Source organism: Sarcophilus harrisii, chromosome 2 (genome assembly GCF_902635505.1).
Source record: "Sarcophilus harrisii chromosome 2, mSarHar1.11, whole genome shotgun sequence".
Taxonomy (NCBI): domain Eukaryota; kingdom Metazoa; phylum Chordata; class Mammalia; order Dasyuromorphia; family Dasyuridae; genus Sarcophilus; species Sarcophilus harrisii.
In genome coordinates, this window is record NC_045427.1 from 637,917,993 (window position 1) to 638,206,350 (window position 288,358).

General features: G+C 33.9%; 1 long non-coding RNA gene across 1 annotated transcript; it reads right to left on the reverse strand.

Moving 5' to 3' along the window:
• Positions 1-39,964: 39,964 nt before the first annotated feature.
• LOC116421987 lies at positions 39,965-206,735 on the reverse strand. Its single transcript, XR_004232592.1, has 3 exons — positions 206,383-206,735; positions 190,130-190,196; positions 39,965-40,072 (listed from the first exon to the last, which is right to left on the reverse strand). It is a non-coding gene; the product is annotated as an uncharacterized LOC116421987 (long non-coding RNA).
• Positions 206,736-288,358: the final 81,623 nt, after the last annotated feature.

Sequence of the window (288,358 nt, forward strand, 5' to 3'; positions counted from 1 at the left end):
TCTTATTACGGTAAAATATAGTAATAAATGTATATAAATGGTAACAGTTTGGGCTCCAGATTTATAATCCAGAAAACATGGTATACTGCAAAAATTGAACAAAAATAATATTATATGCACTAATAATAATATTGTTTTAAGAATAACAGTATATACATTAATTCTATTATAAATATAGAAATTAACTATACAAAACATATGAAGAAAAATGTTATATGCATCCAGAGAAAGAAGTGTAAAGTAAAAGTTTAAATAGAATAATTCTGTCTGTCTGTCTCTGTGTGTTTATGTGTCTTTCTCTGTTTCTATCTGTCTGTTTCTCTGTTACTGTCATCTCCTTTTATTTTACTATGCTAAGGAAATGCTTGCTTTATTCCATAAATTAAAAATAAAATTTACAAACCCTAAAATCAAAACACGTAGGTTCAACTTTGGCTCTGTTGCCTATTTACTACAAATGTTACCTTAGATAAGTCACCTACTTACACCAATCCTTGACTTTTTCAATAGCAAAATGAGGAAACTAGTACAAATGTCATTAGAGGCTTCTTTCAGCTCAAAATCTCCAATTACAAACTATCCTGGGTACCTTCTTTTTCAAGTTAGCTCTAATAGGCTTGACAATAACAACTATAAAGAGTTAGGAATTTGAAGAAGATCTAAATTGGAATTTTGTGCTTTATAACTTACTAACTGCATGGCCTTGAGCATTCTTGTCTCTTAATATCTTCCTCTATAAATTAAAAGAGTAATTGGATAATGGCTAATGTCTCTTCTTTAACTCATATGATTTTGCACACAGTTTCACTTAGGATATTTTTCGGTAAACATACTTCAATACTTCTTCACTACAGTACACACCCACCCATATGTACTCATAGAAATACATAGGGTTGTGTGTGTATATGTGTGTGCATACATGTATGCATGTATCTCTCTCTCTCTCTCTCTCTCTCTCTATATATATATATATATATATATATATATACACACACACACACACACACATATACACCTATGTGTGTATATTTGCATGTTACAAGTATATGCCCATGTACAACTTAATGTCTCAAAAATGGTTTTATCCATTTAAATATTTGTCTAAGTTATTTAGTAGTTAATACAAAATGTTATTTAGTCACTTTTCAGTGACTGATTCTTCATGTCCCCATTTGAAGCTTTTCTATTGTTATGCCATAGGTCCCTTTTATTGTCCTCACTCAATTTCTCTAATTGTCATGCCTCAGTTTCTAATTGTTCTGCCTCAGTTTCCCTAAATTTTCTGCTTCAATTTATTTGCAATCCCCCTTCCAGTTCATTAAGATTGATATTACTCAGGGATACTTACTCTAAAGTTATAAATTGTCAATGTGTAAACTCAAGATAAGGGAGAGTCCAGACTTCCTGCCTCTAACCTGGACACCTCCTTAACTCCCAGTTTGTAAGAATTTATGGTCCTACCCCTGAACCTGTCAGTACCGGATTGATAGTCCCTGCCTGGAGATTCCCACTCAACAGAGTTTGGACTCTACCTACCGCATTTGTATACCTGAGCTTGGAGCTTGTATATATTTCGTTGAGAACTTATATTTGGGGCTGTATGCTTTGGACATCAATCCTGGGGGCATCATGCCCCCAGCACAATCTCTCCCTCACAGAAATACAAATAAAATATTAAAAATTATCTAATCTCTATCTTGTGTCATTTTCTCTGGCATTACACTATCAAAGATACTGGACCACACACACACACACAAAGAAACTTCTCATACAAATAAAATCAGACATAAGCAATTAGCAAAATATCAGTTGCTCATGCGTTGGCTGAGTTAATATAATAAAAATGACAATTTTGTCTAAATGTTTCTAATTTTTCAAAGCCATACCATCAAACTGCCAAAATTTATTTTATAGAACTTGAGGAAGTAATTACAAAATTCACCTGGAAGATAAAAAAGATCAAGAAAATCAATGGAATTAATGGGGAAAAAATACAAATGGTAGTGGCTTAGCAGTACCAGACCTAAAAATATATATTGTAAAACAGAAGTCTTTAAAACCATTTGGTACTAAGAAATAGTATGGTGGGTCAATGCAATAGATAAAATACACCTGACACAATAATCAAGGTCTAGTATTTGAAAAAAATCCAACATCTTAGATAAGAACTCACTATTTGACAAAAAATTTGAGAAACCTGGAAAATAATATGTCAATAACTCAGCATAGACCTACATCTCAAATCCCATATCAAAATATAGTCAAAGTGAGTATATAATTTGGGCATAAAAGGATGATACTGTAAACAAATTAGTTGAGCAAAGGATAATTTACCATTTAGATCTTTGGAGAAGGTATGAATTTGTGAATTTGAACTAGAGAACATTATGAAAGGCAAAATAAACAATTTTGATTACATTACATTAAACGCTAAAAGTTTTGCACAAAGAAAACCAACAGAAACAAGATTAAAAAGGAAGCACAAATCTAGAGAAAATTTTTTACAGCCAGTGCTTCTGATAAAGATATTATTTCTAAAATATATAAAGAGATGTGCTAATTTTTAAAAAATATGTCTTTCCCTGATTGAGAAATGGTCAAAGAATATGAACAGAGTTTTCAGATGATGAGATTAAATTCATTTATAGTCATATGAAAAAATGCTCTAAATCACTTTTGATTAAAAGCAAAGTAAAACAACTCTGAGGTATTATCTCATACCTATCAAATAGGCTAAGATGACAGAAAAATACAATGATAGATGTTGGAGGGGGGGTAGGAAACCTGGGACATTTATGCTTTGTTGGTGGAGCTGTGAAATGATCCAACTATTTTAGAGAGCAATTTGGAACTATGTCCAAAGGGCTAAAGAACTTTGACTTAGCAATGTTATTACTGGGTCTGTATATCAAGGAAATTATATCCAAGGGAAGAGGACCCACATGTGCAAAAATTTTTGTGCCAACTTTTTATGGTGGCAAGATGCCTGTTAATTTGGGAGTGACTGAATACACTGTCATATATGAAAGTAATGAAATGTTGTTTTTCTATAAAAATGAAGCACAAGCTGATTTTATAAAGGCCTGAAAAGATGTACACAAACTGATATTGAGCAAAACAAGCAGAACCAGAGATACGTTGTGTATAATAATGGCAATAAATGCACTATGATCAACTATGAAAGACTTGGTTCTTCTCAGTGATTCAGTGAAACAAAGCAATACCAACAGACTTTAGATAGAAATGCCATCTGCATCAAGAAAAAGAACTAATGAGATTGAATGTAAATCAACTTAGCCTATGTTCACTTCTTTTCTGTTTTTTCCCCTCTCCCATGGATTTTTCCTTTTGTTCTTATTTTTCTCTACCAACATGATTCATAAAACAATGTATATTAAATAAATTAACAAAATAACAGAAAGCTACTCTAGAAACAAAGAAGCTCCAGTCATTAAAAAAGATACTGAAGTATTTTGCTATTTCTTTTTCCATATAATTTCACAAATGAGCAAACTGAAGCAAACAAGCTCAAATGACTTGCCTAGGACCAGAGCTAATAAGTCTCTGAGAGCAGATTTAAAATCACAAATATTATTCTTCTTGACTCGAGACCCAGCACTCTATAACCTACCTTTCTCTATGTTATTGTTGAATATTAAATAAATATTCAACTTTTTCAGCAGAAAAAGAAAATTCACTGATTGTTTTGCACATGAGACTCTTCATCATCATTTCACTGAATTTTCATTGACTGGCTTTCACGCATTGAATGGCCTTATTTGTGATCTTCTCTACCAAAAATCCTTCAAATCTCCACTAAAATTCCACTTTTCTCTATTTTGTTTCTTTTTGGTTTGTTTTTATTTTACTTTTATCACATGGTACCTTTTAATTTTGGAAATATATGCAAAGATAATTTTCACCACTTCCTCTTACAAAGCCTTATGTTCCAAAATTTTCTCCCTCCCTTCTGTCACTCACTCTTTTACACAGCAAGCAATCCAATATATGTTAAACATGTAAAATTCTTCTATATGTATTTCCACATTTATCAAGCTGCACAAAATCAGTTCAAAAATGAGAAAAAAAATTGATACACATTCTGTCCTGACATTTTTCTTTCTGGATATAGATGGCCCTCTCCATCACAAGCCTGAATCACCTCATTGTTGAAGAGTTAAGTCCAACACATTTGACCATCAAATACTCTTGTTGCTCTTGGCTCTACTCACTTCATTTATATTGGTTCATGTAAATTTAGCCAGGCCTTTCTGAAATTATCCTGCTGATTGTTACTCATGGAACAATAATATTCTATAACATTAATATACCATAGCTTATTCATCCTTTCCCAAATGGATGGGCATCCATTCAATTTGCAGTTCTGTGGCTTTACAAAAAGGGCTATTACAACTATTTTTCCATGTTTGGGTCCTTTTCCATTTTTATGATCTCTCTAGAAAACAGGCCCAATAGAGACACTGCTGGATTAAAGCATATGCACAGTTTGATAGTTCTTTGGACACAGTTCCAAATTGTATCAGTTCACAACTCCACCAAAATGTATTAGTGTCCCAGTTTTCCCACATCCCTTCCAATATTTATTACTATCTTTTTCTGTCATCTTAGACAATCTGAAAAGTATGCAGTGGTACCTCAGAATTGTTTTAATTTGTATTTCTTTAATCAATAGTGATTTAGAGAATGTTTTCATATGATTGGAAATGGTTTTTATTAATTCATCTGAAAATTGTTCATGTTTTGACTATTTAACGATCGGACAATAGGTTGTATTCTTAAAAATTGAGCCAAATATCTATATAGTTTAGTAATAAGGCCTTCATTAGAATCCTTGGATGTAAAGATGCCTTTCCACTTTTTGTCTATCTATACTGGTTTTTTTGTACAAAATTAATTTAATATAATTAAAATTATCCATTGTGCATTTCATACTGTACTTCTAGTTCTTCTTTGGCTATAAATTCCTTTCTTTTCCAAAGTTCTGAGAGGTAGACTATCCTCTGTTCTTCTAATTTGCTTATAGTATCACTTTTATTGTCTAAATCATGAACTCATTTTGACCTTATTTTGGTATAAGGTGTGAGGTGTTATTCAATTGATAGTTTCAGTCATCCTATCTTCCAATTTCCCCAGCAATTTTTGTCAAATAATGAGCTCTTATCCCAAAAGCTGGGATCTTTGGGTTTATAGATTACTATTATGCATTAAAAAAATAAATCCTTATTTAATTCCTTCTTTCCTGCATACCTGCCTTTTTTCTTGCCTGACTGCTTTTTTCCTTTTTTTCTTCCCACCTTCTTTCCTTCTCTTTCCTTCTTTCCCTCCCTTCTACTTAACCTCCCTCTCTTCCTCCCTTCTTCCCTTCTTCTTTTCCTTCCTTCCTTCCCTTCCTCCTTTCTTTCCTTCTTTCCTCCTTTCCTTCCTTCCTTCCTTCCTTCCTTCCTTCATTCTTTCCTTCCTTCCTTTTTCCTTTTCCTTCTCCCTCCTTTCCTTTTGCCCCACCTTTCCCTCCAACTCCCTTCTTTGTTAGCATTTGGTGGATGGTTCTACTTCACAACAGAGTTCAAACAGCTCAAGTCTTCTCAAGTAAGTTACTGCTAAAGAAGGGAGGGGGGAAGCGTGGAAGTCTGGTTTCTTACTTCACAAATGCTGTGTAAATCAAAAGAACTTAAACATAAGTGACAGTTCTCACCAAAGGACTAGAAAAAACTTCTAAGGGTCATGCAGTTCATTTGTCAAGAAGAATGACCTTCAGAGAAAAAGAGTAATTTCATTCAGTGACCCATCCCAATATAAAGGAAGTGTCTGAGCAATAATGGAGAGCTCAGATCAGTCCAGGCCTTTGAAATGTCAATTTTTGAAGTATGGCTCTTGAGATGAAGGAATGTACAGCCTTGTATTTTGATCATTACGCTGCTGCCACCTTTTTCTTCACATTTTCATCTAATTTTAGTCTTCTAGTAAAATTATCAAGTATTAATGCCTCCTTCCAATTTAATTTATAGAAAGGAGGACTTATATATGCCTTAAGAAAATGTCCAAATTTAATTTGATGATAATTTATGGAATGTCTAGTCTGGGATAAGCACTGTTTTAGTGATCATGTAAGGAAGGAAGAACAGGTAGGAAATGTTCTGAATCCTTAGGAGTTTAAGGTAAAAGTTACAGAGCCACCAAAGGAAATAAATCATCCATTTGCCAAAATATTAAGAAAATATTGCTATGGACTTCTGGGGGTAGCCAGAGCCAAGATGGCAGAGACAACATTCTTTTTCTCTGACCTTCTCCTACAACCCTCAGGCTAATTAGCAAATCCAGTCTCTGAATTAACTCTGGACAGGCAGAATCCACAAATATTGGGAGTACAACATATTACCAACAAAAGATAATTTAGAAGATCGCCAGAAAAAGGCCTATTTCAATTGGAAATGAGAGGGAGGCAGCCAGCTCAAGCAGCTGAGCAAAATTGCCAATGCAGACAGCACAGAGTCCCAGGGTGGTACAGTCTCCACTTAGGGGTGTGGACTCCATCTGGTGTTGCAGACTCCACATGGCAAAGAATCTACAGGAAGGAAACAGACCAGAAATGGTCCATTTCAATTGGAAATGAGAGGGAGTCAGCAACTGAACACAAATGCCAGCACAGGCAGTGCAGAGTCCTGGGGCAGTGTGGACTCTGCAGGGCAGTGCAGACTCCATGTGGCAGAGAATCTATAGGGAGGAATCTACAGGAGCATTGTTGGCTAATCTGTCCTGGCTGCAAGTCAGTAGATCAGGAGAGAAGTTAGAAAACATCCAACATAAGCACAAAGGTTAATAGTAAATCCCAAAATATCAGAATCTCATGGGACCTGGCCATGCTCACCCAGAATTGTGAGTGAGTCAGCACTGACCCAGATCAGACAGAGCAGGTTAGAGGAAGATTGGAAAATCTCCCCTGCCCTAAAAGCAGATCTTAATATTTTTTTTAAAAATGAGTAAAAAAGGAAAGAGAACTCTGACAATAGATACCTTTTTTAATCCTATAATATGTTGTTTACAAGAAACACATTTAAAGCAAATTGATACATACAGAGTAAAGACAAAAAGCTGGAGCAGAATCTATTATGCTTCAGGTGAAGCAAAAAAAAAAAAAAAAAAAAAAAAAAAGGAGGGGTCCATTTTGATCTCAGATCAAGCAAAAGCAAAAACTGATCTAACTAAAAGAGATAAGGAAGTAAACTATTTCTTGCTAAAGGGTACCATAGATAATGAAGCAATATTAATATTAAACATATATGCATCAAGTGGTGTAGTATCTAAATCCCTAAAGGAGAAGTTAAGAGAGTTACAAGAAGAAATAGATAGCAAAACTATAATAGTGGAAGATCACAAACTTCCTTTCTCAGAACTAGATAAATCAAATCACAAAATTAATAAGAAAGAAGTTAAAGAGGTAATAGAATACTAGAAAAGCTAGATATGATAGACCTTCAGAGAAAATTGAATGGAGACAGAAAGAAGTACACATTCTTCTTAGCAGATCCTGGAACCTAAAGAAAAATTGACCATATATTAGGACATAAAGACCTCAAAATCAAATGCCGAAAGGCAGAAATAGTAAATGCATTTTTTCAGATCACGATGCAATAAAAATTACATTTAATAAAAAGCCAAGGGAAACTAAACCAAAAAGTAATTTGAAACTATATAATCTCATCCTAAAGAATGAGTGGGTGAAACAGCAAATCATAGACACAATCAATAATTTCATCCAAGAGAATGACAATAATGAAGTAATGTACCAAAATTTGTGGGATGCAGCCAACATAGTAATAATGAAAAATTTTACATCTCTAGATGCTTAGTTGCATAAAATAGAGAAAGAGAAGATCAATGATTTGAGCTTGCAACTAAAAAAGCTAGAAAAAGAACAATTGAATACCTCCCAATAGTTGGGAGTATCTCCCAATTGAATATCAAACTTAAAATTCTAAAAACAAAGAGATCAATAAAATTGAAATTAAAAAAAAACTATCAAATTAATAAATAAAACCAAAGTTAGTTTTACGAAAAAAAAACCCAAAATAGATAAACTTTTATTAGATTTAATTAGAAAAAGGAAAGAGGAAAATCAAATTATTAGTCTCAAAAATGAAAAGGAGAACTATCTACCAATGAAGAAGAACTTAGAGCAATTATGAGGAGTTTCTTTTTTTTTTAATAATTTTTTATTGACAGAACCCATGCCTGGGTAATTTTTTACAACATTATCCCTTGCACTCACTTCTGTTCCAAATTTTCCCCTCCCTCTCTTCACCTCCTCCCCATGATGGCAAGCAGTCCTACACATGTTGTTACAGTATATCCTAGATGCAATATATGTGTGTAGAACCATTGGTTTCAGAAGATATAAATAACTCGGGAAGAAAAACAAAAATGCAAGCAGTTTACATTCATCTCCCAGTGTTCTTTCTCTGGGTGTAGCTGCTTCTTTCTATCCTTGATCAGTTGAAACTGAGTTAGATATCTTTGTCAAAGAAATCCACTTCCATCAGAATACATCTTCATACAGTATCGTTGTTGAAGTATATAATGATTATAAGGAGTTTCTTTGCTCAACTTTATGACAACAAATTTGACAACCTAAGTGAAATGACTGAATACCTACAAAAATATAGATTATCCAGATTAACAGAACAGGAAATAAATTACTTAAGTAGTTCCACTTTAGAAAAAGAAATAGAACAAGCTATTAACCAACTGCCTAAGAAAAAATCCCCAGGATCAGATGGATTTACATGTGAATTCTACTAGACATTTAAAGAACAATTAAGTCCAATACTATATAAACTATTTGAATAAATAGGGAATGAAGGACTCCTACCAAATTCTTTTTATTACACAGACATGGTACTGATACATAAACCAGGTAGGAAAAAAAAACAGAGAAAGAAAATTATAAACTAACCTCCCTAATGAGTATTGATGTAAAAATAATAAATAAAATATTAGCAAAGAAATTACAGAAAATTATCCCCAGGATAATACACCATGACCAAGTAGGATTTATACCAGGAATGCAGGGCTGGTTCAATATTACAAAAAGTATTAAGATAATTGACTATATCAATAACAACATGAACAAAACCATATTATTATTTTAATAGATGCAGAATGGATCCAACCGTTCTGGAGAATATTTTGGACCTATGTTTAAAAAGTTATCAAATTGTGCATACCCTTTGATCCAGCATTGTGGGGATTATATTCCAAAGAGATCTTAAAGGAGGGAACGGGACCATATGTGCAAAAGTATTTGTGGTAGCCCTCTTTTTAGTGTCAAGAAATTGGAAACTGAGGGGATGCCCATGAATTGTAGAATGGCTTAATAAATTATGGTATATTAATGCTATGGAATACTATTGTTCTGTAAGAAATGACAAGCAGGATGATTTCATAGAGGCCTAGAGAGGCCTATCTGAACTAATGCTAAGTGAAATGAGCAGAACCAGGAGATCATCATACAAGGCTACAAGAAGATTATACAACGATCAATTCTGATAGACATGGGTCTTTCAGTAATGAGAGGATTCAAACCAGTTTCACTTGTTCAGTGATTAAGAGAGCCATCTATTCCCAGAGGGAACCGTTTTTAGCAGAGTGTATAGCACAACATAGTATTCTCATTCCCTCTGTTGTTATTTGCTTGCATTTTGTTTTCTTTCTCAGTTTTTCTTTTCCTTCCTTCTAGATATGATTTTTCTTGTGCAGCAAGATAACTGTATAAATATGTATACATATATAGGAATTAGCATGTATTTCAACATGTTTAACATGTATTGGACTACATGCCAGCTAGGGGAAGGGATGGGGGGGAAGGAGGGGATAATTTGGAACAAAAGGTTTTGCAAGGGTCAATGTTGGAAAAATTACCCATGGATATGCTCTGCAAACAAATAAACAATCAATCAAACAAACAAACAAATGAATGAATAAATGAACAAGTGAACGAATGAATGAATGAATAAATAAATGAATTAATAAATGAATAAATAAATAAAAGAAAAAAAAGAAAGTATTGCTATAAGCTCTGCCCTGGGCTCCCTTTTCTTATATCCTTATACTTTGTTCTTTGGTGATCTCATCAGCTTCTTTAAACTTAATTATCATCTTTATGCAGACAATTCTCAAATCTATCTTTGGTTTTTAGCTTCTCTTTTGAACTCTAACCTCATATCATCAAATGCCTGCTGGACTTCTTTAAACTAATGTCCCAATGTCATCTCAAATTTAGTCTGTTCAAAATAACTTTATATTTCCCCATGTAACTGTCCTTTTCTGGGTTCTGTCAAGTGCTTAACCATCCTTCCAGTCTCATACATTCTCCATTTCAGATCTGCCCTTGTCTCTTCTCTCTCCTTTACTGTCTCATTCATTCTATGAATTTATCAATTTAATCAATTCCTGGGCCTGTTTGCTCCTATCTATAATGTGACATATGTTTCATCTACTGCCTTCTCTCAATTCACAAATTCCCAGTCTTACTACAAAACCTCACTTCTCATGTGTGTTTATACATAAATATTGCCAAGACCTTCTTAATTGATTCATTGCCTTTTCTCTCTTGCCAATCCATTCTGCACAAGCTACTAAAATGATTTTCCTAAAACATTAGTCTAATAGCATCATGTCATCATTTCAAAGTCTATTATTTTGGACAGACTATGCTCCAAACCTAAAATGTCCCCCTTCCCGAACTCAGCTTCCACCTCTTTGAAACTGTCTTTATGGGAGAATTTATATGGCATCTACCAATTAAGACCTTTTCTTATGTCCCTGATCTTTATCCAATAACCCCTGAAAGAGGAGGCATAGAACATTTCAGGTGAAACAATCAGCATCATCATAAAATAGGAAATTTTGATTATATCAAATTGAAAAGTTTTTGTACAAACAAAACTAATGTAGGCAAGATTAGAAGGGAAGCAATAAACTGGGAAAATATTTTTACAGTCAAAGGCTCTGATAAAGGACTCATTTCCAATAGAGAATTGACTCTATAAGAAATCAAGCCATTCTCCAATTGATAAATGGTCAAAGGATATGAACAGACAATTCTCAGACGAAGAAATTGAAACTATTTATGGCCATATGAAAAGATGCTCCAAGTCATTATTAATCAGAGAAATGCAAATTAAGACAACTCTGAGATACCACTACACACCTGTCAGACTGGCTAGAATGACAGGGAAAGATAATGCAGAATGTTGGAGGGCATGTGGGAAAACAGGGACACTAATACATTGTTGATGGAATTGTGAATACATCCAACCATCCTGGAGAGCAATTTGGAACTATGCTGAAAAAGTTATGAAACTGTGCATATGCTTTGATCCAGCAGTGTTACTACTGAGCTTATATCCCAAAGAGATCTTAAAGAAGGGAAAGGGACCTGTTTGCGCACAAATGTTTGTGGCAGCCCTATTTGTAGTGGCCAGAACCTGGAAACTGAGTAGATGCCCCTCAATTGGAGAATGGCTGAATAAATTGTGGTATATGAATATTATAGAATATTATTGTTCTGTAAGAAATGACTAACAAGATGATTTCAGGAAGGCCTGGAGAGACTTACAAGAACTGATGCTGAGTGAAACGAGCAAGGCCAGGAGATCATTATATACTTCAACAACAATACTATATGATGATCAATTCTGATGGACCTGGCCATCTTCAGCAATAAGATGAACCAAATCAGTTCCAATGGAGCAGTAATGAACTGAACCAGCTACACCCAGCGAAAGAACTCTGGGAGATGACTAAGAACCATTACATTGAATTCCCAATCCCTATATTTTTTTGCCTACCTGCATTTTTTATTTCCTTCACAGGCTAATTGTACAATATTTCAGGGTCCGATTCATTTTGTATAGCAAAATAATGGTTTAGACATGTATGCTTATTTTGTATTTAATTTATACTTAACATATTTAACATATATTGGTCATCCTGCCATCTAGGGGAGGGGGGGGGAAGAAGGGGAAAAATTGGCACAAAAGGTTTGGCAATTATCAATGCTGTAAAATTACCCATGCATATAACTTGTAAATAAAAAGCTACTAAAATTTTTAAAAAAGAAAAAAATCAGCATCAACTTTATAGGAGAGTGGGAATTTAAGTCAGACCAAGAAACCTGGTAGAACTTAGATAGACATAGTAGAAGGAAAATGAGTAAAAAATCTGGAAGTATGAATGACAATGGTAAGGCAATAGGAGAGTCTGCCAGATGTTTGGATCAGTGATAAAGGTCACATTGAGTACTACAGGGAAATATGCTTGGCCAAGAAAGAAAGGAGTTCAAATCTTGGTTCTTGGCCAAAATAATTGTCCTGCTGAGTTACTGCATTGATTGTTGTCATTTTAATGGAGGCATTGCATAACCTGATAAAATGAACAACACTTTTCTTGCTATAATATCCATCTTCAGTATTTTAATCGAGGTAGCAAATAACTACAGAGTTCCAGAAGGAGGCAAATGGCATGTTTTAATTAGTATTATTGTGAAATACATTATTTTACTGTTCTTTTAAAATGACATGAGGAAGTGATTACATCTTTATTCAACTGAGGTGGCTACTGAATTGTAGATCCTGGCTCGAGATTGCTTGGGTATATCCCATCAGGGTCTCAGCACCTCATAATATTTCTTCAAATTACAGCACAAATTAGATAAGTTCCTGTAGGAGGCTCATGATTGCTCGGGAAGTGGAGAGTTGGCATTTATCAAACAACTGGTTCGAAAAATTCTGATAGTTATTGCCCACCCTTCACGCTTATTGGAATGCCTGGAATTTTATCCTGAAGAATTCAAAAAAGGAAATGCTAGTGTTTTTTCAATCTCAGAGGAAAATTAAAGAAATCAAGGAATCCACAAAAATTAACACTTAAAATTTATTAATCTTCTCCATGTTTCAGAGATTCTTTCAGATACAGGTAGAAGAACCTCTAGACAGCACTTAACCTGATCTCCTAATTTTATAGATGAGGAAACCAAGAGAACAAGAATTGAGTAGGCCAAGTTCATGTCAGGAAGTAGGGGAGAGAGCCTAATGGAAAGAACATGTCACCTGGACTCAGAGGACCCTAAATCAAATAATTGTTTTAAAATTTTTTCTCACACACAATCTTTTATCTTCTATTTCCATGTGTCTAACACATTCCCTTTTCACTGACACTTCTTGGAAATCTTGGTTTCATTCTAAATTCATATCATGAACTAATTTCTTTATAAATCTTCTTCCCTCTAATTTTTTCAATTATTTTTGTAAACATGCTACACATTATCATATTTCTCTCAACTTTTTATTCATTTCGTATACATGCTTCATGTTGTTTCTCTCTCATACACACAAAAAGTTTATAAGAAGGTAAGACACTTTAAGGCAGGTATTGTTTTTCTTTTTCTTCATATCCCTAATACTCAGCGCAGTATCAGAAATACTTCATAAATGCCTGATTGCACCTCAATTTCTTCAGCATAAATAATAAAAAGCTTGTGCTGTATGACTTCCATTGTCTACTTTTTGTCCTATCCTGTATATAACTTCCTTCATATAGATTTGGTTGGATGTTTTCTTCCCCATTGAATTCTAAACTTCTTGAAGCCAGTGGGTAGGGTTTTGTTTGTTTGTTTTGCTATTAGCAAAGTATGTGGCACATTTTCAGTATTTAATAAATGTTTATTGAATTGAATTCCAGCTGTAACATACGAATTTTTCAAATAATAATTTCTCTTATAGTGCCAATGATTTAAAAAAATGTCTAGTTAGGCCCAATTTAAAAAAAAAAAAATTTTGTGCAACTATTGCCTTTTTTCATTAAGATTAAGATAAAAAAAATGACTTGGAACAAAGTCTTTCCTGAGGGAAACAAACTGAAAAAGGAAATGTTTAGAAAATTAAAAACACAAGCAAAGGAAGTGTATAAGGAATGTCTCCTGATACTCCAAGATTGGCTTTCTTTTGCATATTTGTTCACTCAATGAAATTACTTTCACCCCTATAAAAAATGAAGCAAGAAATAAAAATGTGTGCCCTCGATCCACACTTGATTTTAATTGCTCAACAGAAAAATGAAGGAAAAAGCTTGTTTCAAAGAATACTGTATATAGTCATTTTTCCCTTTTTGTTCTTGAACCATTTACTAGAAAATAAAGCATTGACTTTTGAATCCCAAATAGCTAGACTCAAATTTTACTCTGAAACTCACCACTGTGTGATCTTGGGCAAATCCCCTAAGATCTCTGATTTCACTATCTCTAATAGCTAAGTTACAGAGCTACTGAGAGGTTTAAATCAGAAAATGTGGAATTTTACAGCATTATATAAATGCCTGTTCATATTATTACTATCTTTTGTCATTAGCATTAGCATCATCACCATCAACAACACCATCACAACCATTATTATTGTCATCGTCGTCGTCGTCATCATCATCATCATCATCATCACCATCACCTAACTGTTTCATCTCAGATGACAGAGGACCAAAAGTTCAGGTGGCCTAACTTTCAACCTCAGCAGAAAGCCTCTTCAAAGAACAATTAGAAGATCTGATTTTCATAGAGTTGATCTTGAAGTAACTTTTGCTGAGTGCTTGAAACATGGTAATAAATATGTTTTAATTCATTCATTAAATATTATCTAGTCCAAATTTCTCTTTTTATTTTTTTAAAGGAAAGTGAATCCTACAAAGAGAAAGTGGCAGGACTTTGAAAATTAATTATTTAGCTACAGAATTATTTTATTAATCTTCTTTGCAAAGAAAGTTAGAAATATAAGGTTGAGGAGCACAGCACTTATCTAGTACAAGACTTCTTAATCTTTTGAGTTTGTGTAAGTGGCTAAGGATCTATCATAGTGGTCTGATGAAATTTTTAAACAATTTTTAAACAATTTTTTAAAAACAATTTTTAAAATGTCCCTTAATTAGATGCAATTTAAAGACCCACTAATCTAGGTCAGCCCCTCACCTGTTTTTTTTTTTTTTGTTTGTTTTTGTTTTTGTTTTTTTTTTTTTTGCTAAGCAATTGAGGTTGTGACTTGCCTAGGGTCACACAGCTATGAAGCATCAAGTGTCTGAAGCCAGATTTGAGCTCAGGTCCTTCTGACTTCAGGACTGATGCTCTATCCATTGAATCATCTAGCTGATCCCCAAATTCCTTTCTTTATATTTGAGGAACTGAGTTCTGAATAGTTCATATGACTTGCTAAGACTATAAAGATTAAAGACTCTTAGCTGTAAAGATGGTTTCTATTGTTGTTATTGGGTTGTGTTGGTTATGTCTGACTCTTTGTGTTCCCACTTAGGGTTTTCTTGGCAAAGCTACCAAGGTTTGTGATTTCCTTGTCTAACTTATTTCACCAATGAATTAACTGATTAGGTCACTTGTCCAGGATCACATAGCTACTAATAAGGCCAGATTTGAACTAAAGAAAATAAATTGTCCAGATCCACCATTCTATGTATTGAACCACCCAGTTGCCCCTAGAAATAGTAAAGAACTTAAAATTCAACAACTCCAACCTTCCTATCTTAGAGGTAATGACATCAAGGCATCAAAAGATTGTGTAAGTCACCTAAGGTTATATACTGATTAAGTACTGGAAATGGGATTTGAAGTCAGGTCTTCCTAACTCCAAATCCAGATTTCTATTCACTCTATCAAAGATATTTTCAATAAACCTATAAATGATAAGCCAGAATTCTAAAATTTTCAAATACAAAAAAAATAATCATATTATCCACCTTTGTAATAGTTTATAAAACATCAAACATAAAAAATGACAGCAAGGCAAAGGAACATTTCTCTTTGAGGTCCATGGATATAAAGATATAAATGAAAACAATAACAGCACTGCCAGAAGTGGAATCAGACTGGAATATGGTCAATGATGGAGAGTTAGAGTGAAGCTCAAGGTTCATTTATTCCAGATCTCTCATTTTATAGATGGAGGAATTGGATCTAGAAAGGTGAAAGAATTTAACCAAAATAAACACATGTGGTTTAAAGCTGGAAAAAATCACATGTTATACAATTCATCTTCTTTATTCCACAGAATAAATTGATGGATTGGGAGGAGAAGCAAATCAGCAAAGTGGATAGGCAGCTGGCCTCAAAGTCAAGAACTTCTGTGTTCAAGGCAACTACGTGATCCTGGACAAAGAGTGCTGGGTCCAGAATCAGGAAGATTAGTTCAAATTCAATTAATTCCTAGTTATGTGACAATGAGTAAGTAAATAAACCATCGACTGCCTCAGTTTCCTCATCTGTAAAGTGAAAATAATAATAGCACTTATCCACATTTGTTAAGTTCAAGCAAAATGACACTTGTAAAGATCCTGGCAAACCTTAAAGCTCCATGTAAATGTCAACTAAACAACAAATGGATAGCTAGGTAAAGAAATAAATGGATTAATAAGCAAATAAGTAGGTAGCAAACAAGTAAGTAAATAAACATAAACAAATAAATGAGTGAACGAATAAATGAATGAATACATAAATTAGAAAGAATGATTCCCATTACTTTCCATGTTTGTTTTACTTTAAACAAAGCAGTTAACCTTTTAGTGCTCAAAGCACTTTTTAAAAATAAGTTATAAAGCAGGAACATATTTCAATTGCAGGGGAAATGTCTTCTCTGGAAATCCTTGACATAAAAGGGACCTGTATGTGCAAGAATGTTTGTGGCAGATCTCTTTGTAGTGGCCAGAAACTGGAAACTGAGTGGATGCCCATCAATTGGAGAATGGCTGAATAAATTGTATATGAATATTATGGAATATTATTGTTCTGTAAGAAATGACCAGCAGGATGATTTCAGAAAGGCCTGGAGAAACTTACATGAACTGATGCTGAGTGAAACGAGCAGGACAGGAGATCATTATATACTTCAACAACAATACTATATGATGATCAATTCTGATGGGTGTGGCCATCTCCAGCAATGAGATGAATCAAATCAGTTCCAATAGAGCAGTAATGAACTGAACCAGCTATACCCAGTGAAAGAACCCTGGGAGATGACTAAGAACCATTACATTGAATTCCCAATCCCTCTATTTTTGTCCGCCTGCATTTTTTTATTTCCTTCACAGTCTAATTGTACAATATTTCAAATTCCAATTCTTTTTGTACAGCAAAATAACTGTTTGGACATGTATGCTTATATTGTATTTAATTTATACTTTAACATATTTAGCATGTATTGATCAACCTGCCATCTGAGGGAAGAGATGGAGGGAAGGAGGGGAAAAATTGGAACAAAAGGTTTGGCAATTGTCAATGCTGTAAAATCACGCATGCATATATATAACTTGTAAATAAAAAGCTATAATAAAAAAAGGAAAAAAAAGAAATCCTTGACATAAATGAAATCTCAGAGCTGCTTTCAAAAAGTTATCCTCATTTTCAAATATGTAGGTGATGATGAATTGTTGTTTCCTAATGGAGTGAGGTGTATAGGGTACTTAGATGACTTTGGCAGAGCTTACAGCAGAACATTTTCTGGGGTGAATCAAATGGAGGCAAACTATAGCCATGGATCCCAGGAATACAATACTTGATAAGAAATAAATAACCTGTTTGAATGCATTTAATGGGTAGCTATAGAATTAGGGCTATAGGAGCCTTCCCTCTTGATTTTCTTTGCCCTTTTCTTTTTTGAATATCTGTAATCTGAAGGGTTCTGAGCAGACTATTAGAGCTTTCCTCAGCCAAAGAATAGACCTAGTAATGGTTTTATGAATACCCTTTTGTTGACAGATGTGGTTAGAAGATTACATTCCATGGAATGGAAAAATAGTTACAAGTTGTGTTTTGAATAATCATCAAAGTACATTGTATGTGGTTGTTTTGAAAAATCTAGGGAGAAAATTTATCCCATTAGTCATCTCAACTAGGGAAAGACAAGAGCAATACAATTGCTAGCCATAATTTTATTTTTCTCTCTAGGATATTCTGATTTCCCAGAATTGATATATCTTTACTCTTAGAAATTTGCATCAATGACCAGGATTAGTGATGAAGAAGAGTAAACAGGGCCAAGTAGAAAAGTGAAATGAGTACTAGGCAAGTGAGAAGGATCCTTCAAAAGCTTTCATATTACTCCTTGAGTGTCAAACATGCAAACACATGACATGATACACACATCTTTGTGAATGTATGTATCTCCTATGTTATATTAGGGGAAACATGACAATATAAATGGATCAGATTGTGGAATCAGGAAAACTGGGCTCCAATGTCAACTTTTGACACATACTAATATGCATGTTTTGATACTTTAACGGTATACAGATGCGTGTAGGTGCTCATTTATGCATGCATGTATGCACCTATAATTTCAAAGTTATAGTTGCAAATGCAACTGCATTGTTTCATGTGACACATATAGGCATGTATGCATGCATGTGCATGCATCAAAAGCAGGTGCAAGTATAAATGTCCTAGTGGATATGCATGCATATGTACACATTATTAATGCAGATATTATCCTATCCAGGAAGGAATTCCTTTTACTAAAGGGATTGACATCTTCCATACAATTTAAAAACTTGAAAATTGATCTGGAGCACTGAAATTTATGAGTTTTTCTTTGTGAAATGCATACATGCATGTATGTGTCACATGAAACAATGCAGTTGTATTTGCATTCACAAGTTATAGGTGCATGTATATGCATGTATAAATGGATACCTACACATATGCATATACACTTAAAGTATCAAAACATACTTATCCTGAATCACAAATGAAACTATCTTTTATTATAAAGTTCATATACACATGCATGCACTCACCTATAAAGCATTTAATGCATGCATGCAGATGCTATGCATAATGTAAAATTTTTTATGCAATGAAAGTACCTTAACATGCATACCATCATCATGTGTGAAATTACCATATATGCATATGTGCATAGGAATGCCCATATGTAAATGACTCAGAGTAATGTAGGGAAAGAGCATGTTTTAATTTTCTGGACAGGAAAATATCTATATTTCATACAATATAATATTTGAATGATTATTTGATGGAGATTGCATTTTTTTTCATGAATGTGTTCATCCATTCACATACTTAGTTAGTGAGGATTAGATCTACATATTAATTTATTGATGTAAGAATTTCCCAGGGAGAAAACTCCCTGACAGTGCACATGGTTAATTTTTTTCCCCAAATGATGAACATTTAGTTCCCTGAAACACTGTCACAATTTATTTTGACCCCAGAAAATCCAGATTGCAAAGTCAGCTTTTTATCCCCTCTGCTAGGCTACTTATTATGCGCACTTTTACAAATACTTTCACATTTAACTATACATTGATTCATACATCTATATGCGTATAGAAACATTTTGTTTGGACATTCCACATATGCATAACGCTTTTAGTTATAAAGCACTTCCCCGGGGGAAAAATCATAAAGGAGAAATATTAGTACCTGGAAGAAGCAGCGTCTAAAAGATTGTGAGTTGTTCAGGTCCAGACAACTAATGGAAAATAGAATTTGGCCACACTCACTTTACATTTAGTGTTTTTACAATATATGGTCTCCTAAGGAGATTTGAGTTAAGAGAGGGGAAAGTAGAAGAATAGACTTTATCAATCTTAAAACAATATTTTCAAGATAAGATGTGACATCAACTTGTTATATAGCTAGATGGGGCAGTAGTTAGATCACCAGGTCAAGTCAGGAAGATCTGAGTTCTTGTCCAGCCTCAGATATTTACTAACCCTGTGAGCCAAAGCATATGTACACATTTAACTTCTTGCTGCCTCAGTCCCTTCATTTGTACAATAGGCATATTCATTACAACGGTGTTGTGGAAATCAAATGAGAAAAGATTTATAACACACTTAAGATAGTACCTGGCATATAATACTATAAAACACTTGTTCTTTTCTGCCTTTCTCTTCTGCCTTTCCCTTCTAGAATGAATTTAGAAAATTATCTTGCCTAAGTCTATCATCTTACACATCAGAATATTGAATCCCAAGATGAAAATGGTCAACATATGGTCAAAGCTAAATATAGTAGATTCAGGATTTATAATTCAGTCAATTTCCTTCAGGGGCTTAAACTCCCTGGCACTTCTTCTTCAAACTTAGTGTGCTTTCCTCTCCCTCACTGCAATCAGGGGAAAAAAAGTCATTAAAGTAACTCAGAGCTCAGCACCCAACACAATCCCCAAATCAACTCAACATTTTCCAACTACACACAATTTTCCTGGGACGTATTTCGAGGTTTATTTTTATAAATGCTCTAAGATGTTTGCAATTTGCATCTATGAATGTAGATTTTCACAAATCAACTTTACAAAGTAGACAAGTTCAATTCTGTCACAAAAAATCATACAGTCAAAGATATGGCACTCATACATCAACCACTGGGACATCCTTCTTAAATATTATCTTACTTGGCCTATACAAAGCTACAAGCTTCACATCCTCTACAATGTTTTACAGTTCCCTTCTATATCCACATGATAAGTTTAGTTAGTGGCTATCATATAAAGCATAATTCTGAAGTATCAGAATGAGAAGAAGGTATTTTGCTTTGTCTCTGCTTTTCTACTTTATAAAAATTGTCTGTTTCTCATCTTCTGGAAATGATGTCTCTTCCTACTTCATCTTGGCTTTATGTTTTTTGTGGAAAGCTGATTCCTGTTCTATTAGTGAAAAAAACTGCAAAAGTAACATTGACTTTTTAAGTTTAATTAAAGAAATGATCTTAGGAAACGAGATGACTATAATCAATGCGGCAGTTCTGCTATTTGGTCACTTGTCGTGGTGTAAAGAGTAATGGATAGATTATGAAGCTGTGAGCCATTGATCTCTCATTTCACCAGTCTGTAACCTTGTGCACAACATTTTTCTCTCAGCATTTAAATTGCTTAATCAATAAAATGGGAGAAGAGCACATCAGAACTTGAAAAAATGCTACATATGAGGTACAAAATGTTAGTGAAAGCAAGGCTCTTTTAGATGTAGATTATGAATGTTTGAGTGCATGTATTTTTTTTTTTCCTTTTCTTCAAAATGGTTTTCCTTAAATGCTCTATGGCCAATAGAAAATGTGCTGTATCTAGATTCAGAGGACCTAGATTCAAATCTTTGGTCTATTATGCTTGCTCTATTTGACTCTGAACAAGTCATATAGCTTATCAAGGTCTCAGTTTTCTCTTCTGAGAATGAGGAGGTTGAGCTTTGGCTTTTTGGTTCTTAATAATCCATGCCACTGAAAGAGACTACACTCAGTTGATAATTTGAATTCCAGAATCCTGAGCTGTGTTAGGGGTAATGCTGATTGGGTATTATTTAAATTGGGAACAAAGATGGTGAGTTTCTGAGACCAGGAGGATATCCACACAGCCAAAGAATGGAACAAAGTAGTCAAAGTTTGATAGTGAACAGGCCAAAGTACCCTGCTGAGCAATCATTGAATAGAGCCATGACTAGACACTGAGCTTCCAGCCCATGTTATATATAGGCAGCTAATATTTAAATTAATAAATGAACATATGATCAAGTAAATGAACATATGATCAAATCAAACATATGATTAAGTTAATAAATGAACATATGATCAAATATTTAAATTAATAAATGAACATATGATCAAATCAAATATAATAAATGAACATATGATCATATTAACAAATGTTTAATTGCAATTAATGGAGAAGTTAACAAATGAACAAGATAAAAATACATTGAAGCAATGTGAAAAACAGACATCCGAAACATATATTATTTGGCAAGGAAAATAACATAATGAAATAGCCTTTTACAAAATTAATACAGAAGTAAAACAAAACAAAACTAAAGCTCCAATTAATTCTCAATTATTCATAGCAGAGAAGTTTAAGAATAGTATAGTGTATGTTCTGTATCTCAATAAATTTCAAAGAAATAAGAAGTTCAGAAGGATCTAAATACAGCTGATGATAAAAATTCTGTTAGATTTGTTCATTTTTAGTTACATTGTCAAAAAAGCATATTCAACAGAAAAATAAAAAACCTTTGTTTAAACAGGATGGGACAATGACAAGGTGGTAACAGAATGAATGCAGACTCGGTCACTTGTTTGACTTATACTTCCTTTACCCATGTGAATGTCACTTATATTGAATTTGACCAAACAAAATGGTTAAGACATAGTTGATAAAAATTAATTGAGAGCATAGTAAGGGCATGTCTACTATTCCTTAATGCATTCAAGTCACCTAATTTAGATGAATTATATTATGGAGTTTATGTGGTGTTCAGTGATGACTAGTACCTCTTCTAAGATCAAGTCATTTTTACCAAACCATTTTTGCCAAAATCTATTCATCCTCTTTTGATGCCCAATTTTGCCTTTGCTCCAAGAAGTTGTAACATATGTACTAGTAACATACCAATAAAATCACTCAGAAAATAGGATAAACCAGACTGAAAATAATCAATAAGTCTCAAACATATTAGTGAGTTAAGGGGATGGCCACCTGAAGAATATGAAGATGTCCCTCCCCAATAGGAAAGATGAAAATAATTTGTTCCAATAGCCACAAAGGCAGTTGAAACAGGTACTTAAAATTTGATAAGATATTGAAGACTCAACTGCCTTTTTGGCCATCTCCTGATTTTTGTCTTGCCACTAGACTTCAGTGACTCTGGAAGAGAAAGTGAGGCTGGTTTCTTTTCTCTGTCTTACTTAAATCCAATTCACAGATAAATTAACACACCCAGCAGTGTCATTAGTCCTCTTTGAAAATGAGGAACAACAACATTATGAGGTGTTGAAAGAACCCTTGAATACTATGGCACAATAATTGAGCAATATTTGAAAAAAAACTAAAAAAATAGGGCAGGAGGAATCACAGAATAGGAAAAGGAAAATTTTTGTACTGATTTTTTTTTAAAAGAATAAAAAAGAATAGGAAAATGTATTGTTCTTGAATAAGCTGAATAAGACTCATCATCATAGGACCACATGTTAGCCTTTGCTTTAATGTTTGGGTAAATTATTTTGAAAAATCATTAAAGTTATTGAGTTATTGTTTTTGTTGTTGCTTATTCTCCCTACTTATAGATAATCGATGATATCACAATGTTGGGTTGTAGGCATAATGTCTTTGACTGTAGCTGATCCATCCATTATAAACTCAGAATGTTCTAACACATGTTTTAGCACAATAATCCATTTGAAGTGAAGATATATCTAGTTTTGTGCATCTCATGTTTCCTTATTATCAGTGAAAGACAAAACAATAAGTAGTGACAAAAATTAGCCCACATAGCTTTATTTTTTTAAATCAGATAATATCAGATTAATCTTATTTCCTTTTTTTGTTTGAAAAATCAGTCAATTAGGAGGAAGCTGTGTATTTACATTAATCATATTTTTGCAAATCATTTGATAATGTATTTTATACTACTTTGTGGGAAAATGGAAATGAAGATTTAAAAAAATAAAATTTGCATGGATTTGAAATTACTTCAATAATTACAAACTAAAAAGAGATGCTAATAGTTCAATCTCAACATGATAGAAGGGTGGTAATGGATTTCCTCCAGGAATTTCTATGTCATCCTGTGCCATTTTCCATGTGTATAAATTACACTGATAAAAGCATTGATGATGTGTTCATCACATTTGCAGATGATATCAAGCTGGGAAGCTAACACACTGTATATCAGAATCAGGATCCAAAAAGATATTTCTAGGTTAAGATGTTAGGCCAAATATTGTAAAATGAATTTTAATAAGGATGAGTATAAAACCTTGCATTTAGATTTAAACAGTGATATTTATAGATAATAAAACCAAAGATTTGAATGAAAAATTTAAATAACTAATTTTAAAGATGAGAAAACTGAAACCCAGAAAACATACCACCTTAACCTGGAGCCACACAGGTAAATTTCTGTGACAGGATTCAAATCTGGATTTTCCTGACTTGAAGTTCAGAATTCTGTCCATATGGCCCCTTTACTAGAGACCAACTGCTATGATGATCATCTAAATTAATCTAGACTTAGCCACTTGACCAATTTTAAATCCATCTTATTGCGTCATTTTCATTCTGTATTTTTTATCTTTTTCATGAAAATAGTATGGAATATTTAATCCAATATTTTAATAAAATTTAGGTAAACCAAATGACAGTGGAGTCATGATTAGATAGCAATTTGTCAAAATAAACTCTCAATGATTAATAAATTAGAAATGCAAAGGAAGGTGGTGTAACAATGATAAATCTTAGTACAAAGTTGACTTCGAGTGAGAAAACTCAAAATAAAGGGGTGGCAGTTATACTATACTCTGATGTATTCAACATATCTTTAAGATACTGTGATTGCTTTAACATGCCATAATTACAAAAAATATATTATAAAAACAGAGAACATCTAGTGGGAGACAACTTTGGTCTATATCATATAAGGGTTCTATACTCACACAAAACTTTATAGAAGGAAGGATGAGCCCATTATTCTTCATTTATAGAATTTAGTCACCAATATCCTCAAAGTCATGTAAATGGGACAACACTACTAGGGAAAATCACATTTAACTTCTCTGATTGGCATACAGGTATTGGTGAGAATTTGTGCTTCTTGTTTGGTTGAATCTTCTCAAAAGTAGAACTTTGTAGATATGATGTTATTGATCATTTTGACAAAATGGTGGATTCTACAAACCCTTTCAGAAAATAATATAGTAAAGTATATATCATTAAACCTATGAAATACCAAAGGAAACCAATTATTTTGAAATGTGTTGTTACTGAATACTTTTTTTAGTTGTGTTCACCTCTTCATGACCCCAGAATTCTCTTGCCAAATAAAGTGGAATGGTTTGGCATTTCTTCCTCCAGTCAATTTTGCAGATGAGTAACTGACACAAATAGAATTAAATATCCTGCAGATGTTCACATAGTTATTAAGTGTCTGAGACTAGATCTTAGCTCATGAAAAGGAGTTTTCTGGATTGTAGGCCTAGCGCTCTTCACTACACTGGATCTATGTACCTCTTGGTCCTAGCTTTCTAGGACTGTTAGTTGCTGAGAAGCTGATCTTTACTAATAATGGGTCCTTACATCAGTGAAATCACAAGATCAGTGTCCTTTTTAATCCTTCAAATTATATTGATGCCTAAAGAGAGAGAAAATGCAGGGTTAAATAGAATCTTCCTCTGGGAAGGAGAAAACCTCTTGCCTAGATGGGTACATCTAGAATTTCAAAGCAAATCCAATGAAAAATTACAAATTCAGCACATTTGGGCAAAAAAACCAAGAAACTGAAAAGTAACTGTTTCAATTCAGTCCAACATGTGGGTGTAATTAACTTTGGTTAAAATAAGAGTTGGAAAAATATAAATTCTCCAAAACTTTGCTTATATAAAGCCACAAAGGAAGACAACCCAGCTAACATAATTATTGCTTCTAGTTTGAGCAACCATTTTCTCAACTAGAGTATAGGAAAATAGAATCAAATTAAAAAACTGATAAAATGAACAGTAAAAAGAAGAATTTTCCCAAATAGGAATTAAATAACAAAATTTACTCAGGGAATCTTACAAATGAACTATTTTAAGAAATGGAATTAAAAGTGTGCCACAGAGCAGGCCTTTTATATATGAACCCACAGAAGAATGTGAAAAGCTTTCTGGAATATATTAAATAATAATCCATATTATTCTCTTGTAAGAAGTTTTTGAAGATCCCATGGTAATACAATATAAAAGACCAGAGAGAGAGAGAGAGAGAGATGACTTTGTGTACACATATATACATTATCTGCTGTACTTCTCCACCTTGAAGCTCTATAGTCATCTGTGGTTCAACACATTTGAAATGAGGAAATAATTTGAAATAATAAAAAGTGAAAATAATTTGAAATAATGAAAAATAATTCCATTTCTCCCTAAACATATTAGATGCTAACTTACCTAATTTTATTAAGAATACTATTGTATTTAAAGTAACAAAAGTAAAAATAAAATTTGTCCTAAGATACATAAGTTATTTAATTTAATCATCATACCTGAAATATCTGAAATAGATGATATTCTTCTTCTTTTTTACAGATTACAAAAATGAGGCTAAGAGAAGTTCAATGAATTGACCTGAATTATATAACTAACACATACCTGTGGCAAAATTAGAACATATCTTTCTGACAAAATTCAACACTATCCATAATGGCACCCTGCTACTGATTACCTCGGCTAAATAATCAAGAATATTTTTCAATGATTCCACAACTCCCAAGCTCATCCTACTTCAATCATATGATCAGTTGTGAAATCTTGTAGATTCTACCATTTGAAAATCTCTTGTGGCTGTTTCTATACTCACAACACAACATTCTAGTCTAAATTCTCATTGATCCATGGAAAATAAGAATGTGAATTCTGTCGTGTGAAAGGTAAGAAAGATTTGGGACGTAGGTTTATATCGACATGTATTCACTTGTGAACACATACATCTTCAGGAGCATATAAGCCCCTTGAGGTCACAAATTACTTGACTTTTTATTTAAAACCCTAGTACCTAGCATACATTCTGGTCTTTAGTGGGTGCTTAATAAATACTTTTTTATTAATTGATAGCCACAATTCACATAATCTGTCAACTTCATTTTTATTGTGATGAACTTGGTATTCTATGTCACTACAAAGGAAATTATCAGTGAGACATGAAATTAAAACTTTTAACACACCATTTTGGATTCTTTTTTTCTCACTAATTCTTAAGTTGCTCACATTGAGCCTTTTGTCCCATTATCCCTGTATTATGTTGTCCCTAAATCTCTAAAATTCATGAAGGAAGACATAAGTATAGAATTATACCAATGTAGCTATAATCCTGTCTCCCAAATCTTTCTCATACCTTCCATACGACTCAATTTACATATTTATTTTCCAGGGATTCTCTTTATGGTTCCATGTCTTTTAATCCCTCTGAGTTTCTTTAGTTTTTCTATATAATATCTGATATTATTTTTTCTTTCATTAGGTTATACATATACATTTTCACACACAAACACACATTAATTTGAAACAGAAAAAAATAGAACAAAAGGGAGAAACCATGAGAAAGAAAAATAATGAAGAAGAAAGAAAAGGTGAAAATATTATGCTTTGATCAGCATTCAAACTCTAGAGTTCTCTGTTGGCATGCAGATAGCATTTTCCATGCAAAGTTTCTTGGAATTGCCTTGGATCATTGAATTGCTGAAAAGAGATAAGGCTTTCTTAGTTGATCATCATAGAATCTTGCTGTTGGTGGGTTCAATGGTTTCCTGGTTCTGCTCACTTCACTCAGCATCTGATTTGAATTGTTAAACAGAATGTTTATCGATGCACAATATGCTTTCAGAAGAAGTGGTTTCAATATTTATTCATCAGGTCCTTACAATTAGATCTGTCATTACAGATCTATAACCTATTCTCAAAATGTAATCCCTTACATCAGTTTATTGATACTTACCTTTCATTCTTCCTTTTTCAACTCTTGACATGTCAATTTCACCTTCTCCTATTGTTCCTCTTTCTGAAAGACTACAGAAAAGTATCTTTTTCTTTGAAGTTCATCTATGGATTTGATTAGGATCAATCACATATCCCACTCTATCCTATATCTCATTTCATCTTCTCATTTTGTAATTCTTTCCCACAAAAATATATTGTTTTACTTCTATGAATTTACTTATTTCATATAGCTTCTTCTATTATTTAAAATTATTTCGTGTTACTTCTATTCATTTAAATTTCATTTTTATGTTTATCTACTTGTGTACCTAAAAATCTTTTTTATGATTTTTCTGTTGTTGTTGAACTTAATGGGTCAGTCTCCTCTAGATTTGCTTTTTTACTTTCCCCCCCAAAATAATCTCTTGATACAGGATGATATATTGCATTTCTTTTTTTAGTAATTGTATTTATTTACCTTCTGGCTGTTTCTATTTCTTTAGAGTATTTTCAAGTAAAATGATATCTTCATATCTCCCTCACTCCAGAAATATTCCAAATGTCTGTCTGTTTTTTATTGTAAAATTAGACTAGTTTTACTTTGGCTTTTAAAGATATATATATCTAAATAAACACATAAATAGATACAGATAAATATATATGTGTGTATATATATCTAAATATACACACATATTATATATATATATATATATTATATACACATATATACATAGAGAGAGAGAGATCCATTCACTTCTAGAATTTCTAATAGAGAAAAGTCTTTTGTGATTTGGTTTTCCTTTTCTTAATGTTTTAAGATAAATTCCTCCTGCTTGCTTACAAAATTTGCTCTTTGTTATTGGAATCATTAAATTTAATCACTATGTGTCTTGGAGGCATGTGGTATAGTTTTGCTTTTGCTTTTGCTTTTTGGTTTACTTACTTTTCTTTTAGGTAGGGATCAATATATTATCCTAGTCAGGTTTTCTTTTCTTTATTCAGAAATTCTGGAGAGTTTCCTTGTTTTATTTTTGGCATTATACTTTTCAGGGTTTTTCCCCCCTTATATTCTTCTGAAGGCTTATGATCCCCAAATTGTTTCTTTAAATTGTCTTCAGATCCTGGTTTTTGCCTGTATCATGTGTTCTTTCAATATCTTTGCCTTTAACTTTCCTTACTCCAAATCTTTCTTGACTTCAGTATATTGGTATTTGGATATGTTGTCTACTCAAAATTATTTGAATATAATCTCTTCATGACTTTCTTTTTCTTTTGTCTATTATGTGTTGTGTGCATGTAAAAGTTTTGGCATTCTTCTAAATTTTTCACATTTTTTTCAAATCTCTTTTGAACAATTCTAGAATACCTTGATATCTTAGGCTTTCATTGAATCACACAGGGTTCTGATTCATCAGATATTAACTTAATTTTCTTTGTTTTGTATTATTTTGAGAAATTTGAATTCTTTTAATATTTATATAATTATATAAATATTAAATAATTGTTTGGGTATTTTAATTTAAATATAATAAATACTTATTACTTCTCAATTTTTTTATCATCTCCCTTTCTTGTTTGGGGTCTTTATTTTTCACTCTATTTTTTCCCTCTTGAAATCATTCATGGTTTCACTTTTTAAAAAAAGTATTTTCCTTCTCTTTCATATTCTGACTTCTTTCATGGCACCTCTGCAAAGCTCCCTTAGTCTCACTTCCCTGATGGAAATTTTACTTTTAATTCCCCTAGTGTTACTGGGATTGATGTCCTGTGTAGGATTCCTAATATTGAGTGAGTACATTAAAGATGAGTATTCTTTAGAGTTGATTATAAAAATGTTACCTGGGGTTACTTGTTTACATGGTTCTTATGGATTTAACTATATTTAATATGCCTTAATTACATGATTTCTCTCTCTTGTTAATGCATATTAGTGAAAATGTCTAGTTCTCTCTCTTGTTCATAAAATCTTGAATTTTTTATATTTAAACAAAGAAATCATACTTCTCTGGGCTACATTTAATATGAAAGAAAATTGGAATGACTTGGTGGGAGACTTTAATGATGAAGAAGCTTCAGCCAAAGTCCAAAGAGGGCATTGCTTTGGGACAATACAAAATATTTATCTCCTTCCCCCTTCTAACCATCATTTTCCATTGACTGAGACATAATAATTCCAAATATAAGCCAACACAGATAAATAAAAAAAATGCAGTCACATGAGGATGGAAGAAATTTCAGAGACTACTTTTAAAGATACCTTAAAGAAAAGGGAATTAATGCTATGAATTTTAGAAAATCTCTAAGCTTCGGATTTTAGAATAGAGCTTCAATTAAGAAGAATTTCATGAAGATTCCTGAAAGGGATTAAAAAAAAAGAAGATTCCTATTGCCAAGATTTGTAAGGTACATGTGGTAGGGTCCCAATATGCTTGATTCACAATATTTATATTTTAAATTTAAGACAAATTTCTCCAAGTATTTTGTGTGTACAGATGAGAGAGTGCACTCTTGGTTTGGAGTAGGTGCTTTGCACCAAATTTTCCTTGTACACTTTCCATAGCTATTGAGTCAGAACAGAAAATTCTTGTGACCAAAGTCCTTGGTACCCTTCATGACTCAGCATCAGAAGTGTATATTGTTTTATTTATGGAAATGCGATTAAAGAAGGAAATATTGGCATCTACTTTATTGCTACATCCTGAGGACCACAAGAGCTTTCCATATGACTCATTGCCAAAATAAACTATCTCTAATCTTTCCCTTTTGCTTTCAATGTGAAATTGGTATTGACGGCCTTACTTTTTTATTTATCTCTGCATAACTTACCACCCTTTTTTTACTCCTAATAAAAATTAAAGGGGCAGCTATATGGTATAGTGGATAGGATGCTAGACCTGGAATCAGGAAGATTCATGTTCCTAAGTTTAAATCTGGCCTTAGACACTTAGTAGCTATATGATCCATCGCATCTTATTTGACTCAGCTGGAGAAGGGAACGTCAAATTACTCCAATGTATTTGTCAAAAAACCCTCAAATTAGCTCACAAAAAATTCGAATATGACTGAAAAATAACTAAACAGAATAAAGGGAAACCCATTCATTAATATTTCCCTTTTGAGTTAATTAAATCTGTCAATGAGACCCTTTGGAAGAAAGCAGCATTTTAGCAGACTAACTTCTCAGAGTACTCTTTAACCCTAATTAAAATAGTAGTAAATATATCCTTTAGGAGGCTGAACTTTTGAGAAAAGGTTAGAAAATTGGCAATAGAATGAGTGCTACCCCTGGAAAGAGGAAGAAGACAAGAGTTCCTAATTATGTTCACTGACATTTCAAAACCATTTGAAACTAACAATAGACATTACTAGAGCAGCTACTGAGCAAGGTGTTTTAGCCTTGGAAATGGACCAAGATCCCAAGGCAATGATATGATATGGTAGAAGACATTACAATAATGACGTTATCCTACCCTACTCATTTCAAATTTTGACTGGCAAAATATTAACTTCATTATAGATGTGATATTTTTCTATTTATAAGTATGGGTACACAATAAGAATAGGGAAGACATAAGAGAGCAGTCACAATCTAGAGTACATTCTCTCCAATGAGACGATATGTACTTATATAGCTCTACAGATAATGCATACAAAATAGGAAAAGATAGAACTAATTCATGGGAAGGAGAAAGAAAATTTACCTATAGAAAGTGGTATTATAGTTAAATCGTGTTGGCAACCATAGATAGTGCAAGACTGAGGGGGGAAAGGAAGTACATAGCATTCATGGTGGGGGCAGGAAGTGGAGGGAGAGGTAAGAATCACTGCACAAGTATGCACATAGATATGGAAGATTAAGGGAACAGTGTGAGACAGTAAAAGGGTTAACTAAACTGGACCAGTAAGAGCAGGAAAGGGAGCAGTGTATAATGATTCTGGGTAAATTGCAGTAAAATTGTGAAGGACTTTAAAAAAAACAAACAGAATTATTTACATTTTATTCTAGAGGCAATAAGAAGCAAGTAGAATTTATTAAGAAAGTTATATGATCAGAGCTACTCTTAAGGATAATGGAGGATATGTTGGAGTGAGGGGATATCTGAAGCAGTTAGACCAATTAGAAGTCTATTGCAGTGATACAAAGGAGAGGTAATAAGAAATTGAATTAGGGTAGTGGCTATAAAGGCAGTAAGGTAGACATAGGTACACAAGATATTAGGATGTAAAAAATGGCAGTGTGTAGTAATAGATTGGCTGTGGGGGACAAAGAGATTTTTAATATAAAGTACTCCAATTCTTAATTTTAGAGACAAGTAAGTCAAGTCAGAAAAATACAGTGGTTAAATAACTTGGCTGTAGTCACACAATGTTAATTAATAAGTGAAGTAGCCATCCTATGGCAAACAGAATTGAAAGAAAGTTTAGTGAGCAAAGGAGCCATTGTTTGTGTGGATTCAGAATCTGAATTTAGATATGGTATGATAAAGCAAAAAATGAAGTTTCTAGTTTTAAGGAAGTATTATGAGCCATAAAAACAGAACCATAACCAAGTCACTTGAAATAGTCAGAGAAGGTCTTTTCAGTTAAACTTATAGGAATTATTACTAACAAAAACATATCTCACATATACACATACAAACATACACATACACTGACCTAAACGATCTAACTACATACCTATCTATCCATCCACCCAACTACCTACTTACCTACATATATACACGTATGTATATATATATATATATATATGTATATATATATATATATATATATACACATATAAAGACACACATATATATATATATATAGATATATAAAACAGAGATAAATAGAGATCTATATATAAACATACATATATATAGTTATGTATTTACATTTGTCTGTCAATATAGACATACATATATATGCTTATATATATTTCATCATGATAGCATTACTTTTTTTTTTTTTTTACAGAAAAGTCCATAGTATTACATTTTTTAAGAGTTGAAAGGAAAATATAAAGGAGAGTTGGATAAATGATCTCTAAATTCCCTACCAGCTTTAAGTAGATGAACTTAGAATCTTGTGACATGAGAAACTCTCATTAGATGTGAGGTTCTTAAAGAAACTATCTTTTGCTTCTTTTTGTATCCCCAGCAGGGAGCATAGTGCCTATAAAATAAAAGCTGCTTAATAAATGTTTATTGATTTATTGAACCCAACTAAATTGACCTATCCCTGAAGAATCCCATATACAAGATACATGACAAGTAATTATCCAATTTTGTTTTATTTTTGAAGACTGCAAGAAGAATGTGTTATGTCCCAGGGCAGTACATTCTGTTTTTGGACTGTGGAATTATCTGCTTCTGGAAATCATGGTTTCCCCATTACTAAATGCCATCAAACAGAAGATGAACAGTTAATAAATATGAAATACAGAATTTTTTTCCCTTTGGATTGGATTAGATGGTTAATGGAATATCTTCCAACCCTGATATTCTTTTATTCTATGATTTAATATAGTTTTGAAAATCAAATAAGATCATTTACTTAAAAGAATATGTAATAATGAACTGTTTGTTTAAATCTTCTTTAATTCATAGAGATATATATCTCTTATAAGAATCTCATAATCTTGGAATGCATTGTCTGACAATAGGAATTATCAAAAATAAGACAATTCATAATCCCATTCTTTGAAATATCACTAATTTTTTAAAATTTGTTTTTAGGAATACGGAATTAAACTATACAATGATGAGCTTGAGAACATTTTAGCTTGTTAAAAATTGCATTGGGGCCAGTTACGTTGTGCAGTGGATAGAATACCAGCTCTGAAGTCAGGAGAATCTGAGTTCAAATTTGATTTCAGACACGTCACATATCCTAGCTGTGTGACCCTGGACAAGTCACATCACCCTAATTGCCTCAGCAAAAAAAAAAATGCATGAAACTATCAGAAAATATAATTCAATTAGATTACTGTTTAGCTAAAATTTCCATAGAACTTTAAGATTTCCTTTTAAACCTATCTAATATTACACAATTTATGTATGTGGAATAATATTGCCTTATATGAGCAGAATATTAGCAGACTATTCACAGAAATGTTGATTAAAGTCAAGCTGTTGCTATAATATTTACTTTGTGGTACTCATCTGAAGTTTAGATTAGGTATTTGAAATCAGTGAAAGAACAATATTAAAAAATCAATTATAAAAAGTTACAGAATTGCTCAAAAATTCTTCAGGATATCGCTCCCAATAAAGAAATAAACAAAAAAAAGATTTTAGTTGAATTTGCAGAAAAGTTGTCACAGGCCCATATACTTTATTTAATACAATGGGAGATTAATATCTTTTTTTTTTTTTTACAGCCAATAACTTTAATTATCCAGTGTTTGACAAACCCAAAGATGCCAGTTTTGGGGATAAGAATGCATTATTTGACAAAAATGGCTGGGAAAATTGGAAATTAGTATGGCAGAAACTAAGCATTGACCCACACTTAACACTGTACACCAAAATAAGGTGAAAATAAGTTCATGACCTAGGCATAAAGAATGAGATTATAATAAATTGGAAGAGCATAGGATAGTTTACCTCTCAGACCTGTGGAAGAGGAAGGAATTTATGACCAAAGAAGAACTAGAAATCACTATTGACTACAAAATAGAAAATGTTTATTATATCAAATTGAAAAGTTTTTGTACAAACAAAACTAATGCAGGCAAGATTAGAAGGGAAACAATAAACTGGGAAAACGTTTTTACAGTCAAAGGTTCTTGATAAAGGCCTCATTTCCAAAATATATAGAGAATTGACTCTAATTTATGAGCAATCAAGCCATTCTCCAATTGATAAATGGTCAAAGGATATGAACAGACAATTCTCAGATGAAGAAATTAAAACTATTTCTAGCCTTATGAAAATATGCTCCAAATCATTATTAATCAGAGAAATGTAAATTAAGACAACTCTGAGATACCACTACACACCTGTCAGATTGGCTAGAATGACAGGGAAAGATAACGCAGAATGTTGGAGGGGATGTGGGAAAACAGGGACACTGATACATTGTTGGTGGAATTGTGAACACATCCAGCCATTCTGGAGAGCAATTTGGAAATATGCTCAAAAAGTTATCAAACTGTACATACCCTTTGATCCAGCAGTGTTTCTACTGGGCTTATACCCCAAAGAGATACTAAAGAAGGGAAAGGGACCATAATGTGCCAAAATGTTTGTGGCAGCCCTGTTTGTAGTGGCTAGAAGCTGGAAAATGAATGGTTGACCATCAATTGGAGAATGGTTGAGTAAATTGTGGAATATGAATGTTATGGAATATTATTGTTCTATAAGAAATGACCAGCAGGATGAATACAGAGAGGATTGGCAAGGCTTACATGAACTGATGCTGAGTGAAATGAGCAGAACCAGGAGATCATTATATACCTCAACAACGATACTGTATGGGGATGTATACTGATGGAAGTGGATTTTTTTGACAAAGAGAAGATCTAACTCAGTTTCAATTGATCAATGATGGACAGAAGCAGCTACACCCAGAGAAAGTACACTAGGAATTGAATGTAAACTGCTTGCATTTTTGTTTTTCCTCCTTAAACAGAAGGTTATTTATACATTCTGAATCCAATTCTCCCTGAGCAACAAGAGAACTGTTCGGTTCTGCACACATATATTGTATCTAAGATAAACTGTAACCTCTTTAACATGTATAAAACTGCTTGCCATCTGGGAGAGGGGGTGGAGGGAGGGAGGTGAAAAATCGGAATAGGAGTGAGTGCAAGGGATAATGTTGCAAAAAAATTACCCTGGCATGGGTTCTGGCAATAAAAAGTTATTAAATTAAAGTTAAGTTAAAAAAGAAAGATATTCTAGGAACTTGATTCAAATACTGTGTTACATCAAAAAAAAGATCTTTCTTTTAGCTTTGATCTGTAGGAGACTAAGTAGCTCGGGAAAGAGGTGTTCTAGGGTCATATCTATGAATTTAACTGTACTCTGTTACAGTTTTGCAATAATGGCATCAGTCATTTTCCATATCAGCAAACAGCTGTTTCTTTTAATCTCCTGCTTCAACTCTGTAGCAAAGTGGACAGTTTTATGAACAAAAAATAGATTTTGCCTAAAAAAAGCTAAATAAGCCCTGAAGTGCCATCCTGTCACATGAACCATATGATTTTTGTGACAATTTTTTTCCTGAAATTCTAACAAAAAACCCTTCCTGTCCTCTTTTTTGGTTTACTTTCTACTGTGTATATATGTTCTGGACAACTGAAGTTGAAAGGAGTTTTATTTATAGATAAAAAAATTTTGTATATCTGTTTATCTATTTTGGGTATAGCTTCTGCAAATATTACATCTTCTTAGACCTCCAGGCGAGAACTGGGTGAAAGGTAGATGAGAAAAGCAGATGAGCAGGCATAAAAAGGAAGAAAGTCTCAGTAAATGGACTAAACCAAGTTGAATAATCAACAGGCTTTAAACATGAAGATGAGTGAGGTGGATGCCTACCCCAAACATGTGAAGATCTCTTCTAGTGAAATGAGTCAATAACAGCAACTTGTTTCAATAGCCATGAAGGCAGCTGAAAGCAAGCATTGTGTAGCACTGAGAATTTGGCAAGATATTGATGCATGGTTATCCATTGCTTCTTATTCTATCACTAGTCAAAACGGCCTTTTGTCTTGCTGTTGGACTTCAATGACTTTAAGATGATTTGTGATATCATTGATCTTCTTTGAAAACAAAGGACAAACACCACCTCTATCTACTTTGCTCAACATATCAATCTGTGTCTCTATATCTATGAGTATCTGTATTTATAGTTACCAATTATCTCTACACTTTAGAGAAACTGCCAGAAAGACAGACATAGATAGGGAAATAATAGATGGAGAGAAAGAATGAGAGGGAGAGAAGGAGAGGGAGAGAAGGAAAGGGAGAAGGAGAAGGAGAGGGAAAAGGAGAGAGAAGAGAGAGAGAGAGAGAGAGAGAGAGAGAGAGAGAGAGAGAGAGATCTGTAAGTAGATAGATCACAAAGTTGTATTTTTAAAACATTGAGTTAGATTTACTATCAAGCTTTTTTTAAACTGATGCTATCTTGTCTCCTATGTGTAAACAATACATATTTTAAAGTTTGAAATAATCACTAATAGATGCTATAGTTTTTAACATGATATGTCAAGAAATTTAACTACTAGACATCCATCTCACCTTAATGACAGGATCAGTAATGCATTTAACAGTTAATGAACTGGAAGTGCTATAGCATTTGAGGAATTATTGTACAGTACAGAACTATATAGCTAATCATGTTGAAACTATATTTCCCAACACTTGAATAAGCCCTAGAGATTAGTTTTGGATTATGATCTATGTCTTTCTCCTTTTTTAAAAAAAGTGACTCATGACAGATACCCTTTTTGATTTGTATGGCCATTTTCATGCCATGTTGTACAATTCAATACTTTATTCTTATAGTTCATTAATTTAAGACAATGGCCTACTTTTCATCCATTTCAGATATAGTTAATGAAATCCATAGTTTTAACATATGTGACATAAAAGGATAATAAATGGTTGAGAAGTTTTCATTTTACTTCTAATAGGATATTGTATTTGTTCCTAGAAACAGGGAACTGACTGCAATTAATAGCCAAAATTAAGAAGTCCTGTTGTGCACAATTCTCAGCTCTGAATGCAGAGATGCTTTAATATAATATTCCCCATTGATTATCACAGGTGAAATTTTGAGAAAGTAGTTTAATGAGTCAAATATTTGAAAATATGAGACCTTGGTGATCATCTAGGATCATGGAATCAAAGATTTGAAGCCAAAAAAATTATAGACAGTATGATCTTGTTCTCTCCTTTTAGGGATCCAAGGATTATCGATTTAGAACTGCATTTGTAGTCAGCTATTATGAAACTTTTCTTTTACACCAGCGTAAACTGAGATCCAGAGAATTTCAAGAATGCATTGTGTCACATAGTAAATATAAAAATTGATGTTGGAATCCTTGTCATGTGATCACTTGCCTAGTGTCTTTTCTATTACCTTATGCCTCTTCCATCTGGAGAGCTTAATATTTATGAGTTTATTTATTGTCAATATTCCCCAAATAACTATTTTGGGTCATATTTTTATAATTATAGCAAATATTTTTGGACCAGATTAGAAGTTCCATTTTTCTCCCTGACTTTTAAATTCTGATTGCTTTACATTCATTCCTTCTAGAAATAAGAATGTGGTATCTTCCAGATATAACACAAGCGTCGTACTGTCACAACTGATAATAGGGATTAATAATAAAATTAAGAAAATATTTTTGTTCGTCTGTGTGTATGAAGTTACAGTACCAAATTATTATGGATAATAACTAAGAAGAGCCACCATTAAATATTTGTCAGGCTCCTAAGTAACCAATGGGGTCCTTATTAAAAAATGCTTTTATCACATAGTAGCAGATATAGGGTGAGGGTGACCTGGATTTAAATAATGTTTTAATATCTTAACTTCCTAGTAGACTCTAAGTTCCAAAATGACAGACAGCTTCTAAAATTCTCATCTTTATTAGTAATTATGATGAGGTTCTCTGCAAATGGCTGCAATGAACACAGATAGACTCAAAGAAGGTTAAATATATGAACAATGCTATTTCTTTGTCAGGCTATGTATTTCATTGGGAAAACAATTACAGCTCTATACAGATAGACATTAAACCATATGTGAAATGTATTTCCGTAAAATTCTCTTCCTTTTTGGGAAATAAGTTAGTAAAATGAGAACATTTAGAAAAGGGTTTTGTGGCCTATTGATTTCTTGCAACACCCACTCAGGGGTGGTTTTTAACCCAGAAAAGCTCCCATTGTGTATCAGTTGTCAGAAGTAGTGCTGGAATGACCTCCTCATAGAAGCACTATGGGAAAAAAGATTTGGTGATAGGTACCAGGGTTGGGGTAACACGGGTACAGAAGTGGAAATGTGGGGCAGAAATAGGAACTATCACCATGCAATTACGAACCCTCAATTAAGAACCATGACATCAGGGAAATGATGTCATGATATGCAAATGAATTGGATTTAAGGTAGGGAGGATTATGCAGTCATTAGCTTCTCTCTGAGGCATGTGGGAGGAGTGGCAAGATGTGGATCAGGATGAAAGGCAAGGACCATTGAAATGGGAAATTCTGAACTTTTTAATCTAAGACCTTTAACAGATTTCTGTTTGAGGCAATATCCATCTAGTGATTAAGACAATATAAAATATCAGGCAGAAGATGGCCTCTATTCCAATCAAAAAGAAAGAAATATATAAGTCGAGGAGGGAAAGATCAAGTTTTCTGCACAAAACAGAAATTGGTGTTATTTACATTCTCTCTGACCCATTCAGGATCCAAACAGTGATAAAGCTATTGTTGATCAAACGTTGAAAGTTAGAATAATTTTTGATTCAAGCAATGGTTGTAGTCAATAAACTCCAAAACATCTTAGAAGTATTCAGTGATCAAAATTATATTCATTTGGGAGGAACACTTTCAAGTGATTGATAGTCTATGTTGACAGAGGAAAGAGAAGGGATAGAAGAAGGAAAAGAAAAGCTTTTTTTTTCTTTATTATTGAATAAAATATACTAACTTTGTAGAAACATAAGGCCAATTTGCTCATACAAAAAAATTTTGTGAAAGCACTATAGATTCTTTGAAGATGCATACCAAAGAATACCTCTATGCTACCTTTGAAAAGTTTAAAGAAAATCAGAAGGAATTTGAATGTGTAAGAATGATCTGCAAATATGCTCTGTATAGGATTTTGAAGCACCAAGCCTGAGGACTCCTTAAAAATTAAATAAGTGTTGAAAAAAATCTGGAGATAGGTAAGGTATTAAAGACATCATAGTGAACAAATGGAAATCCCAGTCCAAAGAGAAAGTGAAGACTAATCCACAAATTATGATGTCTAGTTTGATTGTATGCAATTGATGAAAAGTAACAGAAACCAAACACTGTGCTAGAAGTATATAAAATAATCATTGCCAGCATCCCATAAGTCTAAGAAGTACTTTTTCTGGATCACCTATGAACCTTATTAAGAGTTAGAAGCAAAGGATCCAGAGAAGACCAAACATATATCAAATTGTTTGGAATTAATTCAGAAAAATATATTTGCCAAAATATGGCTACTGTGTATCCAGTTTGTTATAAGACAAAAATTTAACATTTTCCGGAAGAGCTTTGGGAATTTATATCAGCAAATGTTCCAAAAATAAAAGATTTAAAATCTATATTGAACTGTAGCTGTAACTAAAAGAATTTAACCACAACCAGAAAAGTTTTGAAAGGTTCCTAAAATTTCCACCAAAAATTGAAATTTTATGGATAAATTCACCATGTTATAGAGAATTCTAGGAGATATTGAGAGTACCTGAGCAACATATGAATTGGTAGCTGGCCACAATAAGATATCCCAGAGGTGCTTTGGATGAAGGGGTCATGTCAAATTTCTTCTTTGATGTAAATATGGCACTGTTACCTAAACCTGGAAAAGGCAAAAGAAAAAGAAATCCCTAATTAACATTGAGGCAAAATATTTGTATAAAATATTATCAAAGAGATTACAACTATTTATCAGGAGGATAATACATTATGAAAAAATAGGATTTGTACCAGGAATGCAGAACTTGTTCAATATAAGGAAAACTATTGGTGTAGTTGGCCACATCATTGATAAAACTAACAGAAATCATAGGATGACCTCAACTGATGCAAAAAAAGCTTTTGATAAAATACAACACTCATTCCATTTAAAAATTATAGAACACAAGAATAAACGACATTTTCCTTAAACTAATAAGCAACATCTATGTAAAACTATCAGCAAACATGATTTGTAATACTTGCTAAATGCATTTCCAATAAGAAACACAATTATAGAACACTTTTTATACAAAGAAAATTAGATCTAAACAATTGGGGAAATTGGACATGATAGGCCAAGAAAATATAATAACAATAGCATTTTTTTCCTGTCATACAAAACAAATTGCCCCCCAAAAAATTTATAGAGTTAGAAAAAAACAATACAATTCATCTGGAAAAAAGTCAAGGAAATTAAGAGAAGAAAAGAAAAAAATGCAAAGGATAGTGACCTCCCTGTATAAGACCTAAAACTCTATTATAAAGCAAAAGTCATCAGAACTATTTCAAGTACTGATTATGAAATACTATGAGAGATCAGTGGGATACATTAGATACACAGGACACACTAATCAATGACTATAGTAATCTATTGTTTGATAAACCAAAAGACTCCAGCTTTCATGATAAGAACTTATTTTTCATAAAAATTTCTAAGAATATTGGAAAATAACATGTGAAAAACTCAGCAGGGATTTATATATCACTCCATACAAAATTAAGATCAAAATGGCTACATGATTTAGGTGTAAAGGATGATACTACAGTTATAAAACTGTGTGTATACCCTTTGATCCAGCAGTCTTACTACTGGGCTTATATTCCCAAGAGATCTTAAAGAATGGAAAGGGTCCCACATGTGCAAAAATATTTGTGGCAGTCCTTTTCATAGTGATAAGAAAGTGGAAACTGAGTGGATGTCCATCAATTGAAGAATGGCTGAATAAATTGTGGTATATGAATGTTATGGAATATTATTTTTCTGTAAGAAATGAACAGCAGGATGAGTTCAGGAAGGCCTGGAGAGACTTACATAAATTGATGCTTAGTGAAATAAGCAGAACCAGGAAATCATTATATACTTCAACAATAATACTATATGATGATCAATTTTGATGTATGTGGCTCTCTTCAACAATCAGATGATTCAAACCAGTTTCAGTTTTTCATCAAAGAAGAGAATCAGCTACACCCAGTGAGAGAACTGTGGGAAATGAGTGTGGACCACCACATAGCATTTCCACTCTTTCTGTTATTGTTTGCTTGCATTTCAGTTTTCCTTCTCAGGTTTTTTCTTTCTTTCTAGATCTGATTTTCCTTTATGCAGCAAGATAATGGTATAAATATAATTGTATAAATATGTATACATATGTTGGATTTAACATATCCTTTAACATATTTAACATATACAGTTAACATAAATATTTAACATATTTAACATATACTGCACTACCTGCCATCTAGGAGAGGGGGTGGTAGAAAGAAGGGGAAAAGTTGGAACAGTAAGTTATGCAAGGGTCAATGTTGAAAAATTACCCATGCATATGTTTTGTAAATAAAAAGGTAATATAGTTTAAAAAAAAAGAAAAAAAATAATGAACAAGCTGACTCTAGAATGGCATGGAAAGATTTACATGAACAGATGCTGAGGGAAACAAGTAAAACCAAGAAAATATTGTACATATCAACAGCAAGATCATGCAATAATCAATTATCATAATATTGTTAACTCTAAGCAGGTCAGTGATCCAAAGCAATTGCAATAACCTTTGGTTGGAAAACATCATTTACATTTAGAGAGAGAATTGTGGAGACTGAATGCATACCAACATCTGTTTTGTTTGCTTTTTCCTTTTTTCCATTTTTTCATGTAGTTTTCCCCTTTTATCTGATTTTTCTCTCCCTACATGAATAATATGAAAATATGTAAAAAATGAATGCATATGTGTAACCAAAAAAACATTGTTTTGAATGTAACTGAGGAAAATAAAAATACAAAAGAGAAAAAAAGAACAATGTCCACAATGTAAAATGTTGTATTGTAAGTTGATTTAATAATGATCTGAGGTCATAGTTTTACTTCCAAATATTTTAGCCACTTCTTTGCTTTTTAAAAAGAAATGTTTTGTGTTCTTTTTTTTTTTGAAAATTTAACCTTTTTGTTTTCAAAACCCACACAGTGATACTTTTTAAACATTAACCTTTGCAAACCTTTGTATTCCAATTTTCCCTTACCTTTTCTCACCTCCTACCCTAGATGGCAAGTAATCCAATATATGTTAAATATGGTAGAACTATATGTTAAATGCAATATATACATACATATTTATACAATTATCTTGCATGCAAGAAAAATGAAATAAAACAAAAAAATGAGAAAGAAAATAAAATGCAAGCAAACAACAATAAAAAGTGAAAATACTATGTTGTGAACCACACTCAGTTCCCACAGTCTTCGCTCTGTGTGAAGATGACTCTCTTGTTGAAGAGACCCACCTCCGTAAGAACTGATCACTGTATAATCTTGTTCTTGCTGTTTACAGTGATCTCCTGGTGCTACTCATTTCACTTAACATTAGTTCATGTATGTGTCTCTAGACCTCTCTGAAATCATCTTGTTGATTGTTTCTTATAGTACAATAATATTCTATAACATTTATATGCCATAACTTATTTATCCAGTCTCCAACTGATGGGCATCCACTCAGTTTCCAGTTTTTTGCTGCTACAAAAAGGGATACCACAAATATTTTTGCACATGTGGGTCTCTTTCCCTACTTTAAGATCTCTTTGGGATATAAACCAGTAGAAACACTGCTGGATCAAAGGGTTTGCACAGTTTATTAACTCTTTGGGCAATGTTCTGAATGGTTGATCTGTTCACAATTCGACCAACAATGTATTAATGTCCAATTTTTTCCACACCCCCTCCAACATTTGTAATTATCTATTCCTGTGATCTCAGCCAATTTCACATGTATCTCATAACTGTCTTATTTTTCATTGCTCTGATAAATGGTGATTTAAAGAAATTTTTCAAATGACTAGAAATGGTTTCAATTTTTTCACCTGGAAATCATCTGTTCATATCCTTTGACCATTTATCAGTTGGAAAATGGCTTGAATTCTTATAAATTTGAGTTAATTCTTTATATATTTTAAAAATGAAGGCTTTATCAGAAAACTTGAATGTAAAAATGTTTTCACAGTTTATTGTTTTTGTTTGTACAAAAAGTTTCTAACTTAATATATTTAAAATTATTTGTTTTGTCATCAACAATGATATCTATTTCTTGGGTCACAAATTCCTTCCTTATCCACAGATCTGAGAGGTAAACTATCCTATGTTCCTCTAAATTGCTTATAATATCTAGATCTTTATGTCTAGATCATGAACCATTTCCACCATATCTTGGTATACAGTGTCAGGTGTTGGTCAAGTTAATTTCTTCCATACTAGTTTCCAATTTTCCAAGCAGTTTTTGTCAAATAGTGCATTCTTATCACAATAGCTGTGGTCTTTGGGTTTGTCAAACACTACATTACTATAGTTATTGAGTATTTTGTCTTGTGAATCTACTCTATTCCACTGATCAACTGTTACTCTAATTGTTAGCAGTACCAATTGGTTTTGATGACCACTGCTTTATTATATAGTTTTATATCTGCCATAGCTAGGCCACTTTCATTTTCATTTTTCCATTAATTACCTTGAAATTCCTGACCTTTTACTCTTTCAGATGAAATTTATTATTTTTCTAGATCTGCAAAATTGTATCTTGGGTGTTTGATTGCTATGGCACTAAATATATAGATGAACTTAGGTAGTATTGTCATTTTTATTTTATTTGCTCAGCCCACCAAAGAGCACTTGATATTTTTCTAGTTATTTAGATCTGACTTTATTTGTGTGGAAACTGTTATGTAGTTGCATTTATATAGTTCCTGACTTTACCTTGGCAGCTAGACTCTCAAACATTTTATATTATCAGCAGCTATTTTAAATGGAATTTCTTTTTGAATCTCTTCATGCTGGACTTTTGTAATATAAAAATACTGATGATTTCTGTGGCTTTATTTTGTATATTGCAATGTTGCTAAAGTTGTGGATTGCTTCTAGTACCTTTTTTAGTTGATTCTCTAGGGTTCTTTAAGTATACCATTATATCATCTTCAAAGAATGATAATGTGGTTTCCTCATTACCTACTCTAATTTCTTTAATCTTTTTTTCTTCTCTTATTGCAAAAGCAAACATTTCCAATACAATATTGAATAGTAATGGTCACAGTGTTTTGTTTTACCCCTTGTTTTACCCCTGATTTTACTGAGAATGGTTCTAGTTTGTCTAATCTGTATTGTAAGTAATTATATGCTTTTTCCATTTCACTAAATCTATTTTGCAAGGAGTTTTCTTCAGATAATTTCTGTGTTTCTTTTTCCAAACACTCTTACAAAACTCTCATTTCCTTTCCCCATTTTTATTTTAGCTCTCTTTTAAGATCATTTTTTTGAATTCTTACAAGAGAGCCTTGTGCAATAGGGAACAATTTATGTCATCATTTGGGGCTTCATATGGAGATGATCTGCTTTTAGTGTCATCAGGGTTTGAAGCCTGTTCTTATCTTTCTCCATAAAAAGTATTTATGGTCAGTGTCATTTTTTTTTTTTTGTCTTTTTGTTCATTTTTTAAAGGTTGAGGTCTGTTTTAGGGCAAAGGGGAAATTTATGCAAATTTCCTCTACGTGCCACAGTGGCTGCACTGAGGCAGTGCTAACTAAATTCCAGTCCTGGATTTTTGTGGCCAGGTCCCCTGAACTTCCGGTGTTTGGGGGGTCACTATTTTTTTTTCTTTTATATTAATGATGGATGTCTTATTACTAGATTAATGATCTACTGGCTTGCAACCAGATCAGAGTAGCTAACACTGCTGGAGATTATTCCTGGTAGGTTCTCCAGCCCACAGAGCCCACACCAACCTGTTTGCTGTTTGTTGTATTGCATTTGGATCTCATAATAAGATGGTATGTTAATGTTACATGTGTTTATTCTATGTACGAGAAAACTGAGCACAATGCAGGGTTTAATGACTTCCCCACAGATGATGAGTAGCAGATAAAGGATTGAAATACAAGGCTTTCTTGTTACAGGGCAGCATTTTCTTCAGTAAACCACACTATTTCCACAACCACTAATGGCTGAATTAGATGCTACAATAATCATGAAAATATCAACAGTACCCAAAGAAAAATGAATGAGAAAACATTTGGCAAATTTAAATTATTGCTACAATAGAAACCATCCATCATGCTCAACTACTTCCTCTACAATTTTTAGAGGATAATTCTTACTATTTGTATAAATGATCATTTTTTTTTTACTTCCCACTTGGTCAAAGACAAATGGTGTTTTTCCCTTAGGGGAAGGTACAGTAAACTAATTTTAAAAAAATCAAAGAATCACACTTAAATATTGGTTTTATGTATTTGTATGTTTTTATTATTTCATTAAAACAATTCAGAACATTTTTCAGTATATACAGAGCACAAAACATTACACAAATCTTTAAGGAATTAATAGAGTTAAAGTGAAACATGTTTCCACTCTAGACAGCAGGGATATTTTCTTTCTTATAAGCTTTTTTTGCATTTAAAAATTAGGATAGAAAAGTGCAAAAGAATTATCTGAAAAACATTGTATGTAAATTGACTATCACCAGACCCAAAGATTTCTGAAACAAGTAGGTATATTTATGATCATTTTTCAACTTGGCAACTCATGATATAGATAACTCTTCACCCCCCAAGGAAAGCCTATAACCAAACATTAAAATTTAATATAAAATATGCTTTAAATAAATCAAAAACTGAAATCTGGAATGATTCTCTGATATTATCTAGTCTGATCTACTTATTCTACAAATAAGGAAACTGAGACCTGGAGAATTTAAGTGATTTGCTCAATCAATCATCTTGAAAAGGACAAGATAGACTTTGAATGCATTTTATTATCATAGGTTTCCTACAGACTTTTGAAGTCATCTAGTCCAATATTTTTATTTATTTTTTTGGAGCACTTATGACATTCTTTTCTTTTTTTTTATTGTAGCTTTTTATTTACACATATATGCATGTCATTTTTCATCATTGACAGTTGCAAATCCTTTTGTTCCAACTTTTTCCCTCCTTCCCTCACCCCTTCCCCCAGATGGCAGGTTAACCAATACATGCTAAATATGTTAAAGTATAAGTTAAACACAATATATGTATGCATGTCCAAACAATTATTTTGCAGTATAAAAAGAGTCGTAGTCCAATATTTTTAATTTATAGCTGTAAAACTGAGTCACAGAAGTTAAATAATTAATCACCCAGGTGTCAACAGGCAGGATATATCTGAACCCACATTTTCTGGTTTCAAATCCTTTACAATGCCAACCACTGTCTCCTGATCTTAACTTCAGACTCAATGGCCTTTCCCCGCTATCAGTGCCTCAACTGAGACTTTTGCTCTCTATTTCCATTTCAAGTTGATATTATTAACAGATAGATGTATATTCAGATTTCATTTTGTCTTTTCAAAGAGATGGTGAAGAATTATGGTCAAATATAAACATGTGAAATAGAAATATTTGTAGAAAAATATATTTCTTTGGAAATACATAGTCATAGACTTAGAGATGGATTAGAAATTGGTGCCTTCTGTATGTGCAAGAATGTTTGTGGCAGCCCTCTTTGTAGTGGCCAGAAACTGGAAACTGAGTGGATGCCCATCAATTGGAGAATGGCTGAATAAATTGTGGTATATGAATATTATGGAATATTATTTTTCTGTAAGAAATGACCAGCAGGATGATTTTAGAAAGGCCTAGAGAGACTTACATGAACTGATGCTGAATGAAATGAGCAGGACCAGGAGATCATTGTATACTTCAACAACAATACTATATGATGATCAATTCTGATGGACATGGCCCTTTTCAACAATGAGATGAACCAAATCAGTTCCAGTAGAGCAGTAATGAACTGAACCAGCTACACCCAGGGAAAGAACTCTGGGAGATGATATGAACCACTATGCTATAGAATTCCCAATCCCTCTATTTTTGTCCACCTGTATTTTTGATTTCCTTCACAGGCTAATTGTACACTATTTCAAAGTCCTACTCTTTTTAAACAGCAAAATAACTGTTTGGACATGTATACATATAATGTATTTAACTTACACTTTAGCATATTATTATGCATTGGTCAAGCTGTCATCTGGGAGAAGGTGTAGGGAGAAGGAGGGAAAAAGTTGGAACAAAAGGATTTGCAACTGTCAATGATGAAAAATTACCTATGAATATATCTTATAAATAAAAAGTTATAATAATAAAAAATAAAATAAAATAAAATAAATTGGTGCCTTCAACTGATGCTTTCAAGTCCAATTCTTTTGAAATAAGATTCATTTTAACTTATTCTGAATACCATTAGAACTAAAACTAGGGGACAGAAATCGGGATTACTATGTCTGGTATCTCAATATGTAGAATATGCAGTCAATATTTTTTCATCAAATAAAAGTCAAAATTTTTATATTTCAACAAATTGTTCTAAAAAGTCATGCAAACTTATACTTTTATGCCACTGTATTTTATCATAATTCTATTACTTATTTCCTACACTATAATAAAATTGAATTTAATATGATAACTGAAGGAGTAAGTAGAATCTTAATGTGGATTATGTGCATTATTTATAAGGCAGGTCCAGAGATTCATGGAAAATGTATTTCTAATAACATATATGTCATAATTGTTTAAACTCACCTCAGTGACCATTTGGACACATTACAAATGGAAATATAAAAAGAAAGTGGTAAGATATTTAATATATTATTGTATTTTGCTGATGTATTAATGCTATATAATACATTTTTCATAGATTGATGTAACTAATATATTATAATTTTATGTTGATAAGTTCTCTTATTCTGAATATGTTAATCATTTGGAATATTTTCATGAGTGATTTTTCCCTTTCATAAAAGAAACATAAGGACTTTAATTTGGGACTTAGGATACCTTGACATGAACCCTAAATGTGTGATTTTTAAGACTACTGTGCATCCTTAAGTAAATTAATTATTCTTGTCTATGCCTTGTTCTGATTTATTTTTCATAATATATTTAGAATGGAAATTAGGTATACATGTATAACCTATATCAGATTACTTGCTGTCTCGTAAAGGAGGGAGGGAAAGGAGTGAGGAAAAGAATTTGGAACTCAAAATCTTACAAAAATTAATGCTAAAGACTATCTTTACATGTAATTTAAAAATAAAATACTATTATATGAAAAACAATTAAAGGGTAACAGAAAGGAGATGAAAGCCTAAAATAAGGAACATGAAGGAATTGTTTTGTATTACAAAATTTTTTATGGTGAAACCAGCAGATAGATTATACATTTCAAACCATTAACATCAATAAACTCAAAATATTTAACATATACTATGGTCATTAAATGACAGTCTAAACACTCATAGATTCATATTTCTCCTTTGAAAGAGTGCTAGATTGTCCTTATTTTTATTCATTCATTGTTTCCTCTAATATCTTTCATTCCTTCATGTTCCTTATTTTAGGCTTTCATCTCCTTTCTGTTACCCTTTAATTGTTTTTCATCTAATAGTATTTTATTTTTAAATTACATGTAAAGATAGTCTTTAGCATTAATTTTTGTAAGATTTTGAGTTCCAAATTCTTTTCCTCACTCCTTTCCCTCCCTCCTTTACGAGACAGCAAGTAATCTGATATAGGTTATACATGTATACCTAATTTCCATTCTAAATATATTATGAAAAAAAAATCAGAACAAAAGTGAAAACCATGAGACAGAATTTTATTTTAAAATGGTAAATTACTTAATAGGTAATGAAGAAATAATGGACCAGATTGTCCAGATTTAGGATGAACATTTATAATTCTCATATACTTATTTAATGAAATAAATTCAGCAATAAAAAGTTTACCTGTAGTTATTGAACGACTTATTTTTGATACTATAAGAATCCCTCACAATTCTTCTTTTTGGCAGTCTGATTACTATAACATTAATGCAGCTCACAAATGCATAGAAACTCAGAAGTCATCATTATAATGCATATTTGTTCAATCTCTATGATAAGTGGTCATCTATAATTTTACTGAGGACCTTGGAATTAGGGTAAATCCATTTCATGTCTAACCAAATTATTCATGTCCCAAGAGCTCTAATTATTAGACAGGATTGTTTGTATTTTGTTAGTCCCTTATTTTAAGACTAAGTCTAACACTCTGGACCATTTATCTGAGAGATCCATATTTGGGGACCAGATTTAGCAAATATAATCTCATCTATGGGGCAATCTTTCAAAACCAGAAGACACCAAATATTAGCCCACTCCATTGTCTCCTCTCTAGCATAGATATCCCCACTTGCCTGTTCTGTTCATCCTGACCTCAACAATCCTCTTCCTAAAATCTGACATAAAATTCCTGGTGAGATTTGACCATGACTGAATATACTATGACTTTTTTTTCTCCTTCCCTCTACTTCCACACAGAGAGACAGAAGCATTCTTGCTAAATCTCACACAAAATAGTCTACTTCCTGCCATTCAGCCTTTGGAAAAGCTGTTCCCCTTGCCTGAAACACTCTCTGATTTCTGTTTTGTAACTTTTCTGATTTCCTTCAAGATCCATACATTCTTTCAACTGAAATTTCAATTGTGTAAGAAGACTTTCTCAGACCTTAATCTTAATGCCTTCACCAGTTTGCCAATAGATATTTGAAAATGTTTCTGCCCCATAAGAATGTGAAATTTTAAGAGCAGGGACTGTTTTATTTTTCTTCCTTCCTTTATAACCCCAAGGATTTAGCACAGTGCCTGAACATAGTAGGCACTTAATAAATGTTAGTTGACTGATTAAATGATAACTAGCATCAGAGATGACATTGGGAATCTATATCTTCCTGGCTTTAATTTCATAACTCTATAATACATAAACATTTATGGATCCTTTGGCCAATCATTATAAGACATGTTCTCAATTGCCCTCCTTATAAGTGCTAAAACATTTTAATTAAACATTTTTAGTCCTTTTTTTCTTCAAGACTATTTTTATAAGATGGTGGGGATATTTTCCAAGCAATTCTGAAATATAAATACATGACTTAAGAACTGAGCAAAAGAATAGTGATCAAAGTAGTGTAATGACAAGGTAAGGGACTTCTGGTTTGTGCTATTCCAGAATCTATTAAAAGAACTAAAGATCTTTCACTTGAAAAAAAAGTGAAAACAGGGAGACATTAAAGCTGTCTTCATGTCTCTCAGATATGCAATAAAAGGATTGAGCTTTATTCTTTTTGGCCCCAGGAGACAGTACTAAGATTATTGGGTAGGAGTTCTTGAGATAGACAGATTTTTGCTTGAGGTAAGAAGAAAGTCCCTTACACTTGGAATTGTCTGAAAGTGGAATGGCCTTGGGATGTTCTGGCTTTCTTTCTTATTGGCTGCATGGCTACTAATCACATGGGCTATATAAAGGATTCTTAGATAAGACGGTCTCAGTTTCTCATAAATTCATAAATTCTCTGAGCACACAAATGAAGGGACTCGCCAAAAAACAAAATTCCCTAAACTAAGTGAATGTGATTCTTTCAATATTTTTCACAGTAATACTTCAAGCTATATATTTTTAGTCCCCAAAAGTTCTTGAAGTACAAATTTATATATTGTTGGAATCTTTACAAAGTGTTAAGCCATTAGAGTTGATTTGATCTTAGAAAGTACTTTGTTTCAAGTTCTGGCCCAAAATATCTCTAAGTGGAACTGATTGACCAATGCTTGTGTTCATACCTTTAGAGCCTCATAAGTATCTAAGTACTCAATGGAGTTCACACCTTTGGGAGAATTCAGGGATGGCTTAGTCTGAATTCACACCTCCCTTGAAGTTCTTAGCACCAGAGAGCACTCTGGGAGATAACCCAGAATCCCTCTCCCTCCAGAAGGTGGAGTTAACCTTTGGGAGATCACATAAATAGAGGGAGCTCTTGGAGCTTGGAAACTGACTGGAGGTACTTACTTGAGATACTTACTTGAGTTAGTTACTTGAGGAGTTACTAGAAACTTTGGGAGCTCGAGAGAGTTTTACTTGGAGTCGGAGAGAGCTCTTTGAACCCACAAGCCCTATCTTCGAGGCAAGAGAGATCCATTGCATCTTCTACCTTGGTGCTGGCTGGAGGCTGAAGAAAGCAGAGGCAAAAGCCAAGGACAAAGCTGCAAGAGCTCAAGCAGAGAGATAGGTCTCTGGGCTAACCGGGCTAGAAATAAACATTTCATTTTTACCAGCTGGCTGTGATTTTGGAGTAATTATTTATTTCAACTGAGACTAAGGCTGCCTCCAGGAAAACCACCACAATATACAAATAGCTTGTTATCCAAAAACTCCCAATGAATAGAATAGGAATGAAATAACTCCTTAAGGATTTAGGTTATTACAATTATTTGAATGATATAATTTTTATTACATCAAAACTCTTAATTTAAAATTACTTTGTCTATTTGATACAAAATTAAACCCCAATCCTGGACAGAGTACAACATTTTACAAAGACATGGCTAGTGCCTAAAGAGCAGATTTAAGGGACAGAACAAGGCCAAAACCAAATCTGTATATATAAGCTGGTTCCTATTTATTTTTTTTAATTTAGGTTAAACATATGCAATTCTTCTAAACATACATTTATCATGCTATACAAGAAAAATCAGATCACAAGGAAGAAAATGAGAAAAAAACAAACAAGCAAACACAATAACAAAAAAGATGAAAATATTATGTTGTTATTCACATTCAACCTCTATAGACCTCTCTCTGCATGCAGATGGCTCTCTCCATTACAAGTCTATGGAAATTGCCTTGAATTATTTTATTGTCCATCACAATTGATCATCACATAATCTTGTTGCTGTGTACAATGTTCTCTTGGTTCTACTTAGTATCTTCTTCTTAGCATTCTTCACTTAGCATCAATTCATGTAAGTCTCTTCAGGCCTTTTTGAAATCAGCATGCCCATTATTTCTTATAAAACAGTATTCCATTACATTCATATATCATCTTATTCAGCTGTTCTACAACTGATGGGCATCCACACAGTTCCCAGTGTCTTGCCACTAAAAAGTGCTGCTACAAACATTTTTGCACATATGGGTTCCTTTCCATTTTTATGATCTCTTTGGGATACAGACTCAGTAGAGACACTGCTGGATCAAAGAGTATATACAGTTTGCTAATTCCTATTTAAATTACGATGGGAGCAGCTGTCTATTGGCTACATACTCCAAAAGAACTCAAGTTATAATTGTAAATGAATCGTCCTAGATATAAGATTTGGATAAGTGAACACTATATATTTTCTTTGGGGGTGATAAGATAGGTGTGAATGCATCAGGAGGTTTGAAGTGTGAAATTTAACACATCAGTTGGAATAAAAACTTTGCAAAAGTTTCTCTAGAATTTGAAGGTTTCATTTGAAATACTTATAGTGATTAAAAACTTGGGTGACTGGAAAGAGAATAAAAACAAAACAAATAGGAGGCAGAAAGTTCTGTTTAAGTCATGAAGGGAACAGAGAGAGAGAGAGAGAGAAAGACAGAGACAGAGAGACAGAGAAAGAGACAGATAGAAACAGACAGACAGAGGAGATGTAACTGTAACCATTATGATTTCAGGATGGAATCGTTTCTGTGATTTATATTATTAGAGAAGGCTAGAGGACTGAGAAGTTGTGACGTTCCCAGGATGCCATGATCAATATGTTCAAGATGATATAGTCAACCTTATTTATATTAAAGACATTATATTTTAACATTATTTTTATTGCACCTCACACTCTATTCTTTCCCCAGACCTCCATCTCTTTACTTCCTGATATCTTTCATGCTTAAAAAGGCCTGAGAGATTTAGAAGACTATATTCATTGTGTAATAATACAATTGATAGTCATTGATTAATTAATGCATTAACTGATAATTAAAGAGACGTATCGTCTACAAAATTTCCCATAAGGTTTGAATTGTTCAGAAATGGTGGTGTTCATAGCTAGGATGTCCAATTGTGTTACATCAGCAGAACACTAGCAGAGGTATCTTAAGGCTTTTTTATTTTTCAAAACATATGCATAAATAACTCTGCAACATTATCCCTTGCAAAACCTTGTATTTCAGTTTCCCCCCTTCTTCTCCTGCTTCCTTCCCTAAATGGCAAGTAGTCTAATATATATGAAACATGGTAAAATCTATATTAAATGCAATATACGCATCCATATTTATATAAATATCTTGCTGTACCAAAAAATCAAATTAAATCAGAAAAAAATGAAGAAAATAAAATTCAAGGAAACAACAATAAAAAGAATAAGAATGCTACGTTGTGAAGCACTCCCTGTTCCCATAGTCCTCTCTTTGGGTATAGATAGCTCTTTTCATTACAAGACCATTGGAAGTGGTCTGAATAATCTCGTTGGTAAAGAGAGCCATCTACATCAGAATTGATCGTTGTATAATATTGCTATTGCCATGTACATTGATCCCCTGGTTCTGCTTATTTCACTTAGCATCAGTTCATGCAAGTATCTACAGGTCTTTCTGAATTCATCCTGTTTATTGATTATAGAGCAATAATATTACATAGCAATCATAAACAATAAAATATTCAGTCATTCTTTAATTGATGAGTGTCCACTTAGTTTCCAGTTCCTTGCCACTACAAAAAGGGCTGTCAGAAATAGTTTTGCACTTTTAGGTTCCTTTCCCTCCTTTAAGATCTCTTTGGGATATAATCCCAGTAGAAGTACTGCTGGGTCAAAGGGTATGCGCAGTTTGATAACTCTTTGGGCATAGTTCTAAATTACACTCCAAAATAGTTGGATCCATTCACAATTCCACCAACAATGTATTAGTGCCCGTTCCCGTTTTCTCACATCCCCTTCAACATTCAGTATTATTTTTTCCTATCATCTTAGCCAGTCTGATAAGTGTGTGGTGTTATCTCAAAGTTGTCTTAATTTGCATTTCTCTGATCAATTTGATTTGATTTGCACCTTTTCATATGAACAGAAAGTGTTTCAATTTCTTCATCTGAAAATTGTCTATTCATACCATTGGACCATTTAGCAATTGGAGAATGGCTTGAGTTCTTATAAATTTGGGTGAGTTCTATATATATTTTAGAAATGAGGCCCTTCAGACCTCTTTATAGTGTCCAGAAACAGGAAACTGAATGGTTGTCCATCAATTGGAGAATGGCTGAATAAGTTGTGGTTTATGAATATTATGGAATATTATTGTTCTGTAAGAAATGACCAGCAGGATGGATACAGAGAGGCCTGGAGGGACTTACATGAACTGATGCTAAGTGAAATGAGCAGGACTAGGAGATCATTATATACTTCAACAATAATACTATATAATGATCAATTCTGATGGACATGGCCCTCTTCAACAATGAGATGAACCAAATTGGTTCCAATAGAGCATGAACCAGTTACAGCCAACAAAAGAACTCTGGAACATAACTATGAACCACACTACATAGAATTCCTAATACCTCTATTTTTGTCCGCCTGCATTTTTGATTTCCTTCACAGGCTAATTGTACATTATTTCAGAGTCTAATTCTTTTTGTACAGCAAAATAAATACAATATATGTATATATGTCCAAACAGTTAACTTATGCTTCAGCATATTTAACATGTATTGGTCAACCTGCCATCTGGGGGGGAAGGGGTAAGGGGAAGAAAGGGAAAAGTTGGAATAAAAGTTTTTGTAATTGTCAATGCTGAAAAAATACAATAATGGGATGAAGTAGTATTTTAACTTTTCTGTGAAATCTGAATATTTGTATCTGAATATTTGCATGTATTGTATATATGCTTTATATACCTATATTTTATGCATACATATATGTCAAGGCATACATCTTTAATAATAAACACATATTAGGTAACTACTACATAATAGGTATTGTGCTAAACATTGGGCATATAAATCTGAAAAGATGAAGTTCCTACCCTCAAGGACCTTACAAACTAATAATAAAAAACAATTCACAAAAGAAAGCAGAAAAAGTAAGTCAGCAGGTCTCTGTTTACCTTGATATAATCCTTAATTTAATATAATTCAATGCTTTTTCAAAAATGTAATTTGTAGTTATTTCCAAAGAAATTAATGATCAAATATAGAGTAAGGTAGTTTTCAAAAGAAAAATGTGCAATGCATTAATGAGCACATGGAAAAATACTTGCTAAAAGAAACTCAAACTAAAGCCACTCTGAAGGGTCAAGTCAAATCTTCAAATTTACAAAGATAAGAAAAATGGTGTAGGTATTGGAGGAACAATGGGAAGATAAGTACACAAAACATTATTGGTAAGGTTATCAATTGGACTACTGATTTTATACAGCAATGTGAAAATATGCAATAAAGGACCTCAAACTGTTAAAAGCCTTTAAGCAAAAAGCTCATAGTGGAGCACATAATTCATGGAGATCAAAAACAAAATTCCAATGTATTCCAAAATATTCAAATTAATACTTTTTATAGAAGTGAAGAACTAGAAATAAAGTGTATCCTTCTATTATAAAATGACTAAACAAACTATTGTATATTAACTGTATTAATATAATCAAATATTTTGTTTTGTAAGGAATTAGCAAAAGATATTCAAATAATCATGTATTTGTATTAGTTGTATTAGTTGATACAGAGGGAAATAAACAGAAACAATAACAATTTGCACCATACATACATTAGACCACCAGAAGCATCTGAATTCTGAGTTTATGTTTCACAACTTGTTTTGGGGGTTCATATATTTATCAGCCTTTGGGATGAAAGGTAAGAAATCACTAGGGCAGTGTTGTGCACATCTCAATAGTATAATTTATATATGATATGATTTAATTTTTGCACATTATTTGTTAGTATAGTTGCTGATGCATTGCAATTTTCAGGTGATAGCAAGTGAGTGGAGAGAGGGATGATAAAAACCCATAGGTGACAATCATGTATAAAAGTGAAAGCATCAATAACATTTTAAATGGAATTTGTGCTGTGGAAAATTATTCTCTAGGAGTATCTTTTATGTTTTAAAACAATAAAGCAATATTTTCTCATGCTTTCACCAGAAAGTATTTAATGTTTCCCTTTTAGGGCTATGAGTGTTAAATGTATCATTTCTTAATTGAACCAGGTCATTATTTCTCAAACACCCATGGAAAATGTGCATTGACTTTAATTTCCATCTATTGATTTTACATCAGGATCCTACTAAATGATGTCTTAATTTTTTGGTGGTAACTAATAAGAACAAAAAATGCTAAACAAGGATAATTATTTACTTGTAATTCCAGACTTGAGAAGTTACAGGGTATGAACAAAGAAAATGATGGAAATTGTTGATACAATTTGCCTAGGGAATATTTGTGTCCAAACTCTGGCAGAGCATTCCAAATTCATAAGTGGTCTGATTAACCAACTCTAACACAGTGGTGTCATTTCAGTTTCCTTTGAGAACAAAGAACAACAAACAAACAAGAATGGATAATGTGGGGTGGAGCCAAGATGGTGGAGAGCAGACGAGACTTCCTGTAAATTTCCCTGACCTTCTTCTCAAACCAACAGCAGATTAAGCTCCTAAATTGGCTTTGGAGTGAAATAACCCATAAATATTTGTAGTACAACACATTTCCAAAAGAAGATACGTTGGAAGAACTTCAGAACAGATCTGTTTCAAATAGGCGGGAGTTTTCTTCAGATAATTTCTCTGTTTCCTTTTCTAAACCCTTTTACAAAGTTCTCATTTCCTGTTTACATTTTTCTTCTAACTCACTTTTAATATCCTTTTTGAATTCTTCCAAGGGGACCTTATGAGATGGAGATCAATTTATATCACCCTTTGTGGCTTTATCTGGAGATGAACTGCTTTCAGTGTCCTCAGGATTTAAAAATCTATTCTCTTTCTCCATAAAAATTATCTATGCTCAGAATTCTTTTTGCTTTGTTGCTCATTTTTTAAAAAAGGTTGAGGTTTGCTTTTAGAGCAACCAGGAGATTGTTGTACAAGCTTACTCTACAAGTGAAACTGTTCATGCTGAGTAGGTGCTAACTTCTGATTCTGGGTTGGAGTGGCCAGTTCCCATGATATTCTGGATTTAGGGGTTCACTATTTGTCTTTTGTATTTGTGTTGGATATCTTAGTTAACCTGCTGTTCTACTGGCTTGCAACCAGGATGAAGTAGCCAACACTGCTATACACTCCCAGTACATCCCTGGTGTGTAAAGTCCACTCCACACTGGGTCTGATTGAAACAGACTTTTTCTGAAGCTATTCCAAATTATCTTCTGCTGGAAATTTGATATTCCTAATATTTGTGGGTTCTATCACTCCAAAATCAGTTCAGAGTCTTGATTTGATGTTAATTTGAGGGATATCTGGGAGAGCTTAGATAAATTTGTGTCTCCTCTCCACTATCTTGGCTCTTCCCCATTCCATTCCCTCAATATGTTTTTGACCTTGATTTCATGGGACAAGAGACAACATCAACTATAGTAATAATAATAAATCTGGAAGTCTCTGCCACAGATTGGAAGATTCCAGATACCATCAGGGAGAAGGTGGGAGGGAAAAATGTATTGCCCAAAAAACAACAGAATGGAAGTGGGAGGGTATATTAATCCAGAAGACAATTTTGGCTAGGGCCTGGATAAAATAATAGTTTTTGTTTTTTTCCACTATCTTACATATTCCCCAATCTCAAGAAGTCTTCAGGTGATCCCTTATTGTGCATGTGGTATAAATATGAATATCTTGTAATATAAAATAAAAAAATTCTCAGTCTGGCATTTAAATCCCTCTACTCCGGTTTCTTTCTAATTTTCCAGCCTTGTATCATGTATTCCTATCGAATTAAATTGACTTTTGAACTATTCCTCATAAACAACTTTCTATATCCCACCACCATGCTTTTCCATAAACTATGTCCCCTATATGGAATGAACTCCTACATCACCTCTGTCTCTTAGATTTTTCATGTCCTTCAAAGCCTCTCTCATCTGTCACCTCTAATTGGAGGCCTTCCTAGATACTCTCATCATTTCCCTTTGATGCTATTGCTCTTTGGAAATTACATTATATCGATTTGGTTTACTGGGAGAATTAAATTAAATAAGTTCAAAATATTTGTATATTTTTAATTTCCATTGTTATCACCATCATTATAATTACTTTATGTCTTTTTAATCTGTCTATGGTCCATACCACTGTCTCCAGATAATTGTTAAATGGCTTTAGGTCACAGGATGTTTTCTTTTTCTACTACCAAGAACTGTGCCTTGTATATCAGAGCTGTTTATCATCTGTATATTGAATTGAATTAGACTGCATTGAAATAAAATAAATTGAAGTCAAATGAACAGAACCAAGCAGAGCTTTCCTTATAGATGCCATAGAAAGAAGAGACTAAAAAATTAAACTTATAGAAAAATGTAATGGAATCTCCATGTCTCTTCCCTTTTGCCAAACTATTATGACTTTCTCTTTCCCCACTTATTCAACCCTTTAGTTTAAAGCCATTACCTTTAAGAAGAGCTCTAACTGAGGAGAATCATTATTAAGTATAATGAATCATTTGGGGAATATCCTTGCTAAGGAATTTGAACACACCATGCTCCTGTAGTCTAGCTAAGAAATTACTATAAAAAGTACAGACCAGAGACCTCAATTGATTACAATAAGCTGTGGTGGACTGTGAGGACAGGGCCTATCTCACTAGGACAAATTTCACAGCTCAGATCAAGGCCTCACAGCTAAACTACCTCTCTGAGCTTCCTTTGAACTCAAATGCAAAATGGGAAATAGAAGAAAAACCCAACCATAGTCTGTTTAATTTACTGATGAGAATGTTCAATACTTTAAATTGACCAATTAAAAGATCATTTAAAAATTATCTCCACATGAAGGCTTAAAATCTTTCATATTTCACAAAATAGCCTTTTCACATTTTAAAATTGATCAGTTTTCCTTTACGATTTAAAAAGTAGCTTTGGAATATTTTGCTCCTATTTTCCCATTCAGACTGTGGTTAAAACCTTTGATAGCACTTTTGATAGTAGAATTACCACAACTTAAGCAAAGGGATAATCTTCAGGGTACTTCAAAATATGTAAATGGAATGGTTATAATAAACAATATTAACCCACAAAAAAGGATTGGTTTAAGAAATCTTTCATTATTTTGCCAGAAGAGAAGACACTGGGAGAAATGACAATTATTCAGACATTTATAACATTGTCTTGTAGAAAATATATTTTTCTTAGACTGAAAGGACAGAATTAGAAATGATAGAAATAAAACTAGCAAAAATTGCAAATTGGATGATTTAGTTCTTATTAAACATAAAACCATATTAACAATAAATAAAAGTGGAATAAACTTTCCTACTATCCTCTCCATTCTCTTTGGGGAAGATTTCAAAGCAGCTACTGGACAACCATCTAGTGAAGATGATGTTAAAAGCAGTATTGCATACAACTTGAAATAAATGGGCTTTCCAGTCTCTTCAAACTTGAACTTTTTTGTGATTCTAAGATAAAATCTATGTTACAATCTTCGAATCTAGGAAGACCTTTGAATAAAGTTGAAAAATCAAATATGGCGCTTTGTAAAAGATTAATCTGGTCAATTTATTCCAATATTACATGAACTTTAAAGCATTAAAGAACTCTAAAAGTTATCCAGTCAAGTCTATTCCATCCCTCATTCCTCAGATGAAGATTCGTGGCCTAGAGATGAAATAACACTTCATTGACTCCAAGAATTTTAAGATACAAAATTGAGAGTTAAAGAAACCTTAGAATTATTCAAGCCTAACACCTTCATTTTACAACTAAAATAGTCAGTTACAATGAAGTTAATTGACTTGTTCAGGGTCACACAGAAACTATTTGAGGTTACCATTTGAGTCCATGTCTTCCAAAATTAACTAAAAGGAGGTATAAATTGATAGATGAGCTGGAATTTAAATTGCTATACTCTGGAGCTGACTCCATTTAAGTTTCTGCTATACCTCACTGCCCCTTTTAAAAATACTGATCTAATCATCTTATCCTGTGGAAGATTTTGTTTGTTCCACTGAAATGTAAGAAATGATTTTTTAAAAAAGGAAGCAAATAACAAACTTCAATCCAGAGATAGAAATGCAGTTATAATCTACTAACTATGCCTTTAGAAAAGCTATGTGAGTGTGGGCAACATGGACATCTACATAGGATTTCCATTCCCTAGACAGACAAGTCATAGCCAATAGAGGGTAAAACCATTTTACTTCATTTTACTTTTTTGAAATTGCATAAAATCATCTTTGCATTTTTATTTTCATTGAATGTTGAAAGTTCTTCTTTCCTGGCTTTTTTCCCCTGAGTAAGTTATTAGCTCAAATACTAGAGGAAAAATACATACAAGGAGGTGAGTCATGAGTTATGTAGCTCTGATGAGATAGAATGGTTCATCTCCCCTGCTAGCAAAAAATCAATGGACTTGGAACATATTTCTATGTACTGTTATTGGTATATATATTATCAAAATTAGGGCGCTGTGTATTGTGCTTCACTGGAATTTACTACTTGAGAAGATTAAATATTTAGATTCTTGCAAATTCAGCAAAACTCCCATCAAGGCATGGGGGTGGGTGTTAAAGGCAGGAAGTGAAACCAACAAAAACAGACTTTCTAAGCAATTGAAAATCCTGTTTACTTATTTGACTCATAAAATAAGCAGTAAATGTGTGTTTAAAAGATTAATAGGGTACATTCAACTGTGGGAAAAAACTAATTATTCCATTCTGATCCTCTCTCTTCTCCATATCCCCATGGGATTTCCTTTTTAGAAACAAGATATGGACAATTTGGTTGCATGTTTTGGTTCACCATCAGAAGAGGGTTTGTTCATACTTAAGCAAATCTTTTATTATGAAGAAGGCATTTGTATTGATAAAGAATTGCTCTTTTTTGAAATTGCTTCCATTGTCAATGCTGTAAATTTACCCATACATATAGCCTGTAAATAAAAGGCTATTAAAATAAAAATATGAAAAAGAAAAAAAAGAAACTGCTTCCATTGCATTAACTAGATCAAAAATATCACTTGATTAGTCTAATTTATAGGGAAATGTCTTTTCCTGGAGTCTCATAATAGAGTTGCAGAAAGTTAAATCCCACCTTAAGTTCTCACAGAAGCAGTGCTACATGATAAAATAATCATAACTTTCAAAATATTTCGGTGGGGCCTTGTTAAATTCATTTTGCAAATGTTTAATAAGTACATGAATGATCAGTTTTGGGAATCAGGGCAAAGCCTAGGCCTAGACTATAGAGCTGGAAAATAGCTCTATTTTTATCCCCTTTATACTATAATATTCCAATTCAGTTGACCCAACAAATTCTTAGATCATTTAAAATGAAGGAACCTTTGGTTTTCCTACCACTTTTGGTGAGAGTAGCCTGAGTAGGCTGTGGACAATTGCTCTCTTTCCTTCCTGTTCTGTCCTGCTATGCCAAGAGGATAATGATCACCCTGTGTAGGCCCGATGTACCAAACCTGAAGGAGGGATATACCATTCCCTTCTACTTTTAGATCTTGTGACTATGGCATATGTCTTCTCAGTATCACATGCTAGTTGGTGACTGTCTTGGACTCAGAGTTTGAAGTATGGTACTCTTAGAACCAAGATTTCAAAGAAAAAAATTTTAAAAAAGACAAGATATCTGGGATTCAAACGAGGGAATTTTGGATTTGGAATTTGAGTCTTCTGTATAAGAAGTGAACTAAGTTTTGAATTTAACCCTGTTAAACACCACACCAACTCTATTTTTCTTCTTTCTTGATACAAAAAGTAGTATGAGAAGTCTTACATTAACCTGTGGTTCATTATCATTAACTATAGCTGTTGCATTGGATAAAGTCCCTTAATCTCCCTGCACCTCCATTTCTTCATGTCTTGCATTGTAACTCTAGTACTAAGTATTCTTCCTAGCACATATTAAGTGCTTGATAAATGCTTGCTGACTTGTCTTATAGGTTTGGCCCTGAAGTCTCTTCCAGAAAGATCTATGATGCTTTAATCTTGTGTTTCATTGTAAGCATGATGAGCTTGATTAATGATTTGAGAAAGTCAGAGAGAAGAGAAACATATGGAATTGGAGAGCTGGTGGCACAAGACTGGGAGATAAAGACTAGTCTTATCTGTTTAGAATAATGAACATTCCATAGTAAAAGAGGAAGCTAGAAAAGAATAAGCTCATAGTATTTAAAGGTGAAAATTATCATAGAGACCTCATTGTCCAAATTTTTGTCTTAGAGATGAGGAAAACGAGATCCTTAGAGTGACTTGAATGTGGTCATACAAAATCATAACCTAAACTTATTATGCCTTATATAAAGAAAACAATTGAAATCGGGAAGGAAGATAGTTTAAGATTTTGAACTAGGTAACAACTAATAAAACATTTATTAATGGTTAAAAAATAGAAAATTTAATCAGTGAAACATATTAGGTACACAAGACCCAGAAGCAACCAAATTTAATAGTATTGGAAAAAAATAACCTGCTGAGAAAACTGTAAAATAATCTGGGAAAAAATAGGTTTAGTTCAATATATTATAGACCATGATAAATTATAAATCTACATATGACCTGGATATAAAGGTCCATGTCATAATGAAATTAGAAGAGAGGAGAAAGGGATATATTCATCACTATTTTTGATTAAATTTTGATTAAATATGGTATATAGATGTTTATAGAAATTAAAAATTCTATGAAAACAAAAGTACCTATTTATGTCCAAAAAATAATCAAAACACTTAGCATTTCTTTTAGTTCTAAAAGAGATAGAGTTGAGGAAACTTCGCAGAAAATTTATCCGAATAATGTTAAATGTCCTAGGCATACAGGAACGGATATAAAGTAATAAGAAAAAGAGTCATATCTTCAATAGAGAAATTTCCAGAATATATGAATTGGCCACATTTTAAAAGTAAGAAATGTACTATAAATTATGACACATGAAGTGTTTCACAACACTAATAAATAATAAATGTGAATAAAAATCCTAGATTACACATGACACCAATCTGATTGGTAAAAGGTTGCAACATGAAATAGCTATTATTGGACAAGTTCAGCAAGAAAAGACACACTAATCCACTGTTACTGGAGTTCTGACTTTGTTCAATGATTTTTGGGGGAGAAATTGAAATTTTGCCCTGATAGTCACTAACCCGTTCATACCCTTTGATCGAGGAAAGATACAACCAGGTTTATAGTATAAAAAGGACAAATAGAGAAGGAGAGAAATGCATGGGTCCAATATTATTTAAAGCAGTATTGTGACAGCAGCAAAGAACTGGAAAAAATGATGACCATTACTTGGGGAAAGGCTGAACAAATGCTGATATACACATGATTAAATATCATTATATCATAAGCAATGAAAAAAGTGTTGATTTTTAAGAAACCAGGAAAAAAAATCTATGAACTGATGCAAAGTAGAGAACACTTTCATTATTCCAATTTGGAAGAGAACATAAGTAGGACAATACTAAAGATATCATTTTAAGTTTAATATAAGCATTCAACAAAATAAACTGTATAAAATAGATCTACAATTCCATACATTGTCATTTCTTTACCTTATGGATGGTGATATCTGTACATGGTGAGGTTTTTCAAGATCATAATAAAGAAAAAATTAAAAGAAAAAGTAGAAAATGAAGGCAAACCAGGGTTGATGCTCAAGTCTTATGACACTGAAACAAATGATGTTTCCTTTCCACCACCAGCAGCAACCATGAAAGAATAGTTTTAGTCACATTTGTACTACCACAGATCTATGAATATTTATCATTATGCCACTTTTCAAACTGTGTATTTATTTTATTGAAACTTTCCTTTTGCAAAACATTCTTGGCAGCTGCTAAATGTCAGTAGATTTCAAATAGATTTTAACTTATCTTATACTCAAGGCATGAATTTTTACTGAGAAAAATATGAACTCATCAAATACTGGTGACAGTTCACATGTTGAGACACAAATTAACAATTGTGCTTCCCTATAGACCTCAAGCACATTTATTTAATCCAACATCTGAAAAATTATATCTCATCCAACATATTCAGCACATGGCCATTCAGCCTTTGCCTAAAGACCTCCAGTGAGAACAAAACTCCTACCTCCTTAGTCAAACTACTCCATTTTTTGTAAAGCTCTAATTGCAAGAAGTTTGTTATATTTCCCCCCTGGCATCAAGCTGAAATTGGCCACTTTTCATCTACCATCTCTTGCTTCTGTTTCTGCCCTCTGGGGCCAAGCAGAACAAGCCAATCTCTCTTTCACATGACAGTCCATCAAATACTTGAAGACAGCTATCAAGTTGACCTTATTGCTCATATGACCTCCTTCCACATCATACAGCTACACTTACTGCTAGAGCCTTGCTATCACTGAAAATGCACTTTTCCCCATAGTCCTAAGGGAAAATGCAGTGAAACCTGGATATATAATTTTCCAAAGAATGGTAAACAAAAATATAATAAAACACTGGGTGAACCTTAAGAGAGCAGATGAGGGAAGGGCTCACACATTTATCCATCTGTGTATTTAGAAGCAGTATTTGGAAGAAAACAACATAAACATGTTTGACCTAACTGGAAATTATACACTCTCCCTAAATACCAGACCTTGAAAGAAAGCACAATCACCAACATCACTGTAAATGGAAGGGAGGAAATTATCCAACATGAATTGTTAATGCATTGGCCTATGACTAATGTTTTATTTATGCAGGCTATATTTTTCTCCTGTATTCTTCAGTACACCTCTCCACCATCCTTAGTACATGCCAATAAGTATATTTTAAGCATTTAGTATATGCCAGAAACTGTGTTAAGCACAGGGGATACGAATGTAAATGAAGTCAATGCCATCTTAAAACATACATACATACAAAGAAAGGGAAACAACCCAACCAAATAAATTCTCTTTGACATCTCAATAGATGATTTTCCAAGGAGCTTTTAAAAATTATAATCTGTATACATGTCATATACAAAGAAGAATATTTTGCACCCATTCACAGACATATAAGTCTCCTTGTTACAAATGTACCAATGTATATAACTAACTGTATTGTTTATTTACTTACTTGTTTGTTTATTTTGCTTAGGCACTTGGGGTTAAGTGACTTGCCCAGGGTCACAAAGCTAGAAAGTGTTAAGTGTTTGAGACCAGATTTAAACTGAGGTCCTCCTGACTTCAGGGCTGGTGCTCTATCCACTGTGCCACCTAGCTGCCCCCATAACTAATTACATAAGAGGTATTATAAAGGTGGACCTGGTGGAAGCAAAGAGGAAATCCTTAAAAAGGTACTAGATATAGATTCAGTTTAGGCGAGAATTTCAGTCTGATTCAGAATCAGTGCTAGACCAGCATCCATTTGGTAGAAAAATTTATTGGCTTAAGGCTAAATAAGTACTTTTGCATTCATATATTAACTTCATTCATTTATTCGTCCATTCATTCAGTTATACCTTGTTTTTTCCTTTGTTACTGCTAATAGAACCTTCAGAAGTCACAAGATCATATACATATCAAAATATTTCTGTACCCATTATTAAATGTAAAGGACCCCTTGTTACAAAGAACTTAAGCATGAAAAATCCATTCCCTTACCCAAGCCTCCTTTATCAGCAGAGTTTCTATTGTGATTATTTTTGAAGGAGTTGTTAAGAAATAGAATTTCAAAGCTTTTGGAAAATTGATTTATTCAGAATGAAGGAGAAAAATATAAAGCACTAACACGAAGGAAGGGCTTAGAGGGACTGATCTTGGAGTATAGTCTCTCTTGTCAGGTAAGCCTGTTTATGGAATATGGTAGTATCTCTTTCCCAAAACATTGTCCTATATTGCATTTATCCTTCCCCAATAGAATACAATGTCTTAGATTAAAAAAAATATTATTTCTATTAAAACTCATTTAAAGTACCTCATGTAACATTGCACATAGTTGGTAGTCAATAGATTTCTATTGCATCAAATTGAAATAAAAATTCACATGTGGGTATTCCAGCAAAATTAGTGAGTGGTCATGTTTAAGAAATAGACCAAGGAAAAAGTAAAATGTATTCATCTTAACACTCTATATTGACTCATTGCCAGCACTTTAAGAATGTTGCACAGACCATTATGAGAAATTTTATAATAATATTCAGAATAGGACACTATATTTCTATGATTGATTATGTAATTGTTTTATATAACTTTTGCCAATAAGAATATTTTTAAAATATTCAAGGGCAATGGCTTTGCTCAACTCAAAATCAATTAATAACTTTTTTGTCCTGTTTTATTTCCTCAAGATGTTCAACATTGTTTTGAACTTTCACAATTGGATCTATTGTGGGATTTCTGTGAACCAAACTAACTCCATGTTGGAAAATTGACTCCATTTTGAGGGATAAGTTTTGCCCCCAAATGTGGCAAATACTTTACATATTGTTTCACATCTGAGAAAATACTAAAACTATCCATTTCCTTTACAACTCATAAATTTTTAAATCTTTCCTCCAATAAGAAATCAAATTACCTGCTATTACTTTCTGATTTATATATTGTTTATTATTTTTATATAGTATATAAAAATCTGTGCAAAATCTTTATTCAGGATCGGGTGTCTCAGAGGAGACCTGCTCCTGATTTATTATACAATTGTGTGCTTTTTAATTGATATGCTTAGAAGCTCAAAACTGCTTTCTAATATGTAACATATTTCATTTCATCACACTTTTTTGGAAAAACCAGTTAGGCTGAGAAGAGACACCAGGGGCCAGCATGTCCTCTTAGAAGCAGTTTTTAAAGTAGCTTCCATTTTTCACCAAGGGACTTTGAAAAAGACTCTCTGGCAATTCTGATTCTGTTTCCTCTGGCCCCCCATTCTCTAATCCCAGTTTTTTTTTTTTGAACAAAACTAAATTCTTCACACTACTATGGGATATAATTGGGGTCAGCCTGTCACACAGCTTGGATGTAGCTGAGATGTGGCTACCTAGTTAGGGTAGGGATTGCCATAAGCCCTTCATATTATTGAGGCAGATATTTCCCATTTCCCATATTCCAGGGGGATAATAAGACCCCATTTGTTGAATTGTGTAAAAAACCTAGTCTAAAACTATAAGAAACACAGCTAATAATTTGTTTTGGCCTCATATTGGCACTTTTAATTATGGCAATTTTTTTTAAAAGTTGAGGATAGTCCTTGGAAAACTTCCTTCAAATCAGATGTTTTGTCTAACAGACTGTACTCAATACTGCATTAGGGTTTTTCTTTTCTAGGCCCTGTGCTATTGGTTTACCTTAAGCCTTTTCCATCTAGCATCACCATCATGCTGCTAGGCAAGCTTATGGAACCCTAAAGTTTCAGTTGACCACACCAGGCTGCAGCAGAATAGTGAGGTTTTTGATAATGGTTATAGAAGGTTGTGCTGTCCACTCTGAGAATTAAATTAAGGTCCCGAAACTGTCCAGGGCAGAAATGGAATTACTAGTTTAAAATGTTATATGTGTTTTGATTGAAATGTCTTTTCCTGAGATCATGGGAAACTACTTATTCAGAATTGATGACTAAGAAAATGATTTTTCAAATTATGTAAAGATTTATCTAAAATACATAAAAATCCAAATGGGCCCTAGATTTGACTTGAAGAAAGGACTTTCACTTACTTCAAATTAAAGGCTTAGAAATGACTTTAGAAAATTGTGTGGGGAAAAAATAGGACAAAAATGCTGGGAAAACTGGAGAATAATTTGACAGAACGTTACTATAGATCTATAGATCAACATCTCATACTATGTGCAAAGATAAAATTAAAATTAAATATATAGAATGTTAACATAAAAAAACAGGTAATCATGGGATAATTTATCTGTCAGATCTATGGAGAAAGGTAACAGTATCAAACAAGAAATAAAGAGCATTATGGTCTATAAAGTAGTAATTTTGATTATTCTAATTTAATAAGTTCCTGCACAAAATCAAATCAAGCAAAGAAAAGTAGAAAACAGGGGAAGATTAAAGCAAGATTCTCTGAGAAAAGCCAATTTCTCAAATATATAGAGAATTGAGTTAAATTAATAGAAATTCAAATAGAATTCAAATTCAATTAATAATTAGTCAAAGGATTTGTACAAGCAGTTTTCAGAAGAAAACTGCTTTATCTATAGGCATATGAAAAATGTTCTATATCCATATCTATTAGACAAATAAAAATAAAAAAAAAACATGAGATATCATATCACAAATATCAAATTGGGTAATGTGACAGGAAAAAAATATGGGGTAGATATGGGAAAACTGGAGCATTGATGCACTTTTGGTGGACTTGTGAAGTAATTCAACCATTCTGGAGAGCAATTTGAAACTATAACTAAAGGGTTATAGAATCATGCATACTTTTTAGTCCAGCAATAGAACCACTAAATCTATATTACAAAGAAATTTTTTAAGATCAAATTTTCTGTTCAGCTCTCTTTTCATCAGAAATGTTTGTCCATCTTTTTCCCTGAAAGATAATGTTTAATTTTACTGGATGTTGATTCTTGTCTGTAATCCAAATTCCTTTGCCCTTTGAAAGGGCATTTTCCAGAGATCTTTTAAAGTGGGAGCTGCTAGGTCTGGGTGATTCTGACAGTGCCTTCTCAATATATAAGTTGTTTCTTTTAAGCTGCTTGCAGTATTTTCTCCTTTATTTGATAATTCTGAAATTTAGCTATGATATTTCTTGGAGTGTTCATTTGGGGGTCTCTTTCAGGAGATTATCAGTGAATTCTTTTGATGGCCATTTTACACTTTCATTCTAGGACATGAGGGCAGTTTTCCTAGATGATTTCCTGAAAGATGTTGTCTAGGCTCTTTTTTTAATCATTGTCTTCAGGTAATATTATTATTATTATTATTATTAGATTGTTTCTCCTGAATTTATTTTCCAGTTCAGTTATTTTTTCCAATGATGTATTTTACATTTTCTTCTATTTTTTCCATTCCTGGTTTTGTTTGGACAGTTCTTGATGTCTCATTGAGTCATTCACTTCCATTTGTTCAATTTTAAAATTTTAGTGAATGATTTACTTCTAGTACCTTTTATTAAGCTCTTTTTGCATTTGGCCAATTGAACTTTCAAATGAGTTCTTTTGTTCAATGGATTTTTTTTTCCTTTTCTTAAATTTTGCATTTCAAAGAGTTGGTTTCTTTTTCCATTTATTCAAATTTATTTTGTGAGGAGTTACATTCTTTTTCCACTTTTCTAAATCTATCTTTAAGGTGTTCTCTTAAAATAATATGTTTCCTTTTCCAAATTCTCCTGCAATGTTCTCATTTCCTTTCCCCATTTTTCTTCTACCTCTTAAGATCCTTTTTGAATTCTACCAAGAGAGCTTTGTGAAATGGGAACCAACTTATATCACACTTTGGGCTTCATCTGAAGCCTTTAATGTCCTCAGGGTTTGAAGTCTATTCTTCTCTGAATCATAAAAGTTATCTCTATCTGAGATCTTTTCGCTTTTTTACTCATGTTTAAAGGTTTAAGTCTGCTCTTACAGGTAACAATGACTTCACTCCTTCCTGGGTCAAGAAATGTGACTTCTCTCTCATGCTGAGTGGGCAGGGCCATGTCACATGTTATTCTGGGGCTCCAGGGTTCATTATTTGCTTTTTGAAGTTGCATTAGATGTCTCACTACTAATCTGGGGAGCCACTTGCTTCTGGACCAGTTCAAAGCAGCCAAAACCGCTGTATTTTGGCTAAGAGCCTCCAGGTAGATTCCCTCAATGTGCAAATGCCACATGCTCCGGGGTCCCTGTGCTGTACCTGCACTTGGCCACATACCCCACTTCCTTTCTCCTTTCACCCACCCTCACCAGATTGAAACATCTTTTATGAAGTTCTTCAAAAACATTCTGCTAAATTTTTTTTTTATACTTCTAATATTTGTGTGTTTTGTCACTACAAACTCCGTTCAGAAGCTTGACTTGGTGTTGATTTGATGGAAGCCAGGAAGAGCTCAGACAAAAACCTGTCTACTCTCTACCCTGAGATTTTTTTAAAAAAGAAAAATTGGTTATAAAATAATATTTATAGCTCTTTTGTGATGAGAATGAATCAGAAATTAAGGGGATGTTAATCAGTTGAGAAATGACTGAACAAAATGTAGCATATGATGATGAAATACTATTGTGCTATGAGAAATAATGATTAGGATTATTTCAGAAAAGCCTGGAAAGATTTAAATGAACTGAATTGAACAGAACCTGGAAAACATTATACACATTAAGAGGAATGTTGTATAAAGATAAAATATGAATGAATTAGCTATTCTCAACAGTATAATGAGTCAAGACAGTTCTAAAGGACTTATGGTGAAAAATGCTATTCATTCCTAATGAAACTACTAAGGGAGTTTGAATGCAGATCATAGCATTTTTTTGCTCTCTTTTTATTTTGGTCTTTGTTATCTTTCTAAACATGATTAGAATGAAAATGTGTTTTACATTTTTGTACATGTTAAACCTATATAAAAATGCTGCTTTTCTCAATGAGGGGGAAAAGGAGAGAGTAAGAAAATTTTACTATAAATTTTCAAAATTCATTTTTTAAATTTTTGCCTGTAATTAAAAAAATAAAGTTTTTAAAAATAAAAAATAACATTTTGCACATTAACTTTTTGATTAAAGATTCAATAGTATATAAAATTAGCAATCACATGTATTACTTATCATACTGTCTGTTTTTGTGTCTTTGTAAGACTGACCTTTGATTAATGAGGCAAAACCCCTCATGTCTTAATCTCAGGAAAATCTTTATTTTGTGTTCTGTTGAATACTGGCTTTATATTTTGCTACCTTGGAATATTTCTAAGGGGAAAAGTCAGGTAGCCATAGATTCCTGTGAAAAGCTGCAGTCAAACAGTTTAGAATTCTGGGAAATATTAATTAAATTTCATATTTAAAACAGTTCTCTCAGTTTTCTATAATCTGATGCTAAATTTTTCATCCAAGTAAGCAGGGATTGACTCCTCCCACATCAGACTTTCAGTGGTAGATAAGACTACTATAGTAAAATGAGAACAAAAAGAAGCTATAAAACACATTCTCTACTTCATTTCCATGCTGGTCAGATTGGAGTGAAGAGAAATAAAATCAGATCACAAAATAAAAGAAACCAATTTCCTTTTTATGTAAATTAACAGTATTATAAGTTTATTTAGGGGTTAAATGTATAGCTGGCTTGTAATTACTATAAAGTTTCAAATTATGATAATTATGAAGTCATTTTAGTAGATTTTGGAGATTTACAGATTAAGGTTAAGCTTCTCTCTTTTCTGGAAACAAAAGGATTTAGAGTCGTGAAATAGACTGGATAAGGGTTTATTTTATTGGGGTAAGCAGATCTGAGGCAAGTTCCTCATCTTCTTCTCTTTGCTGAAATAACTCATTAAGTTTTGAAGTACTACTCTGCAGAATTTCTTTAATGATATATAAGAATATGACTGTGGAAGTTACTGAGAAAATAGCATTTAGATCTTATCCCTCTTTTCCTGGAAACATATAGGTATATTGTTCTTGTGTAAAGGAAGGCAATTTCATCAATCAGAGAAAGGGATCTCAAGTTAGATCGATAGTTCCAAAATAAATTTGATAAAAGAAAACTTGTTTAAATCAAAGAGTAACATAAAAATTATAAAAAATAAAATTTAAACTGGGAAAAGAGAATAAAGCCAACACACACACACACACATATATATATATATATATATATATATATATATATATATATGGAAAAAAAGGAAAGGTCCCTGAGAAAGGACTGCCTACCTCAACCCTACTATTTACTGAGCCCAGAAAATGGAAATAAATATTCATATTAACAAAGAAAGGACTAAACTGGGTGATGTGGGAGACATAACCAGGAGCTATTGGGAAAGCTAAAATAGAAATTTCAAAGTCTAGTATAACAAAATTATTTGCTTAGGTGAATTAGAAACAAGGTTACCTAAGGAAGTTGGAAAAGATTATACATTTGCAAGTTCTTAAGATTCAAAAACATTACTGTTTTGAAACCGCAAAAGGGAACTTCAATGGAATAAAGATTAGTTCATTAGATAGTGTGGAATGTGGTTGAGAAATACAGTAATCTAAACCTGAAAGGCTATTCTAAAGGTACATTCCAGTTTTTTTTTCCCTCCCAAACCCCGGATCTCCAAAGCAGGAGGACAAAAATTCAAGGTTGTCACCTAGAGCATCTCCCCATGTTTTACCTGGGAATAAAACTGAAAAGCCTCTAAGAAAGGTGGGAGGGTAGAACTAGGCCATAAAACCAAAATAATCCAATTTGGATTTTTGGTTCCTTTAAAAGGAAATAAAGTTATAAAGGACTGAGGATGCCATCAAAAATCTTTGAAAATGAGAAGAAATTATGTTCTAAAATAAAGTAGAAAAATTGTGGTAAATCAGAATCTAATACAAACTACGTTTTCTGTTTCGCATTAGGAAATATATTATCAGTATGACCTTAATCATCTTAGATCATCTCTGCTTACCTCAGTTTACTTGTCAGTAAAGAACATAAAAATAACACTGATCCTCTTAGGGATATTAGAAGGACTAAAATGTTATAATTGTGACCTGCTTAACAGTGCCTGGCATATGATAACCAGTATATAAAAGTTTATCATTGTTATAATTACTATTAATATTATTTCTCTCATTAAATATATTTACTCCATACTGGATAAATTCTGTTTTTTCCCCCTGAAGCAATTGGGGTTAAGTGACTTGCGCAGGGCCATACAGCTAAGAAGTGTTAAGTGTCCAGAAGAGATTTGAATTCAGGGCCTCCAAACTTCAGGGCTGGTGCTCTACCCATTGTGCCACCTCGCTTCCCCTGGATAAATTCTTTATTGGATTTTAAATGTGACTAGTATAAAATGATAAAGTTAATAAAATGAATTATTTTCCATGTGAAATAATTTAGAAATATGTTTATCTGAATTAGTTGTCATTCAGCTGGTGTTTTATTATTGTGTTTCTAAAGCTTGGTAAACTATTATATTTAATAAGGGCCAGATAAATACAAAAACCACTTTTCTGTATCAAAAATGTTGGTAAAGAAGTAATTTCTTTTTGATCTGGGATCTATTGGGTTGTGAATAATGCTGCTAAAAAATAGGGATAAATAAGCATTTGAAAATTATTCACTATTTAATGGGGTGTGCTTTATTTTAAAACAGAAAGAGAAGGAAGAGAATAGGGCTGAAAAGGAGAAGCTGGGGAGGAAATAAAGAGGAGTAGGAAGATGAGGAAGATAATGACAATGAGGATAATTTGCTGTTTGAGGGGGAAAGTTGCATAGAATCTATAAAATATTTTATCTGTGAAGTCCCGTGAGATTTTTTTTTTCTTTAGGTAGGATCATAAGATCTTACCACCCCCAGTGTCTGCATGTTGTATGATTCTAAAGTACTGAATTTTGAGAAAGTAGAAATAAGAAAATAGGACTTTTTTCCCTCTTATGCAAATTAAAAATATTACATTGACCCTTTAAGACATCATCATCATCATCATCATCATCATTACATTTTAAATAACTATCTTCTATTAAGTTCCCTTTCTTTCAATTAAAAACACAAAGAGGCATGGTTTGAGAGTTTAACAATTAAATTTAATCCCCACAATGGCTATGTTGTGTGTGTGTGTGTGTGTGTGTTGTGTTGTGTGTTCCCCATTCCAACTGCTGTTCATCCTGTCTGAATAAAGAGTCACATACTGAGAGTATTTTCATGTCTTCTGGAGATTTGGTTACTTTATTGCATTTGTTACTTAAAAAGTTGGTTCTCTATATGATTTTTTTATTGTATTGCTTAAATTTCTTCTGGTTCTATTTGTTTCACTTTGCATCAGTTCATAGCCCATAGAATTCTACAAAATAAGTTTTCATCATTTCCATTCTAGATTTCTCTGAACATCTGTATTTATATTCCAAAATTCTTACCCAGCTTTAGACTTTCCATCAAAAATTCTTCAAAATCTTCTATTGTGTTAACCTGGCCATTTTCCCATAGACATAAACATCAAGTTCTCTAGGGCAGTTTATTCTTAGTTTTAAGTGCATCTCTTGATTTTCTAAATATTATTTTCCAAGATTTCCTCTTATTTATGGTTGAAGCAGCCAAATCCTCTATGATTCTGACTATAACATCTTAGTACTTGAATTGCTTCATTCTACATACTTTTTAACATTTTCTCTTTAATATCTGATAGATGTTGGAAGTGAAACTTGACACCAATACAAGGTAGGTGGAGTTGTAAACTACTCCAGCCATCCTGAAGAGCAACTTGGAACTATTCTCCAAAGACTATCAAACTGTGCATGTCCTTTGTAATACAGGCTCAGTAGAGACACTGCTGGATCAAAGATATCATTAAAAAGGGAAAAGTATCTATGTGTGCAAAAATGTGTGTAGCAATCCTTTTTTGTAGTGGCAAGAAACTAGAAACTGAATGGATGCACATCAGTTGTAGAATGGCTTCTGGATGGATTGACTAATCAGGCAGGATCTTGTCCTTGATTCATTTGATTCTTCCACATTCTGAGATTAAGCCTCTTTGATCTTTGAAGTTTAGACCTGAATCCTCAGCCTTCTTTCTGGTGTCAAGATCATTGTCAGGAATTTCAAAGACCCTTGGCCTGGGCAATCCTGGTAAGATGGCTATGGATGCCAATTACCTTACTGCTCTTACCACATTCAAGCTCTTCACTCTAGAATTTTTGTAATGGAAAATATGATTTTACTTCTGCATTTTACAGTCTATGTGAACATTTTGGTGGGACTGAGAGATGTAGGTTTTAATTTTGTTTCCAGATACATTTTTTTTTCGGTTCTAAGGTGGAAGAAGTAACTGAGTTATGGTTTCCCACTATATTTCAGTGCAGAAAGCATTGTAGAGATTATTGCAGTAAATGTGGAGGAGATAAAGGGTCTGCATTGAGTCCAGAGAGATGATACTAGAAGCTAACTTCTTGAAAATGTAGGAGAAGGAATTCATGTCCAGAAATGATCCGACTTAGAAGACATGTTCAAGCAATAAGATTCTTTAGCTACTCAAAAGTCCTTCATAAAAGTTCCTCTTCTCTCATGTTGTCACATGAATTTCTATGTCAATTTCAGAGTCTTTTAGGTCTTCAACAACCAATAGGAAGTCTTTAAAATACAGAGCCAAAGGTCTTTTCCTCAAGTATTTTTTCAAGTATAGCTTTACCGGAAGTTTTAAAAAAATAAAGGTCAGAAGCCCTCAATTTTTATGTGAAAGCCTTATGGATTTTATTTTTCTAATCTTCCAGTAGCCTATTGATAGCACGGTCTATATCAGCTATATGGTTTAAATCAAGATACCCAAAAAGTGATATAACAACTGAAATTCTCTAAAATTTCAGATGAATTGTGTTTCAAATGTGATGTTTTCTTCTATATCTGTGGTTAATAGGATTAGCATCATAAGATGTGAACTAGTTTTCATCACTGGTAATTTAATAAAATTTTCTAAATGAAGAATGGATTTGGAAATTCCAAATGAATTGGAACCAGAAACACATATTCCTCTTCAGAATGTCCTGAGAATGAGGACTATTACAGAATGTCCAAAAGAAGATATTTCCATAAACCAAATGATTATGTAAGACAACTAGTAATTAAAATGAAATACAAGAAAATGAGTATTAGAGGTGTGTTGCTAGGATGCAAGGAGGCAGTATTTTATTATTATTATTATTATTATTGTTAGAGTCTGTATTAACTTTTGTGCTAAAGTAAGAGAAAGGGTGATTCCCAATAGTCTTTTCATAATTAAAATGAAATACAAGAAAATGAGTATTAGAGGTGTGTTGCTAGGATGCAAGGAGGCAGTATTTTATTATTATTATTATTATTATTATTATTATTATTATTGTTAGAGTCTGTATTAACTTTTGTGCTAAAGTAAGAGAAAGGGTGATTCCCAATAGTCTTTTTATTTTTGGTATGTAATTCTGATAATGAGCATATCAAAATATTATAAATCTGTCCTTTAAATAAATCATCCATGAGGGATTGGACGTGCTTCTCCCAAAAATCAAGAAGAGAATTTGTGTAAACAAACAGACTCTGTTTTATAAAATTGATTATTTTGACACTTAAGTTTCATTTTCTACTTTTCCCCTCCCAATTGTAAACTTAAATGACACCTTGTATCATATCTGGAAAGTCCTGAAACTCCCTTCCCCGCCTCCAACTCAGAAAATCACTGATCTTTTCTCCAATAAGAAATTGTATTAACTAATCTTACATTTTGGTTTATGTCCTATTTATTATTTTCACTTGACATATAACAATCTATGCAAAATCTTTATATAGGCTCCAGGGCCTTTGTAAGATGGCTCCAGTCCCAATTTGTTGGGCAAATTCATTCCTTAAATCAAGCAATGTGGTTAGAAGTTTGAATCTGTGTTTCCTGAGGTATTGAAGATTTTGCTCACTACACCATTGACATGATTATTAGTGTTCTTTGTTTTGTACCCCATGAAATTCATCCCCAGTGGCTATTTTTCTTTAATCTGCATATCACCAATAATGGAATCCAAGAAAACACATGTCAACCTTAGAAGTAAACTGCCCCTGAGAAAATCAGACTGGAAAAATGGAATAATCACACATGTCCCTTTAGTTCCTTGGTATAAGAAATAATTGTAATTGATGTTAGTATTCAGGATGGTTACTGATATTACCAGTAATTCAGGAGAAAAAGCATAAAGCATGCCAATAAAGATGTATGTCTGCGAGAAAAAAGTCAGTCTTTTTTGCAGTGATAAAAATAGACACAGTCTATATAATCCATTGATATATATTCAATGTTAAGTGATTTACAGTACAGTCAACAGCAATCAGAGGAACAATAGTGAAAGCCTTGCCAAATAAATGGGAAATGGTCATATAAGCTAAGGAGGGATGAATCAATTACAACATGAAGTTCTGTACCTACATTAGTTAAAACAAAGACACATACAATCATAGATTCAAAGCTGCAAGTGACTTCAAAGATTTATCTAGTCCAAATCCATTACTTTACAGATGAGGAAACTAAGGCATCGAAACATGAGGAGACATGTCCAATGTAACAGTTAACTAAGAGAGTCCAGATTTGAACTTCAACATTAATCATTTGATTCCCATTATGGTGTTTATTCAAATTTGCCACACAGATTATATCAAAATAAATACATTTCAGCCAAAAACACAATCCTCCTAAAAGTGTAGTGGCCTTAAGCTTCTTCAGGAATTTCTTTTCTACCTGCTACATAGAAGAAAAATGTTATCAAACTTTGTGGTGAGGAAAGAATCCATACCCTCTCTGTGTGATATTTTATAATGACTTCATTGCAGGAGAAAGGGAAACTATAATGCAGATATTTTGTGACAAAATAGACACTCAAAAGTTGGATACAAAGTGTAAAGAAGTGTTGCTGCATCATGGAGTGCCTTGTCTGGGCTATTACAAAACTTGGATATTTTGTCCTGCTTATGGCATTCAACTTGCTACATGACTGTGGACAGACCATTGAAGGTAAAGATACTTTACACTAAGGCCATAAACTACAGAGATTGCTGTTTTGTTGTCATAAAAAGTTTTTGATACCAAGAGTTCTCCACTTTGATAATGATGAATTCCAGAACTTTTAAGAGACCGACTTATAGTCAGGCAGAGAAACAGAAACACAAAGAGAAAAGAGGATAAAAGAAATATATAGATAAGAGAAAACAGACAGATATAGACAGATAGGAGAGAGAGAAACAGGCTGACAGAGCCAGAGCATATAATACTCATGGAAACTACAGGGTTTGTTTTCAAGACATTAATTTACTTAAAATTGCATTCCTTCAGAGCTTTACTAGCACTATATTTGAAGTATCATTTATAAAAGCATCATCTTAAATATTGGTAAGTCATAGTGGGGAAAGAAAGCATGTCCTACCTAAGGAAGTACTCTAAAGTGATATAAATACATATCAAAGCAAAACCTAACAAAAAAGCTCTAAATTTAACACAATTAAAAATATGCTCATATAGAAAAAGCTTTTAAAAAGTCCTCCTTTGGTGACTCATCATGTCATAGAAGTGACCATAAATTCTCAGGGATTATACTAAAAAATCACAAACTCTGGCTTATTCTCCTCTGCTGGAAATGCTTTTAGTTGAGTTTTAGATACAAATGCTTTTTGCGGTTCAGCCTCAAAAATTAAAGTTTCTATCTCAGTAGGCTTATGAATACTTTGGTAATGACATCCTGTGAAAGTAAAAAAAAAAATACAAAATCTCCATTGTTTCTATCCCTTCTCTCTGTGGTGATAGTGACATATTGGAAAAGAAGGTTAAAGTCACTAACAATCACAGTTTATGGAAATCATTCACTTTGACTTAGCTTATGATATTCTAAATGTGAGTATCTTGCTCAATGATCAAAAAGTGAATATACCGCTAGAGGAAATGAACCATATATATATCTTGACATTTTCAGTGTGAAAAAAAACAAGTAGAATAATGTAACAAAATGAAAGAAGAGATCATGAGTTCTTCTTTGAGAGGCAAATAAAGGATTTGGTTGATTCAATTTTATAGTCTACCCAAAGGTCAACACACAAAAATATTCATGGGACATTAGGTGATCTTGTATTTCCATAATCATAATAACTATTTGCAAAAACTACTATGAAAAACCTTCATATCTTGAACTAACAATTGTTACAGAAGATGACAATGTAGAAGAATTAAATAGAAAACATGTCAAGACCTCCCAGATTAAGTGAGCATATATTCACATATTCAGAGGCTTCAGTGTTAATGTGAACATCATAGGGTTATAAGAAAACATAGACATTTTGAATCAAGAATAATAAAGGAGAAAATATGAGGAACTATAGACTACATAGAAGTCATGCACAATTCCATCATGAATAATTTTTGTAGGAAAAAAAGTCAGTAGATATTCAACATAGTAAAAAACAGATAGTGGAGGAATTCTGGATAAGGTATAAGACCCTTCAGCCCAGAGGGATCCTGCTGACAATGTCTGGTTTGGCTCTCCACCTCCCTTTGGTGCTCTTGCCCTTCCTGAGAAGTCAATAAGGGTTTGACCCACCTGTGTTCTACTAGAAATAAGTGATACTTAAAGTAAAGAGAGGTATTTACATATCAATGGCAGGTGCTCATAGTTAGCACTTGCAGTGTGCTGTAGTGATGTGATGCTACCATAGTTAGCACTTGCTCAGTGTTATGTGATGATATAATGTTCTCTAGTTGGCATATACTTAGTGTGCTGTAATGATGTAATCGTTCCAAGGTATTTAAGGACTGAGAGGACTTGAAATAAGGATACATAATCTTTAACTATCCTCATGAGTCTCCTATCTCCTTGACTCCGTCACTAAGACCAAGGTTGGTCCCATGATCCTCCAGAGAGGGAGCCTGAATAGTATATTTTGGCAGCCCAATTTGGGGGCTCTAGAAAGAACACTACAAAAATTACAAAATTAAAAATACATACTGGTGAGTATTTTCCCTCCAAAATGTAACTTATTCATATATGAAATTAAATATAAAAATATGTGTATTTATATCACATATACATGTAGAATTATTTGTTCAATACACAGGACATGGTGGAGAGCAAGTAAGTTCAGAGTCAAGAAGATATAAATTCAAAGTATATTTACTCATAATGGCTATGTTACTATGAATGAGTATATAACATTAAAATGCTATTGGTGAGTTTCATTAATCTATATATTGAGAAGTCAATGCCTGTTGATCAGCATGATTGGATAAACTTTCTTTTTGATGTTGCTATACAAAAGAAATCATAGATGTGGTACAAATATTTTTATATATGTAAGTATGTATTTAAGTATATTTAATTGTCCAATACAGTGAGTATGTCAGCCATATATAACTATGGCCTCTCAGGAATTACCAAAAAAATAGATGGTTCATGGGGCATTGTAATTTACAGAATTTGTCATATGATTAGTCGGTAGTTAATTACAAATAAGTAATTATGACAAAATTTGATTAGAAGAAAACGTGAGCTGGTCATGTGGCCAAAGCAGAAGACAGTTGTTAAAAGATAGTGAAGAAGCCCCCCAATGCCACATGAAATTCCTCTGGTAAAATCATGGTAAGACAGGGACAAAGTTACATAGGATGGGCAGCCAATAACAGATTATGACTTGCATGATAAAGGGACTATTTATATAATTCAGATTATAGATCATTTGAATACTCATAATGCCATTTTAAATGATAAAGATACAAGGGCCAAAATACAAGCATATGTAAGACTTAATAATGTCTGATCTCAAGGGCATAACATTCTACTGAAGAATACAATATGCATACAGTTGAAAAAATATACACACATACTGAAAAAGACATAATTAGAGACAGAAATACAGAAAAATAGAAACACAGTGGGGGAGCATGGAAGAAAAGAGGAAGTGAAGTAGAGGACCAGAGACAGAGAAAAAAAAAAAAGAAAGAAAGATTCAATGCAACACTTGGGCAACATTTAGAGCACCTTTAGAATATGGCCAAACTAGTCTGTGACTAAGACAAAATTATATAAACTACAACAATGATAAGAATTAATAACAATAATTATAAGGACAACAAGTAGTGATGATAATAGACTATTACTACTAGTAGTATTATTATTATTACTACTACTATGCATGTTTAGATTTCACAAAAACCCCTTTAAATTACTCATAAAATATTGTTGAACGAAATAGTCAGCATAATAACAAAATAAATCAAGACTTCTGCTTCTCCTTCAGAAATTATGTATTAAAATCATGTTTATCAGTTGCCACTATCTACCTCTAAATTATTTTTTTTCCTAGTCAGGCTACTTTAGGCATGGGGCCATTTATTTTTATAAATGGAGGGCAGAAAATATCGATTCATTAAAATTCCAAGTAATTCATCAAATGAAGATATTTTTCCCAAAATTCAGAAGCTGAACTTCATAAAATCAGTTGGCTCCTGGCCACTTCACATTAGACCAATATCCTAGTGTCTGTGTTCTAGGAAGGAAAAGACCATATTTTAAATTGAAAATCTCCCAGAAATTCACCTTGCACACAGTAGAAAATAAATGTTTTGGATGAATGTATAAATGAATGATGAGAGTATCAGATAAAGTATCATCTGTAGATAGAAAAATGCCATATAAATATATAACCATGTATGAAATACATTCTGTGGAAAAATCAAAAATCAATGCACATTACAATCAAGACAGTATAATGCAATATACTGAATCAAGTATTGTATTTAGAGTCAGAAAAACTTGGATTTATGCCTATCTCAGATACATTTCAAATTTGTTACTTTAGGCAATTTTTTTTAAACTCTCTGACATTCAGTGGGACTACCTATAGAATGGGGACATTCACTGTTGTTTTGTGCAGTCATTGCAATTGTTTCTGACCCTTTATGACCTCCTTCGGGGCACAGGATTTCTTGGCAAAATTACTAGCATGGGTTGCCATTTCCATCTCATTTTATAGACAAGAAGACTGAGTCATAGTTAAGTGACTTGTCCAGAGTCCCAGAACTAGTAAATGTCTGAAGCCATTTTTGAATTCAAGTCTTCCTAACTCCAGTCCCAATACTATATCCATTGTTCAATATATTATTAATACCAAAAGAGAAGATAATTTTTTAAGGGATATTTAGTGCTATATAAGCACTATAAGTCAATTACTATTATCTCTAGAACTATATTTCTCCAAGGTTTGAATTCCAGAAGATTAATTGGAAATTTGGAATCTAAGAAAGCATTCCAAACCCTAAATTCTCTTGAGGATGCTGGGATTTACCAAGTTGGAAAAATGTGGTTTTGTTAGTTTGATTTTAAGTTTTCCCTGGACAATATTCTAGTATTATCCTCTTGCTTGATTCTTTTTCACACCGGCTTCTCCAACTTTGGAGGGCTAAAAATGAAGCAAGAAAAGGAAGCATGGGTTTACAAAGATATATTATCATCAAATTTATTTATTCTTTTCAATAGTATTTACTTTATCTGCCTTTCAATCATTATAAGACATTTCTATTTTCATACACATTTTTCCAATACTTCATACATTCCAATACTTCAGTGCAGACCTGTGACTGCATTGAGATAACAAAGTTCCTGGCAAGTAACCCCACCTCTATCAATCTTTTTTCTAACTCATGGTCTTGGAGAATTTTTCTATCAATACATATATATATATATATATATGAAAAATATTGATAAGCACTTGAAAAATTATATATATATATATATATATATATAAAACACTTATACTGTCTTATTCAAATGCAAAAGATTATCACTTTGTGAAAGGATCCATTTACCTTAAAATAACTTGTTTTTTTTTTTATTCAGAAGATTTTTGTTCTAATCTGCTACTTCATTCCCCTTTCATTCTAAATGAATAATTATTTGTAGATCTGTAATTTTCAAATTATTTTCTGTGATAATATTATAATAATACTACTCATCTAAGAAGGTTGATGTGATCAAAATGACTTTTAAAAGGCAAGATTACAAAAAATCTGAACTATTATTTTTGGGATCATATGATTATTGCTCTGAGTCTACTACAAAATTTTTAGAAGACAATAAAATCCCCCCCCTCAAAAAATTTCTCCCTTGAAATTTAATCCACTGGATCTTCAATTTTTAATCTCATTTTTTGGCCAATGGACCATATGGTAGTTTTTTGGCCATTGCAGTCCCTGCACCAACTAGAACAACACTCAGTAGCTTAGCTCTCCAAATGTAATATGTCTTGTTTTCTAATTTGCTCTTGGCCATCTCTCTCTCTCTGAGATCACCATTTAGAAAGTCCATAATCTAAAGGAAGAGGGCAGACTCCATTACAATGTCCATTTCTATGCTATCAGGGGAAAGTGGTGAAAAAAGTAGACATCCTTTAAAAAGAACTTCTTTTAGTTTTTTGAAGAGTCAAATATAACAACTTCAGTCCAAACTCTCTATTAAAAAATGCCAACAAAGAACAAAGATAAACCTTCTTTTATGCAGTTCTATTCTCCCTTCATTTTCTTATTTCTGTCTATTTTGACTTCTGTTTTTCATTCTGTCTTTTAACTCCTTAGTGGGGCCAGAAATTCTATCTTCCAACCTCTTTTTGATTTTTCATATATTATGTATATCTGTCAAAATTCCCAGATATAAAACAAGTACACTTTTTGACTCAGAAAACTAAGACCATTCCTGCCCCAGGGGAGCTCACATTCTGGTTAAAAAGATGTCATCTATGGAAGACTTTAACTTCAAGTTAGGTCAAAAGCTTCAGTGGTCCTTAGATAATAGTAGTGAAATAAATAATGAAGTTTATAATCAGACAAAGTATCTGATAACTAAAAATCATATCAGTTTCTGCTGTTGAACCATTTGACAATACCAAAAATTTTGGTAGTGGCAGAAACTCTCTATTATAGATTTTCAAACATGAAACTGTAGCATCTGTAGGAACAGATTTACTGTTTATTGGGCTGCTTTGTCAGGGAGGGATACTTCCCAAAATGATGATTGCAAACATTGGGCATTCGTATTTATGTAAATACACATATATATCTGTACAAAAACACACACACATACATGCAGAATTACATGCATTTGTATATGTGTGCATGAATGTGTATATACATGATATATGTAATATTTCATAATTGCAATATATATGCATGTAATATGTAATTTATATGTTTTATATATATTAATATTCCTCTTTTGCCAATTTCACATCTCTTTTCCAATGTCTTCTTCCTTATTCCTCTCCGTATTCTCCTTTTCCCCCCCCACTTCTCTCTTCTTCTCCGTTTCCCCACTCTCTTCTCCTTCCCCTTTTCCTATCTTTATCTCCCTGTTTATTTAGAAAAAAAAACTGGATGAATGATTAAATACACAAAATAACTAATTAATAGAACAACTATAAACTTCGAGCATTTCAAAGCTATGTCCTTCACCTCCATTCAACATTTTGATCAGCGACTTGGAGAAAAGCATAGATTGTAAACTTATAGTATTTGTGGATGGCACAGAACAAGGAGGAATGGTTATCTCAGCAAATAACAGATTAATGAGCTCAAAACTTCATAACTAGTTAGAATATACTGAATCCAATAAAATGAAAGTTTTCAATAGTATTTACTTTATCCATCTTACAATCATAAGATGAACATTATAAGATAAACTAAAATAACTTTAAAGGCTAATAGACAAGGTAAAGCAAATTTAAATGTAAGGAAATACAAAATGGGGAAAGCATGTCTAGACATAAGTTCACATGGGGGAAAAAAGGAGTTAATGGAAAGTTTCATGTATCTATCTTATGATTTGGCAACTAGAAGGCGAATGATTTTTTAAGATGCTATAAATAGGAGCAAAGATAATGAATGGGATAGCCCTACTTTATTATATCATCATAGACCTGTATTGAAACAGGACTGAAGAAATCAGCTAATTTAACACTCCTAATTTTTTTTTTTAAAGCTCAAACCCAGGGACAAAAAAAAGAGAATTATGTTTAATGTTACATTAAAAGCACAGTCACAATTCAAACCCAGGTCTTTTGGCTCTCCATCCACATAAGACTATGATATATTTTATATTGACAGCAAAATTTAGAATTATTTTTCAAAAACCTGAAGTGAGCTCAGAAGATGATGACCAAAATACATGCCCTATGAGTTCAGAAGAAGAAATTAATGTTTAGCTTGGCAAAGAGAATAAAGATTTAGTTGGAAAAGGGAGTGGAGAATTTAGAAATAATAAGTGTTTTAAATATTATCGAATGAACTGTCTAGAACTAGAAGCAAGGTATAAAAGCCAGATTTTCCATTTAATATAGGGGGAAAGACTTCTTAACCACAAGAGCTAACCCAAAATACAATGGAACACCTTATCAGAGAGTGAATTTTCTATCACTGGAGATTGTCTATCCCCCAAAACTGACTAAGTACCTGGCAAGGATGCTAAAAAAAAAATAGATTGCTGATCAATGCTAGAGGAAACTCAAATGATTTCTGAGAATCTATACAATATCTTAATATCTTGTATTTGAACTAAAAATTTTGTCTTCTACCTCAATATTGACAAAATCAAATAAAAATGGGGTTCACTAAAGAACAGAAAAAGACCATATCAACTGAAAGAACCACATATTAACATCCTTTATGTTTTGTTTTTATTAATTGTGTGAGTACATTTATCAGTTGTATTTTAATCTGTTTTTGACTGCACTCTGAAGTGTTCACAATGAAGTTCTCTTGGTTTTTGTCATTTCCATTCTCCTCCATTTAACAAATAGCCACATACTATGTATTGCAATTAGATGTACAATTGGTTTATTTAATCAATTAATGCATTATCACTCATTAAGGACCTTTAATATTATATGTCAGATATAGTTCTGGGTATTGATGACACAAAGTAAAAAATGAAACAATCTATGCCCAAAGAGCTAATGTTCTTTATGGAGAGGAAAATTATAAGTATATAAGAATATGCTTACATATATACATATGCACATATATGTATATTTATGTATACACATGTGTCGACTCATACATATACATTAGGTGATATGTTCATTGAAATGTGCTATAAACATATGTAAACACAAGTGTGTGTGTGTATATATTATACACACATATATATTTACATATGAATAAGCAATATGCTGATTAAATTAATTTAGTGATCTTAAAAATTGGGGAAAGCTCAAAACTTTTGGAAAGTTGTTGTGTAACCAGTAAAACCTTTTAAAGAAGTCTCAGCTTTTTCCATATTCCTTTGTCAAATCCTCATCTGTCTAATGTCCCCAAAATCTAAATGTTTCTCGGAGATCAATCTTGATTCTTTTCAGTCTACAATTTTTTTTTACTTCATTAACTTCCATATGTTTAATTATAATTTAGTGTAGATTACCCTCAAAGCACTATATCCAAACAATTTTTATAATCTCTCCTGAGTTTCAGAGTTAACTCACCAACTAGTTCTTACTTTATTTCCCTAGATATAGCAAACAAATGTCCAAAAGAGAGGTCATTATCAAACCACTAAAGTCACTTAACTTCCAATTTTTGCTATTATCAAGAATATTCTCATTCTTTTAATTATCTGGGTATAAACTTTGGTGACATCTAAGATTATTCACTCTCAATAATTTCACATATAGGACCAGTGACCAAGTCATATGCTTTCTATCATCAAAGCATCTTTCACTTATGCCCCCTTCTCTGATCTCATGCAATCTACACTGTTATTCAAGATCTAATGCCTTCTTGACTTAGCTATTGGAATAGATTCTATATTTGGTCTCTACCTTAAATAATTCCACTGACTCCGATTGTTCCATAGAGTCACAATATCCTTAAAGTACAATTTATACCATATTCCTTCACTGGGCTTACTTAATAAAATGATCATGCATTCCTATGACTATCAACTAAATGTTTTTGTTGCCATCATTGAAGCTGTTCATTTAAAACTATTAATAACTTGATCCAAAACAGACCTTCAAAATTCATGGAGAGTCTTCTTCACACTCTACACTCCAATCAGTCTGGCTTCCTTAATGCTACTAAGGAAAGGCTGAAAGGAGACACACTGGGAGTCTTTCTATCTGTGCCCAAAGTCTACCACTATCTGTTGATGCCTCATAGCCAGAATCTTTACTTGAAAGACTTTAGACTGCACTTGAACTTTGTGCCTTCCTTCTCTTTCTGGGGGCAGCAAGTTTCATGAGCAAAGACTGCAAGAAACTAGCCCAGACATCTTCCATCTGCCCTACAGCAACCATTTTCATCTGTGCCAGGACAAGGCACCTACCAGCTCCTGCTGTTAGCCCAATCTCCCAACTATAATGTGGAAAATTTCTTGTGCAAAGAAAAGTAACCATCTGCCTCTTTGACTTCAGACCTTCCATCTCCTGAAGTACCTGTCCTGTGGTGATAGAAACAAAATTCCTTTCATTTAAAATATTTCCTCTCCTACACATTCCATTTATAATCTGTTCCTGAAACCTATATTTCTACTAATAATGCAATCTCTGGGACTATCCTTTCTAATATTCTCAGTACCTTCACTTATTCTTCTTGATTCATTGATCAAGGCAGGCAAATAAAAAATATTCCTTTATTCTCCTTGCCAATTATAGACCCTATCGTGAACTAATTCATCTGAAAATGCCCCACTCTCTTGAATCTCTGGGCTTCTTATATCATCAATTATAGCCATCTTAGCCTCAGTCTGAGATCATTCCCACTCTTCATCACTTTTGTTTGTGTGTGTGTATATATATATATATATATATATATATATATATATATGACAGAGCTAAGATGGCAGAGAAAAGTCAGAAAGTTATCTGAGCTTTTCCCAGTTTCCCAAAGGAAAAAAAAATTAAATCAAGCCTCTAAACAGAATCTGGACAGACAGAATAAAAAAAGAAATATGGAGCTAAACAATTTTCCAACTAAAGATAACTTAGAAGGATTTCATGCAAGATCTGTCTCAATCTGATAAAGGGGGAGCATACCCCAGCACTGACAATATGCAAGCAAGCCAATTCTTAGCTCTTAGCTAAATTTATCAGGGTCCTTAGCTACAGCACAGATCAACAACAAATCCCCCCTTTGTCCTTTTTCTCAGACCAGTGTTACAGAAGGCTAGTTGTGGAACTTTCAGCCCCAATGCAGAAGGGGAATTCCCAGTTTCTAAAAACCAGACAACAAACAGGTATGCTTAATCATACTACTCCAGCATAGTGAGCAAGCTATCAAAAACCCAAGGCCCAAAAACTCAAATCCAATTGCAATGCCCATGGCCAACAGCTTAAGAAGTTTAGTCTAGTATCCTCTTTATCTCAGGAGAAGAACTCAACTTTAAAACAGATGATAACCTTGACCATAGAATTATTATAGTGACAGAGAAGATCAAGAAATGAATTCATTAGAGGACAAAATACCCACATGTGAAACATCATAGAGGGATATATGAAATTGGTTGTGAGCTCAAAAAACTTTTCTGGAAGAGCTCAAAAAGAATGCTAAAAGTAAAATAAGAGACAGAATAAAACTGGAAAAAGAAATGAATTATGTAAGGGAGAAAGCTTTGAACAGGGCAGACAAAAATTTCCTGAAAAAAATTCTTTGAAAATACAATTGGCCAGAGGCAGAGCGAAGATGGTGAAACAAAGGTAAGAATTTATTCAACCACTCTTCCAAACTGCTACACATTCCTTAAGGTCATTATTCCTTAAGGTCATTAGAGAAGGTCTGTGAAACCAGGGTGGAAGCCCAGAACAGACTCCCAGAACAGCCTTGGCCCCAGCATTAACCCTGTCCATGATCCCAGCACCAGGGAGCCAAGACCTCTGAATCAGCACCAGTTCTGAAGGCTTCTGGACTCCTCAGCCCAGGGAGAACAGGGAGGACTAGAAAAGTAAGCAGAAAATGTCTGTAGCAACTAGATGGGAGTCTGGTGTACAGTCCCAATGCAGCCCCAATCAGTAGAGCCCAACCAGCACACTAGATCTTACAAGTACAGTGGAGTAGGGACACACCTAACATCTCCAGAACAGAAAAGAATGCTTATGGTTAGGTTCCTAGAAGGATATCTGAAACAGCTGCACAAAACACCTGAAGCTTAGAACAATGCACCCTTCCACCTTGGAAACAAAGCCCTACTTTAGCAAACAGTTAAAAACTGAATAATAGGAAGGAAAATCAGCAGAAAAAGAAAAAAAAAAGTTTCTGATCAAAGCGATTATGCTTACAAAGATCAAAATACATATTCAGATGATTAAAATAGTGAAAGTTCCTACATCCAAACCCTCCGAGAAAAATATGAATTGGCTTCAGGCCATGGAAGAGCTCAAAATGAACTTTGAAAATCAGATAAGAGATAGGGGGAATTATGGAGAAAGATGCAAAAGCAAATGAAGACAAGAATTCCTTAAAAAGCAAAGTAGGTCAATTGGGAAAGGAAGTACAAAATCTCACTGAGGGAAATAATTCCTTTTAAAAAATTGGGCAAATTGAAGCTAATGACTTTATGAGAAATCAATACATAATAAAGTAAAACCAAAAAATGAAAAAAATAGAAGAAATGTGAAGTATCTCAATGGAAAAATAATGGACCTGGAAAACAGATACATAAGAGATAATTTTAAAATTACAAGTCTGTCTGAAAGTAATGATCAAAAAAAAATAAAAACTTGTATATCAGCTTAAATGGAAATAATCCACCTATCATCTCCTGAAAGAGATCCCAAATTAAAAATTCCCAGGAATATTATAGCCAAATACTGGAACTTGCAGGTCAAGGAGAAAATATTGCAAGCATCAGAAAAAACAAATCAAACATAGTGGAGCACAGTCAGGATAACACAAGATATAGTAACTTCTACAGTAAAGGACTGGAGGGCTTGAGAAAGAATTTTCTGGAAAGTAATTAAGCTAGGATTGCAATCAGGAATCATCTACCCATAAAAACTGAGTATAATGCTGTTGTGATAAGGGAGACATCTACCAGTAGCTGCTGAAGGTCTAACTAAGACCTGTAAAATGAATTTGTTCATGTGAGAGGATGATGCTTTCTGAGAGGCAGTTGCTGTTCTCTGACATCTTTCCTCTTCTCTCTGCCTCTAATTTATTTCATTCCCAATCCACAAGGAACACCTGTGTCAGCAAAGACTGCTTTGCAACTTCTTCAAGTTTTTGATTCATATCTGTGGTGGCTCTCAGAGAATTGACCTGCTACTTCACTTAGGCATGGTCCTTAACATAATGCTTCAGAGGGAAAGGTGGTTATTCAGTGAAACAGAATTTTCAAGCATTTATGATGAAAAGACAGGAACTGAATGGGAAACTAGATTTTCAAATACAGGATTCTGGAGAGGTATACAAAAGTAATTATGTGATAACATAAGGGACTTAATGAGGTTTAACTGTTTACATTGCTACATGGGAGAATGAATTAGGTGATATCATAAGGGACTTAAGGTTTATCTGTTTGCATTCTTACAAAGAAAGATGATACTTATAACTCATTAGAATGTTCTCATTATTATGGCCATTAGAAGGAGTATATATAGACAGAGGCAGAAGTATGAGTTGAATATGAAGGGGTAATTTTTTTAAATAATTAAATTATGGAGTGAGAGAGCAATGTATTAAAAGAAAGCGAAAGGTAGAAGTGCAATGATGCAAGTTATCTTCCATAAGAAAAAGGCAAGGATAAACTTTTACATTGGAGGGAAAGAAGGGGAAAAGAGGAAGTAAATGAGCCTTACTCTCATCAGAATTAGTTCAAATAGAAAATAACATACATACTCAATAAGATTATAGAAATCTAAAATACACTGCAGGAAAATAAAAGGGAAATGGGATATGGAAAAGGGGATAGGAGGATAAATGAGGAGACATATTGGGAAAGGGAGTAATTAATAGCAAAACACTTTTGATGAGGGATACAGTGAAAGAAGAGAGAATAAATGGGGGGGGGGAAATATAATTAGCAGTAGTAATTGTAAAAAAAAAAAAAAACCTACAAGTTTCCCTGTTAAGGCCTCATTTCTCAAACATAAAGAGAACTGAGTCAAATTCATAAAAATGAAAAGCTATGTCCCAATTGATGAATAAGACAAAGATATGATCTATGTTCAAAGGGTTGTAAATTCATGTATATCCTTTGACCTAACAACACCACTACTAGGCAAAAATACCAAAACAGATATGGGGAAAAAAGGGAAAATGACTTATATGTAAAAATATTCATAGCTGCTCTCTTCTCAAGGCAAAAAAAATTGGAAAGTGAAGGGATGCCCATCAATTGGGGAATGCCTCAATAAATTGTGATATGTGTTTGTGTGGGTATGTTATCATTGTCTGGAAAATAATGAGCATGATGCTCTCAGGAAATTTAAAAAACCTGGAAAGTCCTCCTTGTAAAAAGTGAAATATGCTATATACAAATTAATAGCAATGTTCTGGGATAACCAGTATAAATGGTTTTACTATTCCCAGTAGTGAATGATCCAAGACTACTCTGAAGGACTTATGAAAAATTCCACCTGTATCCAGAGAAGGAACTTATTGTGTCTGAATGCGGATTGAAGCATTCTCCTCCTCTCCCTCTCCCTCACTTCCTCCCTCTTCTCTCTCCCCTCTTTCCCTCTCTCTCCCCCTCTATCCCCCTCCCTTATTCTCCTTCAACTTAATTTTTCATGAAGGTTTTTATTTTCATTAGGGAAGGAGATCTATAACTTGACTTTTATGGTAATTTTTGCCTAACTTCACAGGTGGCTTCCTAATTATAGGTGGGGATAAGGGAGAGAATCTAGAACTCAAAATTCTTAAAAACAAATTTTAAAAAATATGTTAATTTGAACTAATAAACAAAACTAAGAGTTGGTTTTATGGAAAAATCAACAAAATTGATAAAACTTTAGTTAGTTTGATTTAAAAAAGAAAGAAGAAAATAATATTGTTGGAATCAAAAATGAAAAAGATAAACTTTCTATACTATGAATGCAGGGTGGTTCAATATTAGGAAAACTATCAGTATAATTGGCCATATTAATAACCAAAGTAACAAAAACCATATGATCATCTCAATAGATGCAGAAAAAGCATTTGATAAAATCTAACATCCATTCCTATTAAAAAAAAAAAAAACACTTGAGAATATAGGAATAAATGGGCTTTTCCTTAAAATAGTCAGTGGCATCTATTTAAAACCATCACTAAGCATCATATGTAATGGGGATAAATGGGAACCATTTCCAATAAGATCTGGAATGAAACAAGGTTGCCCACTATCACCATAACTATTCAATATTGTATTAGAAATGCTAGCTTTGGCAATAAGAGTTGAGAAAGAGATTAAAAGAATTAGAGTGGCTAATGAGGAAACCAAATTATTACTCTCTGCAAATGATATGATGGTATACTTTGAGAATCCCAGAGATTCTACTAAAAAGCTATTAGAAATAATTCACAACTTTAGCAAAGTTTCAGGATACAAAATAAATCCATATAACTCATTAGCATTCTTATATATCTCTAACAAAATCCAACAGTTAGACAAATTCCATTTAAAGTAACTGCCAATAGTATAAAATATTTGGGAATCTATCTGCCAAGGGAAGGTCAGAACTATATGAGCAAAACTACAAAACACTTTGCATACAAATAAAATCAGATCTAACCAATTGGAAAAATATTAAATGCTCTTGGATAGATCGAGTGAATATAATGAAGATGACAATACTACCTAAATTAATCTATTTATTTAGTGCTATACCAATTAGACTCCCCAAAATTATTTTAATGATCTAGAAAAAAATAACAAAATTCAGCTGGAATAACAAAAGGTCAAGACTTTCAAGGGAATGAATGAAAACAAATGAAATGAAGGAGGTCTACCTGTACCAGATCTAAAATTATATTGAAAAGCAACAGTCACCAAAACCATTTGGTATTGGCTAAGAAGTAGACTAGCTGATCAGTGGGATAGGTTAAGTTCACAGGACAAAATAGTCAATAACTTTAATAATCTAGTGTTTGACAAACCCAAAGACCCCAGCTTTGGGAATAATAATTCACTATTTGACAAAAAACTGTTGGGAAAATTGAAAATTAGTATGGCAGAAACTATGAATTGACCCACACTTAACATTGTACACCAAGATAAGGTCAAAATAGGTTCATAATCTAGGCATAAAGAATGAGATTATAAATAAATTAGAAGAACATAGGATAATTTACCTCTGAGCCCTGTAGAGGAGGAAGGAATTTGTGATCAAAGAAGAACTAGAGATCATTATTGATCACAAAATAGACAATTTTGATGATACCAAATTAAAAAGCTTTTATACAAACAAAACGAATGTAGACAGGATTAGAAGGGAAGCAATAAACTGGGAAAACATTTTTACAGTCAAAGGTTCTGATAAAGGCTTAATTTCCAAAATATATAGAGAATTGACTCTAATATATAAGAAATCAAGCCATTCTCCAATTGATAAATGGTCAAAGGATATGAACAGACAATACTCAGATGAAGAAATTGAAACTATTTCTAGTCATATGAAAAGATGCTCCAAGTCATTATTAATCAGAGAAATGCAAATTAAGACAACTCTGAGGTACCACTACATACCTCTCATTGGCTAGGATGACGGAAAAGATAATGTTGAATGTTGAAGGGGATGTAGGAAAACTGGGACACTGATTCATCGTTGGTGGAATTGTGAATGCATCCAGCATTCTGGAGAGCAATTTGGAACTATGCTCAAAAAGTTGTCAAACTGCATAGCCTTTGATGCAGCAGTGTTACTACTGGGCTTATATCACAAGAGATCTCAAAGAAGGGAAAGACATGTGCATGTTCAACAATGTTTGTGGCAGCCCTTTTTGTAGTGGCTAGAAATTGGAAATTGAATGGATGTCCATCAATTAGAGAATGGCTCAATAAATTGTGATATATGAATGTTATGAAATATTATTGTTCTCTAAGAAATGACTAGCAGTGTGATTTCAGAAAGGCCTGGAGAGACTTACATGGACTGATGCTGAATGAAATGAGCAAGAACAGGAGATCATTATATACTTCAACAGCAATGCTATATGATGATAAATTCTAATAGACGTGGCTCTCTTCAACAATGAGCTGAACCAAATAAATTCCATTTGTTCAATAATGAAGAGAACTAGCTACACCCAGTGAAAGAACTCTGGGAAAGGAGTGAAAACCACAACATAGCATTTCCACTCCCTCTGTTTTTGTCTGCTTGCATTTTTTATTTCCTTCTCAGGTTATTTTTACTTTATTTCTAAGTACAATTTTTCTTATGCAGCAAAATAACTTTGGATATGTATATATATATATATATATATTGTATTTAACATATACTTTAACATATTTAACATGTATTGGTCTCCCTGCCATCTGTGGGTGGGGATGGGGTCAAGGAAGAAAAAAGTTGGAACAGAAGGTTTTGCAAAGGTCAATGCTAAAAAATTGCCTATGTGTATATTTTGTAAATAAAAATCTATAATAAAAAGAAGAAAAAAGATGAACTTACCACCAATGAAGAGGAAATTAAAGCAATAATTAGCTGGAATTTTCCCCAGTTGTATGCCAATAAAACTGATAATCTAAGTGAAATAGATAAATACTTACAAAAATACATATTTTTCAGGTTATTATAAGAGGAAATAAATTAAATATTCCTATTTTAAAAAATAAAACAAGCTATTAATCAACTCCCTAAGAAAACAACATCAAAGGTAGATGGATTTACAAACTATTACCAAACATTTAAATAGCTATTAATTCTAAAATTATGAAAATTGTTTGGAAAAATAGGGAAAGAATGAGACCTGCCAAGTTCCTACTATAACGCAAATTTGGTACTTATACCTAAACCAAGAAGAGCCAAAACAGAGAAGGAAAATTATAGACAAATCCCCCTGATGAATATTGATACAAACTTTTAAATAAAACATTAGGAAAGAGATTACAGCAATTTATAAGCAGTATAATACACTGCGATAGATTGGGGTTTATACCAGGAATGCAGAGCTGGTTCAATAATAGGAAAACTATTACCGTAATTGAATGTATCAATAATAATAACAGAAATCTTGTGATAATCTCAATAGATGCAGAAAAAGTATTTGAAAAAATACAGCACCCATTTCTATTAAACACACTAGAGAACATAGGAATAAAGGGAGCTTTCCTTAAAATTATAATCAGTATTTTTCTAGTACCAACAGTAAGCATTATTTATCAGACAGAAGCTAGAAACCTTCCCAATAAAATGAGATATGAAAAACTGATGACCATTTTCACCACTATTATTGAAGATTGTATTAGAAATGTTTGCTTTAGCAATAAGAGAAGAAAAAGAAATAAAAAAAATTAGAATATGCAATGAGGAAATAAAAAATTATGGCTCTTTACAGAAGATATAATGGCATATTTAGAGAATCCTAGAAAAATCATCCACAAATCTACTTGAACCAATTAACAGCGTTAGTAAAGCTTCAGGATATAAAATACATTCATACAAATTATCAAAATTTCTATTTATTACTTAAAAGCCCAGCAGCAAGATATAGAAAGAGAAATGCCATTTAAAATATATCTAGACAAAATAAAATATTTAGATGTCTATTTTCCAAGACAAACCCAGGAACTACATGAATACAATTACAAAACACTTCTCACACAAATAAAAATCAGACATAAACAACTGGAAAAATATCAATTGCTCATGGGTAGACTGAGCTAATATAATAAAAATGAAAATTCTGCCTAAATGAGTGTACTTATTCAGTGCTATACTAATCAAACTCCCAAAATATTATTTTGTAGAACTAGAAACATAACAAAATTCATGTGACAAAACAAAAAAGTTAAGAATATCAAGGGAATTGATGAGAAAAGAAATAGGTTAGGGTTAGCAGTACCAGACGTAAAACCATAGTTTTACATAGTTATGAAGTGGCAGTAATCAAAAACTACTTGGCATTGGACAGGAAAGAGTGGTGGAACAAAGAATATACACAACACAACACAACAATCATGGTCTATACTGATCTAGTATTTGATAAACCCCCAAACTTGCTTCTGAAATAAAACTATTTGAAAAAACTTATTTGGAAAACTGGAAAATATATGTCAGAATCTCAGCATAGATACCAAAATTAGGTCAAAATCGGTACATGATTTGGGTACAAAGATTAATACCATAAGCACATTTGGAGAGGAAGGCATAATTTAACTATTAGATCTTTGGAGAAGAGAGGAATTTATTACCAAAAGAAAACAAAAAAATAGAAAATATTTTGAAAGCAAAATAAACAACTTTGATTAAATTAAAGTAAAAAGTGTTTGAACAAAAAAACAAGATTAAAAGCAAAAAACAAAGCTAGGAAAAAATTTACAACCAGTGTTTCTGATAAAGGTTTCATTTCTAAAATGTATAGGGAATTGATTCGAATTTATAAGAATACAATTCATTCCCCAATTGATGAATAGTCACAGGATATGAACAGATAATTTTCAGATGATAAAATTAAAGCCATTTATGATCAAATGAAATAAATGCTTTAAATCACTATTGATTAAAGACATGCAAATTAATATAACTGTGAGGTAAAACTTTTCACTTCTCAGATTATCTAAGATGGCAGAAAAAAATCATGATAGATTTGGAAGGGATATGGGAAAAATGGGACACTAATGCATTCTTGGTGAAATTGGGAAATGATCCAACTATTCTGGAAAGGAATTGGGAAATATTCTCAAATTGCTATAAAACTGAGCATACCCTTTCACTCAGCAGTGTCACTAATGGGTATCCCAAAGGAGTCATAAAAAAGGGAAAGGGACCTGCATGTGAACAAATGTTTGTAGCAGCTCTTTTTGTGGTAGTAAAGAATTAGAAAATGAGTTGATTTCTGTCAATTGGGGAATGGCTGAACAAGTTGTGGTATTTGAAGGTAATGGAATATTAATGTTCTATACAAAATGATGAACAAGCATATTTTAGCAAGGCCTGGAAATATTTACAGGAACTGATGCTGAACAAAATAAGCAGATCCAATAATATATTATATTCAATAATAGCAAGAATGTGCAGTGATCAACTGTGAAAAACTTGGCTCATCTAAATTGTTTAGTGATTCAAGGTAATCCCAAAAGACTTTGGATAGAAAATGTCATCTGCAATCAGCAAAAGAACTATGGACATTAACTGAAAATCATTACACAAAAAAGAAAGACCGTTGCAAAAGTCCAAGAAAATATATTAAATTCCTGAACTAGGAAATTGACAATATGAGTAAAGATAAGGGGGTAGGTACATTGATGGAGGAAAGAGCAAGCATTTATTAAGTGCCTCCTGTGACCAAACATTGTACAAAGTGCTTTATAAATATTGTCATTTGTTCCACACAACAATCCTGTGAACTAACTGATCTTTTTCTTTGTTGAGGAAAAAGAAGAAAAAGCTCAAATGACTTGATGTGCCTCATCTAATTAATAAAGACAAATTTAAACTTAGTATTACTGATTCAAGCCCTAATACTCTATCCATATTGCTTTCTAAAATCTTGAGAGGTGATTCAGATGTAAAATTGGTATGGAAATGAACTATAGCTTTTCTGTAGCTAAAATATAATAAAGTCATTATGAAGATTTATTAAACACCCCTCATCACTATTACTGTCGCTTTAGGAGTATGCAATATAAGTGATTACTAATCCCAATAATGACACAATATCATGCTTTGTGGAGCTAGATTTCCATATGGACTTGGTTTATTCACTAGAGATCAGTCATTTGACTTTGCAGTGAAAATCAAATTTCAGAGTTATTTAGATCAATGAAAGCTTGTGGAGTGTAAACCCCAACTCCAGTTGGACCCTAGGGATTGAATTTCTCCCTCATTTGAACCAAATCAAAATATGTTCTGCATGGACGTATGAAAATAAATCTTGATTCTTCATCTCTTTAACTCTAGTATGTTTCACTGAGGAAAGTTTGAATGAGACAAAAAGACCAAGAAGAACTTGAGATAGCAAAGGAGGAGATGGGTAAAAAGAAAAAGTAATTGTGAAATACTGGAGGAGATCTGGAGCATTTAGTTATTATTTTTAATGGCTAAAGTTGGGTAGAAAAATGAAGAGAATTGAAGAAGTCAACAAAAAACAGAATAAATTATTACATGCAAATATTTTGCTGAGCACTTTGATCAATAAAGTAGGTTAAAGAAGAAGAAAGAATCAAGCTGAAAGAGACAGATGTATTTAAGGAGGACAAGGATCTGAAGAAAAAGAATGAGGGAGAGAAGAAATTAATATTAGATATTTATAACATTAATGTTTGAAAAGTTCTTAACATAAATGAACTTTTTGATTTTTATAATAACTCTGTGATAGTTATTATTTTACACTGTACCAAATTTGCAAATATTTAATAAAATTGAATAGGCATTTATTATGTGCTAAGAATTATGTTAAATGCTGAGGATACATATAAGAAAAAAAAGAAGATTGCTTTTGCCTTCAAAGAACTTATAATATAATGGGAGAAGGCAATGACAAAAGAAAGTTGAAAAAGTAGAATACCATAGAAGTAACCAGAATTGGGTCATGAAGAAAGAACAGAAATATTAGATAAAAAATTCCTACCTAAGTATAGCAATTAATCTCTGAAAAACTTGTGCATTTCAGAGGACTAAAATTTTATCATATGTTAATGTAAACTGATTAAAAATCAAAATGAAACAAAAAATTGCAATCTTCTCCTGTAAGATTAAAAGAGACATGGTGCCAAAAGCTAAAAGTTACATCCTTGCTATCCTCTGCCATGATAAGATTACATTTAGAAATTTTATATTAGTCCTGCATTAGATAATTTGAGGACAACTGATAAGTTGAAGCATATCTGGAGAAGGACAGGATAGATTAAGAAGGGCACTGACCTCCTCACAAAAAAAGACTTATTGTGAGATTGGAAAGTATGTGAGCTGTCTTCAAGTATTTTCAGGTCCCTGTACATAATAAGCACTTTTTTCTTTTATTAAATTGTTATAGACATCTTTGTTTACCTACATTTCCTAATGTATCCATTCCCTGCCCTTCACATAGCACAATCCCTCATAACACTTAAAAAAATACCATAGTAAAATTAATCAACATATCAAAAAAGTTTGTCCTAAGTGTGACATACAATATTCTACTTCTGCAGTCTCACACCTCTATGTAAAGGGCTGAAACTGAATAGGTGCACTGGAATCAGACAACCTAGCTCTTAAGATTAATTACCTATTGGACAATACTCTATAGCATATCCTTGGAAAAATGGCCCTTCTCACTATTCTGTGCTGGCTCAATCTTTTGGTGTATACAGATAATAGTAAGAGGGATTAGGGAGAGGAGTAAAACAAGCCAGAGTCACTTTGGAGAAGAACAAGGATAAGGGAAGTCAGTAGGTGGAGAGCGTGTGGCAGTTTTGTTGATCCCCTTCACTTCTCTCTCTAAAGACAAAGGTCTTTTGCTTATCCTGACTCCAGTTGATTCTGAGACTTCCAGGGAGCTACCCCAAAATTTACACCTCTAGAAACGGGAAGAGATCTCTTCTCATATATATTCTTTGGAGTTAAACTTGAACATTATATATATATATATATATATATATATATATATATATAATCCACTTGAACTAAACATGGTATTTCATGAGGTCTGAGCAGAACAAAATATAGTGAATTGTTTTGTCCCTCTTCTAGGAACTATGTATGACTTTATGTAGCCCATTTTGCATTAGCTTTTTTGACTACTGTGTCATATTGCTTGACAAATGCTAAATACACTATCTGCTATTGAGGATTTACAACTTGCTATGAATTTAGAGGGCAGCTAGATGGCATAGTGAATGGAGCACCAGGCTTAAGAGTAAGGAAGACCTGATTTCAAATTCAACTTCAGATATTTAATAGGTATGTGACCCTGGGGAAGCCTCTTAACCCTGTTTGTCTCAGTTTCCTCAATTATGACATGAGGAGAAAAAGAAAGTGGTAGACCATTCTAGATTCTTTACCAAGAAAATCCCATAAGGGGTCAATAAAAAATTGAACACACCTGGAATGCCTCAAAAATAACAATAAAGTGAATTTGGAAGGATCACAAGATAGAATGAACAGAGATGTCATGGAGTTTAATCCCTAAAAAGCATGAATGCCCTCTACAGTCTCCCTGGCAAACAGTTATTCTATTAGCCAAGTAGAACAAGTGTAACTATCTATTATCCTCTGTCCCCATTTAGTTGATCACCAAGTTTAGGTAATTATTTTTTCTTTTTCTCCTGATATTTCTTGCATTTGTCTCTTCTTTTCTAGCTCTATCATTACTACTTGAACCCAGTATATGTCCCTTCCTACCAGAGCTAGTATAGTACCCTCATTTCCCAGTTTATTTGTCTTCCCTTTCCAAAATATACAGCATGCCTCTTATTACTATGTGTGAGGCTGAGGTAAAGTCATCTATTTCCTCATTTAGAAAAGGAAACAGGTGACTAGATAGTTCTTGCTCTGAGTACCATTTGGCTTTCGATCTAGGATCCACCATAAGGTTGTTTTTTGTTTTTTTGTTTTTTTGTTTTTTAATTACGAAGTATTTTCATCTCTTCCTTTTAATTCTCCTTCCCATTGAAAGCAAAAATAAAAAAAAAAGAATGGGGAAAAAAATTAAAGCTCATTGCGATAAATAGGAATACTTCAACAAAACAAATTCCCATATTGACACTGTCTAAAGAATTTATACATTTTGCAGGGCATATTTAGTAGTCTCACTTGCAAGTTCTATCTACTCCTATATTCATGTTAGTTCCCTCCATAGGAGGAGCTGCGTAAGCAAAACTTAGTAACTTCTTTCTTCCTCTTCTAGTTCCACATTAATACTCAGAACTTTCCACCTTATCCCTAAATAGGCACAAATCTATCCCTTTCCTTCCAGCTTTTCAGCTCCCTCTAATTTGTTCTTTTCTCTTATCAGAATGCAAACTCTTTGAAGTCAGGGACTTTTTGCATAGATTTATATTCCAAATATTTAGCCCAATGTCTGGTACATAACAAGAATATAAATTATTCTTTCCTGCTTTTTCCCCTTTCTTCTTCTCTTCTTGCCAACCTTTCTTTTTCTCCTTTCTTCCTTCTTTTCCTTTCTTTTTTCTTCTGCATCTGACTTTTTTCATAATTTCTAATGAATAAGTTTTCTCATCTGCATTTAATCTATCTACAAGTTACCAATGATATCCTACTATGTAAATAAAGAAAATTATATTCCTTGTCTTGAGATCCAACTCCATTCATCATCAGTACTAGCTCTGCCCATATTTTTGCATCTTAAGGCTTATTTCCTCTTGTGACTTGAACTGCTTTATCAATATTATGAAATACATAGCAGGACAATCCAAGTTTCTTTGAAATCAGACACAGGATAAACCCTCTGAGATCTATGTGATGCAACCAAGTTACAGGTTATGATATATGTGACATACATAGTATGTCATACATGTTACATATAATAAGTTCTTATTTTATGTGAACACATATGCATATGTGTAAAACACTCCTATATGTGTTTCATTAGGAAGTTGAGTTTTTAAAAATAATCTGATGGGCTTGAAATCTGAAGCCACAGGTAATATCTCAATGATTCCTCTTTCCCTGTGATAGTGGATAAACTGATTAATGTCTTTGATCTTTAGCTTCTTTATCAGCAAAGTGAGATGTTTAGAATAGATTTTCTTCCAGACTACTTCCAATTGGGAGGCAATGAGTTTATTTAAAATACTAAGTAATAGATCTAATCACTAGACTGACTATTTAGATTATGTCTTAGGTAGTTTTATACTTGCCCTGGTGGTTATAACTGCTAAGTAAGAACCTATTTAGTCAATCAGTGCCAACCTTTGTATTCCTTTCTTTTCAACTTGGGACGTGGTACCAAAGAAAATTTGAAAAAAAATTACAATATGTTCTCTGTATTATGTACTCTACTAAATATGTGTCCAATATCTGAATATCTATATTTTAATATTAATAAATTAATATTTAATATTAGTTTTCTTTATGAGTTTGTTGGGAAAATATTATTATTTAAAGAATAAAGCACTAAACAAATGTATTGTCATCATCATTAATTATTATTTTGTGTATCTTCTTTACTCATGAATCAAATCATAGGAAAATTTTCTAAATGGTGACAGAAGGAAGTAGGTGAGAATGTATTGATTAATGGCCATTTAAATTAGATTTTTTTTAGTAGAACTGCTTACAGATTCAAGATTCTGATTCACTCCCTAGATAATTAAAAAAATAACAAAGCAAATAAGGGACAAAAGAAAGAATCTTCACATCATTGCATGGAAATATAAAGCTCTCTGGGCATTTGGCAAATCATTACCATGCATTGTAGCTTTTGAACATTTCAGTTTACACACATATAAATACTCTGAAAGCAAGATGTCCATTTAGAAAGCTTATAAAAAAGCTGAAAGATAGTTAATGCATAGAGATAAAGTGACTGCTTGAGCGAATTCCTCACCCTTTGGTAAGATTCAATACACTAGTTAATAGGGAACTGATTTTTTGGTCAGAAAGACCTGAATTCAACTTTTTCCAGTCACTTAACACTAACTGGGTAATCTGGGACTATTTATATATATATATTTTTTTTAATTTTTAAAGTTTTTTTTAAATTTTCAAAACATATGCATGGATAATTTGACAACATTGACTCCTAGCATAGCCTTGTATTTTAGATTTTTCCCTCTTTCCCTCCACTGGGGGGGTGGCTTTCTAGATGGCAAGCAATCTGATATATGTTATACATGTTAAAATATACAAAATAAAATAAACATGTTAAAATAAATAAAATATGTGTAAACATATTTATACAATTCTCTTACTGAACAAGAAAAGTCGGATCAAAAAGGAAAGGAAATTAGTAAGAAAACAAAATGCAAGTGAACAACAACAAAAAATAGTGAGAATATTATGTTGTGATAGACATTCAGTTCCCACAGTGCTTTCTCTAGGTGTTTTGTCTAGGTGCTTTCTCTAGGCTCTCTTCATCACAAGATCATTGGAAATGGCATCAGTCATTTCATTGTTGGAAAGAGTCATGTTCATCAGAATTGATCATCATATAATATTAATGTTGCTGTGTACAGTGATCTCCTGGTTCTGCTCATTTCCTTTCACATCAGTTCATGTAAATCTCTCCAGGTGTCTCTAAAACCATCCTCCTGATCATGTGTTATAGAACAATAATATTCCATAGAATTCATATACCATAACTTATTCAGCCTTCTCCAACCGATGGGTATCCATTTTCTTTCCAAAGGGCTGCCACAAACATTTTTGCACATGTGGGATTTGACCAGTTACTTTACTTTATCTATCCCTAAGTTCTTCTCCAATAAAATGATGATAATAGTGGTACTAACTTCCCAGAATTGTTGTGGGAGAAAAATGAGTGATTACATGTAAAGAACTTTGAAACACTTATAATTCCTATATACTTACTGGGTCCAAGAGGAATCATGGTATAATGGATGGAAGATCAGTCTTAGCAGCCATAAGATATAAATTCAAGTCTTGTCTAATTTTAACTGTGTGGTGGGTTCCTTGTATTTTGCCAAACCACAGTTATGTAGATAAATATGTAATGTAAGAGGTTATAAAAACAAAACATCAGCCAGGAAATAGGACTTAAGAAAATCCTCTCATAAAAGACTGATTTGTAAACAAACAACCAATTCATTAACTTATGAGAGTGAGTCTCAATCAGAGCAGAAATATCTGGAACATCTTCATGGTGAGGTGTTCAGGTACCCAGAAAGTTGAATTCTATCAATAGCTCACATTTCTAGACCTAGGATAACTTTCTTGAAAACATGTCTAAGAGACAAGAAGTATAAGAAAGCTCTGTTATCTTCATTTCATAAACAACCCAACTCTCAAAGAAGAATCCTATCTTTCCCAAAATGTCGCAATAAGTAAGCACCAGAGATAGCACTTCAGCACTTGTTATCTGGCACCAAGAGGTAATTCAGACATTATTTTATGAATACAAAATATGAATATGAATACAAAGCAACTATCGAGGTTAGAAGAATAACTTAACTAACACCATGCATATGTGGAACCACTGGTTATAGCAAATGGAGAAGCATTGAATGCTGTGGATAAGTTCACTTACCTTGGCAGTATACTTTCCAGAGATGTGCACATCAATAGTAAGATTGACACATGCACAGCTAGATCTAACTCAAGTGTTTGTGAGGCTCCAAAGAAAAGTGTGGGAGAGGTACTAAACTGCCTACTAAACTGAAGGTCTACAGAGCCATTGTGCTGACCTCATTGTTATATGCCTGTTAAACCCTGGACAGCATACCAGCGTCATGTCAGGAAATCAAATCGCTTCTATTTGGATTGTCTCAGGAAGATCCTGAAGATCAGCTGGCAAGATAAGCTACCAGACACTGAAGCCCTTTTTGAAGCCCTAAACTGTCAAATATGCAAACTCTGCTTCAGAGTTTTATTAATTATGGAGTATGATGAACTATTTTTATGGAGAACTCACATAGGGTGATCAGAAAAAAACAATACAAGCACACTCTCAAGGTCTCTCTTATGAATTTACAATGATTGGCTGACATGGGAGCTCTAGCAAAGGACTGTCCAGCATGGTGTGCTTTCTTCAGAAAATGTGCTTTGCTGTATGAGAAAAGCAAAAATGAATTAACTCAGAAGAAAAGGTGTACACAATTAGAAAATTCACCTCCAACATTCTATTTGTGTCTGACTTGTGACAGAGCAATCCAATCTCACATTACTCTGATCCATCACAGGCAGATACACTAAATCAGACACACGATTACTCTGACAAGTCATTTTGGACCTCTTCGAGAATAAAGGACACCAACCACAACCAGGCTAGAGATGATCTCTATTTCTTTCTAGAATAAGTCTTCTTAATGCCTCGATAAGACAGCTAGATGGCACAATGGATAGACTGTTGAAGTGTCACTATCCTGAGTTCAGATATGGCCTCATATACTTACTAGATATTTGACCCAAAAGTTATTTTAATTTGCCTCAGTTTCCTCAGTTATATGAGCTGGGAAAGGAAATGGAAAACTACTTCTTTGCCAAGAAAACTCCAAATGGCATCATGAACTGGTTAATTACTGAAACTAACAATTGCAGTTTTGTATATTTATACAAAATATTGTATTTTTCTCCCATGGGTGATGCTAAGAAAACACTGGTAAGTTCTTATTTTTTGTCCTTTTTCTAGATAGCCCGCTCAACATTGTCCTTCTATAATGATCATATTATTTTGGAAATGCTGCAATAAAATTGAAAAGATCACAATTTATTTTCCTTTATTTCACTTTAAGATTGACATCACTCAAAGGGAAACAACTACATCTTAACAGCAATCAATATGCCATCTCTTAGGAAATAAAAGCTGTATCAGGAAAATCTTATCCATGTTATAATGATTTTGTTGTCACACGCTCTTACATAGATACTCCCCATTGGGAAATTGTCTCTAATGATGAGGGATAGGAATCAGTCATAAAGGGTTGGGAATGTGACTGGAGGATGAATCAGCTAAGCATGTCATAGTCACTCAGATTTTCTGTTGGATATATTCTGTGTCCTAGCTTCTAAATAGTATAAGATTTGACAGGGAACCAACGAGATCTCCAATGAAAAATGATATGCCACATGAACTTCAGACTGACATGTCCTCATTAGATATGTAAGGAGTCAAGATCACAAAGAACTATAAAGGGCTGAATCTCTGAGCAGATTCACTTGGATAACCGAGCACTTAAGACTTATTACCAATTGGACAATACTCTATTAGCATTTGCTTGGAAAATGGCCTGCCCCACCATTTTGTGCTGGCTTGATCAGTTGGTGTATAGGGAGACTGAGAGGAGGAAAAATGGGTGGAGTAAGAAAGCCAGAGTGACTCCTGGCAGGATTTGTGTTGCCATTCCATTCACTTCCACAAAGAATAAAGATCAAGGATTTTTGCTGATCCTCACTCTGGCAGATTTTAAAGTATTCAGGGTGCTAACACAGTCATCACAAAGAACATTAATAGAAAACTCAATAGTTTAAAACCTTGCATTGCCATAACTAAGCCATTATAAAAGGTAGATAGGCGAAAGAGTGGATAGAGTGTAACACCTTGAGTCAGGAAGTCCTACAATCAAATCCCTACTCATTCAGTAACTGTGTGACCATAAGGAAGTCTCAACCTGTTTGCCTCAGTTTACTTATCTGTAAAATGAATTGGAGAAGAAAACTGCAGACTATGCCAGTATCTCTGCCAGGAAAAATCCAAAGAGGGTTACTAAGAGTCAGGCATGATTGGAATCACTGAACAACAACAAATTATGTTGTAAACAACTTAGAGATTTGTCTGTTGTTTGTTTAAACTTGCATTTGTTCTGCACTGTAACTTGGGGGGCAGAGCCAAGATGGTGGAGATCATATACAATTTTGTGTGACCTCCTCTGACTTTTCTCTCAAACCAACAGCAGATGGGTCTCTAAACTGGTTTTGAAATAATGGGACCCATAGGTATTTGGAGTATAATACATTTCTATAAAAAGATACCTTGGAAGAGCTTTAGTACAAGTCTGTTTCTTTTTTTTTTTTTTTTTTTTTTTTAATTTAATAGCCTTTTATTTACAGGATATATACATGGGTAACTTTACAGCATTAACAATTGCCAAACCTCTTGTTCCAATTTTTCACCTCTTACCCCCCACTCCCTCCTAGATGGCGGATGACCAGTAGATGTTAAATATATTAAAATATAAATTAGATACACAATAAGTATACCTGACCAAAACGTTATTTTGCTGTAGAAAAAGAATCAGACTCTGAAATATTGTACAATTAGCTTGTGAAGGAAATCAAAAATGCAGGTGTGCATAAATACAGGGATTGGGAATTCAATGTAATGGTTTTTAGTCATCTCCCAGAGTTCTTTTCTGGACATAGCTAGTTCAGTTCATTACTGCTCCATTAGAAATGATTTGGTTGATCTCGTTGATGAGGATGGCCTGATCCATCAGAACTGGTCATCAAAGTATTGTTGTTGAAGTATATAATGATCTCCTGGTCCTGCTCATTTCACTCAGCATCAGTTCATGTAAGTCTCTCAGGCCTTTCTGAAATCATCCTGTTGGTCATTTCTTACAGAACAGTAATATTCCATAATTTTCATATACCACAATTTATTCAACCATTCTCCAACTGATGGACATCCATTCAGTTTCCAGTTTTTAGCCACTACAAAAGGGCTGCCACAAACATTCGTGCACATACAGGTCCCTTTCCCTTCTTTATAATCTCTTTGGGATATAATCCCAGTAGTAACACTGTTGGATCAAAGGGTATGCACAGTTTGATAACTTTTGAGCATAGTTCCAAACTACTCTCCAAAATGGTTGGATTCGTTCACAACCCACCAACAATGCATCAATGTCCCAGTTTTCCCGCATCCCTCCAACAATCATCATTATTTTTCCTGTCATCTTAGCCAATCTGACAGGTGTGTAGTGGTATCTTAGAGTTGTCTTAATTTGCATTTCTCTGATTAATAATGACTTGGAGCATCTTTCATATGACTAGAAATAGTTTCAATTTCTTCATCTGAGAATTGGCTGTTCATTCCTTGACCATTTTTCAATTGGAGAATGGCTTGATTTTTTATAAATTAGAGTTAATTCCTTATATTTTTGGAAATGAGGCCTTTATCAGAACCTTTGACTTAAAAAATATTTTCCCAGTTTATCCTTCCCTTCTAATCTTGTCTGCATTAGTTTTGTTTGTACAAAACTTTTCAGTTTGGTATAATTGAAATTTTCTATTTTGTGATCAGTAATGATCTCTAGTTCTTCTTGGTCATAAAGACCTTCCCCTTCCACAGGTCTGAGAGGTAAACTATCCTATGTTCCTCTAATTTATTAATACCTCATTCTTTATGCCTAGGTCATGAACCCATTTTGACCTTATCTTGGTTATGGCGTTAAGTATGGATCAAGCCTAGTTTCTGCCATATTAGTTTCCAATTTTCCCAGCAATTTTATCAAACAGTAAGTTCTTATCCCAAAAGCTGGGATCTTTGGGTTTGTCAAAGACCAGGTTGCTATATTTGTTGACTGTTTTATCCCTTGAACCTAATCATTCCACTGATCAACTAATCTATTCCTTAGCCAATACCAAATGTTTTGGAACTGCTGCTCTATAATATAATTTTTGATCTGATACAGCCAAGCCACCATCATTTGATTTTTTTTCATTAATTCCCTTGGAAATTCTTGACTTTTGTTTTCCATATGAACTTTGTTGTTATTTTTTTCTAGGTCATTAAAATAGTTTTTGGGAATCTGATTGGTATAGTGCTAAATAAATAGATTAGTTTAGGTAATATTGTCATCTTTATTATATTTGCTTCCCCTATCCAAGAGCATTTAATATTTTTCCAATTGTTAGATCAGACTTAATTTGGTAAAAGGGTCTGTAATTTTGCTCATAAAGTTTCTGAATTTCCCTTGGCAGATAGATTCCAAATATTTTATATTATCAGTAGTTACTTTAAATGGAATTTCTCTTGTAACTCTGATGTTGGATTTTGTTAGGATATATAAGAATGCTATGACTTATGGGTTTATTTTATAACCAGCAACTTGCTAAAGTTGTGGATTATTTCAAAACTTTTTAGCAGAATCTCTGGGGTTCTCTAATATACCATCATGTCATTGGCAAAGGTGATAATTTGGCTTCCTCATTGCCTATTCTTTCCCTTTAATCTCTTTCTCAGCTCTTATTGCTATAGCTAGCGTTTCTAATAAAATATTAAATAGTAACGGTGATAGTGGGCAACCTTGTTTCACCAGATCTTATTGGGAATGGTTGCAGGTTTGTCTCCATTACATATGATGCTTACTGTTGGTTTTAAATAGATGCTGCTGATTATTTTAAAGAAATGTCCATTTATTCCTATACTCTCAAGTGTTTTTAATAGGAATGGATGTTGGATTTTATCAAATGCTTTTTCTGCATCTATTGAGATGATCATATGGTTTTTGTTAATTTGGTTATTAACATGACCAATTATATTGATAGTTTTCCTAATATTGAACCAGCTCTGCATTCCTGGTATAAATCCTACTTGATCATAGTGTATTATCTTGGAGATGATTTTCTGTAGTCTTTTTGCTAATATCTTATTTAAGATTTTAGCATCAATATTCATTTGGGAGATTGGTCTATAATTTTCTTTCTCTGTTTTCAGCCTACCTGGTTTAGGTATCAGTACCATGTCTGTGTCATAGAAGGAATTTGGTAGGACTCCTTCATTCCCTATTTTATCAAATAATTTATATAGCATTGGGGCCAATTGTTCTTTAAATGTTTGGTAAAATTCACATGTAAATCCATCTGGTCCTGGGGATTTTTTCTTAGGGAGTTGTTTAATTGCCTGTTTTATTTTTTTCTGAAATGGGACTATTCAAGCAATTTATTTCCTCCTCTGTTAGTCTGGGAAGTCTATATTTTTGGAGGTAGTCATCCATTTCACTTAGGTTATCAAATTTATTGGCATAAAGTTGAGCAAAATAACTCCTTATTATTTCTAATTTCCTCTTCTTATGAAAGTTCTCCTTTTCATTTTTAAGACTACTATTTCATTTTCTCCTCCTTTTTCTAATCAGATTTACCAAAGGCTTATCTATTTTATTGGCTTTTTCATAGAACCAACTCTTAGTTTTATTAATTAGTTCAATAGTTTTTACTTTCAATATTTTTAATTTCTCCTTTTAATTTTAGAATTTCCAATTTAGTATTTGATTGGGGGGTGTTTAAGGTCTTTTTTTTAGTTTTTTAATTGCAAGCCCAATTCATTAATCTTTTTCTTTCTTGTTTTATTCAAGTAAGCCTCTAAGGATATAAAATTCCCTTATTACTGCTTTGGCTGCATCCCACAAATTTTTGTATGTCTCATCATTGTCATTATCTTGGAGTAAATTATTAATTGTATCTATAATTTGCTGCTTCACCCAATCATTCTTTTAGATGAGATTGTTTAGTTTCCAATTACGTTTTGGTCTATTTCCCTAATTTTTGTTGAATGTAGTTTTTATTGCATCATGATTCGAAAAGAAAGCATTTACTATTTCTGCTTTCTTGCATTTAATTTTGAGGTCGTTATGTCCTAATATATGGTCAATTTTGAATAGGTTCCATGAACGTTGAAAAGAAAGTATATTCCTTTCATCTCCATTCAATTTTCTCCAAAGATCCAAATACCTAATTTTTCTAAATTCTATTTACTTTTTAATTTCTTTCTTATTTGTTTTGTGGTTTGATTTGTCTAATTCTGAGAGTGCAAGGTTGAGATCTCCTACTATTATAGTTTTGTTGTCTATTTCTTCTTGCAACTCTCTTAACTTCTCCTTTAGGAAGTTGAGTGCCATACCACTTGGTGCATATATGTTTAACATTGATATTGCTTCGTTGTTTATGCTACCCTTTAGCAGGATGTAGTTTCCTTCCTTATTCTCTTTAATTAGATCAATTTTACTTTTGCTTGATCTTGAGATAAGGATGCTACCCTGCTTTTTTGATTACCTGAAACAATAGATTTGCTCCAGCCTTTTACCTTTACTCTATATGTATCCCCGTTTAAATGTGTTTCTTGTAAACAACATAATTGTGGGTTCTGACCTTTGATCCAGCTTCTGCTCTCTTATGGGATCATCCCATTCACATTTACGGTTAGAATTCTAAATCTGTATTTCCTGCCATCCATTAACCCCAGATTGGCTTTTACTATCTTGCCTCCCCCAACCCTCTTTTCCCTTTTAAACTTATGTACCCCTCTTGTATCATGATACTTATCCTCTTTATAATCCCTCCTCCCCCTTTGAGTCTTTCCCCTTCCTTTTATTACTTTTTTTTTTCCCTTTTCCTCTCCCGGTTTTAATGAGGCAGAATTTTCTAAAACAAATGTCAATTATTTTTCTTTGAGCCAACTCTATGAGAGTAAGATTCACACAATGTTCCTCCCCCTCTCTAAATTCCCTCAGATATGATAAGTTTCCTTAGCCTCTTTGTGGGAATGTGGTTCCTCTTTATCCCTCCTTCCACCTTATTCTGCCATCATCCTTTTCCATATCTACTTCCTTTATGTTATGTCATAATAATTCAAATTATAAATGTATTCTTTTTGTATATCCAAACAGAAATACAATTTCAAGAGTTTTTTACCTTTTCTGCATCTCTTGAGTTCTTCTTGGAGATCAATTTTGTTTAGTTCTGGTTTTTCTTCAGAAACAAATGGAATTCATTTGTTTCATTAAATGTCCATCTTCTTCCCTGGAAGAAAATGCTCAGCTTAGTGGTGTTTATTCTTGGCTGCATCCCAAGTTCTTGTGCCTTTTGAATATCATATTCAGGCCCTTTCTTTCCTTTAATGTAGAGGCAGCCAGATCTTGGGTGATCCTTATTGTGGCAACTCGGATTTAAAATGTTTTTTTGGTGCTTGTAAATTTTTTCCCTTAATCTAAGTTCTGTTTGGACAATATTCCTTGGGGTTTTTATTTTAGGGTTTCTTTCAGAAGGTGTTCTATGAATTCGTTCAATGCCTATTTTACCTTCTGATTCTATTACATCTGGGCAGTTCTCTTTGATGATTTCTTGTAAAATAGTATCTAGGCTCTTTTTTTCATCATAGTTTTCAGAAAGTCCAATAATCCTCAGATTATCTCTCCTAGATCTATTTTCCAAGTCTATCATTTTTGCTAGTAGATAATTCATGGTTTTTTCCAGTTTGTCATTTTTTTTTGTTTTTGCTTGACTGATTCTTGCTGTCTCAATGAATCATTAGTTTCTATCTAATTTTTAAAGAATTATTTTCTCATTAGCTTTTTACTTCTTTCTTTTGTATATGTCCAATTGAGTTTTGAAGTATTGTTTTTGGCCGAGAATTTTTTTTCCATTTCCACTAATTTTCTTTTAGTGAATTATTTTCTTCTTCCAACACAGATCCTATTTTCCGTGTTCTTTGTCTTTTCACTTCACGGATCCTGCTTTCTTGGAGTTCTGCTTCCAACCACAAATCCTACTTTTATGAATTCTTTTTTTTTCCAATTCACAATTCTTACTTTCCTGAGTTTTTTAACTTTTTCCAATTCGTATTTCAGGAAGTTGTTGCTCTCTTGTAAGGCTTCTCTTTCCTTTCCCCATTTATCTTCTAACTCTCTTTTGAGACTTTTAATGGTCTCTTCTATGAGAGCATCATGTAAAGGAGGACAGTCTGATGCATTTTTGCTGTTTGAGGTCTCTTCAGGTTTGCTGACCTGCTATTTTTCTGCATCGAAGCTGTCTATCGTTCTTTTCATCTTTTTATTCATGTTTTAAAACCTTTAGGGTAGGTCTCCTAGGCAAGGGGGTTACCAGCTTCCTCTGCAGGCAGGGAGACTGACTACTGAGTCCAAACTATAGCACAGGGAGCTTGAGATAGAGCTAGGGCAGGGAGCCAGAACATTGCTGTGTTTGCAGACCAGAGAACCTTCTGTGAGTCTCTTAGGCTACTCTGCCCTAGCTGCAAGTAGGTAGTTCATTAGATTTGCTGCAAGACACCCAAAAACCAATACAAAAGGCAAATTGAAAGCTATTGGGTCCTGGAAGAATTTGGCACCTGGCCTGCCATTATCCAACACTACAAGTCAGTCAAAAACATCAAACCCAGGGCAAAATAAAGAAGCTGCCATTCCTTTGCCTTAAGAGCAGATCTCTACCTTTAAAAATGAGCAAAAAAAAATAAAAAGAACTTTGAGCTTAAACAACTTTTATGCATAGAAAGAAAAGATCTCAAAATCCTAAAGTTCCCAAAGGCAAATCAACTCTAGATGAAGCCCCGATGGGAGATAGAGCTGATCCCCATTTCATAAGGCCTTCTTGGAAGATCACAAAAAGGATCTTAAAAGACAGAAGAAAATGGGGAAAGGAAATAAGATCTTTGCAAGAGGATATGGAAAAAAAAACACAGAAATTATTTGAAGGAAAATTCTTAAAAATAGATTTCATGAAATGGAAAAAATATATAACTCCTTAAAAATAGATACAAAAAATACAGTAATTCACTGAAAAACAAAATTTGTGAAATGGAAAAAAAATGAAATGAGCAGAACAATTCAGTTGGCCAAATGAGAAAAAAAATTTAAAAAAGAAAATAATATACTAAAAATTGGAATTGAACAAGTAGAAGTGAATGACTCAATAAGACTTCAAGAATCAGTCAAACAGAACCAAAAAAATATGATAAAATATGAAATACCTCCTAGGGAAAAAAAACTTACCTGGAAAATAGCTCTAGGAAAGACAATTGAAAGATTATTGAGATTATTGGACTTCCTGAAAGCCATGATGGAAAAAAAAAGAGTTTAGACATTTTCTTCAGGAAATCATAAAAGAAAACTGCCCTGATATCCTAGAATCAGAAGGCAAAATAACCACTGAAAGATTTCATCGATCATCTCCTGAAAGAGACCCCAAAATAAAAAACTCTAAGAAATATCATGGCTAAATTTCAGAACTACTGGGCCAAGGATACAATATTGCAAGAATCTGAAAGAAACAATTGAAATACTGAGGGACTACAATTAGGAGTACCCAGGACCTTACAGCTTCCACCTAAAAAGATTGAAGGGCCTAGAAGCTAACATTCCAAAAGGCAAAGGAACTATGATTACAGCTAAAAATAAGCTATCCTGCTAAAATGAGCATTATCTTTCAGAGAAGATAAACATTCAATGATACAGGTAAATTCCATCTGTTTCTGATGAAAAGACCTGAGCTGAACAAAAAAAAAAAAAAATGATCTCCAAATACAGAACTCGAGAAGCATAAAAAGGTACAAAAGAAAGAACTCTTGAGAACTATATTTCTGATATGAGTATACATAGAAAGTGTGGGTATAATTTGATTATATTATGATAATATGAAAATGTAACCAGAGGTAGAAAGGAGATTATACTGGAAAAAGAGGGAAATGGAGGTAAAATGAGGGAACTTAGATCTCATGATGGGGCAAAGAAGATCTATTATAAATGAGGGAAGAAGGGAGAGGGATCAACATAATGTGAATTTTACTCTCATCAGATTTGGCTCAAAGAGAGAATATCAGACTTATTTTGTTTCACAGAGAAACTTGTATCACTGTTTAGGGAAGTGGGAGAGAACAGGGAAAAAGAAAGGGGAGGCTTAGATGTAAAAACAGAAGTAACTGGGGAAGAGGGTAAGAAAGGAATAGGGAATGTAAAAGAGGAGGGCTGTGTGAGGGGTTGTGTGGTCAGAAGCAAAATACTGAGGAGGAGAAGGGAGAAAGGAAAGAGAAAAGCTTAACTTCGGATAAATAAGATGGCAAAAAGTACAGAATTATTCATTTTAACTGTGAATGTGTATTTGATGAAATCTTGCATAAAATGGAAGCAGATAGAAGATTGGGTTAAAAGTCAGAATCCCACAATATGTTGTTTACAAGAAACACATTTAAAGCAGAGTGATACATACTCTGTAAAGGTAAAAGTAAAGGTAAAGGCTGGAGCAGAATTTATTATGCTTCAGGTGAAGTTAAAAACAAAAACAAAAACAACAAAGCATGGGTAGCAATCCTGATCTCAGATCAAGCAAGAGAAAACAATTAGATCTAATTAAAAGTTATAAGAAAGGAAACTATATCTTGTTAAAGGATACCATAGATAATGAAGCAATATCAATATTAAACATATATGCACCAAGTGGTATAACATGGAAATTCCTAGAGGAGAAGTTAAGAGAGATGCAAGAAGAAATAGCAAAACCATATTAGTGGGGTATTTCAACCTTGCTCTCAGAGCTAGATAAATTGAACCACAAAATAAATAAAAAAGAAGTTAAGGAGGTAAATAGAATTTTAGAAAAGTTAGGTATAATAGATCTTTGGAGAAAATTGAATGGAGACAGAAAGGAATATACTTTTTTCTCAGCAGTTCATGGAACTTATACAAAAATTGACCATGTATTAAGACACGAAAACCTCAAAAAGTCCTGTATTGTACCTCACACTAGGGTTCTGTCTACACTGACCAGTATACACAAATATCATGCTGAATTAAATATTTACTTGTAATATTGTATATATGAGCAGGACTCTTAAACTTGCTACCTTTCCAATTAAAATGTAAGGTCCTTGAAAGATGAAGTTATTCCATTACTTGCATCCTAAATTCCCATTGCCTGACAATAACAGACTGTAACGCATAGTTGTTGACTAATTGATTTGGATTCCATTCCTTGTATACTTTTTTCTACATTTATTGATCATATTTTTTTAATAGAACAGAAAAGCTAATGTTAACTGGGTAACAATATCACCAAATTATATTGATCAATAGTTTTCTTAAAGACAAATCTTACTAATGAATGTTGTAAAAAAAGAAGACAGAAATAGATGACACCCTCTCAAAGTCTTTCTATCATTGAAATATCATCCTGATACCCAAAATAGGAGAAAAAGAAAAGAAGAAAAAAAGTACAATGGAAAAATCTTGCTAAGGAATGTTAATTGTCTTTAAAATTTTTTTTTTAAATAATAGCTTCTTATTTTCAAAGTACATGCAAAGATAATTGTCAACATGAATAAAACCTTTTGTTCCAAACTTTTCTCCCTCCATCCCACTCCCTCCCCTGACAGCAAGTAATGCAATATATGCTAAACATATGCAATTCTTCTATACATATTTCTACATTTATAATTATGCATAAGAAAAATCTGACCAAAAAGGGGAAAATGAGAAGGGAAAAAAAAGCAGCAAACAACATGGTTCTCTCCATCACAATTTTATGGAATATGCATGAATCACCTCATTGCTGAAAAGAGCCACATCCATCAGAATTATCATTGCACAATCTAGTTGTTGCTGTATACACTGTTCTGTTGGTTCTACTCACTTCAATTAGCATCATTTCATGGAAGTCTCTCCAGCTTTCTGAAATCATGCTGCTGATTTGTTTCTCATAGAACAACAATATTCCATAACATACATATACCATATCTTATTCAGCCATTCCCTAACTGATGGGCATCCACTCAGATACCAGTTCCTTGCTACTGCAGAAAAGGCTGCTACAAACTTTTTTGCACATATGTTTATTTGGGATACAAACTCAGTAGAGGCACTTCTGGATTAAAGGGTATCCTTTGGGCATAGTTCCAAACCACTTCCTGTAATTGGTTGTTCAGTACACAGCTCCATCAACAATGTGCTACTGTCTGAGTTTTCCTTCTAACACTTATCATTATCTTTTCTTATCTTAGCCAATCTAAAAGGTATCTAGTCCTGTCTGAGTGTTAGAATCCTTACAAAGTATTAACTCATTAGAGTTGATGGAAACAATGCTTATGTAATTGGTTTAGACTTTAGAGGTCACACCTTTAAGAGAGTTTACACATTAGATCACACTTTAGAGTTCACACTTTAGAGAGTTTATATAAGCTAGAAGCCTCCAGGAAGAGGATGAGAAGAGGATGAGGAAATTCACAAGTGAGAAGTCAGTTAGAGATATTGAGAGCCAAAATTCAGTCAGGAGATTCAGAGCCAGGATTCAGAGAGAGCTGGAGGCTGAAGCTTGCAGAGGACGAGCAACACAAGCTCTTGCAACCAAGGAAAGGTAAATGGGCTATTTTGGAAAAGAACAATAAAGGACTGGATTTTAACTCCTGGCTGCATTTGAGGTGATTATTACTCAGAATTGAAACTAAGGCTGCCTCTAGAAACCTCCCCAAGAAACCTGCTCCCACAGAAAACGATCATATTATACAAAAGAAGAGAGCTCCACATCTGAGAATCATCTTAATTCACATTCCTCTAATCTATAGTTATTTAGAACATTTTTTCATATGACTATAAATAGATTTTTCTTCACCTGAAAATTGTCTGTTCATATCATTTCACCATTTATCAACTGGAGAATGGTTTATATAGGAATATTTCAAAGGAAGTAATTAAAATTTTTCAGAACTTGAAATTTTCTTTTTTTTTCAGACTTGAAATTTTGAAAGCTTTGAAGGAAATCAAAAAATGGGTGGGATAAATATAGGGATTGGGAATTCTTAATGGTTTTATCATCTCCCGAGTTCTTTTTGATAGGCATTATTACCCCATTAGAAAATTTGGTTATTTTAAGATGGCCTGATCCATCAGAACTGATCATCTAGTATTGTTGGAAGTAATAAATCTCCTGGTCCCTGCTCATTTCACTCAGCATAAAGTGTGTAAGTCTCTCCAGGCCTTTCTGAAATCATCTTGGGCTTTTTAAGAACGTAATATTCCATAATTTTCTATACCAAATTTATTCAAATTTTCCAACTGATGGACATCCATTCGTTTCCGTTTTACCCCCAAAACGGCGCCCCATTCGTCACATACAGGTCCTCCCTACCCAAATTTTTGGGATAATCAGTAAAAACCTGCTGGACGGGTGACAGTTTGATAACTTTTTGAGCATAGTTCCAAACTACTCTCCAAAATGGTTGGAGACAACTCCACCCAATGCATCAATGTCCCAGTTTTCCCATCCCCTCCAACAACATCATTATTTTTTCCCGTCATCTTAGCCAATCTGACAGGTGTTAGTGGTATCTTAGAGTTGTCTAATTTGACGATTAATAATGACTTGGAGCATCTTTTCATAGCTGAAATGTTTTTTTCATCGAGTTGGCGTTCATATCCTTTGGGCCTTTTTCAATTGGAGAATGGCTTGATTTTTTATAAATTAAAGGATTCTTAAATTTTTTGAAATGAGGCCTTTATCAGAACCTTGACTGTAAAAATATTTTTGTTTATGCTTCCCCTTCTAATCTTGTCTGCATTGTTTTTTTGGCAAAAACTTTTCAGTTTGGTTTAAATCAAATTTTCATTTTGGATCAGTAATATTCTGTTCTCTTTTGGTCATAAAGACCTTCCCCTTCCACAGGTCTGAGAGGTAAACTATCCATGTTCCTCTAATTTTTAATAATTTCATTCTTTTCCTAGGTCTGAAACCATTTTACCTTATCTTGGTCACGGCGTTAATGGATCAACCTAGTTTCGCAATGTTTCCAATTTCCCAGCAATTTTTATCCGTAAGTTCTTATCCCAAAAGTGGGATCTTTTGTTTGTCAAAAGACAGGTTTAATTTTTTGACTGTTTTATCCTTTTGAACCCCAATTATTCCACTGATCAACTAATTATTCCTTAGCCAATACCCAAATAGTTTTGAACTGCTGCCTAATAAATTTTAAATCTGGAAGCTAAGCCACCATCATTTATTTTTTTCATTAATTCCCTTGAAATTTTGACCTTTTGTTTTTCCATATGAACTTTGTTATTTTTCTAGGTATTAAAATAGTTTTTTGGGAATCTGATTGGTATAGCGCTAAAAAATAGATTAGTTTAGGTAATAGTACTTTATTATATTTGTCGCCCCATCCAAGAGCATTTAATATTTTTTTGGTTAGACAGACTTAATTTGTGTGAAAAGTGGTTGTAATTTTGCTCATAAAAGTTTCGATTTTCCCTGGGATAGATTTAAATATTTTTATATTATCAGTAGTTACTTTAAATGGAATTTCTTTTGTAACTTGACTGTTTGGATTTTTGTTATGATATATAAGAAGTTATGCGTGGTTTTATTTTAAACCGCAACTTTGCAAAGTTTGTATTATTTTTAACTTTTAGCAGAACTCTGGGTTCTTAAGTATAAATCATGTCATCGGCAAAGAGGTTTTGGCTTCCCATTGCCTATTTCTTATTCCCTTTAATCTCTTTCTGCCTTATTGCTATATGACTAATACAATATTAAATGAAAGGGATAGGGGCAACCTTGCACCCCAGATCTTATTGGGAATGGTTGCGTTTTTCCATAATATGATGTTACTGATTTTTAAATAGATGCTGGATTATTTTAAGGAAAGTCCATTTATTCCTATACTTCCAGTGTTTTTAATAGAATGGATGTTCGATTTTTATCAAATGCTTTTCTGCATCTTTTGGAGATCATATGGTTTTTGTTAATTTTTTAAATCCAATTATATTGATAGTTTTCCTAATAGAACCAGCCCGCATTCCTGGTAAAACCTTACTTGATATAGTGTATTATCTTGGAGATGATTTTCGGTCTTTTGCAATATCTTTTTAAGATTTTGGCATCAATATTCATTAGGGAGATTGGTTATAATTTTTTCTTTCTATTTTCAGCCTACCTGGTTTGGTATCAGTACCATGTCTGGTTTAGAAGAATAGGAACCTTCATTCCCTATTTTATCAAAAATTTATAGCATTGGGGCCAATTGTTCTTTAAAGTTTGGTAAAATTACATGTAACCATCTGGTCCGGGATTTTTTCGGAGTTGTTTAATTGCCTTCCTTTTCTTTTTCTGAAATGGGACATTCAACAATTTACTTCCTCCTCTGTTAATCTGGGAATTGTATTTTTGGAGGTAACCATTTCACTTGGGTTATCAAATTTTTGGCATAAAGTTGAGCAAAAAACCTAATTTAATTTCCTTTTCATTGGTAAATTTTTTTCATTTTAAGACTACTTTTCATTTTCCCCCCTTTTTCTAATCAGATTTACCAAAGGCTTATCTTTTTAGTGGCTTTTTCATAGAACCAACCTTAGTTTTATTAATTGTTCAATGTTTTTTAATTTCAATATTTTAATTTCTCCTTTTAATTTTTAGAATTTCCAATTTAATTTGATTGGGGGTTTTAAATTTTGGTTTTTTAGTTTTTTAGTTTGCCCAATTCATTATCTTTTTCTTTTCTGTTTTATTCGAAGCCTTTAAGGATATAAATTCCCTCTTATTACCTTTGGCTGATCCCACAAATTTTTGTATGATGTTATATTTCTTATCTTAGTGAAATTATTAATTGTATCTATAATTTTGCTTCACCCAATCATTCTTTAAGATGGATTGTTTGTTTCCAATATTTTTTGGTCTTTTCCTCCTAACTTTTTGTTGAATGTAGTTTTTATTGCATCTGATCTGAAAAGAAAGATTTACTATTTCTGCTTTCTTGCATTTAATTTTGAGGTCATGTCCCAATATGGTCAATTTTTGAATGGGTTCCATGAACTGGAGAAAAAAGTATATTCCCTTTCTTCCCTCCAATTTTCTCCAAAGATCCAATATACCTTTTTTTTAATATTCTTTTACTTTTTAATTTTTTTTTATTTTTTTGGTGGTTTGATTTGTTCAAAAGAGTAAGGTTGAGATCTCCTACTATTACAGTTTTGTTTCATTTCTTCTGGCCCTCTTCTCCTTTGGAGTTGGTGCCAACCACTTGGTGCATATAGTTTAATATTGATATTGTTCGTTGTTTAGCTTGGGTGAGTTTCCCTTTTCTTTTAATTAATCAATTTTTCCCTGATCTGGATAAGGATGGCTACCCCCTGTTTTTGATTCCCACCCTGAAGTTGGGATTTTGTCCACCTTTACCTTTATTTATGATCCCCCTGTTTAAATTGGTTTTGAACAAATATTGGGGTTCTGACTTTATCCAGCTGCATCTGCCTCCCATGGGGGAGTTTTCCCATTCCATTTACGGTTAAATTACTAAATCTGATTTCCGCCATCCTGATAACCCCAGATTGTGCTTTTACTTTTCGCCCCCCCAACCCTCTTTCCCCCCAAACTTATGACCTCTTGTATCACGGTTTTATCCTCTTTATAATCCCTCCCCCCCCGGTCTTTCCCCTTCCTTCCCTTATTACTCTTTTTTTCCTTTCCCTCTCCCCGGTTTTAATGGGGAAAGAGAATTTTCTAAACAAATGTCAATTATTTTTTTTAATCCCGGGATGATTCACACAATGTTCCCCCCTTAAATTCCCTGATATGATAAGTTTCCTTTATCTTTGGGATTGGGTTTCTTTTTCCCTCCTTCCCCCTTATTCTGCCATCATCCCTTTTCCATATCCCCTTTTTATGTTATATCATTTCATACATTTTTTTTTAATCCCAAAACAGAAATACACCTCAAGATTTTACCTTTTTCTGCATCTCTTTGGTTCATTCTTGAGATCAAAATTTTTTTTTAGTTCGGTTTTTCTTCAGAAACAAATGGAATTCATTTATTTCATTAAATGTCCATCTTCTTCCCTGAAGAAAAGCTCCTTTTGGGGAGTTTATTCTTGGCTGCATCCGGTTTGGCCTTTTGGAAATCTATTCCAGGCCCTTTTCCTTTAATGTAGAGGCGAATCTTGGGTGATCCTTATTGTGGCACCTCGGTATTTAAATGGTTTTTTGGCTGCTTTGAAATTTTTTCCCCTTTTGTGGTTTAAAGCCCAAATACCCCGGGTTTTTATTTTAGGGTTTCTTTCAGAAGGTGTTCGTGAATTCTTTCAATGCCTATTTTACCTTTGATTCTTTACATCGGGCAGTTTCTTTGATGATTTCTTGTAAAAATAGATCTAGGCTCTTTTTTTCATCTAGTTTTTGAAAGTCCAATAACCTCAGATTATCCCTCCCGATCTATTTTCCAAGTTCATTTTAGAAGTAGATAATTCATGGTTTTTTAGTTTGTCTTTTTTTGGTTTTGCTTATGGATTCTTCGTCTCAATGCATCATTAGTTTCAATTTTGTTCGGTTCTAATTTTTAAAGTATTATTTTCTTCATTAGCTTTTTTTCTTTCTGTATATTCCAATTGAGTTTTTGAATGTATTGTTTTGGTTTTGGGAATTTTTTTCCATTTCACTAATTTTTAGTGAATTATTTTTTTTTCCAATTCACAGATCCTACTTTCTTTGGTGAATTCTTTTTTTTTCCCACAATTTTTTTTCCTGTATTTCTTTTTTTTTCCAATTACCAATTTTACTCCTGGGAATTTTTTAACTTTTCCAATTGATTTCAGGAAGTTGTTGTCTCTGTAAGGCTTCTCTTTCCTTTCCCCATTTATCTTCTAACTCTCTTTTGAGACTTTTTAATTCCTTCATGGAGCATTTGAAAAGGACGTCTGATATTTTGTGTTTGATCCTTTCGGTTTGTGACCTGCTCTTTTTCTGAAAGTGTTGATCGTTCTTTTTCACTTTTTCATGTTTTAAAGCCTTTTGGGGGGTCTCCAGGGCGGGGGAATTTTCCCAAACAAAAGATTTAAAGAGGCTGGGAGGGGTCTCTGGGAGTTTCCTTCCCCAACAGGAAGGATTCAGACTGGCCGAGCTTTAAACCTTTAGAGGGCAGGGATTATCGTTGCCCCAGGCTTGAGACGGGGGGAAACTGCCCCGGCCTGGCCCCGTGGGACTTGGATTAGCAGCGAGCGCAGACCCCGGAACTCTGCCCCAGTGTTCTGCCCAATGAAATTGGCCCTGAAAAAGCTCTATGGCCCCGCCAAGCTCCCCACTGTGCAGATTGGCTAACCGGCTGTGTCCTCCTGCTGTGCAGGATCCAACTGCCCCGGAAAGCCCCCCCGGGTTGGGGCCCGCCTTGTGCTGAATCGTTCACCCTCGGTTTTGAGACCTCCTCGAACCCCACCTCTCCCTTGCCCGCTGATCTCCCTGGCCCCGGAACCAACCTTTTGGCAGAGAGGATTTTCTTCAGCCGGTGAGTTGTTCTCTTCTTATTTTGAATTTGCAGCCAAGACTATTTTGAGGCTCGATATAATATTGATAAAGAGGGAAGAGAAGAGCTTAGAAAGGGTGTGTCTTCTCCGCCATCGGTCCCCCCATCCCTCTACTTTAAATTTGTTTTTGTAAACCATAAATAGGGGTTCCCACCTTTTCCACTCCCAACCCCCTCAAACCCATTCACTTCTTAAATTCTTCTGTATTTCCTTCCCAAAAATTTGCTTTTTTTTTTTCCCCAATCTCCCCCTTTTAAAATTTCTTTGATAGAAATTTCCTTTTAACCCCTCCCCTTTTGAGGCCCTTTCCCCTTCCTTCCCCCTTTATTATTTTTCTTTTCCCTTTCCCTTCCCCCTTTTTAATTAGGGAAATTTCAAAAAATGTTAATTTTTTTTTTACCAACCAGAAAATTCACCCAATTTTCCCCCTCAAATTCCCGATTTGTTTCTTGTTTTGGGTGTGGTTTCCCCTTTTACCCTCCTTCCCCCATTTTATCCCTTTTTAACTCTTCCCTTTTTTGAGTTCTTTAATGTTTTCTTTTTGAAATATAAAGAACAATTAATTTTTTTCCCTTGATTCCAGTTTTAACTTTTTTCGATTTAGGAAGTTGTTGTTTTTTAGGCTTTCTCTTTTTTTTTTTTTAACCCTTTTAGTTTAAGGTCCAGGTTTAGGGGGATCAGCTTTTTTTCTGGAGGGCCCGGGTTTACCCCTTTTTTCGCTAAAGGCAAGGAAGTTCTTTTCTTTTTAAGGGTTTTCCTTTTTCCCCCAGGGGGGGTTCCAGCCTTGCGAGCGGGGAAAATTAAACCCTTTGCTGGGTAGGCCTGGGGATTTTAAAATGGATTGCCTGGCCGAGCTACAAAGAGGGGTGGGGTTTAATTGCCCCAGGCTGGGGGAGCCCCCTGGAACTTGTGGGTAAAGGGCAGCGATCGCAGACCACAGCCCGGGACCCAGACCGCAGCAAACTCTGCCCAGGTCCTGCCGTGCAAATGGCCCCTGAAAGTTTTGGCCCCAAGCCGAGCTCCCACTGCCGGGTTGGAGGCAACCCGGGCGGTCCTCCTGCTGTGCAGGTCCCTCCCCAAGGAAAGCCCCTGCTGCGGGTTGGGGCTGCAAGCTTGTTCTGAGATCTGGCCTTCACCCTCGGTTTGAGACCTCCCTCGGAACAATTTCTCCCAGTCTGCGTGATCTCCCCTGGCCCCGGAAAACCTTTTTGCCGAACTGGATTTTCTTCAGCCGGTGAGTTGTTCACTTTTTTTTACAATTGTAGCAGTCAAGAATATTTTTGAGGCTCGATATAATATTGATAAAGAGGGTAAGAGAAGAGCTTAGAAAGTCGAGTGTGTCTTCTCCGCCATCTTGGCTCCGCCCTTTCAGAAATATTTTCAAAAAATAGTTCATTCTGATTGATTGTGATCCATGCCAGAAATGAAGGATAGTTCAAAATTAATATCCCTCCAAAAAAGTCATAGTTAATTATATAAATGCAAGGGTGGGGCTAATTAACTCAATCAATAAATTAACCCACTATTGTTCTGAAGTAACTAACAAGATGGACTCCCTGGTATATCTATCATATGAAAACACATCTCATGAACAATTCAATAAAGCAAAAGAAATTGTAGTGAGTTCAAGGTATCTCAGTCATATTGGGAAGGAGTAGAATACTTCTAACCCTCAGATTAAATTAAATGAAGGTATACAGGAAGACTGTTGGGTTGATAAGGATAGATAGATGTTAGATCAATAGACAAATAGACAGATATAGGTGATAGATTGTTCTCTTTTGTTCTTAAAGTGGACCCAAATGACCTCACTATATTAGAGTCAAGATCGTATGTCCATTTGTGACTGATTAGACCAATATGAGACCAAACTGCTCTGCCACATGTCAAATACAAATAGTCCCTATAAACCTTTTAGGTGAATTCTCTAAATTTGTGTATCTTATGTTTTCTCACTTGAATATAATGTTAACTATTAGGAATTTCAGGATCAAAATATCCAAATAGCTTATAGAGCATAACTTCAGCCAGTCCCCTCTTGTAAGGAAAGAGAATAACTCACTCTCCCCTCCCTCTTCTCCTTGATCAGAGCCCTGGTGAATGTCAAAGTACTAAAGGTTTTAGACATTTTGTCAGCATTCTAACAGTAATTCCAGAGAATCATTGGTCTATGGTAGTATCTGTTTTGGAAATCAAGGAAAAATTAAGTTGTTAAGGAAAGGCAACTTAAGGATGGCATCAGGAAGCTTTATGATATCCAGAAGAAATTCATGTAGTCTCTGTGAACACAGGGAAACTATTTTTGGTCAAAGGATTTCTAGGAACTGACTGTTGGCTATAAACCGCTTTGTCACAAGAGCTTTATGAATTGGAACCTTTTACCTAAGCTCTATAAATGTGTGTCATAAAATATGTGACATTTTTAAGTGCTGAATGTATTATACTAATTATTCTTACTATACTACCTTGATTAATACCCCCAATTAAACTTTCCTGATTAATTAATATTCATTGATAATCAATGTGGAAAAAAATTATTATAAAGTTAGAAATCTATTCCCCTCAAATTCTCATAGCTGTCTCTAGAACTCCAAATGACAAAGTAGTCACTTTCTGGTTATTCAACCTACCAGTGAAAAACAGAGTTGGAGAATGGCACCAAAGAAAGTGCTACATAAATACCATTTTTTTTTAAACAACTACATTATTTTTATAAATGTTAAAACAAAAACCTTAGACAAAAAGCACTGATTTTGTTAACTTTTAAGGCTAGCTATAAAAACTTATTTAATGTGATTTAAAGTCTGTATGCAAAACAAAAAGTAATACCATTTCTAATACAGAAAAAATGAAACATTTCCAGATATAATCATGTATAGATACGGGCAGGGTAGATAGTATAAGAGACTAAAATAAGGCAAAAACTATCATGTTTAAGATGTTATGATGATTTACAACAAAAAGAGGAAAAAACCAGAAAATGTTATTTAGATAATTAATATTCCATTGAGATAATAGTATGCAAAATAAACCTCCCAAAAAACCAAGATTACCATAAACCACTAACAAAAGATGATAAGAAAGCATAATAAATTTCACTAAAAATTAGAAAATACATAAAATTTGGGGGAATTAAGTAACAAAAATATACACACACAAATGAATACTCCAAACATTCTCCAAATAACAACAGTAAGATATGAAAAATAAACACTTTTCTAATTTTACCTCACAATTTACAAATTGACAAAGATTACAAAGAATGGTAATAACTAATTTTGATTGCAATCCTGAGAACACAAGAGATATTGAGGTATTTCTTGTATGGCTGTGAAGTGGCCCAATCATCATGAATTTCAATTTGATATTGTGAAAAAGAGACTAAGCTCTCTCTCTCTCCACTTTATTTGGAAATCCTAATAATGATAGTGAAAATCATAGTAATAACTGTCATTCATCTAGCACTAAAAGATTTGCAAATGACTTCATAGCCATTTCTCATTCAATTCTCACAATAACCTTGGGAGGTGCTAGTATTATCTCCAATTTGCATATGAGAATACAAACAAAGACATTAAGTGAGCTGTCCAAGATTTCACAGATAGTATTTATGAAGAGGGAAGTAGACACACACACACAGATTGAGAGAGAAATAGAGAGAGAGATGAAAAAGACAAAACAGAGAGAGATAGAGAAAGGGAAATAAAAATGGCCTGACAAAGACAGAGAGAAGAAGAGACAGAAAGGAAGAGAGAGACAGAGAGAAGGGAGAGACAGAGAGAAGGGAGAGTGGGAAAGGGAGGGAGGGACAAAGAGGGAGAGAGAAAAAGAAATAAACAGTGATGAGGCAGACCCAGGTACACAGTGAAATCTTTAGAGTATATATCCCAGTAGAAGAAAACCAACAATTTCAATTAGATAAATTACCAAATTGGGTCTCAGACCTTACTAGCTCTGTGATTCTGGGCAAGTCATTTAACCTCATTTACCTCACTTTCCTCATTTATAAATGAGCTGCAGAAGGAAATGGCAAACCAATATCTTTTCTTTTTTTTATTTCTTTCTTTTTTTCCCCTGAGACAATTGGGGTTAAGTGACTTGTGCAATATAAAGATCTGAAACTCTTGAGCTCATGCACTGAGGTCACTCAACCAAGCACTTAAGGCTAACTACTGCTTGGACAATACTCTATTAGCATATGCTTGGAAAATGGCCCGCCTCACTATTCTATGCTGGCTGGATCTGTTGGTATATATAGAGATTTGGAGGAGGGATTAGAGGGTGAAGTGAGACAAGTCAGAGTTACTTTTGGGCAGGAGACAAAGAAGAAAGGTGTGGAGAGATTCTTGTGTCCATTTCCCTCATTTTGACCAAGAATAAAGACCAAGGACTTTTGCTTATCCTAACTCCGGATGAGTCTAAAGTATCCAGTGTGCCAACTCGATCTTCACAGTCCAAGATCACACAGCTAGGAAGTATTAAATGTCTGAGACCAGATTTGAACTCAGATCCTCCCAACTTCAGGGCTGGTATTCCATCCATTGCACCACCTAGCTGACTCCAAATCAACATCTTTTCCAAGAAAACCCAAAGGCATTGTGAAGAATGAGACATACAGCTAGTTGAAATTTAATAATTATCACAAGATGGAATAGGTAATAAATTACAGAGTCTGGAATCAAAACTCTTGAAACACATAAAGACATAATAAATTCTGTAATGGGATTAGTTCTCTAGCTCTGAGTTTTTTTTTTTGTTTGTTTGTTTTGTTTTGTTTTTGTTTTGTTTTGTTTTGTTTTTAGTCAAGCAAATCAAACTCAATTTACTTAATTGAAAATAAGCAAAAAATGTCTTGCAAAGTAATTCAAATGAAAATTCACAAGAGTTGGATGGGCCCTTTTAGTAAAGAATTCACAAATTCCCATGAAAAAGGTAATTTTTTTTCATGTTTCTTAAAACAATGACAAAGTTTCAAGATGGTACCTTCATCTAGACATTTGCTGCTAATGAGCATCTTTATTCAGGAAGTCTCTGTAGATTAATTAATGATTGTATTTTTTCATTTTAAGTTTTTGAAGAAAAACCTAGTGAAAAACTTATACTCGTTTCTACTACAATGGTAATTGTGTGTGTGTGTCTGTGTGTGTGTGTGTGTGTCTGTCTGTCTGTCTATCTGTCTGTGTTCAATGGATCTTTTGGACCTTTCTCATAAATACTTAATTAACATGCTATGGGGTAAAAATGATCTCTGGCAGCTTCATCAGTACTGAAAACAACCACTCACCAGCCCTGTATCTGCTTATTTGGTGTTCATATTGACAATGATCTATAATTCCTGTTAAAAGACATTTTGTATTGGGCCATCATTCGTTTGCATATGTATTTCTCCCAGTCTGGAAGAAAAATCACTTCTGGTTCTTTGTATCCTGAACTTCCTTGAAAACAAAATTTTAGTACTGTCTCCTTCAAGTGGCCTTTCCATATCACCTCAATTGTAAATACTGTCCATTTCCTAAAATTGATTTCTATCAGGACCTTAGGTTTATTGATTATTGGACAATAGATTTATTGGGAGAAAGTAATGTATGAGCAATTTAAACCAGAGCTTTTCCCCCCAGATTAAAAAAAAAATATGTCAAAATCTCAAAGATAGTAAATAGCAATCAGGATTGGAATTCAAATCCTGTAACTCCAGAACTTATACAGGATTAATTACATTGCATAGCCTACAATTAATTAGACATGTATACTAAGTAGAATATAAGCTTTTTGAGACCAGGGATTTTAATTTTCAATTGTCTTCTTCCCAACCCTTGCCTAGTGCAGTGATTTAAATGTAACACTACTTAATGAATGATTATTAAATTAAAGTCAATTGGATTCATTATTTTATGTTTTACTTTTGTACTTCAATTTTTAAAATATATAAATCATAAACTTTTAAACATATGGAAACAATCACTTGACTGAACAGACTCAACCTGGTGATGCTGAGATTTGTGTATAGCCTGCAAGTTAATTTAGTTAAGCCATATATCAGCATCATCAACAAAAATATTCATCATCATTATCACTTTCAGCTGGCAGGAATTAGTAGCAGATGTTATGGAACTTTTCCATGTTGATGTGCAGAGACATTCAACATCCCCTTGTGAATTCCAAATAAGAAAACAATGAATATGGTCTCATGTTCATTGCAAACTATATTTTGCATCATAATATTCATTTGTCTAACAAAAACTCCAAATCTACAATTTTGATTTGCAAAAGACAGTAAGAAATTCCATTTGCCAACAAAAGCAAAAATGACAAAATGCTGTTGTGAAAGGAAATGACATTTGGACTTCAAAAAGAAATAATCTTTTCAGTAGCTCAGTTTAACTAGGCTATAATATACAGCTGATCAACTCAACCAACATCATCATTCTACTCCAATCTTGGTTATTTAACTAAAATATCTGATCTTTATATGCTCCATTTCCTCTCCAGTAACTGGATCTTCCTGGTACCTCAATCCACCATTTTTGTAATATTCCCATTTATTCTGAGCAATCCTGATTCTATTGGGTCTTCTATGCCTGAATATAACTGTTAGAATGAATTTTTCAAACATTTGAACTACAGAAAATAATTAATTCATAAGCAAAATAATAATTAGAAAAAAACCGTCATAAGTGAACCTTTTATAGTTTATCTGTCCTCTCAATTTAGAAAAGTAATATTTTTGTTTGTTTTCTCATTCTATATATTATATATATGTCCATATAAATAATATGTACATTCACATACACACACTATATATATATATATATATATATATATATATACACACATACGCTTATGTGTTTATACATTTTCCCTTCTTTTTTCCATCATCCAAAATCCCAGGTGTTTTATAGGAACACATTTGTAACATATAGGCATGTATGTATATTTATGCATGTTTATTGCAAATATATGTATGTGTAGACAGGCAGGCAGACAGAGATAAATAGATGATAGATAGTTCCCATCCTGCTGACTCAATCACTCAAAATCCACGATCCATATAAGTATGCCTGCATTCCTTCAAAATCACCTTGTATTTATTTTTATCTATCTATCTATCTATCTATCTATATATATATATCTATAGATTTATTTTCTCTCATATGGCTAAACTTTAGAATAGGTGCTGTCTTGTTATTACTTGTGAAGACCACATATTTTAAAATCAGCTGGAGTCAGGAATTCAGGTTAGGGGAAAATCATCAGTCTTTATTCTCAGTGGAGAAAGATCAGAGGTGGAAGGGAATCAGCGATAGCAATGTGTGCAGCTGAGTCAAGAAGCTAGCTAGACCAACAGCCACACGACCAGCAGCTACAAGCATGGAACCCAGGCCAATCTCTCCCAGCTTCTCTTCCTGTCACTCTGCCTTCACCCACCCAAATCATCATTTCCTATACAACACATCAGGACTTGCACAGAGAGTGGGCAGGGACCATTCTTTATCCAATCACTTGGATATTGTATTATTAATAGAGTATAGTCCAATTACTATTTAGCCTCACATACTTGGGACCTCAGTGCATCAACTCAAACCTCAGCCCATTACAATTACTCATTCAAACAACATAATGTCTAATGCATAATAGTTGCTTAATAAAGAGTTATTGTGGCTTTTTGCATAATTACAATCAATATATTTCAGAATTAAGAGATTTTATTCCCATTCATCACTATGATGTTTTTTTTTTTCATTAGTTGCCTTAGGACTTTAGGCTTATTGTTCCTCAAAAAGTATCATTATTAATTAGTATAGTTATATTAAGTATGCCTTGGTTCAAGTGTGGTAAACCAGGCTGATAATAATTATTTATTTAAAAGTACAATACAGTAATAGAGTAGTTGATCAGTGGAATAAGGTTCACAGGACAAAATAGTCGACAGCTATAATAATCTAGTGTTTGACAAATACAAATACCCCAGCTTTGAGGATAAGAACTCTCTGCAAAAATTGCTGGGAAAATTGGAAATCTGTATGGCAGAAACTAGGCATTGATCCACAATTAACACCCTATATACCAAGATAGGATCGAAAATGGATTTGTGATTTTAACATAAAGGGTGATTTTATAAGAAAATGCAAACAAAGGATAGTTTACCTCTTCTATCTGTGGAGAAAGTAGGAATTTGTGAACAAAGAAGTGGAGTACATTATTTATTACAAAATGGATAATTTTGATTAAAGAGATTTTGTACCAACAAAACTAATGCAGACAAGATTAAAAGAGAAGAAATAAAGTGGGAAAAATTATATTCAAAGTTCTGATGAAGGCCTAATTTTTAAATTATATAGAGAATTGATTCAAATTTATAAGAATTCAAGTAATTCTCCAATTGATAAATTGTCAAATGATATGAAAACAATTTTCAGATGAAGAAATTGAAACCATTTCTAGTCATACAAAAGTTGCTCTAAATCACTGTTGATTAGAGAAATGCAAATTAAGGCAAATCTGAAATACCAATACATACTTCTCAGATTGGCTAAGATGACAGGAAAAGATAATGGTAAATGTTGGACAGGATGTGGGAAAACTGAGACATTCTGAAGAAAAAATTGGGACTATCAACTATACATCTTTGATCCAGCAATGTTTTTACTGGAATTATATTCCAAAGAGATCATAAAGGAGAGAAAGGGACACATATGTGCAAAAATTATTTGTGGCATAAGTTTTTGTAGTGGAAAGAAACTTGAAACTGAGTGAATGCCCATCAGTTAAGGAATGGCTGAATAAGCTATGATAAATTAGTGTTATGGAATATTATTGTTCTATAAGAAAACATCAGCTGGATGATTTCAGAGAGGTCTGGTAAGATTTACATGAACTGATGCTAATTGAACTGAGCAGAATGAGGAGATCATTATACATGACAACAGCAAGATTATATAATAATCAATTCTGAAAGGCATGACTTTTCAAGAATGATATAATTCAGGCTAGTTCTAATGTCTTGTGATGAAGAGAGCCATCTGCACCCCAAGAGAGGACTGTGGGAACTGAGTGTTGATCACAATACAGTATTTTCACTCTTTTTGTTGTTGTTTGCGTGCATTTTGTTTTCTTTCTCATTTTTTTCCCTTTTTGATCTGATTTTTTATGCAGCATAATTGTGGAAATATGTAAAGAAGAATTTCACAGTGCAAAGTCTAGGGGAGGACTTTGAGGAAAGGGAAAGAAAACTATTGGAACACAAGGCTTTGCAAGGATGTGTAGTGTTCTGGTTAGTTTTCTAGAGGTCTCTGGACAAGTATTCATATCAGCAGATTAATCACCACCTGAATACCCAGATGTTAAAGTCCAAATTCTTTATTGTCTCCTTGCCTGGGGCCCCGTATAGCTTGGTCTCAGTGGAGGAAACACAGGAGGACAGTCCAGCCGCCAAGGTGGTGTGAGATGGAGTGAATCTCTCTCTGAGTCTGAGGGCTGTTGCTCAGCCTCCACCCACCACAAAGTTGGGAAATGGAATGAATTTCTCTCAGAGTGGGACTCTGGCTGAGTTTGTCCCAGTTTATATGCTCTATTATAATTAGATCATTTACAGCATACTGAGTATAAACCAATCATTATATCACTAGGGAACCATTATTTGTTGTAAGCTTAAATCAATCATACTGAACTAGAGAACTATTAATCACCATGCTAAATTAGATAACCATTGTCTTATCGATTCTACTTAGTTAGCACGTTGTAAGAATCCGTATTTCAAGTCTAGAGTTCTGGCCCATAACAAGGATGAATGTTGAAATAGTTATAAGTTAGCCTTCTAATTTATAAGCACTATGCATGATAAGTCTCAGAAATCTACAGGATTCATTAATATGTCAAATCACAGTCAGAGGATCTAGAGAGAAGAGAAGCAAGAAGTATGGAAGGCCTAAGGTTCCTCAGACTATAACATCAAGGAAGACACAGGATCTAGTATTTCCTGCAGAGTGGAATAAAGAAGAGTGGTAAGACCTAAAAGATCAAAATCTCATCAGGATTCTTGTTGGCAAGCTCTAATCATCCAAATCCATTAAGTTGCCATATCTTTCTTTTGTCAGAGGGGTGGAAAGAGCGACCTATGATTATTAGGGAACTGTCAGATCGAAGCTATGGAATTTCCCCAGTGAGAATAAGAATTAGGGATTCTGACTCAATTGTGAGTCAGAAAAGGACTCTCCAGAAAAGGGAGAGAAGAAAGAGAAAGGTAAGTAGGCTGACAAATCTGAAGAATATAAGATGTAGTGGAGATGTGGATATATACATACAAATTGTAATGGTGAGTTATTGATGGGAATAATGTTTAGGGAAGTATCTAAAGGGTGTGCCATTAGATGTAACTCTTGTTCCTTTATTATATAATTATATTTATCTTCCACTTTGATGAAATAACAGAAATCATGTCTATCCAACTTGCACCAAAAACTAGCAAGAATATTTAGCATTTCATGATCAAATATGAGATTCAAACTATGAGTAATGATGAACCAAAAAAAAAAATAAAATGAAAGTCAGAGGAATAAATGTAAAGTCTCCAGATAAGCTAAGAATTCAAATATGTAAGTGCAGGACATTAAAAACTTCATTAAAGAGCAAAGGTTACTGAGTTTTCAAGGCCATTCCAACATAGCAGAAACTATGACAAACTCTCAGTATGAATCAGTGTGAGATACTGTCTAATAGTCAATTCATTTAATTAAGGCAGGGATCAAAATGAACAGCAGATTCAGTAAGTGCTGATACAATGAAAAATATAATGTAATTTAGAAGAATTCAAGCCATTCTCCAATTGATAAATGGTAAAAGGATAAGAACAATTTTCAGATGAAGAAATTGAAACTATTTCCAGTCATATGAAAAGGTGCTCCAAATCACTATTGATTAGAGAAATGTAGATTAAAACAACTCTGAGATACCACTACACACTTCTAAGATTGGTCATTATCATTTACTGTCATCTTAGCCAATATTGGAGGGGATGGGAAAATTGGGATAATGATACACTGTTGGTGGAACAGTGAACGGATCCAACCATTCTGGAAAGCAATTTGGTACTATGCTCAAACAATTATCAAACTGTGCATACCTTTTGATTCAGCAGTGTTTCTACTGGGCTTATATTCCAAAAAGATCCTAAATGAAGGAAAGGGACTCACATGTGCAAATAGGTTTGTGGCAGCCCTTTTTATAGTAGTTAGAAACTAGAAACTGAATGGATGCCCATCAACTGGGAAATGGCTGAATAAATTATGGTATATGAATATTATGGAATATTATTGTTCAGTAAGAAATGACTAACAGGATGATTTCAGAAAGGCCTGGAGAGACTTACATAAACTGATGCTGAGTGAAATAAGCAGAATCAGAAGATCATTATATGTCATGGGCTAAAGCTCTTGAAGCTCTCCTTGCACTGAGGTCCCTCTTAGCACTTGAGGCTAATTAGCAAATGGATTTGTGTCACAACTGCTCTCACTTCTTATGGCCATTTCCCTTTCACCTCCACAAAGAATAAAGATCAAGGATTTTCCCTTATTCTGACTCAGCTGATTTTAATATACTCTGGGTGCTAAACGTGGTCATCAGAATTATACATGGCAACAACAATACTCTGTGGTGATCAATTCTGATGGACATGGCTCTCTTCAACAATACGATGATTCAAACTAGTTCTAATTGTTTAACTATGAAGAAAGTCATATATAGCCAGAGAGAGCCCTATGGGAACTGAGTGTAGAGCACAACATAGCATTTTCACACTTTCTGTTGGTGATTGCTTGGATTTTGTTTTCCTTATCAGTTTTTTCTTTGTTTCTAGATCCAATTTTTCTTGTGCAGAAAGATAACTGCATAAATATGTATACATATATTGGATTTGATATATATTTTACCATTTTTAAGGAAGAGATCAAGGGACAGAGCAAGCGAGGAAGGGAATGTGGGAGAGAGCAAGGGAGAGATCAAGGGAGAGAGTGAGGAAGAAATCAAGTGATAGAGTGAGCGATGAAGGGAGCCAGGGAGGGAGCAAGGGAGGGAGGGTGAGAGAGACAGAATGAGGAAGAAAGGGATTGAGGGAGAGAGAGAGAGGTAGGGAGGGAGGAAGGAGAGTAGCATGTGGGGGAGCAAGTGGAAGCGCGCAGGGAAGTGAGCAGGGAAGCAAGCAGAAGCACGGCCGAGAGAGAGGAAGGGCAGTAGGGAGCCAGGGAGGGAGAGAGGGAGGGAGCCGAGGAGTGAGCAAGGGAGAGAGCAAAGGAAGGAGGGTGAGAGAGATGGAGGGAAGGATAGAAGAAGAGAGGGAGGGAGAGAACAAGGGAAGTAACGAGGGAGAGAGTGAGGGAGATAGCAAGCGAGGGAGAAAGCGAGCAAGGAAGATAGAGCATGGGGGAAGTGAGTGGGAGTGCATGGGGGAGAGAGGAAGGGAAGGAGGTAGCGAGGGAGGGAGCAAGGGAGGGAAGGAGTAAGGAAAAAAGCAAGGGAGAGAGCAAGGGAGGGAGCGAGGGAGAGAGAAGGAGAGGTGGAGAGAGGGAGAGAGCGAGGGAGAGAGCAAGGGAAGGAGCCAGGGGGAGGGATGGAAAGAGTGAGGGAGGATGTAACGGAGGGAGAGAGGGAGGGAGCGAGGGGGCGCAAGGGAGAGAGGGAGGGAGCAAGAGAAGGAGCGAGAGAGAAAGCTAGGGAGGGAGAGAGCGAGGGAGTGAGGGAGGGAGTGAGAGAGAGAGAGAAGGAGAGGTGGAGAGAGCGAGAGGTGGAGAGAGGGAGAGAACGAGGGAGGGAGCCAGAGGGAGCGATGGAGGGAGCAAGGGAGAGAGCAAGGGAGAGAGGTAGGGAGGGAGAGAGAGAAGGAGGAAGGGAGAGAGTGAAGAAGGGAGAGAGAGAGGGAGGAAGAGAGAGATGGAGGGAAGGATAGAGGGAGAGACAGAGAAAGGGAGAGAGGGAGGGAGGGTTCTTTTTCAGAACAAACTTTACAACTTTACAAATTTTCTTTTTAACATTTACCATTTCTATGAAGGTGTGCAAGTTACAATCCCATGGGACTTCTTTTTCTTTATAAATCAGGGGCTTAGAACCCTTGGCTTCTCTTTCTTCTAGCTCTACAATTCTTATTTTTTTTTAATAAGAGAGATCAGATTATATAAATTTTAATATTTACTTAATCATCAAAAATAACAGATTCAATTCTGAATAAATTAAGTATTTTCCAATATTGACCTCATAGAAACTCTCTGGGATTGAGTTTTCTCATCTACACAATAAGGTGATGAACTTGATAGCAACAACCACGCTCTCTTCCCCCTATTTCTTTCCTCTTCTCTATTTCCATAGATAGATAGATAGATAGATATGAAAATATACATATCTGGAATCTATATGGAGAGTTTTCTATGATATTCAAATATTGATTAAAAACATCTTGCTGGAAGACAACTAGATAATAAAGTGTATAAAGTATTAGCCTGAATCACCTCATTGTTGGAAAGAGTCATGTTCATCAGAATTGATCATCATATAATTTTGCTGCTGTTCTGTATAATAATCTACTGGTTCTGCTCATTTCACTCAGCATCAGTTCCTGTAAGTCTCTCCATGTCTCTCTGAAATCATCCTGCTGATCATTTCTTACAGAACAATAATATTCCATAACATTAATATATCATAACTTATTCAGCCATTATCTAACTGATGGGCATCCACTCAATTTCCAGTTTCATACTACTACAAAAAGGGCTGCCACAAACATTTTTGCACATGTGGATCCCTTTTTTTTCCTTTAAGATATCTTTAAGATATAAGTTCAGTAGGAATACTGCTGGATCAAAATATATGCTCAGTTTGATAGCCCTTTGGGCATACTTCCAAATTACTCCCCAGAATGGCTAGATCAGTTCACAACTCCATCAACAATGCATTAGTGTACCAGTTTTCCCATATGCCCTCCAACATTTGTCATTACCTTTTACTGTCATCTTAGCCAAACTGAGAAGTCTGTAGTGGTATCTCAGATTTGTCTTAATTTGCATTTTTTCTGATCAATAATGATATAGAATATCTTTCTATATGATTAGAAATAGTTTTAATTTTTTCATCTGAAAATCTTCTGTTCATATATCCTTTGACCATTTATCAACTGGAGAATAACTTGAAGTCTTATAAATCTGAGTCAATTCTCTATATTTTTAAATGTGACTTTTATCAAAACATTTGAATGCAAACATGTTTTCCCACTTCATTGCTTCCCTTCTAATCTTTTCTGCATTAGTTTTGTTTGTACAAAAACTTTTCAACTTAATATAATCAAAATTATCTCTTTTGGGTACAATAATTGAATGCCAGTTGTTTGGGCATAAATTCCTTCCTTATCCATAGATCTAAAAGGTAAAATAATGTTATCCTTTGTTTACTTTTTTTTTCCTTCTAATTTGCTTATAATATCATTCTTTATGTGTAAATCATGAACCCATTTTGACCTTATTTTGGTATAGGGCGTTAAGTGTGTGTCAATGTCTAGTTTCTGCTATGCTAGTTCGCAATTTCCCCAGCAGTTTTTGTCAAATAATGAGTCTATATCTCAAAAACTTGATTTTGGGGGGGGCGGAGCCAAGATGGCGGAGAAGACACACTCGACTTTCTAAGCTCTTCTCTTACCCTCTTTATCAATATTATATCGAGCCTCAAAAATAGTCTTGACTGCTACAATTCGTAAAGATAAGAAGTTTTGATGACTGCTACTTTATAATATAATTTTAGGTCTGGCACAGAAAGTCCTCCTTCATTTGTAATTTTTTTCTTTACTTCCCTTGAAATTCTTAACCTTTTGTTCTTCCAGATGAACTTTGTGATTTTTTTTCTAGCTCTGTAAAATAATTAGAAAGTTCGATTGATATGATGCTGAATAAGTACATCAATTTAAGTAGTATTGTCATTTTTTATTATATTTGTTTGGCCTGCCCATAAGCATTTGATATTTTTCCAAATGATTAGATCCAACTTGAAAGTTTTTCATAATTGTGTTCATAATTCCTGACTATGCCTTGGCAAGCAGACTCCCAAATATTTCATATTATTTACAGTTACCTTAAGTGGAATTTCTCTTTGGATCTCTTGCTGTTGAACTTTGTTGGTAACATAAAAATGCGGATATTTATGTGGATTTTTTTTTCCATTCTGCAACTTTTCTAATGCTGCAAATTGTTTCTGATAATTTTTAGTTGATTTGCTAAGATTCTCTAAGTATACCATCATATCATCTGTGAAGTTTGATAATTTGGTTTCCTCATTACCTACTCCAATTCTTTTAATTTATTTTTCTTCTCTTGTTGCTAAAACTAACCTTTCTAATGCAATATTGAATGGTAATAGTAATAATGGGCAACCTTTTATCACCCTTGATAATATCAGGAATGATTCTAGTTTATCCTCATTAAATATAATGCTTGTTGATGATTTTAAATAGATGCTACTGATCATTTGAAGGAAAACTCCATTTACTCCTACACTCTCTAGTGTTTTTAATAGGAATGGATATTGCATTTTGTCAAATGCTTTTTCTGCATCTATTGAGATAATCACATGACTTTTGTTAGATTGCTTATTGATGTAGTCAGTTATTTTAATTTTTCTAAAACTTCAACCAGCCCTGCTTTCCTGTTATAATTCCTGCACATTATTTTTTGGGATAACTTGCTTTTATATCTTTGTGTTGTAATATGGGATGCAGCTGCCAGTGGCTGCTGGAGGTCTAGCTCAGACCTGTAGAATGGATTTCTACATGAGAGAGGATGATGTTGATTCAAGGAGACAGAGAGGCAGTTGTGTTCTCTGGCCTCTCCACTGAGAGGCAGTTGCATACTCTGACCTCTCCCTGAGAGGCAGTTGCATTGTCTAACCTCTCTTCACTTCCCTCTGCCTCCAATTTATTTCATTCCCAGTGGACAAACAACACCAGTGTCAGTAAAGGCTGCTTTTCAACTCCTTCAGATGTTATGATCTACAGCTGTGGACGCTCTAGGATGATTGACCTGTCCTTTCTCTTAGGCATGGTCCTTAAAAATTCCCCATTTTTTTTTAGATGTGATTATTTCCCCCCCCCCCCCCCACCCAGCATGGTCAGTAAGTTTGTTCATTTGCTGTTATCTGACTCCTCACATTGAGGAATGCAAGCAGTACTATCACCTCTGGATGGTTGTAGGGTGAAATACTATATATAGCAGGTGTTGATTATGTGAGATATCATGGGGGCAAACTTTCAAATGGAGAAGAGGACTATAATTAAAACATGCATTTAAATATCTTATCAGTCTCCTGGCTTGGCCCTTTGATGTGTTGGCCTATTTAATTACTCCAACTAAAAAAGTCTTACTGGGCTTCTTTTCCCCTTTCCTTCCCCACAGGTTACCAAGGGAACTCTGAGAGGATCCTACTCACAAAAAGCTCTCAAACAATACTGTATAATGTTCTCTTTTGGTTTTCTGGAAGTCTCTGGGCAGCCTTCTTTTCAGTAAATTTATCACCACAAAAATAGCCAGGTGTTTAAGTCCAAAAGCCTATATTCTCTCCTTAGCCTGGTGCTTTCTCATGGCCTTCAGAGGGGACTTGATTTCAATGGAGAAATTGCAGGAGCCCAGGCCAGCTACCACAAGGTTGATGAAGATGGAAATGAATTGTCCAAGAGCTTGTGTTTCAGCTTCCAGTCCTCTGTCTTCTCTAGCTTTCTCTCTAAGCCTCTCAGTCCCTCAGGAGAGCCACCAGGAGCCTGGCTGAAGGTGTAATGAATCTCTTCCAGCCTTGCTGGCTGTTATATATTCCATTATCATAGTTGTGAATCTTGTAGAACTATATTAAGTATTAAGTACATGTACTGAACTAGAGAACTATTAAGCACCATGCTAAACTAGATAACCATTGTCTTTATCAGTTCCACTGATTTTGCACCTTGTAAGAAATCTCATTTCAGAGTTCAGGCCTATAACAATACTGGAATTAATTTTTTTTCAATGTTTGGTAGAATTCACATGTGAATCCATCTGGCCCTAGAGATTTTTTGCTTGAGGATTTGATTAATAGTTTGTTCAATTTATTTTCCTAAAATGGGACTATTAAAGTAATTTATTTCCTTCGTCAATCTGAGCATTCTATATTTTGGTATTCATTTATTTCACTTACCTTATCAAATTTATTGGCATACAGTTGGGCAAAAGAGCTACTAATTATTGCTCTAACTACTTCATTGGTAGAAAGTTCATCCTTTACATTTTTGATAGTAGCAATTTGATTTTTTCTTTCCTTTTTCTAATCAAATTCACTAAACATTTATCTATTTTGCCGGGATTTTTTTCATAAAACCAACTCTTGGTTTTATTTAATAGTTCAATAAATACTTTCATTTTATTAATCTCTCCTTTTATTTTTAGAAGTTCGAATTTGTATTTAATTGGGGTTTTAATTTTTTCTTTTTTTTTTTTTTTTTTTTTTAGCTTTTTGAGTTGCCTGTTCAATTCATCAATCTCTTTCTCTATTTTATTCAAGTAAGCATTTGGAGATATAAAACTTTCCTTAAGAACTGCTTTGGTTGCACCACATAAATTTTGGTATCTTTTCTCATTATTGTCATTCTCTTGTATGATATTATGAATTGTGTCTATGATTTGTTGTTTCACCCATTATTTTATTAGCATTAGATTATGTGGTTTCCAATTAACTTTTGCCCTATTTTTTTCTTGGACCTTTATTACATATAATGTTTATTACATCATAATTTAAGAAAGATGCATTTATTAATTCTGTCTTTCTAAATTTGATTTTGAGGTTTTTATGTTCTAATACATGGTCAGTTTTTGTGTAGGTTCCATGTACTGCTGAGAAAAATGTATGATCCTTTCTGTCTCCATTCAATAGTATCCAAAGATTTCAATTTTCTCCACACCTAACTTTTTTAGAATTTTATTAACCTCATTATCTTCTTTCTTATTTAATTTTGTAGTTTGATTTATCTGTTTCTGAGAGAGCAAGGTTGAGATCTCACACTAGTACAATTTTGCTGTCTACTTTTTTCATCTCTCTTAGCTTCTCCTTTAGGAATTTTGATGCTGTACAACTTGGCACATATATGTTTATTATTGATATAACTTCATTGTTTATGATCTCCTTTAGCAAAATTCAATCTATTTTTGCTTTTGCTCACCAACCCAGTTTTTTTTTTTTTTTTTTTTTTTTTTTACTTTACCTAAAGCATAATAGATTCTGCTCCAGCCTTTTACCTTTCCTCTGTCTATATCACTCTGCTTTAAATGTTTCTTGTAAATGACATATTCTGGCTTTAATCCAAGCTATTATCTACTTCCATTTTCCTCTTCTTCCAGTATAATCCCCCTTTCAGTTTTAGTTTCTTTGTTATATCATCCCAATAAAATCAAATTATCCCTAAACCCTTACATTTACCCATAACAGAAATCCAGTTCTCAAGAGTACTCATATCACCTTCCCAAATAGGGAATAGGGATGTAAATTTTTTAACTTTTAAAAGTTATTCTTTTTTTCCTTTTTTTTTTTTTTTTTTTTTGTTTTACTATTTTATGCTTCTCCTGATTTCTGTATTTGAAGATCAAATTTTTGTTCAGCTCTGGTTATTTCATCATAATTAAATAAAATTCACCTGTTTTATTGAATATTCTTCCTTTTCCCCTGAAAGATAATGCTTAATTTCACTGGATAATTGTTTCTTGGCTGTAGTCCAAAGTCCAAACTCCTTTGCCTTTTGGAATATAATATTTCAGCCCCTTTGAGCCTTGTAGTTGGAATCTGCTAGGTCCTGAGTAATCTTGATTGTGACTCCTCGATATTTGAATTTTTTTTTCTGGCTGTTTGCAATATTTTCATCTTGATCTGATAATTCTGAAATTTATCTACAATGTTCCTTGGAGTTTTCATTTTGGGGACTCTTTCAGGAGGTGATTGGTGAATTCTTTCAATGGATATTTTACCCTATGGTTCTAGTTTATCAGGGCAGTTTTCTTTTATGATTTCCTGAAAGATGATGTCTAGGCTCTCTTTTTTCATCATGATCTTCAAGTAGTCCAATCATTCTTAGGTTGTCTTCCCTGGATCTATTTTGCAAGTCAGTTGTTTTTCTAGGAGATATTTTACATTTTCTTTATTTTTTAAAATTTTTTTGGTTTTTTTCAATTAAATCCTGATTTCTCATCGAGTCATTTACTTCCATTTATTCAATTCTAATTTTAGTGAAAAATTTTTTTAATTTTCTTTTTTTATTATAATAACTTTTTATTGACAGAAGCCATGCCAGGGTAATTTTTTACAACATTATCCCTTGGACTCACTTCTGTTCCGATTTTTTTCCTCTCCCTCCACCCCCTTCCCTAGATGGCAAGCAGTCCAACATATGTTAAATATGCCACAGTATATCCTAGATACAATATATGTGTGCAGAACTGAACAGTTCTCTTGGGAGTTGAAGTAGAGGAGTCAAAGATGAATTTAAATTTACTATGCCATAATTTCCTTAAAAGCAATTCTTCCCAATGTCCTTACTTGAATCCCTACTAACTTGGACTACAAATCCATAATTTATCTTTGACTCCTCTACTTCAACTCCCAAAATTTAAGAGTGAAGAGCTGGAAGGAGATCCTGTAATCTAGACAAAGTTATATGTAAATAAATGTCTTTTTTTATCACATATCCTATAAATGCATCATAATGAAGGGGATAAAGTGCTTGACTTGGAATCAGAATGGCCTGGATACAATTGTCAGTGGAAACATTTACTAACTTGTGATCCTGAGTAATTGACTTCATCTTTCTAATGAGCAGTCTCCTCCTTGCAAAATAGGAATAATTATAATCATAATCACAATTATTTCCCTGGCACATGCCTATGAATTGTTGTGAGACTTGAATGAGATAATGTATGTAACATGCTTTGGAAACCTTGAAACAGCACACAAATATCATTAACGATGATTTCAGAAACATTCATTCAATGTTTGTATAAGTACTCCCATTAGAGAAAGGGGACATCAAAGATATATTTCCTGAGTCAGGCCAGTTGACTCTTGAAGAATTCTCTCATTATTAGGGTTACTCCCCCTATATTCCATATATTATCAAGCCCAAAATATGCTTTTTTTTCCAATTTCAACCTATCTTTCAACCTATCAGTTTTAATCTTTAATGCGAGGGAAAATGAATCTACTCTCCCTTTTAAGTGAAAGTCTTTCCATTATTTTAGTGAGTATTCATGCTAATATTTTACCATCATAATATTACCTCTTACCCAAGCTACACATTTGCAACTTCTTTCATTAATTTTCATATGTCTTGATCTTTAGATCTCTATTCCTATTGATGGACATATTTTGGACACTATCTCATCAGTCTTCAAATTAATATCAAACCATTCATGTCTATACTTGAAGTATAACTATCCAACATTATTTTATTTTATTTTCTACTTCATGCTCTTTTGTACCTTGCCAACAAGTCTATCATAAGATTTTTAAAAATGTCTTTTACTGAAGTCTAGTACCCCATTTCTATAATTGTCCCTTATTTAACAATCTAGTAACTTTATTTTTAAAAATGGGTTAGTCTGGCATACCCTGTCCTTAGTGAAGCAAAACTACCTTTTTGTGATTATTGCTTTGTTTAGTACCCATTCAGTTTTCAATTCTTATGGACTCTAATATACAAATGCAATTGTTCAATCATTTAATCCAATTTGAATATTGTCACATCTTCCTACCAATTTTCTTTTCTAGCCTCTCTACCTTCTTGTTCTCAATTCTTTGTTAATGCTAATCTCTTAATACAGATTAACCTTCCTCTTGCCACAATTTATCAAAACTATACCCATTTTCCAAGTCTAGGATGAATGACTCTATTATAATTTAATGTATTTAAATAATAATAAAATTTTTAAATATTCATTTTAAACTAAAACTACAATGATTGCCTCTAAGGTCAAGTCAGTATATTTTTTGTACATGCATATGTATGTTATGGTCATAAGACAGAAACGTTTTTGTATTTCTATGGGCATTAGAAATGAGGAAAGAAACATTTGAAAAAAATAAATTAGTTTTGGTATGTTATTTTAAAAAGCATGCCAGTAAGGGCTCTTTGAAGACACTGGAGATTGCAATTCCTCCTTAGTATCAGAAGTGGTTCAATGACTTACCAAAGTCAGAGAATGCCAGCAAGCTAGAAGCTTGATGCCTGCTTGCTTCTGATTACAAACAATTCCCCCAGAGATTATTTTTTTTAGAATATAGAGCTATTCATCCAGATTTCCAATTCAGTTGAGGGAAATATGTGCTGCAGTTTCAGACCTCAAAATACCCCAGCTCCTTAATTTTTTTCCTCTTCACCTTTGCCCTTGGGAACACTATTGACAATTGTTGCTAAAAACAATAACTGCTAAAATGTTTTCATTTTTATGCAAAGAAATTGTAGCAATCAGTTTATAAAAAAGTCTCCACTTATTCTAAGATCAGATTTGACACTCTTTTGGGGGACTAGTAGATATTTCTAATCTAATTTGGCCTCGATTGTGAATAGGTTGCTTTACTTAAGAAAAAATTGTCACATTCCAATGTAAATACACAAAGTGGAAATTGGTTGTTACACCCAGTTCTGGAGACAGGAAAGCAAATCTCATTAGCAAATATATTTTTAGCTATTATTAGTTTTACAAAGAGCAAAATCATTAAACAGTCAAAAGATAAAACAGTAATTTTCTTCTAAAGGAACAAATAGGCTTATTTTAGAAATGAATTCTGAATTCCAGCAGCAATTCTGAGAAACTGCTGGCTTATGTATTATACCTTTGGCTTATAAAAATGAACTACTGAGTTTGAGTGTGTTTAATGACTTCTTAAATAATCTTAATTATGAAAATATGAACCCACTACCACCATCATCATCATAATCAGTAACAACAACAATCATGTCATCCAAAAGCATTATTACTATATGTCAGCTACTGTGTTAAGGGATAAAAAGAAAGGTAAAAACATGGTCCATTTTCCCAGCATTCACAGTCTCATAGAACATTAAGCACACAAAGAACTATTTACATGCAAATATGAACAGATTCAAAGGAAGGTAGACTTGGAGGGAAGGCACCAGCCAGGTGGATGAAGAGAGGATGGGCCTCATGAAGAACATAGAATTTTTTTTTTAGCAAAGATATTACAAGTTATCCTCAGGATAATATACCATGACTAAGTAGGATTTATAATAGGATGTAGAGCTAGTTCAATATTAGAAATACCATTGGTATAATTGGATAATTGGGCTATATCAATAACCAAACTAACAAAAACCATATGATTATCTCAATGAAAGCAGAAAAAGCACTTGATAAAATCTAAGACTTATTCCTATTAAAAATACTAGAGAGTAAAGGGATAAATGGAGTTTTCCTTAAAATGATCAATAGCATTTATTTAAAGCTACCAGAAAGCATCAGATGTAATGCGGATAAACTAGAATCATCCCCAATAAGATTTGGGGTGAAACAAGATTGCCTTCTATCAATGTTACTATTTAATATTGTAATAGAAATGTTATCTTTGACAATAAAAAAAGAAAAAGAGATTAAAGGGATTAGAATAGATAAGAAGCAAACCAAATTATCACTCTTTGAAGTTGATACAATGGTATAGTTAGAGAATGCTAGAGAATCATCTAAAAAAATCAACTAAAAATCTACTAGAAACAATTTACAACTTTAACAAAGTTGCAATATACAAAATAAATTCATATATATCATCAGAATGTTTATATATTACCAACAAAGTTCAGCAGCAAGAGATAGAAAGAGAAATTCTATTTAAAATACCTAGATAATATAAAATATTTGGGATCCTATTTGCCAAGGCAAAGTCAGGAACTATATGAACACAACTACAAAACATTTCCACACAAATAAAGTCAGATCTAATCTCTTGGAAAATATTAAGTGCTCATGGGTAGGCCAAGTGAATGTAATAAAAATGCCAGTACTGTCTAAATTAATCTACTTATTCTGTGTCATATCAATCAAACTCCCAATAAATTACTTCACAGAGCTAGAAAAATAATAACAAAATTTATATAGTTTAACAAAAGGTCAAAAATTTCAAAGGAATTAATGAAACAAAATGCCAATGAAGGTGTCCTAGCTGTACCAGATAAAAAACTATATTATAAAGCAACAGTCATTTAAACCATTTGACACTGGCAAAAAATAGAGTAGTTGATCAGAGGAATAGGTTATAGGTCTTTTGATTCCTGGAATATGGCATTTCAGGTCCTCTGATACTTTATTGTAGAAGTAGTCAGATCCTGGATAATCCTCACTGTTGGTCCTTGATATTTTCTTGTTTTTGTCCAGCTGCTTGCAATATTTTCCTTGAGATTATAATTTTTTTTCAGTTTCATAATAATGTCCCTTGGGGCTTTTCTTGTGATATCCAGAGTTGATAGATGGATTTTTTTAATTAGTATTTTCCTCTCCATTTCTAGAATACTGGGGCAGTTTATGTTAATGGCCTCTTATAGAATGTTATCCAAGTTATTTTTTTTAGTCATGGCCTTCAGATAGGCCAATATTTTTTAGATTATCTCTTTTTGATCTATTTTCCAGATCAGCTGTTTTGCCAATGAAATATTTCACATTTTCTTCCATTTTTTTATTCTTTTAAGTTTGACTTATTTTTTTTCTGTCTCACAAAGTTATTACCTTTCATATACCCTGTTCTAGTTCCTGGCTGATTTTCTTTAGTTATATTGTGTATCTCTTCTTCTATTTGATTTTTTTCTATTTTTTAAGGATTTTTCTTCTTCAATATTTATTCCTTTTCCAAACTGTGACTACTTCATGCATGTCTCTCATTTCTTTTATCATTTTTTCTTCTACCTCTCTTATTTATCTTTTGAAGTCTTTGATGAGTATTTCCATGAAGCCTCTTTGTGCTCAAGACCAATTTAATCTCATTTTTTGAGATTTCTTCTGTGGACATTCTGTCTTCATCTGAGTTTTTGTTTTGGTCTGCCTTGTCATCATAATAGCTTTCTATAGTCAAGATTCTTTTCTGGTTTTTTTGCTCATTTTCTTTCTTTTATTTTTGGTATTTCATTTTTCTAAAAGATGAAACCCTGCTCCTGTGGTAAAAGTGGCACTGTCCCAAGCTTCTTGTGCAGCTCTTAGCCTTAGCTTTGAGCACAGGGACTCCTTCTGTAATGGGTAGCTGTGCATGCTCTGTTCAGTAAATAGCCTGGTTTCCCAGAATTTGCCTTCTGAGTAGGGATTGGAAGCTGCCTCAATGATTTGCTTCTCTACTAAAGGTCTTATTTGCTATGACTTCTCACCAGCTTCCCCAGAGGCTCTCTGATCTGGGCAGAACACCCTTTTTATCCCAGTGAGACTGACTTTCCTTTAAGTTTTTTTCGTTCTATCATGATCTGCAAAGTGATTTCATTCCATCAGACTCTGTTCAGAGGCTTGGTTTCATGTGGTTTTTGAGGGAAACTCCCAAATATAAATTCTATCTAAGTACCTTTGGTATTGAACTTCTTATACAAGTTTCAAATAGATGAGAATTTGAATTGCTAAAAAGAATATAAAATGAAAGAGGAGGACAATATTGAGATATGTTCATAGAGGAACATGAGATGCATATTTTTTCCCTCAAGTTTCTCACTATGGTATATTGTTATGTGTTTGTGTCTATGTGTGTGATTATGTGTGTGTGCCTGCACCCACGTGGACCATAGTACATACTGAGAAACTACACCATATTAGAAAATGTGTCTGTATCCAAATTGTATGTTGATTATTCATTACAATGTTTTTGAAGAAATAAAGCAACTCTTAAAAAAGTTACAGTCAGAGGAGGAATACTCCCCAAATGAAGTTCCTAATTCTATTGTTTATTTTGGCACATTATGCAAATGAGCTTTCTATATTCAAATGATTGTTGGACTTGGCTTCCAACCAAAGAATGCTGACTGCATCATGCTGTTTTGCTTTCCCTATAAATTGACTACATCTTTGCTATTGCAGATATAAGCATACTTGTATCAGACCATCACCTGACCTGATAAATGACATGAAAGTGTTTTTTTTTCCTTAATAAGCTGAAAGGTCAGGTGACAGATGATTTCCATTAGTTTCAGCAGAATGGAAACAAAACAGATCAATACAAATGATGTGCAGCAAATTTATAACATCAATTTCCTTTTGCCTAGTCCCCATCATTTTAATATAGAAACTCTCTCTTTCTTTCTCTCTCTCTCTCTTCCTCTCTCTCTCTGTCTCTCTCTCTCTGTCTCTCTCTGTCTCTCTGTTCCTCTCTCTCTCTCTCTCTCTCTCTCTCTCTCTCTTCTACCATTTCTCACAGAATAAATAGCAAAAATATCACGAGAAATTAGAAAATTTCTACAGTACTGTACTGTGCACTTCACAGTAAACTACATGATTTAAGGTAAGAGTATGTTATTGTGTTTTAATGTAATTCAATTGAATATTACAATATTATTTTAAAAGATGAAAAACAATAAAAATGTTAATCAGCTACATTTCAGAACATTAATTTTACCTCTAAGTCATATGACAGGCATAATAATATCTTGGAATCTTGTAAGTATTCATGCTTTCTCTTATCTTTTTAAAAAATTTTCATTTATGTGTTTTTGGTTGTCTTTCTTCACTAGACTGTAATATAGAATATATTCTTACTGCTTTTCAAGGAATGCACATTTTTTTTGGTTTGCAAGAAGATCAAAAATTGCAATTTTCCACTCTGGTCTGGGTCTAGATGATGATGTTCTCTTCTACTGGAAGGAAATAAGGGATACTAGAATGATCTTGCCTAGAAACCATCAAATAATGTCTAGAATTGAATAAAATATTTCATAAGGAGTCCATCTACAAGCTTTCAATAGATTGGAAAATGGTTTCATAGTACCCAAAAAATTGGTTAAGAAACTCTGAACATCAAAAATACTTCTAACTCTGCATCTATATCTCTGACTAGAGGAGTAAGTCGATAATAATGATTTGTTTCCACTCTTGCAAGATAGAGGATGAATTGTTACCATGCATGGAAGACCAAGTATAAACTTATATTATCCTACCATTTTTCAAGTTTGTTATTATTCAAATGCAATAATCATTTAACTAATCATTTAACAAAGCAAGTTTGTGGCCTTTAAATGTCTTTCTATTTTTTCTCTTCCAAATGAAACCTCCATTTGTATTTACAGATAGAAAAGTAAAATAATAATAATAATATAGCCTTATGATTAAATGCATTTACAGATCTATGGATTCCTTTTTTTTTCCTTCCATAACATTGTGGTCAGTTCTTGTATTTCATATTTTTCTCTTCCTTTCCTTACAAAACAAATACTTCCACTTTACCATGATCTCTAATTTATTGACCTCTCAATTCTCCCACAAGTCATTTCTCTTGAGCTTAAACATTTCTGCTGTATATAGAATCTCAACTGACTCCCCTTCCTTTCTGAGTTCAATACTTGATGCATAATTTTTTTTTTCTGCTAACAACCTTGTGCCCTCATATGAGAAGACTTCAATATAAACATTGATTTGTCTCTCAAATATCTTAGACTCTTAGTTCCTCAACCTACTCACCTCCTATGAGCTACATCTTCATGTAAACAGAAATATGGTCATACCCTTAATCTTGCCTTCTTACTCCTCTATGTTCAAGAATTATGAAATCCCCTTATCTAAAGATAATCTATTCCCTCTGAATTCCTTCTCTTTCAAAAATATATTTTTCATCATTACTGTCACCACCTATTCTTTGACCTGTAAATTATCTCTCATAACATTTTTTCTGCACTAGCACTCTCATATGTATACTTCTCATTTTGGCCCTTTGGTGAACTATCTCAACTCCATACATCATTGTTGCTTCAGTACAAAGATTGAGAATTTCACACAAGCATTATTTCTGGGACCATTAAAAGTTTGTTTCATAACCTCATTATTACTAGACAATCCTATTATATCTCCTTTATTAACTGGCTATCCCATTTTCTTCTATGTTTTTCCATCAAAGCCTTTATATTCATCCCAATCTTTCCATGATTCTTTCATGCCATATCTCTCAGATGAGAATAGAAAAAAATGAGCACTTGAAATGATCTTCCCTTTTAACTCTCTTCTTTATCTCCTAGTATTCAAATGCCTTCTTCCACTTTTCTTCCTTTACCACTCTCACCAATAATTAGGTAATCTTACTCCTTACCAAGGCTAATTTCTCTACTTGTTCAAATGATCCCATTCTATGACATCTCTCCAAGGCTCTACTTGTTCAAATGACCCCATTCTATGACATCTCTGTCAATACATTTCCCTCTCTATTCTCCCCACTCACTTATTTTTAATTTCTTCCTTTCTACTGACATATTCTCTATTACCTATAAACATGCCCATTCCTTCTCTATTCTAACAAAAATCCTTTGTTTATTCTTTCCCTCCCCTGTATCATTTAATACCTGTCTCTGCCTTTTGTAGCTATACTCATTGAAGAGATCACCCACAACAGGTACGTCTGCTTTCTCTCCTCTTGCTCTCTTCTTAAACACTTATAATTTGGCTTCTGAACTTACCATTCTATCAAAACTGCTCTTTCTACTAATGTAATTAATGAACTTTTAATAGCCTTTTGTCAATCTTTCTTCTCTTCGAGTTCTCTACAGATTTTGACACTGTTGATCACTCCATTATACTCTCTTCTGTCTCTGTTTAAAGGATACCATTCTCTCCTGGTTCTTTTCCTACTTTTATGACTATTATTCCATCTTTTTTTTTTTTTTTTTTGCTAGATCCTTGTAAAGACAATATCCTGTTGCAATAAATATAATTAGGGTTCGGTGCTGGATTTTTTTTTTCTATTCTACTATATTAATTCACTTGTAAATTTTATCATTTGCCAAGGATTTAATTGTCAACTTTATGTTAATGATACTCAAATATACCTTTCGTTCTTCAATGACCTCTAATCTCACCTTTCTAAATACATTGCAAAAAGAATGTACAATAGAAATCTTAAATTCAATATTATATAGAATGAATCATTATCTTTCCCAGCAAACTCATCCTCTCCCTTTCCTATAATTGTAATGGGAAACATAACTTCCAATTCACTCAGGTTCAAAACTTTGGAGTTGCTCCAGACTTCTTGCTATCTTTCATTCTCCTCGTTAAATCTGTTACCAAAGCCTGTCAATTTTACCTCCTCAGAAAGACACTGACACCATTATAGCAAGTCTCTCATAACCTCAAGCCTGGATTATCATTATGATCTGGCAGGTCTATTTAATTCAAGTCTCTTCCTATCTCAATCTATCCTCCATTCAGACAAGAAAGTAACATGATAGATCTAATTCTATCACCCAACTTCTAAATAAAGTCCAATTACTTTCTATTGCCTCCAGGATTTAAGATACTATTTGGCATTCAAAATCCTTTATGACCTAGTCCATTCATATCTTTTCAATCTTCATAACCCTTATTCCTTGGCATGTACTCTTTGATCAAGTGACATCAGCTTCCTTGCTGATTCACAAACAAGATACTCCATCTCTTAACTCAAAGCCTTTTCTCTAATTGTCACCCATGACTGGAATACTATCCTTCATATCTCTGACTACAGACCATTAAGGCATCTGTACAGTCCCAAGCAGAATTCCATATTTTACTGGAAGTTCTCTCCAAATTCTCTTAATTATAATAATTTTTTCCATTACTTATTTCCCATTTTTCCTACATGTACATTTTTTCATTATAAATATATATTTAGATAACTTATATTCTAAATATAGTCATATATGAATAGGCTGAGTCTTAGTTGATCTCTGAGTACAGACCATAGTATCGTAAGGTCTCAAATAGAATTCAATTATGGTATACTCTCATAATATACATGATTGATAATAATTTTATTATATTTCCCATTTTTCCTCATAAGTACCTGATGTTTTGTATAGAAATATATTTATAGATAAGTTGATGTCAGAATATAGTAAATAAGTAAGCTGAGGATTGAGTGTCCTGAGGTCCATATACTAGGCTAATGTATTGTGGCTCTGATCTTGTATTACTGATTGGTGATGGTCTAGCTAGCTATTGACTCGCTGCAAGTCATGTGCTTATGCCGAATTCTTCACCTGATGATCCTTTGTGAGCTGAGAGAGACAGAAGAAGCTGGACGATTGCTGTTCCTCCTACCTGATTCTGCTCCTGCTGTGTAATGCTGCGTCTTGGCTGCTGGTCTAGCTAGCTATGACCAGCTGCACATTCTATATCATAGATATACTACCTTGCATCTCTTCATGAAGAATGAATATGAGTGCATTTTCCTAACTCTATATTCTGACTCTGCTTATTTAAATGTCGATCTTCCATATGATAATTATACCTTCAGTATAGCATTATTCACTATATACATGGTATGTATAGATATGAATATAGGTTATTCTTTTATTTGATGCTAAGTTCTTTAATGTCATCTGCCTGCTTCTATACCTGCCAGAGTTAGTATTCCTGAAACATGAGTCAATGAACATGAGTACTCGACATTTCCTTCTCTATTGTAACAAAGTTTATATTCTAATTTTAATACATATATTTAGTTATTGTTCTATCTATACAAACACTTACACACATGTATACATATATGCATGTATACATATACATGCATATGTGTATTTGTGTGTGTGTAGATATACGTATAGTATCTGTAGTAGGTACCTCTTGGATCAGTGTCTTTGTTATAAAAGCCTAATTTGTTTTCTATTCTGAATATTTAGTAAAATATTCTGTTATTGGCAATAAATGAAAGAAAATAAAACAAAGACAAAATGTAAGTGATTTGAAGAAGCACAAAAAATTACTTATGGGTATACAAAAAGAGAAAAATAATATTTTTACTGATAGAAGAGGTAAAGTGAGTATAGTGAAGATGCTATGAAAGTATATCAAGGAAATCTTAATAGAGAATAATACACTTGAGTTGAACTTTAAAAGAAAGACACTGCATTCATCAAATAGGAGAGCCAAGACATGTATTGGGGCCAGATCTTCCTTCAGGTTGTATATAATAAAAAGTTTATGGTGCAATGTGCTATTATCAGATAAGACTAGAATAGCAGGAAATCAAAAAATTATAGTGTTTTCTGAAGCTCATAAAAGTTTGAACTTTATTCTGTAGACAAAAAGGGAACCACTGATTGTTTTAAAATAGTAGACACATGATTGCATCAATGTGCAATAAATGATATTATAATACTTGACTAGGATGAATTGAAAAAGAGGAAAATGCTGAAATGGGAAGTCAAGTTAGAAAACCATTATGATAGACTACTGATTGGCCATCAAAGCTTTGTACATTCATAGTAGCATTGGAAGAGTAAAAAATGAACATGGTAGGAATGTTATAAAAATGAAATTGATAGAAATTTGATTTGATTAAAATGACAAATTGACAAAATGAGATTCACATTCATTTTTATTAATGGATGTATGTTAAAAATGTAGGATGTTTTTCTTCCTTCAGGATATTACTTGCTGTGAGCCATGTATTGAACATTTATGTTACTCATGTGATGTGTAAAGCTCCTCATCTCACAAGTAATTAAAGTATGAAGTTAAAGGTGATGGAAATGGGGACATTCCATAGATTTTTTGGTTTTTCCGTTGCTGAGAAGAATTAGTGTGATTCACCAAAAAAATCACTGAAAAGTCTTTACACATATAGTCTTTATTTCTTACATTTCTTTCCAAATGACTCAGTAGAAGAAGGACTAAATGTGTGAATTTAACAGACAAACAAACAAACAAAAAAAAAGGACTGTATAACATATAAGGAATCGTATGGTGGCACATCTAGCAACATGTCATTTGATTAAGAATCCTTATTGCAGGTTTAGTTAGGGGAGGTCATATTTAACTAGTCTTCTGGAATTTTTTGAAAACATTACTTGTAAAATAGATGACAGGAATTCATTGATGTAGTTCAAGTGGATTTTTCCTGAAGGCAAATAACCATGCTCCTCATGAGAGATTTATAGTGGAGGTAACAATTTATTGAATAAAAGGTTAAAGGGAGTTTGGAATAGAAATCTTATGTTCAGTATTAAGTGATATATTCAGTAAGTGTGACCACATAGTGTTCTATCAGAAGCACTGAACTTTGACTCATTTTGCAAGGGAACAATTGTCCTGTTTACTTTGTCAATATTATCTGTGTTCCAGAACATAGAAAAATCCAGGGGTCAACTAAGCATCAATTTTTTTAATCCCCCCTTTCTATTTCCTTTCTCTCTTTCTGCTTTACTTCAGATATTTTGCTTTACTTCTGATATTCCTTCCCTCTCAACTGATTTTTCTCACTTTTTCCCCTTTTCCTCTATCCTTCTCTTCCTTCTTTTGCTCTTCCTATCTTCTCTTTCTCTTTCCCCCCTTCCTTCCTTTCTTTTCTTCTCTTCCTCTTTGCCCCATCTATTTCTCTTTCTTTTCTCTACCATTATCGCAGGATATCACAACATTATAATTTAAAAAGCATTCAGATATCATTTAACTAAACTGATAATTCTCTAATGTTACAGGGGAAATTTTCATTCAGATTTTTTAGATTGCATTAAGTCTTATAATGATGACTAATAGATGAACTGATTATGCAAATGATTATCTCTAAAAAATCATTCCTGGGAAGGCAAGTATTTTTCCATAATATAAAAAATTCTTTGCTTCTTCCAACTCTTCAAAAGATTATTTATCTTAACAAAGTTTGCCAATTAAATAGTCTAGATGACAATGATAAATAATATAGAAAGATGCCATACTTAAACCCTTAATGTAACTCTTTTGCAAATTGAAGGGACCTCAAAGTCAATTAGTCTTTCCCCTTCACTTTACAGATAAGGAAATTTAGACCCAAGAACTGATATAATTTAGCCAAGATCATGTTAAGTAGTAGTAGAGCCAACCAAAAGTTGCCACCCACTAATAAAAATAGAAGTAACGAATAATTACAAATTTTTTGAATTTTCATCTTAGCAATCTTCAAGGTCACATTTGTGTGCCTACATAGATATTGATTTTTAAAATACTTATAGGTTTGATAGTAATTGTCAAGAAGTAATTATAAAACTATTTGCTGCCTATTTTAAAATTATAAACCTAGATCAAAACAAGGTGACTACAAGCCTAGACCTAGACAAAAGAGACTCAGAAGTGATCAGACGTCAATAGTCTATCATCAAATTTGCTCAAAGGAACGTAGCTCACATTTCTTATTTGATAAAGACATTTGAGGAAATGAAAAGCAGTTTGGCATAAAGTAGATAAAATGAAAAGGGGACCCAAATGTAAGTAGATGTTAAAATCCCTTTTTAACAGAGTGCAGAAATAACTCTTTACAATCGTGGTTGGAATTGTAGTAGTAATAGTAGTGGTAGTCGTGGTTGAGGAGGAGGAAGAGGAGGAGGAGGAGGAGAAGGAAGAGGAAGAAGAAGAGGAAGAAGAAGAAGAAGAAGAAGAAGAAGAAAAAGAAGAAGAAGAAGAAGAAGAAGAAGAAGAAGGAAGAAGGAAGAAGAAGAAGAGGAGGAGGAGGAGGAGCAGGAGGAGGAAGAGAAAAGAATAAAGAACAAAAAGAAACTTCTAAATAAATAAGAAAAATTAAAGTAGAATAAAATGAAAATTACTGAATGAGGAAAAATATGTAAAACCACCACTAAATTTTTTTCATACACAAGATTTATATGAAATTGTCACAGTATTGATTAATTTTCATTCCTTCATAAATCAATGATCAAAAGATATAAATGGTTTTCCCCAAAAGTGTAAACTATTAATAGCCATATGAAACAATCAGACTGATGATAATTATTGAAATGTTAATTAAAACAATTCTGAGATTGCACTTCTTCTTTGTCAAATTAAGTAATCAAGGTGAGATTGGCTGTTGGAAAACAGAATAGCTAGCCCCAAAGAATACTCACTTTTCAAATCACATTGGGAATAGGATTCCAAAGGTCCCGTGTGGTTTACCCTCTTTTAATAAATAATTTGCATGAAGAAATATGCAACATGGTTATTATATTTCCAAATTAATAAAGTTGGGAAGGAAAAGTTGATACAATGAAGAACAGAATAGGAAAAAGATCTTGACTGTCTAGAAAACTAAGTTAAATGACTGAATGATTGATTGAAAAATTATTCCATTCAAGGTACAGTGCTAACCCCTGGAAATACTCATCCAAGCAAGGAAGATAGTCCATGCCTTTGAGGAACAAATGAGGGAAGATAACATAATTATGAGGGAAAACGAAAAAGACAGAGTGAAATATTTTGGTTAAGGAAGCCAAAAAAGTTGTTAAGAGTATTGGGAAAATATACCTTTTACAGAAATACTATTGATTTCAATCACATTCTTAGACCTTAAGTTGGAAAGTGAAAGATGGATAGTGAGAACTGGCATAGCATAAGAATGATAAAGAAATAATATAATAATAAAATAAAGATAATAATAGCACATACTTAATAGAATTTTTGTTATGGTCTGTTGGTCTGGAGCATGTAAAAGCACTTTGCAAACTTTAAAGTATTATATAAAGTTTATATATCATTATTCTTTTTATTGATAAATTTTTGATAGTTTAATAAACTAGAAAATTAATGTGGGCTAACAATTGTTTAATACGCATTAAATACCTACTGTGTGCTAGAAACTTTGCTAAGTGGAGATATAAGAGACAAAATTTAGTTCTTGCTCTCAAGGGCTTTACAATCTATTGGAGATATAAAAAAACAAAAACCCTAAATTGAACTAGGACAGAAAAGAGAATCTTAACATCAAGCTGAAGAGACCTAGAATGATGAAAGTCCTAAGTTTTATATCTTCTGAGAATTAATGTAAGGAACCGTAGGCCATAATTGTGGACAAAGCCAGGAATATGCAAAAGCTCTTCCAGTTTCCCTCAAAAACCATGTGAAACCAAGCCTCTGAACAGAGTCAAACAGAATGAAACCATGCTACAACTCATAACAGATGGGAAAAACTTCAAGGAAGGTCAGTCTCAATGGGGCAAAAATGGTGTTCAGCCCAGCTGAGACAGACTCTGAGAAATCTGATGAGTCTTAATCAAAGCAAATAGCAACTGAAAACCTCAGTCTTGGTTAAGGAGAGGAGCAGATCAGTAAGGCAGCCTCTAGACCAATCTCAAAAGGCAAACTGGGAAATCAGGATGTTTGCTGAAAAGAGCACACAAAGCTATACTCTGTAAACACAAGAGGTGACTATGCTCATAGCCAAGGCTCAGAGCTGTACAGGAAATCTGGACCAGTGACCACTTTACCTTAGGAGCAGAGATTGATCAAAAGGAAAGAAAACGAACAAGAAACAGAAGAGAACTTTAACTATGAAACACCACTATGGTTACAATAAATACCAACTCAGACAAAAATAAAATGCAGAGAAAATCTCAAAGAGTGGTATGAACTGAACTCAGGCACAAAGAGGCTACTTGGAAGTGCTCACAAAAGACTCTAAAATTCAAATAAGAGAGGTAGAAGAAAAGATGAGAAAATAAATGTGAGATATTCAAGAGAGCGGTGACAGCTTGGAATAGGAAGAAAAAAATTGACTGATGAAAATAACTTCTTAAAAAATACAACTGGCCAATGCAAAAAAAAAAATCACTGAAGAAAACAATTTCAAAAAGTAGAATTAACCATATGGAAAAAGATATAAACAAGCTAGTGGAAGAAAATCAAACATTAAAAACTAGTATGAGGCAAACAAAGCTAACAACTCTATGAGACAGCAAGAATCAGTCATGAAAAAATTGGAAGAAAATTTGAAATACCTCATTGGAAAAATAACCAACATGGAAAATAGATCAAGAAGAGACAATTTAAAAATTATGGCCCACCATAAGGCCATGATGAAAAAGAAGCCTGGATAGCATTATTCAAGAGATCATCAAGGAAAACTGCCCTAATATTCTAGAAACATAGGAGGGGATACTCATTGAAAGAATCCATCAATCAAGTAGTCCCACAAGGAAAACTCAAGCAATATTATGAGAGTTCCAGAACTACAATCACAAGGAAAAATAGTGTAAGCTGCTAGAAAAAAAATCAAATATCAAGGAGCAACAGTCAGGATTACCCATGATCTGACAGTTTTTACAATAAAGGACCACAGTGCCTTGAATACCATATTTCTGATGGAAAAAAAAATTAGGTCTTCTGTTTCAAGAATCAAATACCCTGTAAGACTCAGCATCATCTTTCAGGGGAGGAGATGGAACTTCAATGAAATAAGAGAGTTTCAATCATTACTATTGAAAAAAAAATTAAACAGAAAATTTAATTTACAAACACAGGACTCAAGAAAATCCTAAAAAAGGGAAAGGAAGGAAATTATATATATATATATATGTGTGTGTGTGTGTGTGTGTGTGTGTGTGTGTGTGTGTAACTTAACGGTTAAATGATTTACATTTAATGGGAAAATTATTGATGGGGAAATAACATCTATAATTCTTGAGAACTATATCAGTTACTGGGGAAGATACAGATGGTATCACATGTAACAGAGTATCTTTTTGAGAGGATTCTGATGTGATGATATCAAAAACATTGAAGGATGGAAAAAGATCTGTTCTAGAAGAAGAGGAAAGAAAATGTATAATGGGACAAATTAGATCTCATAAAGATGTCTAAAAACATATTGCAATCTAGGGAAAGAAGGGAGGGAGATGAGAATTGTCTGAAGTTTGATCCCATCAGTTTTGGTTCTAAGAGGGAATAACAATCATTTACTTGGGTATAGAAATTTATCTTTTCCTAAAAAGTAGGATAAGAAAGAGAAAAGAAAAGGAAGGAACAGAACATAAGGGAGGGCAGAAACATTGGGGAAAAAAGGAAATAGAAGAGGAAATGGTGATGGAAGATAATGGAGCGAATAGGGTGAGTTAATAAAACACTACTAAGGACAGAATAGAAAGAAAGAACAAAAGTATATACACAAGAGAAAAAAAGGATGGAGGGAAATACAGAATTGGTAATCATATCTGTGAATGTGAATGGGATGAATGTTCACATGAAATGGAAGTGAATAGCAAAGAGGATTAAAAACAATCACACAATATCTTGTTTACAAGACATATATTTGACACAGAGACATACATACAGAATAAAGACAAAAGACTGGAACAGTTTGTTAGGGTCCAGCTGAAATAAAGTAAAGAAAGAAAGAAAAAAGCTGAAGCCATTCTGATCTCAGATAATACAAAAGTGAAAATAGATCTTATTAAGAGATAAGGAAGGAAAATACATCTTGATAGAAGATACCATAAAAATGAGATAGTCATGATACTATCATGATACTATATATAGATAGCTGATAGATAAATGCGTGCACACACACACACACACCCCAAGTGGAAGAGGAACCAGATTCCTAGATTTTTAGCCAAATATACAAAGAAATAGACAGCAAATCTATACTAGTGTGGGAACTCAACCTTCCACTTTCAGAATAAGGCAAATATAACCAACCACAAAAATAAACAAACAGGAAACTAGGAAGGTTAATAGAATCCTGTAAAACCTAGCTATGATAGACTTCTAAAGAAAACTGAATAGGGAAAGAAATGAATACATTTTTTTTCCTTGTAGTACATGGAACCTACACAAAACCTTGAGTGTGTATTAGGGCATAAAAACCTCACAATCAAATGCAGAAAGAAAGAAATAGCAAATGCTTCCTTTTCAGAACACAATGCAATAAAACTTGTATTCAATAAAGGGCCAAGGAAAGATAGACTAAAAACTAATTGAAACTTAAATAACTAATTCTAAAAAACAAATCACAAAAATATCCCATAATTTCATCCAAGAGAATTACAAAATGAGACAAAAAACAAAGCACATGGTATGCAGTCAAGCAATTCTTATGGGAAATTCAATAACTCTAAATAGTTACAAGAATAAAATAGAGAAAATGCAAAACAATGAATTGGGCATGCAACTAAATAGGGTAGAAAAAGAACACATTAAAAACTCCAATTAAATAACAAATTAGAAATTCTGAAACTCAAAGGAGTGATTAATAAAATTGAAACTCAGAAAACTATTGAACTAATTAATTAAGTTTAATAGTCGGCTTTATGAAAAAAAACAAAAATCATAAACCTTTCATTAATTTGATTAGAAATAGGAAATAAAAAATGAAATAATTAGCATCAAAAATGAAAAGGGTGAACTTCATACCAATGAGAAAGAAATTAAAGCAATTATTAGGAACTATTTTTTCTCAGTGTCTGATAATCTAACTGAAATGGATGAATATTTACAAAAATATAAATTACCAAGATTAAAAGAAGAGGAAAAATATTACTTAAATAGTCCCATTTTATAAAAAGAAATTGAACAAACCAATAATTAACTCCTTAAGTAAAAATTTCCAGGGCCAGATGGATTCACAAGTGAATTCTACCAAAGAGATAAAGGACATTTCATAACAATACTTTGTAATCTGCTTGGAAAAACAGTGTAAAGAAGGAGGCCTGCCAAATTCCTTCTATTATACAAAAATGTCTTCCTAAACCAGAAGAGCTAAAAGAGAGAAAGAAAATCACAGACTAATCTCTCTATGAATATTGATGCAAAATTTTTAAATATAATATTAGCCAAGTGGTTACAACAACATATCAGCAGATAATACATTATGACCAAGTGGGATTTATACAAAGAATGCAGGGCTGGTTCAAATATCAAGAAAACTATTACCATAATCGACCATATCAAAAATAAAACCAACAGAAATCATATGATAATGTTAATAGATGCATAAAAAGCTTTTTATTAAAGTTTTTATTTTCAAAGCATATGCATGAATAATTTTTGAACATTGACCCTTGCAAAACTTTGTGTTCCAAATATTCCCTTCTTTTCTCCCATCTCTCTCCTAGATGGCAAGTAATCTACTACATGTTAAAACATATTCAATTCTTCTATACATATTTCTACAATTATCGTGCTGCACAAAAAAAAATAAAATCAGATAAAAATGGGGAAGTAAACAAAATACAAGCAAACAACAACAAAAAGTGAAAATACCAAGTTATGATCTACATTCAGTTCCCACAGTCCTCTTTTTGGATATAGATGGCTCTCTTCATCACTAAAACCAGTGCAACTGGCCCAAATAACTTCATTATTGAAAAGAGTTACATCCCTCAGAATTGATCACCGTACAATCTTCTTGTTGGCATGTACAATCGTCTGGTTCTGATCATTTCACTTAGCTTCAGTTCATGTAAGACTCTACAGGTCTCTCTGAAATCATTCTGCTTACCCTTTCTTATAGAAAAATAATATTCCATAACATTCATATACCATCATTTATTCAGCCATTCTCCAACTTATGAGCATACACACAGTTAGAAGAAAGCTTTTGACAAAATGCAGCACCCATATCTATTAAAAACACTAGAGATTATAAGGATAAAGGGAATTTTCCTTAAATTAATAAGCAGCATCTTTCTAAATCCAACAGCAAGCATTATTTTTAATGGAGAAAAGTTGCACATCGTCCCAATAAGATGAGGTGTTAAACAAGATAATCATTATCACCACTATTATTCAACATTGTGCTGGAAATTTTGGCTTTAGTAATAAGAAAGGGAAGAAAAAATAAGGGGATTAGAATAGGTAATGAGGAAATAAAACTATTACTCTTTGCAGATGATATGATGATATACTTATAGAATCCTAGAAAATTATTCAAAAACCTACTTGAAACAACAGCTTTAACTCAAGCTGTAGGATATAAAATAAACACACAAAAATCATCAGCATTTCTATATATGTGACAGTAGCAAGGGAGAGAAAGAGTAATTCCATTTAAAATAATTCTAGATAAAATAAAATATTTGGGTATCTATGACCAAGACAAACCCTGGGACTATGACTACAATTACAAAACACTTCTCATAAAGATCTCAAGTCAGATCTAAACAACTCCAAGAATATCATGTGCTCATGGGTAGACCAAGCTTATATAATAAAAAATAATAATTCTGCCTAAATTGGTCTGCTTGTTCAGGTCCATAGCAATCAAACTGCCAAAAATGATGTTATACGTTTTGGTCATGTATACTTATTGTGTGTCTAATTTATATTTTAATGTATTTAACATCTACTGGTCATCCTGTCATCTGGGGGAGGGGCTGGGGGGTAAGAGGTGAAAAATTGGAACAAGAGGTTTGGCAATTGTTAATGCTGTAAAAGTTACCCATGCATATAACCTGTAAATAAAAGGCTATTAAATAAAAAAAAAGTTAAAAAAAAAAACAAAAAACAAAAAACAAAAATGATGTTATAGAACTAGAAAAAATAGTACCAAAATTCATCTGAAAGAAGAAAAGGTCAAGAATATCAAGGGGTTAATGATTTTAAAAAATGCAAAGGTTAGTGGCTTAGGAGAAAAAAACCTAAAACATATAATTTTGAATATGTTTATTTTCAAAAAATGGAAGGAAATTTTTTTTTTTTTTACCATTGATTCTTGCATAACTTTGTGTTCCAATTTATCCCCTTCCTCCTACCCCTTTCTCCTAGATGACAAGTAATCCAATATATGTTAAACATGGTAAAATATGCATAAATCAAACATAGGCATATGTATTTATACAATTATCTTGATGCACAAGAAGAATCAGTTCAAAAAGGGAAAAAAATGAGAAAAAATAAAATGCAAGCAAACAACAAAAAAGGTGAAAATGTTTATGCTTGATCCACACTCAGTTCCCACAATCTGTTCTCCAGGTGTAGATGGTTCTCATCAACACAAGATTATTGGAACTTGACTGAAGAGTCTCATTGTTGAAAAAATCCACCTCCATCAGAATTGATTATTGTATAAACTTGCCATTGCCAGAAATCTTGGTTCTGCTTATTTCACTTAACATCAGTTCATGTAATTTTTCCAGGCCTCTCCAAAATCATCCTGCTGATCATTTCTTATACAACAATAATATTCCATAGCATTCATATATGATAACTTTTTCAGCCATTCTCCAATTGATGAACATCTTTTCAGTTTCCAGTTTCTGGCCACTACAAAAAGGGCTGCCACAAACATTTTTGCACATGTGGGTCCCTTTACTTCAAGATCTTTTTGGGATATAAGCCCAGTAGAAACACTGCTTGATCAAAGGGTATGCACAGTTTGATAACCTTTTCAACATAGTTCCATATTGCTTTCCACAATGGCTGAATCCATTCACAATTCCACCAACAATATATTAATGTCCTACTTATTATCTTTTCCTGCTATTTTAGCCAAAATTAGAAGTATCTAGTGGTATCTCAGAGTTGCTTACTTTGCATTTCTCTGATCAAGCGTGACTTAGAGCACCTTTTCATATGATTAGAAAGTGTTTCAATTTCTTCATCTGGAAATTGTCTGTCCATATCCTTTGACCATTTGTCAATTGGAGAATGATTTGAATTCTTATAAATTTGAATCAATTCTCCATGTATTTTATAAATGAGACCTTTATCAGCACTCTTAAATGTAAAATATTTTCACAATTTATTGTTTCCCTTCTGATCTTATCTGCATTACTTTTGTTTGTACAAAACTTTTCAACTTAATATAATAAAAATTATCTATTTGGTGTTTAATAATGAATTCCAGGCATCACTTTGGTCACAAACTCCTTTCTTCACCACAGATCTGAGAGATTAACTATCCTATGTTCTTCTAATTTACTTATATTACTGTTTATGTCTAAATCATGAACACTTTTTGATATTATCTTCGTATATGGTGTTAGGTGTGGGTCAATGCTCAGTTTTTGCCATGCTAGTTTCCAATTTTCCCAGAAATTTTTGTCAAAGAGTGAGTTCTCATTTCAAAACCTGGGGTGTCTGGGTTTGTCAAACACTAGATTGTGATGACCGCATATTTTAAAATCAGCCAGAGTCAGGAATTCAGGTAAGGGGAAAATCGTCAATCTTTATTCCTAGGAGAGATGAAGAAAGACCGGAAGTAGAAGGGAATCGGCAATAGCAATGAGAGCAGCTAGCCAGACCAGAAGCCGCGAGACCAGCAGCCACCAGAACCGAATCCAGCCCCAATCTCTCCCAGCCTCTCTTCCTGGCTCTCTGTGCCTCCACCCACCAAAATTGTCATTTCCTATACAACACATCAGGACTTGCACAGAGAGTGGGTGGGGGCCATTCTTTCTCCAAGCATATATATTAATAGAGTATAGTCCAATTACTATTTAACCTCCCGTGCTTGGGACCTCAGTGCATCAACTCAAGCCTCAGCCCATTACACTAGATTGCTATAATCATTGATTATTTTGCCCTAACCTATTCCAGTAATTGACTACTCTATTTCTTAGCCAGTACCAAATGGTCCTGATGATACTTGATTTTATGATATGGTTTTAGATCTGGCACAGTTGGCCACCTTCACTGGCATTTTTTCATTAACTCCCTTTAAATTTTTGACCTTCTGTTCTTCCAGATGAACTTTGTGATTGTTTCTTTCTATATTGCTAAAATAATTTCTTGGGAATTTGATTGGTATGGTACTAAGTAGATTAACTTAGGTAGCATTGTCATTTTTATGATGTTCACATGAGCATTTGACTTTTTTTTTCCAAGTATTAGATCTGACTTTATTTGTGTGGAAAATGTTTTATATTTGTCTTCATATAGTTCCTGACTTTTCCTTGACAGATAGACTATCAAATATTTTATATTATCAACAGTTCATTTGAAGGGAATTTTTCTTCGTATCTCTTGCTGCTCGATTTTTTTGTTTACATATAAAATGCTCTTGATTTATGTGTATTTGGTATCCTGAAATTCTGATAATGGTGTAAATTGGTTTTAGTAGTTATTTAGTTGATTTGCTAGGATTCTCTAAGTATACCATCATTATCTGCAAAGTTTGATAATTTGCTTTCCTCATTAACTACTCCAATTTTTAAATTTATTTTTCTTCTCTTATTGCCAAAGGTAACTTTTCTAATGCAATAAGAAATAGTAATAGTGATAGTGGGAAAACTTTTTTCAAGCTTTATATTACTGGGAATGGTTCTAATTTATCCACATTGATATTGGCTAATGGTTTTAAATAGATGCTACTGGTTATTTTAAGTAAAACTCCATTTACTACTATACTTTCTAATGTTTTTAATAAGAATGGATAGTGCATTTTGTCAAATTCTTTTTCTGCATCTATAGAAATAATCACATGATTTTGGTTAGATTTCTTACTGATGTAGTCAGTTATGGTAATAGTTTTCTTTTTATTATTATAGATTTTTATTTACAAGATATATGCATGGGTAATTTTTCAGCATTGACAACTGCAAAACCTTCTGGTCTAACTTTTCCCCTCCTTCCCCCCATCCCACCCCCAGATGGCAGGTAAATCAATACATGTTAAATACATTAAAGGATATGTTAAATACACATATATGTATACATATCCATACAATTATTTTGCTGCAAAATAAGAATTGGACTTTGGAATAAGGTATAATTAATCTGAGAAGGAAATCAAAAATGCAACTGGATAAAAAAAGAGGGATTGGAAATGCTATGTTCTTTTGCTGGGTATAGCTGGTTCTATTCATTATTGAACAAATGGAACTGATTTAATTCACCTCATTGTTGAAGAGAACCAGGTTCATCATAATTGATCATCATATAGTATCCTTATTGAAGTATATAATGATCTCCTGGTCTTGTCCATTTCACTCAGCATCAGTTCATGTAAGTTTCTCCATACCTATCTGAAATCTTCCTGCTGGTCATTTCTTACAGAACAATAATATTCCATAACATTCATATACCACAATTTATTCAATCATTCTCCAATTGATGGGCATCCATTCAATTTCCAGTTTCTAGCCACTAAAAAAGGGCTACCACAAACATTTTTGCACATACATGTGCCTTTCCTTTCTTTAAGATTTCTTTTAAATATAAGCCCAGTAGTAACACTGCTGGATAAAAGGAAATGCACAGCTTGATAACTTTTTCAGCATAGTTCCAAATAGCTCTCCAGAATGGCTGGATATATTCACAATTTCACAAACAATGTATCAGTGTCCCAGTTTTCCCACATCCCCTCCAACATTCAGCATTATCTTTTCCTGTCATACTAGTTAATCTGATAGGCGTGTAGTGGTATCCCAAGGTAGTCTTAATTTGCATTTCTCTGATTAATATTAACTTGGAGCATCTTTTCATATAGCTAAAAATAGTTTTAATTTCTTTATCTGATTATGGTCTGTTCATTGACCAATTATCAATTGGAGAATGACTTGATTTCTTATAAATTAGAATCAATTCTCTATATATTTTGGAAATGAGGCCTTTATCAGAACTTTTAACTGTAAAAATGTTTTCCAGTTTTGTTTCCCTTCTAATCTTGTCTGCATTAGTTTTGTTTGTAAAAAGCTTTTTAATTTGATATAATCAAAATTTTCTATTTTGTGATAAATAATGATCTCTAGTCGTTCTTTGGTCACAAATTCCTTCCTCTTTCACAGGTCTGAGAGCTAAACTACTATGTTCTTCTAATTTATTTATAATCTCATTCTTTATGCCTAGATCATGAACCCTTTTTGACATTCTCTTGGTGTACAGTGTTAAGTGTGGATCAATACTTAGTTTCTGCCACACTAATTTCCAGTTTTCCCAGCAGTTTTTGTCAAATAGTAAATTCTTATCCCAAAAGCTGGGTTTTTTTTGGTTCGTCAAATACTAGGTTGTCATAATCATTGGCTATTTTGTTCTGTGAACCTAACTTATTCCACTGATCAACTAATCTATTAGCCAATACCAAAGGGGTTTGGTGAACACTGCTTTATAATATAGTTTTAGATCTAGTATAGCTAGGGCCACTTTCATTTAATTTATCTTTCATTAGTTCCCTTGAAAGTCTTGACCTTTTGTTCTTCCAGTGAATCTTGTTATTTTTTTTTAGGTCATTAAAATAGTTTTTTTGAGAATCTGATTGGTATAGCATTAAATAAATAGATTAGTTTAGGTAGTATTGTCATCTTTATTATATTTGCTCCACCTATGCAAGAGGACTTAATATTTTTCCAATTGATTAGATCTGTCTTTATTTGTGTGGAAATTGTTTTATAGTTTTGCGCAAATACTTCCTAACTTTCCTTTGGCAGATAGATTCCCAAATATTTTATACAATCAGCAATTACTTTAAATGGAATTTCTCTTCGAATCTCTTTGTATCTGTTGATGATTTATGTGGGTTTATTTTGTATGCTGCAACTTTGCTGAAGTTGTGGATTATTTCTAATAGCTTTTTCGTAGAATCTCTGGGGTTCTCTAAGTATACCATCATATCATCTGCAAAGAACGATAATGTGGTTTCCTCATTACCTATTCTAATTCCTTTAATCTCTTCCTCAACTCTTATTGCCAAAGCTAGCATTTCTAATAAAATATTGAATAGTAATGGTGATAGTGGGCAACCTTGTTTCACTCTTGATCTTATTGGGAATGGTTCCAGTTTATCCCCGTTATATATGATGCCGATAGTTTAAATAGATGCTACTAACTATTTTAAGGAAAAGCCAATTTATTCCTATACTTTTGATCTTTTTAATAGGAATGGATGTTGGATTATATCAAATGCTTTTTCTGCATCTATTGAGATGTTTTGAAAGATGATGAAAGAAGATACTTTCTTTTTCATCATGTGTAATGGGCTGAGGTTTGAGCTGATGCACTGAGGTCCCAAGTACATGAGGCTAGATAGTAATTGGGCTATACTCTATTAATATACATGATTGGATTAAGAATGGTCCCTGCCCACTCTCCTTGCAAGTCCTGATGTGTTGTATAGGAAATTACGATTTTGGTGGGTGGAGGCAGAGAGGGAAGAAGACAAGCTGGAGAGATTGGGCTGGGCCTGAGACTCGAGCTGCTGGTTGTGTGGCTGCTGGTTGAGCTAGCTTCTTGACTCAGCTGCACACATTGCTATCGCCGATTCTCTTCCACCTCCGATCCTTCTTCACTGAGAATAAAGACTGACGATTTTCCCCTAACCTGAATTCCTGTCTCGTGCTGATCTTAAAATACACGATCTTAACAATCATGGCTTTCAGGAAGTCCAATAATCCTTAGATTATCTCTCTTAGATCTATTTCTCAGGGCAATTCTTTTTCCAGTGTGGTATTTTTATATTTTCTTTTATTTTTTTCTTCATTTTTTTGGTTTTGTTTGACTGATTCTTGAAATCTTATTGAATTATTTATTTCCATTTGATCAATTCTAAATTTTGGTATATTTTCTTTAGTTAACTTTTTACCTCATTTTGTATTTTGCCCGTTGAATTTTTAAGTGAATAGTTTTGTTCATTGAATTTTTTGCATTTTACAAATTGTTTTTCAATGAATTGATTTATTTTTCATATCTATTTTCCTAGGAGTTATATGCTTTTTAAATATTTCATCAAATCTCTTTTGTAGGGAGTTATATGCTTTTCCCATATCATCATATCTATTTTAAGGAGTTTTCTTCAGATTTCTATTTTTCCTTTTCCATATCCTCTTGCAAAGATCTCATTTTTTTCCATTTTTCTTCTAATTCTCTTTTAAGATCATTTTAGAAATCTTCCAAGCCTTGTGAAATGGGAAACTGTTAGAATCCTTACAAGCTGTTAACTCATTAGAGTTGATAGAGGCAATAATTATCTGATTTAGCATGGTCCAGTATGATTGATCTGATCTTACAAGGTGATGTTATGGGCCAGAACTTGAAACAAGGCACTAAGTGGTACTGATAGAAACAATGCTTGTGTTCATACATTTAGAGAGCTCATATAAGCAAGAAGCTCTTAGGGCCAAAGAGCACTCTGCAACAGACACAGAGCATTCTGGGACAGACACAGAGGCACTGTGGGACAGACACAGAGCACTCTAGCAGATAGAGAGCCAGAAGCCCTCTCTCGGAGGCAAGTCAGATTCATTCCAACTTTCACCTTGGTGCTGGCTGGAAACTTTTGGAAGAAGAGAAGGCAAAGCTGGCAGAGGCAAAAGATTAGCAGCAAGAGGCCAAGTAGAGAGATAGGCCTCTAAGGAAGCTAACCGGGCCCAAGGAGAAGAGATACAAAATAAACGTTTGGATTGTATCAGCTGGCTGTATTTGGAGTGATTATTACTTTTAACTAAAACTAAGGCTGCCTCCTAAAACCTCCCCAAGAAACCTGCTCAGAGAGAACCATTATATTATAAAGAAGAGAACACCACAGGAAACAGGTCATATTCCCCTTTTGTGGGCTTTCTCTGAATTCAATTTGCCTCTTGGAACCTCAAGGATTGAGGTCTGTTCTCTCTCCATAAAAGTCGTCTATGGTCAGAGTTCTTTTTGCGGTTTTGCTCATTTTTAAGGGTTGAGGTCTGCTCTTAAGGCAAAGAGGTGACAGCACTTTAGTTTGTCTTTGGGCAGTTCTCATAACTGCATTCTGGTGCCAGGTAATCCTGCATTCTTCTCTGGGGTTAATAGCTTACAATTTGACTTTTGTTTTTCTTTTTGTGTGTTTTACAGCAAATCTTCTTAACCATCCGCTTGAAACCAGGACAGAGTAGCCTAAGAGCATCACAGAAGTTTCCCTGGTATGCAGACCCTGTAGTCCTCTGGCTCTCTGCCCCAGCTCCCTGCTTTCGGCTCTCTATGCTGTGTTCTGGGTTTAGCAGACTGTTCCCCCTGCCCGACCGAACCGAAACAGACCTGTTCCAGAGTTCTTCCAAAGAATCTTCTTCTGGAAGTGTGTTGTGCTCCAAATATTTGTGGGCTTTATCATCCTAAAAACAGTTCAGAGGCTTATTCTGTTGTTGATTTGAGAGATGGTGGGAGGAGGTTACAGAAAGTTGTGTTTACTCCCCATCTTGGCTACACTCCCCTAAAACTATATTATAAAACTGCAGTCATCAAAACCATTTGTTACTAGCTAAGAAGTGTGATGGATCAATAGAATAGATTGGATACACAGGACACAATAATCAAGGTCTATAGTAATCTAGTATTTATTCAATCCAACATCCTTAATGTGTTAAGTGATAAAAGGAAATGCAAAAATTGACATTTATATCTCAAATTTTGCACATTATTTTCCATATATCATTTTAATTAAGCCTTACAAAAGTACTGTAAGATAGGTGCAATAGGTATAATTGATACAATTTTACAAATGAGGATATTGACCCTCTGGGATAATGAAGTGGAAATGAAATGAAATTTGACATCAAAACCTTTGAATTTGAATTCTGGCTCTGCAACTTGCTTACTGAGCAAGTCATCTAATTCCCATTTGAGGGTAGGTCCAATGGTTCTTAAGTGTGTTTTTTTTAATATCAATTCCAAATATATCACTGTCCCACTTCTACGTCTGGATTCTGACAGTGAAGAAATATTTCCTAATGACTTGATGGACAAGAGCATTTTATTTGAGAACACCCTTGAGCTGAAATATATGTGCCCCCAAAGGATAATTATTTAGAAGAGAGTCACAGCAACTACTTAAATAAAATGTTCTTATATAGAAAGATAATTGGGACATATCAAATTCATCTTCCTTGGGAATCATATGAAAACTACTTCAAATAAATATACAGCATTTATCTAGGAGAGACTTGAGAGGCAAATCTGAATTCTATTGTATACAAGTAAATGTTTCAGAATTCTTGTGAGTGGGTGTAGTGCTTGTTTCTCTCTCTCTGTGTGTGTGTGTGTGTATGTGTGTGTGTTTGTGTGTGTGTAGCAGGGTTAGAAAAAATGGGGGTAGAAGAAAGACTTCTGAAAATTTCTTTTGTGTTAGCAGATTCAGGATTGTCCTATTAATGACTCACAAATAACTCTGAAAATTGACTTATCTTATTATATGTTTTCTTATAGCAAGTAGATCTAGCTTATTAGAAGATTTTTATCATAGCAGTAGCTGATTACACATTTTAGCTAAAACTCACAGAAGGAGTTTACACCTAATCTAGTCCAATATAAATTGTTTCCTTCTGTGCTGCTTATATTAAATCATTGTTGGAAACATTTGCTCTTTTTTTTAAAAAAAGCTTTTTTTTTTATTTTCAAAACATTTGCATGGATAATTTTCAAAACTTTTGCTTTTTTACATTGATAAATACATAAATGAATAGGCACTTATTTTTAGCTAAATACCACTGGCTGTGATAGAAATAGAAGAGCAAAGGTAGTTTCTGTTCTCAAGGAGCTTACATTCCAATAAGGGAAGAGAACACTTAAAGTGGACTAAAATGTCAAGAGAGCTATTTTGGCCTGAAGTTGGTGGGGGAGATGGGCAATAATGGGCAATAGATTGATCCATTCTCTTCCATTCACAAAGGCAGAATTCATTTGACACCCCCAAGGAGGTAGGCAGGGTATGGTTGTAGCAGCAAGGAAATTCAGCAAGGACAGTTAGAAGGACTGTGAAGAAAAGTGTGAAGATCAAAATCTAAAAGTGTGATTCAGGCCAAATATCAATATCAAGCAGGAAGAGCAGTTAAAAATTCAGGACCCCAGGGATGTAGTGTTAAAGTTCCAAGGGTAAAAGAATTAAAAGCACCACTCTATGGTTGCTTGTTCCACAACAGGGCTAATAACAAGGTTAGCCTATAGAGAAGAAGGCCTGAGTTGAGAAAAGGGAATTCCTTGTTGTGAAATATCTAACCTTTAAAGAGCTGCCTGGAACACTATGAAAGAAGCTAAGGGACTTTGGTAAATTTACACAATCAATATATGCCAGAGGTAGGAACAGAAGACATATCTTTCTTCACTAAACTGCAGAATCCCTTCAGTCTGATGTAGACATCTTTCCTTCTGTTCTCAGTTAAAATATCTTAAGCTTTAAAAAAATTCTAATATGTCTCTATTTCTGACTCTTAGACCCTATATAATCTGGCATTAAATTTCATCTTTCAACTGAAACCACCCTCATCAGTTACCCTAGGCATCCTCATCTCCAGATGTATCTTCTTTTATTACTCTTCATTATTCTTGACCTGTTCTCCTGCTGGATACTCTTTTTTCTCTCTCTGAGTTTTTTGCAATAATGAATTGTCCTGTTTTTCCTCCCTCCTGTGTGATCAATCCTTCTTTCTCATTTGCTGGCTCAGCATTCATCTTAGTAAACTGCTTAACTGTGGGTGTCCCCTTATTCTGATGTAGGAACTCTTTCTTTACTTTCTCTCCTGATGATCTCATCAGCTCCTATAGTTTTATTATCATCTCTATCAGATGACTTTTGGATATATATAACAATCAATTTCTTTCTAGCTTCTGTATCGCCACATGGTTTCAGTCCTTCAAATATCTACTGGAAATTTAGTTTTTAATATTTTATTTTTACCAACTACATGTAAAAATTTAAGTTTAGGGGGCATTTCAAATCAGACGCAACTCAAATTCTATATAAACAAATGAGAAATCATTATTCTCCCTCCCCAAAAAAAAAATCACCAAATTCCAAATTTAAAAATTTCTCTTAAAAGCACCATCATTCTTCTAGTTTGCCATGTTCAGAGTAATGACATCCTCAATTACATCTTTTTCAACCTATGTATCCATTCAGTTGTCAAATTAAACTATTTCTACTAATACAGTTTCTCTTCAGCCTGGTTCCTTCTCCCCAGCTCTAAAGACATCAGCATAGATAATATAACATAATATCTGGATCTGCAATATCAATGTTTCTCCCTAACCCAATTGTCTCCCAGTTCATCCTCTTCATACCAAAGTGATTTTTCTTTAAGCATAGGTATGACTAAATTTTTCCCATACTCAATAAATTACAGTATCCCTTGATTGCCTCAAGGATCAAATATCAACTCCTTTGCTTGATTTCTATAGTATTGTTTTGAACTTGGTCTTTTTCTGCCAGTCTCATTGGACATTAATTCAATTCAATTTAATGATCATTTATGTGTAATATATTGGATTTAACATATATTTTAACATATTTTACATGTATTGTATTACCTGCTCTCTAGGGCAGGGGATAGGAGAAAGGAGGGGAAAATTTGGAACAATTACCCATGCATATGTTTTGTAAATAAAAAGCTTTAAATAACAATAATAATCATTTATTAAGTATCTAGTTTGTGTCAGGAACTGTGCCAAGAACAGTGCTAAGTATTTTTTTCAACATATGACCATTCCATATTACTATTTTGAAGAAAATAGGCTTTTATCTTTATTTTAGTATCCTTCTTTAAGATGAACACTTGTCTTTCTTATTCTCCTTTCTATGGTTGGATTCTTTCTCCTTTGCCTGCTCATTAGTAGCATACTGTGGGTATAATAACCTCTTAGTCCTGGGGTATGAAGAATATTGTCTCTGCCCACAAGCTCTCCTTCAATTTTCTCCTCCAGCTTGGATTCATCATAGGTGGACTTAACATGCCTTATCAACAGAGGTTCCTTCAAAGTTTCCAGACTCAAAGGGCAGACTTCATACATTATGTGAAGGTGAAAGTTCTTATGGCTGGGAACTAATGTAGGGATCTCCTCCAACATTGTTGTTTTAATGGAATTAGCCTCTAAAGTATTCATACTTCACAGCATTTAAACTTCAGTCCTGATATCTTTCTTCTATTTTTTTTCCAATGGGTCCAGGAGGACCGATGTTATGGCCCAACACTTATTTGTTTCTAACTGTTCACTCTAAGACCCAATTGTGTCTTGTTTATGGTAGAAATTTGGAAAGCTTGGAATTTTCTGTCCTACTCTGTAACTTTCAAAATCCTGAAAAAAAATCTGCATATACTTAGATATTTTGTCCTCTTCTCTGACGATAAATTCCTTGAAACTTCAGTTCAATAATTTCAGTCATGTCCAACTCTTTATGATGCTATAGGGCATTTTCTTAGCAAAGACACCAGAGTGATTTACCATTGCCTTTCTCAGCTCATTTTACAAATAAGAAAATTTAAACTAACAGGACTAAGTTACTTGCCAGGGTCACATAACTAGTTAAAGTCTGAGATTGGATTTGAACTCAGGAAAATTAATCTTTTTGACTCCAGTTTCAGCAATTTCTGCAAGGTGGAGCTGTAGAACTTAGCTGCCCTTTGATAGTAAGGAGTAATTAATTTTGTGCAGAAGTATCATTAGCAACTAGCAATAGCAACTGGCACTTCCTTGTGAAATGACAATACTGATTATTTCTTGTTGAAAGCTCAAAGTTTTCTTTACTACTATATTATTGCCTTCATATAAATCAACATGCATATACATATATATGTAATCTAAATTTCTATAATTATGTGTGTATAATATGTGTACACATTTACATATATAATTAATACAAATAGACCCCCAATTTATTATTTCATTATAATTATATTAATAAAAGATGCGAAGGCTTGGGTCCTCTTTAAAGTAATAGGAATATTTCCTAGTAAGAAGAGACATATACTTTATTCTAATGAAGAATATAAGGGCTGAAAAGACTGAAAATAGGCTTTATCCCTGTAAAACCTAGCTGCTTGGTTTGATCAAGTTCTGTTCAGAAATTTCTTGAGCAAAAGCTCTTTAGAAGCAAAACCATTTACACACACACACACACACACACACATACACACATACACATAAATAAAGCCAGAAAATCTAGGAGAATATTTGAGTAAACAATTCAGTAAAACACATTTCTTTTTTAAATGGAAAACATTTCTAGTTATTGTAAGAACACAAAAATGAAAGTCAGCTAGATTATTAAGGCTGGGAGAAAGTGATTACTCTTTTAAGAAGTTGAGTTTCTCCCACTGAAAGTGTTAAATTCTTCATAACCAAAACAAAGTCTTACTCTTTAGTCTTTAAAAGAATAAATTCAGGTAATTTAGATGAAGTGGCATATGAAAATGGCAAAATCACAATATGAGACTGTGTTTGCCTTCTCTATTTATTCTTCTCTTCCTATCTTTTTACCCTATCCCTCTTCAAAATTCTGATTTACCTCTAACCACTGACTCCCTTATATCCTCTCACATACCTTCATATTTCTTTATCTGTACATCATGCTAAGAGTTAATTCTTTAATTTATTGCCTCACCTCCCTATTTCTCTGTATAAGTACTTTTATACCTTTTAGATGTCTATGTTATTCACTTTTTTACCAAGTTCTGATGAGAATAAAGTTCTAACAGTCTTCCATCTGTTCCAGCATCTCTTGTAATAGTTTTTTTTTTTCCCATTCACATCTTAATTGTATGAAATAATTGCTATGTTTTATTTCTCCCTGTCCAATTTTATTTTTCAGAGAATCCTATAGTACTCAATCTCTTTCATATTGACTAGAATGGTAGAAGGGTAAAGTGGCAAATATCAAAGGGGATATAAAAAAATTTGGACACTAATTCACTGTTGGTGGAACTGTGATCTGTGAAGTGGATTAATTTGAAAATTACTCTGGAATTATTCTCAAAGAGTTATGAAACTATGTATACTCTTTGACCCAGAAATGCTGTTATTAGGTAATTTTCTCAGTATAGGCAGAATAAAAGAACTGCATAAATATTCTAAAATATTTATAGCAGCTCTTTTTGTGGTAGATAAACCCTGGAAATTGAGAGCATGCCCATTAATTCAGTATTAGCTAAACAAATTATGGTATATGATTGTAATGGAATATTTCCTCGTTGTAAGAAATCACTACCTGAATCTGTTTCTTTATTTCATTAGCTATTTCCCAATTACATGTAAAAGAATTTTCAGATTTTTTTTATTTTGAAATTCAAATTCTTTGTCTCCCTCCTATTTATTTCCCCACCCTGAGAACGAAAGCAATTTCACTTCAATTATACATGTGAAATCATGTCAAATATATTTCCTTTTTAGTCATATTGCAAAAGAAAACAAAAACAAAATTAAACAATAAAAATAAAAATAGTTCTTTTTGTTATTGGTGGTGTTTTTTTTTTTGTTTGTTTGTTTGTTTTGTTTTGTTTTGTTTTTGGTGAGATGTTGTTTGTTTAATCTGCATTCAAAATTCAGCAGTTCTCTGGGAGTAAAGATTTTTTTTTTTTTTTTACAATAGGTCCCTTGGAACTTTCTAGGATAATTGTATTGATCAGAGTAGCTAACTCTCGATCATCCTTATAATATTGCTATTATATTTGTTGCGCAATCTGATCCTGCTCAATTCGCTTTGCATGAGTTCAAATAATTCTTCCCATTTATTCTGAAATCATCCTGCTTGTCATTTCTTTTCTTGTTTTTATTCCTTTCATAATATCTGACTGTCTGAAGTGGATTGCCATTCCATCCTCCAATTCCTTTTACAAATGAGAAACTGAGGCAGACAATTATCTTGCCTAGGATCACACAATTTATATGTGTCTTAAAGATACATTTATGCCACCTCTTCACATTTCTTATAGCACAGTATATTACACCAAAATCATATGGTACAATTCTTTTTGTGGCATCAAGGAGTTGGAAAATGAGTACATGGCCATCAATTTTGGAATGGCTGAATAAGTTCTATATAATAATTCAATAATAATTATTGTTGTATAAAAATGATAAACAAGCTAACTTTAGAAAGGCCTTGAAAGATTTACATGAACTGCTCCTGAGCAAAAGAAGCAGAACCAGAAATACAATGTTCATAGTAACAGCAAGAAAGTGCAATGATCAACTATGAAAGACTTGGTTTATTCTCAGTGGTTTAGTGATCAAAGGCAATCTCAATAAAATATGGACAGAAAATGCCATCTGCATCCAGAGATTGAATTATGGTGACTGGATGTGAATCAACATATGCTACGTTCACTTTTTGTTAAGGACTAGGCCTAGGTGAAGGGGCAGGTCTGGGAATGAAATAAATTGGAGGCTGAGAGAAGTGGAAAGAGGTCAGAAAATTCAACTGCCTCTCAGTCTCCTTGTATCATCATCACCCTTTCACATGAAGAGAACCATTCTACAGGTCTGAGTTGGACCTCCAGAAGCAAATGGCAAGTGGCTCCTGTATCCCAACAACTTTTTTTTTTTCTTTTTCTACTGTTTTTTTTTTTTCTCTAATTATTTTTCCCCTTTATTCTGATTTTTTTCTCCCAACATGATTCATAAAGAAATGTATACTAAAAAATCATATAGCTGTATAACCAGAAAAAAATAAAACAATTTAAAGCTTTAAAAAAATATGCTATAACTTGTTTAACCATTCCCCAGTCGGTGGTCATTTTCTCAATTTCCAACACCTTGCCTCCACAAAAAGAACGCTATTCATAATTTTTCTGTGTCTTTATAAGTATGTTTATATATTCTTTGGTCTTTTTGTAATATAGACCTAAAAGTGGTATTACTGGGTCAAATTATATGCAGTTTTATAATTTTTTGCATACAATATAATTTGCACAGAATGGTTGTGATACTTTATAATTCCACTGATAGTGCATTAGTGCCACAATTTTTTTCACATCCCCATGTAGCTTTTGTAGTTGTCCTCCACTGCCATGTTAACAAATCTGAATAATTCTGAAGTGATATCTCAGATTTTACAATTAGCCAGTGAAATGTTTTATAGGTTTAATCTATGTTAAAGTCTCTTACTAAGTTAACAATCATTTTTATGGCTAGAGCCCAACCCTTTTATATGGTACACATACATAAAATGTATATAGCCCTTAATGTTTGCAAAGCACTTTGTGTTGTCTTATTTGATCCTTACTAAAGGTAGTTACTATTATTATGTCCATTTTGTAGATAAAGAAACTGAGGTTGAGAAAAATTTAATGACTTGACCAAGGTCACATAGGTATCTAAAACAGGTTTAAACTCTTCCTCACTCCAAGTCCAACACTGCATAATGTAAATATGCATATAGAATGAATGAAGAGATTGTACCCCACAGAAGAACTCCATTATAGGGTGGTTAGGAATGACAATCGAGGACTAAACAATGTTCCTTACACAATTGGGGTAGCTTGTTAAAAGTTTAAAAAGCAAACCCGAGGGACACCAGTTTAGAGTTGTACAGGGATTATTTCAACACTTTCTCATACTGAGATTCCATCTGTTCCTTTTTAACCTCTGTAGTATAACCTGGGAAAGCAAAGCTTTATGATTTCAAATCCCAAATACATTTGTTTTCCTTTCTAACCAGGGCCATTTTTGCCCATAAGTTCTAGAAAAGACAGTTAAACAAAAACTTCTAAGATCACACAAAATTGGACATCATAGCTTTCCTTCTGCTTATTTCTCTCAAAGTCTGCTATGGACACATGCATTCTTTATTGCGTTCTCCTAATACCTTAGTGTATGGCCTTTGTCCTCCAAATGCCCCACTAACATAATTTCCAGAAGGAATTTAATATCTTATTTGGTTCTCTACTCATTCTGTCTTAAAAATCTGGAAAATGTATACAAAGGTAAAATCTGGAAAATGTAAAGAACTGCAAATTTGGTCAAGAAGATCATTGCCATTGCTCCCCAGCTGACTCCTCCACAAACTTCTGTAACTATAACTTCTTATCCTCATCTTTGTGCCCCTGGACATACAAAATACCTTGGTTGTTTTAACATGAGTATTTAGCACAACTTTAGCCTACAAAGGAAGTTGGTGTTCCCTGTACCCAGATAACTCTCTTCTTCCTTGTTGAAACTAATATAATATTGCTCACCATTATTCTCAATGTTGCTTAATTATACATAAAGTGGCATCTAGGTGACATAGTGGATAAAGTGCTGGGCCTAGAGTCAATAAGATTTCTATTAATGAATTCCACTCTAGTCTCCTACATTTTATAATTATATGATCCAGGGCAAGTCACTTAACCCTGTTTGTCTCAGTTCCTCATTTGTAAAAAGGAGCTAGAGAAAGCAATGACAAACTGTTCCAGTATCTTTACCAAGAAAACCCAAAATGGAGTCATGAAATACTAGACAAAAGTGAAAAAGAATTCAGCAACAATAAGAAAAATCCTACATGCATTTGGTTTTGGGTTTTTGTTGTTGTTGTTGTTGTTTGTTTGTTTGGTTGTTTGTTTTGTTTCACACAGATTCCATTGCCAATAATTTCTGGTTGTTTTTTTCTGCCCTTCAATTTCCAGCTAATAAGTGAGCTCTATTTATGATTGTTAAGATTAAGCTTTTCTGTAAATGGGAAAGACAGGAAGGACAAAAAAAATCACACCCAACCCCACTTCAAACTACATGCCCCCCTTCAACCCATAAAATTAATTGGCTCAAAATCTTCTTCAGTGTTTTTTAAGTTTCCTATATGTTCAAAATTGTTTCATCATATATTAACATAAGTTATAGACTCACATAGATTTATATCTCATAGTGGTATCAAAAACTATACTAATGCCTTCAGTTTACAGATAAGGAAACATCCACAGAAGGGAAACTACTTGCCCTGAGTTACAGAGATAGTAAGTACAACAGTCAAGTTTTGAACATCCTTACTCTGACTCCAAACCCAATTCTGGGTTCTTTTTACTTTACGATGTTAAGCCTAGAACTGGGCAGGAAAGGTAGGGAAAGTTATGAGAAGACGATGGAAGTAAATACAATTGCATGAGTACTCCTTAAATTTTAGCAGGGAGGCAGTATGTAGCACATGCCAGACATAACTGAGAGAATAAACTCATGCTCATTAGCACATTATAGTTCTTTTCTATAATGGACAACTTCATGAGATAATGAAGCTAAACAAATAATTCCAACAACAACAACAATAACAAACTAAAGAGATTGTTGAAAGTATAGTCTTGGTTCAAAAGTTGGGTTGGAGTTTCAGATAAGCACTAGAAAGTATTTCTTACATCAGAATTCTGCATTGGATACTTCTGAATGAAAATTCTAGATGTCTGAGAGTTTACAATAAAAAATACACAAAACAATTCTCTGATTCCTCCCAACTCTTGAAGAATTAAATAATTGTTTCACAGAAATTCCTTTAAATATTCATGACTGTCAAAATATGATACCCCCTCAAACTTCATGGTACTATCAGATTAAGGACTGCCTAAGAACTTTAGAAAAGAATCTCAAGTCTTGGCCTTCCCAATTAGAAGATCTGTGGGCTGCTTCCTGCATTATTGTGGGGTGCATTTTCTTGAGTGTAGAACATAATAATGGAGTTTGCTACTCCATCTATTCCAACTCCTACCCTAGTATAAATCCTTTGAAGCTGAAAGATTTACTCAATAGGACTATGAATCTGAAATGATCTTAGAATTCACTAGGGTTTACTAGCTCATTTTACAATTGGATAAACATATTTGGAGCAGTTATCTGTCTCATTGATTGCTCACAGTACAACAGGAATAGAAATTGGGGTTGCTTGCTACAGTGTCCTTTCTGCTTTGATTTGAATAAAGGACAAATTAATAAGGGGTATCTTTGCAATTTTTTTTTCTAAATGCCATTTCTAAGGAGATGTAATTCTTCAGTATTTAGACTATGTCAATTTATAACAATCTATTTTACTATCATCTTTAAATGAACTCATTGATTCTGTAAAGCAAAGTACGCTTTGTAATTTGGAAACAATATCAGCATTCATCAAAATTACCTGCAGGTGAATGCCCTTTTTATTGAGTTATTAACATTTTCCCTCAAGCAATCATGTAAAAATTTTATTATCAAAATATAATACTCAACCAATTTCCCATTATATGAAAAGTCTTTCATAAAAGCAAAGTTTTAGAATTAGATGGGATCTTAGCCACCATCTAGGTCCCACTGTTTCATATTACAGAAAAAGAAACTAAAGTCTAGAATGGAAGGCCACCAGTCAAATTAATAAGTTGCAAATAAAGAAATGGCCTTTGTTTCCAAAGAAAACAGAAAAACAGAAGTAAAGTCAAGAACCCAGGAATGCATTATTGGTCTTCCTTGGATATATTTATACTCTACACCCCCAAAGTGACATTTTTACCCTGTTTTTAAATTATGACTAGAATCTATATTTTATCATGAAATCATGAAAGTCATTTTCATTTCATTAAATTATTACAAGATCATGGGAATTCAAAGTCAGAAAGGACTTTAAAAATCATCTAGTTCAACCCTGTCATTTTTCACATGATAAAATTGAAGCCCATAGTGAGGATATGACTTATTCAAATTCACCTAGCTTTTAAGTAGAAGAGTAAGAGTTTCTGTCTCCAAATCCCACACTTTCCTCACTGAATCAGTCTGAATTCATTACTTATAAAGAGAAATTATGACAGTTGATAAGAAATATATCTGTTCCTTTTGTAGACAAGAAACATAATTTTTCACTGGACAATTCAAAAATCCCCAGTGAGGCAGTTCAGCTTCGTGTCCCTAAGCTCCTGGGGGGAAAGACATGATTGTTTTGACTTAGAAAATTTTTCAAGCCCTCCTGTGTTCAAGCAGATAAAATGTCTCTTTTTATGTCAACAAAGTATTTAACAAGACACAGTATGGGATAAATTCAACCAGAATTTAGAAGCAAGATTTATTTTGTGCTTGCAGGAAGATAACTGAGGAATGACAGGATGTTCTTTGTGGTCTTGTATTATATTGGGGGAGGCGAAGGAAGGATTCTAATGACTGATTTCCTCCTAAAATAACCATTTTATTATCAGGAAAAAAAATAAAAATGAAATGAAAAATGGCACCTAGGATTGATTTTGTGATGCTGTAAAAACACCATATAATAATAAATTATATTTACAAGGAATTTTATAAGGATTATTTCTACCTGGACAAGTAAGCCTTAAAAAATATTATGATTCCCATTTGACAGGTGAGGAAGTTGAGTCTTGAAAAACAACTTTCCAAGAGTCATACTGCAAGGAAGTGAAGAAACAAGATTCAAAGTCAATCCAATTCAATATGACTTTTAAAAATTCATCTTACCTCCATGGACCTAATCTGTAAAATGGTAGATGTTCTAGATGGTAATCGAAGTGCCTTCGAGATCCATATACTGCAATCACACTGACTCCAGACAGATCCTAAATTCTATTCATTCTAGCAAAGAGGTTCCAGTCTTTTGACAAGTAAAATGAAAAGGTGTAGAAAATCTCGTTTGACTCTATAGATTGTGCTAGAACTCTTGTGCTAGAGCTTAGTAATCCCCAGGAAGAAGTTCATAGCCAGACATTTTCCCCCACAGATTATGATACTATGCATGTGTGTGTTTAACAGGACACAAGAGAGACTAAGACAGGTTTAACTTTGAAATAGTAGAATTTCGGTCACTATTTGGAGGAGTAAAGGAGTCATTTGAAAATGGAGGAACTACATGGAAGGGGCCTACTATAGCTGTCAAGTACTGTTGAGCATTTGAGGATTCCCATTGTCTTTTTAGTCATATCCATGCTCAGATGTGCTCTGATTTGGTATGGCAGAAAGAGATTAAACCCAAAAATCAGACTTGACCTCATAAACCTATGAAGGAGCAATGGAACATGTTACAAGGATGAGTTTGTGATCCAAGGACTAAATGTTGCCTGAATTCTTTAGGTAAGGGTCCAGTCTAGTCAGAAGATCAATAGGAAAAGAAGGAAGGGAAAAACAAAAGGAAGAATGAATAAAAAAGAAGGGGGAGGAAAAGAAGTGATGCCTTTGAAAAAGGAGAATTTCTTTTTCTCAGCTGTATTCTAATAATCAATCATCCATTCATTAAAACTAATTTATTTTATTTAGCACCTATTATGTGCCAGAGACTATGATAGGAGCTAGAGATATAAAAATCAAAATGAATAAATGAATAAATAATTTATTAAATGCTTACTATCTAAAAAACACTGATACAGTGAATAAAAAATAGAAAAAAATAAGATGATCCCTTCACCACAGGACAGAGAAAATTCTTAAGGAAGGTTTTAGCTGCAACTTGAGGTCCTTAAGGACATCATCCTTAAGGTGTAGTTGCAAAGAAGATCTTTTTTTAATGTCATTTAACATCAAATTTCCCAAGGTTCATGAGGGATTCTTGGCTGAAACAGATGTTCTCAAGCTCATTACCTTCCCTTAGAGCAAGAAACACATACATATATGAGATTATAGAAATACAAAATAATTTCTGGGAAGTAAATTCTATGTTGGCCATTAAATAATAACTTTGTGACTTTGAGCAATTGACAATCTTTCACAGACCTTATTGGAAAATGAGAGGATTGACTTAGAACACTGTTTAGTTCCCTTCCAGATATAGATTTCTGATTTTATGAGTCAGGAAAGGCCTCCATTTGGAAATGAGATGACCTGAACTTTGAAAGAATTGAAGGACATATAGATACATATATACTAACACACCTAACAACCTGAATTAAACATATGGATTGGATTGGATTGTGGATTGGAATAAGAGAATTCCAAGCTAAAAGAAGCCTCAGTAATCACCTATTACATCCCCTCATTTTATACTGATAGCCTCTGAGGTCAAGAGCTGTCAAATGAATTACAAATATACATTGGATAGATAGCATACCTAAAGTTCAAATCCAGAACTTTCACAGGCTTTATAAATCCTTCTACAGTCTCATACACGTAGGTTCCAGCCATCCCTCTCACTTACTGGCTGTGTGATCAAGCTTCTGCTATATAAACATAATAATGTATCTTCCCTGCATTATTAGGACCAAACGTGATTGTGTACACAAAGGCTCTTTGTAATTTAAAAAAAAATACAAATCACAAAGGTTTGCATTTGGAGCCCATGAGAAGATTGTTTCAAAGGATTGCATACAAGTTAGTGTGCACATCAGCAATTGCACAGATGCAAAGACGTACCTGAATGCTATTATACTGAATTCTTTTTCTTAGAAAAATAGATTTGAAAGGTCAGGAACTTTCTTTGTTCAGCTGGAGAGGTCATTTTGCCCCACCATAAAAAGAAGAATTCTGATTCATGAAGAGATGGAGGAAGCAACACAAGGTGGTAGAGAGCATACTGGAATCAAAAGGTCTGGATTTTTGTCTTCTTCCACTTATTGCCCATTTGACTCATCACTTGACTTTTCTGATGACTGATTTTCTTCTTCACATATCAAAAAAGAAGAGTTAGATCATAATGTTTCTAAAGTCTCTTAACAACTTTCTTCACCTCATGGTCCTTTGATTTCATCCATCCTAAAAAGAAGTGTGCCCTTTCTTCCTATCTGTGTTACGAATCAAAATCCCATGGCTCTATGCTTTTTGGGGGGAATACTGAAATTATACTTGATATTGACAGAAGACTTTCAGGTTTACAAAGACCTTACAAAATAAACTGCAAGGTAAACAGTGAAGTCATCATGAACTGTCTTTTCCATATGATGCTATCAATAGATACGGATAATGGATTCCTTGAATATATAGAAACCTCCAAATATCAAGCTGAATTCTTCACCTTCTAGCCAAGTGCCTTATCATCTTGTTGATACTGCCTTAGCAATGCTATTCAAATCCCAAATCTGGCTTGAGAATCAGTTGCTTTATTTGTGAATTAGAAATAAGATAATTAATTTGTTAAATAACTTCCATACTTAATCACCATTAATTCATTGAGCAAGTATTAAGTGCCTAGTCTATACCATAAATACACTCTTTTAAGGATGAAGAATAAAGAAATACAACTGGAATTCACTTAGAGTAATTGATATCTGTGGTATTTGAATCCAAGACTTACAATTCAAGATATAGCCTTCTGTATACAAATGCACATATACATTATATGTACACACACATATATATACATACAGAGACAACATATGTATATATGTATTATGTACACTGTAGACATGCATACATACACTCTGTGTACATATATACATGTATATATGCTCTGAGGCATTATATATTATCTCTGTGTAAATATATGTGTTTATATGCATGTCACCTAAGTGCACATGTATGTGTATATCAGCATGTGTTCACAAGCTGCCTGTGCCCTTTGAATGGAAACAAAAGGGAGAAAAATGATTTCAATTCAGACAATGAAAAGTCCCACTGGCAGGTCGTGGTTGCCAAATTGGCATTTCTTCTACCTCATTATATTGTCCTTCCCCACTGAGAGCTTCTGAAGGTCAATGGGAGACCCCATAAGGTGAGCTAGAGAGAAAGTGCTGGAGTGTGGAGCTTGGCCCCTCACCATTCATAGACACTACGGGAGCAGAAGTATAATTTAATCATCATTCTAGAAATTAAATTTCCATACAAAAGACCTAAGATCTTTCTCCATGGAAATAAACAAGGATGATGAGTGGAAGAAATGAAAATTACAAGGTAGCCTGACCATTTGTTCCAACCTTCTGCCTTTCAAATACTTTGTCCAGTTTTATGATTCCAAGGTGAATGAAGGGGTTGGGAGTAAGGTTGATTCCTCAGAAATCAGTTCCAGAATCCCTCCCTTTGATTCTTGGATATATTACTGATTGAGCAAAGCAATTGAAACGAACAGTGTGGCCTTAAGCACTATTTATTTTTTCTCAATGATTCCATTGTTTCCTATGCTTTAAGCTTAATAAGCTTTCACTATTGGCATCTTCTTTGCTCCTTCATTAAACAGAAATTGGGCCAAATAGGATTTCCAGCACATAAAAATATAACTAGGAAAGTGACTGGGGCTTTGCCCTAAATACTGACATTTATAGGCTGCCTACATTTTCTCTATGCTCTCTTCTGCAGGAAGAAAGAATGGATCTTATCCAAGCCTAACCACTCTCACAACTTCCAGGCCTGCCTAATGGGTATTGCAAACTGTGTGTCCTAAAGACAGCTCAAATTTGATATGTCCAAAAATAAACTTTCCACCTTTTCTCACAAGATTTTTTTTTCTTTCTAACTAACTTTTTAACTTTCTAACTTTCTAACCCTATTACTGCCAGGGTACGATCCCAGTTTTATAGGCTTACTATCTTATTGTCATCCAGAAATGTGTTTTCTCTCACCATATCCAATCTTTTGCTAATTCCTTATTTCTTCAAGGAATCTCTATCATAAGATCTCTTGTCTCCTCTAAGACTCTCACCACTGTTACAGCCTCTCATCACCTCATATCTGAGCCTCAATTCTGTCCCTGCTCCAGTCTTATACTCAATTATCAAATTAATCTTCTGAAAGCCTAGATTTGACTTTTATCTGTCTTTTCAATAAATTCCAATGATCAAATATAAATTCATATGTTTGTTATTCAATGACTTTCATTACCTGGTTCTCTACTTTCCAGCCTCCTTGCATTTTATTCACCTCCACATATTCAGCAATCCAACAACACCAACCTCTTTGCTGTTCTTCACACAAGATAATATATTTTCTGATTATTGGTATTAGCTGACCACCATGATTAGAATTATCTTTGTTCTCATCTCCTGGCTTATCAAGCTTCTTTCAAAAACTCACCTAAAGTCCCACTTTACTCAAAAAACTTTTATAAGTCAATAGAATTGATTATTTACAATCTATTTAATACATTTCTTTGTGTACACCATTATTGGAAAGTTGCCTTTCTAATTACATGGTGAGCTTTGGGAACAGTGATTGTCTTTTGCCTTTTTCTGTAGTGTACTTCCAATGATGACAGTTCTTGGCATACAGTGGGTGCTTAATTAATGACAATTAACTTGATTTTATTTGACTTGGACTTAACACAGTGTGAGCATCCAATCAATCAAAGATAGGCATAAAGTGTCTACTATATGCCAAAAGCTATGCTAGGCAAAGACCTGTTTTCAAATCTCACCTTAGGCCTATCTTTATGAAGCAAGAAAAAGTTAAAAGACAAAGGTCAATGAAAGTGAATGAAGTATCAAGTCAATGAACAATTTAAACGATAAATCATCATTGTCTTGGATTGCCCACATTTCAAATATGAGGCAGAAACAATTAAGAACTCAGTTAATTTCTGATTTATTGGAAGACAAAGAAATTTCTACAAATGCTCCCCTTTAACATTCCATCATGAACTCCAGGTGAATTAAGTCTTTGGGTTTATTCATTCATCAACTAATTTCGAATTTTAGAGCTATACTCATAGAGCATCAGGAAATCAAAAAACAATAATGGGGTAAGTTCAAATGAGGCCATGTGATCTGTGCACTTAAAAAACAGGGTAAAAAACCCACAAGAGAAAACAAATCAAGAATTCATTAACACAAAAGGATTCAGGCGAGAGCTGTTGAGAAAGAGTCAATTGAATATTTTTTTTAAATAGAGATTTGGAGTTTTTGTAGAGGTTTAAATTATTCTCAAGCTTCTCCCTCAAGTGCTCTTTAAGGAAGGCCCTAGAAAGTCCTGACCAAATCCACTTTCCTTTGTATTGTTGCTACTCACCTCCCCAAAGCAGAAGGATTGAGGCAACATAAAAGGCTCTTTGTAGCTACCTAGTACTTAAACTGAACTGAACTTCTTGAGGTGGTCCAAACAAAATCTTAACTGCCTCAAACCCTTTGAAGGAAATATTATACCCTCCCGGGGCCACAGATGTGGTGTGGGGCACAGTGATCAGGAAGGGAAGATCTGTCTATCTGCATGAATGTGGATTAGAGCTAATCAGATTACCCTGACATTATATAGTCCAATTGCAACAAATACTCCCACACAAAATATATTTTTTAAAAAACACACATGTAAGGGCAGCTAGGTGGTGCAGTGGATAGAGAATCAGCCCTGAATTCAGAGAAGTGGAGTTCAAATCTGGTTTCAGATACTTAACACTTTCTAGCTGTACGACCCTGGGCAAGTCACTTAACCCCAATTGCCTGGTGGGGCACATATATTTCTAAAGTTGCAAGTATCTCAGCATTGTGTTGTAAGAGTGAAAAACAAACTTAATAGCTTTTATTAAGAGTCATCTGCCATAATCCTTCCTCCTCATCACAATATTCAAGACAAAATTCCCCCAGTAAGAATGTTTATGCCTCAGCATTTGCCAACACTTCTCAGAAGAAAAAGATTTGCTGATGAACCAAACATTTGTCTTGGAATTTTCCACTTAGATTGAGAAGACACTTGAGTCTGTTAGTTTGACAATATAACCATTGAAGATTCATAAGGAGAAGAAAGCCAAGGGGTCAATTTTATTTGTCTGAAGACATCTACTGGTCCAGTGAGCAAACCTGGTAGAGAATATCTTATTTGACTGGGGCAGCTAGCTGGCACTTTAGATAGTATGTTGGATCTGAAATACGGAAGACTCATTTTTCTGAGCTCAAACCTGGCCTCATTCACTTACTATCTGTGGCCAAGAAATATGAAAAGTTGATAGGCAACAAATGAGGAAATCAAGAAATGTTTCATGGAACATGGCTTAATGAGCTGAAATTTAAAGGAGCTACCTGTTTATTGAGATGGTGGCAAGAAGAAAAGAAATATCATGTATAAGTGACAACCTCTATAAAGGCAAGGAGTCAGGTTAATTATTTCTTTTCTTTTTCTTTTTCCAAAGAAGAGGTTGGAAGGAGGGGTATGAGCAAAGTCATATTTTGTGTTGATAATGTGGTAGATGAGTAATAGTCTTACTAGGGTATTCCTTTTGCACATAAAGAGTCTATTACCTATCATCATGTGGAATCTCTGATTACATAATCTCAATTATGCTTGAGACCTTTCTTATGTTATTTAATTAAGATTGAGTACTAACATACCATTTAGACTGTTCAATCCTTACTTTTCTTTTACAATGTTACTGTCTCTGTCTTTCTCTCTCTCTCTGTCTCTCTGTCTCTGTCTCTCTCTGTCTCTCTCTAACACACACACACACACACACACACACACACAATCTTTCATTCATTTTTTATGCTGCAGTCATCATGAGTAGCATGTTGTAGCACATTGCCCTCCATAACAATTTTCTGACAATTGATATTCCAGGATCTGACTTAAAGGAGCACTGATGTTCAAGAGATGGGACCGAACAAAAGTGGCCAGTTGGGCATCCTTGAAATCAGTGGGAAAATTTGGAAATATCATCTCAAATTGCCTTCATCCTTTCCCTCAAATCTAGCCCAATGTCACCGCCCATTTGCAAAAAAAAAAAAAATATATATATATATATATATATTTCTTCCTTTATTTTTGAGAAAAATCAGTGGTATCATAGGGTTATTTCTTGACTTATATGTGAATTGGATTTAAGTGAGGCAGAGTTATACAATGTCATGGGTCTCACCCTCTCTTCTAGAGTCATCCAGGTTCAGGGGCAAGACTACATTCAATGGCCTGAGATGCAGTAGACAATCATGGCAAGCTCCAAGTGCTTGCTTTAGCTGTGTTCCTGGCTACTGGAACAAATTGTTCTCATCCACCTATTCTACTGGGAGAAGTCTTCACATTCATGGAATAAGCAGATAGATTTGAGACTTACTGTTTGTTTTCAGCTTTGTCAAGTTCATCTGCAAAGTCATTTTTACCTAGGTGTGACTGCTACACATGAGCTGGGTGACTGGTGGATGAGCAGCCCTCACACCAGAGATGCTAATCCTCCTAAATATCCCATACACCCCAACAACTATCTCAGATGAATCCAAAATTTAGTTTCAAAACATTGCATGTCAAATTCTAGTTAATTGGCTTTTTTATTGTAAATGGAAAAGATCGACAATTAATGAGAAAAGATTCCCATTTTTAGCATTCAGTTATCATCAGCAATGATCAGTGGACAACCAGAGCATTTGTAGTCTACCATTTAAGCAACTGAAATAATAATCATGAGAATATCAGAGGGATTCTGAAAGAGAAAACTGCTTTTAGCTTCCCTTCCCTTCTTCATTAGTTACCCTATCTCAGAGTTTCTAAAGTTTTTTCACACACAATCCCTTTTTACCCCATAACCTTTTATATAACTCTGAATATAAAAGCATATAAATTAGGTATACAAAGCAAAAATTCACTGATAATAATTTCATGACTCCCACAGCTACAGGGGTCAAATCCCAAAGGTTAAGAAGCTTTACTCTCTCCAAATTATTAGAATGAGCAATATATGGTGGGGGGAAGACAAAGTATCATTATTGTCCCCAGGTAATCTCTTTGCTAGGCAGTCTATTGGATATGAGTGATGGAGTCAGGAAGACCTGAGTACTTCAGGTACTTCCTAACTATGTGACCTTGGGCAATTCACTTAACCTTGGTTTGCTACCTCAGTTTCCTCAATTGTAAAAATCAACAGATATTGGCATCTATCCCCATGATGGTTTTGAGAATCAGATGAAATAATATTTATAAATTCCTTAGCACAGTGCCTGGCACATAGTAGGTACTATTATGATTACTGTTAAATAAATCTTACCTTTGTCACTTAATTCCTGTGTGGATTGGGGAAATGACTTAACATCTTTCGGGTATATTTTCTGCATCTTTAAAAGAAAAGAGGTTGAAGAAGAATTAATGAACTTTCTTTTTCTTTCTTCTTTTATTCTACTTCCCTCTGTGCACAGAGGGTATCATACCCTTAACTGTGGGTGCTTCGTCCAAAGGAATTGTAAATTTTGATTCCTGAAAGCTCCCAAAATACCTTGAAGGCTGCCAGCTAGATTTCTTTCTTAACACCAAGCCCCAAACCCAAATCACTCTGGCTCTCTTTGGGTGGCCCCACATGGTCACTGATTAGGCCCTGGTTGGCTCAGAGTGAATGTAAAGAGCATTTGTTTCTCTTTTGCCCAGAAACCATGAGATTTCCAGATTGACTTCTTTTTATTTTTACTAAGTAAAAGAGACCATTCTCTGCCACATCCTAACCTTAATCACTGATTGAGTATTGCCCTCATCAAACTGAGACCTATAAAAGAGCTTAATATAAAAAAGATGCCCCACTATATCCAGGACCATTTCCTCTCTTCCTTTTTTTAAATAACTTTTTATTGACAGAATCCATGCCAGGGTAATTTTTTACAACATTGTCCCTTGCACTCACTTCTGTTCTGATTTTTCTCCTCCCTCCCTCCACCTCCTCCCCCAGATGGCAAGCAGTCCTATACAACATGTTGAACAGGTTACAGTATATCCTAGATACAATATATGTGTGAAGAACTGAACAGTTCTCTTGTTGCTCAGGGAGAATTAGATTCAGAAGGGATAAATAACCTGGGAAGAAAAACAAAAATGCAAGCAGTTTACATTCATTTCCCAGTGTTCTTTCTCTGGGTGTAGCTGCTTCGGTCCATCCTTGATCAATTGAAACCGAGTTAGATCTTCTCTTTGTCGAAGAAATCCACTTCCATATGAATACATCCTCATACAGTATTGTTGTTGAGGTATATAATGATCTCCTGGTTCTGCTCATTTCACTTAGCATCAGTTTCTGTAAGTCTCGCCAATCCTCTCTGTATTCATCCTGCTGGTCGTTTCTTACAGAACAATAATATTCCATAACATTCATATACCACAATTTACTCAACCATTCTCCAATTGATGGGCATCCATTCATTTTCCAGCTTCTAGCCACTACAAAGAGGGCTGCCACAAACACTTTGGCACATACAGGTCCCTTTCCCTTCTTTAGTATCTCTTTGGGGTATAAGCCCAGTAGAAACACTGCTGGATCAAAGGGTATGCACAGTTTGATAACTTTTTGAGCATAGTCCCAAATTGCTCTCCAGAATGGCTGGATATGTTCACAATTCCACCAACAATGTATCAGTGTCCCTGTTTTCCCACACCCCCTCCCTCCAACATTCCACATTATCTTTCCCCATTTCCTCTATTCCTAATCTGTATCTTGTCAATGGATCTAGATGGCTATAGAGGAGAGAATGAAGCTGTAACTTTGCACAACCCTTTCTCATTTAAATTCAATTCACTTCCACATTTTGATATCACTACCCTTTGAGAACTAAAGATTTCTTTAAAGACAAACTATAACAACAGCAACAAGACAAATACTTTTTGCTACTTTTAGAACAGGTAAGGCGAGAGGGAAATAATAAAAGCCACAATCTGTGATATTTTTCTGATCTTTTAGAATCTCCTCCAAACCACCAAGATCATCATCACATCCTTCACTGCCCATTAATACTTGAAAGGCTGAGATGATAAAAATCCAAATGGGGAATCCCAAATCCCAATGACTGAATATTATTTCTATTAAGAATTATGCCCCTCATCAAATAAGGAAATCTGTTTCATCTATACCAATATTCCAATTGTTTCTAATACTTTCTTAAGTAATTGATTTAAATTTATTTATGAAACTTGTCCCAGGCCTACTTTATTTTTAGGCCCCTTTAACTGTTTTCTTCTGTTTTGTCAGGTTATATTGCTTCTAGTCTTCAACAATCTTTCCCCATCACAAAATATGATGTGAGAGATGTACATGAACTACATCTCTCAGATAGTGTTGCCCTTGGAAAACATGCTCCTCAATTTGGCAGGGAAAGAAAATGATCAAATGGCTTTCTGGGTTTCTTGTTATTTCCTCAATGCAACTATTATACTGTTGTGTGTCCCAAAATAATTCATTAACATTTATCTGATCCCACTTTCCAGAATCAATGACCTCAAATGGATTGTCTTGTCATTTTTATCTAATGTCATTTCCTATTCCTATCTTTTTCCTTTTCCTATTTCATATTTAATTTGAGCTTTTCCACAATTGTCTAATAATTCTGACTGCATAAAGTCTACTTACTCTAAAATAAAACAGAAATCCAAAATAGTAACAGCAAATTCAAATTATCAACAAAATTCATGACAACTTACAAGTGTATCTAAGTGAGTTGTTTAGGTTTTTCTCATTTAAACATTGCACAAAAAATACAACTTGTGTATTATGCATATTGATGGAGAAAGCAAAGGTCAATATGCTATGGTTAGAACAGTATATAAGAGGATCTACAAAATGTCAATAAGGATGTGGACTGCCCCTCTGATTTTATCAATATAAAGAACTAGGAGATTAGGAAAATGGCTCACTCAATATAAATCAATGCCTTCTATGAAATATTTTGTCAGAGATTTTCTAACAAAAGTGATAAAGAAACATGCCCAGAAAACAAAGCCAGTTTATTTCAGAAGCAACACTTACATTCAATTTTTTAAGGCTCTAAAGCCAGCTTTCTATCAAATGTGCTACTATAACACAAACACACACACATATATTTATATATATGTAATTACAAAATCTACATATACATATCAATATATAAATATATGTATATACAAAAGCTATTGTATATATGATAAAAATAAACACAAAATAAAATTCTGGGACACTAATAATAATAATAATGGCTAAAATATTGGATTTTAACTTTGTATAGTATTTTACAAATATAACCATATTTGAACTTCAATCCTGAAAAATAGCTATGTTATTATTATACCTATTTCCATAAAAAGAAACTGAGGCTGAAAAGTTAAAGGATTTGCCCAGGACCACAGCACTCAGATCTTTCTGACACCAAGTGCAGAATTCTCTTCACTGGAGCACAAGTAGAAGGTAAGCATTCAAAGCAAAACAAAGTAATTCTAAAGGGTGAACGTTGGAAGTATAATGATGAGCCAGTACACAACAACAAAGCTGGGAGGTGGAATGCTATATCCTGATGGTCAGGTTCAGAAGCAAAATTTGAAAGTTCCTGAAAGTAAGTCCAGATTTTTGTCAGCTCCTTCTAGAAATAGTTGATTCATTTTCATTAAGACATAGTTTCATTCTTGTGTCATTAGACACTGGCATTTTTAATGAATATTTTGTCCTTCATGTGGATTCAGAATCAGGACCCACTAGTAAATATTTAACAACTAAACTAAAATGTTTAATTAAATACTTAATTTATTCCTCCAGTGGAAAAATACACTCAAAAATTTTCACTTTAATCTCTATTATTAACATTCTTTCCATCACTTTCTTAAATCTAGATAATATACAAAACAATAAACAAAGATCTTATTTGTAACTTTTTTATGATTTCAGAGGTGTAAATGATCTCTCTGAAAATTTAAAAAATTAATTTTCAGTGACAATACACTCCTGCTTTAGAGGAACACTAAAAGGTGTTACCTTCTTTTATAGTTTGATGTTTTTATTTTGAATTATATTTTCACTTTTTATTAATATTTCATCTTTCTGAGACAGAGAAACAGAGAGAGACAGAAAAACAGACAGAAAGACAGAGTCAGACACAGATTGAGAGAAAAAATGGTTGGAACTAATCAAAATGACAACAAATATTGATAGACTATTACTGATCTCTTCAACATTCATATAAATTAAAACCATAGAATCACAGAATCTCACAGCTGAAAGGATATTGAAAGATTAGTTAATCTAATTTAAACCTGAATAAGAATGCCCTTAATAGTGGATAAGGGCTTATTCAGTCTTGCCTTGAAGACTTTTGGGATAAGATTACTCACTAGTTGTGGAGGCAAGCCCACTTTATGTTAGAACAGCTCCAATTTTAGTAAATATTTCATGACATCAAGCCCAAGGAAATGTTGATGAAGAGAATAAGAATGGTAGTGTAGTTAAACTTTCTCATTTTAATGATGAGGCAGCTGAGATCCACAAATTAGAAGTGATAGGATTAAAGGCAAACAGGTGTACTCTGCTAAAGAAACAAAATGATTCAGTGCCTAAAGCACTGGATTGGAGTCAAGAAGAAATATGATTGCCTCAGTCACTTATGAGATGTATGACGATGGATGAGTCATAACCTATCTCAGGATCACTTTCATCATCTATAAAATGAGAATAATTCATCACCACCACCATCATCATCATCATCTTCATCATCATCATTGTATCAGTCCTCTAGTTCTTACTACATACCAGTCAATGTGCTAAGTGGTTTACAAATATTTCATTTGATCGTCACAATAATCCTTTGAAAGAGGTGCTATTGCTATTCCTATTTTATACATGAGAAAAGTGAGGCAAACAAGGTGAGTGAATTTTCCAAGATCATATAATTGAGCCTGTCTCTGAGCCTGAATTTGAACTCATGTCTTTGTGACTAGAGCCTCAGCGCTTTATTCATTGTGCCACTTAGTTGCCTCATATATTAGATATTGTTAAAGAGCTAATGAGAAAAAATGTTCAGATTACTTTAAAGTGTGCAAAACAATTTTACAAATATTATGTTACTTGATCGTCATTCATTACTCAGGAAGAGGTGCTACCATTCCCATTTTACAGATGAAGAAATTTGTCCAAGATCACACAATTATTGTCTAAAGTCAAATCTAAATCTTTCTGACTCAAGGTCTGGTACTCTACCCTCTAAGCCACATAAATGTCTCCAATAAGAGCCTGTTCTTCACTAAGTTGTTATAAGGATCAAACACCATAATATTTATAATGTAGTTTGCAAATTTTAAAATTCTTTATAAAATTATTATAATTATAATTATTCTGATCGCAAATTCAACAATATTTTCAAATTACCCTACTGCCTTTTTAGTTATGGCAACTATATAATTATTTCTATTTCATGAATACTTTGTTGGTGGTCTTTAATATTCCCCAAAATTATCTGTACATACATACTCTGAAGCAGTGGACAATTCCAGGACTGGAGTTAGGAAGACCTGAATTCAAATGTGGCCTCAGGCACTTATTAATTGTATGAGCTTGGGCAAATCATTTTACCCTATTTGCATCCATTTACTCATCTTTAAAATGAGCTGGCGCAGGAAATGGCAAACCATTCCAGTCTCTTCCAAGAAAACCCTTGCAAAAGGGCTCATGAAGAGTCAGTCCCTCCTGAAATAACTAAGCATAAACTTTTTTATTGTATTTGATATTAACTTATCTATATTTATAGACCCCCTCACCTGTACCTCAAGGTAAGATTAATATAAATTTCTTCACAAAATATTACTTCCATTTTTAATATCCTTCAAACTAAGCATAGTATCAGAGTTATAGTAGTTTTTAATCAGTACTTGTGGAATAGAATAGAAAGGAAAGAAAAAGGACAGACCTGAACAGAACTAAATTTAATATGTAATGTAGCAAAGAATCAAGGCCCTAGTGCCTTTTGTGCCATAGTGGGTTGGTCACAGAGCTAGATCTTGTACCCCTAATTAATTGCCAGCCACAACCTCTCAGGTTGTAGTAGAAATATTTTCATTAAAAGAAATTGAGTTTACTTCACACAAAAGGAAAAAAATGTAAGGAAAATGATGGTAATAAGATATTGGTGGTGAGGGGATACAGATTTTTTAAGGGAATATTATGGATGGATCTTTAGGGAAGGGAATCATCTCTCTGCAGTCAAATTCAAAACCTGAAAGAGGGAATGAGAAAGCTCACCCCAAAACACTCCAGTTAAAAATAAATCTGTCTTCTACACACCATTGAACTTGTTACAAAATATCCTCAGGGAGATGTTCAGTGTCTCCAGGAGACACTGCCTACCTAAAAGACAGATGATTTATCCTTTCAGCTCGTCAAGGCCCCAGCACACATGAAATGTTAGCCTTAGCCAAAGAAGGCCCAATTAAAATTCTCAAACCTATTGATCTTTCATCTGCTCCACTGAACTCTCCTGTGAATCTAGCTCATAAACAAGATGGCAGAGCAAAGGAACTATAGATTTTTGTATGATCTTTTTCTGGAATTTCTCTCCTCAGCAAAGCAAAATGGAATGAAGTATTCTCCCCACATCAGCCCCAGTATTGGCCCAATGGTTGACAAGAGTTAGACAAATAACAGAAACTAGAAAATGAGTCCTGGCCACTTCATCAAAGTAAACCTTAAAAATTTCTCTTCTGTCCTAAACTGGATTATTTTCTTCAAAGTAAAGAGGTATGTGATTTCATTGAGCATTCTGTTCACTGATACAGATAGCTGCCCCTTCCATATCTGTCTTAGAACAAAACAATTCATCAACTGTAGGTGAATTTTCCAGTAATGAACCTTTTCATATTTACCTGGAATGGTCCAGCAACTCCACAGAAATTATCTGTCGTCTGGCCAATATTCAAAAGCTTTGTAAAATCACCCTTCCCACTTTTGTTCTCGTGGAATCTTCTCTTCCAGTTCAAGATGCCCTCCGCAGCAAGCTCATTAATGTGGTAAAGCAAAGATTTAGTGAAGGCAAGCACAGGACCAAGCTATAATAAGGAGCATTGGGATTATCCTCTATCAATAGAACAGACCCTGAGCAAAGGTTATTTCTAGCTTCATCTGACTCAATTATTGCAAGGAACTTACCTTGGGCCTGAAGTCTGGTGAGCCGAAGGAAAGTTTCCCCAAAGATAGATTCTATTCTGGAAACAGCATGGAATCGTACCTAGCATGCTGGATTTAGGATCAGTAAGACTTGCCTGCAGTATTGCCATAACGGATAGAGTGATTCATGGAGAGTTAGGAATACCTCGTTTTAGATTCCACTGTACATACATCATACTTTCGATTTAACCCCAATTCAATCAAATCTTTCTGTACTTCAGTTTCCTCATAGGTAAAAAGAAGGGAATTAGAACTCAAATGGTTTTGAGATCTTTCCTGCTCTAAATCTGATCAAGTCATATAACTTCTATGAAACTCCTTTTCCTCATTTTAATTAATAATAATCCTCTATAACAACTCTCAGGGCTGTTATGAATCTCTGATGAGATTAGGCACAAAACATTCTTAGCAAACATTAAACCATGATAAAAATTTTAACTATATAAAAAATTGTTCTTGGTATTCTAATCCTAGCAATATTCAGTATCAGGACTTCCCGGAAGTCTCAGTGATGGGAATCCTTTCAAGGAAATATTTCTTCAGAGCAATTTTTTTATTGGTGGTTAGGCAGCTGAGCCAATGAACTGATCAGACTTAGTGACAGTTGGGAATCACCAATTCTTCATTCCATAAGATCATAGATAAAAATAGATAACTGATCTTAATGGTTATCTGGATCAATATCCATAGTTCACCATTTCACAAGAACAAAAAATTTTTAAAAGAAAGAAACCTGGATTCCCTGTAGGATAGCAGATCAGCTCAAAATCATATGTGTAGTAAGTAATAGAGGTAGAGGTGAAACCTCGGTCTTTAAGACAATATGCATGAATCCTACAGAAAATTGAAGGCCTGAGGATTGTGTAGTATATGGAAATCTTGATTCAGGATATAGAAGACAAGGATTCCATTTCAACCTACACATACTGGACAAGCAGTTTCAACACCTCAGTATCATAGGTGATGCTGCAGCACAGGTATTAATATATATATTAGTGGATAGAAGTCTCTCACAGGCAGTTTTCTACATGAATAAAACCATGAGTCTAGAAAAAATAAACTAATAAATGAATGGATGAATAAAAGATGAGCCAGATGATCATGATAAAAAATAATTAGATGGATACAGGGATAAATGAATGGACATAATAGATGAAGGATAGAGGCAGAAAGAAGATAATAGATATAACAAATGATCGATCGATAGATGGGTGGACGAATGGATAGATAAAAAAGATAGATGGATGGATGAATAGATAAGATGGAAGGATAGGTAGAAAGAGAGAGTAAGAGAATGAGAGAGAGTGAAAGAGAGATGGATGGATACATGGATGCATACATGGGTGCATGGATAGAGTATGTGTGAGAGAAACAGAGAGACAGAGAGAGAAAAAGAGAGGGTAGAATGGAGGGACAGAGAGAGACAGAGAACTCAGGCTTCCAACTGAATCATTAATTTGTTCAGAGAATACTGAAAATACCCCCCTACCAGAGCAAAGATGATTTTGAAAGAATGATGGCACACCCCTAGTTTAATAAGTTGAGAAGGAACATTCTTGGAGCAGACCTGATTAAGGAAAACCTGAGTAACCTAAAACCCAAAATTCCAGGGAGCTAACTTTTTTTTTTTTTTTTTAATCTCCTCTTCTGACCTTACAAAGCTTAACTTCTTATGGTTACCTTTCTGGTAAAGATCCCCAACTAGGTACCTAGCCCCAGGTCCATGACTATTCTGGGATTCTCCTCATATCAAATCCTACCTTAGCATTAAACTACAGATGCTGGCTTCTACTCCTATCCGCATAGATCCACTTCATTATCAGTTATAGCAAAATTTGGCAGTTAGGCTGTAATTTCCATGATGACCTCAAGGAAGACCCCCCGAGACAAAAGCAGCCAAATATTTTCAGATACTCAGAAAAACAACTCTTGGAAAAAACAAATAGTCACAACTAACCTAAAATGGAATTTAGTAGCAGGTTTAATGCTATATTCAGGATGTGTCAGCAAAAAGGCATATTTCAGTAACTGAAGAAACATAATTGTAAAAGAAATTATATTGTGATATAAAGTCCCTAAGCTCATGAAAGCAAATATTCAGAAATATTTAATGCCTATTTTTATGTGTTGTAAAAATTCAATTAAATGTCATTCAATAAACAATTACTGACCATTTACTATGTTCAAGACTACACTCTGCACTTGGATAAAAAAAAAGGAAAAATATTTTTGCCCTCAGGGAGGGTATATTCTCTTAAGGAAGGCAATGCACGTACTCTTTCAAGTAAACGTGAACTTTACTTCAAATTTATCCTCTATGAACATTTCTAGTCAATTTATATATTACTCTTCTTTAATCCCTGTGAGATCCAGGCATCGTACTTCACTTATAATTCTCCAATTCTAATCGATATGTTTTTACGGTGATTGTTCTTCATGCCTTCAATATTATGCTTCCTTACTTTGACCACTTAGAATTCCTAGCTTCCTTCAATACTCAGCTCAAGCAGCATGTAAAATATTTTCTGATTGCTCATAGGTGAAAAAATACCCCCACAAAATTGTCTTGCAATTGTTCGGCTGTACGCATGTACATCTCATCTCTGGTGGTATAATGTAAGTTCCTTGACAGCAGAGACTTTCACTTCTATGTTTGCATTTCCTGTGCAAGGGAAAGCAAGTGCTGCCATATTGTTGTTGCTTAGCTGTCTTGTGACTGATTCTTTGTGACCCCTTTTGGAGTTTTCTTGGCATAGAGAATGGAATTGTTTGCTATTCCCTTCTCCAATGCCATTTTCTTCTTCAATGTCATTTCCCTCTCCAGGCTGGAAGTATAGTAGGTGCTTAATATATGCTTGTTGATTGATTGGTTGTGGTGGGAAATAATAATGAGAAAAGATTCTAGAAGCAGATGGAGTCTCAGCTGTGTACTCAAGGAATTTAAGGTCTCCAAGAGTCAGAAATGAGGAGAGAGTGTTTCCAGCCAAAGGGAAAGAGCAGCAAATCCACAGAGAGGGAGATGGGGTGCCAACCTGGAAGAATAACCCGGAGGTCAGTTTGAGGAGAGCATAGCATCCCTACCAAGAAGTGATATGCAAAGCTTGAAAAGGTGATCTCCAATCACAGTGTGAAAGGCTCTGAGTTTGTATTTTATCCTAGGGGCAGAAGGAAACAGAGAACAATTAAGTTTTCCAGCCTGACATCTGAAGCAGCAAATGGCAACACCAGCTCAATCATTGGGCAAATTTAACTCTGCCAGGATTGAAACTTTGTGGCACAGTCAGTGCTTTTCAGAGTCCCCTCTTAGTAAAGGCTAAAAACATGAGAAAAAGAGAGCAGTGATCCAAGCTGGAAGAGGTCTTCTACACTGTATTTTCTGTTTTCAAATAACATATTAATATGTACTTTTAAGGCTGAATCATCGAGCTTCATTTCACTGTTGTGAAAAGGCAATGAGACTTAGGGCTGGATTTGTGCCCAAGCCTCTGCTCTACCCTAATGTGATTATTGGTATTTCCTATAGTATCACTGAATGTCCATTTTCTCATCTTTAATCAAATTTGAAATATCTTCCAGGTCCAAGTTTTATAACCTCTTTAGATTTCTGTGTTTACCCAGAGTGCAATTCTTGGGTTGATTTGCCACATGATTAGTATCAATAGTGTAATGGGACCTTATCTCCCAAGTTTGTTGTGAGAATCAAATGAAATCTTAGTATATAACATTTAGCATATTGTCTGGCATATAATAAATACTACATAAATCTTCGGTATTATTAAAATACTGGTTAAGTCATTATTTTTAATCCACAGTGCTTTTTGATTCATGCCCTTTTCTCTAATCTTTCCGTGGAGTGCAAATCTAACTATATCATTCCTCTACTCAATAAACTTCAGTGGCTCCCTATTCCTTCATTTGCATTAACATAAAACCAAAGTAAAATAACATTTAAAAGCTCTTCTGATTATTTTCTTAAATCATTTCACAATCTAATTTTAATCTAACTTTCCACTCTCTTAGAGTCCCAGGATATTCTCTGACATTATGAGTTTATCTTCAATGAGAGAGTAAATGCTTAAGATGGATCCATTTTTCATGTTAGTTATTATTATTGGCAATAGCATTTATAGCAATAGTAATAATAATTACATTAACAAAGATTTCTCATTTTCCAAATACTTTACACACATTGTTATTTTTTTCTTCACAATATTTAATCCTGGGAAGTAGATTATTCCCGTTTTACAGACAGATGTAAAATGTCATCAAGTATTAATGATATGAAGCCAAATTTGAACTAGCACTTTATCTTCTGCGCCATCTTTTCCTGACGCTGTTTCTCCAACCTGCCTACTAATATTCCCCATATACATTATTTCTGATTGCTGTTACCTTCGAATCCACTTGGAATGTTTGTTTGTGTGTGTGTTTTTCACATGCTTTTTTATCTCTACCTCCCCAAAGTCACCACCAAGTTATTAGTACTCTTTCTTTAAATATTTTTATTTACATAACCAAATCCCATACTACTCAACTCTACCAGAGTAGAATCTTCTTGAAGGCAATGGCTGTTTTTATTGTTGTTTCTGGATCTACAGACCTACCAATGGTGTTGGCAGAGAGTAATTTCCTAATAAAGTTAAGTTTAATGCATTGCATTCATTACATTTCTCTGAATTAAATTAAATTGAAATGAGGATTCAGTCATAGATCCATCACAGCTCTAGAATTCTTTCTTATTTGCCATGCCCTAAATAAACCCAAACTATTAGCATAGCGGTTAAGACCTAGCTGTCCCAAGAAGATGACACCTAAAGAGAGCAGAAAATTCAGTAAGTGACTTTTTTACAGTTACTGACCAACTTCTGAAGCATTATTTTTTCTCTGACTCTTAAGTCATTTTGTGCTTCAAACCTGCTTCAAACCACCTGATTTGTCATCACTTCACAAACCCAACATAAATAATTTGAGCAAGCATGGAGATCATTACATCCAGACAATGTCTCACACTAAGATTATGGAATCAATCAACAAAGAGTTTCAGAACTGGCGAAATAATTGGATCGAGGTTTTACACACACAAACATACAGAGAGAGAGAGAGAGCTAGTGGAGTGGGCAAATCATGAGATAACCTCAGGAATATTTAAAGGCTGCCTCAAGTGCCATTGATTTTGGAACATTCTTACAATTCCTGGGAGAAAAAAAACAAAAAAAAATGTTTTACAGCCACAAATCAAGCAAAGGAAACTGAATTCTAAGCAAATTATATCCCTTTGATTGCATATTTCATTTCCCAGTAAGCTCTCTGGTAACAACTGTGTTCAACTATGTTATTTCTACTATGAGGAAGAAATTAGCTGTGGAATTGTGGCACATGATACTTCACTCAGCAAGGACTTAGCCAGATAAAGTCATTAGCTCTTACAGAGTTGCCTTTTTCTTCACAGGTAAAGCAGGGCTTTCATTTCAGTCAGCCACAGGCTGAGCAAAAGCATGCCTTTAACCCTGGTTCTTTATCATTTTGCCCTGGGATTACAGCCCGCACACCCGGTCCCTTCTGTTTTCCAACTATCCCCAATGAATCCCCATTCATACTCTTGATGTGAAAACTCCCATCATGGATCAATAACATGCACACAGCATAAATTCTTAGGGAGTTTACAGGAGACATTAAGAGGTGTTGACTTTCTCATAGTCACAAAACTATTACATGTCAGAAACAGGATTTGAACCCTCATTATTCTTTTTCTCTAAAGCCACAGTCAATAAGCATCTATGAAATGTTTACTATAGGCCACTCATAGCGCTAAGCACTGATGATAGATACAAGCAAAGAGAGAGACAGAGAAAGAAAGAAAGAGAGAGAGAGAAAGAGAGAGAAGAGAGAGAGAGAGGGAGGGACGGAGGAAGAGAGAGAGAGAGAGAGAGAGAGAGAGAGAAGGAAGAAAGGAAGAAGGGAGGAGGAAGGGAGAGAACTCCTGTCTTCAAGGAATTTATATTCTAATAGGTAGAGATTTGAAAAGCCTAGTGGGAAGGAAAAGAGAGAAAAGAAATCTTGATGAAAGGGAGTGACAAGGTCTGGAGAGTGAAGCATGGATTCACTGAGATTTTCATCACAATGGAGCTATCAGAAGGAACTTGATAATGTGAGCAGAAAAAAGAAAAGAAGGGATTTGAACTCAGGGCTTCCCACCTCCAGGATAAGTATTCTATTGCATAAGTATCTGAGCTCTGCTGACAGAGTCTAAAGAGTAAAGCATGATTTCTCTCTTTTACATGAGCCAGAAGTCTCTCTTTTTAATTTTTCATGCTGGACACTTGGGCAGTCCATTGTATTTAAATAATTTCTCAACACATGTTAAGTGTTTGAAAATGAAACCAAAAGAAAGGCAAAAATAAATAGTAACTCTGATAGATATGATGCCTTTTTATATTTATCTATTCTCATTTTCCATAAAAGAAGAACCATTAAATTTAGTTCTCCAACAAGTAAAAATGATATAACAAAATCAGGCATAATATTAAATCTGAATAAAAATATATAGGAGTGCTATATCTGCACCATGGCAAAAACAATCTTTTAAAGATTTAGGATCAATTTCCAATATATTTTTTAAAAATAAGATATCAAATGATTATGTAAAACAAAAGTAATTATCCATGTAGGGAGACAGTTTCAAAAGCGAAAATATTGTAGAAAAATAACCAGACAACTATATTATATTATATTATAGACATATGTATATATTATATATATTATATTAACTATTAACTATAATTAATCAATATGAATAATAATGCCAGTAATGTATGCGAGATAAAAAGAGAATCATCATGTTGCCTTTTCCTGTTAACTTTTGTGATTATTCAAATTATTTTGCAGGCTAAACTAGAAAGGATGTTGGGAATGCCTAGGGATTTTTAACCATAAACTTTATAGATATTTATTTTTTTTTAATTTTGAAAAAAAATTCTTTACAACATTATCCTTTGTACTCACTTCTGTTCCGACTTTTTCCCTCCCTCCCTCCCTCCACCCCCTCCCCTGGATGGCAAGCAGTCCTATACATGTTAATTATGCCACAGTATATTCTAGATACAATATATGTGTGCAGAACCACACATTTCTCTTGTTGCACAGGAAGAATTGGATTCAGAAGGTAAAAATAACCCAGGAAGAAAAATAAAAATGCAAACAGTTTATACTCATTTCCCAGTGTTCCTTCTCTGGGTGTAGCTGCTTCTGTCCATCATTGATCAATTGAAACTGAGTTGGATCTTCTCTTTGTGGAAGAAATCCACTTCCATCAGAACACATCCTCATACAATATCTTTGTTGAAGTATATAATGATCTCCTGGTTCTCTTCATTTCACTTAGCATCAGTTCATGTAAGTTACTCCACGGCCCTCTGTATTCATCCTGCTGGTCATTGCTTACAGAACAGTAATATTCCATAACATTCATATGTGATGATTACGTATTTTAAAATCAGCCAGAATCAGGAAGTCAGGATAAGGGAAAATCCTTGATCTTTATTCTTTGCTGAGGTGAAGGGGAATGGTGATATGAAGTGAGAGCAATTGGGACTTGAATCCAGCCAGCTGTGCCTCTGGCTCTCACACTCCACCCACCAAATCCTTTACCCAATCTCCTATACAACACATCAAACTTGCACAGAGAGTGGGCAGGGCCATTCTTTCTCCAAGCATATATTAATAGAGTATTGTCCAATTGCTAATTAGCCTCAAGTGCTGGGGACCTCAGTGCAATGACTCAGGAGTTTCAGCCCATTACATTTATATACCACAATTTACCCAACCCATTCTCCAATTTATGGGCATCCATACATTTTCCAGTTTCTAGCCACTATAAACAGGGCTGCCACAAACATTTTGGCACATACAGGTCCCTTTCCCTTCTTTAGTATCTCTTTGGGGTATAAGCCCAGGAGAAACACTGCTGGATCAAAGGATATGCACAGTTTGATAACTTTTTGGGCATAATTCCAGATTGCTCTCCAGAATGGTTGGATTCATTCACAGCTCCACCAACAATGTATCAGTGTCCCAGTTTTCCCGCATTCCCTCCAACATTCATCATTATTTTTTCCTGTCATTTTAGCCAATCTGACAGGTGTGTAGTGGTATCTCAGAGTTGTCTTAATTTGCATTTCTCTGATGTTTATAGATATTTATGACAAAGAGTCTGATTGCCACCTATATAGGGCAGCTAAAAAAAGCAAAACCTAATCTTAGCCTGGATGTCCTCTTTCTGATTATTAGTAGTAGTAGTTGTTATTGTTGTTGTTGTTGTTGTTGTCTTTTGCACTGGGTGAGAGTGGAGTACAATCCCATGTGGGGACACCCCAGCATATAAGCAATAAGCCATGGTGATAATTGAATCGCTAGCAGCAGTGATGTTTTCCAGACTTCTAAGTACAAAAATGGTTTGAAGGGGTAACTGACTGATAACTGGGAGTACAGAGGTCCCCTGCTGGCTCAGAGGCAGGACTCTGTTTTATTGCCCATACTTGGGTCTAGGTTGCAGCCCTGAGTCTCAGTCCCAGGCCAAGGAGGAACACTAGTACATCAGAGTTTATGGTCATAGAAGACCCTGCTCACAGTTTCAGGTTCTTCTGTTTACTCATAAACCATACCACAGAACAGGATAGAACTAAACACATTTCATCTCTCCATAGATGAAGAACTAAAAACTTATAGGTCCCATGAATTACCTTTGAAAACACCTGCACATAAAACCTAAAGGTTGGGACAGTGCTCCTCCACTCTAAAAGCAAAACTCCACTTTAGCATAGAATTATAAGTCAAGAAATAGGTTGGAAAATTACCACAGGAAAATAAATCCTGACTTAAGAAATCACTATGATTACAAGGAAAATCAAAACACAAACTCAGACGAAAACAACAAAATCAAATCTTCTCCTACGTCTGAAACATCAAGAAAAAAATATGAAATAATCCCAGGAAATGGGAGAGCTCAAAATAGGAAGAGAAATAAGAGTGATGAAAGAAACTCATTTTTAAAAGATCAAGGGCTAGGTAAAGGAGGCATTAAAAAAAAAAAAAAACAAAAAAACAATGGTTTAACAAACAAAATAGGTCAAATGAAAAAGAGGCACAAAAATCCAATGAAGGAAAGAACACTTTGAACAACAAAAATGGCTTGTAAAAAAAGATATACAAAAATTCACTAAAGATAATACATTTTTAAAGTAAAATTGGGAAGACTTCCAATATCAAAATGGATGAGTGAGGAAGGAACTGTCTGAAGCCCTTCCTAATTCCCCTCCAAAAAAACTAGAAGACTTCCTCAGAATTGGTTTAGAAGCAGAAAAGCAGCTTACCAGAATTGTAGGAAAGATCTTTCTTACTTGGGTGGAAGGGAAGCAAGGTCCAAGATCAGCAGTATCCAGCCTCAAAGAAGGAGTACATAGCAAGTCTCCAAGTCTCCAATACTAGGTAGGCCCCACACTCTGACAAATCAACAGACCCCTAGGCAAGTGAACATGACATAAAGTCCCTCCTTAACCACCCCACCACCAATACAAGCCAGGATCAAAGTTTTCGCACTATTTCTGACAAATAGTGAACCACACACTCTGGAGCTGGTTAACAAGAAGACACTTCCCTGGTACATATCAATATTGAGATCCTGTTTCCATAGCAACCTAGCAGCAAGGTTCTACCCTTGATGATCAGCAACTAAACCTCACACCCAGGAGAGGCCAAGAGAGAGACCCCACTCCTCATTACAAGCCAAAAGCAAAATTTACCATCCAGAGAAGGCAAGCAGCTGATCCTGAAGCCAATTAAAACCCAGCAATAAAATCCAGAGCCCCAGAGTCCTGTATCCAGAATCCAACTCTTACATGAAAACATGAAATCACAAAAATGGCAGGAAAAAAAAGCATGAAAAAAGAAAGACCTCAAGTATATAAAGTTACTATAGTGCTAGGGATGTTCAAAGCATATACTTAGAAAAAGACAATAGTGTCCCAGTGGCTACATGTAAAACCTCAGAGAAAAATGTAATTTGGTCTCAGATCCAAAAAAGAATTCCTGAGATTTGTAAAAGAATTTTAAAAATCAGATTAGAAAAGTAGAAGAATTAGGGGGAAGGGGAGAGTAATACAAGAGAATGACACAAAAAAGTGGGGGTAAAGGATGACAAGGTGAGGACAGATAGTCTCAGGGAAACAAACAAACATGGACTTGGACAGAATTCAAGAGATGGTGGAAGATAAATGGGCCTGAAATGTTGTGGTCTATGGTGTCTTAAAGAGTTTGACATGATTAAATGACTAAGCAACAAACAAGACAATTATGACCACTCTTATAAGATTAAAGTTTTTAGTCAGCTTGTCATGGCTGAAAATGCTAAAATGGTCATCAGATTGTCCTGAAGAAATCAAGACCCAAAGCTTGGAGCAAGGATGTATATCATCGGTGGTAAAAGTCAACATGTATATCAACCACATATAAAGGGACACAATGAAAGTATTTATGATTGGGGTAGGTACTGGTGGGAGCGATATGATATTTTCAGTGCCAAAGGAGTGTTCACATCTTCTGTTAATAACACTGCACCTACATATATTTTTTTTCTTTTGTTTCTTTTTAAATTTTCAATAGTATTTTATTTTCCAAATACATATAAAGATTTTTCAATATTCGTATTTGTAAGATTTTCTGTTCCAGATTTTTGACCCTCCCTCCTTCACCTCTCCCCTCCCCAAGTCAGCAAATAATCTGATATAGGTTGAATATGTGTAGTTCTTTTAAATATATTTCCATATTTGTCATGATATGAAAAAAATCAGACAAAAAGAGGGGAAAAAACCTGAGAAAGCAAACAAAGAAGGTGAAAATACTATGCTTTGAGCCACATTCAATCCCTCCCACTCCTTGGATGTAAATTGTTCTCTTCATTACAAATCTATTGGAATTGGCCTGAATCACCTCATTGTTGAAAAGTCATGTCTATCACAGTTGATTATCACACAATCTTGTTGTTGTTGTGTACAGTGTTCTCTTGATTCTGCTCACTTCACTCAGCATCTGCTCATGTAAATCTTTCTGGGCTTTTTTGAAATCATCCTGCTAATAATTATTTTATTAAAAAATAATATTCCATAACATTCATATACCATAACTTATTCAGCGCCTCTCTAACTGAGGGACATCCACTTAGTTTTCAGTTTTTTTGCCACTACAAAAAGAGCTACGAAAACATTTTTGCACATGTAAGTCCTTTCCCCTCTTTTATGATCTCTTTGTAATACAGACTCAATATTGAGACCCTCCATCTCCTTTTTTTCCCTCTTGTCTTGCATAATTTGACAGGACTCTTGTTCTTTAGGGTATGAGGTGCATGAGAGCCACCCTAAGGAAAAATAAACCCACAGTCATAGCAGACTATGCTGAATTGACAGAAACTAAGTAGTATGCTTCCATGCTAGTGTTAATTCTTTTCTTTTACATTTCTATCTCTATTCCAGGAAATTAACGTGTTTAGACATTTCTAAGATCTTCTCAATGTCAACTTATATATGAATTTGGGCCAGAATAGGGGGAAATATATATATATATATATATATATATATATTTCTTATGTCTGGTACCTTTAGAAAGAGATTCACATCTATGGATGCAAATTCAGAGTACATTATAAATATATATTAGGAAACCACCAAGAATGGAAAAGCAATTAATTTATACAAATTGCTTACCAGATCAATACTATGTCACAAGTTGTATTAAATGATCTCTCCAAAGGTTTAATATTAGGAGCTAATCTTGAGCACAGACATTAATCACAAATAAAGCATGGGAGGCCAAAAAGGAAAAACCCAATAGAATTTTGAATTAGCAATCTAGTTTTTCCCCAACTTCCTTGACGCATCTAGTAAAAAGTAAAAATAAAAACCTACAAAAATCAACATAATATTAATAGATAAGTTTCCAACTGTATGAAAATGACTTCCATTTTTCACTCAAAAATAATCCCATCTAATGCCTTTATTTTTCAAATTGAGATTTTGAAGTTATAATAGTTTTAATCTCTTATCCATTTATTTAAACTAAGAGCACATAGCTCTCCTACAATTTGAATCTATTAAATTTGAAAGGGACCACTGATTTAACCCCAACTGGAAAAGGAGTCACCTTTACAACACACTAGGAACTTTTCATACATGATTTGATTCCTTCTTTTGTAGATATTGAAGATAGGAACCACAAATTAGAATGGCAATTTCCATACTTGTATCCAAAGAGAGTTTCATCTGGAATTCTTGGAAGGCATTTATTTGTTTCTTGCCATTCTATCAACTTCTCTGAATGTAGCTTTAAAATGCTTTAATGGTAGACTATTAAAAATTTTTAGTTTCTATCTAATAACATTCCTGCCCCAAAAGAAACTTCTCATGATATAGATAGATGAAAGATAAATGAATAGAAATATTGATATAAATTTATACGTATGCATCAATGCATGTTTGTATGTGTATGTATATATGTGTGTATGTGTGTGTATATATATATGTATGTGTATATATATATATATATATATATATTTATTTAAGCAAAACAAATTTGCACATTTCTAGCCATGTCTAAAAATACAGATCACCTTTCACACCAATAATTTACAAGCAATGTATTCAGGAGTGGGCGACATATCTCATATTTGTCTTCAGAAGTCTGAATACTTAACTTTTTCTCTCCACACCTTCTCCATCATAACTACGAGAAAGAAATCAGTGCCATCATCTGGCAGCTTTCTGATTTGATTATAATTTTTGAGCAAGAGTATTTCTTGACTTTGATTGAGGGAAATTATATATGTAAAGTGTTTGCAATCTAATTTGATTGACAAATATGATCTCAAGTAAATAAAATATTTAAATACCTTGCACACTAAACATTAATGGCAATTTTTATAAAATAGAAAAACAATCAACAAAATTTATCAAATATCTGCTACATACTAGGCTTTATACTAGATGCTGGGGCTATAAAATTAGAACGCATAAGTCCCTACTCTTAAGGTGATTGCGTTGATACATTTAAAAGTTCCCTCCCCAGAAAAAAAGAGGAATACTATTGTGTCCAGAATTCTAAATTGAAATCCTGATCCTCGCCCTACCCCCCCAAAAAATACCTAGCTATTTCACTCTGAGGAAATCATTTAATTTCATTAAGCCTTAGTTCCATCATCTATAAAATGGGAATGATAGTTATGGGGTCTCACTTTTGTAGTAGTTTTGAGGATTAACTAATACAAAATTACCTTCATATACCATAACTTCTTTAACATTTCCCCAATTGATAGACATCTACTCACCTTCCAATTCTTTGCCACCACAAAAAACAGCTGCTACAAATGTTTTTGAACATGTTGGTCCTTTTTGTTCCTTTATGATTTCCTTGGAAAAGAGACCCAGTATCTTGGGATATAGTACCTAGTGGTATTGTTGAGTCAAGGTTTATAGCCCTTTGGGCATAGTTCCATTGCTCTCCAGAATGGTTGAATCATTTTACAACTTTATCAACAATGTATTTGTGTCCCAATTTTCACACACCCCCTCCAATATTTACGATTATTTTTTCCTGTCACCTTAGTCAATCTGAGAAATATGAAGTAGTACCTCAGAGCTGTTTTGATTTGCATTTCTCTAATCGATACTGATTTGGAGCATTTTTTTTTTCTTTTGACTACAGATGGCTTTAATTTCATCATGTAAGAACTGCCTGTTTGTATCCTCTGACCATTTATCAACTGGAGAAGGACTTGTATTCTTTTAAATTTGGCACAGTTCTTAATATATTTTAGAATTGAGGCCTTTATTAGAAACATTGGCTGTAAGTTTTTTTTCCAGCTTTGTATTTCCCTTTTAATCTTGTTTGCATTAGTTTTGTTTGTGCAAAACCTTTTTAATTTAATGTAATTAAAGTTGTCCATTTTACATTTCATAATATTCTCTGGTTCTTCTGCGGTCATAAATAATAAAGCTAATTAGGTGGTACAGAGAATAGGTTGGCAGTCCTGGGGTCAGAAAGACTAAAGTTTAAATTTAGCCTCATATACTTACTAGCTATGTGACCTTGGACAAATCAATCAACCAGGTTTACCTTAGTTCCTTCAGCTATATGTCAAGAAAAGCCCAAAAGTGGTCATGAAGAATCAGATATGAATGAAATGACCAGGCTATAATATGCTGAAACTTTTGTAGTTCTCACTAGATTTATATTGCAGATGAGAAAACTGAAGACATTGTAAGTAATAGTAAATAAGTAATAGTCAAGAAGTAAAATATGCATGCAGGTCTCCTTTGACTCTTGTTCCAATGCTCTCTCTATATTCTGAATTAGATTGAGAACTGAATTTAGACCTGATCATGCAAAGTCACAATTTGGTCTGTAACATCACAGTTGTTTTTCTTCCCACTGAAATTTAGATGTTATAAAAGATACTTAACCCTGATCGATAAAAATAAGCTAGGAATTATAGAGGCTAAAAGAATAGAATAGAATTCATATTGACAATTGATAATGAGGTTAAATAAATATATCTACATAGTAAGAGTCAGAGCTTTTAAAAAATATTTTGTTTCCCTCAATCTAGGAGTATGTAGTTCATTTTGGAGCTGATTAAGGAAGGATAATAAGAGATAGACTCTAGACAGAGACAAAAAGAAAGAGACTCAAAGAGACAAAAATATATATAGATATTTGTAGACAGAGAAAGAGGTAAGTCATAGAGGAGGAAATGAAGAGAGACAGAGACAGACAGACAGACATGGGGGAGTGACAAAAAGAGGGAAGGGGAGAGAGAGGAAGGCGAGGAGGGAAGAGAGGAAAAGAGAGAGAGAGGGAAGGACAGAGGGAGAGTAGGCAAAGAAAGAAGTAAAAGAACATAGGGAGGGAGGTAGAAGAATGCAGGAAGGAAGGGAAAGGGAAGAAGGAGGGAGGAAGGGACAGACAGAAGCAGGCAGAGATAGAGAGAAATTGCACAACATAATTTGGGATCTTTGGGGGAAAGATACCTGACAGTATAAAATTTTAATCTCAACCATTTTATTTTTTTCTCAGAATAAGAGTTTTGTCTTCTTTAAACCAGGTAAGAAATCATTTAACGAAGGAAAAGGAAAACTCGTGCCAGCAATTCTTAACCATCCTGATATCTGGATAGCTGTTTCTAAGGCTATTCCTCAGACTGCAGGAGCTATCCATTCTCAACCTGACCCAGAGCCATTCTCTAGAGATAAGAAAGTAAATTTGTCTTTGCCCATTGTAGCTGCAGCTCATGGGGGAGGAGAGTGAATATTATGATGTGTGAAATAGAACTCCCATCAAATTGCTGTGGTTCTTTGTCAGATCCAGGCTTCCTAAAAAATGGAAGACCAGTGCCATCATCTGGTGACAAAATGAGTCAGGACAGAAAAGATTCACCTGAGTAAAGGTAAGAGGGCAAGAGAAAAGTAGCTCCAAATAATAGAAAGTGGAAAAGATAAAAAAGGATTTCAGGAAGCAACTATCATATGAATCCAACATGCAACAATCAAAAGGTACCTAGATAGGGCAAGTCAGAGGGGAATCCAATGAACATAGAACACAGAAGGGTTGTCCACAGGTTGGGATAAAAGTAAGACTTCTTAAAATATTGCATTCAAAGCTGGACTTTTTCAAGAGGAAATATTTTCATAGTTAAAAATATCAAATACAGTCTTCTATTATCCAGATGAGAATGAAGGCAATTGTTGTCAGTGCCACTGATCTGCAATTAACTTAAAGTTTTCTATGGGACAGGAAATTTTTATACCAGCCAAAGATTTCAGAGCATCTCACAAACACCTGTAGCATTAATCTTCATTAAGCCATGGTGAGGTAGGTGGCAGGGGAGAGAGTATTAGTCACAATGGAAAGCTCTGAAATAACTCATCCAAGGTCACGCAGATAGAAAGTTAGCCTTGAACTCTGGGCTTTCCATTTCCACATTGCTGATACATGCTCCTCCTCCCCTTCCCCCTCCCCCACTCCTTTCCTCCTCCCCTCCCTTCCTCCCTCCTCCCCTCCTCTCTGTCTCTCCCTCTCTTCTTCTCCCTCCCTTCCCCTCCTTTCCTTCTCTCTCTCCTTCTCTCTCTCCTTCTCTCTCTCTCTCTCCCCCTCTCCTCCTACTCCCACTTAAAGTAATTAATTTAAATTTTAAATTTTTGGCAAGCTACAAAAACTAAAAATCTTCTTTATGAATGTTTCATTCATTTCGTTCATCCCTTAGCATTAATTATTTTCATATGTATATCTTAGATCACAGATTGTTAAGCTAGAAGGAATTTTATCCAGGATCTAGTTGGTGACTTATTTTATAGAAATAGAAATTGAGCTCTTGAGTGAATGGAATGACTTTCTGATATAACCTTGGCTTTTTGAAGGCACGGACTATTTTGTTTTTTGAATTCCCAGTGCCAAGCACATAGTAGGCCCTTAATGAATGTTTCTTGAATGGCTGGTTATTTCATCTCTAAAGGTCATACAGCTCTTTTCCTATACAATACAAATTAGTTTTCTGACACCTTTTTGAACAATACAAGGAGAGAAAGTCCCTACTCTTGCAGCAGAGTAAATAAATAAGACCCAGGGGAGAGAAATCAGCCATGAGTTAGAATGATATTTTGGCTATGTAAACCATGCCCCATAGAAGAAAGAAATCTTCAGTTATAATGCACCAGGGAAATAAAGATGTAAAGGTGCAGAACAATTCTTCCAAGACCAAATAGTCCCATGGGTCAGAATAATTGCAGGGAAGTTAAATTTTATTAGTATCATTCCAGATGGTTGCACCCTACTTTTTTTTATTGAAACAGCATCATGTAATGGAAAGAGGGCTGGACTTGGAATCAGTATAGATCTAGGTATAAATTGTTTCTCGGTTACTAACTTTGTATCCATGGAAAATTATACCCCCTTTTGAGACTCATTTTATTTATATAAAATGGTAATGCTAATTCCAATTATACCAACCTGCCTCATGGGGTTATAAAAAAACTAATGAGATAATATAAAAAGTTGTTCTATAAATGATGATGTTGATGATGACAATGATGGTGATGGTAAAGATTTGTGGCACTGGCTAGAGTGCCTAAAATGGTTCACAGATTCATAGATCAGCCAATAAGTATGCATCAAGTTGCTATTATGTTCCCATCATAGTGCTAGGAAGACAAAGAAAGACAATAATTGGTTCTTCCCTATAGGGGATTAAAATTACACAGGGTAATGTTTGTGTAATCAAACTGACACATACAAGAGAAATTCAGAATATAATAATACAAATGAAAACTAACAATTATAAAATGCTATGTGCTAGGCTTTGTGCTAAGCATTCTATAATTATTAAAACACCATGACAAGTAACTGTTATTACCATCTCCTTTTTTATAAAAGAGGAAACTGAGGCAACCCATTTAGCTGTCTTGTCCAGAATCACAGTTATTATGAAGCCAAATCTGAATTCAGAGCTTCCTGACTCGAGGACCTGTTTTTTAACCATTGGGAAAAATGCATTCCCAGTGCCAAAACATAAAGGCTCTTCCTAACTTATTCATTTATTTGTCTCTACTCATCTATTATAACTCCCGTTGGTGACACTTAGAACACATTTTTCTAAAGATACAGTATAAATAGTACTTAAAAGTACTTCCTGAAGAACTGAAGAAATTGTTGACCTATCCTGGCAAGCTAGCTTTTCTTGAAGTCCTTTGGCGAAAGGTAATCATTCTCTCTTTGGACAGATCATACCTTTCTTGGATGGCTCAAGTGGATAGATCAAGTCAAATAAATTTTCTGCTCCACAACTTTAGTGCTCTGGGGTGAAGTAGACCAAATGTAATATCTCATGCAGCTGATAGCCCTTCCCTTCAAGGAAACTATAATGTCCCTATTAAGTCTTCTCTTCATTATACTAAATGTCTTCATTCCTTCAAACAACCTTCTTCCCAGCTTTTTCCAAACCGGTTTACTTGCATTCTGACCAACCCTATCTTGCCCTCCAACCAGGATTCACTCTTCCATTTAAGCTTTAGGTTCTTATTGGTAAGTTTTTTGCTTTCTCTTGCTAGAAAAGGAAGCCAGCATCTGATTACAGGACCATTTCCAAACCAAGGTGATGTTCCATAGCATGGTCATCATCCTCCCTTATCACTCCCTTCTTGTTCAACTGAATGTGTTATTCTCTTTACAGCAATGCAATGTAAGCCCATTAATAATATAGAATGTCCTTGCTTTTGTATTTCTAGTCTTAGCAGAATGAGGTTGAATGTACCCTGGGATGTCATTTTTAAATTTAAAAATGAAGGACAAACAACAAGAAGCTTTCTGGAAACAAAGTAAGTATACAAACTAAATGTTTTATTTTTTTAATAATTCAAGAAAGCATGATTAAATGTCAAATTCTGTTCTAAAACCTATTTACCTTTACATGCAATATTCTGATAAAGCAGTCTAGTTAACTCTAAATCAAAAGAAGAAATATATTGATTTTGTATCATTCCATATTTGTACTTTGTCATCACTAATTTTCTATTTGTTTCTCTTTGCTAGCCAGCTCTTCAATAATGTATTTTAGAATTTTTCCATAATCCAATGTCTCCCTCATTAAACTTTTGTTTGCAGACTCAATTCTCATTTTTTCTTTGTGCTATTTTTTACATCAGTGCAATATTTAAAGAAAGAATGGAGACATATGATAGAAGATGGTCCTCTTGGGTACATTTGTAGCTGCTGATATAAGTGTCAAAGACAAAGTGTTGATTCACAATCTAATGGCAAACTGGAGTCAGTTTATTTTGTCTGTTTCCAGGATGTGTCCTTGTCCTATGTCCTAGTTAAGATTTTCATCAGCAACCTGGATGAAGGAATAAACATGTCTATGAAGCCTATAGATGGCATAAAGGTGACAGGGATAATTAGTTTAACAGATGATGGTACTGGAATCATAAGTCAAATAGAGCCCAGTCAGGATTTGAGGACACTTTAACAATAAGGAATAGAGAGGCAAAAGATCAAAGGACATTGAATGCTTGGATGTCACTGATCTTGGAAGGTGAGTTAATGGCATTACCTTCTGATCAGAAGGATATATGTGTGTGTACATGTATATATAAAAGACACACGTATGTGTATATACACATATAAACCATATTATATACATACATAGAATATAGAATGTGTGTGTATTTACTATTAAGTCAGCAATTTTCCAACTAGGTAGTAGGAAAACAGGAACTCCTATAATGTCCTTTGAAAACATAAAAATGAATGTAAAGAGATAAACCAGTGATAAATATTTTAAATGTATAGACAGAATTTCTTCTTCTGTACCTATAGCTAAAAAAGGACACAGATTCTAGAGCACCAAATTTAAAGAAGGCTGACAGCATTTATATTTTCTCACCAGGTAAAAAATAGAACTTTCTATTGAACAGGAATGATGACTTAGAAAAGGGAGATACAATCAGATGATAGGCTGGGTGATTTCCCTTCTGATTCCATAATACCCCCACTCAACTGTGTTCTCTTTTCATGATTTCTGCTCCAGGAACAGTTTGAGGCACTTGAATAGATCACAAAAATTATTCCTTATATCCTTGCCCTTTGAATATGGAGGGGGCACTTTTTTAGAATTCTTAAACTTATAGAAATCCAAAATACTCTACTTGTCAGTAATGAGAGATGGATGAGGGATTATCATGGGAGAGAAGGAATCTGACTTACTTGTCCGTTAGTTCTCAGTCAGCCAGTAATGCTCATGTTAGAAAAAGCAAATAAGCGAATTTGACAGGAAAAAAGAAAATATGAATGGGGGAATGTTAAATAAGACTAGAAAAGTAAATGGAAGTCAGACTGCAGTGGCTTTAAATATCAAATCGGGGAGATTCTATTTTTTCCTAAAGCTAATAGGGAGCCACTGAAGAGATTTGATTAGAGAAGTCACATGGTCTGATGCATATTTTAGGCCTATTCCTTTGATAGTTGTGTCGAAGACAGATTGGACTAGAGAGACAGTTGGTGCAGAAAGTTCAATGAGGTGGTGATAGCAATGACCCCTGCAAGAGGTGATGATGGATTAACATGGAGTTATGAGCAGAAAGAGAGGTACAGAGGCAAAATATGTGGGGATAATGATAAGATATTGGAGTGGAGAGTGGTTCAAAAGAATGAAATGAAATGACTTGAGTTCATGAGCTTAAGTTTTTTGTTTGTTTTTAAATTTCTTTTTGCCTCTAACATTGTTTTTTGCTCAATGGTCACTCAATAAATACCATTTATTTTGGCTCAATTTCCAAGAGGCACACTGGAATCATGAAATTCATTGGGATAGAGGCCTTGGTGACAGATCTTGATGTTGCCACCCTAATTGAGAAATGTTTGAAAGGTCTCTCTGTAAGTTAGGCCCATGGTTTTTATCCTCTGTTTTGCTTGCTTTCTGGATGCCCTTGACTAAAGGATAGCCACTCAAATATCCAAATGAGGATTTATTTATGCACTATACCAAGTAGTCCAGTATTGCTGGACTACTTGCTATGCCACTTATATCTCTAGGCCTTTACATTGTCTGTGCCTCATTTTTGAAATGTCTTTCTTCTTTGCGTTTATTTCTTAATTTTCCTGACTTTCTTCCAGATTCAATTCATATACAAGAGATCTAACTTCCCAGTCCCATTCCGTCCAGTGGAAGACCACTGTTTTTCCTATTAGAATTATCTTACACTTAACCTTTCTATATAGTATGTGGCTATATTTGTTCATGTTATTTCCCTCCATTGGAATGAAAGCTCCTGAAAAGCAGGATTATTTTGTGTGGGGGGAGGTTGTTTGTTTATTTGTTTTGTTTACCTGAAATTGAATCAGTTTTAGAAAGAACTTATAGGCTGAAGGATTGACATGAAAGTTGTGGGTATTGACTGATTACATCCAACTCTACAAATTTAAAGGAAAAAAAATCACTATCTTGAGAATAATTACACTGGTTAATCTAAGATCTCTAAATGGAGGTATTTGTTTTTGGTTTTGAAAAAGTTTTAAATAATAACCATGTGAAACAAGGCTCCATATGAAATATATTTACCTGCTCTATTTCATTCTTCAATCTCCCTGCCAATAAATGATAAAATAGGGTAATCAACCGAGAACCAAGTAATAGCATTGGATCAAAATAACTTCTCAGGGTATTTCATTCAATTGCTTCACTGCATTATTCAGACCTACTTTCTATCATTTTAAAACAACTTAAACATACTTTCAAAAGGAATACTAAATTAGATATAATTGATGTGACCACCTGTACCTCATTATGTCCACATTTTTCTAGTGCTCTGTGGTACTAATTACAGTACCCATGTCCATTTCATCAGCCATTACATCCATCCACAAGGAAAGCCTTTGTTGTTGTGTTATTTAGCCTACGCAAAATTTAGTGTTCCAAGAGTAGGCACTCTCACATTTTCTTACTTGGGAATGCTGGTCCAAAATGATAAGATATGTGGACTGTGCATACAGATTTTTTTCTCTAAAGAACAACTTGATATTTTGATACAATCGGATGAGTATTAAATTTGGAGTTAGAGGAAACGAATTCAAAACCCAACTCTTTCCCTTAGTGTTGGTATAACCTTGATCATTTCCTCTCTGAAAATCAGTTTCCTTATCTGTTAATAAGGAGATTAGATTACATAGCCATTATAAGATCCGCAAACTCTAATTCTGTCTTCCTAAATTAATTTCTACATCCTATGGAGATACAGAAACAGATGTTGTACCTCAGATTTCACTAATACAGTGAATGTCTCAGTGAGGAAACACCCTTTATTATTACACATTGGCATATTATTTGCTACTCACAATATCAGAGTTGTATAGAATACAGAGAATTTAGGAGACATATTTCCTTTGTGTCAAAAACAGGATTTGAACTTAGGTCTTCTTGGTTTTGAGTCCAGTGAGACTGGTGACCTTGCATAGTCCTACCTTATTAAAATCCAAAGAACTTGCAAGTCATGACTTCAACTTCCTGATATTTTTCCACTTCAAGAATAAAGGCCAACAGTCATGACTAGTAGTAGTTGCCCCACTGGGAACAGTTAAACAATCGACCTTCCTTGCTTCCTTTCCTTCCTTCATTTCCTTTTTTTCCCTTCTTTCCTGTCTTTCCTTCCTTTCTTGCTTCCTTTCCCTTTCCCCCTCCTTCCTACCTTCCCTCCTTTCTTCCCTCCTTCTTCGTTCCTTCTTTCCTTCCTTCCTCCCTTTCTCCCTTTCTTACTCCCTTCCTTCTTCCCTCCATTCCTCCCTCCCTTTATATTAAATTTATATTCTATTTATATTCTAAATTGATATATTAAATTTATATTCTATTGTGGAATACTGCAGGGATGTATCACAATCCAAAAAAAAATGCTGAACCATGGGCAGAGGAGAAGGAAAGTACATCGCTCATCACTGGATCCATCTCTCTTATTTGGCAGAATCAGACAAAGCTCATCCATAGCTGCAATAGTCTTTAGGATCAGCTTTGCAAATAATGTAATTCAAAAATGATTTTCTTGACATGATGACATTCTTATCCAACTTTTTTTTTTTTACTTTTTTGGAAAAGAAAAAAAAATTGGTCACTCAGTTTATAGAAGTCTTTAGGCTATTCATTAAAGTCACATTATATTTGTTGTGAAAATAGCCATGTCTTATTTCCATATCAATTCCCTAACTACTTTCAATGCCTCCATGGCCTTCTCCAAACGTTTCTTTTTTTAAAATAGTATTTTATTTTCATATATAAAGATGCCATGTAAAAATAGAGTTCAACCTTCATTTTTGTAAGATTTTGAGTTCCAAATGTCCCCCTTCCCAAGATAGTAAACAATCTGATATAGTTTATGCAAAGACAATTTTAAACATGTCAATATTAGTCACATTGTGAAAGGAAAATCAAAACAAAAGGCCAAAGTATCATGAGAAAGAATAACAAATGAAAATAGCATGTGCTTTGATTTGGATTCAGTCTACATCATTCTCTCTCTGAGTGTTGATTTTCCATCCCAAGTCTATTGGAATTATGGGTCACTATATTGCTGAGAAGAGTTAAGTCTATCATAGTTGATCATTACACAATATTGCTATTGCTGTGTACAATGTTCTCCTGGTTCTTCTCACTTCACTTAGTATCTATGACTGCCTAACCTTAAAGATGAAGAGATTTAAGAGATTCACAATAACTGATTTAAAGTAACATAATGTAGCACATTTTCAAAGCCTTTTGGGGGGACCCTCAATATCTCTTCAGGAATTCCTTGCGGTCAAAACAATTTTTGTAATAATATGAAATTATTTTAGTTTCTAATACTGTAAATATTAATAGATTCCACTCAGATAAACAAGAATTCTGCAGAAGTCTTTATTAATATGTATTTGGTACAGGGATAAAAGACCAAAGGGTGTGAGATATATTAAACAAAGTGCCAACAGGTAGCCAGGAAGACTCCTATACAAATTCTTTCCTCGTTGTAAACATAGCCAGTCTGCTAGAAGTTTGAAAAAGCTCATTCCTACAATGAATTTGGTTCATAGATTCTTGGATTTGGAGGAGAAAGGGAACTTAAAGGTCACTGCATCCAATTACCTCATTTTGCTGATAAGAAAACTGAGGCTTAACAATATGTAAGAAAACAGAACTGTCTGAGGTAGGAGTCTATCATATCTGACTAAATGAAGTCAAATATTTTGAACCCTTAGTAGCTTTGGACTTTTTTGTTTGTTTTAAATGATTTGCTGTAGTGCTACTACTGGGCTTATACCACAAAGAAATACTAAAGAAGGGAAAGGGACCTGTATATGCCAAAGTGTTTGTGGCAGCCCTGTTTGTAGTGGCCAGAAACTGGAAAATGAATGGCTGCCCATCAATTGGAGAATGGTTGGGTTCTGTCAATAAAAAGTTATTATAATAAAAAAATAAATGATTTGCTTTCAGATGAACAAGGCATTTATTTATTAAACTGAGAGAATGAGCATTCAAATCAATAAAAGAAAAATTTAATCCAAATCTCTACTTTAAATTTAAATTAACTTGATGAAATCTTGTCAAGAAAATAACTAAACACTTCAATTAACTTCAAATCTGGAGAAATTTCTGGATTCATTTCTTTCCTAGATCTAAGTTTTTTGTTTCTTTTTTTTTGTTTATTTGTTTTGTTTTTGTTTTAGTAAGTCAAAGCAAACTAAAGACATTCCAAACTGGCATATGTTTTAGTTCCTACATTGTCCAAGTAGCAAATATAAATGGAAGAAATCCATTTTACCCCATGACATGTCCCACACTGGTAAACTTCAACCATTCCTTTTCCAAATGAACCCCAATGAGTATTCCTTTTATTGGACATGATTACTCCTTAGCTAAAAGGCATCAATTGAAAAATTTCAAAGGAATGGAAAAGGCTTTGAGCCAGGCCAAATTAATGGAGCAGCAATAACCAGTCATTCTTCACCCTCTAACTCAACACGAATACTTAGTTCTTAATTACAGAAATTCCCTTATTCATGACAACTCCAAGTAGAATTACTGTACCATATAACTCATGGGCACTGCTGCATGATGCCAAAAGGCAAGATGAAAATGGTAATTACTTTTCAAACCTATTAATATATTATCCCTCTGTTTTTAAAGATTACAAGGAGACAAGAGGATTCATTGTTGTACCTTTGATACCACTGGTCCGTTTATATAACACAAAAGAAAAGGCATGAAATATTTTGGTTAATGGGTGTTATACATACCTAAGGAGCAGATACTTCTACATTTAAAGGGATACTTGAAAGTTAAGTTATCAAAATCATCTTTCAAATAATTAAACTAAAAAATGTGTTCTTGATTCTGGAATATTGAAGATATGAAAAATCCCACTGGCTTTAGAATATCAAATTGAATTATTTTCCTTGTATGCCAATGGTCACATTTTTGTTGTTTATTAGTTATCTCATATTTTTGTCCATTTTTTGTCAAAAAAGATTCCCTCCCCCTTAATCAATAGTATGTAATTCTAAGTGTTCTTTATAACAAGCATATTTAAGTCCAAAGTATCTAATTAAACAAAGGATTCTGGTTAGTACAGAATAGTGAAGGGACTTGATTGGAAGCGAAGAACCTGATGATGAATTGTAGAGGGCCAGCACTCTGAAAAGGTATACTTGAATCTAGGTCTAAGGCACCTACTTAGTGTGAGATAATGGTTCTCTATGGTGATGTACTGGTTGCATGTGTTCAGTGTTTTGTGGTGATGTAATCTTACTGAGGTATTTAAGGGAATCTCAGACACAGAAGACTCTGTCAGCCACAGCTTTCAGCCACAGACATAAGAGAAGACACCAGATTCCCAGATTCCAGACTCCGGACTCCATCTTTGACCATCCCCTTGGCCTTCCTGCCTCCTTCACTCCTCCATTAAGACCAAGGACTCGGGCTGATCCTGAGGTCCTCCAGAGAACTCCTCTGGACATTACATTTTCATCATGCTGACCTAGATTCAAGTACACCTTTTCAGAGGTCTGGCCCTCTACAATGAATGTCCCCTGTCTACATTGTATATTTCCCTATAATTTAGCAGCAAATGTTATTCTAAAGGAGTTATTTCCGTGATAAAATCAAGATCTCCAAGGAGCCAAGAATCAAACTTAAGTATACAAAGGACATTTCTGACATATAATCAACTGCAGATGATTTCATAGGAATTGGATTCTGTATCTCCACATGGGCCTCCTCCAGCCATCTGGGATTTTGTCTTTTATGACCTTGCAGTTCCTACCTTTTGAGATGGGACAAAAGCATGACTTTTCATGGTTTTAATTTTTATACTGAAGAGTGCTTTCTTTGACACATCAGTAATACTTCATCAGTTTCTCTTATTCTGAAGAGTTCTAAGTAGTGATTGTAGAAGAAAGATATTTTATTACTTATCTCTGAGCCAAGATTTATGCTTTGGAAACCTGGGACACTGTAATTAATTGAAGGGAGCAGAAAAAGAAGGCAAGGACAGAATCTCACTTATCCCATAGCTGACTTTGTTAACTTTAGTAGCTACATAATATAGTTAGGAGGTTGCTCTCATAGTCTTGGCTAAATCATTATTCTTGTTCCAAATTTTGTAATATACATTTTCAAGAGTCCAGGTACACATCTCTCCACCCTAGTGGTCATAAGGCCTTTTAATGACTTTCCTTTATAACTTTACTCAAGTGTCTTAACCATTTTGATATGCCACATGCTAATTCATTAAATGACAGCTAGACTCTAAAGTTCTTGACATATCTAAAATTATGATCAAATGATCTTGACAATCAATGTCTTATTCCTGTGACAAGATAAGGGCAAAAACTTTAAAATGTTCCCTTGTATGAGCCAGAATATTTCTATCACCATAACTTTTCATTTTATTTACTTTTTTCTTCATTTACTCAGTCTTGTCACGATTGCTACTCTATACTATACATACATTCAATGGATTTCCATTTTATTAAATCATATAGAGAAGGGAAAGAGGGAAAAGTTTTCACATATTCTGCCTATTGATGGGAAAAAGGATAGATTAAATTTTTCAATAATAGTGGACATTTGAAAAGGCTTTAAGATTTACAAAGAACTTTATGGAATTTATCTCATGCCTGGACCAATTTGTTAAAACTTAGACAAGACATCAAAGAGTCCTAAAATTAGAGCATGAAAGGATCTTGGAGCTAATTTAATTCATCCTCTCCATTTTAAAATGTAATTCTAACTCAAAAAGAGGTTGAATGAATTGTTCAATGTCACAAAGGTAGAAAGTGGTGGAATTGATAGCAGTTCTCCATCTCCAAGGTCGTCTAATTTTTCAGTCAGTCTCTGCACTTTATCTTAGCTTTCCTAGCGCTCTAAACCCATCACACCATATCTTTCCATATCTCAGGGAACAACAGAAAGGAATTCTAGGAACAGAATCAAAAGATCTTGGGTTCAATTCCCAACAGTTAGCAGGTATATATTCTCTGGCACGTCACATAAACGATGCCTCATTTTCCTTATTTTTTTTTATTATACCTTTTTACTTACAAGTTATATGCATGAGTAATTTTATAGCATTGACAATTGCCAAACCTTTTGTTCCTCATTTTCCTTATTTTAAAAATATCAACAGTGCCATATATTGCAGAAGTATGTTATCAGGATCTTCCTCCACTAGAAGCAAAGAAAAATTTGTTATTAACTGAACACAGAAGCTTTAAACCTGAGGTGTGCATACTCTTGGTGGCAGTGAGGTACAAAAAGCATGTCAAGAAAACATGAATAACATTTACTATAGAGTTAATTATATTTTTGTATGAAAAGGAATTATCTTTTATGAAAAGTCATTTCTTATGCTTATATGGTTGGTAAAATCTAGTACCTACTTATTCTTTTTTCATTCACTTTGATATTGAAAAAATAGCTTACCAAAAGCCAAAAGGATGAAAAAAATTGAAAAACTAGAGGCATCTCAGGAAATTGTCCAAAATAAAGGCTGCATACCTTTCATAAGGTAACAAAGGCAACATTTGAACCCAGGTCCTCCTGATTCCCAACCTAGCACTATAATTATTTAGTGTTTTACTCTACCCCTACTGTTTTGAGAAAAGTGCTTTGCAAATCTTAAAGCTCTGACCTTTGAATCTCTTAGAAAGTTAATTTAAATTACGACATTTTAAGATCAGATTAGAAAAATGGCAAAGTGAGTCACATTTGCTAAACTTATTTAAATTGAAATGTCTGTAACTCAATGAGATAGAATGATGCTGACCAGCTCACAGTGTGAGATTTCTCCCCTTCCACAGACTGATGGTTTTAGGAGTTCTGCAAAAAATATTTTGGAGGCTATGGAATGTTCATTTGTTTATCCACCAGGTATCATTGTCCAAAGGCATAAAGATCTTATATCTTCATCCTTTAAATAATGCTTTAAATTGAAAGGGACTTGAAAAGTCAATCATCAAATATCCATTGAGTAGGACATAGTAATTACTGTTGTAAGAGCTGGAGATACAATAAAGACAACCAAATAAATACTCCCTGTTCACAAGAAATTTGATGGCTGAGACACATTCCAACAACTATATTCAAACAAGATACAGACATGATAAATTGTAGACCACTTTAGAAGGCAGGAATTAGCACTGGGAGATCAAGAAGGTTTTCTTTTTATGTTAAACATGGTAAAAATGCATGTTAAATCCAATGTATGCATACATATTTATATAATTATCTTGCTGCACAAGAAAAATCAAATCAAAAAAAAAGAGAAAAAAAATAAAATGCAAGCAAACAACAAAGAGAGTGAAAATGCTATGTTGTAATCCATACTCAGTTCCCACAATCCTCTCTCTGGGTGTAGATGGTTCTCTTCTTCACAAGATCATTGGAATTGGTTTGAATCATCTCATTGTTTCAAAGAGCCATGTCCATCAGAATTGATCATTGTATAATCTTGCTGTGGCAATCTACAGTGATCGTGTGGTTCTGCTCATTTCATTTAGCATCAGTTCATAAGTTTCTCCAGACCTCTCTGAAATCATTATGCTGATTGTTTCTTAAAGAACAATAATATTCTGTAATATTCATACACCATAAGTTATTCAACCATTCTCCAATTGATGGGCATCCCCTTAGTTTCCAGTCAAAAAGGTTTTCTTGTAGAAGGTGAGGTTTTATGTGGGATTTAAGCCAAAAAGGGAAGGGAAAAGGAACAATTTCAGATTTGGAGGACATCAGATGATAATTCTGGGTGTTAGGAAATGAAGTATCTTGTGAGAACAAGATTGTGACTAGAGCACTTTAGAGGATAATTGTTTTAAGACCAAAAATGAAGAGAGAGCAGATTGAGCTTTGAATGTTAAACAGAATTTTATGTTTGATACTAGAAGTGATGGAAGGTCATTAGAATTTGTGGAATAGAAAAGTAACATGTGAGTCATCTTGTACAACCCTTCTACAAGTATTGAAAGTGATAACCTAAGACTTTGAATGAATACCCCAAAAGACACATAGAGTGTCCAAAGGGACATATGCTCTGAATTACAGTCCCAAAATATATATTTGGCTTTGGAAGAACATGAGAAGAAAAATTAATTTTTGAGTGGGAGTTTGTGTAACACAAGCCTTTTTGGGAGTTTTATTTTAAATAAAATTTGCACATATTTACATTTTATGCAAAATTAGAAGAAGAAAAAAAGCACAGCAAAAACCTGAATGTAATCTATACTGCTCAATGGACCTTTTCTTAATACATTAACAAAAAGGTAGTCAAGTGAATTACACAAAGGCAGATTTTTTTTTCTTGGAGTACTTTGAGTAATCTCCAGGTGTGTGATTAGGGAAATATTGCTTTGCGAATTGATTTGTTAAAGTGCTTGATTTTTCATCGGAGTGTTTATGCCAAAACACATGGATTAATGGCAGGAAGGGAAAAAAAAAGAAAAATCCAAACACTGTATGCTTTAATCTAATGACAGCTCATTAAATGTCCTGATTTTTCTGAAGAGATGAAATCTTACACCTCCGTTAAGCCTTAGTTTATTAAATGGAAAGTAATTACATTCTAATGTAGCTTACATCACTAGGAGTAGAAAACAGAAGTCAACTTATTTATATTATTTTATTGGGATAAAGAAAAACAAAAGAAAATTAAATAAAGTTGTGTTTATGCAGAATTATATTTGTAGCCTTCTCCAAACAAAACATCACCACAAAACAAAAATCTGCACATTGTAGGAAGTAGGAGACAAAGAGAAATGTGTCAAATTAAATCATTGCTGAAGTCTACTCATTTTTTGATATTAAGTCTAAAATTTTATGATATTACGTCAATTAGTTCATGAGAGATAAAGCAGTAATCAGTCACAACCTGATCTCAAAGTTAAGGACAACTCAATTCAAATCCTGACTATGATATATATTGGTTATGTGACTTTGGACAAATGACTTAAATTTTCAGTGCCCCCCAGGAAATCTCTAAAATGATAAGTTATAAATCAATTGTTGATCTGTACCAGTGAAGGGAAATCCCATCCTGGACATTTCACATACTGATGTAATTGCACATCTCTATGCTTATAAATCAAATACTGTCTACTGACATATATATGAATTATATGCAGATTTGTATGTATGCGTATATAAATATATATGCATTTCCTGTCAGCAGCAATGCCAGGCTTCAAGTCAATGCCCCTAAACAATGGCCAGGTACTCATTGGTGGCCCCCCCTCCCTTTTCACTTTTCTTTTATGTAGCATCTTCCTCATTAGATTGTAAGTTGCTTGAGGGCAGAGATTCTCTCTTTGACTCATTTATATCTATAGTATTTATCTCAGCTACATGTATGCATATATCACAGATATAGAGTATCCCCAAAGTCACAGTGAAGTTGTATACATGGAGAGCTTTAATATTAACGCTCTCAACTGTTGAGGATGCCCTGTAAACCACATTTTTCCATGTCATATTTGAAAGGAAGAGAAAATATAGATGAGGAAGTATGGCTCATTGGAAAGTGTCAGAGTTTTGGATTGAGATTTGTCATCTGAAGGCTTGCTACTATGTGACTTGAAACAGATCACTTCATTTCTCTGGGCCTCAGTTTGTTACCTAGTTAAATGAGGGAATTAGTGCAGATGGTTTCTGAAGTGCAAACTAGCTCTAGCTCTGTGATCCTGTGAAGGTTTAATTTATTATTGTTTTATGGCTTCAATAACTATCACTCTCATTCCTACTCTATAGTCCAGAGAAATGACCACTTTTCTGCTGCTCACACAAAATCCTCCATCACTCATTTCTCTCATTTTATGCCACCTATCTTCCCTGCCTGGAAAGGACTTCATCACTATTTTTTACCTCATAGAATTCTCCTTCTTACAATATGTAGTTCAATGCCGTCTTCTATATGGAGTTACACATGAAATAATGTATCTCTAGAGAAGGCAAATTCATTGAGAATAGGGATGCTTTTATTTTGTGTTTGCATCCTCAATGCCTAATCTAATGTCCAACTCTCTGAGCCTTCCAGAAAAATGTACTTAAAGACCTAAGATCCCTGAAAAGATCTGAATCATCTTCAATTCAGGTAGCCTCTATCTTTTTCCAAGTATCTTAGAAGTGTAAAAATTCATAGAGATGAGATGTGATAAGAAAGATGGGGGCTACAGCAGAGATTTCAAGCTGTAGTTCTTCAATGGGTAAAGAAATGTACTTTAATACTTTATTACTTGGTAGTATCAAAAAAGTAATTTATTGGACCTAATGCTTCATGACTTTGTCTTTTCCAGTAGTGGAATTATTCTTTGTCATCTAGGTTATAATGAATAGTGTGATAACTTAACACTCAGAATAACTTTGAATCTTGCCTCAAAGACCTGGATCTCTTTAAGCTTCAATTTCCTCAATTGAAAAATTAAGGAACTGGATTTGATTGCCTCTAAGATCTATTCTAGTTCAGAAGCTATGATTCTACGAAGCTATTTTTTAATGTATTAACCTTGACTCTCCAGTTGATATCATAGTGCTGAATTCAAGAAAAATGATCTTCCTGAGTTCAAATTCAGATTCATTACTACGTTTTGTGATCCAGAGTTAGTTACTTCAAGGTGTTTGCCTCAGTTTCCTCATCTGCACGTTGCAGGAGAAGGAAATGATGAACCATTTCATTATCCCTACCAAGACAACCCCAACTGGGGTCATGAAGAATAAGACAGAACTAAAACAATTTCACAACAACAAAAAGTTTCCTAATGATGGTCAGAAAGAATGAGAAGATTTTTAATGGCTGAAACAGATTATAGTTTATTTGAAACTTCCAATGTTTCTAATCACTAGAATGAGAATTTTGATTTGTTTCTTCCAGGAACTAATTTAATTTTATTTCTTTAAAGTTGACAGAGAACTTTACATATATTATTGTATTAATTTATTTATTGTATTGTATTGTATTAATTTACATATATTAATGTATTACATACAACAATCAATTTGTCAAATGATTTTCCTATGGCTATGGTCACTTAGATCAGAATATTAGGTGTGAGAGTAAACCAAAGTCTCTCTTTCCTTAAAGTCCATCTCTTATTCTGTTTCCATGCACAGTCTCCCTCATATAATAAAGTCCATGAAAGCAGGAGCCATTTCATTTTTGGCTTTGTATCACAGTGTTAAGCCTACAGTAAATGACTTATCAATCTATGTGAATGTATAACCTTTATCATTTTGCTTATCATATCAAGAAGGGAAGAAGAGAGGGAAGAAGGAATAAAATGTGTATCTTAAAATTTAAAAAAAATAAAATAAAACTGTAATAAAGGGGAGAAATAAAATATTTTTTGTTTTTATTTTTGGAAGGTAAGTGGTCACATAGCTAGTAAATATTAAATGTCTAAGGCCATATTTGAAAACAGACTCTCCTGAATTCAGAACCAGTGCTCTATCTACTGCCACACCTAGGTGCCCCAAAAGAAAATATTTTTTAAAAATAAATAAATTCTTGTAAAATTACTGCTTCTTTAAACTCCAGAAACATTTTAAGAAACAAGAAAAAAAAGACTAAGACCTCCCTAGCTCCATAAAAAAAAAATGTTTTCACCTTCTCTGCCTTCTTGACTTTACTTTGAATTTATGAATGTTGTCAGGAAAGTAATTTGATGTTATACATATTTTTAAAATTTAACTTTTTGTCAATAATTTTACATTTGTCCTTATTCACTGACTGTGCAGTTGAATATCTGCTCTTCTCCAATATGATAAAAGTTCATTGATAATGCAGATTATTTCATGCTTTATATTCGCATTTCCCAGTGCCTAGTTCATTGGCTGACTCATTATAGGAGTCACTTAATAAATGTTCTTTCATTGACTGAGTAAGTAAGTGACCAAAAAACTGATTTACATGTAAAAGATTTGACTTTTCTCAATCTATAAAACAAAAGGTAGAAAAAATATTTTAAACGAGCATGCTTCCAAGTCAGTACACAGCTTTGAGTTCTGTAGATGGGCAATAATTTCATTAATCTGCTTTCTCAAGATTTTTGATGTAGGTTTGTTTTTTGTTCAAAAGTGGATGCAGCCTTTTGTAGAGTCAAACCCCTCATGAACTGTCTGCTCCAAACTTAAATGAAGCAAATCCCTGCCCCTTTTAACTCCTTGATGTTTTGCCAAAAGGCAATTTGTCTTCTTTATGTTCCCTAACAATTCAATCAACAAACCACTTACATCCTGTTTGGGGATAATAATTATTTGAGTTTAAAGCTTTAATGTGGTTTAAATTAAATTTGCTTCAATAATTCAAGGATCTGTGATTTCATCAGTGTGGGTACCTCCCCCACCCATGTGGTTTGTTCTGTGGCTGAAAAATTCATCACCCTGAGGCCAGTCTTCTTTGGCTGATGTATCTTCAATTATTTATTCATTTTGGAATTTTTTTTAAAAGAAAAGGAGATTTACTTCACAATAGCCATAGAAGGATATTTAGGAAGAAAATTAAGGACACCTATGAGGACACAGAAAATCCCTTGGCTCTGAGTTGTCCATGATGGCCTCTCAGTAAAACTTCAGAAAGAGGTTAGACTTTGTTTGCGATAAGTAAGCAGAAAATTATGTGACTATTCTCTTACTTTAAGCCCCTGAGACAAAAAAGAAAAATCCTCATTAGGGTTTTTCATATTTTTAAGGGAAAATTAGTTTAACTTATATATGATTGAGGGGTTAATAAAGTACTCCATTGACACTCAGTGTAATCTCTAAGATTTTTGTGAGGATTTTTTGCCACTTTAATAACTTCAGAAGACTATTCCAACTCAACATTGACTCAGATTTTCAAGAAGATTGGGATAGAGAGTGGTAGGAGAGGAAAACAAAATAAAACAAAACACATAATTCAGTAAGTCCCTAAATAATTGTTTGGTTCATTGGTTGGTTGGTTGGTTGGTTGTTGTCCTTCATTCTTGAAAAGGACCAAAATGTCAGCACTATGTTAGAATTGAGTTCCAGTGTATCTGACTGTGCTGATCAGGCCTATACAAGTTCAGGATGCTCTGCCATAGGTCAGACACAAATGGGGTGGCTTCTTGCTAACTTTGCACATCTTACATTTCTTCTGAACTAATTCCATTCTGTTTTGCTCCTATAGCACAGAACACCATACACTCAATCTACTGAATATAGGATGATGAAGATCAGAAATCCCAAACTTCTTCCATACTTCAAAGTGATCGCATCCTCGATATAAACAACCTCAATCATATCTTGGAGGATGATAAATATTTTCAGTTTATAAGATATCCCAGATATAAAGACATAACTACAAGCAGAATCAGTACCAGAAATATCAGGGCTACTGTAAAGATAATGATACTTTCTACAAAGTCACCAATATTCATCAGAGGATGGGAAGAACTTCCAGGAACCACCATCCATTTGGTCCTTCCTGGGCTTCTTATAACTACCTCTACCTGGGAGTAATAAGAAAGAAAGACAGTAAATTTTCGATCCTTTTGTTCAGAGTCTAGGTAGATATTTTTATCTCTTTTTTGTTGCCTGAAAGCCCATTCTCAATAATTTCACTCTTTGGTCCTCCAAGCCCCTCTTGGAATGGAATTGTCCAATGGTTACTTTGAATATTTTATCCTAACTTCCTAACTTTAAAGGAAAAATACAATAGATCTAGGGCTGTTCTTGAGAATGTCCATGACTGTTCCCAATCTGTTTATGAGAATTTCTTAATTTAGTAGTGCTAACTCCTCAGACAAAATATGTACTTGAAGACTTCCTTGTCCTTTGGAGCTTCCAATTTGACAAGAAACAATGTATAGGCTTTTTAAATTGCATCTAGAAATCACAGTTATTTTCAGGCTAGAATGAAGGGTAAGAGTAATTTAAGGAACGTTGTCTCTTTCACTAGAGAGGTTTTAAAATAATAGGTCAGCTATCTGATCAGTGTTGGTTCTCTTTCCACTGATGTAGATGACAGCCCACATAATGCCTTCAAGTACTGTGAACTCTAGTCTATCATTCCATAAATTCTCCATAATAGAACTGCCCAAAATGATAATGGCCTTCCTCTGAAGTCATGATACTGCATCAGAAACAATATGGGATATAAATTATCTCTTCTCTGGATCCCTTCTTATTTGCAACATGAGTATTCCAACTTCTTTTCTAGTAACACACCTAGAGTAAAATGCCTGTTTCCATATTCTATGAATGGAATAATAAATTCATTATTCATCATATTCTGCAGATTATAGTCAATATTTGTCTCTCTTATTTGCCCTTAAAGTAATCTGTCATTTTGTTTTGTTTTTTTTCATATCTTATGGTTTTAAATCATTTTCCATTAGACACCATTTAACTATTTTGCATTTATTCTTTTTTACATTATTTTGTATATATTTAAATATATACTTGTTGCCCCTATTAGAATACAAGTTGCTTTTGAACGTGTATTATTTTAATTATTTAATCTCTGTACTCAGAATCTATTATAGTCTCTGGTACATAGTAGGGAACTAATAATTGTTTGTTGACTGACTGATGTTAAAATATTTTGTTTTAGGGAGAAGTTCAAGTCCATTTAATCACTCAACAATTTCTTGAATGTAATCCAGTCCATTCTCTCCTTAATTCAATGCCAACTTCAGATTGTCATCCAATTCCATCTGTCTAAGATATATGTATATATATATATATATATGTAATATAGATATATATGTGTATGTATATGCATGTATATGTGCATATATGTATACATTTATATATGGATATATAAATACAAACATGTACACATGTATACATAGCTGTATATTGAGATATGTGTATATTTATACTTGCATATGTGTATACAAACATCTGTGATGGTCAGATGTATAGGTTCTCCATGCTAGTAACTATCAGAATATGGACGATAGAATCAGAAGCCAGATTTACTTCATCTACTTAGTTGGTGCAATACATATAACTAGGCTAAATTATTATGACTGATGATAGATTTCAAGCAAAAGGCTCTGAAATATATTGGGCTTAAGGCAATCATAATAAAGTCATTTTTGTCCTTTTTTTTTGGCTGAAGCAAAGTAACTTGCCCAAGGTCACTACATCTAAGTGTTAAATTCGCACTGAGCTACATTTCAAATTAGTTCCTCCTGACTTCAGGGCCAGTTCACTATTTACTGATCAACCTAGCTACTCCTCAGAGTCATTTTTAAAGAGAAAAATCATCATAATTAACTTTATATACTTAATACCTTATAAAAATTATACAGTAAAGAAAAAATTAAAGTAATTATAGCATATTGCATAGCACAATGTCGTACAACAGGTGTTTTGGGAGCATTGTCTCTATTCAGAGTACTGTACCAAGTGCATGGAGAATCAAATTCTACAGATACAACATATATTGCTCCTTCAAGGCGTTTCCAATCTAACAGAAGCATACGGTATTAATCTAGATAACAAATATGCACAATATTAATTAATAGATTACTAGATAAGTATAGAACAAAGGATAATACTTTCTATTGACCTTGGCTATCCTTCCTTAAAGAGGCAATATTTGAATGAACACTAAAGTATAGATAGGATTTCAAAGGCTTAAATCCATATAAAGGAGATGGATGACATTTTTGCCATAGAGAATGGGGTAGATAAAGACACTGATTTTGACAGTACAGAGATTAAGAAGTCATATGAGTTGAATACGCACTGTAGTAAGGATTTAGGGCACATTAAATATTAAATTTCTTTGTTGCACTTTTATAATTTTTTTCATTTTCATCTTAATCAATGGGAATGAGAAACAAATTCACCTGTGTAGCACATTTAAAAGAAAAAAAAGAGGTCTGTTCTTAGCTCATTCTATTATTTTGTTGAAGATATTAATGATTTATCTATTTTAAACTAAATCCCATTTTCTTTATTAGAAGATTATTGCCTTTTTTGGCTATTTCTAAACAAAAGCAAGTCAACTGTCAATTGAATTTATGTGTAAATCTGTTTTAAAGTATTATAATTTTAGTATTTAGGCCACAGTGCAAATTTGACTATATCCTGCTGCAAAAGAAAGAAAAGTAGATGTAAGAGCTTTAGTGATCCAACTTGAAAGAATCCTGAATATATACAGGGAAATAGAGTGGCCATATAAAGCCAAATGTCCTTAGAAATAAAGACATAAATTTAACTTTTCAAAATTCCTACACACAATGCTTTGGAAGGCAGCTCATACTACATATGACACAACGAAACATGGCAGTGATGAACAATAAAGAGAGGGATAACTTTTGAAATACTTAAATATTTTATTACCTGCTGAAATACACATTCCAATGAGCTAGAGCTTAATAAAAGGGTATTCTATTTAAAGACATAGAGTCACAGTCTGTAACTTTATGCCCACCACCACTCAACTAGGAGTTATAAATTATAACTCCTTCTTGTCTTGTCATTCTGAGATTCTTTTTAATATACATCCACTAGATGAAAGGTTCCATTTTTAATCTCACAGACCACATTGGCACTTGGTAAAATGTGTGGACTTCTTCTCAGAAAATAATAGAAATAATAATAATAAGGTAAAATACATTGAATAATAAAGGAAAGCAGTTTATAATGAAGTTGTCAAATATGTTTGGTTTCTTTTAATTTGCAGAAACCTGACTAATAACTCCTGTACTGGTGGAGAAAAATCAACTTTTTGGCATTTTTCCAGTAAAAGAACTCACAACGACTTATTTTCTTTTAATATTCATTTGCTGTATAAATAGTATAAGTTGGAACATGAAAAATTAAAATCGATAAAACCCCACTGTTTTCTAAATTTTCAAATGTGACATATATTGACTATGTGACATCAGATAAAGTGTTTATTTTCAGAGAGACTTAGATGTCTCTATCAGAAGCTCCACAAAAGTTGTTGATTTGCATTGGTGGAGAGAATATCCTCACTGGGAGTGCCCTACACCAATGAAATATTGGTCCAGTCTTAAAAGAGCTCCATAAAAACCAGCACAATTTAAAGTGAGGCAAAGAGAATTGAAAAGTCAGATGGTGGGCATAAGTGGATTAAAGAAGTTATTCTTAGCTATTTGGCCAAAAGATTTTTGGCAAATAATGATGCTTTATGAATATTATATTGTATTTGCATTGTGCTTGAAAGTCATCAAAGCACTTCCATGCATAACAACACTGCAAATAATCATAATAGCATTTATATAGTATCTTAAAGTTTGCAAAGCACTTTACAGATAATATTTTATTTGAGCCTCACAACAATCTTGGGAGGAGTGCTATTATCTCTATTTTACAGATGAGAAAACTGAGGAACATAGAAGTTAAGACTTGCTTAAAATGGCAGAGCTAGTAAGAATCTGAAGCAATATTTGAATATAGATTTCCATGGCTCTAGGTTCAACTCTATCTACTGTATCACCTACTTTCATGCAGCCTCACAGCCAGTATGTAAGTAGCCAGGTATTACCATTTCCAGTTTATAGAGTAGGAAAATAAGGTTCAGGGTATTCAACTGATATATTCATGATCATACAGCTCATAAATATTACTGGCAAGAGTCCAACCCAGGCCTTCCTGACTCCTTACACAGCATTCTGTCGACTATACTGTAACCCTTGCAGAATTTTTCAGCTTCAAAAAGTACACAGAAGTGACTTTTATTATTTTGCAGTAGTTTCAGACTTTTTTCATTTAAACCATTTTTTTTCAATTAAAGAAAAAAAAATGAACTAAACAAATTCTTATAGGAATTTGAGCCAAGCATGATGTCTAATGCATCTCTAATCTAATCTCCTAATTTGATAGAGGAAGAAACTGAAACTAAATGATTTGTTCACAATTCCACAATTAGAGATTATCTCAAATGGAACTTTTCCCCAAGGTTTTCCTCATTTTTAAGGGTTATGTCCCATCTTCTCTTTCACCAAGCTTCTTTACAAGACATTATTTACCACCCAATACACAGTAAAATATGTGGGTTAGTTATGTGGTGAACTCCACAAGGTATATCAAATGAACAACTAGTGTACTGAACTGAAATATTCAAAATTAGTGAAAGAGGGCCAGCTAGATGGTACAGTGGATAGAGCATGGGTCTTAGAGTCAGGAGGACCTGTGTTCAAATGCATCATCAGACACTTAACACTTCGTAGCGCTGTGACTTCTGACAAGTCACTTAGCTGCAATTGTTTCTCAACAACAACAACAACAACAAATCATAATAAATGTAGAGGGCTGAAACTCTTGAGTCCATACACTGAGGTTGGTTCCAGCACTTGAGGTAACTACCTATTGGACAATACTCGATGGGCATGTGCTTGCCGAATGGCCCTTCCCACTATCCTGTGCTGGCTCAATAATTGGTGTATACAGAGAATTATAGGAGGGACTAGGGGATGGAGTAAGACTAGCCAGGAGCACTTTGGCAGTAGACAAAGAAGAAAGAGGTCTGGGAAATTCTGCTTCCATCTAATTCAATCCTAACCCTAAATACCAAGAATAAAGACTAAGGACATTTGCTTATCCTGACTCTGGCTGATTCTAAGGTATCCAGGGTGCTAATGCGGTTATCACAAATAAAGATCTACAGAAAGTCTTCAGGTATCTACTCACCTAGGCACCCAGTCTTACAAGAATGCAAATTTTTTCCTGCATTCATCACTGAATCAGTGGAGTTCTTGGTAAGATATTTTGTTTCTTACAAATGGAGGTTCAGTGTGAGATCCAGACATTATGAGTTTGGGGTGGCCCTTGCCGAAGCACATAGAGATACCTCACATTGATTTCAACAGCCTAATGGATATGCTTGGGCTTCCCCTGTTCACAGACTGTCCACCACGCTGGTAAGTAAGGTTCCTGATGAATCCAGGAATCAGGAAGGGAACTAAATTAGGTTCTGCAGCAGCCAGGCAACTCTGTGCACTGAAAAGATAAGAACATGGATTTTCTAGTATTGCCTTTGGAGGCTGGGGTCATCTTCCAGGGTTTGAAGTTTCAGATAGGTGAGTTAAGATGGTGAATTTGATAGCTCCAAGGAGTGTGACTCCTGGTACATAACTCTCATACAGTCCTGGAAGAGGGGAGATGTCAGGAAGCCTAGAATAAGTATTAGTGATCTGAGATGACTAGACTGTGGAGATCTCCATGTTGGGGTGCAGGAAGGATCTGCGCAAGAGAAATTTACAAGAAACTTTAGCAAAGAAAGACGTGGGGTTCTAGAAGAGAAGTTTCTTTCCTGGAAGTGAGGAAGGAACAACTCTGTACTAGACAGAAAGAAAGGAATTTAAAGCAGCTTGTATTGGTGTGCATGTGAGTGTGTTTGATCTTCTATGCTTCTTTCAGTCAGCTGAATTACAAATGGAAAAAATGTGGCCCTTTGGGGATTTAAAAGCACTTGTAAGGCATCTTGATGCAAATTAACTTGACTTTTTCTTCAGCTTTCCCTCCCTAGAGGAAACTTGGAATAACCAGGGCAATTGCTTGTAGACTTAAGTCCAGTCCAGCCTCTCCACAGAATGTTAAGTTCCCCCAAAACTCCATTCTCTGGACTCAGCCTCAGTTTCTCTTTAGATAAGGCCCTATGTTCCCTGACTCTCAGAGTTTCAAAACTCTTCTAAGGGGTCTTTGGAGTCTGTGAAAGAGTGTGGTCTATCTCCACCTGGCTTGGGGAAATCTAGGGAAATCCATTTTACACTTTAAAATCTTTACCCTTTCTCAAAAGCGATCCACATAGAGAAGAATACAAAATTTAGGGGTGGAGATAGGAGACATTGCCATTTTGCTCCCAGAGGCCTGTGTCTCCATCTCTGATTTCAAATAGTTTACTGCCATTTCAGGGATTATGGGGAGGCTAGAGAATGGAGTTTTTGATGGGGAAGAGAAGTTTATTTTTTATTTTTTTTTTCCAAAAAAATGTGATCTAAATTACTGTGTGTTTAAATTTAAATTGCATACGATAGAATTACTTTTAATTGATGCATTTGGGAATAAGATTTTAGAAATATGTGTGCATTAATATTGTAACATTGCTACTAGAAGTTTGAATATGTATTTGATTTGATTTTGAGTACAAAAACTGGCTATTAAAACAAAGTTCTCTGGTAATTTACCTAAAGAGATTACATGTTTGTACTTCCTAATTAGATGAAATATGTTGCTTTCTAAATTGTATATTGGGTAATTTGTAAAAATTGGGAGCTATGCTTTAAAATTTTGTTAACTCTGCTTGACATACATGTGTGTATGTGTGACAGTTTTATGAAATTTGTTCCAAAGTTATTTAGATATTACCTATATTGTGAATCCTAAAGGTTTTTTAAAGGTGGTTTTAAAAATAAGGGATAAGAAATATTGATTTGCAAAAGTAATTCACAGTTTGAATGGAACATCCAGTTAGTATATCACAAGCTAAAGCTGATTTTTAAAATAACTTTTTTTTCAATGTGTACATATGTTAAAATTGGAAATTTTACTGTAAATTACTTGAGATTCCTATCCATTTGGGGGATAGGCTATGTTATGTCTATTTGGCTATTATTTATGAAAATTGTGAGATTTCTATTTGTTATTTGAGGTTATTATTCAATATTATAATATATAATCAAATAATATAATTCAATATTATAATATTAAAATCTAAAATCGATACATATTATTGATATGGATTGTGATGCTGGGAAAAGAGAATGGAGTAGCACCTTGGGCATAGAGAGAGGAATGGGATGTTGGGCTGGTGCTAAATGATGTGGTTTGAGTACCCAAAAATGATTTGGGTTTTGTAGATACTAGATGATGAGAGTCACCAAAAGTTAGGATTTGATCATGTGGAGAATCCACAATGGCCATTCTCTTTGGCAAAAGGTAGATGTATTTAGGGAAGAGATTGCAGTCAAAATGAAGGGATGTAATAGACACCAGGAATGGTAAATATGAAATAGAGTGGGAGAGCATAGAAAGGAATTTTAATAATTAATGATGGAAATGGCAAGTACCTTAGTGGAACTTGCCATTTTTGAGGAGAAAGGAAATACCTTATCTGGCAGGCTAAATCCTGAAAGGGATTTAGCACCCTAAAAGAATTAGCTATAAGGAGTAGAATTGGGATCAGGAAGCATAATGGAATTAGGAGAAGCACCACATGACATGGGGGGAAGGAAAAAGGAAAGACACCATGAATCAGATTGCCCTGACAAACTAACACAAAGGAAGGTGGCCGCCATGGAGTGGCTCATAGGATTTGAACTCAGGGACATTATTGGGATTTCTGGTAGGGCATGGCAGAGTGGGACTACTACAGAGCATGGGTCTCCAGAGTTTGACATAACTTAGGTTTTAAACTGGTAGGACAATGGAGCTAAACAGAACTTTATCAGTGTCTTCTCCCTGTCTGCTTCAAGGACTCTAAAGGGGAATTGGACAGATAGGGGAAGTGGACTCAGCCCCTGCTCTGGTGTCCCTTCCCCTGGTCATCAAACTTGCCAGGTTTGGAAAAAGCTTGGTTCTGGGTATAGAACTCCAGTCTCTCCACCTTTAGTTTTCTGAAGGTTTTGAATTAGGATTTTTGGTAGTTAATCGAAATTTAGGATTGGAAACTAATCATTTGCATCATCTATTGGCTTGGGAAGGTGAAGGTTTTGTCCACCCTTCCCACACATGTGTGATTTCTCCTTAGAAGTGAGAAAATAAACCCATTCCTTGGAGTCCACTCCTTCCCCCAATTTTTACTATCAAGAGTACCTAGAGCAGGCTTTCAACCTGACAGTCCTGCATCTAGTGTTGACTGTGGGATTAGGGATTAGGATCTAAAATCTCTGATTAGTGAAATTTGCTCTCTGGATGAAATCTCTTGGGATTATAATTTACATATATTACAATTAATGGGAATCCGGGGAAGGATTTATGCTTTAGGATGGGAAATAAAAATGCTCCCTTTGGAGTTTCAAAGGTGTGTCTATTCACCTAGGCACCCATTCTTGCAAAAATATAAAATAAATGAGAGAGAGAGAGAGAGAGAGAGAGAGAGAGAGAGAGAGAGAGAGAGAGAAGGAAGGAAGGAAGATAGGAAGGAAGGAAAGGAAGTCTTCAGCATTTTAGGACTATATATCATTTACAAAGAGGCACATAGGTGGTTCAGTGCTGGACCTGGAGTCAAAAAAAACTCACTGTATTCCAATCTATCCTCAGTGAGTTACTAACTGTATGACAAACTGGGCAAGTCATTTAATCCTATTTTCCTCAGTTTACTCATGTGTAAAATGGATTGTAGTAGAAAATAGCAAACTACTCCAGTATCTTTGGCAAAACATCCCCAAATGGAGTCACAAAGAGTCAGAAGTGACTAAAATGACTGGATGATAAAAATATTTTGAAAAGACATGAAAAGAATCAAAAAGGATGAGAGCGGGTAGAGGACTGGAATATGCCACAATGGAGAGTTTGGCCATTTCGATATGGTCATGGACCCATCAGAATATTAATATATTAGATATGTTTTATTGTCACAACATTCCATTAATTATGTCAAGAATCTACTGTCCTTGTTTGAATATTTCAACCTTACAACCTTTGGTTGGAGCTCACTTATTTATTTCTGTGGCATTTAAAAATATGGTTTTTGTAAATGGTCCCCCAAAATGTTTAAGCTTCCAGGAATACTTGCTTGAATTACAAGTGGCCCAGACCCTTAGAGGCTGGTGCCAAATCAAAAGTGGCTGCAAAGTACTCTGGCAGCTTGAACATCGTACTTACTTATTAATATTGCATTTCTTTAATCAAAATAGAGTTAGCTGGCTGATTTGAAATTATCAGGAGGGCCTGGATGTATTAGTTTCACATCATAATATAATGTGTCGTGTGTTTCATTATAATGGTACATATGAATTCAATATGGGATTTTTTTTTATTTCATAAGTTAAATTATGTCCCTAATGGCAGCTCATAACAAAATGCCTTAAGGAGTCCTGAGACTTCAGGATATTCAGGCAGCTGTAGATTAAATTAGTTTAGGAATTGATTTCCACTTCAAATGGAGTTTTGCTAAATGTGAAAGTATAGATTGGGCTACTTTCTCAGGAAAGGTTGATAGGCCTAAATTGTCCCCTCAAATTCTATTGCAGCTTATCTATTTATGCAGAAAATTCTCCAGGTGTGATCCTTGAATGGGAGCTAGCAAGATGTTAATTTTTCTGATACTCTGGTAGGGGCATGTTTTCAGCAACTCATCTCCATATCCTGTGAGATACAGAGCAGCAACATATTAAAGATTAAGGAAGTAATGATTCTTCTGTACTCTGCTCTCGTTTTGTGACATCTTGAGTACTGTGTTCTGGGTACTGCATCCCAGGAATATAATTAATTTTTAAAAAATGTTTATTATGTGCTAGGAATAGTGCAAAAAGCTGGGGGTGCAAATACAAGTAAGCAAGTCAGTTTTGCCTTCAAAAGTTTTCATCCTAATAGCGATAGATGACTCATTAAAGGGATGTGACCTGGGGAATGAAGTAATCAGAAGCATGGAGATACTGGTCAAGAAAATCAAACAAAATTTTATTTATTATAGCTGAGGGATTCAGAGACAGAATCCAGACTACCAGTGGGGAGGAGGTGGACATGGTATGGATCAGGCAAAGATGAAGATCCAAATGATTATTGAGTAACATTCATGTCATCAATTATAGTGAGAAATTAGAAGCTGATGTCACTCCAAAATATATTCATAAGGAGCTTTGCTAGAACCAAATTGCCAGGTAAAACTAATTTTTTTTCCAGATCTGTTTGACACTAAGATTATGAAAAATCAGTAAGGAGTAATATAACACTTTTTCCCCTAACCTAGTTTTATGAGCACACAACCAAGGAAATCACAACTAGGAACAGGTTCCCTTTACTAAATGCTTTTGGTTATCTGCCAATAGTTGCTGGGCAAACAAGAAACAATTTAGGTTTTGGGTGTAGTGCTATCTAATTCAATATAATGCAATAATGAATACTGAGCACTTGATATATGACAAGTTGCTGGAGGAAAAGACAATTCTCAAAGAGAGAATGAAGATTTTCAGGAACAAAACAATTGAACAGTTTGGTAAGAACATAGAGTGAGTGAAAAGGAATAATGTACAATCAACCTGAAAAGTGGACTGGAGCCCATGTGATTGAGACAGGCTTTATGACAAGTTGAAAATTTTCATTTTATTTTGGAATGAGAGGGTACCACTGAGCCTTGAATGAGGAACAAGGTAATCAGACATTGTTTCTGAAAAATTATTTGGAAATATATGAGAATGAATTGGAGGATGGAAGATCTAGAAATTGAATGGTCAATTAGGGCGCTACTGAAAAAATCTAGATGAGAAATAATGAAATGTTAAACTGGAATGGTAGCTGGGAGAGTAGAGAAGGGAACATATGAGAAAGATACTGAAGTAGATCTGACAAGAGTAGGAAAATAATCACACAATCAACAAAGATTGAGGAGGTGATATTCAAATATTCAAATCTGATTCTCTGGTTGAAAACTTTGATATCTTTAATAACACAACTGTTCACTCAACAGAAATAAGAAAATCTAAAGAAGGAAGTGATTTGCAAAGGAGCTTGTGTTTGAGATAATAAAAATTACCTATTCTAGGAGAGGATCTGTCTTTTTAATTTCTAGTGCTTAGTACAGTGTTTAGTACATAATAGGCATTTAATAAATGTTTATCCACTAACTAATAATAGCAATAATCACAATAACATTAATGTACCATTTTAAGGTTTGACATATCTATTATGTCATTTGGTTCTCAAAGTAAAGGCTATCATTAGCTCAATTTTAAAAATGGGGCAACTGAAACTAAGAGAGATAAAATTATTTGTTTTGGGTCACACAGTTAGTCAAATACTTCAGATAAAGTTTGAATTTAGGTCTCCTCAATCCCAAGTCTGGTCTTTTCTTTTCCATATCCCTTGTCAACAGGACATTCGGATGGTGACTTCCAAATAATACCATGACTGCTTTCTAGAGGGAATTGAAATGGACACTGAAAAACTTCCAAATTTCAAGTGTGAAAGAGGGAGAATGATGCAACACTCTTTTTTTCTTTTTTAAAGAGTATTAAGTTTTCAAATAAGAGAGAATCTGGACTGGAACCCTGGATCTACAACTCACAATTGGGTGCCCTTGTACAAATCATTTCACAGTTCTGGATCTGAGTATCTTCCTTTGTAAAATGAAAGATTTTCACTAGATGACCTCATAGATTTCTTCAAGCTAAAAAATGATGATCATGTCTGGAAAGACTGGGCTTTGATTTAATGTTCCATAAAAAATTTGTCAGATATTTCACAAAGAGATTTGTGAAATTTGAATTTATAAGTTTTAGTTTGGTTCAAACTTTCATTTTGGTGGTCTTTTTTTTATTCCAATGACTAAGGCCTAAATATTCTTCTTTTTCTTCCTTTTCACCCTCTTTTTCCTTTCCCCTTTTCTGAAACTCAAACTTATTGTTTAACTCTATTTGTTGTGTTATTCAGCCATTTTAATCTATATCCAACTTTCCATGACTCCTTTTGGGGGTTTTCTTAACAAAGATACCGTAGTTGTTTGCCATTTTCTTCTTTAGTTCATTTTCAAGACGAGGAACTAGGACCAACAGGGTTAAGTGGCCTGTCCTGAGTCATATAGCTACTTAAGTATGTGAGGCTGAATTTGAACTCATGAAGATGAGTTTTCCTTTTTCCTAGCCCAGTACACTACGTAATATGCTACTTAGCTTCTCTTTAATTCTACATATGACATCATAAATGCCAAGTTAACCTATGACACCATAATCAGCAACCCAATCACACACAGCTGAGAATAATCCCTTGCTTCCATAAGAAACACCTTGAATCTCAGCTGACCAGCTCTCCAAAGTGATCCCAAGCTAATCACAGATGAAAAGTCCAACAATATTATCGACTTCTCTTCTTGTCATGTCTTGAAAGTCACATTATTTAAGGCTCTCTGGTAACATCCTGGTAGTATATCCCCTTAACATTTCCCAAGATTTCTATTATTTCTAGGCCCATTACAAAGAGTAGGTGGGCTGCACTAGTAAAAAATTCCCTTGAGGCAACTGGGCATTTGTTATACTGGATAATTTGTTGGGTTCGCAAATAGAAAACCTAAATTCAAAACCTGTCTCAAATACTTCCAAGCTATGTGTGAACACATAACTTCTCTCAGACTCAGTTTCCTCACCTGTAAAACAAAATATTATCTACTCCATAAGGTTTTTGTGATCAAATAGGATGGTCCATATATGATCTTTTGCAAGTCTTTACATACTTTATACAACCCTAACCCTATAGTTATTAATATTATTGCTGCCATCTCAGGCTCTCTCTATTGGGTATCTCCAGTAAACCCCTATGACCTTACCTTCTAAAATACAACAACCAACTCCCCTCCAAAAACAACACACAAAAAGCAAAAATCATTGATTTTTTTCTTTATTTATTGGAGAGTTTGATTTAGCAATATTGCTTTCTTGATTGATTGGAGAGTTTGATTTGGCAGTGAAGACTCCTTCAATTCCAACAACAGACCCTTTTAATCAATTATTTTATTTTTTAGTTAAATCTGGCATCCTAGGCTAACCCTAGATGGAGGGTTGTGCCTTCTTTCACTTATTGGATTCTGGGAATTTACCAAAATAATAGCATGAAATGAGAGAGGCAGGGTGATTCAGCTGAAGTAATATTGAATCTGAAATCTGGGGATGTAGATTCACATCTTAGCCCTAATGTCACTACCTGTATAACTGAGAAATTAATTTAATCTCCCTTGACTACAAAATTAAGGTTTTGGACTAGATGGTCCCAAGTTCTTCCCGTAGATCTCTGAATCAATTATTCTTTACCCTATCTTTCTCTCACAAAGAAATGAATTTGAGCAGAGAATTGCCAGATTTGACTCTATCTACTAAGACCATTGCAGAAAAAAGGTTTCTGTGCCATTAGAAAAAGAATGTAGATTTTGAGTGTGTTTTCCTTTTCAAGAATAAATCAATTAATTTCAATTTCCTTAATTAAATCAGCAGTATGATCATAACCTCTTCTAAAGGAAATCACAACACTGGTCAATTTAAATCCATTTGGTTCTCTTTAAAAAGCAGGCTGTCATCTGAAGGTGCTTACTTTCTTATCTTGGGATATAAAAAGAAAAATAATTTTGGTACTTCTCAAACATCTTGTTTTCAAATAGCAGGTATTTATTTTGCATCAGTTCAAACAGCTCTGTCCCAGAAGTATACATCTTTAGTGCTTCTAAAAAGGCCTGAACAATTCTATTCTCCTCTGTGTATGTCCATATATGTTCTGTGAGTTTTATTTTTAAAAAAGATGTGGAAATTGCTTGAATATTTTGAAAAAACATCCATTAAGGGGAATCCATTTAAAGCACTAAGTGGCTTAATGGCATTTTTTCAGGCCTATGGGAAAGATTCTAACTATGTCAGAAAATTAAGCTAACTGATAATATGTGGGAGTTCATTAACTTGCCATGAAAGGCCTAAAATACCCAAGACTGGTGTAGAAGCAAGGGATTTTTTTTTCTCAGCTGTGTGGAAATACAATGAATAATTATATTTTTGCCCCACTTTAAATGGAAAAGGAATAAAACACATTTATTATTTGAAGCATCTAATTGCAGAATCATTTCAGTAAAATGGGCAAAGTACATAAATCAGACACAAAATGTAAAAAGGAATGCCTTCAATAGAATATAAAATCCTTTGCATACATTTAATATGGTCTTAGAGAACGTTTCAATTAAAAGTGTATGAAGTTCTAAATTAAATTAAACATATACTCATCAGACTTCGGAATGTGTAGGAGGGGATAATTTCTAAGAGAAATCCTTGCTTTCAGTTTTGGAGACTTAACAGACATAACTCCTGTCAGACTAGGAAGGAGAGAAAACAGTTAATGTAGCCATAATGGAGCTAGGCACTTGCAAGGAGACTCTGGGTTATTTGTGACCTGCCATTTGGATTGTTCTTATTGTTTTGTTTTTTTTTTTTCCCTATCTAGGAAATGCTGCCCATGACTTAAAGACAAATATTGAGAGACCATCTGAGATTCATTGGCTTAAACCATTACTATTGTTGCTGTTTGAACCAATGGTATAATCAAAGGCCTGGTTTGATGAGGAGGAGGAAGATGAGGAAGAGGAGGAAGAGGAAGATGACATCACAATAATAGAATTTATCTAAAAGTTTAAAGTTTATGAATATTTTCTCATTTGATCCTCACAACAATCTTGTGAGGTAGATGTGATTATTGTTGCCATATTACAAATGAGGAAACAGGCACAGAATCAAATGGCTGTCCAAAGTTACAAAGGGAGTAAGTAACTAAGGCCATATTTGAGCTAAGGTTCTTTTGCTTCCATATCCGGCACACTATCTACTGTACTGCCTAGTTGTCATGACTCACAAATAGATCATAGATCTAGTGCTAGAAGAAAAAAATTGAATTTCATTCTCTGAATTCCAAATTGAATTATTGAGAAAGACCTCAGCAGCCATCTAGTAGAGTCAACTTAGCAAACAAAAGTGTATTAAACACTTACTATGTCTAAGCTCTGGACTAAGCAGCTGGGAAATACAAATATAACAGGAAGTGTCTACTCTAAAGGAACCTACATTCTAATGAGAGTAGACAACATCCAAATGAAAATTAAAAAGAGGGAAGATGTATCAGTTTTCAAAAAAAAATGGAGCTTCTGGGAGAATTCATCATTCAGAAGAAGAAATCACAGTGGTGGGCTGAATTTCCAGGGTAAGAAGATGACTATGTCATGGTAGAGAAAATTAAGAGTCAGGATGGATTCCAGGACGAATGAAATCTAATCCTTATGCTAAATGTACTATGTGATTTCTAAATCTCTCAATTAGAAAGGAAAAAAAGGAAAGGAATGAAAACAAAAGCTTTACATAATAAAATTACCCCTTCACAGTCCTTCTAACAACACTCCAGATCAATGTGACTCAGAACACTGATAGCTGAAGAAAATATGACCCACTCCCACTGGAGCACTAACACTCAAGGACCTCTTAAAACTTAAAATAATAACTCATCTTTTTTTAATTCCTCAAAGGTTTCCAGAACACTTCCCTTGTAATAGTTCAGTGATGTGCTGGAACAATCAAACCAAAATCTACCTTTCTAGTATTTTCTCCAGCTATTGTAAAATACTAAGAAATATACATTTTTCTCTGTTTGAATAGGAGTACTGTCACTCTTCATTCTATTATTATCATCATTGTTAATGTAATTTCTTTAAAATACAAACAATATCTTATGTCACAGAAGAGATATTGCAAAAGAATGGTTATATAAAGGAATGCCAGCCAGAGTCATATATAGCTAAAATTCTGTTTTTCCTAATATGTAACTAGGCGGGTCAGAGGAAAAAGCATTGGATCTACAGTCAGGAATACCAGAGATCAAATCCATCCTCACCACTTACTATTAGATTGAACCTGGGCTAGTCACATCCTTTCTATTTATCTGTTTCCCCAACTATAAAATGGGAGTGACAACAACACCTACCTTGGAAGGTTTTGTGAAGGTGAAAAAAATTATATTTGTAAAGTATTTGGTATGTAGTAAAGTACTATATACATGTTTATTACCTTGTCTAACATTCCCCTTTACCCAAGAACATTGCAGAGGCAATGAAGATTAAACAGGAATAATGAAATTCTTTCCAAAATGGTCAGTGCTGATATTATTCATTGGCTAAGTTTATCAGGCAGTGGGATGAAATTACTTCCTAAAACCTGAGAAATAAATGCAATAGTCTAATCGTAGTAAAAAAAAAAAAGTCATAATGATCAGATTATTATGGGGGACTACAAAGCAAAGGGCTCCTTCATGTTCTAAGCCCACCAAAAGAAAGTTTTGTCTGAATAAATCAGACATCTCTTTTTCCTCACTCACTAAAAATGTTTTGGTGCTCAAAGTTCCCAGCTTTTGGGATAAGAACTTACTGTTTGATAAAAATTGCTGGGAAAATTGGAAACTAATATGGCAGAAACTAGGCATTGATCCATACTTAACGCCGTACACCAAGATAAGGTCAAAATGGGTTCATGACCTAGGCATAAAGAATGAAATTATTAATAAATTAGAGGAACATAGGATAGTTTACCTCTCAGACCTGTGGAAGGGGAAGGTCTTTATGACCAAAGCAGAACTAGAGATCATTACTGATCACAAAATAGAAAATTTCGATTATACCAAACTGAAAAGTTTTTGTACAAACAAAACTAATGCAGACAAGATTAGAAGGGAAGCAATAAACTGGGAAAATATTTTTACAGTCAAAGGTTCTGATAAAGGCCTCATTTCCAAAATATATAGAGAATTAACTCTAATTTATAAAAAATCAAGCCATTCTCCAATTGAAAAATGGTCAAAGGATATGAACAGACAATTCTCAGATGAAGAAATTGAAACTATTTCTAGTCATATGAAAAGATGCTCCAAGTCATTATTAATCAGAGAAATGCAAATTAAGACAACTCTAAGATACCACTACACACCTGTCAGATTGGCTAAGATGACAGGAAAAAATAATGATGATTGTTGGAGGGGATGTGGGAAAACTGGGACATTGATTCATTGTTGGTGGAGTTGTGAACGAATCCAACCATTTTGGAGAGTAGTTTGGAACTATGCTCAAAAAGTTATCAAACTGTGTATACCCTTTGATCCAGCAGTGTTACTACTGGGATTATATCCCAAAGAGATTATAAAGAAGGGAAAGGGACCTGTATGTGCACGAATGTTTGTGGCAGCCCTTTTTGTAGTGGCTAGAAACTGGAAACTGAATGGATGTCCATCAGTTGGAGAATGGCTGAATAAATTGTGGTATATGAAAATTATGGAATATTACTGTTCTGTAAGAAATGACCAACAGGATGATTTCAGAAAGGCCTGGAGAGACTTACACGAACTGATGCTAAGTGAAATGAGCAGGACCAGGAGATCATTATATACTTCAACAACAATACTAGATGATGACCAGTCCTGATGGATCAGGCCATCCTCAGCAACGAGATCAACCAAATCATTTCTAATGGAGCAGTAATGAACTGAACTAGCTATGCCCAGAAAAATAACTCTGGGAGATGACTAAAAACCATTACATTAAATTCCCAATCCCTATATTTATGCACACATGCATTTTTGATTTCCTTCACAAGCTAATTGTACAATAATTCAGAGTCTGATTCTTTTTGTACAGCAAAATAATGTTTTGGTCATGTATACTTATTGTGTATCTAAGTTATATTTTAATATATTTAACATCTACTGGTCATCCTGCCATCTAGGGGAGGGGGTGGGGGGGTAAGAGGTGAAAAATTGGAACAAGAGGTTTGGCAATTGTTAATGCTGTAAAGTTACCCATGTATATATCCTGTAAATAAAAGGCTATTAAATAAAAATAAAAAAAATTAAAAAAAATGTTTTGGTGCTGATCATGGCTGACAACAAAGCAGGTGAACTATTCCTTAACAGTTTTGTTTTTGAAAACTACTTTTATCTTGCCTAGCATTATAGCATAATAAAATTAGAACTAGATATCACCAATATTAGGCAAAGGCTTCACCCAGTCTTTGGCAATGGTACCCACATCTGCAAGTCATCAACAACCATCATCTTGCTTAGAAATTCAGAAAAAAAAAACAATTCATGCTTAAGCCAAAGTTGGATGGTAATAAGATGTGAAATTTAGTATCTACTGAAGCTGAGAGAGATGGAAAGAAGAAAGAAAGAACGTTTGTTGTTTTTTTTTTTTTTTCATTTATTCCAGTCATGTCTGACTCTTTATGAATCTATTTGAATTTTCTTGGCAAAAATACTGGAATAGTTTATTATTTCTTTCTCCATCTTATTTTATAATTGAAGCAGACTGGTTTAAGTAATTTGCCCAGGGTCACATAGCTAGTAAGTGTCTAAGGCCATATTTGAACTCAGGTCTTCATGAAACCAGACTAAGTGCTCTATCCATCAAAACACCTAGCTATCTTTGAAAATTCACTTGAAAAAACTTTGAATATATATGTGTGTATTTGTGTGTGTTTGTGTGAAAATGGAATGCATGAAAAAACCACCACCACTGATAGCTCAAATGGTTTTAGAAGGAAAAGGGTAATATTAACTTCTATACAATTCTTATCTTCATATACACCTAGAATTATCTATTGAATTATAATGTTTTCATAAAGAAAATACACAAAACCAAATATAATATTAAATGTTCCTAGGGCTCATCAATATAGTTAATCAAATATTAAAATATTAACATTTCTGTGCTGTGCATATGATCAAAAAACATCCCTAAATAGCAAAGGATATAAGTATTCCTCAAAAGAATTGCAATATACTAAATATAAAAGGCGTCCCAAATCTTTAATAATAACAAAAGTGCAAGTCAAAACCAACTGAGGTCTCACTTCACACCCAAAAAAAACCAAGCAAAGATGATATAAAATGCAGATAGGCAATATTGAAGGGACTATGGAGATATAAATACACTAGTGCACTTTTGTGGAGATGGGAATAATTAAAATCATATTAAAAATAAATTGGAAGTATTCATAAAATACTCAAATGTCTATATTTTTTGATGTACATATCTCATTATGAGGCATATATTCTAAGAAGGTCATTGATGAGAGAAAATTTCCTCATATGATCCCAAAAGAGTTAAGGCAACATTTTTTGTAGTAACAAGGAAGTGGAGCAAAAGTCCGTCAATTGAGGAATGGCTAAACAATCATAGCATATGAATACAACAAAAAATTACTATAAGAAATGAAGATTACTAAGAAATGAAGAAATATAGAAATATTTATATTATCTAAAATAACTTCACTTTATAATAACTTCATTTAGCAGAGTAAGGACAATAGTTTAATCAATGACTTTCATAATGTAATAGAAAGAAAAACCAAAAACCATCAAAAGTAAAGGTTCCAAAAATACAAAAAAAAAAAAAAAAATAGTGTGACCACAAGGAAGCAGTGACAAGATTTTTCCACTCAATTGCTTTGTAGACATGAAATGGCCATCAATATTAGCATATTGTATATGTTTTTCTAGTAAATTTATTTTTAATACACATTACTTTATGAATTATGCGGAAAGAGAAAAATGAGAGCAAAAGGGAAAAACCAATGAAGATTTAAAAGAAAAATACAAAAAGAAGTGAACATTGCATGTATTGATTTACATTCACTTTCCTGTTTTGTTTTATTTTTTTGTTTGTTTGTTTTTCTGGAAGTAGATGGCATTTTCTGTCCAGGGTCTATTGGGACTGCTTTGGATCACTGAACCACTGAGAAGAACCAAGTCTTTCATAGTTGATCGTCACATATTCTTGCTGTTACTATGTACAATGTATTCCCAGTTATGCTTGTTTCGCTCAGCATCAGTTCAAGTAAATCTTTCCAGACCTTTCTAAAATCAGCTTTTTCATCATTTTTCCATATTTCATCACAACCTGAATCATTGCCTAATTGATATCTACTAATTTTCCAATTCTTTGTTACCAAAAAAATAGCTGCAACAAAATTTTTTGCACATGTGTCCTTCTCACTCCTTTAAGATTTCCTTGGCATACAGACCCAGTAATGGCACTACTGGGTCAAAGGGTATGCACAGTTTTATAGCCCTTTGAGCATAGTTTCAAATTGCTCTCCATCATTGTTGAATGATTTCACAATTCCACCAACAATGCATTAGTGTCTCAGTTTTGTTACATCCTCTCCAAGATTTTTCATTATCTTTCTTGTCATCTTAGTCATTCTGAGAGATGTGAGGTGGTACCTCAGCATTGTTTTAATTTGCATTTCTCTAATCAGTAGTGATTTAGAGCATTTTTTTTCATATACCTGTGAATGGCTTTAATTTCATCTTCTGAAAATTGTCTGTTCATATACTTTGACCATTTATCAATTGGAGAATATCAAATATGTTTTCAGACTTGTTCAATATATTGATCAGTTTTTCTGATTTTTTTTCTTTCTTTTTTTTTTTTTTTTTGGTTTTGGCTCTCTATAAGGAGTATGGGAAAGATTCTGAAAGACATTCTAGTTCTGTATAAACAAAGTACTTTACTAAAATTATTAAATTATTTTGTGGAAAATAAATGCCACAAAATTTAGTTTTTTGTTATTTTTTATTATTTTTATTTTTAAAGTCTTTTACTTTCAAAGCACATGTATGGATAATTTTTCAGCATTGACACTTGCATAGCCTTGTGTTTCAGATCTTCCCCTCCTTCCCTCGATGCCCTCCCCTAGATATGCCACAAAATTTTTAAAAAATCCTGGCCACCAAGAAGATGCCTCTTTGACTTCTATTGCAGAAGTGCTAGGAGGACACTATCAGCTGCAGAAGTGTGAGACATTAACTTATATGTTTTGTATTCTTCAGCCCATTGAACAGTTCTGTTTAATTTCATTCTCCTCTTACTCATTTATTTTTCTTTTAGAAACATTATAAAGGATGAATCTTGGGGACAGAATATAGGGGGGGAAAGATAATATATCAATTAAAAATCTATTTAGATATACTGCAACAACAATACTATATGATGATCAATTCTGATGGACATGGCCCTCTTGAACAATGAGATGAACCAAATCAGTTCCATAGAGCAGTAATGAATTGAACCAGCTACAGAACTGAAGCAGTGAAAGAACTCTGGAAAATGAGTATGAACCACTACATAGAATTCCCAATCCCTTTATTTTTGTCTGCCTACATTTTTTATTTCCTTCACAGGTTAATTGTATACTATTTCAAAGTCCGATTCTTTTTGTAAAGTAAAATAACTGTCTGGACATGTATACATATATTGTATTAACATATACATTTTAAACATATTTAACATTTATTGGTCAACCTGCCATCTGGGGGGAGGGGATGGGAGGAAGGACGGGAAAAATTGGAACAAAAGGTTTTGCAAATTCCAATGCTGAAAAATTACCCATGCATGTGTCTTGTAAATTAAAAGCTATAATAAAAAAATCTATTTGGAAACCAAACCAAATCCTATCATACATGTCTATTAATTAGGCTTTATTATTCCTAGTTAATCTCGCTTCTGTGTATTACAAAATATTTGTTTTTGACCCACAACATTTTTGACCATTCTCTGCACTAAATGATTTTTTTTCTTTTTATCTTCCTTCTTTTGGGCATGAAAATATTAACATTTTGTTTATATCCTTAAGAACATAGGTCCTATGTTTTGTTGATATCATATAGACTTTGCTATCATTTCTAATAGCCTATTGTTAAATTCCTTAAATATCTTTTATTTTGAAGAATTATTATATCTATGATGTATTCTTTGACCTACTCATCATTTAATACTTCATTATTGTCACCATTTGGATCTGCTTTTTATTTGTGCTACCTAAAATGATAACTATTCTTATTCTGTTAGCATGTGAAAGCTATGATTACTATTTCTATCTTTTTACAAATGTTTTTAGTGCCTTTGTGTTTAATTTTCATAAAAGTTCCATATGGTCCTATAAAATATGTATATTCATTACCAGTGGCACTGTAAGACACCATAAGCGTTTTAGTTTGTTTATTCAGCAATTTATTTGATTCTACATTTTTTTTCCCATTTTGTTCATCATTCAGTTAAATTTGACCAAAACCGAGAAGGATGGGGAGTCAATATACTTCAAATGTGTTTCATTTATTGAACTTCTTTGTTTTTCATTGATGATTAACATCAGTTTTGGAGATTCACTACTTAGAGCTCCTTTGCCATGTGGATCTTGCACCCACCTTTTGTATTTCCTTTTGTGCTTCACTAAGAAATGTCATTTCCTCTTGGGCTTAAATAACATTAAAAAGCACTTTTCTATGCTAGAAATTTTCCTGTGTCCTTGATTTTAAGATTTTTTCCTAATGTCTTTCCCATAATCATTTTCCCTAATGACTTTAAAAACTCTTCTTTGGTTCCATGTCATCCCAACCTTTTAGCAGTGGGAGGAGGGCATTAGCTCTGGATTGGATGTGAAAGCATAATAATAACAACAATAATGAAGACATAATAATAATTAAAATGATAATAATAACAATAAGTCTATTTTATAAGAGGACAAGTAATCCTAATACATATACATACATAAATATGCATACATAAGCTACAAAAATACACATATTTATTAAATGTACATGCATGTAAACATACGCACACACACATACATCCAAACATTTATATTTCTCACTAATCACCAAATGTAATCAGCATACTTTCTTACATGTAATACAATACTTAATGTTAATCAATTGATTAGAATTCCATGTCATAGTGGGTTTTCAATATAAATACAAGAAACTAAAAAATACAGAAAAGTTTAATGAGCAACATATACAAGAAAATTGCAGAAGCTGTAGCACATAGCTAAACCTATAAATTTTAACCAAAATGATGTCAGAAGCTCACTATTTTTGACTGACAAATGACATATCCTTATCCTACTGATACAAATTTCAAAACACCCTTAAGAAGCCAATATCCTGTATTAGAAAATGATTATTTGATTAACAGTTTAAACTAATTCAATTGTTATAAATTAGGAGAAATATTTAACAAATGTTATTTTTCAAAATATTCATAAACTCCAATAAATGAAAAGCTTCTAAAGTATAGCAATCTTGCCAAGATAAAATTCATATAGGAATAGGATAAGCTATATGGCATCCCTGTCACTTACTACTGAAAGGTTAACATATTTTTCAAAAACAAAAAATTAGATTGTTTTATTCAACTATGTACTTTCCTATTGAACAAAGAACAGGAAACAACAATAGCAAGATAATGACAATTCCTATATGAACATGAACATCGAGAGAGAGAGACAGACAAACAGACAGACAGAAAGGAGGGGGGAATGAAATAATAACAATAGCACCTAGTACCCTTATTCATTTTTATTATTATGTCTATCTTCTCAAGAAAACATTCAACAAATTGCATTCAAACCTGACTGTTCTAACAAAGTAGACTCTTTCCCACAACTGCCCAAATATAGCATTGATCAATGAAAATTTAAAAATGGAATTTCAATAATTTTTCCCATACCAAACATTTATTATCATTAAATTGAATTTAATAAATGGCTTTCTAAAAAGCTACATAGGTCCTGATGAATATAAAAAAGAAAATCCTCTGAATGGTGGCATAATTCAAATTTGTACTGCATTTTTCCATTGGACTTGAGCCAATTATGATATTCTATGTAATTATAACTTTAAATGGTGTAAATGCAAATACATAGGACCACTTCAGGGAATTCACTATTTCTACTAATTATTATCTATCTGTAGTACCCAGGATGCTTTTTATGATCCACAAGAATAGGGTTTCTTGAAATTTTTCCACTCACACCCCCTTTTCGCCCAATAAATTTTTACACAATCTCAGATATATATATATATATATATATATATTAGGTATGTAAAATAGGAATGTAAAACCGAAACTTTATTGATAATAAATCATAATTTCATTACCCTCACATTTAGTTATGCAACCCCACATGAGGTCTTGAACCACAGTTTAAGAAGCTTTGCAATAAGGAATAAGATCATATCCAAATGCTATTATTCATTTATAAAATAGTTATTTTATTCTACTTTATTATCATTTATAGATGATTAATAAACTAAATAATATGATAGCAGATGACATCATAGAGGTCACTATTTGAACTGCATCAAAACTATGATGGAGAATAATCAGCAGCAGCAGCATGTGTATGTCCTATCTCCTATGATAAATTCTGGTGATAAAATACAAAGGATGAATAATCCACACTCACAGACTTTAATTTAAAGCAGTTCTGGTACAATCCCAAATGAAATGGAATCTCTCTACATGGAGGATAATACTAAAGGTTCAAGATGATTTGAATGGAAGTGCCTTGGAAAGACTGTTCCACTACAGGATTCTTCACAACCTTTTACAGGGTCCTAAAACTGATATTGTGGTAGGGAAAATCTTTCCTTTACTCACCTGCCTTACTTCCTTCCTACTTTAAAAAAACAGTACTGTACATAAATTATAGGTGCATATATGTAATATTATATATAATGTATTTTACATTTATAATACATATTTAATGAGAATAATGTGATTGTTTCATTTTTTAAATTAAATTTTCTTTTAAAGAAATTTTAAAGCAAATATCAAACATTTATTTTTCTCCTTCCCTGAAAAAAAACAGAAACAAAACCAACAAATTTTTGCAACAAATGATCAGTCACACAAAATAAATTCTTATGCTGGCCTTGTCCAAAAATATATCTTATTTGCATATGCTTTCATCATCTTACTGCCAGGAGACAGTATATGCAATAATATCTTCATTCCTCTAGAATTTTTTTTTTTATGTTTGCATTGATAAGAAGCTTTGAGTTTTTGAGTCCCATAGGGTAGAGGACCACCAATCCATCTTAAGAAGAGTGAACTGACCAATAGATCAAGTGACTGTTTCTATGCTGATTCTTACTGGGATTCACCTATGAGGGGCTGCTGGATTCCCAGGCTGAGTGAAATAGGGGTAATTTCATCTAATACACCACCCACATGAGTTCAAGGTAACTCTGAAAGTCTTTGGGCCTCTAGATAAGCTTTAATTTCTTTCCAATTCCAGATCTATGTTTCTTTTCTTCTATATATTTTCTTGTGTCCTCTCAGTTTTAGGAATCTTCTATATACTCTTCTGTGCCAAGACTCTCTCATCAGAAATGTTCTGCTGTCAATTTGTGAGTTCAGACTGAACATATGGGTGTACTATAATGTTCGTTTCATAAAATGCACCCCAAGATAAAGTGCTTTTACAGAGAGAATTCTAAAAGCACCATCTCTGCTGCTTTTATTGAATTACTACTATTTATAAAATCAATACTGATATATGATTTTCTAAGCTGGTGGATAACAGCTTTTCCAAAGGGTTTAAATGTAGAGATGGTTCTTACCTACACTCAGAAAGAAATATCAGTTTAAATAATGCAGAACAGGGACAGAAATGAAACTATTCTAAACTCTTGAAGAGGAACAGTATTCCCTTTATCCAGCATGAACCCCTCCTCCACACACAAATTCATACAAAATAAGCTGATGGCATCAACTGTTGCTTTTCTTCCGCTTCTTTGTTTTATTGTATATTAAAGGAGTAGGGAAAGGAAGGATGGAAAACCATTTGTAAATGAGAGTCCCCACACAATATAATTTCCAAATAAAGCATTACCAAAATACATATTCTAGTCATGACATTTGAGTGGAACCTGACTATAGTTTATTGGAAAGATATGTAGAATACGGAAGCAAGGCTATTTCCCCCCAGTGATTTTCCTGAAGCAAAAATCATATTACATAACTCTTCAACTTAATAAACTAAAGTGACCTATAATTACCTCTAAGACAAAGGTTCTTAACCTATGGTTTATGAATTTGTAAATTTATTTTAATATATGTTTTTTACTAAAGTTTTTTTCATTTTTATTTTCAAAACATAGTGTGTGGGTAATTTTCAACATTAACTCTTGCAAAACTTTGTGTTCCAATTTTTTTCCCTCTTCCTACACCCTCCCCTAGAGGTCAAATAATGCAATATATATTAATATATATTTCAATAAATATATTGCAATACAATTATTTTCCTTTATAATTCTTTGGAGTTTATTTATTTTAAAACATCTGAGAATGGTTCCATCGGCTTTCCTGGGTTGCCCAATGGATCTTTAACCAAAAACTATTAGAAATCTCCTCCTATCTATCTTGAAAAAAAATCACCATCTTCATTTGGTGCTTAAATCTCTTCACAAAATGGCATCCTATTTTGCTGTTTCAGTATTCTAAAACCTGATTTGTTTCTATACAATCTGTGGCCCAGTCATATGAACTTGTTTCATGTTCCATACATAAGATGCTTCCTATCTTAGTTTTCAAGTAGAGTTCAAATAGCAAGTATGGAGATGGATCAGGGCTGAAGGATAAGTTGAAAGGGGAGGAAAACATCTTGGTATTCAAGGCAGGGACTCCGGAATCATTGAGTCAGCTTCAGAGTAAAGTTGACCCCCAGGGACATATGTACACAAATATTGATGTTAGCTTTTTTTGCAATAACAAATAATTAGAAAATAAGGGGTTGCCCATCAATTATTAAAATACTTGAACAAATTATGATGTGCAAAATTAATGGGATATTGTTATGCCATAAGAATTGATGAAAGGAACAGTTTCATGAAATTTAGGAAGATTTAAGTACTAATAAAAGTGAAGTGAGCAGAAGCATGAAAACAATTTTTACAATAACACAATAACCATAAAAATAACATCTTTGAAAGACTTAAGACCTTTGATTAACATAAAGAACAAATATGATTCCAGAGGAATTATAATGAAGAATCCTACCCATCCTCTTATCAGACTTAGGATGCAGAAACATACACAAAGACACACTCACATAGATGGATATAGATATATAGTTTTGGATATGTGTGGTACATGACTATGAATATTCGTTACAAGGGTTTTCTTTTTATTCTTCCACTGACTGTAAGGTAAAGGGGAGAGAAATAAAAAAGTGAAAATTTTTTTTGTGGAAAAATTTAATAAAAGAGAACTGATGTGGATCCTCATGAAATATTAAGTGAATTTCTTAAAATAGTTGTAACAATTGTTTCTCTAATGCTTCAAAAGATCTATGATCTCAAAAATTGGGAGAAGGTTCCCTTCATTGTTGCTATGGTAGGAACAATATATTAGGCCCTCCTCTATGCAAGCTATAATAAGTTGGTTTTTTTTTTTCCTTAAAAGATTTTGAAGCCTTTCATAAGACTTGGTTGTCTCAGGAGACTAAGGATATAACCTCTCAATGTCCCTTTTTCATTGCCTGAATACCAAGCAGCCATGAGAAGTTACAGGGATTCTTTGATACTTAGTACATCATGATGTACAAATGAGGTAAAAGGGATCTTTTAACCTATTCAACTTAAGGTATCTTCAAAGCATGTTTTTTAAACAATTAATCAAATAAACATTTATTAAGCATCTTCATGAGCCAGGAACTATGCTAAGTACTAGGAATACAAAAATAGGTAAGAAATAGCCCCTATTTTGAAAGAGCATACTATCTAATTGGGTAGGCAACATGTAAACATGTATTTGCAAAGCAAATTATATATTAGATCAGTAGAAAACAATAAACAGAAATACGACATTAGAATTAAGGGATTAGGCAGACTTTCTGAAGAAGGTAGAATTTTAGTTTGGACTTAAAAGAATTCAGGGAAGTCAGTAATTAGAGCAGAAAAGGAAGAGTGTTCCAGCTAAGGGAGGCAATCAGAAAAAAATGCTGGGAGATGACAGGTGAACTATCTTACTTGTAGTACAGTCAGGAGAGCTCTGCCATTAGATTGCAGACTATATGTCAGGGAATAAGATGTTATAAAAACTGGAAAGGGAAGAGGGAACTTTTATGAAGATCTTTGAATGTCATTTTGTATTTGTTCCTGGCAACAACAGAGAACCACAGGAGTTTGTTGAGTAGGAGGATGGCATGACTTCACGTATGTTTTAGGAAAATCCCTCTAATGGCCAAATATTTGGGCTAGGACTGGAATGATAAGCAACTAAAGTCATGCAGACCCACCAGCAGGCTATTGCAATAATTTAGACCTGAAGTGATAGAGGCATATCGGTGTCAGAGAATAAGGGTCTATGCAAGAGATGGCAAAGCTGAAATCAGCAGACCTTGAAAATGGCCAAGTGGGGTGTGAGAGACAGTGAGAAATATAGGATGACTTCTGAGTTCCAAGTTGGAGGGACTGGGAAGCTGATGTTACCCTGTGATTCAGGTGTTGAGAGGCTAACCTGTGATTCATTTCTGTAATGTGCTGAGGCTTGAGGTGATGCACTGAACTCTTAAGCATGTGAGGCTAAATAGTAATTGGACTATTCTCTATTAATATACATGCTTGGAGAAAGAATGATCCCCGCCCACTCTCTGTGCAAGTCCTGATGTGTTGTATAGGAAATGATGATTTTGGTGGGTGGAGGGAGAGGGTGAGGAAGAGAAGTGGAGAGAGACTGTTGACTGTGTTCTGCTCTGGGACCTTCTGGTCTCGTGGCTTCTGGTCTGGCTGGCTTCTCTTTTTACCTCTAATTCCCTTTCACCTTCACCTCTGATCCTTCTTCACCTCTATTGAGAATAAAGATTGAAGATTTTCTCTTAAAATGAATTCCTGACTCTGACTCATTTTAAACTACGCGGTCATCACATTTGGCAACAAGCGTGGGAGACAAGGACCCTACTTTCACTGAAGAAGTCTCCAGTGAAACTAATATGGCAGAAACTAGGCATTGATCCACACTTAACACCATACACCAAGATAAGGTCAAAATGGGTTCATGACCTAGGCATAAAGAATGAAATTATTAATAAATTAGAGGAACACAGGATAGTTTACCTCTCAGACCTGTGGAAGGGGAAGGACTTTATGACCAAAGAAGAACTAGAGATCATTACTGATCACAAAATAGAAAATTTCGATTATACCAAACTGAAAAGTTTTTGCACAAACAAAACTAATGCAGATAAGATTAGAAGGGAAGCAATAAACTGGGAAAATATTTTTACAGTCAAAGGTTCTGATAAAGGCCTCATTTCCAAAATATATAGAGAATTAACTCTAATTTATAAAAAATCAAGCCATTCTCCAATTGAAAAATGGTCAAAGGATATGAACAGACAATTCTCAGATGAAGAAATTGAAACTATTTCTAGTCATATGAAAAGATGCTCCAAGTCATTATTAATCAGAGAAATGCAAATTAAGACAACTCTAAGATACCACTACACACCGGTCAGATTGGCTAAGATGACAGGAAAAAATAATGATGGTTGTTGGAGGGGATGTGGAAAAACTGGGACATTGATGCATTGTTGGTGGAATTGTGAATGAATCCAACCATTCTGGAGAGTAGTTTGGAACTATGCTCAAAAAGTTATCAAACTGTGCATACCCTTTGATCCAGCAGTGTTACTACTGGGCTTATATCCCAAAGAGATTATAAAGAAGGGAAAGGGACCTGTATGTGCATGAATGTTTGTGGCAGCCCTTTTTGTAGTGGCTAGAAACTGGAAACTGAATGGATGCCCATCAGTTGGAGAATGGCTGAATAAATTGTGGTATATGAATATTATGGAATATTATTGTTCTGTAAGCAATGACCAACAGGATGATTTCAGAAAGGCCTGGAGAGACTTACACGAACTGATGCTGAGTGAAATGAGCAGGACCAGGAGATCATTATATACTTCAACAACAATACTATATGATGACCAGTTCTGATGGACCTGGCCATCCTCAGCAATGAGATCAACCAAATCATTTCCAATGGAGCAGTAATGAACTGAACCAGCTACGCCCAGAGAAAGAACTCTGGGAGATGACTAAAAACCATTACATTGAATTCCCAATCCCTATATTTATGCCCACCTGCATTTTTGATTTCCTTCACAAGCTAATTGTACAATATTTCAGAGTCTGATTCTTTTTGTACAGCAAAATCATATTTTGGTCATGTATACTTAATGTGTATATAATTTATATTTTAATATATTTAACATCTACTGGTTATCCTGCCATCTGGGGGAGGGGGTGGGGGGTAAGAGGTGAAAAATTGGAACAAGAGGTTTGGCAATTGTTAATGCTGTATAGTTACCCATGCATATAACCTGTAAATAAAAGGCTATTAAATAAAAAAAAAAAAAAGAAGTCTCCAGTGACCAGGAACTTAGGTAAGTATTATTAATAGACAAATAGGGAACTTATTTGCTTAAAAACTAAACTAGTAACTTTTTTTTTTGGCTGAAATGGGACAGATACTAGCTAAAGATTTTCCATCCTCCCCCACCCCCTTCAACCACACCCAGGTGTGGCACTATAGAAAGCATGCTTAAGCTGATAGAAGAACAAGGGCTACTTATAACTTGGGAACAGATAGCTAGACTTCTGGAAACATTAAACCACACCTTCCCTTGGTTCATAGAGGAAGAGCAAATCTCTCAAGATAATTGGACATTAATTGGACAACAGATCTCCGCATATTACAACAAAAACGGGCCTCATTCAATTTCCATCAAGGCATTCTCTTTATACAAAAAAAAAAAAAAAAAAAACAGTTAGCCCTAAGACATTTCACTTATTTAGATCTGTCTAAAATGAAGGCAAATTGGAACAGATGACCTCAGATTCTTCATAACTCTTCTCCATCTATGATCCAAGAATCATATTTCAGTCTTTTCCATAAGCACTCGAGTCACTTGGGCTCATTTAGAAGAGGATATAATTAATTGGTTTAAACATCTTTCACTAATGTTTCAGGAAATATATTATTTGGTGAGACAGTGGTTTGGAGAAAAAGCTGATCCGAGAGGCAGGAAGATAGGGATAAGTCCTGTCTTACATACCTACCAGAAGTCACCATCCCTAGTCCCATTGCCCTTGGCTTTGAACAGACTATAATTTACAAAGTGTTGTCCCGATTTGTATTTATCTCAGAGAGCTAGTTCTCATTAGGACTTGCATATCTGAATCTATTCACAGATTAGGTCCAGAAAATCTATACTATAATCATGATTTGATTAAACACATGATCTAGTTAATCATATAAACACAAGTTTTATAACACATATAATAATGTCATATAGTATACTGGGGCCAAAGTTTTTTTTGTTGTTTGTTGTTGTTTGTTTGTTTTAATCATTGTCCTAGCCATGATTTTCCCAGAAAATTGTAGATCTTCATGAGCTTAGAATAATCAAAACTACAAATAACTCAAGAGCAGCTAAAGGGTTTAACTTGAAAACAGAACCAATGATTATTATAGAGTCAGATATTTAGATCTGGAAGGGAATTACAGAAAGACTTACCAATGCCTTGGTTTGGATTTTAAGTCACAGAGAGGTTAAATGACTTGTTTGCCCTTCCATATCTAATGAGCTCCTGATACTAAGACGAAAACTTATTCACTTTCCCATGTTCAGTTCTGTGACAAATAGCACCAAAAATATCTATAATTTGTTTGAAAAGAAAAGTTCATAATATCCTAAGGTAGGCTACAAATTATCTTAATAATTTTTATTTTTAAGAGATAAGGAAAGTAAAGTCCAAGAAAGTAAAGACATTTTCCCAATGTTACATTAACATTAAATTAAAAAGATGGGAATATGATCCTGGTCCTATGACCTGGCTTAGAAGTTATGTCTCTCTGAATGTGGATAAAAACATAGTATTTTTTTATTTTTTTTTTAAAGGAGGTGTTTGCTTGATTTTTTTTATTTCTTATTTTTTCCCTTTTAATCTGATTTTTTTTTGTGCAGCATAATGAATATGGAAACAGAAAACGTGCACATTTTTAACCTATAATGAATTGTTTGCTATCTTTAGGAGGAGGGAGGGAGGGAGAAAAAATTTAAACAAAGGTTTTTCAAAGGTGAGTGTTGAATATTACTTTTGTTTGTATTTGAAAAAAATAAAAAGCTATTATTAAAAGAGAAGTTATATCTTTGATTCCCTAAGGTATAAGCCTAGTAGTGCTATGCCTGGATCAAAGATTGCACTTACCATTGTAAAAATGTATGTAGTATATCTTTTTGTGATAGCAAAGAAATGGGTAATGGCTGAATAAGTTGTGGTATGTAAAGATAATGGGATATTATTGTCCTTTAAAAATGATAAACTGATTTTAGAGAGACCTGAAAAGATTTATACTAACTGATGCTGAGCAAAACAAGAAAAAACAGCAAGACACTGTAAACATTAATAGCAAGAATGTACAATGATCATCTATGAAAGACTCGCTTCTTTTCAGTAGTTCAATGATCCAAAGCAGTCCCAATAGACATTGGACAGAAAATGCCATCTGCCTCCAGAAAAATTACTAAAAGGACTGAATGTAGAACAACATATACTATGTTCATTTCATCCTTTCTATTTTATTTTTCTCTGCCATGGTTTTTCCATTTTGCTCTGATTTGTCTCTACCAACATGATTTATAAAGTAATATGTATTAAAAATAAATAAATGTGTAAAACTTAAAATAAAAAAACATAATGAGGTTATTTTTACTTTCGTAACTAGTAAGAGTTTCCACTAAAAGGGCTGAATTGGTTTTGCAAAAAGACAAAGTAAAATGAAATAATTACAGAATAGTTAGGCCATTAGGATTATATTATATCAACTATAAGCAATATTTCAATAGAACCCCCCTCATTAGTCTGAAAAGTTGCAGATACCTCACATTTGAATGTAATAAATGAAGTAATGAAATAATTAATAAGTAATAAATGATACTAAAATGGTTTAGGTTAGGCAACATTATAGTGGGTATACTTGTATTTTAAAATATTAACCTAAAGGCATTTTCTCATACTAAAGTATAAGCATCTGGTTGCATTAACTAATGAAATCTATTATCCAAAACCTGTTAGGTTTAATTTATATTGAATATGCTATGACTCAGTGATACTGTACCTCAGGAGATAAAAGACATGAAAAAAGGAGATAGATTATAACAGAAAAATAGAAGCACAAATTTTATATATATATATATATATATATATATATATATATATATACACATACATATATACATATACATATATATATATATATATATATATATATATATACACACACACGCCATCTTTTTGGTGTCCAAAAATGCAAATTAAGAGGTATCAATCAATAGTATATCAACTTAATACAACTGGGGTCTTAGAAATGAAGGAAGAAATGACCTCACAGAAGTCTGACCAGATATTTATTAATTCACACAAAGGAAAATGAGCAAAAATAGGAAAACATTATCAAAACATGATTTAGAAAAAATTGATAACATTGTTCCACATAATGACCAATCAATTCCAAACAGCTGACCATAAAAAATACTATTTACCTCTTGACAGAGAAGTCATACATTAATATGCAAAATATGATAGGTTAGATGATCATTGTGAACAATTATTCTGCTTGATTATGAATATTTCTTACAAAGGCTTTGTTTTCCTCTAAGGAATTGGAAGGTTCTGTGAAGAGATGGGTGGAAGGAAAAAAATACTTGACAAATGAATTAAAAAAATATTTTTAATCTTCAGTTCTCTGATCTTTGTATATCTGTATCTATTGCAAGTATTTTCTTCTTCAAAGAATTGGGTATCAGATATTCATTTCACTGCTCTTCTAGTTCTTTCAACATCAAGACTCTATGACAACCTCTCCAACTTATACTTCTCAAAGCCTTTATTTTCCATAAATAGTACTGCTTCACATCAGAAGTATATTTATTCTTAGCGTTATCTACTCTGGAGCTGTTTGGTTGGTTGGCTTCCTTTCCATTTTTAACTCTGCCTTGCTTTGTATTTCAGTAAGATTAATCAAACTTAAAATTTTCCCCAAACTATAAAATATCAACTCAAATCTATTTTCAGAATTATTTTCATTTATGAAGTGTGAAGTGTTAGCCCCATTTATAAAATGGTCTTGTAAGAAAAAAATGTTGATGTAATGATAAGTAGAATTGCTCAACAATTGTAGAAATTCAAAAATGGAAAAAGAATACTGCAAAATGACTTTGCATCATGCCATGAGAATTTAAGACATTTATAAGAAATAGAGATAAACATATTTTGTTGACCTTAGAATTAGCTGATACACTCTGAAGACTAATGGACAATTATCCAAGATAGACATCAAAAATAGATTATTTAATGTATGCTTCATATTTCATGTGACAAAGGACTTTATCTACAATGCATTCTTAATCATTGACTGTGTGCCAGCATTTTACCAAGAACTAGGAATAAAGGATCTCTCATAGAGCTTATATTTTAATAATAGAATACAACAAATAAATGGAAGCTGAAAGGGGGAAGGAAGTAATAGAAATGCAATACAGGGGGTATGATAGAAAAGGTAAGGTCCAGAACTTCAGGAGTGAACTCTGAAAAGAAACGAAGACATGACTGACCTGAACACTTTCCTCAAAATGGGGTTTCTGGGAGAAAACAGTCAATTAGAAAAGGGCTCCACAGTGGCAGACTCTCTATATCCAGTGTGAAAAGTCCAATGATGGAGGGACCTGCAAGAGTGAGAGCATTTCTCTTGTACAATAAAGAAACTGTACAAAATCAAGGATGACGCCTGAGTATTTAATGCCAAATGTAAAACATACATTAATACTCAAAAGTGACATGTTAAATAATGTTTTAGAAGTAAAACACTGTAAATTATATTGTGTTCATAAGTTTAATTATTTTACTTTGTGCTAGTTAATTTGCCTACAAATAGAAGCATATGTCTTTGATTGTTTTGAAGTTCTAAGGTTTTATCCTGCAAAAGATAAAATACTCAATGGTCTTTGGTTTCTTTTTTTTGGTCCATCCATCATTTTTGTTCCATCTTCAGAAGTTCTCCTTCAGCAAATATATAACAGCTGGTCAATCAATATCACATTTTCCTTTAAACTTGCCTCTTTTTTTCTCCTTTAATTTCAGAGTGACTCCAAACAAAAAAGCAATTGCATAGTTGGAAGGGAAGCAAAAAATCTGCAAACATCTGAAGGAACCATAAGGGGCTTCTGGAAATATGCACGCGCATACACATACATACACACACAAAATAGATCAAGGAACCAAAGCCCCCTCTGTTATTTACTTCTTAAAATGACTTTACTTTGTTGAATATTCGAGTGCCCCAGTGGAATATTGGTAGGAGTTCTTTGATGATTTTTGAAGTTTTTTTCCCCTTTATTATCCATGTTAACAGCAAGCTGCTAGAAGCTTAAATTATTTTAAATAATGTAATTGTTTCTAAAATGGCTGTGCACAATTATTCTAATGTAAAAGGACTGAACAAACACCAAAAATGATGGTAGGTTTAATTTCTTGTTTTCATTTAAGAAAATAATTTGAGTGACAAAGAAGTAGGAAGAACATTATTTCTGAATTCAAAGTCAAATCCAATCTTTGGCATTCCCTAACTAAGGATCTTTGGGTGACTCACAAACTTTCTCAGTTATAAAAATGACTGGGTTGAATAAGCTGTCCTGTGAACTATTCCAGCTCAACATTTCTTTAAACAGTGTCCCTAATAGAAATATTTGAGTTTTCTATATAGATCATAAGATTTAGCATTGGAAGGTATGCTATTACCCATGTCAATCCAGTGATTTCATTTTAAAGATTATTAAACTGAAGCATAAAGTGATTCAATGAATTGTTCAAGATCATTCATCTGTGACCTTGTTTTGTTTTTATTTTCTAATTTGGTACTAGCCTGGATCATAAGGCTGAAAGAATTGGGGATATTTAAGTGCTAATGCTTCTATAGCACTTAGCATATTCCAGGCACTGTACTATATGCTTTACAATTATTATCTCATTTGGTCCTCACAACAATCCTTGGAGGAAAATACTTTTAGATGTTTAGTGCAGAGACAAGAAGATCCAGGGAGACACAACTGTTGGTCTCAAGAATATGAAAAATTGTCAAGTGAAAAACAGATTATCCTTCTTCTACTATACCCCAAAAGGGAGAAACAGAAGTGATGAGAAGAAATTGCCAAGAGGTAGATTTATACTTTGTTTCCAGTAAACTTTCCTAAGGATTGTAGCTATCTGCAAATGGAATGGACTGCTTTGGAAATAAGCAGAACACTTTTGATGAATAGTGTTCTAGACAATAGACATACAAAAATAAAATTGAAGTAATCTGTGCCCTTGAGGACATTATATTCTAACAGAATACAATATACATCCACATGGGTATATAAGAGATATATACAATAAATATCAGGTAACTGGATGAAGTTGGGGGACTATGAGGAGAAGATTCTAAAAGTTGGGTAACTGTAAGACTTCATTCAAATGAGGTACTTGAACTATTGAAGGAAGCAAAGGGGTTACTAGAAAGAAAAATATGGGTAGAAACCATTCCAGACATGGGGAACAACTAGTGAAAATGATAGCTGAGGGAGATTGAGTTCCGAATGTGACAATCATTGAGAAAACCACTATGATTGGGCTAGAGATTTTATAGAAAGCAGTAATGTGCAATAATGGTGGAAAGTTAGGCTATAAATTAATCTGTAAAGAGCTGTCAGGCAAAATTTCTATTTAATTTGAGGTTCTTGTTCATTATTCAGGAACTTCTAGTTCCATCTACAGGTGATAGGATATGGGACAAGACAGAGGGGAAACAAGTAAAATGGTCAAAATTATTTTAGGAAAACCAGTTCAATCTATACATGAAGGATGAATTGGCATGAAGAGAACCCTGAAGCAGGGAGACAAAATAAGAGATTAATGAGATATTCTGAGAAAAAACAGTGATGGAATTCTGGGTGGGAGTTGTAGGGGTGAAGAGAGGGAGATATATATATATATATATATATATAGTAGATATTATGAAAATAGAAGAATCAAGATTTTGTTATTGATACATAAGTTTGAGAGTGAGGAGACAAAGATGGTTGAGGCTATGAACTTGGGGGAGAGGTGGATGGATGGTGGTGCTTCCAGGAGAGATAATGGCCTTCTAAAGAATAATGGGTTTGGGGAAAATAGTGAATTTTGGGAGAGAGGATTCTCCCGCACTTTACATCTTTAAAGAAGACAGTGTTGTGATTGTTAGTAGGAATTGGAGTGAGCGGGAAAGGAAATTTTATGTTCAGTTACAAGTTGGCCAACACACAGGATTCTTCACTTCATGTCACATTCCATTTTGGCATTCAGTCTGTTGAAACCTATAGAACCCTGCTAAGAGTAAAGCTTTAATTGAATAAAATAAAATACAAAGTATTATGAAGAAAACTATTTATGATGAAATACAACTATCAAAGTAGAGACTTTTATGGTATTGGGTTAAGAATTCCTGGACTACATGACCCATAAGACAATATTGCATTTTTTTTCATTCTGTCTTCAGTGAATCAAAAGATAAGGGACACCCACAGAAATCTGAACTGAAATGTTGTATGGAGATTCACCCTATTTGCATAACACCTAAAACTATGTCATGATTTAAAATTTCCTCTGTATTCCTAGTTATTCAGCTCCTTATTTTCCCGGAGGCTGACACAGCTAGACAAGAAGCTAAGCCAGGAGGTCTCCTTGTCATGAGATTTGTGCCTCATCAAGGCCAGCACAAAGATCAAAGGAGAAAGGAAGATGAAGGACAGAATGTCATTGAGTGCTGTCTCTCTTTGTCTATTTGGTACTAGCATGGATCATATAAGGCTATCTTATCTTTGTCTATTCTCTTTTTGTCTATTCTCATGGGATTTCAATACTCATTCCATGGTCTTTGGTTTTCTTTTATCTTAACCACAAGGCATTACAATCTAGAGTCCATAGAAACTAGGAAAGATTGAAGATCCAGATTTTTGGGTATTGACAAGAGCTGAGTAAAGCCTAAGTCATGAGCAAACCTCAAGGCACGGGCCATGAATATAAATATTGGAACATTTTACTCAATATTCTGGAACATGATGTGAATGTATTTCAATGGAAACAGGCAACCCAATTAACAAATATTCAAATAAATGGCACTTTCTGCGGGAGCCATTTCCCTGTCCCTGAACAGCTCCAGTCTTGCTCACTAAGGCAATTTCCCATCTATACCATATTATCTTCTATGAACCTATTTATTTACGTATAACCACCACAAATTCTTTGACAGCTAAGACTATTTTGGATTTTACTTTTATCCCCAGTCTTTAGCCCACTGCCTGATAGATATTGAGTCCAAAATGAGCACCTTCTGATTGATTAATTTATTGAGAAACAGGGACTTAGAATTTGTCATTGCTTTTACTTTTGTGGGGTGGGGAATAGAAGAACAAAATTTCTACTTGTCTTCTTCAATTTACCTGACACAAATCTGAACTGAGGTTCTTCCTACTTTTTCATCTCCCTGCTACATTTTCCAATATAATTTACTTTCACTAACAGGATTATCTTGGCTTTCTTTCCATCCTTCAATATAAATGTGCTCCTGGGCTTGCCCAATTTTTATTGTCACCTCAGTTTCCTTGCTAATCTAATCATTTCTTCCTGCTTCTTTAAATGTCTACATTGGTTCCTATTTAAAGCTTAACTTTCCCCTGCTTTAAAAAATCTTTTATTAATTTTCTCTTTTTCACACCTTTGCTCGTCATGTGACCTGAGCTTTCTTGGCAAAACTGCTTCTTATTCCTGCATTCGATATCCTTGATCTAAGATTTTTCTCTCCAGAAATAGGTTATGTCTGACAGGGAAAGTGCTCAGGGATCATTTACTCCAACCTGTCCCTAAACCGGAAGGCCCAATTCAACATCCCAGAACATAATCATCTATTTATACAAAGTCAAGTGATCTGAAGTTTTAATCTATCTTGGCATGATATGTTTTTAAAATTACATTTTCACATGATTTTCAATACCTTTTATTCCCCCCCCTTCACATTTTTCTAATTTTCTACTATCCTTGAGAAATAGTATCAAAACATCAAAGCTTTAAAGATAGAATGTTTGTAGCTCTTGAACTAGAAGATATAAAGAGGACTATTATAGACTGACCACAGATGAGGAAACTGGGCCCAGTAAAGTAAGCAACTTTTTGAAGATCATACAGGGAATAAATGGCAGAAATGGGAATGGAATTCTCATCCTTTGCTCAATATGTAAGACTTTGCTTCTTATCAAGGGAACAAGGTGTGATGTCCGGGTTAGCACCCTGGAAGCTTTAGAATCAGCCAGAGTCAGGATAAGCAAAAGTCCTTGGTCTTTATTCTTGGTCTTTAAGGGGAGTAGTGAAAGGAAATGGACACAAGCTCTCCACAACCTCCCTTCTCCTTGTCCACTGTCCAAGTGACTCTGGCTTGTCTTACTCCACCCTCTAATCTCTCCTACAATCCAAAAGATAGAGCCAGCACAGAATAGTGGGAAGGGCCATTTTCCAAACATATGCTAATAATTGTCCAATAGGTGATTAGCCTTAAGTGCTCTGTTGTTGGATTCCAGTGCACCTATTCAGAGTTTCAGCCCTTTACAACAAGGAGACTACAGAATTAACCCACTATGGAATTTTATGCTTACTTGTGTGCTCTCTCACTCTGGAAATTATCTTGTAGATGCTTTGCATTTTCCTATGTACACACTGTATACAATGTAGCATCAATCAATAAATCAAAATTTACTATTGCATGATACTTTTCTGGATATCTTTTGTTTTTACAATACTTCTGAGATCATGGGGTTCCTCTTTTCATGGGTAAATAAAAAAATAACTTTCTCAAAGTCAGACCTCCCTCAAAGTTCTGTGGTAAGGACTTAAATGAGATAATGGATGCAAAGTATTTCCACATACATTAAGGCATTATATAAATATTAGTTACTGTTATTAGTAATTGTTACTATTGTTATGTTTTTATAACCTCCCCAAGTAGAGTACAGCATCTTGTTGGCAAGGCCCATGTTTAGTTTTCCCTATCTTATACTGCCTAAGGATAGAATAATCAATCAATTGGCAAATATTTATTGTATCTATTTCCACTGATTTTAACCCAATATATTTATATTCAGTCTATGTTCAGCTGAAGTTATTTATCTTTCATTAGATCGTTGACCTAAAGTCAACCAATTGCTTATAGAAATTTCCTTAACATCCCATCTGTTCATTTACACAGACCAGTTCACATACCTGAAATGCTATTCCAGCTCCTCTCTATCTTTCGGATTCCCTGTCTTTATTCAAGATTCAGTTCAGGTATCATCTATTCAGGAAAGCCTAATATTCAATTATATATACTCTTTCTTTTTGTTTGTCTTTCTCTCCATATATATTTGTATCACTCTATGTTTCCCTATCTCTGTCTATCTCTCTGTGTGTGTGTCCCTCTCTCTCTCTCTCTCTGTGTCCTCTCTCTCTCTCTCTCTGTGTGTCCCTCTCTCTCTCTCTCTCTCTGTGTGTGTCCCTCTCTCTCTCTCTCTCTGTGTCCCTCCCTCTCTCTCTCTCTCTCTGTGTCCCTCCCTCTCTCTCTCTCTCTCTGTGTCCCTCCCTCTCTCTCTCTCTGTGTCCCTCCCTCTCTCTCTCTCTCTGTGTCCCTCCCTCTCTCTCTCTCTCTCTGTGTCCCTCCCTCTCTCTCTCTCTCTCTGTGTCCCTCCCTCTCTCTCTCTCTCTGTGTCCTCCCTCTCTCTCTCTCTCTCTGTGTCCCTCCTCTCTCTCTCTCTCTGTGTCCCTCCCTCTCTCTCTCTCTCTCTGTGTCCCTCCCTCCCTCCCTCTCTGCCTCCGTCCCTCCCTCTCTGCCTCCGTCCCTCCCTCTCTGCCTCCGTCCCTCCCTCTCTGCCTCCGTCCCTCTCCATCTCTCTCCCCTCTCCCCCCCCCTCTCTCTTCCCCACCCTTTCCTCTTTCTCCAGTGCTCCAGAATCACTTGTTTTCTATGCTTTAAGTAGAATTGTTTTAAAAGTGATATTTCATTTATGTATTCATTCCATTAATAAACTGATTTATTGGTTAAGTCATATCTCCTTTCCCTATTTCATTTCTTTCCTTAAATTATTCTTACCATACATATGTTGTACCCTCCTCCACTTCATCCTCATACATTCAAGTATTAACTTACAGCAGGTGGGGAATTATGTCAATTTCATCAGTATTCCCAGGTCAGGTCAAAGTGCCTTTCATCTAATAGGTGTTGAATGCACATGTGTTTACCTAGGTTGTTCAGAGGATAGAGTGTTGAGCCTAGAGTCGAGAAGATCTGAATACAAATATGGCCTTAGACACATCCTAGGTGTATGATGCTGAGAACTTGCTTAACCTCTGTTAGCCTTAATACACTGGAGAAGGAAATGGCAACCAATCTATTATCTTTGCCAAGAAAAGCCCCATGGACAGTATGGTCTGCATGGTCACAAAGAGTCAGACATGACAGCACTAAAAACTTACCTTAAAAATTACCTTAAAAATGCAGATATGCTCAGAAATTGTACTGTTTTAATTTTTTTTGTTTTACTAACAAAATATTGCAAACTTCATTTTAAAAGACATATTATACAAACTTTATGGAAAGACAGAAAGGGGCAAAACATATTCCAAGAGCCCCATTTGTTTAATCCAATGTAATATTAATCACAATCTGTAGTCAGAAAATAGGGACAAAATTAAATTAGGAATACATACATATGTGTAGAGGGATATATAAGTATATATGTATGTTTCTATATTATATATATACACATATAAACATATATATATGTATACAGATGTATGCATATATATATATATATATATATATATATGGATAGCTATGTACTTATATATATTTTTTTATATATGCCATGTGGCACAGTACATAGTGTGCCTCACCTGGAGTCAGGAACATTCTTCTGAATTCAAATTTGCCTGTAGATATTTGCTAGCTTTATGATCCTGGGCAAGTCACATAACCCTGTTTGCTTTGGTTTCCTCATCTGTAAAATGAACTAGAGAAGGAAAATGGTAAACCACTCAAATATCTCTGCCAAGAAATCCCTAACTGGAGTAATGAAGATTCAAACACAGCCAAAATGGCTGAACAATAAAAAATACAAATATCCAAGTGGGGAAGTGGGAAAAGGGAGGGAAAGAAAGTGAAAAGGAGAGAAAGAAAGTATGGGGGAATAGGGGATAACAAACAACTGACAACACTGAGAATATTTGATATCTTTTTGAAGGAAAATTAAATACATCCGAGACAAAATGGTAAATATCAAATATGTTGGAATGAAATTAGATACATAATAAAATTGCTTTATAGAAAAATATTTTTAAAAGAAGTTGTATTATTATTCTTTTAGAGCATTGGATTAAGTATTGGAGGAACCTCAGAGCCTGTCTAGTCAACTCATGACTTTTCAGATGAGGGTGAGAGAAAAGAAAGTGAAGCAATTCGCCTAATTTCACATTGGTAATTCTTCAGTATTGGAGTCAAAATCAGAAGTCAGAGACAGGATTTGAATCCAGATCATCTGACTTAATATAATGGTGCTCTTTATCTTGTTCTGCTTCACCTCCCACCAGCTCCTTACAGCATGGAAAAATTAACTGCTTATAGAATAAGTTGATTGAAATTCAATCCTAGTCCCTATCATTGCCAAACTGTGTAACCTTTTATATGACTACCCTTTTTTGTTATCTCAATTACCTCTTCTACAAAATGGGGTTTATGATATTTGTCCTGGGCTACCTGCCTTACGTCATTGTGAAGAAAGTACTTTATAAACTGAGCAACCTAGGAGGAAAGGGAGGTGCTATTTTTCCCAGTTGCAGTGGATTTTAGGGGCACCTGGATTCTTGTGTAAGGGGAGGAGATAACAATAACAATAGTCCTAATCCACAATGGAGACTATCTGCCAATTACTTCATTACTACTACAGAATAAAAATGAAATGATGATAATCATATGATATTCACTCTTCAGTAAAAAGATTCTAAACACCTAGAGAGCCTGGAATTTCTTTAATGATCAATTTTGTCCACTCACTCACCACCTTCTTACTAAGGGCTGTTCAGGAATTCTGCTGGATTGAAGCTTACTTTTCAACAACAGCTTGTTGTAAAAGTAGAAATAAAATGGATATTCAACCAGGAAGAAAATACATAAAAGAGAAATAGACCAAAACAAATCAGCCACCATGGAAATATAATACACACAACATCAGAGGTGATGGTAAATTAAAAATTAGAATTCAATTTAGTAAACATTTAAGCTTCTATTACCTGCCAAAGACACGAAAAAATATATATAAAGGGGGAAAAAAGTGAACAGTTCTAACTTCATATGGATATTATCATTAATTGGAATTTATTCACTCCATTTTTATCATTATATGGATAACTTCCATTTCTATATATCCAATGCAAGTTTCTTTCCTGATTTTAGCCCTGTATTACCATCTTCCCACTTGAAATCTCTAGCTATATGTACTATCAAACACATAAATAAGTGTGCAGGAGAAATCATAATATTTCCTTCCAAAACCACTCATTTTCTAAACTTCCCCATTTCTATTGTGAAAATTAGCATCCAATAAGCCAGCTGACAATGTCACACTCAACCCATTCAACTGTAACTCATCACTCTATCTGCTCTTTCCCCATAGTCAACCCATAGTCAAGTTGAGGTACTACTACCATTATGATATTTCTCTATCCATCCACCTTCCTTCATCTGACATGACCACTGCAACTACCTTCCAGTTCAAACCTTCATCACTTCTTTCCTGAAATGTTATAATAGTTTCATAATTACTCTCCTTCCTTCATCCTTTTCTTAATCAACTCATCCTCTATGTATTTTCTAATGTGATATTCCTGATCATATTCCTAAACTCAACTCCAAAATCTTACTACTATCTGTAAAATATAAACTCCTTTCTTTGGAACTCAAAGCCGTTCCAAAATCTTGTTCTATCTAGCCAGCTTTCCCAGATGGGAATACAGTGTCCTGTGCCATATAGTCTATGTTATATGGACTATAACATGGTATAGTTATGAGCAGATTGATCTTCTTCTTATGTATTCCATCCAACCTTCCATCTCTGAACCTATATACAGCTTTTCCCCCATTATTGGAATATATTCTATATTCACTTTGCCTCTGAGAATTCCTAATTTCTCTAAAGCTCAATTTAAGCATCACCTTTGACCTATGACCTTTTTCACATAGTACCCCTTTTTCCTTCAGTTAAGCACCTTGTATTTGGTATGCATGCAGGTTGTCTCAAAAATCTCAGTAAATTTTTAAGCTATTAAAGTTCTACCCACTCCTATTAATTTAAACCATTTAATTAATTTAGAACATACCAAGACTTGGGGCAGTCTTGTATGTGTTATAATTGGTGCTGTGTGTACATGCTATCTCTATAATAAGATATAAGCTCTTTGATATAGCCTGTGGTTCACTGCAGTCTCTATCCATAGTCAATCCACTGGTAACAACTTTGTGCCAGGTATTGTATTAATCCCTGGGACCTATAGGTGTTATGAATGAAACAATCCATAACCTCAAGGCAGATTGCCTCATACATAATAGGTACTTAATAAATTATTTTGAAAAAAATAAACCTAAATACTGAATAATTATAATGACTAAGCTTGGCCTAAGAGTAGAGTTTATGCATCTCATTTACCCAGTTAACAGAGGTGGGATACTATGAAAGTGGAATATTATAATCAGAATTAATTTTTTGTTATTGGTTCCAAACTTTCATTTTTCAAGTCTTTAAATATTTCTTTAGACAAGGGAGGAAGGAGGGATATATTTTGACTTCAAGGGCAATGGATTTAAAAACAGAACATTAATGGTCACAAAATTCAAAAACCTCATTCAGGAAATAAGGAAATTGAATAGGGGAAAAAAAGATTAAGTGTTTTGTCCAGAGACACAAACAGTATATGAAGCAGAATTCAAATTCAGTTCCTTCTGACTTCAACTTCAACATTCTACCTATTATGTCACCAATTAGATCATATTTCTGGAATAACAAAAGGTATCCAGAAAAGTAACATGAAATAACAAATGTTGATTTATTGATTGATGGTATATCATATACAATATCTATATAGGAAAATGCAAAGCATCTACAAGATAATTTCAAGAGTGAGAGGGAACACAACAAAGCCTAAAATTCCACAGTGGATTAATTCTTCTGTGATCTCCTTGTTCCATTGATGAGAAGCAAAATCTTACTTATGGCAAAGAATGAAAGTTCCAATCCCATTTCTGCCATTTATTCCCTTCATAGTCTTCAAAAAGTCACTTACCTTGCTGGGATGAGTTTCTTCATCTGTACAATGAAGAGGATCAACCTATATGGCCCTCCATATATCTTCTAGTTCAAGAGCTACAGACATTCTATCTTTAAAGTTTTGATGTTATGATCCTATTTCTCAAGGATAGTAGAAAATTAGAAAAATGTGAAGGAGGGAAATGTAAGGTATTATTGAAAGTCATGTGAAAATGTAATTTGAAAAACATATCATTCCAAGATAGATTAAAACTTCAGATAATTTGATCCTGTATAAATAGGAAGATTTTGGCAATCTTTGTCTTATTGAAGAAAGGAGCAATGATTTGCCATTTCATTAGTGCCAAACAAACATTAGTCCTGTCAAAAAAGAAAAGAGCTACTTTTCAAATTGAATCATCAAAAACAGATTCACCCATGCTATGTCATTTGTTCTGACATATTTTTACATTTGATAATTAATATATGCTTTGATAAGCATGTTAAATATGAGTCTGGAAGGGCCATTTAATTATGTGTTCCTTTCTTTTTTATGCAATATTTTTCTAGTGAGGTGTCTTACAAAATAGCACTCAAATTCCCAGGGCTGCTTATAGTGCCAAAGGAATTAATAGCATATTTAATATTCTCTTCAAAAATTTAATTTCATAATTTTACATATCATAGGAATTACTTAACATATAAGTCATAACTCTGTAAGGATAATCTTTTGACAAAAAGTGTAGAATGGTTGCCTTATATCAAACAAGAGAAAAATTAATAAGGATAAATGTAAAATCCATAATTAATATTCAAAAAATCAATTATATAAGTACAATATCAGGGAAGGTGGCTTTGACAGCCATCAGTATATATGAGAGAAAGGAAAAGAGTGAGAAGTACTTGAGCTTACCATAAGTCAAAAGTGTGATACAAATTGGGAGAAGGAGAGACAGAGACAGAAAGTCAGAGAGACAGAGAAATAGGGAGAAAAACAGAGACAGAGATAAAATGAGGAATAGGAACTGAAGGGAAGGAAGGAGAAAGGGGTGGAAAGGGAAAGAGAGAAGTAAGGGGAAAAGGAGAAAGAGAAGAAGATAGAGAAAGAGAAGAAGATAGAGAGAGAGAGAGATAGAGAGAGAGAGAGAGAGAGAGAGAGAGAGAGGGAGAGGGAGAGGGAGGAAAGGAAGGAGGAAGGGAGACATTCTGTGCACTGCATCTACATCTTCTCAGATCATATGCTATTGAAAATTTGAGTCTCTAGTCAAATGCAGAGTTCATTCTGGCATTGATTAGTCATTTAGTAAATGAAAATCAGAGGCAAGTTGATTAAAAAGTTGATATCATACTTAGGAAGATCTGGGTTGCTCTCTATGCTTTACTCTGACTAATTACCTCTTCAGCTTCCCTTAAATACCAAGTAAAATTACACCTCCTATAAGTCTTCAATTGTCTTCCTTGTCTTCATTATAGTGCCTTCCCTCTATAAATTATTTCCTATTATATATATATATATATATATATATATATATTCTTTGTAATAAATTTGCATGTTGCTTCTCTCCCATTAGATTGTAAATTCCTTGAGGGCAGGGATTAAATATTTTCCCTTTTTTATATCTCTAGTGCTTAGCACAGTTCCTGGCATATAGTAAAATTCTTAATAAATGTTCACTGTTTAATTGATTAAATCCCTTCCCTAACACATACTTCAGGGGCTAGTCATAATTGTGGTAGAGCAACAACCAGGTGATAGAATGGTTAGAACAGTGGATCTGGGATCAGAAAGACCTCAATTCAAATCAAACATCAGATACTTACTACTCTTATAAGTCTGGATAAGTCACTTATCTCTGCTTCATTTTTCTCACTCATAATATGGGGATAATAATGGCACTTATTTCCCAGGATTATTATGTGTATCAAATAACACAATATTTGTAAAGTGCTTAGAAACATACCTGGCACAGAGTCAGAATTTATAAATAATTGTTTCCTTTTGTCATTCTGTCCTTTTCTAGGCAAATATTTAAGACTATATATTGCAGAGGTAGAGTCAAGGTGGAGCAGAAAACTCTCTGTAATCTCTTCTAAACTCTCAAACCAAAAAGAGTACAAGCCTCTAAACTGGTTTTGAAATCAAAGAATCCACAAATATTTGTAGTACAACATAATTCTAGAAGAAGTTACCTTGGAAGAACTTCAGAACAGGTATGTTTCAATCAGGCAGAGGGCCGGTCTTCAGAGCTCAGACCCCATCACAGGGAGACAGGGCAAGGACCGGGGGCATTGAGCCAGAGCGTTGCAATTCCAAGTACCTGGAAATCTTTGGGGAGCCTCTTAGATTACTCTGTCCTGGGTACAAGCAGGTGGCTTGGTAGATTTGCTACTAAAGGAAAATTGTAAACCACTGAGTATCAGGAGAATGATGAACCTAGCCACCATTACCTAGCACCTGAAATCAATCATCAGAACTACCCCAGGACAAATTAAATCAGCTGTCAGTTCTTTGCATTAAACAGACTTTAAGCCTTTAAAAAATGAAGAAAAAAACAAAAAAGAACTCTCACTATAGACATCATTTGTGGAGAGAGGGAAGAACAGACCTCAAATCCTGAAGTTCCTAAATGCAAAGCAACTCCAGAAGAAACCCCAAAGAGAAACATGAGTTGGTCCTCATTTCACAAGGCTTTCTTCAAAGATTGCATAAAGGAGGGAAGGGGGTGGAGGCAGAGCCAAGATGGCAGAGAAGTCACTTGAGACTTTCTAAGGTCCTCTCATGCCCTCATGACCAATATTAAATTCAGCCTCAAAATTAGTGCTTGACTGGTAAAACCCATGAAGATTAGAAGCACAACTCACCAGCCAAGATATTCTGGAAGATCGCCCGGAAAGGTTTGTCCTGAGGGGCCAGGAATAGACCAGCACAGGCAGGGAGAGACTAACATCCAGGAGCAGACCAGGTGCACGGGTGACCTCTGTGGCTAGATATGACTCTCCCATAGGCTAACTGTTCTGCCTATAAAGCAGTAAACCAGCAGAGAAACTGAAGCCAAAAACAGAGGTTATTCTCTAAAAAATGCCAGAACCTAACGAGATCTGGCTATAACCACCCAAAACTAGAAGTGACTCAGGCAGACCCTTAACACAGCTCTGCAGTCACATTCTATAATTAGGGGCTTTTGTGGGTGGAGGACATTTACAAATCTGCACAGCAGGGGGAACAGCCTGAGGCAGTCTCTAATCTGCACAGTGGGGGGCTCGGCCTGAGGCAATAGAACTTTGGCAGGACAACTATGCTTCCTGAGCCAGAGACACTTCCCTTCCCTGCAGGGCTATTCACTGCTCAGCCACTAATATCCACAGCCCCAGGGCAGGCTTTGGCTTGGGGTTGTAAAACGTTAACTGCTCAGCATCTAGTCCCAGAAAAGTCTTTAACCCCCACAGCAGGGTTCTTAATAGGGCACTTCCACAACTCCACCATGCAGGCCCGAATTACATCCAGGGGAACTCTTTCCCAGAGCTGCTCTTTGTAGCCCATTGGCAAGACAGCTACCTGTCCATACAACAATCACTGCTCTGCAAAGGAAGCTGGTAACCTCCTGGCCCTGAAGGCAGATCTTACAGGCTTTAACAAAATGAGTAAAAAAAATCAAAAGGATGATCAATAGCTTCTGTATAGAAAGAGAGCAGCTTTTCAACCCCAAGGAGACTAATAGCAGACAGTCTCCAGACAATTGTTGGTCCCCAACACAAAAGGTTGTCCTAGAAGAGATTATTAAAAACCTTAAAAGAGAACTAGAAAAAAAATGGGGGAAGGAAATAGAAGCTATGCAAGAGAGCAATAACTTCCTGAAGTGTGAATTGGAAAAGGTAAAAAACTCCCAAGAGTACAGGGAAGCAGAATTTATGAATTGGAAAAGGTTAAGAATTCCCAAGGAAATAGGATTTGTGAATTGGAAAAAAGAAAATAACTTACTTCAAATAAAGGTGGCCTAGCTGTACCAGATCTAAAATTATATTATAAAGCAACAGTCATCAAAACCATTTGGTATTGGCTAAGAAATAGATTAGTTGATCAGTGGAATAAGTTATGTTCAAAGGATAAAACAGTCAATAACTTTAATCTCTAGTATTTGACAAACCCAAAGACCCCAGCTTTTGGGATAAGAAGTCACTGTTTGACAAAAATTGCTGGGAAAATTGGAAACTAGTGTGGCACAAACTAGGCATTGACCCACACTTAACACTATACACCAAGATAAGGTCAAAATGGGTTCATGACCTAGGCATAAAGAATGAGATTACAAATAAATTAGAGGAAAACAGGATAGTTTACCTCTCAGACCTCTGGAAGAGGAAGGAATTTATGGCCAAAGAAGAACTAGAGATCATTACTGATCACAAAATAAAAAAATTTTTATTATATCAAATTGAAAAATTTTTGTACAAACAATATTAATGCAGACAAGATTGGAAGGGAAGCAATAAACTGGGGAAACATTTTTTTTGCAGTCAAAGGTTCTGATAAAGGCCTCATATCCAAAATATATAGAGAATTGACTTTAATTTATAAAAAAATCAAACCATTCTCCAACTGATAAATGGTCAAAGGTATGAATAGACAATTCTCAGATGAAGAAATTGAAACTATTTCTAGCCATATGAATAGATGCTTCAAGTCATTATTAATCAGAGAAATGCAAATTAAGACAACTCTGAGATACTACTACATACCTATCAGACTGACTAGAATGACAGGGAAAAATATTGAGGAATGTTGGAGGGGATGTGGGAAAATAGGGACACTAATACATTGTTGGTGGACATCCAGCCATTCTGGAGAGCAATTTGGAACTATGCTTAAAAATTTATCAAACTGTGCATACCCTATGACCCAGCAGTGTTACTACTGGGGTTATATCCCAAAGAGACTTTAAAGAAGGAAAAGTGTGCTGTATGTGCAAGAATGTTTGTGGCAGTCTTCTTTGTAGAGGCCAGAAACTGGAAACTGAATTGATGTCCATCAATTGGAGACTGGCTGAATAAATTGTGTTATATGAATAATATGGAATATTATTGTTCTGTAAGAAATGACCAACAGGATGATTTTAGAAAGACCTGGAGAGACTTACATGAACTGATGCTGAGTGAAATGAGCAGAGCAGGAGATCATTATAGTCTTCAACAACAATACTATATGGTGATCAATTCTGATGGACCTGGCCCTCTTCAGCAATAAGATGAACCAAATCAGTTCTAATGGAGCAGTAATAAACTGAACCAGGTACACCCAGCGAAAGAACTCTGGAAGATGACAATGAACCATTACAAAGAATTCCCAATCCCTATATTTTCGTCTGCCTGTATTTTTGATTTCCTTCACAGGCTAATAGTACACTACTTCAAACTCCGATTCTTTTTGTACAGCAAAGTTACTATTAGGACATGTATGCTTATATTGTACTTAATTTACACTTTAATATACTTATCATGTATTGGTCAACCTGCCATCAGGGGGGAAGGGATGGGGAGAAGGAAAAGAAAAATTGGAAGAAAAGGTTTGGCAATTATCATGCTGTAAAATTACCCATGCATATAATTTATAAATAAAAGGCTATAATATTTTTTTTTAAATTGCATAAAGGATCTTAAAAGAGAGTTAGAAGAGAAATGGGGAAATGAAATGAGATCATTGCATGAAGGAATGGAAAAAAAGAATGCAATGAATAAAAAAATTTAATTGGCCAATTGCAAAAGGAGCTAAAAAAGGTAATTGGAGAAAATAATACACTAAAAATTAGAACTGAACAAATGGAAGTGAATGACTCATTAAGACTTCAAGAATCAAACAAAAGCAAGAAAATGAAAAAAATAGAAGAAAACATGAAATATCTCCTAAGAAAAACAACTGACCTGGAAAATAGCAGAACGAGAGAGAAATCTAAGGATTATCGGGCTTCCTGAAAGCCATGATGAAAAAAAAAAAAAAAAAAAAAAAAAAAGAACTTGGACATTATCTTACAAGAAATCATAAAGGAAAACTGCCCTGATACTTTGGAATCAAAATGTAAAATAGCCATAGAAAGAATCCACCCATCACTTCTTGAAAGAGATCCCAAAATTAAATCCCCAAGGAATATCATGACTAAATTTCAGAACTATCATACCAAGAAAAAGATATTGCAAGCAGCCAGAAAGAAACAATTTAAATACCGAGGAGACACAATTAGGATTACCCAGGACCTAGCAGCTTCCACCTTAAAGGATCAAAATGCCTGGAACCTGATATTCCAAAAAGCAAAGGAACTGGGATCACAATCAAGAATAAACTAGCCAGCTAAAATGAGCATTATCTTTCAGGGAAGAATATGGACATTCAATGATACAGGTGAATTTCACCTATTTCTAATGAAAAGACCAGAATTGAACAAAAAGTTTGATCTCCAAACACAGAACTCAAGAAAAGCACAAAAAGGTAAAAAGGAAAGACCTCTTGAGAATTATATTTCTGTTATTGGTATACTTAGATAATGCAGTTATAAATTGATGTTATTGTGATAATATAAAAAAGAAACTAGAAGTGGAAAGGGAATCACACTGGAAGAAAAGGGAAAAGGAGGCAAAATAAGGGAAATTACATCTCCTGAAGCGGCAAAGAAAACCTATTATAATTAAGATAAAGAAGGGAGGGAGATGAGCATTGTGTGAATCTTACTCTCATCAGATTTGGCTCTAAGGCAGAATATCAGACATATTTGGTATCATAAAAAAACTTGTCTCACCTTATAGGGAAGTAGGAGGGAAAGGGGAAAAAGAAAGGGAAAGACTAATAGAAGGGAAAACAGAAGAATTAGGGGAAAGGTGTAAAAAAGGGGGAGGGGCTCTAAAGGGGAAGGACTGTTTGAGGGAGGTAGTCGTACAAAGCAAAATACTGGAGAGGAGGGAAGGGGGATAGGAAAGAAAAAAGCATAACCTAGGATAAATAGGATGGCAGAAAATACAGAATTCATTATTTTAACTGTGAATGTGAATGGAATGAACTCCCCCATAAAATGGAAGCAGATAGTAAATTAGATTAAAAGCCAGAATCCTAAAATATGTTTATAAGAAACACATTTAAAGCAGAGTGATACATACAGAGTGAAAGTAAAGGGCTGGAGCACAATATATTATGCTTCAGGTGAAGAAAAAAAATAACGGTAGCAATCCTGATCTCAGATCAAGTAAAAACAAAGACGGAACTAATTAAAAGAGATAAGAAAGGAAACTATATCTTACTAACAAACCCCATAAATAACAAAGCATTATCAATACTAAATATATATGCACCTAGTGGTATAACATGGAAATTCCTAGAGGAGAAGTTACGAAAGATACAAGAAAAAAAAAAAGAAAGCAAAACTATGCAAGTGAGGGATTTCACTTGCTCTCTCAGAACTAGATAAACAAAGAGGAAGAGGAAGAGGAGGAAGACAAAGAAGAGGAAGAGGAAGAGGAAGAGGAGGAAGAGGAGGAAGAGGAGGAAGAGGAGGAAGAGGAGGAAGAGGAGGAAGAAGAGGAAGAAGAGGAAGAAGAGGAAGAAGAGGAAGAAGAGGAAGAAGAGGAAGAAGAAGAAGAAGAAGAAGAAGAAGAAGAAGAAGAAGAAGAAGAAGAAGAAGAAGAAGAAGAAGAAGAAGAAGAAGAAGAAGAAGAAGAAGAAGAAGAAGAAGAAAGAAGTTAAGGAAATAAACAAAATGTTAGAAAAGTTAGGTATGATAAATGTTTGGAGAATATTAAATGGAGACAGAAAAGAGTTTAGTTTTTTCTCAGCATTCATGAAACTTATACAAAAATTGACCATGTATTAGGCCAGAAAAATTTCAAAATCAAATGCAGAAAGGCAGAAATAGTAAATGCATTTTTTTTTCAGATAATGATGCAATAAAAATCACATGCACTATAAGGCCAGGACAAAGTAGACCAAAAAGTAATTGTAAACTAAATAATCTCCTCCTAAAGAATAAATTGTGAAACATCAACTCATAGGCACAATTAATAATTTCATCTAAGAGAATAACAATAATGAAACAGTATACCAAAATTTGTGTGATGCAATCAAAGCAGTAAAAAGGGGAAATTTTATATCTCAAGATGTTTCCTTGCTTAAAATAGAGAAAGAAAAATCAATGACTTGGGCTTGCAACTAAAAAAAAAAAAAAACTAGAAAAAGAACAAATTAAAAACCCTCAATCAAATACCAAACTTGAAATTCTAAAAATAAAAGGAGAAATTGATAAAATTGAAAGTAAAAAAAAAATACTATTGAATTAATAAAGAAAACTAAAAGTTAGATTTATGAAAAAATTGGATGGATAATATGGATATGGATAATATCCAATCCATATCCAATACGGATAAACCTTTAGTTAATTTGATTAGAAAAAGGAAAGAGGAAAATTAAATTGGTTGTCTCAAAAATGAAAAGGGAGAACTTTCCACCAACGAAGAGAAAATTAGAGCAATAATTAGGTGTTACTTTGCCCAACTTTATGCCAATAAATGTGATAACCTAAGTAAAATGGAGGAATACCTACAAAAATGTAGATTGACCAGATTAACAGAAGAGGAAATAAATTACTTAAATAGTCCTACTTTAGAAAAAGAAATTGAATAAGCTGTTAATCAACTCCCTAAGAAAAAATCCCCAGGACTAAATGGATTTCCACAAGAATTCTACCAAACATTAAAGAACAATTAACTTCAATACTATATAAAATATTTTTTAAAAATTGGGAAGAAAGGACTCCCACATCAAATTCCTTTTATAACACAGATATGATACTGATACTTAAACCAGGTAGGACAAAACAGAGAAAGAATATTATAGACCAATCTTCCTAATAAATATTGATGCAAAAATCTTAAATGAAATATTAGCAAAAAGATTACAAAAAATGATCCCAAGGATAATACACCATGACCAAATAGGATTTATGCCAGGAATGCAGGCCTGTTTCAAATTATTAGCATAATTGACTATATCAATAACCAGTTTAACAAAACAAACATATGATTATTTCAATAGATGCAGAAAAAGCATTTGCTATAATCCAACATTCATTCCTATTAAAAACACTAGAGCTTATAAGAATAAATTGACTTTTCTTTAAAATAGTAGCATCTATTTAAAACCATCAGCAAGCATCATATGTAATGGGGATAAACTGGAACCATTCCTAATAAGATCAGGAATGAAATAAGATTGCCCACTTTCACCATTACTATTCAATATTGTATTAGAAATGCTAATTTTGTCAATAAGAGAAGAAAAAGAGATTAAAGAAATTAGAGTAGATAATGAGGAAACCAAATTATCAGTCTTTGCAGATAATATGCTGACATAGAGAATCCTGGATAATCATCTAAAAATATTAGAAATAATCTACAACTTTAGCAAAGTTGCAGGATAAAAAAAATAAATCCACAAAAATACATCACCAACAAAATCCAACAACAAGCGATACAAAGAAAAATTCAATTTAAAATAGGTTTTGATAATATAAAATATTTGGGAGTCTATCCACCAAGGGAATATGAACAAAACTACAAAACACTATCCACACAAATAATGTCAGATCTAAACAATTGGAAATATATCAAGTGCTCTTTGATAGGTTGAACAAATATAATAAAGATGAAAATACTACCTAAACTGATCTATTTATTTAGTGTATACCAATCAAACTTCCAAGAAACTATTTTACTGATCTAGAAAAAATAAAAACAAAATTCATCTGGAAGAACAAAAAGACAAGAATTTCAAGGGAATTAATGGAAAAAAGGAAATGAAGGTGGCCTAGCTGTATCAGATCTAAAACTGTATTATAAAGCAGTGGTCATCAAAACCATTTGTTACTGGCCAAGAAACAGAGTAGTTGATCAACTGAATAGGCTAGATTCAGAGGACAAAATAGGCAATAACTATAGTGATCTAGTGATTGACAAATCCAAACACCCCAGCTTTTGGGATAAGAATTCACTATTCAGGGGAAAAAAAAACCTGTGGATAAAATTGGAAACTAGTATGGCAGAAACTAGGCATTGACCCACACCTAATACCTTATACCAAGATAAGGTCAAAATGGGTTCATTATCTACACATAAAGAATGATATTATAAAAAAAAATTGAAAAAGTTAGGATAGTTTATCACTCAGATCTGTGAAGGGGGAAAGTATTTGTGACCAAAGAAGAACTAGATATCATTATTAATCACAAAATAGATAATTTTAATTATATTAAGTTAAAAAGTTTTCTTTTACAAACAAAATTAATGCAGACATAATTAAAAGGGAAGCAATAAACTGGGAAAACATTTTTACATTCAAGGATTCTGATAAAAGCCTCATTTATAAAATATGTAAAGAATTAACTCAAACATATAAGAAATCAAGCCATTCTATAATTGATAAATGCATATGAACAGACAATTTTTAGATGAAGAAATTGAAATTATTTCTAGTTATATTGAAAGATACTCTAAATCACTATTGGAAGAGAAATGCAAATTAAGACAACACTACATACCACTCAGATTGGCTAAGATTACAGGAAAAGATAATGATGAATGTTGGAGGGTATGGGGTAACTGGAACACTGATACATTGTTGGTGGAACTGTGAATGGATCCAACCATTCTGGAGAGCAATTTGAAACTTTACTCAAAAAGTTATCAAACTGTGCATACCCTTTGTTTCAGCAGTGTTTCTACTGGGATTATATGCCAAAGATATATTAAAGGAGGGAAAGAGACCTATGTGTGCAAAGATACTTATGGCAGTCCTTTTTGTAGTGGCAAGAAAATGGAAACCGAAGGGATGCCCATCAATTGGAAAATAGGTTAATGAATTGTGGTATATGAATGTTATGGTATATTATTGTTCTGTAAGAAATAACCAGCAGGATGATTTCAGAGAGGCTTGGACAGGCTTACATGAACTGATGCTAAGTGAAATGAGCAGAATCAGGAGATCATTGTATACGGCAACAAGACTATACAATAATCAGTTTGGATGGACATGGCTCTCTTCAACAATAAGATGATTCAAATCACTTCCAATTGTTCAGTAATGAAGAAAACCATATACACCCAGAGACATGCCTGTGGGAATTGAGTGTGGGCCACAACATAGCATTATCATACTTTCTGTTGAAGTTTGCTTGCATTTTGTTTTCTTTCTCATTTTTTTTTCCTTCCTTCTTGATCTGATTTTTCTTGTGCAGCAAGATAACTGTATAAATATGTGTACATATATTGGATTTAACATGTATTTTAATATATTTAACATGTATCAGA